The sequence below is a fragment of the Camelus ferus genome, chromosome 15 (genome assembly GCF_009834535.1).
Source record: "Camelus ferus isolate YT-003-E chromosome 15, BCGSAC_Cfer_1.0, whole genome shotgun sequence".
In the NCBI taxonomy this organism is placed as follows: domain Eukaryota; kingdom Metazoa; phylum Chordata; class Mammalia; order Artiodactyla; family Camelidae; genus Camelus; species Camelus ferus.
This window is the reverse complement of record NC_045710.1, coordinates 48081794-48370151: the sequence shown is the minus strand read 5'-3', so window position 1 is coordinate 48370151 and position 288358 is coordinate 48081794. Positions and strand designations below refer to the sequence as shown.

Sequence of the window (288358 nt, the reverse complement as noted above, 5' to 3'; positions counted from 1 at the left end):
GAGAGGTTGGTACAGTGGACAGAGAGCTCCAGCATCAGATAAGAAATGGATTTCCACCCCGGTGCTTCCACTTTCTGCCTATATAAGTTTGAGCAGGTCCATTAATGTTTCTCAACCTCAGTTTCTTCATCTACAAAATAGGTATAATAATGGCCACTCCTCTAGATTGTTATCATGATTAGGAATAATATAAGAAAAACACCTTGGAAGGGCCTGACACTTATCAAGTAGATGAAAAAGGGGAATTATAAATTGTAAAATAGCAATAAGTTTTATTTTTCAAAGATATGAATGGTTTTTAATTGAGTAGATCACTCTGGTCTGTAGTGAACAGTGCACAGATTAGTGAATTTGATATATTTAAAGAGGCATATTTTGCACAACCCCAAGGGAGGTAGAAATCTGGCTTATTCCTACGACATTTCATCACAGCTCAAGGGAGATTCGGATTTTCCAACCGGGAGGAACAGCAGATAATGCTTGGTTTCATTTCATGGACCACCTGTCTCTAAATGAACTTTGGTTGAAGAGGAACAGCTACTTTGCATTTCTCAGGAGTCCAGCCTGGGGAAGGGACCCCATAGTCACTTCCAGGGGTAGGGGTCAATCTGACAGAGAAATTCCATGAATCACAGTGCTCCCCACCCAGAATGCTTCTAGAAGGACTTAGAAATTTACTAGGTTAAGACTTTTTGTTCTGTGGACCTAATCCACCTGTGGAATCCCATCCTACGTCCACAGCATTTCACTATGAAATGACTTTTCCTGAAGGAACATATCAGCCAAAGTAAAACAAGTTGAATCTTCTAGAACACCAAGGCTGAAGTTGTTTTGTTTTGTGTTTAGTTGCTTTCCCCAATATCTGGCTTCTTCCATCTGTAGACATGTGGAAATGATTTTTTTTTTAATTTTTAATTTTTATATAGGTTTTAAAGGTTACAATCCATTTACAGTTATTACAAAATATTGGCTATATACCCCATGTTCCAATACATCCTTGTAGCCTGTCTTACACCCAGTAGTTTATGCCTTTCACTCCCCTATCCCTGCGTTACCCTGCCACCTCTCCCCACTGGTAACCACTAGTTTGTTCTCTCTATCTGTGAGTCTGCTTCTTTTTTGTTGTTGTTGTTGTATTCACTAGTTTGTTGTATTTTTATAGATTCCACATACAAGTGATATCATATAGTATTTGTCTTTCTCTGTCTGACTTATTTCACTTAGCATCATGCCCTCCAAGTCCATCCATGTTGCTGCAAATGGCAAAAGTTCATTCTTTTTTCTGGCTGAGTAGTACTCCATTGTGTGTGTGTGTGTGTGTGTGTGTGTGTGTGTGTGTGTGTGTGTAGCCACAACCTCTTTATGCATTCATCTGTTGATGGACACAGGTTGCTTCCATATCTTTGCAATTGTAAATAATACTGCTAAGAACTATGAGGTGCCTGCATCCTTTCAAATTCGTGTCTTCATTTTCTTTGATTAGATACCCAAGAGTGGAATTGCTGAGGCATATGGCAGTTCTGTTTTGAGTATTTTAAGGAAACTCCATATTGTTTTCCACAGTGGCTGCACCAATTTACATTCCCACTGACAGCGTAGGAGATAGAAATGATGTCTTTGAAATGTGACCTTTGCTCTCTTGGCAGAGGGATAGGATTGGGTGAAAAGAACCCAGTCCTGGACTGGATTCATGGTGGGTGCTGTTTGCAAACAGAGCAGGAAACTGTGCCCATTGACTTTCCTTCAGCTTTAAAGCCAAACGAGAAAATAGTCATTATCATCTAACAAATGAAGAGCTATCTGAAGAGCATCATTTAGGAAAGCACTCTGGCCGTGCCTGTTTACCTTTTCAATGTTAGTGGAAACAATCCTTATGTTGGCTGGAAGGTCAGGGCGGCAGCTAACAGAATCAGCAAGCGAATTTAAAATAAAGACATGTCCTCCCCCTGCATAAGGAATTGTTAGTTTGCCCTCTCCTTTAGTCACAGCCTGCATGAGAATTTCTTTAGATTTTTCAAAAGTGAAAGTTGGAGTAAATAAGATGTGAATATTGGAGGCTGAGATCTGCTAGATGTGTTTTTTAAACAGCTCTTTAGATGGGGGAATACGGTGGCGTGATTAAGAGGTGCATACCTTGATCATCTGTCATCTGCTTGTCTTTAAGCCCTGAGGGGTAGTTTGTGCCAGATCCGGAAAGAAGTATGCCCCAGGAGACTGAGGACAGCACCACCTGGTAATCAAAAAAGAGAAATGAACATGGCATTGAAGAGACTTAAAGAGGCGGGCGCAGAACTCATTTGTTTATCCCCGAGTATAAATTTCCTCCCAGATCTCGTTCATGTCTGCTGTCCTTCTCCTTAGCTGGAAAAGAAATTGCATCATTTCTCTTCCTCTGCCTTTACATCTCCATCCTCATAGGGTGCCCTTTGCCTCCTCACGCATATGGGATGTCAGCATTACCCACCGCTCTGGACCGGCGTGGTGGTGGGGAGATGCGGTCCCTAGTTCAGGTGGCTTATGTAGCTCTTCCTGGGACCAAGGGCTCTTCTCACAGGATGTGAGCTACAGGACCTCGGGAACCCAGGGAAGGCAGATGCGGACGGGCCTGGACAGAGTTTGAGAGGTTTCATCTCAGCTGCAGAAGGCCCTGACCCCAAGCCAGTTCCTGCCACCCCATTCCAGATGGGTAGGAGGCTGAAATGGCTTGGCAAGCCACCATCCTGCGTTCGAGTCCAGCTGCTCCCGATGGGACGCCCGTTGTACTTTGCTGCATGTACTCTTTGCAAACTGGCTAGAATTCTGCCTTTCCTTTTGTATTTTACATTTTGTAAAGTGAAATTTTCTTCCACCTCCACCCCCTCCATGATACCTCCTCCAGTGCAATAACAGGGCAGTCTTAATAAATACTTCAGCAATGAATATGTAAATTACAGAAGTCTTTAAGAAAAAGGATTACAGCAGCATTTATTTCAAAACCTGTGTTCCACAGCATTAATTAGGTTGACATAATATCATGTATTTGTTTCAGAAGGTAAAACTGTCTTCTAAGAACAATTCAGTGACACTTAGAAGTTTTGAAATCAAAGAACACCCCCCTCCGCCCCCAGGCTTCATTTCTTAGCCAAAATCTGAAATTTGGCAAGCGGTGAAAATGTTTGAATATTAGAAGTTTAATGATACGGAGAACAAAAACCAAATATAATTTTATTGCAACAACTAATTTGTATTTATTTATTATAAAAGGTTTTAATATGGAAAACTGTATGAACAATACAGAATACCTCTGGGGCCACCACCCAGCTTAAAAAATTAGCTAGTACAAGATTAGTTCCTCGTGTACCCCTCCAAATGCATTTCTCTCCAAACCCCCATCAGAGGGGAACCAGATTCTGAATTTAGAGATCATTGTCCCGAAGCATATTTTTAGACTTTTATACATATGCAAATTTCCTTAGATCACATACAGGACTATTTTGCATATATAAAATTTTTGCATAAGTAGTATCATACTGTCTGTATAATTTCTGGTTTTTTACTCCATGCTTTCTAAGAGCTATCCACTTTGATCCATGGTGTTCCAGTTTATCCATTTTTCAAGGTCACATATTATTCTGCTGTAGGACTATACCACACTGCAGACATTCACTGAAAGCCTGATGCTCAAAAGAGGAGAAAACCTTTGTATCGTGGGGGAGAAAAGGACAGTTAGGTAAAATTGATCCTTCAGTTACGCACATCATGGCTTGGCTGCCCTGGCACTTCCCTCCTCGCTGAGCAGAAATGCTATCTGGGTAAGTGGCCGAGGCAGAACTGCTAAAAGAAAAAAATGAACAGAGTATACAACAGGTAGTGACAGCCGAGTACCCCTGGCCTGTCCCTGGGGTAGTGGCCTCCTTCACTGCACCAGGGATGCAGAATAACTCCTGCCAGAGGCCACAGATGAGCTAACAGGACACCGTGCCGTCACCCTTCAGAATGCAATTTTTTTCTCCTGAAAAATCATTTATTTTATTATTTTGTTAAAACTATGTACTTAGAGTCATGCATCCTTCCAAACACCCACAGGGTCATAAAACCTCCCCGGAACATCCTGTTTGCTCTGTTCAGTAACTGATCAAAAGGAAGATCAGTCACCTGTCAAAGGCAAGCCCTAAGATGAGCAGTTGCCCTGCCCCTCTAGCCCTGGCTGACCAGATCTGCCTGTCTTGACATTCAGAGTAGCAAGTGGGATGATGAGGAAAGAGCAATGAGCTAAAGGAGGAGCCCAGGAACCTCACTGACCCCAGTGGGTTCTCTTCAATCTGGTTGTATAAAAACAGAACCCCTTGCTGCCAGGTACCTGCAGCCAAAGACATGGGTCTGCAGCCCCATCCTGCAGCACTCCGAGGAGGCTGGGCTAAGGAAGTGGGTTCGCTGTGGTAAGAAAAGCCTGAGGGGTCTGGGCCCCAGGAGTGGGATCCAGAAAGAACCAGGTGCCTGGAGGGCAAGGTGTTAATGCTGACAAGGGTGGGGCTCCTTGTTGACACTCAGAGGGAGGAAGAAACCCGCTGACACCAGTGAAAGGTGCGTCCCTGAAACAAGAGAAATGTGATGAGTGACCCAGCAGTGAGGTCGCCATGCAGATCAGTCCATCCTTCAGTTCTACACCTCCCTGTCAGTGATCCATATTTTGAAAATTTTTAAAAAAGGCTCTCATTCACGCAAAGCCCCTATTTAAAAACCACATAAATTTATACCATGGAATACTATTCAGCAATGAAAAAGTCCAAAATACTGTTACACAAAGCATCGTAGATGAACCTCCAGATCATTAAAATTCCTCCCTCTGAAATCTTACTTAAGAACTTTTGGAAGCTTAACCATTTTCATCTTTTTTTTTGCGAGGGGGGTAATTAGGTTTATTTATTTATTTTAATGGAGGCACTGAGGATTGAACCCAGAACCTCGTGCAAGCTAAGCAGATAATTTACCACTGAGCTATAACCTCCCCCTGACATTGTTATGTGTTAAAATAACCTTTTTACACACACATACACACACACAAAACAAAAAAACAAAAACCACAGACACACAGAAGAGAAAAACCAAAAATCTATATGCTCCTCATTTGACCAAAGTTAGTAGTTCTTCCTGCCTCTTAACGTCCTTTCCATGCATACTTGTAACTATTCTAATTGGATGGATCATCAAATTTCTAGAAAGAGACATAACATAAACAGACTATTCATATTTGCCTTGAAGCTCCTACTTCCAAAATAAGTAATATAACATGGTTACTAATGTGCCTAGTAAATCTAGACTGGAATGACATCGCTTGAAACCTGGCTACAGAAAGACAAGTCAAGATTCTGAATGTTTGCTTTGTACAGAAAGCACTGTGCTAGGTTCAAAAGGGACTCGTGGTGTATTCTAAGAAAAGCAAGGTACAGGAAGGACTTGGTGCCACGCCACTCAGTTATTTATGGCAAAGCAAATGCTGGAGCCCGCATCCTGTCCTGTCTTGCTGTGTTACCACATATGATGAAACCTGGAGCTGAGATGGGGATCTCTGTAAGAGTCCAGGCATCGAGCAGCAGTTGCCTTCCCCAGATTCTTAAGAGTACATCCTGCTTCTTCAAGAGGCTGCCCTTGTTCATTTCCGAGTGCAAGTGACAGAGAGTGAACAGTTTATCTACCGTGATTGCAACAGATCAGACAGCCTCCAAGACCAAGGCCAGCAAGGGCTGACAAAGAAGAAAAGGAAGCAGGACAAAGAGTCTCACTCAGGAAATCTCAGCGAGGGTGAGAGGAAGGCGTTACGCCGTGTCGGCAGGCTTTTACGAGACTTCAAGCTCCACCTTCTAGGGGCCTCTACAAGGATGCTTCAATAGCCTTTCTTCACTCCATTCATCCAGCAAATACTTAGAGTGCTCATTATGGGACAAGCGCTTTTCCAGGTGTCAGATGTCCTGGGATGAACACACTGGCTCATGCTCTGACCCCTCCCCACGTCCGTTACTTCACGCGCTACCTCTCCCCCTTCAAACAACTTCTGTGGTCTCAGTGGAGTTAGCTTCAGCCATCTACCAGCAAGGAAAGGACTTGGATTAACCAATGCTCCGCCATTGTCAGAATAAATGACAGTCTGATAAGATGGCATTCTCCTCTTAAACGCACACATGCACGCACACACGCACACACAACTATTTGCATTTAAAAAGCTAATTCTTGTTAGCCCAGATGGTCCTTCAGTTGTGGGATTTCAGGTAGATGACAAACTGAAGTCAGACTAAGGGTCTGGAGAGCAGAGGTGGCAGAGGAATTGACAAACAGAAGGGTGTCTGGGGGTTGGCCCCTGGGATTAGCATCTCTGACATGCTTTTCACTGCTTTTTATTACTTCTTCCTTTAATCTTCATCTGAATCCAGCATTTAAAAAAAAAAAAATCTGCCAGATTTTATGTGAGGGAGGAGGGTGAAATGAAGGCAAGGAAGTTCTGCCCCCAAGTAAGGTAAAGAGGACAATGATAAATGTTTGTATGTGCATCATATTTAGAGTGGAGGTTTTTAGGTTAGAAGTGGACCAACTAGAAATTTTTTTAAACTTCAATTTTCTAGGAACTTCTTGGGGACTGAATAGCAAGCAAAGACTTTAACATCCCTTATTAAGGACTGAAGGTTTGTGTCCCTCCCAAATTCATATGTGGACACCCTAATCCCCCATGTGCTGGTATCTGGAGGCAGGACCTAAGCGGAGGTCATTACGGTTAGATGAGGTCATAAGGGTGGGGCCTTCATGGCGGGATTAGTGGCCTTACAAGAAATGACACCAGAGAGGCCTTTCTCTCTCTCTCTCTGTTACAAAGAAGAGTTCCCACGCGCACACAGCAAGACAGCAGCCTCCTACCAGCCAAGAGAAGAGGCCTTAGAATGAAACTCACCTTGCTGGCACCTTGATCTTGGACCTCCCAGCCTCCAGAGTTGTGAGAAATAAATTTCTATTGTCTAAGCCACCCAGTCTATGGTTCTTTGCTGTGCAGCCTGAGCTAATATGCCCCTATTCTATATCCCTAAGTCAGAAATAATAATTTGATATAATTCTCGAATATATCATTAAACTTCCCCTTCATTCTTTCTCTTTCTCTCTCTCACACACGCACATAGAAGCTAAGAAAAGACTACTTAAATAAAACTGCTAAAATAGAATAGATTTTTAAAATATGCTTTGCATACCATATATAGCTTGAATTGAAAAGTAAATAGGTCAGCCTGAAAAAGACTTCTTTTTCTGGAGGGGATTCGTAATTAGGTTATTTGTTTATTTATTTATTAATGGAGGTACTGGGGATTGAACCCAAGACCTTGTGCATGCTAAGCATGCGCTCTACCACTTGAGCTATACCCTTCCACACCCACCCCACCTGGAAGAAGGCATTTTTTCTGATTGCTTTCAGTTGTCTTTCATGATGAGTCCTTATGAAGCTCACGTGAATAAGGATGTACCAGCCTATCTTTAACACTCCCCCCTCCGCTTTTTACCATTGGTTAGAATTTGCTAAGGCTACTTGAGCCTCTCCAGTACTTAGGCTGGCTCATTGGGGTTTATTTTCCCCCCAAGCCTGGCGCTGACTGTCTCACAGTGAACCCCAGCAAGCAGGTGCCGGAATGGCTGAGCTGAGCTGTGTGGACTGGGGACCAGGTTCAGACATTAAGGAACTCATTTATCTTCCATGGGAACTGCCCCCTGCACCTCCATAACCAACTACTTAACCCATCAAATCTCAGATCTGCCAAAGCCGCTCTCCTCCTGGGACTGTGAACACCTCCAGACAGAGTCACAAAGCTTTTCAAACTAACAGACTCGAGATTGGCTTAAACTGCTAAAACCTGACTATCTTTAGATTCAGTTTTCTCACTTAAATCACTCGTCATTCTATATACACGGTTAAAGAATGGGAACTGGAGATAAAAAATAAATGAGGAGTCACATTACCGCTGTGTTCATTTCTCAAGAGCTTCAGACTTCTCAGATAGGGCAATAGCATCGAAATAGACCTTATTTCCACAGGCTCAGAGATGGATGTTAAATTTTATAATCAAGAAAATTTTTTTCTTGAACAGGAATCCAGGAATTTAAAGGAGCTCTGGAAATGCTAATGGGAAAGGCCTGCTGTATTAACATCATTAGGAATTCCTGTGCCTTTAATGCCATTCTGAAATACGCTGAACCACGTGAAAAGAGTTTGAATAACCTATTTTTGTCTTCACTCACCATGTGTTTGGAGTCTTAAATCACCAGTGATTTGTTATGCTTCTCCATTCTTTTTTTTTTTTTTTTTTGTCAACTTCATTCAATCAGTCACAAACACTTACTGCTGGCTAAGATGTATGGGCAAGAGGGGCAAGAATATTGATTGCAAAATGGTTAATCATATCAAAGACTAGAAAGAACCTAACTGTTCCTCCATAGGGAGTTAATTAAAGAAGCCATGGTCCATCTGTAAAGTGGAATAGTATGCATCAGTTAAAAGAGAAGACGTAGACTTCAATGTCTTGATGTGGAGAAATATGGCCTTGCTAGATGGTTAAGGGTGAAAGCAAAGAAGATTAGAGAAATAGCATTTCTTGGACGGAGGGTGTAGCTCAGTGGTAGAGTGCATGCCTAGCATGCACGAGGTCCTGTGTTCAATCCCCAGTGCCTCCATTAATAAATAAATAAATCTTATTACCTCCCTCCACCCCACCCCCCAAAAAGAAATGGCATTTCTAGGGGGATACTTTTAAATTAAATCATGTGTGTGTGTGTGTGTGTGTGTGTGTGCACATATGCATGTTTCTATGAGTCTAGAAAATACACACCAACTTCACTTAATGGTGGTTGTCTCTTGGGTACTACTGGCTGACATTTCTACTATTTGAATTTTTTACAGTAAGCTAATCCATCAATCTCTTCAGCAGATAGTTGAAGTTTCTTGTCTTGGGAGCCCATGGAAGAATTATATACACCAGGACCCCTTGTGGTCGGCAGACACCATGTGATTGATTCTGTCTAATGAATTGTAAGCAAAAAATGGCTTGTGTCACCTCTAGGCTGGAACGTTTAATTGCTGGTGCAGAATCGTCCAGAACACTTTCCTTCTGCTGTGAAACCCAGCAATATTTGAGACAGTAGCTGCTGCATCTGCCTAAATCCTTACATGAGTGGAGCCCCCAGCCAGCCCATGACGGCCATGTCTTAAGAACAAAAATAAACTCCTGTTATTATGAACCTTTATTTGGGACTTTTCTTAATGAAGAAGGATCTGCTCCCTCCTGTGCTAGTATAAGGAAGCATATCTTAATTTTCTCTTTAAAATAAAGATGTCACTCTGCTGAAAAGCAGTGTGTGACTTGAAAGATGCCTGTCGCGGTACACTGAACAAACCTTGCAGTTGAGATCAGATCAACACCGTAAGAAAAAGCAAAACACTGAGAGGATTATAACACCCTTCTGTGACGTAGCTATCTCAGATACAGAAATACTTGTCTCGGAGGGCATTATGCTAAGTGAAATAAATCAGACAAAGACAAATACTATATGACATCACTTACATGTGGAATCTGAAAAATACAACAAACTAGTGAATATAACAAAAAAGAAGCATCATCAGAGATGGAGAGAATAAACCAGTGGTTGCCGAGGGAGGGGAAGGGGCCGTATGAGGGTAGGGACGTGGGAGGTACAAACTGTTGGGTTTAAGACAGGTTCAAGGATATATTGTACAACAAAAGGAATACAGCCAATATTTTGTCATAACTGTAAATGGAAAGTAACCTTTAAAAATTGTATTACAATTTTCTTTAAAAAATCAAAGAGTTTTAGAGTTGAAAAGAGATCATTTGATCAATTTTTATTGGCCTAAGCTCAAAAAGCTAGATTTGTGCAGATTTCGCTGGGTTATTATTAATCGGAAGAGAAATCCACTGCTTTGAAGTAGACAGATGCATTAGGATCAATAGTAAGTATTTAAATGTATTTGGTGCAAAGGTTAACCACTACATATAAAAACAGATTTAAAAAAAAAAAAGCAAGTTTCTTCTGTAGAGCACAGAGAACTATATTCAATGTCTTGGAGTGACCTTTAATGAAAAAATGAAAACGAATATATGTATATATACGTATGACTGGGACATCATGCTGTACACCAGAGATTGACATATTGTAACTGACTGCACTTCAATAAAAAAAATTCTAAACAAATAAAAATAAATTAAAATAATTGTATTTAGTTAGAGGATTTATAAAGGAATAACTAGATGATTCTATTTAACTACATTAATAGAAGTAAAATATATTCAGTTGATGACTATTGGTATTTCAAGAGGAAACAATGTTTGTAAAATAGCCTCTTTTTTTGAGTGTGTGTGTGTGTGCGTCTGTCCGTCTGTTTGTCCTTCCCTTCCTGTCTCTCCTGTCTTTTGATGCCTCAGGCAGCTGGCAGCTTCAGCCACACGCTAACTTGGCTTCCCACAGCCCGCATCCAAAGCAAAGACCCCTGAATTCCTTCACATGGGCTTGTCACAACCCACACAACTCTTGTCCTGAGCCTCTCCCCTTCCATGACCCCTTTCAAATGAGACTTTTTTTTGTTCCTTCCTGAGGTTCAGGCACAGAGCCAGAAAATGGATCACAGCCATCTATTTCTTCTCACAGAACAATCCAGGCACATTGTTTCTCCGGTGATTTGCACTGAAACCTCAGAGGCTTAAGAATTACCTTACAATGGGCAAGACTGTCCCTGATGGGTTAAGTTGGAATGAACTATAGAAGTTGAGTTTGTCTTAGAGGCTTTCCACCGCCCCAGCACCTCTTCCCCCTCCCTGGAGGGTTACCCCTTCCAGGCAATATGGATGCCAATTAATCCCTGCTGAAGTATTTATTAATTGATAGCAGCTTTGGGTAAGACCCTGTGGCTGATTTACATTTCGAAAGGTGACTCTTAAAGATCAAAAAGTCATTAAGAACCACATAAATTAAGCTCTCAGGTGGCCTAGCAGGCAGCAGAACGGTTATCTTTCAGCAGAATCTCCATCTCACTGCATCTTCAAATATTAAAACATATGGCTAACATTCACTGAGCACTTACTAAGTGCGTCAAGCACTGTTCTGAACGCTGTGCATGTAGTAACTCATTTAACCTTCACAGTTAGCCTGGCAGGTAGTCACCGTTACCACTCTCATTTGAATGATGAGGAAAGTCAGACACAGAGAGGTTGAATTAGTTCTCCTGGGTCACACAGGGTGACTAGATCCAATTCTAGGCAGTGTGACCTCAGAGCCATGTACATGATCGCTAGGCTGTACTGCCTCTTGAATCACATCCTGGCTGGTTTGGAGAGCTGATACATCTTCCATTTCTTACGAGAAAACTATTTACTCCAGTGAGTTGTGTTTTTGTTTGTTTTTTTTTCTTTTAATGGAGGTCCTGGCGATTGAACCCAGGACCTCATGCATGCTAAGCATGCACTCTACCCCTGAGCCATACCTACCCCTCCCTCCAGTGATTTTTAATTTGCCTTTTTTTCAGATCCATAATTATATGTGTCTATTAACCCATAATAAAAATCGACTTTATTTTTCTTAATTCATTGTCCTTTTTCCATGACATTTTTTGGGACTCATCACTCCTCCATCCTTGAACCCAAACTCTGTGGGTTCCCCACCCCAAAATATGTTCCCATTTGTTCCCCATCTGGCTGAAATTCCTTTTGAAGATGGAAGTTTAGGCTTCAAAAAATTCTTGAACCTGTACCTTAGTGGATCTAGCCATCTCTTCCTGTCAACCATATTTTACTTCTTTAATCCCATTCAGGTCCCCTGGCTACTCCCTTATCTCCACAAACCTACCCTGAAGAAGAAACTTAGCCTAAAGCTAACCGGCCCCATAAAGGAAACAGGTAGGCTTCTGATGGCCAGAAGGACCCTAAAGGCCAGTTCCGGTTGGTTTTCTTCCCAGCTCTTGAACACAGGCAGAGTGAAACCCCACCCACCGCCATTCCACTGATGGATTGAGGAAGAAGGAGCTTGTCACAAACAGAATTAGCACTAAGTAATTTTCCCTTTCTTTACGTAAACAATTGCCTTTTAATATACAGCAACCCTCGAGGTGTTCAGGTTACATGCTTATTTTAAGATCTTCTGTTTACTTTCTGATCTCCATAGGTCATTGACATCCCATTTAGCCCTAGTGACCCTGTTTATACAATTTTGATAGAAATTAAAAAGTGTTCTTCGAGATAACATTAACATTCTTGATCTCCATAGACCACATAAGCAAACAATAGCCTTTGCTCAGCCCTGTATATACTTGTTCAAAAGCTTCCATAATGCAGACTCCAATATTCAGACAGAGAAAATCTGATCAGATTTGCTTTCTGAATTTTTATTCTAAGTGGGATGAGATCCTTGTTTATGTAAACGCGAATGAAATATCTTACGGGACCTTTGGTAGAATGGAGTCATGATTGGATAGAGTATTTTAGGTTTTAATTAATAAGAGGCAAATCACTTATAAAAACAGTAGGGATCTATCTCTATATCCTTATCTAAATTTAAAATGTATTTCCTTTTCACCTGAACTCAGAAAGGATTGTTCCTCCTAAGCTTTTCGATTCTCTACCAAGGGTTGAGCGGGGTAACGTTTTGGGGATTGGCTTTCTTACTTTATTGTTTAACGAGACAGGCACACAGTTTCTATACTGAAAAAACACTTTGAAGACTACTCCTTTATAAAGATGCATATTGATCTTGTGAATAATTGCAGATATTTTAAAAATCATATTTCTCATAGCTCTCTCTGTTCCTGTTAGTTCATCCTTTATGAGTATACATTTCAACTAAATCCTCATCCTAACTATTTTTAATGAAAAACTGTTATACTCTTGGGCAAAGAAACTAATCTTGGAACATAGGTAAATTAAAAGGCTTGTACTATCTCTTCTTTTGGAAGTTTATCCTAAGGGAATAATTGGGCAAGTTTATGAGAAAGAGATGTACAGGGTGTTGATTTCAGCATAATTTACAAATGCAAAAAAAAAAAAAAGGAAGCAACCTAAATGTACACCAATAAAAGGTTGTTTAAAAACTGAGGGAGCATAAAAAGAATGTCATACTTTGCAGCTATTAAAAATGGTAATGTGTATGAAAATGAGTAAATGTATGTTCATGTATGACTGAAGCAATGTGCTGTACACCAGAAACTGACACAACATTGTAAACTGACTATACTTCAATAAAAAAAGAATGGTGATGTGGCTTCCCATTTATTGTTGTGAATAGATGCCCATGATATATTAAATTCATTAGCCTATTATTTAAAAAATTGCTTAGAAATAAGTAAACAAAGACTATGTGAATTGCCAGTGTGTATATGTGTGTGTGAAGAACATTGCTTAGCAATGTGTATTCTGAAGGAAAAAAAAAAGCTATGGGAATAAAAAAAAAATCTTGGGTCAAATAAGTTTGAGAAACTCTATGTCTTACCTCCCTTTTCTGAGCACCATAGTACACTTCAACATATTAAGGGCATTGAGAAGTCCCACAGTAAAAGAAAACCTATTTAAGTGCATTGAATCCAAAATTTCCCAAACTTACTTTAGCATAAATACCTTCTTCCAATTGCCCCATAGAACAACTGTAAGGAACTTTTGGCAGTAGTATTAAAGATGATTTTGCCCTTTGTTTTTTTGTGTATTTCCTAAACTATTTTGCAATAAGTAGGTAAAGCATTTATAATTGGAAAAATAGAGCTAGTTAAAATTAGTTTTAATTCTGTCAGGAAAAACACACATTGACAAAGAGATAGACAGTCAGAAATATTTAGATACATTGCTATGTCCTATAGCAATGTATGAAATGACATTTAATGGGATAGATTCTGTTTAAAAAGAGAAATTAATATATATTTTAAAAAGAAAAGAAAAAAGAGGAAAGGAGGAAGGAATAAGGAAAAAGAAAATAATTGGGAGAACACACACAGTCAAGTTTTACTGTTAATATCTCTATGTGGTCAGTGATGGGCCATTTTTATTGTTTTACTTCTTTGTTTCAAACTCGTTCCTCATTAAGTATGTATTTCTTTTGCAATTAGAAAATTAACAATAAATTTTAGAATTTGTTGGGGGTGGATGTGGCACATGTGTATTTCCAACAAGAGAAAAAGAAACATACCAAAGCAAGACATACCCCATAATCTCAATATAAACTTATTCATGATTGCTTTTATTTCTATTGTTAATACAAATTTTATCTTCCTCAAGTTAAATCTATTTTAAATCAAAATGGAAACAACCTAAATGTCCATTGACAGATGATTGGATAAAGAAGCTGTGGTATATTTATACAATGGAATACTACTCAGCCATAAAAAAGAATAAAATAATGCCATTTGCAGCAACATGGATGGACCTGGAGATTGTCATACTAAGTGAAGTAAGCCAGAAAGAGAAAGAAAAATACCATATGATATCATTCATATGTGGAATCTAAAAAAAAAAAAAACCAGAAATGAACTTATTTATAAACATAAACAGACTCTCAGACATAGAAAACAAACTTATGGTCACCAGCAGAAAAAGGAAGTGGGGAAGGGATAAATTAGGAGTTTGAGATTTGCAAATATCAACTACTATATATAAAATAGATAAACAACGAGGTCCTACTGTATAGCACAGGGAACTATATTCAATATCTTGTAGTAACCTATAATGAAAAAGAATATGAAAAGGAATATATGTATGTATATGAATGATTGAAACATTATTGTGTACACTAGAAATTAACACAACATTCTAAATTGACTCTACTTCAATAACAAAATTAAAAATAAAAAATAATAATCCCAAGTATTATCCGTTTGAATACTTCTCTCCTCTCTCTCAACGGTGCCTCTATTCTCCACCACAAGCCTCCAGCTTGCTTTCTTTCAACATTTGGCTCCATCATGAAAACAATAAAGAATTCCTTTTCCTTCCCTTTGATTGCTTAGCCTTGGAATACCACCCAGAACGGACAGCAGACGTTACAGGTAGGAAAAGAGGAAAAGTCCTATCATGAAATCTCAACATGTTGGGCTTGTGAGAGTTTGGGAAATTAGCAGCAAAGTATCCATAGATTTCTTGAAAGAGACACAAATTATAAACCTGTTGACAGTTCCTTATATTTATCCAAATTATCCTCCCAGGGGAGAATAAGAGACCATATTTTACAAGCTATGAATATAGAGTAATAAGACTTTTACAACAGATCTTGGCTTCCATACCAAATGAAAGTTGTCTTTCAGAAATTAATCTAAGGAAGTAATACATATTTCAGCAATGTTTCCCCTGCTAAAAACATCGAAAAAATCCTTTAAAGCGACATCATAGACGTAACAAAAAAAAAAACAAAAAATCAGTCCTGTTACTTCAACATTACACCTTATTTTAGACAAAGATACATCTAACTTATTCATTACATGTTAGCTCCAGTTGTGTCGGGGGTGTCTCCAAAAATAAGCCAACCACTGAAGAACAGTAAAGTGACTGCCAAGAGTATAAAAACAAACAATATACAGGAACAACAATGACAAAAGCCCTATCACAGACTGAGAAGTTTTTCAAAGTATGAAATCCAGCCTCCTTTAAGAACTGATAGTACTGAAATTTGGCAGGAATAAATATTCATGGACATTAGGGAATCTGCAAGAGACTGATGTTTAAAATTATATATATAATATATAATATATAAATACAACATATATTTAATATAATTAATTTATTTATTTATAAATTAATATAATATTATAATATAATATAATAAATATGTATAAATATATATAAGTATATAAATATGCTTATGTATATTACCTACCCCCTCAAAATATACATATATTTGACATATGACATATATAGAGATAGATATACATAATCCAGCCCCCAAAATTATATTTAGCTTTGAAATAGGACTAATATCAAATCAGACATTGACATACAGGTCACTCTGCACCATGAGAAAATTTATCGAAACAGAAGCAAAAGTCAGTCATCCTATGTGCTAAAGCATGAAGCAATGATACTGAGGACGAGTCTCACATTTGCAGCCTTTGTGATGGAGAAGCTCTGTGCATTAAAGCAGACCATTCAAGTGTTTAATTTAGAGCTCTGGAGGTATTCAATTTTGTGATTACGTAGAAACAAACTCTAACAAATGTATGGTACCCATATGCTTCCCTTCCTTTAAGCTTTGACCCCACTGGAATTAAGAGCTAAGTCTAGCTCTCTGGCAGAAGGTAGAAATATTTGTTTAGGAAGAAAGTTATGAGCCCCTAATATCAAAGAAGCTTTGAGACACTAACGTCTTGTTTGAGATTGATATACCCTATTTTAACAAACAATTTCACTTTGACGTCATGCTTCTTCAAAGAATTTTCAAAGGGCTTTCCAATTTAACCAGAAGACGTGGAAGTCAAAGTCTAAAGTACCAATGATAGGAACGCTTGTTTAATATTTTCCAGAATAGCAACTGATACCCACCTTTCAAATAAGAAATACTCAGTTGTGAAGGAATGAAATCTTTGACTATTCAGCAGCTGGAAAACTCCAGCCCAGGGGCCAAATCATGCAGACCAGCTGCTTTTGTAAATAAAGCTTGACGGGAACACAGCCACGCCCATTTGTTTTCGTTCCGTCTATGGCTGCTACCAAGGCAGAGGTGAGCAGTTGCAACTGAAACCTAAAATATTTACCCCTTGGCTTTTTCCAAAAAGTTGGCTGATGTCTGGACTAGAACATTCATTCTGTTTTCTAACGAAACAATTTCTGCTGTTACTGTTCAATAACAGCAAATTCACAAATATTTTCCCATTCCATTGGCTAGAAAACTAAGTTAGAGCCAGTGGTGCAAGAAAAACATTGATCACATTGTGTTAACCAACATAAAGACATTTGGGGTGATTTATCATCTCAGCCTCGCACCACAACTGCTTGGTCTAGATCCACACATCTGTGTCAGGGACACAGTACGAAACTCACATTTTCTGCCATTTTTATAAGAACAAAGAGTCAGTGCAAAGACTTAGTCACAGAGAGTATTTATAATGATATATCAAAATCATCAAGTGAATTACAAATTAGACATGATAAACTGGTGTTTAGAGTGGGAAGGACATTTCTCGCCAGGTGCTAATAATTTGAAGGTAGATTTGACTGCAGGCTTACATAAGTTTGATACAGCGCTCCCTTAATCAAAGGATAGTTTAAAAGAATCTGAAATGAGCTGACACATTTTGACATGATCACCAATTGCAGTGCAGAGACATGTGCACCGCACATTGGGAAGGCCTTGGAAAGACTTTTGTTCACTTAAGTTATGGATTTTAAATCAGTTCCTGAGATGAACGTTTCAAATATATAAGCTTACGGTTCTGAAACATTCAGCCAAACCTGAAAAATAGGACATTTGCCTGAAAGTCTTTCCCACTCCTGCACATCCCCATCTTGCTTTGAATTACAGAGTAAACTATAAAAGAACCAGAAGAATATATAACTTTCGGTGTGTAGGGTAGGGAAGAATATCTAAACATAAAAGCAAAGGAAGAAACCATGAAGAAAAACAGAAACATTTGACACATAAACTTTAAAATATCTGGATAACATAAAGTCATAAAAGCTACAGGGCAAAAGAAAAACCTATATAATATAGAGGGCTGTATTCTTAATAGTGTGAGTCTTTAGCATTTATGAAAAATAATAAACAACGTTTATTAAGTTAACCATTCAACAACAACAAAAAAGAAAATAATAACCTAAAAAAAAAATTAACCATTCAAGTGCTCTTCTGCCCTAATACTGCTTGGGCTTCAAATGAGGACCTCACTGTTCCAGGACTGACATGTGTCCCTGAACTTGAGACTTGCAGTGCGAACAGAAGGACACTTCCAGGCAACCCTGGAGTCAGACAGACCTGACTTCAAGTCCGTCTTCCACCATGAGTCTCAATTTCCTCCTCTTAAAATGGTGCTGACATGGGTACTTAACTCTTTGATTCTTAGTGATGATTAAACAAGATAAAATGTATTATCAGCGTATTATCATCATATCATCATCACTGTCGGTCAGCTGTGAAGACCTGCTAAGTGTATTCTCAATATCTATTCTTTTTTTTTAAATTTAATTAATTTTTTTTTTTTTTAGGGGAGAGGTAATTAGATTTTTATTTATTTTTAATGGAGGTACTGGGGAATGAACCCAGGATCTTGTGCTTGCTAAGCACGTGCTCTGCCACTGAGCTACACCATCCATCCTCAGTATCTATTCTTTTATTCCCATCTACAGAACCCCAGATTGGGGAAACCTTAAACAAATCATGCTGGATTCCTTGATGGAAGTCGTCATCTGACCTAGCTCTGGTCACTGGGAAAAAGAAGGAAGTTTTTGGTTGAGACTTCCAAGAAGGTGCCTTAAAGTATATGGATGTGTGGGCACAGGGTGAGGGCAGTCGTAACTGGTGAGTACAATTTACCTTTGCTTTTCCACTCGCTCCTGCCTCAAATACAGATGCTGGAAGCAGAGCCACCATCCTGGGACCCTCCCAAGGGTGGCAGAAAGACGCTGAGGATGGCTGGGTGCAAAGAGACAAGGAGTCCACTCCTCCACTGGCATCATGGAACCAACAGATGTGTCTTGGATTTCTGACACCTGGACTTGTCACTGTGCAAGAAAGAAAAGAAAACCTCCAATTTGTTTAAGCCGCTGTTTCCAGGTTTGTGTTATTCACAGCCAAAAAGAATTCTCAATCAATATTAGGCACACACCAACAGAAATAGAGGCAACAGATTCAAACAGGCAATTTAACAAACAAACAAACAAACAAACAAAAAGTACAAAGATTGGGTAAGTGTGATAAATCTGATTATATAGTTATTGTTACATAAATATAAACATGACACTGTATTTACCTGTCATGTTGATAACAAACTAAAGAGAATAGTTAAAACAACATATTTAACTGCTCAATATCCTAATTATCAGAGAAATGCAAATCAAAACTACGATGAGGTATCACTTCACATCAGTCAGAATGGCGATCATTCAAAAGTCCACAAATGATAAATGCTGGAGAGGCTGTGGAGAAAAGGGAACCCTTCTTCACTGCTGGTGGGAATGCAGTTTGGTGCAGCCACTGTGGAAAACAGTATGGAGATTCCTCAAAAGACTAGGAATAGACTTACCATATGACCCAGGAATCCCGCTCCTGGGCTTGTATCCAGAAGGAACCCTACTTCAGAATGACACCTGCACCCCAATGTTCATAGCAGCACTATTTACAATATCCAAGACATGGAAACAGCCTAAATGTCCATCAACAGGTGACTGGTTAAAGAAAGTGGTATATTTATACAATGGAATACTATTCAGCCATAAAAATGACACCATAATGCCATTTGCAGCAACATGGATGTCCCTGGAGAATGTCATTCTAAGTGAAGTAACCCAGAAAGAGAAAGAAAAATACCATGTGAGATCGCTCATATGTGGAATCTAAAAACAAAGAACATAAATACAAAACAGAAATAGACTCATAGACATAGAATACAAACTTGTGGTTGCCAAGGGCGCAGGGGGTGGGAAGGGACAGACTGGGATTTCAAAACGTAGAATAGATAAACAAGATTATACTGTATAGCACAGGGAAATATATACAAGATCTTGTGGTAGCGCACAGTGAAAAAAAAAAGTGACAATGAATACATGTATGTTCATGTATAACTGAAAAATTCTGCTCTACACTGGAATTTGACACAGCATTGTAGAATGACTATAACTCAATAAAAAAAGTTTAAAACAACACCATATTTAACAATTAACAAAATGTAACAATTACTTATATTTTGCCATGTTTTCTTCTGACTTTTTTCAAAGAAAGAAAATTCAATAGATTCATATGTGTGTATGTATGACAGAAACATTATGCTGGACACCAGAAATTGACATAACATTGTCAACTGACTATACTTCAATCAAAAATAAATAAAAATATGTAATTTTTGTATAATAAAAAACAAAAGCAAGCTTAAAAAAAAATTCAATAGATACAATGGAAGCCCCCTGTTATCTTTTTCCGGATCCATTACCAGTGCTGTGAATCCTCCCTGTCTAGGTTTTTATACTTTTATTACATATATATACACACACACACACAAATATATGCAAAACAATATGTTGTTTAATATGCAGTTTAACAAGTTACATGTGGTGCATGTTTGTTTACTTAATATACTTTATTTTTAGAGCAGTTTTAGATTCACAGCAAAATTGGGCATAAAGTACAAACAATTCGTATATACATCCTGTTCCCACACATACACAACCTTTTTGTTGTTGTTGTTAATAAACTTTATTTTTAGAAAGTGGTGTATTTTTAAATTTCACATATTTGTTATAATTCTCTCCATTCAATTCTTTTAAGAACTGCTTTTTTAACTTTTTAACTCAATAGTATAAATTTGAGATTCACTCCCATGTATGTTAGCTGGTGGGAAACAGCGTGGTGTCTCATTGTGGTTTTGATTTGCATTTCCCTGTGGCTAATGCAGTTGAGTATCTTTTCATGTGTTTATTGGTCCTTTGAACATCTTCTTTAGGTAAACATCTATTCAAACCCTTTGCCTAGTATTTTAAATTGGGCTGTCTTTTTATTGTTTAGACGTAAGAATTCGTTATATATTCTGGATACTAGTATTTCATTAGATGTATGTTTGCAAATATTTTTTCCCACTCTGTAAGTAATATTTTCACTTTCTTGATAGTGTCCTTTGAAGCACAAACCCTTTTAACTTTAATAAAGTCCAGTTTATCTCTGTTTCCTTTGTTACTTGTGCTTTGATGACATATCTAAGAAACCACTGCCAACTCTAAAGTGATGGAGATGTACACTTAATTTTTCTTCTAAGAGTTTTATAGTTTAACTCTCATAATTAGGTCTTTGATCCATTTTTTAGTTAGTTTCTGGATATGGTATGAGGTGCAGGTCCAACTTCATTCTTCCACACGTGTGTATCTAGCTGTACTGTCCTTCCTTCACGGTTGCATTTTGTGACTATTTTAAGAAATTATTTCGCAGCCTGCTATGTTTACCTATAATTTCCCCTAGAAGCTTGAAATTTGGGGGTTTTACTTTTATGTAAATCTACATGGATTTGATTTTTGGGTTGGTGTAAAGTCGGAATCCAACTTCCTTTCTTCTCTATGGCTACCATTTGACACAGTGGCATTTTCTGAATACCCTAGCCTTTTCCTCCTGATCTATGTAATACTTCCTCTGTCAAACAACAAATCTCCATACCCGCTTGGGTATGTTTCCGGGTTCTCTATTCTGTTTTACCATTCTGCTTGTTGAACATTTAAATTAGTAGGAGCTTTATAACTCGTCATTGGATTTTTAAATATTCAATTATTTTTCTCATTTCTAGAACATCTACTTGACCCTTTTTCAAACATGGCTTTTCTTTGTCCATGATTTTTGAAGTTTCTTTGTGATTTCTATTTCTTCTTTTATCTCTAATTAACATATGGCATATATAGTCTCATTTAGATTATTCTATAATGTCCAATGTCAGAACTATTAATCTCCTATTAGTTACAGCTGTTGATTCTTCTTGAAGGAGGCTCCTATCGCCACATGGTGAGGTCACTCTCTATCAGGGTTCCTTTCTTGAGGATTCTCAGGGTGGAGGAAATGTATTAACACAGAAGTTTTTGTTTACTCTTGTAGAATTCTAGGAGTTTCACCTATTTTGTGACTTATTTTAGAATGTTTTATTAACTTGAAATCACACCATGTGAACAGGAAAATTGAGACCCTTCTCCTGGTTATGGTGGCTTGACTTCCATCAGGTCACTCTTCCATATTTTTCTGCATGGAGCCCAAGTGTATGCCAAGATCATTTACAGTCCCTGTACTTTTCAAATCCCATTTTGGTGGACAAGGTACCTTTTAAGACTTCCAGCTTTATCCAGGGTTAGCATTAGTACTGCTTCTTTTGGAAAACATTTTAACAAAGGTTGTAACGGTCTTTCTAAAATACCGCAACATAATAAGTGCTTGTAGATATCGAGGTCGAACAGACTACAACATTAAGACAATACATTTATTTATGATAAAGCCTGGTAACGTCATCATACTTTCAAACTTGATTAGAAGGGAAAGAGCCAGCACATGGATCTTCCTCAAAATATGGGTTGAGGAACCCATTTTTAATCTCCAAAATTTCACCTACAGCAAAAGTAACTGTCATTCTGCTTCCTATCTCTAAAAAAGAATTTCACACCATTTGAGGATCATTGTTCTAAGTGATAAGTCTTCATGAACAAATGTATAGACCATAGATATCAAACTGTTTAAAACTGGACAGTTGTTTGCTGAATTTGGAGGAAAATATTATAGTTTGTACTTTATAACATTGACATATACACTAGTAAACTCAGAAAGATTCTAATCAGTTCTTTTCATTTAATTTTATATGTCTAAAAGAGTATTACTATAAAGTTGGGATTTTTTAGGCAGTTCTGTTTATCAGTGTCCATCATTCACAATTTTTTTATGTGTGTAGTTTTTAGATTATAACATTTCTATTTCTTTGAACAGGGTTTATCCTAGTATCATGAGTATTGAATAGATAACAAAACATTTTTTTCATGTTGCAGATGCCATAAGGTACCAATGGCATTTCCAACAAGCAGAAGTGTTCCTGAAGTCTTATGCAAGTCAAATTTATTTCTAATGAGATAGGAAAATACATTATGGAAATATCATGATGTACCTTTATTTAATTGACTAACAAAACCCCTACTTTATTAGAAAGTTGTGATTGTCATTTATCAGGTCTTTTAAGACAAAGGCATTTCTTGACATTAGCCGCTAGTAACAACCAACTCTTTGGCTTTTCAAAGCAAAATCTAATGCCCCCTTGAAAGAAATTCAAAATGGTGGAACTGAGAAACAAAGTCTGGAGAGACATATGGAACCTCTCAGAGAAACTTAGAGTAAATTAAATAATCCTGGTTACAGAAAAACAACTTTTTTCTATTTTACTCTACTGTGAGTTTCATTTAATAAAAGGTTAATTATGAAAACAGACTTGCCCTATAATCTAGCAATCCCATTCCTGGGCATATATTTGAGGGGAAACTCTAATTTGGTAAGACACATGCACCCAGTGTTCATAGCAGCACAATTTACAACAGCCAAGACATGGAAGCAACCTAAATGTCCATTGCAGACGACTGGATAAAGAAGAAGTGGTACATATATACAATGGAATACTACTCAGCCATAAAGAAAGAATAAAAATAGTGCCATTTGCAGCAACATGGATGGACCTGGAGACTGTCATACTAAGTAAAGTAAGTCAGACAGAGAAGGACAAATATCATGTGATATCACTTATATGTAGAATCTAAAAAAAAAAAAGGACAAAAATGAACTTATTTACAAAACAGAGACAGACTCACAGACATAGAAAACAAACACATGGTTACCAGGGGGAATGGGAGTAGAGAGGGATAAATTGGGAGTTTGAGATTTTCAGATACACACTACCAAATATAAAATATAGAAAACAACAGATAAACAATTAGATCCTACTGTATAGCACAGGGAACTATATTCAATACTTTGTAATGGCCTATAATGAAAAAGAATATATGTATGTATGTATGTATAAATGAAACACTATGCTATACACCAGAAATTAACACAACATTGTAAACTAAGTATAGATTGATCAATCAATCAATCAATAAATGTTAATCAACAAAGATCAATCATTTGCCTTCCTGAATTTAAAAAATAAATAGCCCATTTAAGCATATGCTAAAATGTGATAAGGCTAGTTACAAAATTTATCACATTTTCACAGAAATACATAGATTATTAGCAAGATAATGAGCGATGAGTAACATTTTCTCCAAGCTATTAAATTCTTTTAATGTTCTATAGTACAAGGAAATGTGGATTTAATTTGAGGTTATACTTTTAAGGATTCTTATCTGTATCTCTCCAGTGAGTTGTTATTTCAGAACGTGTGTAACTCTTGGTAGAGAAACCTCTCATTTTATATTCTTGCAAGTTGGAACCAAAAGAAAGGGTATGGGAGTTGCGGACACTCAAAGGTTTAATCTTCCTGGCACAACCGAACTATTAGAAGTTTGACTGCCATCCAAGATACTGAATGCCTTTTACGTTTCCTGTTCATTTTGGATGGGAGCAGAGGAAGTGGAGCCTGAGTCATCCTTCAAGTCAGCCCCCTAAGAATAGAGGATTTAAGACTAGAGATTGCCTAGTTGCAATCAGCCTGACTCAGTGTTCATATTATAGGAGGTGAAGAATGGCTTTCACTACAATTCCAAAAACACAGGAGATGGCCCAGAGTCCAGAACCAGGCGAAGGGAGGTCTGAAACATGAGGAGTCTTATTAAATCAATCGATCAAGAAATATTTATAAAGGGCCTAAATGTGTTTACTGTTATATTAGGCAAGAAAAGATCAAACCTCAAGGAAAAGGGGGAAAATAAATAACCAAGGAGGCAGCACATGGGATTACATAACACTACACAGGTAGAATTCGTCTCACAAGAGGGAACCAAAGAGCACAGAGAATACAAATAAAACTCAGAGTGAAAAACAAGAAAAACAATGGGAAAAGAGGATGGATATAAAGAGCTGGTCAAGTAGCAAGAATACATAAATTTTCTAAAAAGTGTGGGGTAAAGAGAGTTACACCTGGCCCAAAAGATGAGGCAGGAGTTGAAGTAACAGGATCAAGTCTAAGGTCATAGAATGTCAGGTCTCAGGGAACCTCGGGGACCTGACCCCTGCTCCCTCCAGGAAGGGAGGCAAGTGTCCTGCCGTCAGGTCACACAAAGAAGCAGACTTCAGACTAGAACCCAGCAATGTAACTCCAGCTCAGGGTCTCAAAGCGAAAGAGAGAAATCATGAAAGCCGTGGCCATGGCCATAAAGAAGAGAAAGAGGTTTGAGAACAGAAAGAGAAGGAATGAATGCTGGATACAGGTGCAAAGCATCCTTAGTGTGGCCTGAATTCTAGGAGGTCCAGCCAAGCAGAAGGAGAGGCCGTGCCTTTGATTTCCACATGCCACGAGATTATTTGAGTTTTAAAATGCCCATTTACCTAGGACGCTTGACTTGACTGCATGTGTCTGCGGACCCTTGGCTTTTTTTTTTTTTTCTTTCCTAACACCTCCTTTTTCTCGTTCAGAAGCACTGAAATACAATTTGAGAAACACTATAGCGCACCCGACCTTTTTCAAATCTCCCAGACAAACTCCAAACTCGCCAGCTTTCCCCATCTCAGGAGTGTGAAATCTTATTTTCCAGTTCTCTGCTCAAATTTAACAAGCCACCTCCTGCTTAACCTTCTTCTGGGAAACCTGAAAGTACCAGACAATTGTATGCCCAACCCTTGCTCCTAGGAGCGCCCCCTCAACTCTCCCCATCAGGAGTCCGGAGAGCCACAATTTCAAGTCTCTGATAATAGCCTTCGGCGACCCAGGGTAACACATTAAGGTTTAACTTACGTCTTTGCACCTTAAATACAAAAGAACATCCCCCCACCCACCAAAAAAACAAAAACAAAAACAAAGGCATCTTTCTAACCGTCCTCCCATCTTCCCATCCTTTGACTTTCAGAGAAGAGCATTTAGACAGCATTTCATTATCTCCAAATTCTCAAAGACTGATTAAGTGAAGCTATGTGGAGACTGGGTTCCTGTTGACAATATTCTTGTTTTTTCTGCTTTCTGGTGAAGATGTATTTAGTAAAAACTACGGCTCTCAATTAAGCAGCTGGGTGACTTATAAATATATATTTATGTTTGAAGCCTAAGTGGCCATTGGCTTCCCTACTGTTTTACTTAGCTAACAAAACAACTCTATCAAAGTAAGTATTATTCCAAAACCCAACTTCCTGAGCAGAATGCTCCCATGTGCTCCATCAGTCTGGCTCTCTGATGAACTACATCGTTTCTTATAAACTGTCCATGGCCCATAAATTTCCAAGCATAAAGGCTATTACTGTGCTGTGCAAATCTGCTGAGAATTTGGGTCTTTCGAACTCCATTTTACCTGGTTGGAAATGAGGCTGGGGGATATCAGTCCATCTCCAAACTTCCTCTCCCCCCACCGCCTTGTCAGCCCCACTCCCATTTTCATCAGTGAGAATCTTTTAATGTGCACAAGATTGGAAAAGGGTTTCTTTTGACTGATTTTAAGCAGCTTCTGCATCAAATTAGCATCTTCTCCCTCGGCAAGTGCTACATATCAGGGAAGAGAAAAGAGAGATTGGGGCAACTTTCTAATTAATCTGGCAAGTGTGGCTGGGAAAACTCGGAAGGTTAAAAAAGAAAATCCTCTTTTCTTGTACCAGTTACTTGATTCTAGACAATAGTGGAAGCGGAGTCACAAGAGGATGCTTCAGGATCCCAGTGAATGGCTACATCTAGTTTACATCAGCCCAAATTATGTTACTTGAGACCATAGAGTTGAAAGGCTGCTACCAGATTCCGGTCGAAAAATGAATAGCAAGTTGGCAGCAGCCTAATCACCACTGGCATCATCTGCTCTTAACGTTTGTGCTTCATAGTGTATGATGGGTTCATAGACGTAATCTCATTTGACCTTCACGAATAGGTACCAAGGGTTTAGAAGGAGAAATGGGGCAATAACATGTCGTTGTCCCTGAGACTTCTTGACAACTCGTTACCAACTTCCTTCAGTTTCATTTATGATAAAAGCAATGAGGGTGGTATCAGCAGTAGGTGTGCAGTGTGATCGGAAAACCAGCGTATCACTAAGCGTTTGCTACAAAGGAAATTAAAACATAAGCCGATGTTTTCTGAAGCTAAACCACTTCAGTTTATCAGCATCAAATCTGACAGTTTTGAGAGCAAATTAATCCACCTTAGAATTTTTAAGGCAGATAGGGAAGACTCTCCAAGTGAAGGAAGGAAGGAAGGAGGAAGATTTCTGTTAACTTCAGACATGATGTTTCCCAGGGTTTTCCCCTTGTGCCAAAGAAGTGGTCTCACCTTGCCATCCCCCATCCTAGAACCTGTCTTTTAACCTTCACACTTCCATTCACATCTCATTAAGTAAACGGTGAGATGCTCTGCTATGGTTAGTCTCTTTGACACAGAATTACAAGTGTTTTGTTGAAGAATTCTTTCTAGCATATGAGAAAACTGTGGTTCTTTGTGTGATGTATTTAGTGCAAAGGGGGCTAGTAAATTCCAAGGAAAGAAGAGACGTTTTGCTTCTTTAATCACTTTAAAACCACTAAAAAAATTTTTTTCCCAGGTAGTTACAATTCTAATGTGAACGCATTCATCAAGTCCACTAACTGTATCGAAGACAGAGGATTTGGGGTAGGGGAGAAGACAGAATGAAATAACATCCCAGCATCTCAGTGTCTGGGTCTAAATATTTCTTTCCATAAAGTCGTACTTATCAGATTACTGTTGCATTTATAATATCATGATGGTTTTCATCTTTCATTTCTTGAAAACTATTGTTTATTGTACTATAATATATATTCCACAACAAGTAGGATTCCACAGTGCCATATTTTTTTTTCCAGATGTAATTCTCCCCACTATTTATATATAAGATTTTCACTAAAATTCTCTTTCCAGGGAAATTTTCAAAATTAATATCATAATTTTTAATAAAATCACAACCATTACATGCCATTGAATGATTTTTAAAATCTCGATATAAAAATCCTAGGTGACTGAACTAAGAAGTAAAAACTAGCACAGAAAGTTATGTTTCACGTTTCCTTGGCGAGTCACTCATTCAAAGTGCTTATTACGTTGTGCAAGATGAGGTTACACTCTCCTGCAAGGTTTCCTTTAAAAAGATCATAAAATCTCACTGTGAATATTTAACTGAAGAGTAATAACATAGTGTCAGATACTTACACAGCATAATGCTGTTACACTCTGCATTGTGACATCTGTCCAGACAGATGTTTAAAACTTAAGTTCTTCAAGACTTTTTTTTTTTTAAGTTCTATAGAAAAAGATCTGGGAATCATTTTTTATGCTAACGCTACTTTGTTACAATTTCACTGTCTACAATTTAATTAATGGAAACAGAGACAGAAAAGCCACTGATTTACATATGCTTTCGGAGAAGAATTTGGTCAAATTAAACGAAACAAAACGAAACAAAAAAACTACAAGTAACTTTCCTTAGGGACATACCATCATCAATCACCTTGTCTTCTTACATGGTTTACATATATATATATATAAAAAATACAGTTTCTTATTTGGGTTTTTTTCTTGATTTGAGTCAGTATAGCAAGTAATTTGATCTCAAAAAGGAATCATTAACCTTCAAAGCAACAATAGCCATGCTTTATTGTTCAGAAAGTTACCTTTCTTCTATGCCATAATGTCGCTGCTAAATATGAATGTGATATATTTCTTTTTAATTAAAAGTAGTTGCATTGTGGTGTGATTTTTAATAACTTCAGCGTCTTCGGATTTGTACATTTTAGATTCATGTTGAAACTTGTACACCACCACATGCTGATTGCAAAATTCATTAGCGCGTAAATCATGTTTTAGGGACTGTCTTTTAAACAAAGTTGGTTTGATGGCGGAGTTCTCACTGGTTGGCTTATTTATAATGAAGGTTTGCCAGACTGAGCCGTTAAGTTAATCAGTAACCAATAAAAGATTTAAACCTATAGCTAGAGATGAATCAATTTATTACTTACAAAGGTTTGGGACTTCTTAATAAACACTCATGAACATATGTTGTAATGGTTACTTCAGAAACCTGACTTCCATGCTGCAGGCAGAGCTTAAAGGAGATTTCCTAGTTCAGTTGAAAACAGAAAAGAGTACACATTGTTTTCCTCTGTTTTATTGTCTGACTACATGTCCATAGAAGATACTCAACTTGATTTGCATTAGAATCAATGTGCAGTTTGCTGTTTCTGTTTTGCAACATGGCTTAGGGTGTCACTGTCACCTGAGATAGAGTCTTTTCACTTAGCCTCGGTTTCTCGTAGGTATTACAACGTCACTAACTTTCAGCAAGGTCACGTGAACTCGCTCTTGGAAGGTTCTGATGTTATAATCTTATTCAGTAAATTTTTATGGAAGAAAACCATGATGCCAAACATAATTAGGACCACATTAAAAGGGTGGGCAAAAGCTTCTTTTCCTCCACTGGACCATTTTAGAAAACAAACAAGAAGTGTGAAACCTTATGCCTTTACCACTGGAATTTATGTAAAAGCTGTGAAACCTTGGGAAAAAAAATCTCTGGGTCTCAGTTTCCTTATCGTTAAAATGATGTAGAGGGAGGGGTAAAGGCTTGAAAGCGATCGTATCTAAATTCCTAGCACATACTGAAATTATATGATCTTATGAGTCCGTTACAATCCCCTTTTAACTCAGAAGAACACACTTGCACCTCCAAAGCTAATGCAAAGACATGCAATGGAGTCTTTCCAACAAATTGTTACCCAGAGTGATTACTTGTACTCACAGACCATGTTCTCACAAAGTTAAGGGAAGGTTTAAGGTTTTTGTCTAGAAAATTCAGGTCAATCTAATCTATGATGGGGTCAGACAATCAAGATTTAAGAAAAGAATAAACATTCACAACCATGTGGGGGATGAATTATTCAGATGACTGCTCAGATTTCTACTTCCTTTTGCCAGGGTCTCTAAACATTCTCTCCGTGTTTTTCTTTATAAGGCTTTGGGGGTGAAGTTCCTGGGTTCTTTTTTTTTTTTTTTTTTTTCTGTTTATTTTTAATTCTTTCAGTCAACAAAGGAGATACATAAAACATATTCACCCAAACAGTATCTTTTGCTAAGTTAAAAATAATTGTAAATATAGTAACCAGGAGCCCGTGATAGTTGGCTGTCTTGAAATGAATCGAATTTAAGGGGAAAACTCGCTTCTACCAAGGGACTCAAGTACAAAACTATGTCTTCCTAATTCACCTTCCACTTGTGCCCACAGTTTAATATATCAGAAGAGCAGAAATATTTTGTGTCCCTTTTGTGCTTGATAATAAAACAAAAATAGGGGGCGGGAAGGGAAAATCCCACCTGGAGTAAATTTTGAGTTGTATCTGGTGGAATAATTTCTATCACAAAAACATCATACCCGTTCCAAATCTGTTCAGAGCGTGATCTCAAATGTTGTGCAGTCTCTGATGGATTTGAGAGGACTGGCTTTCGGGGAGCAAGACCCTAATTTCTTCCAAATGCATCCTTCCTTGAATTAAACAGTAAGAAGAGGAAAACATAGTGTTCATGTGTTTGAACTGCTGAAAGTGCTTTAGCTCAAAAAGAAGTTAAAGGATATAAAGGACCAAAATATTCCTTTTGACTCAGATGGGAGGAAATGCTTGTGCATATTGTGCATATTCCTGTGCATATTTCCATGATACCTTCATCATGGAAAGTAAGTTAAATCACACTCAAATGTTGAGCTGCTGGGCTCAGAGCTTTCTTCGCAGGCTTTCCCAGACATCCACAAGTGCCCAGAGGAAGCTAGACGTATTATTGGAAACTATAGTTAGAATGTCTTGGTTGCACCAGAAATTAACACAACATTGTAAACTGACTACACTTCAATAATAAATAAAAAGAATTACTTGGTTGCATATCATAGAGAAACTCAAAATGACCGTGACAAAAGGGAAAGAAGGAAAAGAAGAAAAGAAGAAAAGAAAGAAGGAAGGAAGGAAGGAAGAGGGAAGGGGAGGAAGGGACGGAGGAGGGTGTTTTCCTCCTGCTGTAAGAATAGAGGTAAGCAGCCCAGGACGAGTAAAGTGACTGCAAGGTTTCATCAGTGACCCAGGCTTCTGCCTTTCGCTCTATGATCCTACCAGGTGGTTTCTGTCTTCAAGGTCAACTCCTGGTTCCAGAGAGTCACTAGAACTTTAGCTATCCCTTTTCAGTTGCTGCTCTAACAAAGTGGGAATGGCCAGAGGGCAAAAGAGTTTCCTCCCATCTGAGTCAAAACCAGAATCGCACAGAGAACTTCTGCTCGTAGCATTAGCTCAGTCACGTGACCACACGGAGCTGCAAGAGAGGCGGGGAACCATCTGTCACTCCAGGTGGCAATGGGCCTGACTCAAATTCAAGCTCTCTTCTTGAGGAAAGGAGAATGGATATTGGGGCAGACAAGAAGCAGCCTCTGCCACAGGGATGCTTAAATGACCAGGGTATGAAATGTTTTTAGAGGAATATTCTAAGAACATACTTTTTATTTTTTCCCCCAGAAAGGGAAAGAGGTTTGCTGTTGAAGGCTATCCCTAATGCCAAACTGTGGACAGTGATGAGTGGAGTGCTAAGTCTTAGGGGCTGGACGTCACCAGAGTCTGGTTAAAAGAAAAAAAAAAATCTACTTCCAAGCAGGAAAAGAAATTGTGCGTCTGCGATCAATTTTTTCAGCTCATTGGAGACATTATAGGGGTGAGAATTGGGCTGTGGCAGCGCCAGGCACCCAGGGAATTTGTTGGTATCTGTGCTGAGAGCGGGAAGTAGCAGAGAGGAGCGGCGGGACTGAGCCATGACCTTGCACAGACCCCGTCTGGAATGGGACGTCTGCAGGACTCCTTAACTCCCTGATCCTTGGTTTCTTTGTCTTGTTTTGTTTTTTGATCCTTGGTTTCTTTACTTCCAAAATTAGGGAATAAATATGCCCCAAAGGGTTGCTGTAACATTAAAATGGGAATTCCATAAAGTCCATGTGCTCAATAAAGAGGAACTGTTAGCACTATTATCATGCATGTTTGTAAACCCTGATTTAGAACAAGATAAGCAACCAGACACTCCAGAGATGGAGGGGGGTATTCACCTTGTCTGTCTAGTAAGTCTCTCTCTCACCTTTCCCTGTCTTTTCTCTTGCACTCTTAATTATTTCTGTTTCTAGCCCAGGTTAATTCCTTCTTACCACAACTTAGGGCTCCCAACTGTATTCACTTAATAATTTGTACAAACCCATGAGTTACTATGCCTAATTTATGAAAAGTCATAGTTACGAGATGTAGGAGAGTATAAAGATTAAGATCTTGGACTCAGGCATCAAACGTGAAACCCCAGCAGCGACCCTTGGTCAAGGACCCTTAACCCCTCTGGGTCTCAGTTTTCTCATCAGTAAATTGGAAATAACAATTCCTCTTTCATGAGTAGTGCCTGTAAAACACTGAGGTCAGAGTCTGGCACAGGGCAAGAAATGAACAAATGATGGTGATTATTACACGGTTAGAAGCAAGTGCGGGATGGAAGAGGAGTCACATTCACTGGGGGCCTCCTCTATGCCAGGCGCTATACTTGACCATAAAGTCTTCTGTAGCTTTTACTCCTTGCATTGAGCCTACAAGTTGTGAACCCTTCTTTACAGATGAGGAAACCAACGCTTAGAATGAACTTTCGAAAGATAGAAAGCAAATCGAAGTGGCATCATTTAGTCTTAGGTCTGTGTTTCCAAAGGTCATGCTCTTTCCACTTATCACCAGGAAGAAGCTGGCAGGCCAATGTCTAATTCAACCTCTTAAGACACCAAAGGGGCAGAGAAAAAAAATTAGGACACAGGCTACAATGATTACCTTGAGCACTGAAGTGACCTCAAAAGAATGCGTTCAGCCTCTGACATGAACAAGTGTTGTCTTAAACAGAAGGTGTATTATCCAATACTTTTTAAGTGTCAAAATGGCTCAATCACTATGGAACTTTAGAAAACCTATTGTTTGTGTAGTTTTTAAAATTTTTTCATTTAAATGTTATTTTTTTTATTGTGCCCCACACTAAAATTTCCTATATATGACTGCCATTCAGATATTGCATATGGTTCTGAAACAGTTAAGGAAAATGAACACTATTTTTCTAATGACACCTCTCATGTAAGAAACATGTGTATTTATAGATCTTCTGGTAATTCTCTACATTAATTCCTTGACCTCAAACTGACCGGAGAAGGTCAACAATTCCTGTAATGTCCCTGAGTGGTACATTTTCATCTCTAACTCAGCTGAAAAGTATATAAAAGCTCAGACAGCCAGAAAGCACCCAAATAGCTCTGCGGCTGAGATGACCCCACGATGCAAGTTAATCCCTCCAAGGTCAACTGTAATTTATGTTCAATTAACCGGCTCAAGAAACCTGTTTTAGACAGAAGCCAGAAATTAGGAAACCCGTTGCTTGACTTTTGAGTGGGGAGCATGTTCTAAAGAAAGCCACTATCAGGGAACCACAATAGGAGACTAACACCAGGCTTTTTTCCTGAGTGTACTTTCAGCTCCTCCACTGACCCCACCGACCCACACCAGGCACGTGCTGGAAACCTGGAGGATTTGGATGGAAAGTCTGTTGCTCCTGTGTCTCGTGGATACTGTGCAAGGGACCAGGATTGCCAACCTCAGTCTCCACTTCAACGTGGAAGGTATCAAGTTAACCTTCCTTTAGGATCCATCAACGAAACAGGAGGCAGTGAGACGGGCTCCTGCTGACCATCTCTGAAAAACACTAGCATCAAAAATAAAGGGCGTAGAAGCGAAGCAGAACCCAGTAAATAAAGCAAGAATCCGATAGTCCAGACAAATAGAAATAAGTAAATGGATAAATAAATAAGAGGACAAAGGAAAAGCTTTTCCTTACAATAGAATGACAACCAATAAATGGAGTTAGAAGACCACCAGTGGATGTGAAAACCAGTGAATAAAGGTTTGATGAGGAAGAGGACAGTTATACAGTAATCTCAGACGATCTCTATGTCCTGCTTGGCAGATGACACCTTAATGAGACAAATGAAGTTAACGTCACCAATCCCGGAACAAACAGACATCAGGTGCCAGCGGATGCTGTGGACTGAGGGCACCTCAGTCTCTTCTGTGGTGCTTGTGCCAAACATGCACCGCCTGAATCCAATCGTAAGGAAACATCATGCAAACCTCAGCTGAGGCACATTCCACAAAATAATGCATCCGGACTCTTCAAAAATGTCTAGGTCGAGAAAGACTGAGAAACTGCTTATTCCAGATCTAAGGAGACTAAAGAAAAATGACAAGTGAAAGGTAATGTATGATCCTGGATTAGATTCTGGGTCAGGAAGAAATAGCTATAAAGGACATTGTTTTGGCAATTGATGAAATTTGAATATGGACTGTGGCCTCAGTAACAGTGCTACATCAATAGTCAATTTCCTGCTTTTAATAATTATTCTGTGGTTATGTATGAAAAAGTCCTTGTTCTTAGAACATACCCACTGAAGTATTTAGTAATAAAAGGAGATGTCTCCCCAACTCAATCTCAAAGGGTTCAGAGAAAAATTATATCTTATATGAAAGAGAGAACAATAAAGCAAAAGTCAAAACGCATACAATTACTGATTCTGGGTAAAGGATTAAAGGATTACAGGAGTTCTCTGTATTATTCTTGCAACTTTTCTATAAGTTTAAAATACATCATTTATGTCAAAATGAAAAGTATTTTTAATTTTAAATTGAAAACTACAGCAGGGACAGTCATTATTACGTAAAGATACGTTCTAAAGTATTTGAAAGTGAGGAGAGCTGGTATCTAGTGTCTGATTGACAATATTCCAGGATAAAAGAGAGAGCAAGGAAAGGAGGGAAACAGATAAAACAAAATTCTTGAATCTGAGTGATGGATACACAGGGAACTGTTGTCCCAGTGTCTCTACTTTTGTACATGTTTGAAATTTTTCCATAATAAAAAAGGTTTTAAAATTTTAAGCCCCGTGTAAGTTGATGCCCGCCCTCCAACTCCAGCAATGACAACAATGATAATTCAGTATCCTCCCCTCCCCCCAAACCGCATTCCAGTTCACCCACATTCCTGAGAGTCACGGTGAAAAATCTGGATGGTTTGGACCATCCTCCAGATTATAATTTGGCTTCAAAAGTAGCATTGTATGAGAATGATGTGACTTTAATGGACTTTCACCAATGTCCCAATTCAGGAAGCGAGAACTACCTGCTGGTAGTTCCCTTAATGCCCTGTGCTAATACAGAGTGAAGGAGGTTCACATTCACTATTCCTTCTGTTTGGAAAACATGTTCTACAGCCCAGCTGGAATCAGAAACCCTAGGAACTGGACAGGCTTTCAGAAAGGCAGCCAGAGGTGTGGAGCTGTGCTTACCACACTCCGAGATGACACATTCTCATGCGTTGCATGAACTTGACATTAGGTTCTGGAAGATTTCTATCTGAGGGAAAGTTTACACCTTTGACATTTAAATCTTGGGGAAATAAGCAGGGAAAAAAGCACTCCCTAATGTAAGATTGAAAACAAAACCCAACATCAAACTTCAACAGACACCTTGAAATCCGGCGGAACGCCGAGTCCTTCTGGGAATCCTGTCAAACAAGAGATGCTTCCTATTTACTATGATTTTCATCCCCGAAGGTGAAACTTCATTTCAGGTGCTAATTCATTCAGAATGTAAGAAAGCAAAGGAAAAGGGTCATTAAGTAAAACCATTTAGTGGCGACTCCAGTAATAAGGATGAGATTTAAACGTGCACAGCAAGTCTGAAAGTCCCACAATAAAAAATAAATAAAAAATAAATAAAACCCACCATAGAGACACTCATTATTTAACTTCACTCCCACAAACACCTGTAAGTTAGCCTTGGAAGGTAAAATTCATCCCTGTTTTACAGGTGAATAGACTGGTGCTCACTGTGATTGATGTCACTGAAGTCACACAATAAGGCAATGAGAAGGCTAGGACTCATTCAGAAGATTTCCCAGCTCCCAATTACCCACAGAACATGGGTAGAATTCCCAAGAACAATGGCCAGGAAAATTCATGGGCGGCAAACCTTTCATGAACACCCTGCTGCTCACCGCAGGTTCTGTGCCCCACCTGGCGTGGCTTCTCTAAAGCAGACTTAACAAATCAGCCTAGACTGTTCAAAGTCGACAGTTACAAACAGCTTCACAAGACAATGTCAGATCTGTTTGGGGTCTTCTGCGACACTTTCAGTAAAATCTGATATCAACATGTTATTCACAGAAACATACAACTTGATGCCACAGAGATTCCCCTGTCAGCATCATGTGCCTAGGAGGATTGGAGAAAATCATTTTTAATTAAAAGTGCCAAACATTAGAATCAACCTGAGGTATTTGAAATACTAAAGAGAATTAACCAGATAGGATGACTGGCCTAAATTTCTTGGGTAATAAAGGGAGTAAAATCATTGACTTAACCTTTGTGCTCAGATGCAGGTTTAATTCCCACTAAACATAATGAAAATGCTGCCTACAAATGCTGTAACCGAGCATCCTGAAAACTGCAGCATGGTCATTTGAAATCCACTGTATTTTAAAAATGACTCCAATAGTCCATGCAGATATGAACGCACTGAAAGGTGAAGGAGCTTCGGGAAGACCTAGGAGCAGAGAGGAGTGTTGACGTCACCTGCCATGGTAAACTCAGCAAAAGTGTTTGATAAATATTTGACACATAAATAAGGTGGAGGTAAATGCAGTGTTTTCTTAGCAGACATATCCTGAGTTCATTTTTATATTAAAAATGAACAACTGATATGGCCACTGCTTCTCAGATTGTTGAGGAATTCAAACTCTTAATCTCCCTATTGCAGTCCAAAATCAAGCTAGTGGTGGGTTTGATTTTTTTTCTAAGTCCTCTCTCCTTGGCTTGCAGACGGCTGCCTTCTCCCTGTGTCTTCACGTGGCTTTGTGCAGCCCTCGTGTCTCTTTTTGTGCCCAAATGTCTTCTTATTTTTAGGACACCCATCATATTGGGTTAATCCATCTATATATCTCATTTAACCTTAACTATCTCTTTAAAGGCTCTATCTTCAAATAGGGTCACATTTTGAGATACTAGGTAACCCCAAATTAGGGCTTCAACATATGACCTACGGGGTCGGAGGGAGGCAGAGAAGGACACATTTCAGCCTATGAAACTCCTATTGCCTGAATCCTCAGCCCTCTTAGGGAGTTTCTGAGCCAAGCTGCATCAGATTTCAGATGAGATTTGAATACCTTCCCCAAGCCAAGCTGAGTTTCAGATTTTCACCGAAGGCATGTCGGTGGGGTCCCTCTTGGACCCCACTTCTGTAAGTTTAGAGCTCCTGGCTTGTTCTAATTATACAGCAAAATTTAGAAGCCCTTTACCTACTTGGAAGCTATCCAATTTCATCTTTCCAGATATTTTACTTGAATCACCTTATTGGAGTTAACTGTCCCATCTGGCCAGTCACCAGCTAGACAGCAACATGTTTACCTTTCTCTTTGTTCCTGTAACCAACAAAGGTGGAAATACTACCGGGAATAAACGTGTATAGTTTAGTAGAGGACAAAGGCGAAACCTTCCCACGGCACGCCTTTCGCATGGCACGTGGGGAGAGCCTGCAACGAGAGATCAAGGGTTGACACTGGGTGAGGACCTTTGCTCCCTGCTTCTTATCTCAAGACACAGCTTAAAGACTAGTGTCTAAGTTACTCTTCTAGGAAGAAGATGTATTTTGAAGACGTGACTCTATCTCAGAGATGCCTCAAGATACTGTGGAATGTTGCAACTCTGCCGTTTGTCAACTACATGACATAATTCTGTGACCAATGAAGAAAGAGGGATGTTGTCCACCACTGACAGCAAAATCTTCCACCTCGCAGGTGACTATTTCTGGCAACCCTGCCACTGAGTTTCACTGTTTTCTGCCCCCAGAATGAGACCTCTGATACATTATAAAGAGTCCTGCGCACACATGTGGATGAGTTAACTACTCTCTCCTGAAAAAAACAACTCAAGATGCTTGAGCACTACTGAAGAAAATCACACAGCCATGCACAAAGTGGTGCCCGCTGGTCTCCAATTCCCTTCGTGTCCCTGACCCTGGCCAGCAAGCGTTGCATGTCTGGTCAGCTCCCTCTCCCCTTTTCCATTGTGATATTAACACTTAGCCTTCTTGTCAAGTCTTTTCCTTCCTGCTATCCTTGGGGTGACCAAACTTCCTGGTTTATCCAGGACCCATGAGGGGGGTTCCTTGGCAAGATGTGGGACTTTCAATGCAAAAAAAGAAACTTGTTACCATCCTAACCTCTCACTCTTCATCAAATGATTACCCACATCGCAAAAAAGACAATTCAGGTCATTAGGTGTGAACTGCCCCAGTGTTTTCCTCCACCATCCCCTTACCTGGACATACATCTGTACCCTTCATTCCCCTTCAGCCTTGGAGGCTTGGGTATCCCACTGCTGATTCACAGCTCAATTCCCCACCCTGATGGTTAAATGATGGATGTCCACATTATGTAACACCTTTTTACTGCAATTTCAACACTTCCTTCCCTTTCCCCACATTCTACAAATATGTATACGTCTTCCCCATCTTCAAAATCAGATATCCTTCCGCCTTTACGTTCCCCTTTATTGACATCCCTACTCCCAGCCTTTTCTTCACTGTAAACTTCTTGATAGAGATTCTGAATAATTTCATCTACTCCAGTGGCTCCTCCCAAATTTTTATCTCCAGCCCAGACCTCTCTACTAAAGGAAGGCTTGTGTCTTCATCTTCCTAATGAACGTCTTATCTTGATAACGCACAAGTATCTTAAACTCAAAATGTCTAAAATCAAGTTATCATTTTTCTTTCCAACATGCCCCTCTTCTAAAGTCACTGCCCCAACAAATGGAACCACAACCTGTCCAACGTTCCAAACCGGAAACCACTGCTTTCATCTTCTCTTTATCCATCATCTCCCACATTCCATACAGCCTTCTGTCTCCTAACTATCTTCTCTTATACATCACTCTCACTCCTGGACCCCACTGTGATCACAACAGCCTCCTCGTTGGTTTCTTAGCTCCCCTGTTCTAGTCCCACCTCCTCCCCGCTCTCATGCATGAGGTTGGCATCTGCGAGGTCGTGGATCAAGCTATTCCTGTTACGCAGGAGAAGAGAAAAGCTTTGACGTAGCCCTCTGAACACCAAACTGGCCACAAGGATGTCTCCTGGGGATGAGGGAACAATTTCTAATTTGTTCATGAAAATGACTGGATCGATGTCCCCCCTGGCTCAGCGGCTGATTCAAACAACAGTGTAAATTAGAAGGTAGTCAAAAGGGCACCTGTGTTTCATTGTAGGCATGCCATGTGCCAACAGGCTGCAGTGCACCTGTGGAAACCAATGTCTCTATTTTTTTGCAGTGTTAGACCCAATAATCTGTTTTACCCTGGCCTCTGGGGTTGGATGGTTGCTAACAAGTTGGGCTGTTACAGAAGCCACTGGTCATCTCACACCATTAGCTGGGGTGAATTTCAGTGCTGTCCTACGATGTCCTCCTGCTCCTCTGCTCCAGCCACACTGGCAAACTCGCCATTTTCCAAGTAAGCCACCTTCTCTCCCAACTCAGTGCCCTTGCCTGGAATAGCCTCTCCTCCTTCAGCATTCTCAAACAAGTCCATTCAGACATTAACGATCTTACTTTTCACTTGGAAAAATAGAACAAGGCCGATGGTGGGTCACATCTGCCTAGAAGCTGTGATGTTCCTGGAACAGTTTGCCTTCCAAGCTCTTCCTTGCCCTGCTCTGTATTGCAGGAGGGCAGAGCCGGTGTCTCCTGGATTCTGTGTCAGCTGGTTTCTTGCTGGTTTTAGCTGAAGGGAGGTACTGGTCATGAATTAGAGTGTGAAAGACAAGACTCCAGAATATCCCTCCCTCTCTTATCTCCTCCATAGCTCCAGCATCACTAGACTGGCTGCTTACATCTTCTACTGGTGACTGACCCCCGGAGTCTGACACCTGCTCCTTCTGTCTCTCTGGTCTTTGGAAGGCAACAGCCTCCTGAGATCACTGCCACGTGCTTGCCTTCAAAGCCTCTTGTCCCTGGTGCAATCAATTCACTACATTAAAGTCTATCCCTTGTACATAACACTCAGAGTGACTTCTGTTTCCCTGATTGAACTTGGCTATAAAAACATTCCTTGATCTCCACTCCTGCCTTCAGCCCACCACAAAGGCTCTCAGGGGTGCCCTTCCTGCAGGTGGCTGGTTTACCTTTTATGTCTCCACAGCACCTATGTCTACTGCTATCAGCTCCACTCCCGGCTGAGCTCTTGAGGGCAGAGACATTGTTCTATTAATTTCAGCATCTCCACCCCCACCCCTCCATGTCCTGCTCACAGCTCGGGGGACAGGAGGTGCTCAAAATTTTGAAACATGCATGTGCACATGGGTGCACACGTGGAATTTTCTTCAGTCTTAAGAAGGATTCCATGAAGTAGGCTAGAAATATACAAAGATTTAAGGCAAGACCCAGAATAGAATAACACATAACTTGAGTGCAAACTAGTAAAACTGTGGGGGTTTTTTTTTCGTACTGTGGATTTTTTCGTGAAAGGGGAATACACTCTAGTCATTGGGCTTCCCTCTTCTCTTTGGGCACCAAGTTGTTGTTTTTCAGTCTATTGGATTACACTCGGGTCATTGGTGGAAATTTATCTCATTGAAGCAACTTAATCAATAAATATTAATTATTCTAGCTACTGCCTGGGAACAATAGGCACTGTCAGGTGGCTGGGCAGGAAAAATCAAAGGAAAGCAGCTCAGAATTCTGGGAGACCCTTACAACTTTGAGGACAGTGGAATATTCCCTTACGAGTCAGGACTCACCTGGAAAAAACCTGGAACTCTTTGAGAGAGAAATCTCGCTATTATATTATACATAGTTTAAAGCCATTCCTTACCACATTTTGCAATGCAAAGTGATCTACAAAGCAGAAATATAGTCATACTGTTCAGAGATTAGGAAAAGATCCATTGAAGATAAATTACACAATGTTCTAGCCATAGAGTCAGAATTACTAATCAGAGTTCCTGGAAGTTCGGTTACTGATTTAGTGCTGCCCCTACATCCCATCCTATCATGACTTTCCACTAGAAGATCCTTGTCAACTTGGGCATAGGTGTGGTACAACAGTATTTATCTGGACCGTTTTATTATGGACATCTTGAATTCAATGTACCATAAAATCCTTAACCATTAAACTTCAACATAAAGTCATGGCAGCGTCCCTAACACGGCAATATTTTTACTGCAAGGAAACCAGAAAACAGGCTTCTCATCAGCTCCTTAAGACTGCGGAGGGTTGAGCAAAAAGAATTCATTCCTCCTTAATCATAACAGCATATGATATTTCCTATCATAAAATTTGCCAAGAGTTGACTTCCTACTCTGGTGTGAATCATGGCGGTGGCTGTTTTGGCAAGAATGGCCCATGTGTTGTGTGAAATACTGCAGGTGCCGGTTGCAGCAAAGTCACCATTGTCTTTCGGTAATGAAGTCAGGTGGAACAGCTAAGTGTCCTAAAGTGATTCCAAGTGTGCCTGGCGTCCAAAAAGTCAATCATCCCACGGTTTGCATTACTACTAACGCAGGTGCTTTTGTTTTTGTTTTTAATTAGGCAATGCTAGCCTATTAGAATAAAGAAAAAATATTACAGCAAACAATGAATCAGGCATTGTGGCACAATGACAGATCTAAATTGCCACAGTTGACACAGATTTCACAAAACAACACTGACCCTTATTATATGCAAATCAGACAGAATGTTTTGCATATAATTTCCAGCAAACTCCAGACTTTTGCTTTAGAGGCATTTGACTTGAAATAAGTGGTTATGGCATATGTTTTTTGCTAGGCTGAGATTCCACCCCTCCCAATGATTGTTACAGCCAAGTCCCACTTTTTGTAGTGAAGGTAGTGGATTTTGAACCAGACTACAAATTATTTTTTTGCAAACAACTTCCAGAAAATGCATTTTACTTCAGGTAAGATTTTACAGCCATTTACTTGGATTTTCACTGATTTCTTGTTATCCTTCAAAGATGTTTTCTTTTAAAATAAAAATTTTACTCATTTTGAAATTCTTCATGTGCCAATGAAACAGACTTTTTCTAAAAACAAAAAGCCAAGCTGATGCCATCTTAATGGGAAAAAAATACATTAAAATAGTAAACTGTTACATATATAAATAATATGTCTATTAAACTAAGGTGCCATGCATTTTGTTTAAATTTTTAAAATAATTCATCACTTCCTTTTAAAGTTTTACTTTTTCCTTTAAGGAATATTGTTTCATTTAGGGCAAAACTAATTTTTTAAGTGACAAATATGAGTTGAAATATACAAAAAAGTTTGTTTGAATTTAACATATTTGAAAAGATTTTTGAAGTTTTCTTTTTAAACTTTCTGTATGGAATTATAAAAGGACACTAGATATAGATTTTCCAACCCGACACATTTAGACGAATTAAGCTGAATGATTTTAAAATTAACTTTTTAAAACTTAACTTGGTAGTTACAGATGTTTTGATCTTTGCAAGTCATTACATGCTCATTTCCCTTTCAGCATTAATTATGCATAATGACCTCCACCTATCACGTACTCTGGAAGAAAACAATATGTATTTACATTTTCCAATGCATTTAAAAATACAAGTAGGTTTCATGATGAACAGTAAGGGCAGATTTTCAATTATTCAAATCTCAGTATTTTTGAAGACGTGTCTGGCTATTCTAACTAGAAAATTCTGTTGTAAATGAAACTGTTGCATAAATTCCTCCCAATAATAGCTTAATTACTTATGAACTCTGGAAACAATTAGTTTATCACCCTTTCAAAGCGAGTAAGGCAACTTGCCAGGCTGAGAGCAAAACGCGTGTCACTTTCTTATGTAATGAGCTTGGTTCCTTTTTGTTGTTTTAGGTTATTTGGAAAAGGAAACTCGGTAGCATACACTTCAATGTTCACAAGATTCAGAGTTGAATCATTCACTTCATAAATGGCCTCCGCAATAACACTTAATAAAGTACCCGAAAGAAATATTGAAGGCTGTGAAGATTATAATTTATGTGCTTATGGAAATCATTGAAACAGATATTCTGGTTCAAAGATAAAGTTGTGCTTGAATGACACCGATATTGTAGAAGATTGACGAGGACTGTCCTCCTCCTCAGCCTCATGGTATCATCCCTCACACAAACCGCCAAATTACCGGAACAGCCCGCTCTCCTACAGCTGTTCTCTGCTTTCGCTCCCCACCTGCCCCCACCCCATCGCTTCCCGCCTGCCCGAGGTCTCTCTCCCCGCTCCCCCCACCTTTCTTCCTCGCCTCACCCAACCGCCCCTCGGCTCCTTCCGCGACTCTCTTTTTCATCGTAGTTCACTGTCAGGTGTTTTTATCCGGCCCCAACATATCAAAGGAAGTTCTGAATCAAAGTGGCTATTGTGAGATTGAAACACTCTATATCTGAAATTACCCACCCCCCACCTGCCACCCCCCCAAAAACATGAGGAAGAAAGAAAAAAGAGCATCAGAAGAGGATGCTGACTTCATCCTGGCAGGCTCGGATCCGCCTGAGCTGACGCTGAGCGAAGGTGGGAGGTGAGAATCTCTCCGTCCTTGGAGGCCGCCTTGTTCAAGGCCAGCCTGGTGCCTCTAACTGCAGCCATTGCGTCAAACGGAGCCAACACCTGAGGCCGCCCGCTCCCTTCTGACCTTGGCGATCAACGGGCAAGGTCACCTGTAATTCCATCACCTGACTCTAGGATTGTTTATCCAGCTCAGGAGGGAGAACCTGAGGGCCAAGAAAGGCGGACAGGTCTCAAGAGCCAGCAGGCTCCCCTGGGGACCTATCCAGCAGCTGAGGGCCCCTAGCAGATCCAGGACTGCAACCTTTGTGCGCCATTTTGCACATTTCAAGATGATATTAACATACTTCCGATACTGCCCCCACCCCACACACTGGAAGTCATAATTACCACTCACCTTTCCCTTTGTCGGCGGGAATCGCTTTAAGCAGTCCCAGCAAGTCAACCTACTTTGGGGATGCACTTTGCATTTTTCGTTGCCCCTCAACCCTCCCCAGACCTATATGTCAAGGAATAGGGAGTTGAGACATGACACATTAATGTTTTTATCAGGACGCTCTCGGCTCCCACAGAAAGGGAGGGAGACTGGGAGGAGGGGGCGGCCAAGAAAGAGAGGGAAGGCATCACTCCGCAGCTCCTGCGGAAATTCATATTCCGCGTATGTTCCTCGCACCTGAAATAAATCCTGCAGGCCTACCCACACAAACGCCGAGGCACTTATTTATTTGCATGTCATGCTTATAATATGGGAGAAAGCAAGACGGATCTTCCAGGAGGGGAGGTGAGGCTCACCTTTCAGACTCGCTCCCTTAAATAAAAAAGAATTGTCCGGCTGGGCGCCTAAGAATTTATCTTGAGTTTGTGGTCATTATCTCTATTATATAGCCCTGGCAATAAATAAATCGGGTAGTTACTACCCAACAATAAAACTGTAGTGGATGGGACACCTTACTATTACTTTCTTAATAATCTGCCGTTTCTTTCACTTTAAATCTTCCCCGCCTTGTCTTCCCACTTGTCTACAAGGATCTATCTTCACCCCTTGAGGTACCAGATTGCTCGGTTCATTTTTATATTTTGTGAACACGATAAGTTTTCCTGTCTAGACTTTCTGGTTTTCCTCCTATTTCTAGTCTGCCTAATCTGTTTCAAGACAAAGGGTCGGCCTGGATCAAATGTCTTTCCCCCTCCCTCTCTAGTTTCACCGCCAGTGCGGCTACTTTAAGGAAGATCGCCCCCCTGGAGGCAGCCACCCTTGGGGTCTCTAGGAGAAAGGGAGCAATGCAGGCCCGGGGAGGGAGAGGGGGATGCGCCCCAGGGAAGATGGTGTGAGCTCCCGCAGTGGGCACGCCCTTGGGTGCGCACCGAGTCCAAAGGCCGAGCTGGAGAGACCTCTGTCTGGAATAGTCCTCCCACCCACGGCCCCCACCCGGATTCTTGCTGGTGTGCGCGCCCACGCAGGGATTTCGTGGGTGGGCGTCCTCCGACTGTCCCCGGCTAGCCCCTCCGCCCGGGCACAGAGCGCCACATGCGGACGCGAGCGCGAGCAGCCTGGACCCGCCGGAGAAGTCTGTCCCCGCTCCTCTGCCGGCTCCTCTGAGTCCACGGGCATTAAAACCCCACCAAGGGGGCTCGGCCCGGTGGCGCGGGCGTGGGGATAGGGGCGCTCCTCTCGGATGCCCAGACGCGCGGCTGGCGGGAGAGGAGCGCACACACCCACCCAACCTCGTCTCTCACACCTGGGGCTCGCCTCCTCCGTGACAGCGAGGTGCGCGGCTCCCACCCCGACCCCGACCCCCAGCCAGGCCCGAGGAGCAATCCGTTCCGTGCCAGAGCCTTCCAGAGCCCCAGGGGCCCTCAACCCTGCTGGGAGGATGCGCCCAGCCCACGTCCGGCCGGCCGGCGCCTTCCAAAACCACCGCCACCCTCGCTTTCACGCCAGCGCGAAAAGTGACGCGTCCGAGCAAAGCGGTCAGCAAATGACCGTCTTATCCGCGGAGCCGGGGAAATCCGGGGAGGGAGTGTGGGAGGGCTGGGGGAGAAAGGGGCAAAGGGGCAGTAGTAAGCCGGGGAAAGAAAACAAACAGTCCCGCGTCGCTTCCCCTTTTGTCTTTATGCTGCTTGTCTCCAGAAATCAACTTAAGCGCCGCAAGCCCCCACCAGGCTTGTTTTTGTTTGTTTGTGTGACTTAGATCACAGATACAACTCACGACCTAATCTCTGAGTGTGTGTGAGAGAGAAAGAAGCCGCGGCCGGGCTACTGATGGTTGAAGGGACGATGAACTTCTCACCTTTCTTAAACTCGCGAACAACACGTCCTTTAAAAAAATCCACGCCGCCGTGGGTGTGTGTTTCGCTGTTAATTGCGTTTTCCTGGGATGATCTTTTACGACTGGAAAACAAGCGGCTGGGAAAATATTCACGTTTGGGACAGAAAACATTTTTTATTTATATCTTTGACATTTAAAAGAGCAGAATTAATTTGTCCTGTCTACATTAGCATTGAGAGAAAGTTTCAGAAATCTACCCAGGGGGAAGAGGAGGGGGAGGAGAAAAAAGAAAGCGAATAAAAGAAAGGAAAAAGAAAAGCTAGCCTTGGTTTTTCTTATTTCAGATCTGTAATCAATCATTGAAATAGGAGGCAGCAAAATTGTAAAGATTCGATAGATTAAAATGCAAATGAAAGGTAGAAAAAGAAACATTAACATGGCGATCAAAGATTTAATAACCGTAAATCAAGTTTTTTTTTCTGTTGCAGCTGCAGTTTGTGTGTGTTTATGTTTTAATCATGTTCGTTCCATAAATAAATAATATCTGAAACGAGACTAATTTTTCATTATTTTAACCGTGGGCTATAACACTAAATATTAAAAATAGAAAACATACAGGATGCCAGATTCCCAGCCAAAGAAGAGAAAGACTTGTGTTGATTGGTTAAAATCAAGGGGTTTCATTTGTGTGTTTTGAAAATCAGAGTATCATGCTAAAAAATTCTATCTCAACTGACAAAGCCCAAAGTTTTATTTCCCCTTTAATATTTTATGTTAACAAGACACCATTTATGTTAAATATATGCGTGGCTGCGTATCCATTTCAGTTTGAGTATTTTCAAAGAACGAAAGTGCCAGAATATTTAAATAATACAAAATATATATTATTTCATAGTGATTTGACAGGATTCCTGGAAAATAATACTTTTTAAGGAGACTTTGCCTTCTAGAGAAAAATTAAGTGATGGTTCGACACAGTTAAAACTCTTTTTTTAGCTTTATTATTAAAGTTCTTTTTCTGAAGGGGAGTATTTTTGTCCTTTTTTGCTATCATTCGATTTAAGGCTTTATGTCAAGGTGTCAAATTATCGGGACACACCATTTTATTTAACTAGTACTCATTTTCTCATATGGTGAAGGTTTTTCATTTAGCTCTTTTTTATTTAAAATAATGATTTATACTGTTCATAAATTATTTCTGGAACTTTAAAAATAAACACCTGGTCTTTGTCTTTTCTTTTTTTTCTTTTTTTCTTTTCTTTTCTTTTTTCTTCCTGTTTTTGGTAGCCTTATTATCATGGGGGAATTCATCTTCAGAAAACTGGGAACTTTTCTTTTGATAATACAGACTTGCAATGTTTAAAATAAGCTCTCTGCTTCATTTTGTCTTTGAAGGAGTTATTCACCCTGATTTATTGAGATGATGAATTAGAATTGTCTCCATTTCTCCTTTCCACAAATTAAAATGATAATCAAACCTGGGATACTTGTTTTCTTTATAAAACCTTTGAGTTAAATGTGAGCTAAGTTGATGTCCACTCCCTCTGTCCCAGCTACACAAGCACAGTTTTCACTGTGACAGTCCAATAATGCATTTAGTTTAAAATTACACTTGGACTTTCCTCCTTTGTGTTTTTTCATTTACTTCAGTGCAACAAGATGACTTGATTTTCTTGGGATTACATGGACTCCATTCAGTGTTACTGGGACATTTCTGCTCAACTAAATACTTGCCTTAATAGACAAATGAACTTCTTTTTATTTGCTGGAGTTTGTAGACGGTTTTAGATACAGAGCGTGCAACTGATTTAGTTATTGTTGTTGTGAGAATCGAACAGGCACAAAAGTCATTTATCTAAACCGAAGAGATATGACTCTGTAAAAGGGAGAAGCAAGGGCAGAATCATGGGGAATTATTTCAGTTTATGACTCTTATTAATTAAACTGGATGTGGTTTTATTCTGATCTTTTAGTATCGACCTGCTTAAATACTCTCAGGTACCTTTCCCCCTCACCCCAATGTTTTCATTCACTAGATAACTTGGGCCCCTTGTTGATGCGGGTTGCTTTTTCTACACTATATCACTAAGCGGTGGCGGTGTAAAATCGCGTGCATCTTTAGACGATTGCACCCACCCCCGGAAAAAAGGGCCGGGGTGAGGGGGGAGAAATGCTTTTCTCATTCAGTGTTAGCATCTTGTTTCGTTGAAATGCAAGACAGGTACTTGATTTAGCATTTAAGCAAAAGGTTACACAAACCGCGTTTTAAAAAGTGTTGGGATGTCCGACAGGGTCAGCCCCAGATCAGATCATTTTTTGAATGCAGACCTAAAGATAATGAGTACTTGTTGTATTAAAGGGGACAAACAGTACTTTGGCTTCCTCTGACCCCAGAATGCACGGCTCGGTTTCATTGATCATCCTCCTTTATGAGATAATGCAATTACAAACATCAATAAGGGGCTGCAAGGGGAATCATTATGCGGTGACAGTGATAAATGACGGTGCAGAAATAGCATGCTTTTCCCCCCCTAACAATCCAGGAGCCCAGGGGCTCCGGGGGCTGAACACAGTCGCCAAGGAAACAGATGACATCCCAAACGGCACCAAAGGGAAAAAAAAAAAAAAAATGAACAGTCTTTCTTTTCCTTTCACTCTTTTCCGTCTTCCAAAGAGTTAGTTTTGGCTCAAGTAGCAGCTGCCACACAGGCATTTCGTTATTTCAGACATTAAAGACTGGAGCGGGCGGTGGAGTCTCCGTCTCTTCCACCCCCACCCCCACGAGATAACACACAAAGCTCGCTGTTCACAGTTTAGGACTACCTGAAAATGCCCGTCTTGAAAATCAGATTGGGGTTGGGGGGGTGCAAGAACGTGGGCTTACACAGCCATGGCGTTGTGTTTCCCCCGTTTTCACGATGGTCCCTTGGAAACTGAGTCTCCAGAAAAAGCTGGCGCCTCGTGGGTCGGCCAGTAAGGACGGGGGCGCGTGGCTCGCCTCCATCTCCCTGCGATGCCAGACGCTGTTCGATGCCAAGGCGGGGGAGGGTATTGGGGGGGGGGAGTGGGAATGGGGAGTAGGCGGCTGCGAGGGGGTGTTTGCCGCTTCACTGCCTTTCTTTGAGAAAGAATCGTCAATGGGCGCAGGGATCTCCCCTAGATGGAGGAATCAGGTTGTTTAAAGCCCCAGGGTGCCCTCAGCAAGTGGCTTCAGGAGGGCTTTGCTGAGAGATCCCCATTCACCCACGTCCAGGCTGGTGGGTGAAGTAAGCAGGCGCGAATAGGCTACGGGTTACCGGGACTGTGTGCTGGACCTGCAGCTGCGGGGAGAAGGGGGGGAGGGGTGCCTGGGGACACTTGGAAGGGAAGGGGAACTGGCCGCTTTGGGGGACAGGAGGAAGAGAGCTCGGAGATGCGAGGGGGGCCCCAAGAAGAAAATAGAAGGGAGGGAAGGAAGAAAGCGAGCGCCATCCCACCCTTCGAGAAGGTCGCCAACCCGAAGAAAGCAGACGTAGGGTTCTTGACCCCTGCGGGAAACGTCCCGGCGTGGAGTGCAGGACGCCTGCGGAGCTCGTCCTGCCACTCAAGGCCCCCGACCTGAGGAGCCAGCCGGGCGGGTGCGGGAGCAGGTGACTTTATTCACCGCTTCCCCAATCCTCGAGGTCCCGGGACTCGTTTTCCGCCTGGAGATTAAGATCATCGCCCGCGTAATGAACTTAATGCTTTAGGGTAGAGGTGAGTGTGTCTGCGAGTGGGCAGGGGTAGGAATTACCGACCCGATCGATGGGAGACTGGCTTAAAACTAAATCCCTTTTCTCCGGGGCATCAGCGCCTGGGTTTCCCCGCGGTGGGCTGAGCGCGCCGGGCCGGCAGGAGGCAGCGCGCGGAGGGGGCGACCTCGGGGCGCGGCCCGCCAGAATTAAGATTCTAAAAGGTCCCTCATCTCCCCATCGAGACCCTCGGGATACCCACTTTGAGGGCAAAGACTCTTAAATGCTCAAATGTTGGCGAACTGATTGCTCAATACGTTGTTTTTCCTTCCAGCTCCGCCTCGGGAGAGGATGTTACAGACGCGTTGGCAGGCAGATTGGGCCAAGATGAGACATACCTTCCCCCACCCCGTCATCAGCGACTCTAAGTGAGAGTTCCCATTCTCTCTCCCTCACCGCTCTGTCCTGAGCCATGGGATTCCCAACCTCGTGTCGACTCTGCACCTGGCCACCCCGAGTGTTACGAGCTGCCCGACAGTCAAGTGTCTGCGGGTTGGCACGAGGGAGTGAGACGAGGTGAAATGCCCGACCAGGCAGGGCGCCCCACGACCCTCTTCCACGCCACTCCACCCGGCGCTCAAGCGCGTACCCGAGAGCTCTGCATCGTCTTGTTTTTACTGCCTTCACGTGGGCCGAGGGCCTGCTGGGATCCGAAAGGCAGAGGAAAGTTTGTAAAGGCTTTAAAGTGATCCCGAGGAGCTCCTGCCTAAGGCTTCGGGGTGCTGCCCATGGCTCCCTCGCTGTGCCTGGTGGCCGCTGCCCACCTCCCAAGTGCCCCCGGGCCCCAAGCTCTCGCAGTCCCGCTCCTGGAGTCGCGTTGGGACTCGGAAGCTGAATCCATCAAGAAGCCTTTAATCCACCACAAAGCACCCCGAGCGGAGCGGTTCCGAGGGGTGGGGGCCCGGAAGTCTTCCAGGAGGTGCTCTCCACGACCTTCTGCGCAGATCTGGGGATGCCTCGTCTCCTGGGACGAAGTCGGCAGCCCCCTTAGACTTGACTTTCACGTTGAGGTGGGGAGGAGGTAGGAGGCTAGTGAAGGTGCTGCAGTCGCCCCCACCCTCAAGGTGTTCTGGACTCAGAGCAGAGACCTGTCCACCCTGCACCCGCCCGGCCTAGGACCCAAGGTTAGGGCGCAGGGACAGCCGCATCCTGGCCCGGATCCTCGCAGCTGCCGCGCTGCCCGCGTAATCTTCCGTCGGCGCAAGGAGATCAGCCCAGACCCAGGCCACTGGCATCTCTCCTCCCGCCCCCGCCGCAGACTCGGGAGGCGCTGCACACAGATATGAACCCGGAGCGCAAAGCCTGCGCGCCGCGTGGGAGACGCGGGCGGGAGGGGGCAAGCGGTTACAGTATTTCTCCTTTTCAGAACCTTTAGACTTCACTACAAAGTTTCCCGGTAGGCGCCTCGGCCCCGGGGTCGGTGCCTCCCACCGCCGCTCCTTCCTCTCCCTCCTCCCGGTCCCAGCGAGCCGAGCGAGCCGGAGCCTTCGCCCGGGCCAAGCCGCCGCTCATTCCCCACCCCCCGGGCGGGTCCACGGCGCCCAGAGCGCCGCCCTCCCCGCCTTATCCCCGGGCTCCGCGGGGGTGCCTCTTCCCGGGGCAAAGCTCGCTGGCCGGGCGCACAGCAAGAAGACACCCGCTGCCTCCCGAGGAACTCCTAATACCATCCATACAGCTTTAATGCGTTTATAATTCGATAAGTGATTTCAATTTGAAATTGTTAGTAACTAATTTTATGGGTAATTTTTCCACATCAAATATTTAAGCATCAGATTAAGGGAGCCAGTTCCGACACAGGATAATAAGGGGGTTCCCCCCCACCCCCCGTGCCCCCGCCTCCTTCGGATTCCTACCGAGTCGTTTTTCCAAATCCCCAAAAGATGGCAGTCGAAGCCGACGTTCTTCTTTTCCTGCGGCTCTGCGAAGGGAGGGGGAGAAAGAGCGGAGAGGGAGGAAGGGAGAGATGTGGGGGGAGGGAGAGGGAGAAGGAGAGAGAGACAGAGGGACAGAGAGAGAAAGGAGAGGGAGAAACTAGACGTTGCACGGACTTTTCAAAGTGGCTCTTTCACACGTTTTCTAATACAGGCAAGAAGCAGTGGTGAATTTCCTGGAAATGTCCTGGCTGAAAAGAAAGCCAAAAACGTGCCTTGTGGGCTCAGAGTAAAGGATGTGAGAAACTCAGCACTTTTCAAACTAAATCCTCAATTCAGAGCAGAAGCGGGAGAAGGGAGACTGGGAGAGAGACAGGCTGGCTTTTTGGTATTTCTTTGTATTTAACATTGTATACAAATACTATTAAACTAAGCAACTTGTTTCCTCCACAGGACTCTGCAAATTACCTAATTGGGGGAGGGGGAAGTGGGGTGAGGAAAGGTGATGGGTGGGGGGCGGACTGCTGTGGGCGGAGGGGAGGCTGGGGCCAGAATCGGATGAATTGCAGACCAGTTGCCAAAACTTTTTTTTTTTCCTGCTGCTGCTGCTGCTGCTGCTGCTGCTGCTGCTGCTGCTGCTGCTGCTGCTGCTGCTGCTGCCTTTGCTGCTGCCTTTGCTGCTGCCTTTGCTTTGAATTTGGGTAACTAGGAAACAGCAAGCCGTCTGAGAAGACGGAATTTCCAACGTGTAAAATGTTCTTAACGGAACCATTGAGCGAGTGCAATAAGGCGTGAGGGGGAACTAATCTTCCCATTTAAATGTTTGTGGCAATTTTATCTAAATGAATTTTAATGCTAAACGAGGGTAATTCCCCATTTGTAGCGCGTTTACTTCTCTTTCCTGTGCTTCTAAAGCAGTCGAACATCATGCAATGAACAATAACAATAAAAATACTGTCAAGGCATATTATTCATTTCGAATGTGTTATAATTACAGCTGATTAAATATGATAGGGGAATTTTTTTTAATTTTCGGAAAAATATTTAAATCATGCCAAAAAGTCGTCTCATTCAACCAGCAGGCCTCCCTCCCCCAAGTAAAAATAAAAAGCAGGTACAATTGTGTGCCCTTATTTAGAAGAGGGCGTTTTGTTTTTGCCTTTTAAGAAACATCAAAAACACTCTCAGCACCTCTATTATTTCCCTCTTTCGGTTAAGTGTCCTCAATAACCTCTGAGCTGGCTCTGAAATTTACAAGAGGAAAAGCTAAAACAGCATTGAGGGGGAAGTGGGGGTGTCCAGGCGGGGGGGGGGAGGAAGGACCTGCCGACAGCAAGGCTCTCACAAAACCGGCACACGGAGCGGGGAACGCAGGGAGAGAACATTGTTTTATTTTTTTCTCATTCACTGAACACTAATGATCGTGATTCTTCATAGCTTCCATATTCCCTAATACTTCTTCACTTGTACCCTGTTCCTTCCCCTAGTGCCTACCCTACCCCACCCCCCCGCGCCCGCCCTCCTCCCCCCTCCCCTTTCTTTACCTCCCCCACCGGGCAAGAGCTTCCTCGGGAATAAAGGCTGAAAATAACCAACTCACCCAGGCATGTACAAAGGAGGAGGGGCAAATGGATGGTTAGTTTCTAAAGTTTATTATTAATTTTTAAAGTAAATAAATGGTTGTTAACGGCTAGTAACCACCTATCAAAGGAGAATTCTTTCACGAATATGGACTCTTTATGTAGACGAAGAATTGCCACTGGGTCCAAACGGGAAATTTAAACAATCCCATATATGGGGTGGGGGCGGGGTAGGGCGGAGGGCGCTGCGCGCGCACGGGGCTGCTGAGGTGGTGCCTTGCTCTCCTTCTTCGGGTCCACGTGTTTAGAAACCAGGCCCCATAAACAAAAGGTGAGAGAGTGCACTGCTGCTCCAGCAGGTGAGTCAGTCAATCACACGTCACCTAGTAAACCCAACCCACAGCTGGTTTCTCTTTTCAAATAGAAAATAGAATTGTTCAGGGCGGGTTTATAGGGTGACACGGGCCTGAATGTCAGGCTTGAGTTTAAGGCACTCTCCTGCGACCCATCCTTTGTTTACAAAGCAATCACTACTAAAAGCCTGGTTTTTTTTTTTTTTAAGCCGAATTTGCCTTAATTAAAATATTTGTATATTTTTCCTTAGCTTTGGGAAGCACTTTTTATAGCGGCAATTTTATTTAAATAAAATTATAAGCTAGTCCAGCTTAAACATGTTATTTTGGACCATTTAGCTGGCTGCCATGCAGAAATTCTGGACAGCTGTTCTGGAAAATTGGTTAATAACCAGTTTTATCCAATGAGAACAGAGAGCAGATTTATAAAAATTAGATTTTGACGTCTGGTCTCTTCAATTCCTGTCGTTAATTTCCTAATAAACATATACAGCTCTTCCTAGGTAACATCCTTGGTAAAAGACTTAACTCAGGCCTTAGGTTTGCCATTATGTGCGAGAATAATTTCACTGATCTGATACTAGATGAGTAATTCGGCTGGATGTAATCAGAGTCTACAGTTAGTTTAGTACCCTTAGGCCTTAAATTTGCAGATATTAGGAGTTTAAGTCAGCCTAAAGAAATCAGTGACTATTACTAAATAATTTATTTTGTGGCTAAAATTTCCAAATGCACGTATGTCTTAGGGAGCTAAAATGAATTATTTCTATTTACTGTATTAATCATTAAAAAAAAAATTTTGGGAGGTGGCAGTAAACAAATTTTGCAAGCAGTGGAGTCAGCATGACAAAAATAATCTTGTTTTTATTTTAGATTCAGATTTCATTACTGCACTCAAACGACTACAACTGGGCTTGGCGTTATTATACAATCCAAACTGTTTCCGTCAGAAACTCTAAGACTCAGTGTGCAATGATTGTTATTAATAATTAGCTCCTTGGTTTCTTGATAGAAAAAGGCTATCCACAAGCATTTGTTTATCCACAACAAAAAGTATAATTAGCTTATCCCACTTAGTAAATCTTGTATGCATGCCAACTCATACCAAACTGCTACTTTTACAAAAAAAAAAAAAAATTGCAATAATACAGTTCATTTTTCCAGTCCTTTTTGCACAAAATTTATTTACAATGTCTACATAAATGCTCCAAGGTGGGACTATGGAAAAATACACACATGACCGATGCTTTGCTCAGAAATAAAGTCAACATATTAAAAATAAATCTTCAGTCTATGTTTTTGAGCTGCATAAAACAGGAAGTGATGTGTAAGGTGGTGGTTGTTGCATGGGGACAATGACGCTTGATGTGACAATTAGGCTTCTAAACACACGGCCTTTTGGTTTCCATGCCTCCTCCTACCAGTCTCCTTAAGACACTGCCTGCGACAGCTGATTAATCATTGTTCATGACTGCAGTTTTTCCCATCCTTCCCGATTTACATCTGTTCAGGCCAATTCAAATATGGTGAGTAAATGAATTAGACATGCAAATTCAAGCCCCAGGCTAGAGAGAGAGGGAGAGAGAGAGGAAAAGAGAGAGAGAGAGAGAGAGAGAGAGAGAGAGAGAGAGAGACCGCGCATGGCTGAAATCCTAGGCGAGAAGAAAGATTCTTCTGCCTGATAATTATTTTAATGCTCTAAAAATCCTGCAAATCAGACCTTCCTGTCCCTTGCAGGATAACTGTAAGGCTTTTTAATGTAAGGAGGCTTCTGGAGGAAGTGAAGAGCTATGGAAACAACACACATAGTGTGGAAAAATTTCACATTTTTCTTAAAAAATCTATAAGAAACAACGTAATATGGATAACAGTATAATAGCATTTACAATAGTTCACTCTTTGTTCTCTTAATGTCTTATATAGTTATTTAGCATGTCCCCCAGATTGACTTCAGTTGGTATTTCCTGCTTTTTAAGAGTCCCTAGGAAGAATTAGGGATGCTCCTTGGTCCAAAGTAGATGCCAAGAATGGAACTCCACAGTCATTGCCGAAAAAACATGATTTGAAATCAGTCACCATTGCAGACAATGCATATTCCCTTAAGCTACTGAGCATGAATGTCCATGACTTGTCCACTCATTGTTGGGTCTCCTGTATTAAGAACCGTGGGGCTTGATGCTGACATTGGCATTCCAGGGTGGGGCGGTCCTCCATGCATCATCACTGTTGGGTGGTGAGGGTGTCCAGGAATGTACGTGTGCATGGGGGGCCCATGACGCAGCTGAGCAGGATGGGGGGGCATCTGGGGTTGGGTATAACTTGGCTGTCCCATACTCACACCCATTGGACCACCCCGGGCTACATACTCCCCTGGCATACTTTGCAGCCCTGTAGAAATTCAAAAGAAAGAAACAAAAAAGAAAATATTATGAAAAAGCAACAGTGTGGCTCTGGCTGTGGCAATCCTAGGAAAGCCAGGGAACATGGGGAGTAAGGGAGCATGGCTCTGTCAAGTGTTCTTTCGAGTCACACAGAAGAAAATAAAATGAGAAATGTGCCGGACACTCACATGGTGAGACTATTTTCCTTTCCTTGTCACCGTTATCAGGGCCGCCTACTGAGGTCTTACTTATTAAAAAAAAAAAATAAAACTGTTATTTGAGATCTGGTCTCAAACAGCCCTTTGGTCCCCTAAACATCCTCTATCGAGAGTACAAGACTACACGAAACATCTCTCGTGAAACCGAACTAGACGGGCTCATGAAGGCTGATGACTTAGCAAAACCTGTTACTTTTAAAAACAAAACAAAACAAAAGCGCCACCTCCCGCATGCCCCCCCCCCCCTCCGCCAACCACCACTCCCAGACAATCACAGTTATCAGTGAATTCCTCCCTCATGGTTTCTTACAGCTGGGGAAAGAAAGCCTTCACAAAACCCTGTCCACCTTACAATGATTTTGAGAACAATAAGAAAAATTGGACCTAAAACAATACCCCTCCTGCTTTGAGGGGCCTCTTGTCTTCTGCATGGATTGCTCTCGTTGATGGAAACTGACAGGTGTATTGTTTCTGAGAGCCATAGCTCTGTAATCATCAGGGGTGAGAGGCATAACGCTATTGCTAAGTAGGTTCAATTGGCTTTAGTTCTAAGTAATAGTGCGCCGTGAATACGATGAACACCTTCGAATCAGGTCTCCAGGCTCTAGCAATGAATGGCTGCTTAATCTAGCCTAAAGGAACATTTCTGAACTAATGAAAATTGCTTATAAAATATACTGTACCCACAGCTCTTTAATCAAAAAAGATGATAATATTTTTTGTAATAACCTATTAATTTAATTGGTCACGAAGCATAAAATACATCATTTAAATTTAATTGACCCAGAAACTAAGAAACAATATTTAAATTAACTAAGCTACAGAATTCCACGATGAGGTAATAAGACTGTGGCATTCCCGAGCTCCGTGGAATGTTTGCAAGAGCTAATTGTTAAACTTATATTTGACTCCCACCCAGAGAAGAAGATCAGCCTGAATTACCCTTGGCCTCAGCAGTGATTCTAAATAGTGTGTTAATATAATCAGAGACACGACCAAGACTCCGACATCACTGCTTTTAATTTCAGAAACAAAGCAAGAGCAAGGCTCTTAGGGGTAATTTAGGAAGTGAACGAGAGCTTTGGTGTTCAAAACAGTTTCCCTTGTTTGAACATGAATTGCTGGAGTGTCTTTTTAGGGGAGCAAATGCAAGAGCTTGGATCTGGGACAGTTTTCCTGGGCCCACTTCACTAGGCCTGCCACTGAAGATTGCATTAATGATCTCTATTTTTGTATACTGAATAAGTCAAATCCATTTGTCACACTGCAAGTGATGGCATACTTAATTTGGATATAGTCAATTAGCCCGGGCTAAGCCCTGCAGCCCGCTGTGCACACCTCTATTTTGTATTCTCCTTTTTTCCATTGCCACACGTAATCCCATTATGATGGACAGACAAAGGAATAAACTAAGAAAAAAAAATCAAAGTTTAGTTGCCCGAAGCGCAAAATATGCCTTTACTTACCCTAAGTAAAGCTAGTGTTGATTTTACCTAAAAGAAGTCTCTGTTTGGCTTTGCGGTGTCTTGCAGGTTAGTGTAGAAATGTAACTCATGCATCAACTGCGGTTAGACAGATTTATGACACTTTGGGGACATGCTCTTTCCTCTCCTTGCACTGCTGCAGACTGCTTACATTTTGCAAATCAGTCTGTTGCCATGACAACCCACTCCCCCACCTCCTGACTGTTTCTTGTTTTGTCATGTGGTCAGTACTGTATAATAGCAACACACAGGATAAATGTACATCATACACAGTATTTGTAAGCTTAAAAGCCTGATCACAACCGAGGAGAAAATGAAGGAAGCAAGAAACCAGGAGTTTAATGGAAAGGAATGAACAAGCATGAAGCTATGGGCAAGGAGAACATAAGAAAATGCAAGAGGAAAAATATTCCTAGGACAAAGTGAAAACAAAGACCCCATTTGTACTTACTTCCCCCTGGCTTTGCGATTGGTTAACTAGATGAAGGTTACATGTAGTGCCACTGCCCCTCCATGCCCATATTCATGCCCATTCCACTCATAGGTCCTAGAAGGGAGATAAAAATCCAAGAAGAGGCCAGAAAATGAGCAAAGTCAACAGATAGTGCCAAAAGACCCTTAAAAAAAAACCAAAAAAAAAAACCAAAAAAAAAAAAACCAGGTTCCAGAGGGTCAAGAAACAGTGAGATCTTCAGCGCGTCAAGATCCTAGCGTCCCCTCTGCAGTATCTTAGATGCACAGATGGCAGGCAAGGCAGGCGGCTTGAGATAACAGCAAAGGATGAGGTGAATTGACCTGTGCCGATGAGGGGTGACACTCTTGGAGTTTAAAAATGAGGAGCAACCACAAAAACAGAGTCTTACCTGGCGCTCTGATCCCCATGTGTTGCTGACCATCCATTACAAAACCTCCCATTGGCTGTCCATCGGGGTTATAAGGGGTTCCTTGACTTACTACAAAAGGGCAGAACACACCTTCTTAATAACAATCTCCGGGAGAGAAAGAAATAGCCAGAGATATAGAAAGAGACGAGACAGACCATACCAGGCAGGTATTGTTTTAAAACATTCAAAGTTAAATTTCTCTCGGATCTTCTGTGACTTAGTTTTAAAACACTGTGCTCAAAGAACAGCTAAGATACAGAAACTTTGTGTTTGGCTTTTTGTCTGGTGACCACATAAAGGGTATTGAAAAAAATACAAAAATATGACTCAGTGTGTACTGACTCATGTGCTGAACATGTGCTGAACATGGTTTTTCAGAGTGCTCTCTGCAAGTAAGAGGGTATCTCTAGTAAATACCGTTGGTGATCTTACTGGTACATTACAACACAAAAACAAATCCTAGAAAGACGTGTCTTGGATTTTTAGATCTGCAAGTCAAGACCCCGTAGAAGGGTTGCCATTTGAAGCTCATGATTAAAAAACAGAAAAAGCTGTTATTTTTTTTTTAAGTTGAACACTAGAAGATGGATATTAACAAGAGAAGGCCTGAGAAATCAGAACCGTGTATTTATACCACTACCTGAATCCCATGTTTTAACTGTACATGAAAAGCTGCTTCAGAAGTAAGCTGCCTTGGGTTATTAAAGCACACAAAAGCTCTACCTCATTGAATGTCTTTGAACTTTACTGAGTCCCACAAGCGATCCTGACCCCTTTGCCCTTTTGACAGGTAATAAAGTTTACAGCAATTCCACACCAAGCCATGCACCAGGGAGTGGTCATAGGAGCAGAAAGAGCTGGGAAGGCAAACTCAGAAAAAAAAAAATAACATTAATATATTGAATGTGTACAAAGGATATTATAACCAAGCATATGATTTAAGAGTTACTTTTCTCTGTTGGCTTTTATTCCCCCCCACCGTCTCCAAACATTTTATAATGATGTTAAATTGATTAGTGTGGTTATGAAACGAAACTGGTTTGATTTTAATTGCCAGGCGCGCCTAGCTCTCACTCCCAGTTTATTTACCAGGTATGGGACCTCCCGGTGAATGGCTTGAGGATGGTTTTCGCTTGCGTGACTTGAATACAGTCACTATGGGGGACTTGCCTGCTCGGTTGGACTGGTCTATCATGGGTTGCACTATTCTTCTCCGGGCATTAATAAACCTGTAACCGAGAAAGTAGAGCAAATCATTATTCCTTAAAAAAAAAAAAAAAGTTGGGGGGAGGGGGAGGGAGAGGAGAAGACGGATCAGGTGAGAGAAAAGCTAGGTCTTGGCACAATGGTTCTCTCCATTGCTTTGTGCAGCTTCACAAGCTGCAAAACCTGTAACCCCCAGTGACCTCTGAGTACACAGGCTCCGGGTTTCTGAGTTGATTTATGTTTGCCTGTTTTACCACAGTTGGACACTTCCATTTCATCTTTTCATAGGGGAATTAGCAGAGTTTTCAGGAAACAATACTAGCTACCATTCCTTTCCATTGCAAAAAGGGGAGGGGGGTGGAATTTGGTGGAGAGAGAGACGATCTTAAGGGCATCTGTTACCTCCCCTGAGTGACATTTCAATCTTCTGTTCTCTGACTTCTTTTTGACAATTTTTATCAAAACCTTCCCTACCTCTTGCAAACCTAATTCTATTTTAATGCCCACTATTAAGATAATGAACCAGGAGGGCGGCGCACCATCAAATGAAAAAAATGTCTGGAGTTTATCACCACTAACTTACACTGCTGGGGACTTCAGAGAAATGCATTCCTTGGAGAGATTTCTTGGGGTGGCTTTGTGTGCATGTGTGTGTGCACGTGTGTGTGCGCGCGCGCACAAGCACGCATGCTCTTTATGCAGAGTCTGAGGTCAAGGCAAGGTCATGGCTATACAGTAATTGAACTTATAATCTTGCTGTCTCCAGCTAGCCCTGAACATGTATTATAAACATCTTAAGACACTAAGTCACTTACGTGTCTTAACAAGATTTTTTTTTTCCATTTTTGTAGCCCCCTAAAAAGGTGCCTAGCCATGGAAAATTTTAAAAAGTGGTTCGTACAAGCTCTCCAAAGCCATGCTCATGAAATTTCTAACTCTTAAGATCTGTTTGTATCCCATAATACTGAGAATTACATATCAAATGCAGAAAAATGAACAGGACATATCAGACTCCGAAATAGCAAGCTGCTTTTAGTTCTCAATTCAGATTTGAATATATGGAACCTGAATAGCACATGAAAAAACACAATGAAAAGTTTCACACTGCACTGTTAACAATTAAAGGGGCCACAGTGCACTATGAATTCTAGTTCATGAGGCTGCCCACTTCAGGAAGGAAAACAGTTCCTAAAAAACAAAACATTAAACAGACAGGGATAGGTTTTAAAACCAAAAATGCATCCTTCATGATATTTTAAGATGTTCAACATCCTATATCCTCACGTTCTTTCATAATCTGAGAAGTAATTAAAATAACTAACGAAACTGGAATCTCACTAAAAGGACACTCGTTGATGCTAACTCTTACTGCCAATGTGTATTGTATCAGTTCTTGGATGTGAAGTCCCTGAACTGCTAATAAAAATATTTAAAACACAGACTGACAACAAATTGTGTTGCAAATCAGGTTATCATTATCTTGTATAAACCATGAAAATTGGAATCATGTGAGCAGAAGGTTAGATTAATTCTCCATTCTCATTATAAGCACAGGTGTAGCACAAACACCATGTGAAATAACCAATTAAAATGAAAAAAAAAATCTGCTTTTTCATTAGCTGCCTTCCCTGCATGACCAATTAGAAAATTATTTAATATTAATATTCTGCAGATACCAAAAGTAATTTTCATAGTAACTAATATAGCTAAGAGAGCGAAAGTAGCTCTTTCTGGTACTATTCATAGAAATCTGCATTCTCTTAGAGGGAAAGAACTCTGACAACTTTTTAAAAGTCCTTTTAAAAGCATAATATTTTACGGATGTGATTTATACTATTTATCTAAGAATAGGAAGAGTGCTTTTTTAACAGATGAGAAACGAAAGCTCTGAGAAATGAATGACTTATTTGAGGTCACATGCTACCCAAGAGATGTTAATAATTTGCTGAATGACACACAGCTGGCAAACGGTAGCAGGCACCTCTTCCCCTAACGTCCTGACCAGAGCATGGCCACTACCTGTACCACCCATCTAGAATATTCCAGATTAAACAGATATCTAAAAATGAGCTGGTTTTGAGCCAGTCACCACTGGCAACAACTCTACTGTTGAGTCCAGGAAGAAGCCTGACAAGATTTTGTAGATGAGGGGTTTTGATGACTCTAACTGCTTGTACAGAAAGACAGAGAGAAGGCTACACAAAAGGGGGTTCAGTAACTTCAGTTAAAACTCGAGTTATCTCTATTTCAAAGCTTGCCTCCTTCATGCTCGTATTTTCTGATTTCCAAAGACCAGTTCATGATAGCCAACTCAGGTTTGAATCCATGACTATCAGACCCATAGAAAGATTCCACCTCAGTACGAAAAGGGCTATAATCATTACCAAGCTTGGTCCTTGACATGACGCTCCTCTCTGATATCCCCACCAGGTAGATGGATGGCTTCAGCTGGACTGTTTCTAATTCAGCACTCGCCACCCAACCAGAAAGCCCACTCTATCCACGGACAAGGTAATTGTTAGAAGGTTCTGCCTTACCTACCAGGACAACTCCTTGGGGTCATTTTTAAACAACTCTAATCTCACATCTTCAGGACAGTCTTCCAAATATTTTAACTACAGCCAGCACACCCCATAGGCTTTGCCCTCTTCTCCCCAGGTTAAACATCCGTGATTCTTAACAAGTTCCTTCTGGGGTTTTGAGACGACTCAGTCCTTGGACCACTCTCTGCTCGAAAGGCTGAGGTTTGTCCCTGTGCCTGTGAAAGTCTGCGATGGACAGCACTAAATGTAGTTATTCCAGATCCCCGGGTAGAGAGCAAACACCTCACCGCAGCCTCTTAGTTAAGGGCCCACAGGTCTGAGGTACTGTCTGTTGTCTTTGGGTGGAAATAACCATTTGTTGTTACTGACAACACAGATGCAGGCCACCTACAGGATATGTAGATACAAGGGTAGGAATCCTTTCATTAAATCAAATTTTAAAAACATTGTAAACCTAAGAACACCTAATCAGTTTGTTCAAACTGCTTGACCACCATTAACCTTAGTAGGTGTACCTGGAACTTCTCACTTTTGCAAACTCTAATTAAAAACAGTATTTGTTTCAATATAATGGACATTATCAACACCTATAGGATATAGTAAATTCTTAAGAGTGTTACTGAATTACAATTCCTATACTTATTTGAAACACTTAAATTATTACCTGGGGTCATGGTGGACATCTTTATGTGAAAATAACCGAGTAAGTAGCAAAAATATTTTATTTTTAAAAACAACATCATCTTCCCGATCTTGAAACCATCTCAACATTTGATACTCTTTAGTGTATTTTATCATTATCCCGTAGTATCTCATATGTACTCGCTTTGGAATTAGCTACATACAGCAAGGCCATGTGTTTAGATGGCTGGGGGTGAATTCAGATAGGAAAACATTTTCCTTCTGGGCAAAGTAATAAAATGACATTCTTGCTCTTCCCACTATAAGTCAAATGGAGGTCAGTTCCCCCATCCCTGTATCTGTTTAAATAAACTGGTCCAGCTGTTTGTTTCTAAAATGCCCTTTGACCTTGTATCTCATCCTCCCAGCTTTTGTGACAGAATACTTTACTTTCTATTGTGGAAGACTCTAAATTATAGAGAATTTTCTAAACATTGAACCAAAAAAAGACCTTTAGATTTTATGTACGCTTATATGAACGTATTTCCTTCTTAAAACACTGTCATTTCAAGAAGCATCAGTAAAATACTTATTTTAAACTCGTACGTGTGTGCTATGTATGAGCACATAAATATACATTAGAGCTTGAACATAAGAAGAAACAGTATTTTGAAGAGAAAAAAAAAAAAGACCAAATTCCAATTTGAATGTACAATAAAAAATACATTCTCCAACAACCACGAAATAGTTTACGATGAAATATGTCCGTGAAATATATACAATCTTTGGAATTTTCCATATTGATAAGGCCTTTTCAAAAAAGCTTGTTAGTTTAAAGATGTTAAGAAAAAAACTTTTACGATTTTGCAACTGATATCCAAACATTACAGCCTTTTCAAACTCGAATGTATCATGTCAGGAAAACATGACAATGGGACAGTGTTTCTTACTCATTAAAAGAGCTTCACAGCTTGGTTTGGTGGAAAATAGCTCAGATTTGCTGTGGATTGGGCATTTTGCAAGATAATCCTTTTAGTTAGAAGTATCCTTTAAGGTTGAGAAATATCCTGCTTGCATTTCCAGATTTCATTCCAAACATCAAGGTATATGTTTTTAAAAATCCCATTTTGCTTTGAAAACACAAATCTTCTTTTGTGAAGTATGTTTTAAGGACTAGACACCCTATGGTTGGTAGGAAACTGAATCAGAGAAAGAATTCTTAAATTTCCTTTTTTCGTAGAATCGTGGATTAGAATTTCTTCCTGTGACCAAACTGTCTCCTTTCTCAAAACAAGTTTTACAAAGGAAAGGAAGATAATGGATTGGCTTTATAGCTTCTTTCCATGTCAAAATAAACAGAGATGTATTTCTTTTTACCTAGCTATTTGTTTGGGATTCAGGTCCTAGTGAGGGGGGGTGGGAGGTGAAAAGAGGAGCAAAATCTTCAAATATCTCAGACATGGAATCACCTAAAAGCTGAATTTTATTATTTGCGTTTTTAAAAAGGAATCAGGCAAGGAGAATGGGACATGGATCCTCAGTTATGCTAAAAAGAAATACAGGAAGTTTTTGCTTTATTCTTTTTTTTCTTTGTCCCTAGATGTTTATTTATCATTCACCCCCCCCCCACCCTTTTTTTTTTCATTCTGCTAATTCCATCTATCTCTTTCTTCCTCAGTCTTTGGGTATCTGAATAGTTTTCTGAGCAAGAGCTGGTAGAACAGCTTTCTAAAGCTGACCTTTGTCCTTTAGTTATCCTCCCCTCCTTGCCCTGGTTCCTTCCCACAAAACTGGCTTGTTAAATTTCGTTTCCTCTTTGTAAGAATCAGGAGGGGTGGAGAGACCCTCATGGGCACCCGTTAGGACCAAACACCAGGTATATTTGTTCAGGTCCATGGGTGACTTTCCCACAAGGCTTTGCCCTCTTCCACCTTCAGTGCTCCTTGCGTGGTTCTCCATAATCCTGACAAAAGTAAGGAGAAATTATGTGCTGACTTTCAGGAATGGGTTTCTCACCTTTATTCTATTTCTCCATGTTGACCACATGACTTACTCACTGATGATTTAGGGGAGCCCATATTTGGTGACTGTAACACGCCACAACCAACTCAGGAAACCACATAAAATCAAAATGCTGTTGTTTTTAAACAATGACGTGACTCTCAGTCATCCCCTTGGTGCTTCTTGCCAACTAGGTGTAAGTAAATAGCAGGAAGGTAGGCGCCCACTTAAGTATGGGCACCTAAGGAGAAACGCCATTTTGCAACACCCTCTTTTGCCCAAGAAGCTAAAATTATCAACTATCAGAAAAATATTTCATTAAATGACAGGATATATTAAGTGAAAAATGCCTTCTGTACCTATGCTGTCCATTAAAGAAAGTATTAATTACAGTCATCCTGATTACTCTTCAGGTATACTTGATGCTTACACACATCCTTAATAATAAAAATTAATACCATGCATTCTTAAGTACTGATTTCTGCATGCACTATTCTTTATTTGATTGAACATGAACAACATGCAAATATAACACTTAATTGATACATAATTCATTTTCTTTTTACCTATTTCTATTAGGACTTCATAAAATTAAGCCTTGTGAAAAATCCTCAAACATAAAATTTCACATCAGATGTATACATATGTATAACTGAGTTACCATACTGTACACTAGAAATTAACACAACATTGTAAACCGACTATACTTCAATAAGAAAAAATACAATAATAAAATAAAATATATAAACAAAAACATTTTTTTTCCACATTGGAAAGCAGTTGCTGAATTCCAGAATTCAGTTCTTTCTTTTTTCATGAGTTTTCTTGCTGAAGCGTCTCTTTCAACTTTATAGCAGTCATTTAAATAAAACTCTATATACTACTTTTTTTTTTTAAGTCAGCATTTCCTAGTAACTTTAAGGCCTGTCTTATAAACAAACTCTTCAGGGAATGAGTTCTAGCTATCTCCCACATAACTCTCTGTTCTTTTTAACAAGAAATCAACTTCCAAATCTTGGGTTGGAATTCTTCATTTCAGATTTACATTCACTTATTGGATTTAATGATCCGTAACTGGCAGTCTTCGGGGTTCAAGCCTTCTACACTCCCTTTGTGAAGTGAAATTTCATGAAACATGATTTTAAGACGCTCAAGAAAGTTGACTCAATCTCCAGTCAAACCTTATGAAATCATGTTTTTGGCACTTTCTTCTCATTTCTCAACCTCCTCCCAGGATCCAGCAGTTCCAGGACTGCAATACATCATCTGTGTGTCTGAGGGTGGGGGAGGTGCCTGAACCCAAGGGGAGAAGGGAGCACGTGCTCTGCCCTCCATCCGCTCTAGAAATGTAACGTTGGAATTTGCTTAGATCACAAAAAGCCCAACAACCAGAGGTCCCAGACAGTCCCCCTTCTCTAGAAGTGATAGGTGTATTTGCCAAACTACTCTAGAAAACACTGAAGCTAAGACAATGGAGGAAGTTAATTACATATAAAATGTTCTTCGAAGCAGCTGGTGAAAAGAAAAAATCACTAATTACTTGAAAATTATAATGCCAAGTAAAAACAAAACCCAAGTATTATTTTGGACTTCCTAATGTTAAAATAACTTGGCAAATACTTCATCGCTTGGTTATATATTACAGAAAGTTTTCCTTGAAAGCAAATTGTAAAATGTTTTTTTTTTTTTTTTTTGCTCTAAAAAAAGAAAAAAGCTCAGCTTGTGAAATCCTTTCATTGAACTGAATTCAAAGCAAGGGGGACTCCCTTAGTGGTGGTGGTGGGGGGGGTCTCTATGTTGCTCTATTATGCTTGTTACCTTCTGGATCACTAAAACCCTAGGCTCCGGACCCAGTGGAATGAATCGTGGAGATACATCACTAGACCTAGCGTAAGAAATACCCAATAGTCACACATAACTTAAGTACCACTGACAAGCATCCAGGTAAGGCACAGATAACAAAATGGCATTTATAACATATTTACTTAAGAGTGACCAACAGTTTGACAAATTTGACTTTGTATAACCTTAGGAATATTAAAAAAAAAAAAAGTGGTTTACTTAAAGTGTATGAAATTACAGTGATTACTAGCACAATGTATAAGCAATAGAATGATCCAGGATAATATAGCAAAACCTCCTTGACTAATGAAAAGCTAAATTGTGCATAATAAAATCTTCAACGAATACACGTGTCTCTGATTTATGCTAAACCATTTTCCATATAAATTCTAATTTTCCCATATTCACAGAAGTCAATCAAATCACATCTAATTAAACGTCCCTTAAATATTACAGAATAAATACATAGTTATTTAAAACAAATCTTAATTTTCAGCCCATCTCCATTATAAGAGGGATAACCAGATAATTTATCTTCTAGACTGGGACACTTTTGAGAGTAAAGGGACATTCTTAATAATTATGCTGAATAACCTAGAATGAAAAAGAATATGAAAAAGTATATATATTATATATATATATATACATATATATATGTATAACTGAGTCACTATGCTGTATGCCAGAAACCAACACAACATTGTAAATCAACTACACTTCAATAAAAAAATAATGAGAATTTTGCTGGACAGCAGGCATAAACCACGAAGGTCCAAGCCAATTGGTACGTGTAGGGGCCATCTTACTAATCAAATATATACTTTCCTCTCAAATAGAACTTCCCCTGAGTGCCTGCAATTGAAACCTTTTTGTGTTAGGATGGTGACCAGCCCCGACATGCATTTGGTGTCCTAGAATCCCGTACCATCTTGGAGTATCTCCCAGTCCTTTCCTTTCTCTAGCATCTCTCCTTTAGTCCCCTCAGCTCCCTAAGCCCTCACTAACCAAAAACTTCCTAGGCCTGGTGTCCCCACCCGTGCCAAGGGAAGAGATCTCAAAGTTTAGCTTCACTTCTTTTTTTAACCTGATTAGGCTGGACCTGAATGGAGGCCTGTGTCTATTCCTTAGAATGTTCACTGTAACTTCTGTTTCAATTAGTAAAGCTTGAAACCCAAGCACTACACAACGTATATCCATAGGTAACCTGTCGGCCCTTAAATACAAATGGAACCACTCAGACTAAAAGGCAACACCTCCCAAAGGCAAATTGAGGTGTATGACAAAAGCTTTCAGACGAGGACAATAAAACCAACAAAATGGCCTCCTCTTGGAACTTGTCAAATCTTTGAAAAATGCTTATGGTCATCTTAAATCGCAGTGGGGAAAGTCTGGAGAATGTACGTTTCACTTCTGAGTTGTTTCTTTGAACATCGTCGCTCGTAATTATCACAGTCCACACACTGGCCAAGGGCAGGGAGAGTCAGAGCAGGGTCCAGTGGGAGGGGGAGGAGAAGTGAGCAGGGAAACTGCCGCTCGCTCACTCGCTCGCTCTGAGATCACAGTGGGATTTAGGTGCTGGGACTGTGACGATCCGTGAGTTACCATTTCAGGAAAAGTGCTTTGCAAATTGTAAAAGCTAAGAGAGGTTTGCTGAGGCTACTGCTGTTATGATTCTCAAAAATACTGAACGGTGCAAAAACTTATACAGAAATTCTTACAGCAGCAAAAGATGGAAACAACCCAAATGTCCACCAATGGATGAATCAATAAAGGAAATGTGGTGTATCTAGACAACGGAACATTATTCAACCAATAAAGAGGAATGAAGTGTGACACACACTACAATGTGAATGAAACTTGAAAACACAATGCCAAGTGAAGGAAGCCCATCACGAAAGAACACAGATTACCTGATCACTTTTATGTGAGCCGTCCAGAATAGGCAAGTCTACAGAAACAGAAAGCGGACGGACTAGTGGCAGCGTGGGGGATGGACGACAGGGGAGGGGTACCAGGTTTCTTTATGAGGTGGTGAAAATGTTCTAAAATTGACTGTGGGGATGGTTGGCATGTAGCTGTGAATAGACTTAAAACCCCTGAACTGTACACTTTAAATGGGTGAATTGCATGGTATGTGAATTATATCTCAATAAAGCTGTTAAAAATAAATACATAATGGTGGAATTCCAGAAGCATTGGACCAGGAATCAGCCCCGTCCTTGCCTCTAATTAGCAGGGTTAACATTATAAGGCCCAGGGCCTCATCTGTCAAATGATGCATAAAATCCTCTCCAGAACTTGGACTCTGTCGTTCCATAGATGTGTTTCTAAAATTTTCATCCCTGCTCTCTTTCGATAAACTTCAGAATCTCCTACACCTTTGTCATTTGCTATTTCAAAAGAAATAGAAGGACTAAAATTGAAAGTTAATTCTCAATATGCTTTTTTATGCTACATTCGCTCAGGATGATTTCGATTTGCCTTTTCTGGCCCTCCACTCCCTCTCCGCCCTGTCTCAGTCCCCAAGTTGGGAATCCCTGCCATAAACTGTTGCACTTTCCTTTCTGTAAACAGTCCTGCCTGGTGACCAGCCATGGGGGCTGAAACCTGACATCTCTGGACATGTACAGTTCTTTCCATTAGCTTTTCAACATCTCCTACTTCCTGCCCTTTCCAAGTCCATATGAACTCTGACCCAAACTGGGGATCAAATGAAGTCGCCCATGTTCTAGTGTTCTAGTGATCCAGGCCAACAAAACCCTTCAACTAAACAATAGCCCTCAAAACTGCCGCTTACATTCAAATCAGCATCCCAGAGTAGAACACACTGGAAACTTAAATATATCTTTTTTTAAACCATGGCGCATTTCATTCCACCCCCAGGCAATATACTAGTCTTGAAAACTCGGGACCTAATCAATATTAAGGCAGATGTCTCCCACGACAGGAAATATGTGTTTGAGCTAAGCAACACTTAAGAATCCAAGACCAGTAATTCCCACGGGCCTGAAGGAGTTAATGTATTTGAGAAAGGAAGTGCTTTTTCCCTTCTTCAGTGATGGGATCTAATCTTGTGAAGCATTAGGCCTTTAGCCACATTTGTTAAGAGGGTGGAAGGAAAAAAGGAGCTTTCAAGGAAGGGAACAGATTAAGGGTTTTTTGTTTGTTTGTTTGTTTGTGATTGTTCAGATGTCAAGAGCCCAGTAGAGTTAATTATTTCCCATATTCATGGGTCAGGTTTAAACGCTTCATAAGAATAGAAATAAAATGAGGAAAACATCAAGGGCTTTGATTGGGAGTTGTATTTGCCAGTTACAAGCATCCATGTTGAAGGAGTGGGTTTTTTTGGTTGGTATTGTTATTACTAATTTTTTAATGTTCTCTTTCCCTTTAAAAATTAAAAAAAAAAAAGCAGCCAAACCTGAAGCGTCTACACAGAGCTCCAGGCATTTACATGTTGGAGCCACATAGAGCAGATCCAAGACGGTGTTTGCCCCCAAAAAGACTTCCTTCCCCCACACCCTTGGCTCCTCTCCATTTCCGAGAAAACTGTTTTATTCAACAAGGAGGCAACATTTGCCCCAATTTTTAATTTACTATTTCAGGCTGATTTTTTCACCACTCAGAAATGCTGTTTATTTTCCGTAGGTGCAGCCTGAAGCAAGATGATGATGTAAGGGAGAGGGGAGCGGGGTCTCCGGGAGCACCGCTCCGCGCCCCAGTGCTCCGCGGCTAATCGCCCAACACCAGCCCGAGCAACTGTTGACACAAAATAGGTAGAGATCAGGTCTGTGCAAGCAGAAAATACCAGAAAGGCAAACTCTATGTAAACACACTTAAGACAGATTTGACAAGAATAGACCTAAACCTGACTTGCTAGGAAACTCCTCAAGTCTCGAGCTTCAGGGTCCCTCTCTGCTGAACTGGCTAGCCGCACAAAGTTTGCTTTGAGAAGAGAAAGGGTAACATTTTCCAAACTAAAATCAGCTTACAGAAGACAGCTGGGACGTTCGTCCCCTTGATTCACATAGTGTGAGTTTCGAATCTGCTTCTACATGCAGGATTTATGTAATGTAATACGAATCTTCCAGGTAAACCTGGAGCAGAGCCAAATGAGAGGGAGAGAGAGAGAGAGGGAGAGGGTGAGTGAGAGACGGGAAAAAAAAAAAAAAAAACCCAGCATGTGCAAACAACCACAATTCAAAAAGTTATTTCTCCTGACCTATAAAACTCCTGCAAAGAAGCAAATGGATAATGCTTAAACAGTCTTTTAATCTTATCTAACTGACACCTGACAACCCATTACTTATAGATTATTAATGCACCCACTAAAAAGTTTGTCATGTACAAAATTACTAGAGAAAAAGATTGAACGCCTGAGGAAAAAACAAATTTTGCTCTACCATAACTTCAGAAATTCCAAGCCTATTATCTGTCATGCCCTTCACAGACGCCTAGCGCACTGCTAAAAACAACTGATTTATCTTTATTATGAATCCGAAAGTGACAGCACACATGTTTTTCATGTCTTGCGATAATGTTTAATTCCATCTAGTTTTTATTTTACAGTGCTTGATGTGCTTATTTAAGATGAAGAAAAGTAACAACTTTTTAATGAATTGTCCTGTTTGCCTCTTTATCAAAGGACTTGTTTTCTTTCTTTCTTTCTTTCTTTTTTTTTTTTTTTTTTTGCCACTCCTAATGTGAAACCAGGATCAAAATCAGTTTCAGAACATTCACCTTGCTTCTCTTTGGTTCACTTTTTTTGGGGTTGTTGTTTTCGTTTTGGGTTTTGGGTTTGTTTGTTTTTTTTTTCCATGTTTTAATTGAAGTATAGTCGGTTTATAAAGTTGTGTTAATTTCTGGTGTACAGCATTGTGATCCAGTTACACACACACATCTATATATTCCCTTTCATGTTCTTTTTCGTTATAGGCTATGACAAAGTATTGGCTATCATTCCCTGGGTTATATACCGCTTAGAATATTAGGCTGGAAGAGGCTTAGAGTCCCACTAAGTCCTCAGTCCTACCTGCCCATTTAAGGCAGAGGAAGCTGTTGCCATGGAGATAAAGTGACTTGACGAAGGACACACATCTAATTGGTGAGGAGTGGGGATGCCAGATGACATGTCTGGGCCCCAGTGTTCTTTTCCCTGCATATTCCCTCCCCTTAGTCGCCCTGTGTAAACTGTGTGCTGTCATGACGCTTACAGGGAGATTTGCTCCTCAGCCACCTGTGGATGCCGGGGCTCCCTCCCCTTGACCGAGGTGCCCCTGAGCGCCTCACTTCCCATGCTCTCCACAAGTAAACAGGAGTCAGGTCCTGCTCTGCCGGCTGCATGACACCCATGGAGTTCCTTCCCCTTCTCTGACCCAATACTTGTGCCAAGATGCTGAAAACAATAAATCTGCTTAATTCAGACTTGCAGCAAGTCCTGCTGACCTCCGCACCACTGGCAAAGTCAACCACCACACCGCTGGTTGTGCTGCCTTGAAAGGAGACACTGGGTTCCTGGTGGACTCAGTCTCCCACCTACTTCACTCAGCTCTGAGCCTCACCTGAACCCCAACCCTAAATGGTCCTGAACCACTCCTCAGGTGGTACCGACTCTCAGCTGCAGGCATCACATTCTTATCTTGTCTTGAAAAGCTCAGGAACTGCCTTTGAATGTTGGCTGGAGGAGAAACAGCAGTTACACGAAACAGCGTTTGGACTTTCACACTCACCTTCCTCCAACCCACCCCTTCCTGTTTCTCTTCTCACCTAGCCTCAAGGTCCCGTGGTGGAAGGGGCAGGGTTTTTTTTCCATCCACTGCAGTGGGCCAACACCTACCCCTTCAGAAGGACTTTCCATCTTTCCCAGTATTAATGATGTGATTGAACACAGAGGGGGGCAATTTCTGAGTAAACGCGGGGAGTGAAACTTACAACACAGTATACTTGAACAGACGGCAGAGTCATTTTCAAAGAGGATTGTTTGCTGGAAATTTTTAAAAATCTGCAGACAAAAGCAGCGTCTCTGTTGAAGTCCTAAGACTCTCTGACATGACAATACCTGAAGGTTTCAAAATTCACAGCTTTTTTCCCTGCAAGCTATGGGCTCAGCTTTTCCTAATAATGCCTTGCCTGCCTGGCGCCTCGCCAGCTCTGTCTCCGGCAATATGCAAGCTAAACATTTTTTGACTGATTTCAATATTTTCTCATGAGCAACTAGACAGTATTTTATCTAGTGAGTATTGCTGATTGCTATAATCTAAGCCCAGAGTGAGTGCCTGTACAGGTAATATTATTAGAACTGACACTCAAGGTGAAGAGCCTAGCAATTAACTGTGGCTTGGAAGACAACAACCTGTTTGAAACATGCTGGAGAGGTGTTCTGTTTCCAGTTCTCTGTCTCTTCCTTCTTGTTTTAAGAATACTGCACCTGTTACTCCATTGATCCATTAGGAGGTCTACCTTAAATGTAGGTTACACTCAGATTCTCAAGGGAAAACGTTAACCCACCTGCTTAATAAAATTACCTCTTGTGTGTGAAGTTGTCCCATCCCTAGGTGATGCTCAGGCAAGGAAAATCACCACACACCCTGTACTTTCGTTTTGCAGCTAAATAGGAAACAAATGACCCAGGACTTCTTGCTTGGTGCACTGCTCTTTTTCTTACATCTGTTTTCCTTGCTTGTGTGTCATGCCTCTGTTTAGTTTTATTGACAAAACAATCTGTGCCTAATGTTTAAACAACATCTGTAAAATGTATTATTAAATTATGTTAGAAGCAAAAGCAGAGCAATTCTATGAAACCCTATGACCCCCTATTGATTTTTAGATCTCAGAAGTTGAAAGGATAATTTGTGAATGTTTTAACATTTACATCCACACAGGTACCTATATTTATAGCATCTTTGATTACTTATAAAATATTTGCTATATTATTACCATAACTCAGAAAGAAACTTGACCTTTAACAGTTGAATCTGTTTATTATAATAAGGGTGATCCTATTTTTTGAAAGTAAGTTTATATTTTTACCTGCTGGTGGCATAAATCTCCAAGGATAACAGCTTTTCCCCCCAACGGTAATAAATGAGAAGTGATGCCTGAATGCTTTGCAGTTTTGAAGGCAATAAATGAAGTAAGTAGGGAAATCTGGTATGTGTACTAAATCTGAGAACTGTACTGCTGTGGTGGTTCTGTAAAGCGTCACCTCGGAGGTTAGGATGCTTCCTGGCTCTGTAAAGTGTCACCTCGGAGGTTAGGGTCTGCACCCTACTGATGGAGAGTGACTTTTCTCTCCACATACAGGCTGTATTTCACATAAACTGTGTATTTTGCACCTAAGACCCATATTGCTTTGTCAGAGAGGGTAAAGGAATAACCATTTAACACGAGGCCTTAATGGGAAAGTGTTTGGATGAGAAAGGGTAAACAAAGAAACTGTCATATTTATTCAGTACACCCTAGGCTAGAACTCTGCTGAGGCAGGATATGTCTGAGGCATCCAGCAAGTAAGATATCATCGCAGGCACAGGTTTTCGTCAGACAGAATTCCCAAGTCTGCAACCTGGCCGTGAAAACATATAAGGGAATTTTTATTTGACCATTCTACACTCATATTTTCAATATAAAAAAAAATAAAGTTGGTCCATTCAGGAAAGAAAGAACCCACTATTGACTTTGTGTGTGTGTGTGTGTGTGTGTTTTGTCAAAGTTCTACCTCCTTATTGAAAGACCTACATAACCATCTAATCTTAAAATTTAAGAAGCACCTGCCTGAATGACAGAACAGTCAGCGTATCAGTAATATATTTTCACTGATGTAACAGGAGTATTTATCGAACCCACAACAACCAACAAGAAGACAAAAGCCCCCAGTGCTATTATTTATCATTTGGGGACCAAATCATAATTGGGAGTGAGGAAGCAAAAGAAAGAGACTACATGCATTTATAGCACATACTGCATTTCAAAAATTACTATGCTTTAAGTCTAGGTCTGCCACAGCATGCTAGATTAAAATTTTTAGACAGTGATGAAGGTTGACTTTTTAAAAACCATGCAGTTGCCTCAAATGCTTGGATAATTTAGGCAGAAATATTTTTACACAAATTATTTGCATAATTGACTCAATTCTCCAAAAATGTATGTATTGGCATAGACTTGTCCTGGGATGTCTCATCTAATAAATTTCACATTCCATCCCAGGACCCAATGCCTACAAGTCCTAAAAGCAACCATTTGAAGATTCCTCCTCTCTCTTTTCATTCGGACAAGTAGACCCAATATCAAAAATTAACAGTTATTCCTTTTCATCCAGGTTTTCTCTTCACTAATCAAATCTGCCTTGTCGTTTGACATTGAAATTCTCCCTGTTAGCCCCTCTCCTCACCAAGTCCCATCTGCTTTGTCCTTAGTTAGCCAAGGCGGGTAATATAGATTACTTACATCAATGAAGGATGTGCAAAATTAGTTCAGCGATGGAATGAAAGAATCATTACAACGCACCAGACATTTCTCATCTCATTTTTCTGTCAAAACCTAACTTAAAGCTGCCTTGGCCAGGGTTTCTATGACAAGCTAACAACTGGATGTGAGTTTCTATTTTTCACTTTCATATTGTGTATTTCAATACATTATGCTGCTGTCAATAATTATGACTGATCTACACCCAACCTGCCCTTCAGCATTTTATTAAATCTCTTCAACAGTGACTCATAGTACATACAAAATGTACATGTGTGTTAACAAGTTTTAAGAAACCCAAGAAGGGAGACGCACGTCTTTAAATCCTGTGCCTTAATGAAGTGAAGGGGGAGTGCTAAAGTACGCATGAAGTCGTCTTTTTTTATTTTTTTTTCAATTATTATTTCCAGGAGGAAGTCACTTGGGCACGATGCTCAACACAGGAAAAATATCTACAGGCTCTCAAAAAAGCTCTGTATAATTTCTTATTAAGATCAAGTAAAATGAAAACCACTAAGAGGTCATGCTGCTTTTTCGTCTTCAAGTCCGCCATCATCGTTTAAGATTTTCTCGCCTCTTTGATTTCAGCGCAGTACCACCCGGGTTTTTCCCCATTTTTGTATCATCTTTCCTACCCAAAGCCCAAAGAAAAAGAAACCTAGTATCAGCCCCTAAAAAGGAGAAAGTTTGGATGAAAATTAATATTCTGCTAAAGACTCAAACACAGGAGTGTCATTATTCACCAAACTCAAGAGAAACAGTCTTACAACTTTTAGTTTCTGGAGGGGAATTCCCTTCCACAGAGTCTTTATAGAGTTGAAACAGTTGCCAAATGCAATGGGAAGCAATGAAGTGCAAGCGAGGACGGTTCCTCCTAACTCCCCACGGAAGCAGAGAACACATGCGCACCACACCTACACGGTGCCAGGTGAGAACGGAATTGGGTTTACATCCCATGTAACGAAGGAAAACGATTCTTGAAAAGCCCAACTCTAAGGCTACAAACTGTATGATTCCACTTCTATAACATTCTCGAAATGACAAAATTACAGAGATGCGGGACAGATTCGTGGTTGCCAGGGGTTAGGAACTGGGTGGGAGGGTGTGGAGAGAGAAGGGGAAGGATATGCCTATAATAGAGTAGCAAGCGGGTATTCGTGGTAATGGAGCAGGTCTGCATCTTGATTATGGAGTTGAAATACAAATCCACACATGATAAAATTATTGCATAGAACTTTAGGCACACACAAGTGCATATAAAACTGGCAAAATCTACGTAAAATCTGTGGATGCACCAGTGTCAATTTCCTGGGTTTTTTTTTAATAGTTATTAAGACGTTACCGAAAATTGCACCTCTAGGGAAGTGATGGAAATGTTAGCTCTCTTGATTGTGGTGGTGGATTCATGGATGTGTACATCTATCAAAATTTATCAAACTGTACATCTGAAATATGTGTAGTTTACTGTACAGGAACCATACCACAGCAAAGGTGTTAAGAAAAAAAAAATGTTACCATTGGAGGAAACTAGGTGAGGAGTACACGGGATCTCTTTGTCCTTCTTTTTAAGCTTACTGTGAATCTATAATTATTTCAAAATTAACAATAATAAAAAAAAAGGAAAAAAAGATTTTTATGTTATGTACCTATTGCAAAATTGAATATCCGTGTGAAGTTTAGGTTAAAGTCTGCGTTTACATTGAAAAATTATCTGGCTTGTGCTATAACTTTTTTTAAGGTCCCCCTTCCCGCCCCCCCCCCCTTAATTGCAAAACTGAGGAAATCGGATTGTGATCACTGTGCACAGAATCTAGGAAAAGACAGTGGCATACAGCCTGGTGTCACAGGAATGCCTGGCTGCCCCAGCAGCCACAGGAAGTATCCCAGAAGGCTGTCCACCTGTGGCAAGCAGCTTGTATTGGAATCTGTTCTCTGGTAACAGTGTTTGTGGCTGAGGTTTGCTAGCAACACTGAGGAGGAGAGAGGGCGTGTGTGATAGATCACCTTCCTTAATGAGAGCTGGCCCTGCCACTCCTTGGCACTCAAATGGAAACATTTCCCAGGGAAATAGACATTTGTACAGCCTCCATTGTATTCAAATTGCCTTCCCATTGGTTTAACTTTAAAAATAGCTACGAATTTAGGTGTGCATGCAAAATTGCTGGTCTGCACTGTAATATCATCCAGAACAATCTGGAAGGCAGAGTTCAAGTATATACTAAGAGTTTTGAAAATGAAGATACAGTCACAGATTAAAAGAGGCAAACAAACAAACAAAAATCTCAGCAGCTAGTAACTCCTAGCAACACACTCAGGTATAGGATGTCTTCCACCGGCTCCCGGTCCACTTGACCACGAGGGCTGCAAAAATTGATCTCCCGAGGCCGCCATAAGGTCACAGGAATTGATAACCCTTACAAGCAATGCTTATGTGAGTCTGTCTGTGTCTTGAAGATAGTGCACTTTGTAAATTAATCCTCCAAAGGCAAATATATTGTAACTAGCTTGTTATCTCTAAAATACTAAATTGAAGAATACATGGGATTATATTGACAGAAATTACATTTTCTGTAATGGGGTTTAATATATCTGAAATCTCTCCCAAAGGCTCCCAGGCTCTCTAACAGAGAAGGGTCTGTTAATGTAGGTGCAATGGACATTAAGAACAAATTTCTTCACCAGAATGGATTAGGCCATGTAATCAGACATTCTGTAATATTAATCTTTTGACACTGATTGAACAGAAAGAAATACTTCTGTCTGCGAACTGGCATTCCCAGTTCTCCTCTTTCCCCAACCCGGCTTTGGGCCTTCTCTGGATTTTTACTTCAAAGAGGATAAGGTTTCGCCATCATAAACACTAATCTAAAAATATTAGGACAATTAATTAGATACACTTAATTTTAGAGGCTATCGGATTTCAATACCCTTCAAATATGACACTAGCTCTGGGTGATTATACGAACCCGGCTTTCAGTACACTCACAAAGGGTCATAAATCATACTTCCTCAGAGCCTCGTTGCCATGCCGCCGTGCATTAAGTCCGAATATTGTTGCCTGGTACTTGGGCCATCAGCTCAGCTTCCCCCCAAATCAGGAATTCACCCATTTGTTTAGAAGCAGTATTGCACAGCCCTGAGAAACAGCAGATTCTGAGGAGCTTCCAAGGAGAAACAGAAATGATTTCTCTTTTTTTTCCAGAGGGAGATAAGAAGAAATGGGAGCCTGTCCTGGAAAGCATCGCCCTCACAAAAATCTAGCTGAACTTTCAGTTTTTCAGTGAATTTAAAACCTGGCAGATAGGTTGGTTACTTGTTTCTTAGAAAATAGGATACCAGTGTTTCTATTGATTATCCCAAAGGGGGAAAAAAGCCACAAAGAGAGAGACATTTACACACAGCGAATATCAATCAAACACTTAATTACACTATGCCTAGAATTTTGTGAGTTGATTCAGCCAGACAGTGTTTTCTTTTCCAAAATAGCAAGCGCTCTGGACTACCACTCAACAGTGCGTTCTCACCTTTCCATCAAAACAAGCCACCAGGGAAAACCGGGTGTGTCTTCTTTATGCAAAACATTATGGCACGTTGCCGGAGCGAGGAAGCAGATTGCGGGTCAACCCAAAGCCAAATTACTTACCAGTTGTTCACTTGAAGGATGGTGAGTCCCGTGTCTTGTGCCAACTGCTTTTTCTGTTCTTCAGAAGGGTAAGGGTGCTGGAAGAGAACAAAAAAGATAGGTGTACGCACGTACGCTTTGGACACACGATGTGCACATCGCATGTCAGGTACAACAACGCCAGGTATAAGGGTTTCGATAATAAACACACACGCTCTGTTAAAAAAAAAAAAAAGATGTGTATATCAGGCAACATTTAGGTTATTTTTTCAATACCCTACTTGTCTATTGAGGTCTATAATTAAAGGTAAAAATGCTGAGGTGTGTCGCTCTTATTAATGGAATACTACATCATCTAATTAATGGCAATAAAAGACAAGCCAATTACGAAGATTAGTGAAGTGTATAAATAGCTAGTTAGGATACTTGCAGAACCTTGATACTGAGTTTATTCTTTAACAGGTTGATTTGTTGCAAACATGGAAAGTTTAGTATGAGCGTCACTGTATTTTATAGGATTAAAATAAGAACAAGTCCCTCTTGGCCATATAAAAGTGTACCACCCAGACGTAATATTTTTACAGAACCACTGATTTCTAAAGCTGAACCATTTGGACCAAGAGCCTCAGCTCAGGTCCCCAGGAGTTAAGCACCTTGTCAGCGTCAAATTCTCCTTCCAAAATACCACATTGCCAGATGCAACTATCAAAATTAAAAGTGGGTCTATTTTTTTTTAAAAAAAACACTATTCATTTTAGCTCTTCTGCAAAGCACAAACAAGTGAAATTCTACCAAAGTTGGTTTCCCTATCTGAATGTCAACAGACACTGGGATTCTGAACACAAGCCAATATAAGGTCAAAGACCAGCACATTTTGCCTGCTAAGAACAAGCCCACCTATGTTCCTTGGGAGTTAGAGTGGATAAAAATGTATTATGGGATTAGACAATAAAATGAAATCCATACCTTCTTATAGGAATGTTTAGAATTCTACTAAAATCCATCGCTTCTTATAGGAATGTTAAGAATTTTACTAAACACTATTGTGTTTGGGCACAGATATCTTCTGTTTAATAGTCAACTACATCTAAATTTGAAATAGACATTTCTAAAGCCTGGGAGAGCAGCCCAGGACACGGTTTCCACTGGCTATTTTGAAACACTGCATCCCAGTAAATTCTCCCAAGATAAAACTTGTTCTGACGGTCAACCTTCTATTCTCTTATGAATGGGAAAGGGCACCCCCAACTCTCCATTTAACTCTCTGTGCCACTGGAAACTAAATTCTGGTCTATTGAATGTTAATTAACATAGCGTTTAATCTCATTAATAATGTCTGATGAGATGCTAAGGAGGCTCGTTAATGACACTTCAATACTCTTAATACGTAGGTTTAAATATGTTCTGTATCTATACACCTGGGATTCGTTTGTGGAGAGCAGAGATGTAGCCATTTTCCCCATAAGCATTGTCTCTTGATTGTCACTTAATCAATAAATACACAATTAGAATAAGGCTTTGCTTTCATGGAATATAGTTCCTCTCTCTAAAGAGCTCCAAGTGTATTACAGGCAGAATGGTAATTAATCCCCATTCTATCCCTTTGAGGGACATAAATGGAACCTATTGTCCCTGCTGTTTTACAGGTGAGGAAACTGGCCCAGGGAAGGGAGGGTCAGCGGCAACACGACTCAGGGATATTTCCTGCTTCCCTTCCAGCATCTAAGCCTCGCCATGACCGAAGGATGTGACAAATGCCTTTCATAATCTCCATTCATGAGCACCCCCACTGAAGCCTCCAGACTGTTCCACCTTGCCCTGCCAGACCCGCCGCCCACCAGCCCTGCCCACCTCTCGGCTGGCGACCTCTGATCTTCATCCCACTCCACCCCTCTGTCCAGCCACTTCCTGTTTTTCCAACACATCCAGCTGGGCTCTACCACTCAGGATCCTGCTCCAATGTCACTTCCAGGTCTCAGCTCAAACTCCAAGCCATGCCCACCCCACTCTCCACCAGCCCACCTTATGACTCTCTTCAGTTTTTGTCCCTTTTTCCCTTAGAGCGAGCATCACTCTCTGAAGCCTTCGTTCGGACTTTTTGTTTCCTTGGTCCTGTGTCTCTTCTCACTCATTTAGCATCTCTAACGTTCAAGCCTTTCTCATTCGCTATCCTCAAAGACCAGACCAGCACATAAAGGAAACCAGTAAATATCTGTGGAACAAAGGAATGGCTATGATTTGCTATGATACGCAGATATGCTCCACTCAGATGCAACATCAAAATATATAATAATCTTTTCTCAAAGCCCACAGGAAGTATAAATAATCCAACTTGACATCTACAATACTACCTTCCTTACTTCATTCCTAGAAGTGATGTCTACCCACTCTTTTCAGGTAAAAGTACATCACCTCCATAATAGGCTAAGACCACAGGTGACAATCACCCTACTCACCACACTGTAGTCCCCACAGGCAACATCTCACAACTGGATACTGACCCAAAAGCAATCCACCACCCTAAGGTTTAAAACATGACTAACAGTGTGCCACATGACACAAACCGAATGAATCTCTTATCCTCTGAATTGAATACTGAATTCAGGTTCGATGTATAATAGTTCGAGGTCTGCACTAGTTGAAGCATAGCACATAGTTAAATACAACCCTATTAGACTGTATAAATTATTCTGCCATTCACCAACTAGGAAACTTTGAGCAATGGACAATTTTTCCTCAATTTTATCATCTGGAGGTGACCAAGGCCAGCAATTCGTATGGAATCAAAGCTTGATTTGAAACGTACACATTTTAGCATCTAGAAGTTGGCACTATTTGCTATACACATTGTACAGTGATCTATACATGGATCATTTATGATCTATAACATCTTCTGTAATGTTATTGCCTTACAGTTTTGCGGGTCCTCTGGAAATCCCTGTGAGTGATTTTCAAGAGAATTAATAAATACGTCAACAGTCCCTCTTCACTGCAGCTGGGCGGCAACACCTTTTGCCCCGTCTTGTTAGTTGTGTCTTAATAAGATGACCAGAACCAGATAAAAATGAATATTTATGCCATTTACCTTTAGTTACTTTGAAAATCGAGAATTGTCACAGTCATTTATTTGTGCTGTGTTTTCAAGAGTATTCTTGCATGCCTGCTTGTGAGCAAGTTTTACACCCATTCTTACAAAGCAAATGGAATTCACATTTTCTTTATGCAAGAGGTGTCGGGAAAATTCTCTTTGGATCATTAAAATTACCTGAATCGTCACAGCTTCAAAGAGTGATCGTATGGACTGCAAATTTTCAGTGCAGGCTTCGGTTGTTCCTTTACATCATGCGGTTTCTGATTTCATAATTTAAATATTGTAAAATGGGAACGTTCTCCCCTTTTTCTTCCTCTGTCACTTTTCATGTGATCTGATTTTAAGTAATTGGAACAAACTGTGTCTAATTTCATGCAGCATAATTGCCAGGCAGCCTCAAGCTATGGGGACCCAGCACTCTGTCTCCACTCAACAATTTTCAGTCGTTCAGGATATACATATATATCTTTTAAACAGAAATGAATGAGCCTGGATGAAATTGAATGTTACAATAATCTGGTCACTGTTAAGGGGGGCAATAAAGGTATCAACAAAATTCTTAAACATTTGTCTACGGTAGATCAACTGGGTATTTTTCTTTTTCTCACTGTTTTCAGCCCTGGTGTCCTGCAAACTTTCAATTCCCTGGGGAAAAAAAAATCTGTAATTGCCAGAATCACATGAAAGCCATGAATTCAGGCAGTTAATCCCTAGTCAGCCAAAAGTGCACAAAGAAGTGGGCTTTTTAACTGAAATCCAATATGTTTAACTATCTTAAATCCTATGCATCTTTACTAGATAAGCTTTTTGTGGACAGTATGAGTTATTCCTTTGTAGACTTTAAAAAAAAACTGACAAAAACCCAACATGCCATAGGCAAGGCTGCTGTAAAAACATTCAAAGCCGAGGTTGCCTTCCGCCCAAAGGGCTGAGGAGGCCAAGAGAAGGGCAAAGGTAGATGTCATTTTACAAAAGGGAGAAAGAAAAGTGTCATTTTAGGAAGAAAATGGTATTCAAACCATTGCAACGATGGGGCTAGGTCCCCCTTGTCAGTTTCCCCAACACCTTGGCTACTATGGCTTCCTAACGGCAAAGGACACTGGTTTAAGAAAGATCAGTAGGTTCTTGTGAAGGGAAAGAGGGGTTGCACTTGCCGGATACACCAATCAACCTAATCACTTTGGGATATCAAAGCAAATTTGACCACAGTCCAATAGACAGTGACAGGAGACCTCGCCTTTGTTGTGTACATTAGCCTCCTGCCATTATCTCTTAAAAGCTTAATTATTTGCAAACAATTGATCAAGATGGGAATTTGAGAAAGGATATGCAAGGGCCACTGGGACGACTGCAACGCATTAAGAGGGCAAACAAAATTACCTTTAGATCTCACAGTAAGAATTAACGATGGAGACCGGAGAGTGAGGCCGTGCGGTAGCTGCCAGGGTTCTTTCTGGAGTGTTTCCCATTTGATCTGCATTAACACCTCAGGAATGAGTGAAAGCCATAAAACAGTGATTATGTCTGGGTAAAGCTGACCCTCCCTTCCAACACTGAACCTGCACACATGCATTAGGCTGGCTTCGCTGGGAAGAGAAGAGCTGCTGGCCTCCGGGGGAAGCAGGTGGCTTGTGGGCAGTGGCACCCAAGGTACCGGGAAAGACTCACAAAATGAGCATCCTGATTTCAGCTGCCAACACCCTGACTTCTTTCCAGTGTGAGTCTCTTGCTGAAATAGACACTGCTCGCCACTCTTCCCGCGTTTCTGTGACTTTTAATAATGACCTAGTAGAACAGTGACTGTTTAATAACCCCATCAAAGGTAAAACGATCCCTAGAGCCTGTGTCCTGGGTCACAGACGCGGTGAGAGGCTGTCTGAAAAAAACTCTAAAAATAGCTTACGTAAAAATTAAGTCTGAACTGTCATTTTGCCAGCCGCAGAGGATAGGAAGTGACAGAAAGAAAATGACAACTTTCTAAAGAACGTTATCTCTGCGCGATTCCAATTTTACGTCTTGAGACTGGGATGGCAGGGTCGGGGGTGGTTCTGGGGTTGGTTCTCTGGTATTTCCAAGTTTACAATACCTTGCAAGAAAACTTATGCCTTTAAACAATCGGGCCGACTCCTTCTGACGAGCATTAATGGGAAAAGAGAAACCCTTCAGCACACACAGATGGAAACTGTCCAGCCTTCTATCTTAACAATATCCTTGACCAAATGTACGCCTTTCATCAAATTTTCCACCCCTGGCTGCAAATGTGGATGCCAAGACAGTGATGAACTTTATCTTATCTACCCTGGTAACCAAGTTTCAATAACGTTCCCTCCCTCACTGCCTTACCCACTGGAACAGCACATTGTAATGGCAGCAGAAAATTTGAAAATAATCCTGTACAGAGCTCGCTGGTGAGATAATGGAAGGCTACCCTGCCCCTTCTCAAGCCTCAGATTAGTAATTTCTTGTGACACAGAACTGCCTCTCTACCGAAACTGCAAAACAGCTATAACAAAGCAATAGAGGTGGAAGCAATTTTCAAGCAAAATGTTACATGCTATCCTTTAAAAGGTATGGGAATAGGTACCAGGGGAGCTGATCTAACAGGAGGAATTATGGCAACTGTCCAATATAACCCTTATCAAGGCGATGTTCTGTTGCCTGGCTGGATATGTTGGAAGAACAATTTCGGAACTTCTTTTATCCTTTTTCCTCCAGCCCTTTGCCTCCTCCACAGCTAAGTTTAATGCATTAATATAAGTTGACCTTGAGCTAAACTCTAGCATGTGATGGAAAGATACTCCCTTTAAAGAAGAAAAAAAAAATCTACCACATGGCTCTTAACCATTAGATCTCTGTGTTCTTTTAAAACTTCTACTGAGTTTTTGTCACTAACGGAATATTGTGGATCAAAACTAAAATAACCAGCCATGTATGTGACCTCTAAGAGCAGAAGCAGAAGTTTGTTAACCAAATATATTTACATTTGTTTAACGTCGTTTTGGTTTTTTTTTTTTTCCCATAAAAACTTCTTCCACTTTAAATAAACTTGCAGCCATTGCCCCCTTATGCATTGACTCTGAATAGCTTACATTGTGACAATTACATTGATCTAGGATACTTTTTTCCTTTAAAAAAAATCCATAATGCTCTCCTATTGTCTTTCAGCTTTATGAATTAGTTTTACTGTTTCAGTGAATGCTTTTTTGTCTTCTGACTGCACATTATCAAAGAGACACTTTGTGCCTGCCATTTGCATTACAAAAGCGGTGCACCGTGCAGTGGAAGAACGGAGCCTGAATGCATAGCAGTTGAGTCCTGCATCCCCACACATGCAGGAATCAAAAAAGAAGAGCCATGGTGCCCGTCCTGGCTAAGAAGCCACAGATGTTTGGAGCATCATCATGGAAGTCGCAGGATTTCAACCTGCTTTCTTTAATTCTCCACCGACGCTCCTACAGTGTCTAGCTGCTCAGATTCACGGTGCTCCACTGATTGGTCAGAACTTGTTTTTTCCGAAGCCTGATCAAGCCATTGTCCAGATGAGCCCTCCGATTTCTTGTCTACCCAGCAGTAGTTATAAGAAGTTGCTAGTAGAGGTGTGCAAACAGGAGGGCCAGGTAGGACTATCTAAACTTAATCTTATCACATGAAAACAACAAGTGTGGAAGGAATATTTCATAACAATCTTTACTTTTGCATTAATGAGACTATACATACACAGCAGTGAAAACATTGTTTTATAGTCACTTATAAGAGGCTAAGATTACAAAGCCTTGCCTGTCCCACCTATCTGATCTTTTAATTTCTTTTAAATATCAATTCAATATAAAAATGAAAACAATAGGAAAATCAGATCCTTATAGTAAGGGATTTCACAGTCCTTTGGATTAGGGATTTTTTTAAAAAGTTACTTGCATTTCTGTTATAATAATGATGTTTAGATCTATTCTTCATTAACTATAGATATGTTCCCGGAGTATTTTTAAATATATGCATTAAAGACATAAAATTTGGTCTCTAAATTAGCAATTACTTATATCCTCCTCCTAAAAGTATTAAAATTCATGAAGAGTGCTAAAATTATTTTGAACAGTTATGATTATTAATGAACTCCCTGAATATTGATTCTCTTTGTAGAAAACGATGGCTATAAAAGGAAACACAAAAAGGCCAATAAGGAAAACAGGGAGGGGGGAGTAGGGGGAAGGGGGCGGAGGGCGAACAGAGGAGAAAACACATGCTTCACTTTTGTGTCCTCTTTGAATCATTTAAAATAATATTCACTATCTGGTAGTCATCTATAATGAAAAAGAGTGTCAGAAGGAATATATGTATGTCTGTGAATGACTGATACATTATGCTGTACACCAGAAATTAACCCAACATTGTAAACTGACTATACTTCAACAACAAGAAAAAAAATGGGGAAAAAAAGAAAGAAATGGTTAAAAAAAATACTAATAGGTCTTTGAACTTACTCTGTTGTTGGTTTTTTGGGGGAGGGGGTAATTGGGTTTATTTATTTATGCTTAGGAGGGGTACTGGGGATTGAACCCAGGACCTCGTGCATGCTAAGCTTGTGCTTTACCATGTGAGCTCTACCTCCCCCCATGAACTCTTTCTGTTTGTCAGTAGGACAAATTTATCACATGCATCATCGCATGTGCTCTTGGTGACCTCGTGAGTAGGGGACGATGCTCAGCCCCACTTTACAGATGAGGAAACTGAGGCTTGGCGAGGTCAAACACATGCACGAGGCTCACAGCCACGTCGTTCTGGAGCCAGATCCGTCCTCCCCGGAGTTTCTCCACTTGGCTGCTCCTTCAGTGATGTCTCTTTCCAATTTCTCCCATCCCTTTTTTAAACTAAACATTTAAAAACCAAAAACACATTATCATGGAACATGAACAAAGTTATTCATCGTGGTGAGTGGTGACTGAATGTTTCTCTGCTGTTTTAATAGCCTGGATCCCAGGAGGGTTGCCACTTTCCTACCCGCCCCTCCCCCACCCCCCACAACTAGCATCCCCACTGCTTCTGCCCTGCAGGCAACGATTAAGGGTGGGGATGGAGCTGCAGGGTGAAAGTCAGTTCACCAGAACCTTTCCCCACATTCTCCCTCCAGCATCCTCCAAAGGGACCTGATTAATAGTAGCTGAGTAACACTGATGAGAGTGGCAGACGTAGTAATGGCAACATGTATTAACAACTGAGGATGTACCAGGCATTGTTCCCAGTACTTCACATGCACTAACTCATTTAACTCCTCACAAATACTTTCTGAAGTCGGCACAACTATTATACCCATTTTATAGATGAAGACACTTGAGCACAGAAAGGACAAACAACTTTCTTGAGATCACACAGCTTGTAAGGAATAGAGCTGGGGTTTGAAACTCAGTGATAACACACAAGTTGCGAAAATTCACATCCAAACTATTTTGTTTTCTAAATGATGGGTGGAGCAGTCCCACTCATTCCTGATGAGTTAATCATGAATATATAGACGATGATTACTACTCATTTTATGAAGAAGCCATTATCTTAATGTGTGTGTGCCTACAGCTCAGTTCTGCTAATGGAAGCAATAGGAAATGTTGCTGCAACATACAAAACTCAATGGAAACTAATACATCTGTCACTCTATTAGTTCTTCTAGTGCTGCTTATAAATACTAGAATGATGGAAGGTTATGTACAAGATTTCTTTAAGGGTCACAGAAACAAATGCCTGCTATTCCATCCAACCACATTACAATATGCCTTAAATTGTCTGCTTTGAAATTAATTGTTGTGTATTTCTACCAATTACTTTCATTTCATATGTGATTCTTAATCAAATATGAATTAAATTACATTTGGAACCATTTCATTTTAGCAGAATACTAATAAAAACACAGGAATGCTACTGCCACTTACAATGCAGCTAGCCCAGTGCTGGGCCCAGGAAATATTTGTTGTATGAATGAAGGAGCACTATCGAAGTCGGGGACACCCCAAATGCCTCAACTAGTCTTTCCAAGTAGATGACTTCAGATATGCGTTAGAAAACCAGCAGCCCCATTTCAGCAACTCTTCATCTTTCTCATTCAGTTCCACAAATCTCCCAAACAGTACAGATTTTATTGACTTTACTTAACTGACATTTTTATAATGCGCCAGGCAATGTTCTCAGTGCTTTACACGTATTCACTCGTTTAATCCTTACAGCAAGTCTACGAGGTCAGTGCTTTCACCCTGAGGTTACAGATGAGGAAACTGAGGCACAGAGTCCCCTAAGTCACTTGCAAATAGGATGAAGCTGGGATTTGGACCGTGAGAAACCTCATTCCTGTGTTATTCTGTTTGTCTTTCTTAGCGTGTATAATTTTCCCTGAAGTTTCTCCAAAATCCATGCTATGTGCTCGCTGGGTTTATTGGTTGCAAAAGTTCCCTTCCCACTGCTCAACTGCAGGGTAATAAAGTTCAAGTTCTTCTTACAGCACAGGACGGAATAAAGAAGAGAGAAAGCTGTTTCCACATAACAGTCTCTTCCCCGAGAATTTCACTGTCACAAATAAAACACAACAACAGCACACCATCCTGGACCACTTTTCTGAAAAGAAAGTTCATGACCAGTTCATACAATAAACTCCAATAAAGATCTTTTCCAAAGGATAGCACAGCTCATCTCCGCTATTACAGAGAGCCCGCCAGCTAAAACGAGACCCAGCCCCAACCCGAAGAACACTTCTCCACTTTAAACATCAAAGTGAAAGGGTTTTGAAACCATGAAGAGGAAAGACAAGGAAGGTGAAATACGATACCATTTGGAACGAGTCTGTCGACAGCAATCATTATTGCCTTTAGAGACGCCCTGTCCAGCATTAAATATTGAGGAAAAATCCATCCAAAAAAACAACAACAACAAAAATACCAACTTGAAAACAAAATGCGCATCTTTTATGCATCCTTGTAGAGAGAACCAAGTATCTTTAAGTTAGAAGCAAAAACAAGTAAACTTGGTGAAGATGTTCTGAGAGACAGAAAGCGAGAGCCAGGGCGCGAGAGATGGAGAATTCGTACGGCTCCCCACATGACTAAAGACCCCTGGAACTGGTACTCGTTCTCCAGTGCTAATTTTCCCACTTAAATTACAGTGATGGTGTAGCCTCATCTCATTAGAGATCATTGTCCCCAGTAGACAGTTGTGTTTATGGGGGACTCTGGCTGTTCCACACCTGCTGATCAGGTTGCTATGTGATCAAGGCTGCATATAAACAGCAGACTCGAGCTTGCTGGACTGCGACTGATGAGCCCGGGCTAATTCAGGGGTGATTATGTAGTTTACTGGACCACTAAACCTCTTTAAGCTTGTAATTACTGCCTATTTGAGTAAAGAACATTCAAAAGCAATTCACTGCATCATGCCTGCCACAGCTGGAAGCAGGCTGCCAGCAGTCTGTGGGGACATTAAAATCTACGGGGACGTGGATTGAAGCCCAGCTAGCAGGCACTGTCAGTGCGCACCCGCAGCCAAGTCTGTGCACATTCCCGTTCACCTCTCCTGACCAAGCTTACCATTAAAGGTGCCGTGGAAGCTACAGAGCAGCCATAAAGATGACAAATAACGGAACGAAATGATACAAACTACATTTTAATGATTTCCCCCTTTTGTAAAGCTAAAATCTAAAAAGTCTTTTCACAACGCCGAAGAGAGAGAAAGCACATGCTTTAAATAATAGATACCGCTGAGATTTCCTGGGTACGTGTTAAAAGTTCCATCCAAAAAAAAAAAAAAAAAAAAAAACCACACAAAACAAAACCCAACTTGCAAACAAAATGCCCACCTTTTATGCATCCAAAAAGAACTGGGATGTACAGTCATTTGAGATCTCTTTCCACCCACTTTAGCTGTCGTGTTTATAACCTTAGCTGGGAAAATACTGTTTCGCTAGTTGATTGACATTTTGTAAGATCCCGTGTAGATTTTTGCTGTTAATGAATTAAAATGCTGCTCAGACACCTGAGCGAAATTTACTTTCAAGAGTCAGAGAAGATTTCAGGAAAAGAAATGTATCAGTATTTATCAATGTTCTCATCTTATTTTGCTGTCACCTTAACAACTGCAGTTCTTTTGTGTAACAGAAGTGTAAAACACGCTTTGCATCGCTGCGGATATAATTATTACTTGTCTCTAAGTAACAACAACAAAAAAAAGACTAGAACTTAATGAAGGGGGATTAAGTTAATTTCTTTTTTAGCTAACAGTTTCCTGTCTCTTAAAATGCAGACCTTGGTGACTCTAATGTTCAGGGAAGGAAAATTAAGCTTTTTAATTTCACTAAAATCCCCACTTTGGAATATTGATATTAAAATATTAAGATGATGTTTATTCTTTAAAAGTATGTAAATTTGGTATTAAATAAAGCCACAGAAATCCTTTCTGACTACCCCGTCCAAAGTCCGCAGATCCAGGGGGTTTGTGTGTTATCTACACATCATTCCTATTAATATTCATTAGGTGGGTCTGCTTGCATTTTTATAAGCTGTGAGAGAGGCAGAGAAACAACCAGAATCCTTTAACACACAGGCATTATCAATTCAACCTATGCCAACAGCAGAGCACCCAGATCTGAAGTTGAGATTCAAATGTAATTTACCTTTACGTAGCTAATTTTCATGAAAACTCTTCTCCCTTTACCCACTGTAGTCTGAGCTATTTAATTATCCTCCATTCTCTGTAACATACACTTCAATTTTTAATTTAAAAGCTTATTCAGCACTACATTTTATCTTGGTTAACTACAAAACCCTTATCTTGCAATCAAACTAAAGAGAATTTCCCTTTAAGAAAAAAAAAAACTAAAAACTTCAAATTGTCTTAGTAATGAGATTACCTTTATCTTTATGAACCTTCTTAAGCAAACCCTTTCTAACTCCCTAAAGCATTTATTGATGTGAATTCACTGTCTGTCTCCAGGGTGGATTATAGAAGAGGGAAGAGTCTTAGTCAAAATTTGGGCCGATCCCCGGTATTTGTTTCCCAAATTATGCTTTCTCAGCTGTCCGACCTAACTGGACAGGGACGGGCTCACAGGGCTGTGGATTTGCTTCTGTGGCGTTGCCACAGATCTCACAGATGTTCATGGGATATCTTAGATGAGTGAGAGAAAGAGCAGGACCTGTCACCAACAAGATGGCAAGATAAAGGTGCAGAAATAAAGGTATTCAATCAAAGTTAACTTGGAATGTAAATTGGTGCAGCCACTATGGAAAACCGTATGGAGGTTCCTTACAAAACTAAAACCAGAGCTACCATATGATCCAGACATCCCGCTCCTGGGTACATAGCAGGAAAAAAACAAGAACTCTAATTCAAAAAGATACAGGCACCCCAGTGTTCAAAGCAGCGCTATGTACAATTGCCAAGACATTGAAGCAACCCAAGTACCCATCAACAGACGATTTGCTTAATACATATACGTTGGCTTAATATATATACATACAATGTACAATGAAATACCACTCAGCCATAAAAAGAATGAAATTTGGCCATTTGCAGTAACATAGATGGACCTAGAAAGTATTATGCTTAGTGAAATAAGTCAGACAGAGAATGACAAATACTATACATCACTTACATATGGAATCTAAAACATAATACACATGAATCTATGTACCAAACAGAACCAAACTCACACTCACAGAAAACAAATCTATGGTTACCAAAGGTGGGGGGACAAATTAGGAGTATGGGACTAACAGATACAAACTACTGTACATAAAATAGATAAGCAACAAGGGTTTACTGTACAGCACGGGGAATTATACCCACTATCTTGTAATAACCTATAATGGAATCTAATCTTCAAAAAAAAAAAATTTAACTTGAAGGCCAATTGGGGGCTTTTGTTGTTGTTGTTAAGACTTTGAGTTTGGGTGATCTTTTATATCTCTTTTATTCAAAGAGCTTTTAGTATATTCTACCGAAGTTGAGCCTAACAATTACTTGGCCAGGTTGGAAGGACAGAGAACACTGTCTTAATTCTATAGGAGAAAAAGCATAACTCCGAGCTGACACATGGCAGGATATGTGGCTCTGAGGCCTGGAGCCCAGGCCTCCTACTTCTCAATCTGGTTCCTTTCTGGCTCTCCAGAAGCTCAAGGTGTACCGCTTAATGATGAAATAGAGAGCTGTAGCCACATCTTTCAGAAAGCCGCGGTGAGTTTGCGGCCCCAGCCTGTTTTACTGCGTGAATGTGCACTGCGCTCTACACGAAGGGTGAAATCCAAAAACTCAGACTAAAACCACGTAAAGCCGAACATCTTTCAAGTTGTCTGTCATCATTTCTAAGAAAACTTTCATAAGTAATCTAACTTCTGTAAGTAATCTAAAGCGAAAAAGCCTTAATTAGTGGCATTTGGCCCTTCCTAAACAGGCTCTGGGAAAGAGCTATTCTCACCGAACAACTGGGTAGTTGGTTTTCTTTGAAATAACTAGATATAGTTTTATTTAATGCAAGTCTCACTTTGCCATGTCATGAGGTTGCTAATAACATATACAAGGAACCTAACTGTGCCCCCTCCTAAGTCACCTCCTAGGAGAGCTTAGGTCTACGTGGAGAGTCTTCAAACTGTGCAGGCCAGGGCAGTTGGTCATTAAGTCCATTTCTGCTTCAGTGATGTGGCGACACATCGACAAAAGGCAAATCTAAAGGAAACCATTTTAAGAGTTACTGGTTCCAAGAGGTACAGGCCGGGGTCCCGACTAGATTGGAGACCTGAAGCTCACGTCCCGGAACCCAGACTGCCTGTCTGACCTTGATCAAAGCCCTTCAATGTTCGGAGCCTCACTTTCCATCAGTGGCAGTGAGGATGGCAAAACGGGGGGGGAGCCACGCAAGACAACACACATCACATTGCTTGGCGGAGTGTCTGGCCTGGAGGTAGAGCTTAGTAAATAGTGGCTGAATCCGAGATGACTCACAAGGTTGGGCCAATCTAAGTTAACATACTATATACATTTTTCACCCCCCTCAATTTGTAGGGAAGATCTGACTAAGTAATTCTTATAATTTTTTTTCTAGTGTTTAAATTAGGTTTCAGTGTTTTCTTGCAATTAATTCCCTTTATATGGACAATCACTTCCAGGATATCTAAAGACAAGGTCAAGGTCACCTTCAAAGGCAGTCACACAGGGGGCCCCACACAGAAGGGCCCCACATCTGGTTTCATTGGCTGATGTTGCCATCTTGAAAGTCTTCATAATTTTTTTTTAGAAGCCCTGCATTTTCCATCCACACAGTTATGTGGTGCCCATATGCATTCTCCACAAATCAGAGAGCTGGCCCCGCCAAGGGCAAAGGAGGTTACGTTTTCCCTAGCAGATGTTTTATACTCAGCTACAACCCCACCCACCATCTTGAATTTATCTGCGCTTTCCAGAAGTAGATAAATAATTACTATGTTCGGACTAAAAGAGAGTAAAAGAGACAACACTAAAAAAGCAAGTTGTGAGAGGCGACGTGCTCAGAGCTCAGACAGATGAGGAAGGACACTTAAATGAGCCTCTGGTGGCCTGCAAGGGTTCACACACTCCTGTAAGTGCCTAAATCACCCTCGGGGATAGACCGAGGCCCCGAGAAAATATTCCATATTTTAAAGTCTATGGGGGAAAAAAATCAATAATTCGGAACCATCAAGGTGTGAGGCTCATCCTGATTCCTGGGACTTGAGGATGTAGAAAGCCTTTGTCTTTTGGTGGCTGGGACTCAGAAGTGGCAGCTCGCCCACCTTCCTTGGCAGGGCAGGGGCGCCACATTTGGCAGAAAAGTGTGCTCTCGAGAAAAGGGAGCAGAGAATCTTTTGGCCTGGAAGCCAGCTCGGATAGACCAAGAGTGAGAACTCGCCCTTACATGCCAACCAAATGCCACTGTAATTAAAAACAAACCTTTGGAAATAAAGTCTCTGGAAAGTATTTCAATTCCAACACATTCACATTCTGAGCTCATCGATAATTAATTAATTCATTTGGTCACAGGATTTTGGAGGGCGGAATGCTGCCATATTTTTTCTAACCCTTCTTAAACAGAATTCTACTTTTCATCTAAGGAGGTCCAAATAAATATATAAATAAGCAAACTAAAGAGAAAAATGTATGTAATAAGGCATGAAGTTTCAGAAACCTCTAGCGTATTGGGACCTGCACCTTATGGCAAACCTTCTAAAATGGCAGCCCTGATTTTTAAAAACGCAAAATTCTATCATTTCGATGATGCCACATGATGAACTCGACTATTATATGCATATATTTTGTTTAATGGCTTCATTTATTTTAATAACAAAGGGAAACTAGATTTTACAGATGAAAGCTTTTTTTTCATGGCTCCAGTGCAGCTGGGATTTAAAAAATCTGTGATGTTAACCAGTATGTGATAATGGCTGCTCTCAGGAGCCCTATTTTATACCATTTCGTGCAGTGAAAACCTACACAGAGTAGCCACCACTAGACACCGCCCCCAGAGTACCCCGATTTAAAGAGGGCACAATGGGGGTGAGTGCCAGAGGTCTTGCGATTAGCTCCGTGTTTCTTTTCTCTGAATGGTTACAAGGGCAGTGAGGTGTCCGCTGTGGAATGACTGGAGCAATGGGATTAACTCACTACAGATCTATACTAAGTGAGGCAGGAAAGGGCTGTTCATGTGATTTCAGGGGTAAGAAAATAATTGCATAAACCTCTTTCCCTCTGTTCAGAAATTTGCCCACAGGGTTTGAGATTTTGTTGAGAATCAGAAAAATAAATCACAGTCAGTAACTTCAGTTTAATTCTTGTCTGATTTCTTCATTAGACTGAAGATCTACGGTGAATCAGGAAACCAAGAAGTCATGGAAATCAATTCCCATGGGAACAAAAGACACGCCATCTCAGAGCATCCCCGCCAGCCACTAAACCTTGCCCATTTATTCAGAACGTCTAGCTAGTTTCAGGGAAGGAAGGAAGGAAGGAGGGAAAGCAGGAAGGAAGGAAAGAGACATTTGGCCCACTAAAAATTCTGATGAGATGACACTAACTGAAGGTCTGAAGTGATGTTTTCCACTAAGAGCCATACCTCAAAACTCTAGAACACAACAGATGCAACCTGCCAGCCACATACACACACACACACACACACACACACACACACACACAAGATATGGAATGATTTTACTGACACTCTCTTGGCCCAAGATGGCAGCTGGTGATTAATGGTTGCGTCATCCTTGGCCCTGCTGCAGTCAGGCCTGGGGTCTGATCCTGACACACAGAGGCTTCGTCGGCAGCCAAATTAGCAAATGTAAGCACATAGGCCCTGTCAGGTTGACATATCATTCCTTCGACAATGTCAGCGAGTATTAATGTTCAATTATCTGTCCTAGAAATGACCCACGCCTTTCTGCATTGTGTAACTGTGCACATGGCGCTCTGGTAACCCCAGAGACGAGGGCAGAAATGCCCGCAGTAAACCAGCTACTGGGAGCTGGCTTTCCAACATTGTCATGACATTGCCTTGCAGTACTGAATAGTGGACTTATTTTTACTTCTTTTTCTAAAACATGTTTGAAAGACCAATGAGCTATCCATCCATCCATCCATCCACCCACCCATCCACCCATCCACCCGCCCATCCTTCCATCCATCCACCCATCCATCCATCCATCCATCTATCCATCTTCCTTTTAGTATGTCTGCCTGCCAAGAGTCCTTTCCATTTAAACAGCAACACTCCACATGAGTCATCCGTGGCTCGCCAATCATTCTGAGCCAACTGCTCTTTATATGTGACAATGAGCCATTCATTATATGCGGGGTGCCCTTCTACTTCACGAAGCCAGGTGTATATCATTTACCATCAATCCACAATGACAATAGCAGACTTTTCTGAAGCGGCGTCAAGATCACTTCAACTTCAACTCGGGAACCTCAAGGAATCTGTTCAAGCCAGCCCCCACCCCTCCCACTATTAAAAACGAGGTCTCTGGCAGAGGAACGATTTAACAAGCACACCTGAGATCGTTTTACTTGTTCACCTTTACAGTTGCTCAAGTATTTTAAAAATACCGTGTTGATTTGTTGTCGTCGAATTAAAAATCCCCCTTTTCTCATATCATGGTAAGAAAAAAATTTTATCTTAGCAGACAGCTGCATTTGCATGGCTTTTGTTGAACTCACGTTCAAAGGTTATCAATAACAAGTTTGCAAACTTCTCATTCAACCAGCCCGGAGAGATAATGTACAGTAATTGCATGATAACTTCCTCCAAAACTGAGATAAAACCTTTAATGCAATCTCAAGTTCACCAACCTATACGTGGCAGTAAGAACTTAAGTAGTTCAGACTGCAGCCCAATGGATTTTCCCCACGATACTAATTTTTAAGGAATAGAAAAATGCAATTATTTTTCCTGTGGAAAACCACTAAAAATGTATTATTTTGCCCTAATTTTCACACATGAAAAGCAGGTTGATTATGAAATGTACCTGTTAAAAGTCTAGCCAGTCATTGTGGCTGTAGTCACAGTGTCTACTGCTATTTCTACACGTGTCCTAAACTGTACTGTGAAGTTCTTTTTTTTCTTTTTCTTTTACTCTTTTTTTTTTTTTTTTGTCTGTCTACTGTGTTCCCAACAGCAATTTTTTGTCCCCAGATGACTTCCATTCTCCTCCAGCTCCCAAGCCTACTCCTTGGACACTTAGCAGGTGTTTTGCCTCCTGTTCTGCTAAGAGGTCTGGGAGGAGACTAGCACCCAAGACCCCCGTCTTGTCTACTTCTCAGTCTCTATGCCTTCATCTTTCTCTCCTGGTTCTCACTTACAGCCAAGCGCTAGCTGTGAGATGCCATCCCAGCACTCTCCACACTCAACCCCTCCACTGCCCACGGGTGCTTGATCCTGGCTCCATTCATCAGTCCCTTCCTGCGTTTCCCTTCAAAGGTTCCTTCTCAATTGCCTGAGTCAATGATCAGGCTGTGCACTAACAAATAGTAGCTCATGATTCTACATGTAAACATGCAAATCTTCCTTCTCCTAAGCATTAAAAAAGAAAAGAGAAACCTTTCCTTCTTTTCGCCACTTCCTCAAGCTCCTGCCCAAATTGTGGCTCTTGGTATATTTCCTCGAGCCATTGCAAAAGGGCCTACCTCTACTGCCTTTACAGCAGTGTCAGCCGTATGCCCCAGAATACAACTTCTTTCTCCTCCAGAGGCCTGAAACAGGTCTTTCCAAGGTCACTGAGGATCTCTGGATCTCTATACCAGGACCTTTTCCAGTCTTTTTACTTTTATAAAAGTCTCAGGGTCTGGTCACCTCTGTCCTGAAACTTTGCTCATTCATTTGGTCAATGAATATCATCAAGCATCGATATCATGGTTCTGAAAAGCTAGAGATGAAAGCTTGTCATCTTATTTAGGAGCTAGGCAGCTTGTAAATAAACAGTCACCATGATAAGGACTCTCATCAGATGGCCATCAAGGTACTATTGGTCTGGAGCGAGGGGCCATTTCCTCTCTCCTGGGGAACAACTTCCCCAAGCGGTGACAGATGAGATGTCAAGGATGCAGAAAAAAGTGTGAAGTGGAGAAGGGGTCATGGAGGTTCCAGGCGAGGGAACCGCAGGTGCAGGGGAGTGGTTATGAACACAGGCATCAGAGTCAGATGGGCTTGGGTTCAAATCCAGTCCCTGCTTCTTACTGTGTGACCTTGGGCAAGTTTAATCTCTCCGCATCTTGGTTTTCTTCACGGTAAAATAGACTAGCAGGACCTTCCTGAGAGAGTCCTGGTGGGAATTCAGTGAGACAGAGCATGAAAGTACTCAGCAATGGCCTCCCAAGGTGGGGGCGGAGTGGGGGCATCCTGCCCCCACTGGAGGAACATTTTTGGCCCTGACACTATTTAGAATTGCCAGTGCATGGTGATACTTATAAACAGACTGATGGCATTTTATCATTATTTGGAAACTCCGCACACACACTGCATGGGGGACCCACCCTGGCGCGTCACTGGCCCTCAGCGCAGTGTATGGGGGACACGTACCTGCTACAAATGTTCCTATGTACGAGGTGCCAGGTTTACCTCCAATGTGTCTCCCACCCATCCATTTCTTTCTGCTCTTACAACCACAACTCTCTCACCTGAATTGTCTCCTAACTGTCTTCCTCACCCCTGGTTTGTTCTGCAAACAGCACCACCGACTACATTCATGCCCTTTTCAAAGAGCATAGAAAGCTCTGAGATGTGCTTGGTGCCTTGCGCACAGGAGGCACTTCAAATGCACTTGAACTCACTTGGAAAAAACTTTAATGCCCCAATTTATATTGTTATTCCAAGAGAAGGGTAGATGCAGCCTAAAGTTTTGCCATCACTTGTGATGGGGAAATAATCACAAGCACGTTGGAAAGTTGCTTTTTCCTGCTAGATAGTGGAGTGAGTTCATCCCGTCATGGAAAACATTCCAGCCTCCTCTCTGCACAAACCAACCAGCTTTAGGTATCCTTAGATGAGAGCCCAGCATTCATCCCACTGCAGGTAGACTCCCCTCCCTGGACCCCTCCTACACCTACTTGCTGCAGTGCAGGGGTCAAGGCCACGGACAGCTTGAGGGACAGCATGGCCCCCAAGCAGGAACCCACGGCTCTCGGATGGTGCCACAGAGCCCGCGGATCGCTCTTGAGGAAGTGTAGCAAAGGCGTGGCTCTGATGCCGTCAGGTGGACTTCTGCCCCAACTCTCACCAGGTCTAGTCTCTGTGTATGCCAGAGAGGGTTTCAAGAGCAAAAACAAACCATAATTTTAAGTCTCAACGTCTGGAAGTAGTGAGATCCAGCAGGTTGAAAAATCAAGGCTCTGAATGTTTTTTCCCCAGTCTCTATTTTATTACACACTAAGTTCTCTGGTAGGTCTTCAGACTTTCCTCGCCCACTTCCTTCTGTAAACTGTCCCATCTGTAAAATGGGGGTGCAACGACTCCTTGTCGGATCACATGCAGACTAAGTACTTAATAATTACTAATCTCTTAAAATCAAATAGGACACTTGCTTATAGCTGGATTTTTCAAAATTCCAACAGTCACTGTTTCATGCATGCATATTTGGACTTTTTTCCCTGGAAATTCACCCCACCATTTATTCAGTCACTCTCTTGAACACTGAGATGATGAATGTTGCTGTGTGCTCACAGTTTCTGGGCCACTATGAACACTTTCAGGGAGTGAGTCCAGGGCACCTACCGTCTTGGTAACTGACGGTGTTTCCACTTGCAGGTGTGGGCCCGCGACACACAGGGCTCACCGGGGGAAGTGAACGAATAGACTTGACTGCATCTCTCACCCATCGCTCCTGATACGCGTAAACTCCCGACTGCCAAGTGTACCTCAAAGTCATTAAAGGGGGATGGCAATATATATTTCTGACCACGGTTCAGGTGGTGCCTTTACTTTATTTTCACATTAGCAAATGAAAGCACTTGGTTTGTCGCTACAATTCTTTGGGAAAATCTGGTCTTCCCTAAATTCACAAGGAATTAGAAATGCCGGCCCCCAAACAAAGGCTGGTCCACGAGGCCCTTAAGTGTATGGCTCGCTTTCCTAATTTTGATTTCTAGGGCCCGTGGCTCCCCTAGGAGGGAGCACGCAGGGGCACACACATACTGTATTTCAAATGGAGATTTTATGTAAGCTTATTTTTATAGTGATTCCGAGAGTAGCTGCTCTGCTTTTTATCTATGCAAACTGGAAATAAAGTAGGCACCCTGCCAGCTCTCTGACAGCAGGCCAGGCCCGGGCTGCCATGGGTGACTCGCACAATGACATCTGAGGGGTCCAGAAAAGAACCCTGACTAATGGCTTTTGGATTCCTCATGACCTTTGATCCTCAGTGACTTAGACCAAAATAAATGACCTAATTTCAAGAAACTACATCCAGCAATGTGAACTCTAATGAGTGAGTGAATTTACCCGCTAAGCAGTGATGAATAGGTATGTGCTATTTATAATAATTCCTTAGATCTCAGCCCAACTAGAGAGAGAATGCTTTTCAGATGCTCACTTTTTAAAACAAATTCATCCTCCAGGATGCTGTGAAATTTGTGAGTGCCCATGGCAGACCGAAGACACCAGGCAGCGGAAACACAAAAGGATTTCCTGGAGCAGACTGAAGTTGGCAAGTAGTGCTAGGGACGAAAGCATTTCTCCCTCAGATCTATGTATTGCTTCTGTACTGAGTGAGTCTGTGACCTCCGTACTGACAGAGGCTCCCCGATCCTGGGGGCCGGAGTGGGAACTTGGGACTAGTACAAACACTGCACACGCTGCCCTGTCCCCATGATAACTTCCACTGCTGTGTATTGAGCACTGAAGCTAGACGGCGGTGAAGGGCAAGACTCTGTCTCACTCCACCTTCAGAACTACCTTTCACCCATCCGAGCCCAAGTGCACCGTCAGTAAGTCCCACAAAGAAAAAGTCTGGATATCTGCAGAGTCCTTGATCTATCAGAAGCTCTCTGGGTATTTGAGAGACCCAGTGAAAACTCTGATATTCATTTAGGGTAGTTTCACTGCCCTAAATGATACTATCATGGTGGATACGTGCCATTTATTTAGCCAGACCCATAGACTGTCCAACACGGAGAGTGAACCCTAATGTCAACGTGGACTTTGGGCAATAAGCATGTGTCCGTGTAGTAAACCGTCCCTTCCCCTCAGTTTAGCCATGAATCTAAAGCAGCTCTAAAACATAAAGTCTATCTTTTAAAACATCTCTGATATTTTAAAGAAAGGTCTCATACACTGAAAAGGATAGGCAAGTTGGTGGAGGCAAAACAAAACACCTTCAGTCCAATAGATGTGATAAAAATGATGGGTTAAGTTTCAAAACCAGAGGGGAAAAATAAATCAAAGTATCAAAAATCAAAGACAGAGAAAAACAATCATCTCTCCATTTAAAATCTGTCATCTTGCTTGTGCTCCTTAAACCTGGCGATGCAAAGTGTGGTCTGCGGACCACCTGCACCAGCGTCACCGGGGAGCTGGTTCAAAATGCAGACTCTCAGGCCCCACCTCTCTGGGGATCTCCATCAAAATGAAGATTCCCAGAGTACATGAATGCTCACAAAATGTAAGATGCGTGGCTTCGAAGAGGCAAAAGAATCTTAAACTCTGCAGTAATTTTCATTTCCAAGGGTTTTAGATGGGACTTTCACTTTTTTCTGAAGTTACGCTTTACCGTGAAACCCCCCAAACGTGCGCGCTGCTAAACCTCTTGCTACAGCTTCCCAGGAACGCGGTGAATATTCACGTTATGTTGTACGCCAGTTAACAGGAAAACAGCCCCAATTTGGAACCCAAATAATCTTTCTGCTTCTCTCCATCATACCAACCTAGCAATATTTCCAAGGATTTGGTTTACCACGATATCACCTCTACATACTGATTTTCGAAACCCCGGGGGGGACCCATGTCTGCTTTGTCATGGGCAAAGAAGGAAGTTGAGGAATGAGTCTCTCAGTTAACTCAGCCTAAGAAAGTAAACAGGACACATCAAGCCCGCCCAACTCTCTTTCTCTATAACAAAAGGCACCTTCTCCCCAAATTACCAGCATAGTGAGTTCAACCCGCCATTTTACTTTGGTTTGAAAGCCAGCTTTGGTCCCTGAAGCCAGTACTTAAGTACATTTTGAGAACTTGGCTTCTTTTCTTGTCTCCCTGGCTCTGGTAGTCAACCATCCAACACAGTGAGTGTAGATACATCATTTCTCTGGAAATTGGTAATGGGAACAACAGATGGGGAAATGAACGCTCTGTGGAGCTACCAAAAGGCTGGCCTTCTCATTCTCATTAGGGGTGAATACCTACCACTTGGAGCATCAGGACAGCCCTAACATTCCACACGCGATGACAGTCAAGCTCTGTGACATGTGAGTACCAATGTGACATACAGCATCTGGAGCCCTGGAGAATAACTGAATGCTAACGCCACATTTGAATGGAATTTTACAGATCTTTCCAAAGCCTCTGAGCATCTACTCCTTAACTAACTCTAATTTGGTTTCCATGTAGAGTGTATTCACTTCACGATACACGGAAACTCAAGATACATCATCCTTACCTTCCAACTACAGCCGTATGAAGATGTTTCTGCGTGGGAACATTCAAAACTGATTTATGGTGCCGTTGCAACAACTAAGCAACTAATCTTCCAGTATAAATGCATCACATAAGAACAACCTCACCGAAACAGATAAATTCCATATCTACTTAAAAATATTATTGTCTGTAATGTAATACACCAGCATGTCTCAAAGCCTCTAACCTTGCATGCAGAAGCAGTTCTTCAGGCATTAATACTTAAATGGGTCATAGACACCACATCTGTCATTCTGTCCTGAAGTCTATGAGGCAAAACCAAGACTATGCTGGCCTATTGATTTTTCTAGCGTTTGCTTTAATTTACTTAACCATTGAGAAATCCATCAGTACATAAAGGGCAACTGTCCATTACCGCCTCGTTTGCAGACATTCCTTCCCCTCGTTTTTGGTAAATATTTCCCTTAAATTGCTATGTGTTTATAGTGTAAAACCGAATTAGGAAAGTGTTCACACCTGTTTCTGTTCAGTAACGGCTGCACCGAGGTGTATGTAACGTGCTTAAAGATAGAATAAATATCTAGACATTATTACATCTGTGTGCAAAGGGTGGTAAATTAAATCCTAATTACATTAACAGGGATTCTGCCTCCCAGCTTAAATTTTACATGAGCACTTTGCAAAAACCCAAAAGCTCTGCTGTGGTTTCTTTATGAGCTGGTGATTACAGCTACTTCCTATGCGGTCACTAAATATTCTGTTTACAAATAAATGAAGAAGCTTTGAGCCAACTTGCCAGGGTAATAATCTATTTTTCCCCTCCCCCTCCCTCTTCCCAACAAACCCTTGCCACATATGCACAGCAACAATCAGAAGCCCTGGCTTCATCTAATTACTCCATCACATAATTTCACAAATTGCCTTGTCACTGGGGAGCCAAGTGCAAAACACGCTCACAGTGGGATTTCAGGCAGCAGCTTTCATTTACTACTCACTCCTTGTTAAATTAAACACGAAAACACCAGTTGTGTGAAAGAAGTCAAAAAGAATGCCCGCCAATGAGCCAGACACGTATATCTCCTATTTACCATCGCGCCAAATACGTCGTTGGCCACGGGCATCGCGGACAGGAGGATCCCCTTGGCTGGCACATGCCCATTGCGACGGAGCTGCTACAGTAGACCACAGACAAAAGGCCAAGAGCAAACGGGCTTCGCCAGAAAATCAGCTTCATCATCTATCAACAGGAAGCGTGGGCACATGGTCAAAAATTGGATCTACTCAAGTCCCTCTATTCTTGACTCTGTCTGCTCTCTGAGATGCCTGGCCATGCTCCTCTCGTGACAACATGTATCTGTAGCAGATGAATGATGTTAGGCCCTTTGAAGGTGTAAATGGGGTGCCACATTTCCATTCTGGCTAGAAAGAAGGAACTAGATTCCACTAATCTTTCAAAGTTCTCCAACAGAAAGATCATCAATTGAGTTCGTACAGTATTAGATGTTTTCCTTTTAAGTATTAACGCCTTGCATGTTTCTGAAACACATCAAGATAAATGCTCACCCATCTCACCACGGATGAGGGTGGGAGGGAAAAAAAGTGTACGGTGGGTGACATTACTAGAGGGAGTGCACCTGGGGTTACACCCCTGGAAGTTGACATTTTTATGTCAACAACTAAACGCAGCCACTGGTAATTAAAGGTATTTCTTCGCAGCTCCCGAGCCAGCAGGGTCAGGTACCGTTTTACATCACAAACCAGTCCTTTATGCGTGTGGATTTGCCAGCATTATCTGCACAGGGAGAAGGAGACATTAGCAGCAGCTGTCTCTCTGCTTTTACACTGAAAATTCTATTCATACAGACAGGTGGAGTAATTTAAAAGCCAATGTGGTACAATTTCCATGTGACTAATGTCACTGCCTCCTAAAATGCCACCATTACCACTGTTTATGGAAACATTACTAAAATTACATTTTATTCATAAGAATTTTAGGATTCTGGTTATTGCTAGCTTGAAAATGATCAGACCTCAGTGTCATACCCCAGAGCGGTGGCTTAATTCTCCAGGGTTTAGCAGCCTTCTTTGCTGAGAAATGACAGTTGGACTATAGTTTCAAGAGTAATCGGGGAGGCATAAGCAGCTCCCTCTATCTCCATAAAGCAAATTAAAGACATAGCTCTTTGGCGTCCTGAACATGTGACAGGCAAAACATCTTCAAGGAGCTAAATTCTGTGTTAGAAGGTTTAGTTAGGATTTGCATGAGGCAAGATTCCTCACCCCCAAATCACGGTGGCGCATCGTTAGTGATAGACAGGGGTAGAGATCCACGTACTTCCGTAAGGGAGGAGGGGCAGTTAATGTGTAAAATCTGAAATTCTAACAATGAACAAATGATTGCAGTCGCGCAAAATATCAACAGCTGCAGCGATGCCTTTTTTTATGGGCAGATACGTCTGGAAAAAGGACCATCCTTGACCCTCCGTGGCCGATAGCCATCAGGTTGCATGCTGGAGTTCTAAGCCAGACCCTCTGGCTCATATTTTTATTTCAAAAACACTAATTAGTTAGGTCATGAAATGAGATTATAATTATTATCTTTGAACTCCCACCATGCGATTTTATTTGTTCTGTGTTTCAGAGGTAACCTGGTAGAAAGCACATGGAAATTCAAGTCAGGAGATCCCGGTTTCAACTCAGCCAGTGCCTAGCTTTTGACCTTGAGAAAAATCATTAACTCCTATAACCTTCACTTTTTGTCATCCTGCCTACCTTACAAGACTGCCTTAAGAATCCAGTGGAGATGAAAATACTAAACTACACAGCCCCAGAGAGACATGTATTATAATTTTATTTAGCCTTCTGATCAATTTTTTTTTCCTTCGGCTGTTAACAGGACAAAATGATCCAATGTCAAAAGAGCCAAGTAATTAATAGATCATTTTTTTAAGTAACATTCTGTTGGCAGGAGATAATTTCATTTCTTTTTAAAAATGAAATCAAGTCATTTTCTTGGAGTTCCTAGCCCCATGAAGTTTGGAAACTGACTTCTCATTAAATAATAGATGGGAATGGATCCTAAGCTTCAATAAACTGCAAGAGGAGTTATCTCCACTCACAGATGTTTCTTAGGATGAGAGTTCCTATTAACAGACTACACCTCCTGGCCTCTGGACGTCCCAAAAACTTCTTAGAACCTCAATCCTCAGGGGTCATTTGTGTCATGGGAGAGCCCATGGGCTCTGCAGGGATGCTAGCGACAAAGTTAACATGAAAACAGGTAAAAAGTGACGGTAGAATATTAAGAACTGAAAAGCAAAGACATCCAAAAAATTGATATATATATAATATATAATCAATATATCAATATATAAATATATATAATGTAGATATTTATATATATGTCAATATATATAAATTTGCATATATTGTCCCTTTTTTTTTTTCTGAAAGGATCATCCCTAGAGGACATTCAAATGTAAGCATTTAGTTAAGTCAAAGCAAAGCTCTCCTTCAGAATGTTGTGCATAATCTACTGTAAAACCAAGTATCTTGTGTCTCATTTAAGTCTCAGCCAACTTAGGATGTTTGCATTTACAACATCAAGTTACTGGAGGCCTTTTGTTTTCTTTCAAGTTATCTTTTCTTCCTAGTGTTTAGAGATAGAGCAATACTTCCTGTGCTGGGAGCCACGCTCCCTGGGCTGTAAGTGCTGAGGGAAGGCATTCTGCAATGGCAAGAGGAAACAAAAACGAAAAGGTCTTCAACGTGTTAGAAAATTGCCTGGCATAACCCTTTCAGTTCTTCCTTGGCTGTCAGAGGCTCTCCACGGGCCCACCAAGAAACAGGAGTTTTATCTGAGTGTCTGAGGGCTCTCTCCTGCTCCCGACACACTGGGGTGAGGGTCCAGCGTATGGAGGAAAGCCACCTCTCCTGGGCTCAGGACTCACAAAGGGAGGGACGAGCAGTATTGAAATACCAGCATCCTTGTCAGGTGCAGTCATTTTGCTGTGAACCCCCACAATCAACAATCACTATCATTACTACCTTGGAGCCTTAATAAAATGATTTCTGCTGCCTCATGGCGTTCGGCATACCTCAGGTAGGCAGGGGCCATAACCAAGAGGGTCTGGAGACCACTGCAATGGGGACTCCACTATTTGGTTATCCTCCGGCATTGGCTTCCATCAGCAAAAAGAGACAAACCAGAGTCCTGAGCAGAGCTATTTAGGGGATTTGAATAAGTAAAATAGATCAGTTTTCGCCACCAGGATTGGTGTGGATGGCAGGGATTCAGAGAGATTTGTCCAACAGAAAAATGCCCAAGCACATGCGGATCTATATGCACACACAGTCATAATCGCACTTCCATTATAAAGGCTGATGTGATGGGGATGTTTCCAGTTAAGTCAAACAAAGTATCCAAAATCCCATGATACATAGATTTACTTCTCCTGGCAAAACAGCCAACCAACTAACCAAACCAAACCGAACCAAATCAAAATACTGGAATCCTTTCTAACGCAAAACCATTATTTCTTCTTTCCATCACACTTTTCATTCTTTAAAACAAAGTACCTTCACTAGGAATCTTAAACACCGAGGAAATGAAAAAACGAAGGACATAAAATCCCTAAGGGTTGGACTCAGTTTAAAAACTACACTCACACATTTCTAAGTGATGTTCCAATTTCAATCTGAAAGATAAACTGAGCAGGAGCAGTTTCATATTCATTATAAGAGTTTGGTATTTTATCTTCAAAAATACATCGTCACTAAGAGAAACCAGAAGACGACACGATATTGACACATGCTTTGAAGTCAAAACAGCTGGCTAGTGTTCCAGTGGTTCTGTATATCAGCAACCAACAATTTAATAAATTGGGCTTCTGTCACCTCTGTTTGGAACCCAATCCTTTATTCAATTAACCTGAATTAAGAGTATATCAGAACACCAAACTACAGACTATTTTTAACTTTGCCTTGGAAACAAAAGGAAAATTTTAGAATCATCTGACGAATTGCCAGCCAGACTCTACAAAAAGTCCCTTATAGAAGGCACCGATCATCAACAAAATGAACACGCCATTTGACTGAGCACAAAAACCTCCATCACACCCTGAAAAATAACAGAGCCCCTGTCAGAGGTCCTCTGTTTAGGGGTCCCAGGTACCTAGATACATGTTCAATTTTAAAGCTGGACTTTTGTTTTTACTTCTGACTGTTTTCCCCCCATGCCTCCTCATCAGCCCGACGGTAATTACCCCAGGTCAGAGGTGCATAACTCTGACGGGGAAGAAAGGCTGGGGCGAAGGGTAGGAGGTGTGTGCGAAGCTGGGAGGGAGCTCTGCCAGGTCACTAATGGCCTCTGGGGCAACAACTTGGAGAACAGGCTGATGCTTCGCCTTTGATCTTCTAATTCACAATGATCATTAGTATTAACTCCGATTCTTCTGGGTGAAGAATTCCAGCTGTAGCCTTTTCAGTTTACCTGACCTAAGAAAATTCATCACCCATCCCATTAGGATTTCAATAACCAGCTAAGAAAAAGAAAAAGGCAGTTGCCCCAGAATCTAGAAACCACTCGCTTCATTTATTATAACAGAGTTTATTTGTTGGATACTACAGAAGAATTAGGGCATTCCAATATTACCTCCAAGTAATTAAATTCATCTATTTCATTTTTCTCCTGAGACAGAGGATTTCCAACTGGGTAAATTAAAAAAAAAAAAATTCAGGGTCCTAGCCAATCAAAGTTGAAATAATCTGTCTTAGAAGTAGCAGAGATCTTTTAAAATTAAGATGTAGAGATTTGTCCTCCAAGCCTGTGTTAGTTTTGGCAAAGCTGAGCTCTGACCATCATCCTTACTAAAGCCTTTGAAGTTGAATGGTAACCACATGAAAGAAAAAGGTAATAACTATGAAGATATTCTTATGGATACAAGAGCGCTCATTTGTGATACGGCACATAGGCATCTGAAAGGAAAAAGAATATCTCACTTCTTCACGCTCGGTTGTCACGTATCTTAATTTAATAACATATCTGTAGATACCATGTAATGAAGAAGGTATCAAAGTTAGCTGCCATCTCCACAACCACACTTCCTGGTTCAGGCATATTGACATGGAGGACTAGTCAGGACCAGGGTGAAGGAGGGACTGTCTTTCTCAAACATTTTTTCCTACTCTGACGGACATTTCAGGCAAGCGTTTGAGAATATTGTCTTCCTGCCTCACTACCTTCTTAGGACTGATGGCAGCTGAAGGATGCTGACTGGGAAGGCACAATAAAGAATATTCACTGTTAAAACTGGCAAAGAATAGAGGTGAGGGATAGAACGAGAAATAAAAATGGGAGAAGAGGAGCAAATTCCACCTGCTACCTGACTACGTGCCTCCGGGTAGGTCCTTCCAGCTGCCTTTTGACCTTCCACTCACCTAGATCAACAAAGTGGGTTATCTGGATACCAATCAGAAGTACTTTTTCATTGCAACAATAATTCATAATGTTGAGAGAGCAATTCTTCCAGAGTTGCAAGCAGAGATATGACACTAAGATGTCTCCACCAGATCTTGTTACCAAAAGCAAAACCAATGAAACAACATCTGTCTCTTCCAGAGCATTCAATTCCCAATTCAATTCCATTTACTCCCTCCTTAGAGTGGCGGACCCGCAGGGCACTTTTCATCTAATAGTGTTTCTATGGAAACGCCATTCTCAACCTGGAAGATGCTTCAACCCCTCGTTTTGGCTTTATCCACATTTGAGAGGGAAGTGTTATAAATCAGAAATTGAGACATAAATTTGGCCACAGCAAAAAAAAAAAAAAATATATATATATATAATATATATATTTTTCAGGCTGGAAGTTGAAAGAAGGAAAGAAAGAAAACAAAATCAAATAGCAAAGTGTGTCTGTCTAACTCAGAAACAAAAGCTGTCTGTCTGGTACCCAATGGGATCCTCAAGATCAGTGAAAGGATGGGGAATCCAAGAGAATGTGAATGAAAATCAATTCACCTTCAGGATCACCTCCGGCACCGGTCAATGTCAAGTACCTCACCCTCTTAAATGGTCTCTACACCTGAATCTGCAGGTATGCATTTTAACAACCTCTACTCTCCCTAACTTTTCAGGATTCTTGGGGCACACAGTAGCTCCATGCAGGAAAATAGTCACTGCATATTTTAAATAAGAACCATATTAACTGCTTTTCTATTTAGATTATATTTAAAACTGCAGTATACTAGGGTAGGAAAACAAAAAGGACAGAGACCCTTGATTTTTTACCTTAGACACTGTATTTATTCCTTGTCCTCATTTTTACTAGCCCTTAGGCACATATCTTTGTAACGCTCTGTAGCAAAATAACCAGTAATAATACAAACCACATCTAGCTTAAACATATGACACAGTAGGTTATATTTACAGTTGGAGTAATACCCTTAGGAAGGGGAAAAAAAAACTAAACCTTGATGTTGTATATGCCCCTGAACTGACTGTGACTATATAGTGACTCATACTCAAATATTAAGTACTTTCTAATTGTTCGCAATAATTTGTCTTCAGGCAAATGCAAGCATTTCTATTCACAAATGCTTTTATTTTCTTTCTAATTTTCTCTCATTATCTAAATAACGTCACTCACTCTTTTCAGTTCCAGGGAAATCATTTCTTTTAGGAGATCTTCTCTAGTTATCAAAACTGGCAAAGGTTCCACTAAGTCTAAGCTGGAAATTCACATCCCTGAAATTTCCTTTTACCCTAGAATCACCAGCGTTTAAAGCCCGTTTCCTTTTTCTTTTATTGTTTTCATTATACACAAGTATGTCCAGTTTAGCTTGCTAGAGACCATGAGTCCAAGAATGAAGCTTTAGTTCTCTCGTTGGAGTAGTAAAATGTGTTACTGATTAAATCTACCTGTGGCCAACTACGAAAGGCACATTTTTCTTCTACAGCTGGGGTGCAAATCCAGAAAGGTTTTTGTTTTTTTGTTTTTTTGTTTTTTTTTTAATTCAGGGCCTATTCTACTCCACCAGCAAACAAATGCTGAAAGCCCTTTCAAAGGCAGATTTTTTTAAACTGCATAAACCCAATGAAAAGATTGACCCATTTATTTGAAAAAGAAAAAAAAAATTGCAATTCGCTTTCCAAAAGGTGTGTGAGGTTTTAGAACATGCCTTTTGGCATCTAAAAGATTCGTTTGTACCATTTGCTAATAAATTGTTACTGCTATTGTTTTAATTAGCCTGAGCTTCATTTGTTCTTTTGTATCTAGCAAGGTTTCAGGAAGGATTTCCTGGATAAGTTGCATTAATCATAAAGCGAGAATATGATAGTCGAAAATTTGTACACAGTGTTCCAAATGAATTGTGCATCCCCAAAGACCTCTCAGCTTGTGAAATAAATCTGCTAAAGAATTAATAGTGAGATACCAGGAGATACTTACATTTGGACAAACAATAATAAAAACTCTTGTTAATAGGTTCTAGGGAAGCTTTCTCACTGGGGGAAGGAAAGAGGGAGAAAAGCTAAAGCTTTCTACTGTAATTGCCCCGATAATAGATAGATTACAAAATACAATGCAAATCTTACTGGTATTTTTAGTTTCTTGTTGTTCTTGTTGTTGTTTTTAAAAAATAATATAGTTCTTGGCAAGGTTCTTCACAAGGTTATGACCTAGAAAACCAGGAAATCTGGTGGATGAATAAAAGAACCTGCTTCTCCCTCCTGATTCTGTCTGAACCAATATTTGATTATATTTTATTCAGGGGTACCTCAGCTTCAAGTGAAGCCAAAACTCCTTTGCAGATGGAGATGGAGGCTAACGAAGTCTATGATTTTTTGTTTTCTGTTAGTATGGAAATAGAAGTAGTTTGGTTGTGACTTCAGGGTCAACCTGATTTTGTCTCCTCCTTCCACTCATCCTTCTGATCAGGTTAGCTGGTCAGCTCTGGTGCTGAAGCATCAGCATGGCTACATCAGCACTTTGGCCCAACTGTCACTTCTTCTCTCCTGCTCACTTTAAATGCTATTTATTTATTTTTCATGCTACGCCCTCTAGACCCTAGTCCTCCCCACCCCAGTTCAGCAGTAATCGATAATCTTCAGCAGCAAACTTGCACAGGGCAGAGCTCAACCTAGTCACATAAAATGCAACAAGTGTCGGGCAAGTAACCGCGCCCTAATCAGATTTTAGGTTAACCAAATAGGATGTCAAAATCAGCCAAACCATCTAAGGCTTCAGCTAACTACCAGCATGAACCAGCCCCTAAAGCTGATTCCTAAACTGTCAGCATCATCGAGGTACGGTTTGGAATCGTGGTGGGAAGAAGGAAAGAGAGAAAACTCTTTTTCTGAGTTACTCCTGCTGCTCTCAGTTTTTCTTTGATTCACAGATCCTGGAAAATCAGCATTAATTTATACCCTTGAGTGTTACTGGAGGCACAGCCTCTGCCGAGAGGAGTAGGACCAGTGGCCTTCAGTGTCACATCAGTGACAATGCAGAAATAACTCTGATACTGAAGAAAAACAAATGACTTGAAGAAAAGCAAACTATGCTAAAAAGAGTAACATGAAAGGTTTGTTCCTGACATTTTTTTTTTTTAAAAACCCAGATTCTTAACATTCATTCATCTTGAGCTAATCTATGCTATGACCTGTCTGAATTCATCCTCAGTCCCTAACATTGAAAGTCTCCCTGGTGCACAATTTGGCTGATTTTCTTAAAAATGTTATTTGACCCAGAAAATTTCATGTTTGTCTTCTGCCTTAGATGTCATTACACCAGTATGCATTTACAAAAATACCCACCAAAATATTATGATTATAAATATTTTGAACATGAATTCCATTCAGAACAATAACCAAACCAAACAAATCCCTCGGTGGCATAAAGCCCCCAGTCTCCAGTTTCTCGCATTGCCCGGAGAGTCCCTGCAGTGAGAACAGCAATACTCACACAGACAATATAAACTGTTACTCGGCTTGAGAAGTCACCAGGGACTACACAGGAAGAGCGGACTCTATATTGCTGTTTTCCTTTATGGTTCTCAATACAGGGACAGCTTTCACTGAGCAGCTCTGCCTCGGATGTACCTGTTATAATGGCAGCCAGGACCTTCAAACCACTGAAAAGCAAGTTAGGTGAGCACCCTGCCCTTGCGACAAGATTTACATTTTTTTGGCAGACCATTCGCCATAAAGGTCCACCATAAAGCCTTCGAAGAAATGAAGTCCCTGTCTCTGGGCTTTGTCTGGCTCTGTTCTTCGTGGGACCTGGTTCTAGGTACTTAAGAGTCACACTGAGAAAAGCAACAGCATTAACATACATCCTTAAAATCACAAGGGCAAGGGAAGTTCTAACCCTCGGAACGTACCAAAGTGAACAAAATCGCAATAGCAAACTGCAAATAAAACTCCTTGTTGGGGGTACGGATCTAGGAAACAAGCGCTAACACTTTGGTAAAAACGGTGGGGAACACAGTGATTTAAGAAATACTCCAAATCCAGGGGGACTGGGTTCCCCCTGTTTCGTTTCACTATCAAAACTGGTTCATCGCCCATATTTCGTTTACATAGGTCATTTAGAATCCACTTACTGTTAGATGCTGGAACAGCCACGCCCTCATGATATTTGTGGCTACTTTGGGAAAGATGCCACGCTTTTTGTGACGCTTTTTGTCCTTATCTGGATCATCATCGTCACCTGTGCTGGGGGAAGCTACACTGTTGTCCAAGCCATCACCTGCAAACATAGTGAATCAAATTTTGACTGATGCTACCTTGACATGCTTTATTCAAATAGAATGCCTTTGGATATAAACAAAACCAAAAGAGCAATATAAATGATTCATTGTTTATTGGGTACTCTTTTTTTTTTTTTTTCTTTTTCAAGACAAAGAGAAAGAACAAGGTCCTAGGCTCAAAAGTAGTCAGGTCTGAGGAGCTTCTGCCAAAGGACAGTGGGAAAGGGCAAAGGGAATGGAGAGGGATGTCTGACTTCTTTAGTGGCTTTGTTGCCGTGGTAATTACTCAGATGTGAATAGTTGAGACATGGGAAGTGTAACTCCTACTGGGTAGTTAAATATGGTGGAAGCCAGGCGCAGAGGTCCTGTTCCTGCCTGGGCATTCAGATCCCCCAGAGGGTCACTGATGTCAACTTGGGAGAAGAGGCATTTATTTAAGGTAGCAACTCTTTCCACAAGTGATCTATCTTAAGACTAAAGTAGGCCAGGAACATGTAGTTAATCCATCATATAAGCAATCTGACACAGGAATGCTTCAGATAGAATATAATTTTTCTTGCCATAGAAAGAGAACATCAAGCTTAGTAAGGGAAAACCTCTTGAAATCATTTTTTTTTTTAATTAGAAAACAGTGACTATTTAAATCCAAGAAAGTGACGGTAAATGAACAGTCCGTTGGGATTGTATTCCTTATTCATCCAGACAGGTTCTAAAATTTCTTCTAGATTTAAATTTTTCTCACCGAAAAGTCACCTGCTTACACATTCCTGTACACTGAACCCTACTTTTCCATGGATTTTTGTTAGAACACTGAAGTTGCTTCTTCTAGATAAGGTTTGGGATCTGCGACACAATAAAATAAAAAGCGTAGTATTCCTTTCATAATGGCATATTGAACAAGACCAAAAATGAAATTTCTGCCCCTATAATCACACTGTCCAAAACGAGTCATGAGGTGAAAAAATGGAAAGTAAACACCTGGTGTTTGGGCACAAAAGTTAAAAGGGGAAACAACAGTGGACTGAACCTACCACCCGAAAAAGTAGTTTAGCTCCTGTTATACGCTCTGCTCCCCCTGGTACCCCAGCTGTTGGGGGAAGCTCCTGGCTTTTTGAAGAGGACAGGTTGATCCAGGCGCAGGAAGAAAAGGTCAGAGGCAAGGCTGAGCGATGAGCTAGGCTAGCACACCCACTGGGTTTTGTGAGCCCTGGAGAGCCGTCCACGTGGCCCAAAGAACTTTGCTAAGACCGTACACGGGAACTAGCGTCAGATGCCTTCAGATCACTTCACGAATTTCTGTATTCCTTATTTCTGTCCCCTAAATATCCTCTACACGAGAATTCTCTATGTTGACTTCAGTTACTGCAGTCTAATCTAAAGTAGCTATGTCACCATTTATCAATGGTTCGTAACAGAGCTCCCTTGGGAAATCCCCCCCATCCCCCCAAAGAGAAAACTGCCCCTCAAATGACCTTGACTTGTACTGAGTTAAAGCTTAAAATTTTTGCTGGGTGAGGAAGAGGCTAATTTCAACATTTCTGCTTTGATTACAGCATATCCACAAAACAAAAAACAAAAAACAAAACTTCTGCAGAACTTTTCTGTTTAATTTTTATCGATTTAAAATCTGTAATTTTATTGCACTCAGTGTTTTGCTGACAAAATTTATATATTCTGTTTACGTACCACGGAATCATAGCTGTGTTCTCAGTGGAAAAGGTTGTAAAGATCCATAGTTCCCAAGCCCTCATTGCATCAGTGAAGAAAGTCCTTGTGATCTCCTTGGGTGACTGGCCCAAGGGGGATGGGATTTGGGGGGGGGGGTCCGTCCCAGGAGGAACAGACACCCACAGCCCTAAATCAGTGCTCCTCCCACCCCACCAAACCCTTTATTTGCATAACCAAGTGTTTCATAAGGAGTCCCCTTGGATTTGCCTAATAAATTCTTTGAAATTCCAATATTTAAAGAGGCTTTTTATTCAGAGAAGCAATTCACCCTCTAAAATAACAATTCATTAAAAAAACATGAGAAAAGAAAACAACTCAACAGCATTTAAAATTTCAATGGGCTAATCCACTTTCCATATGCGGAAGGTACCGGAGGAAAAGAAACACACGACTCCATCATTGATTAAAAACGAAAAGCTTCTAACCTAACTAACGACACAGTTTTCCACCACCTCTCCATGACTGTTTTCCACCTTTTAAAAAAAAAAAAAAAAAGAGCCTTTCTCTCCATCTCAAAACCCCTTCAGATTAATTTAGCAGGCAATGCCTAGTGCCTGCCTGGAAGAGAATTCATTGATAATTTATGGAAATATCTACTATAATCCAGCGGAGATGACTTTTTTTTTTCCAGCTTTGTGCATCAATAGATAATCAAGGCCTTAAAGCAGCCTTAGCTTCCCATTACCTCAGGCAAAAGAATTCCTGAAAGCGTGCCTTGAGGGCACCTGAATTATATACTCCATTAGGAGAGGAGAGCTTTCTGCATTCCATGTGTAACACTCACCAGAACCTTTCCTGTTTATTTCTGCTGTATGAAAGCAGAAGCATTAGGAACAGAATTTTTTAAGTGAAGACTTATGTAGATACAATGGAGAAACCTTTCAAGCCAGAGCCAGATCACCCCCTTCAGTCCCTGGCAGTGACCTCTCGCGAATAAAAGGTTTCTATTACATCATTAGCTCAAGCCAAAAACAGCCTTGGCTTAATGCACAGTTTGTTCTTCCTACTGTTTTTAGGCAAATATAGCTACTTTACTCCCATCTGGGAGGGAAATTACACTGCTGGGTTGTAATCTAAGACAAGATTTTCATTGGAAGCAAATGCTTTCAATCCAGTGTAAATACTGGGGCATGTTCAGAAAAGCTTAAAACAATAAACCCTGCTCCTTCCCGACACAAGTTAGGGAAACGGAGAGGACGAGGAAGGAGGGGGCGTAATAAAACAGACTATTCTGAAAGCAAACACTTCCATCGATTTTAATAAATTGTTTAACCTCTTCCACTTTCAAAAACTGAAAATGGATCTTGAAAGAGTCTCCACCTCAGAGGAAAGTCTCAATGGTCAATTGTCCCTTTCACGTTCCCATCCACACTGCAATTTGATACAGTCACCTCTCTGTGGTCTCTGGAGGATTTATTTCCTTGCCTTTTTTTTTCTTTTTTTTTTTTTTTTTTATTTTTAAGATCACTAAACAAACTTGGAGGACCGCCGGCCGACCACACGGCAGCGGGCAGCAGCTCCGAACCGCATTTGTAAAATGTCAGCAGTGACTTCATTCCCAGAGCTGACTTCTCCCGCCGCCAAATGAAGGCAAACTGAAAAGGTGGAAATAATCATAAAAATGATGCTAGTCCATAAACAAGCTTACAGCCTCATTAGGATAGCAGTAGGCTCCAGTGGGTGATTTATGCTCGGTTTGCTGATGCTATGAGGAAATGCCATAGGGCGACTTAAGCCAATTGCTAATGGTTTCTGACAGCTTCTTAGCAACTAGTGCAAGTAACGTTGTGGCGTTTGCTAGTGACAGAAACCGAAAATGTCATATTATCTGCCCATGTGTCATGAAGTCCGTGTGGCAATTAACTAGCAGGCCAGTGACTGAGGGGCCAGAGGCTCCTGAAAATGGCCTTTGGCTATGCAGAGGCAGCCAATTCTAATGCAGAAAGCCACCTCCCTGCGACTTGCCTGCCTCTGATGAAACCGGGCCACTCAAATCCCCCCTCAGCCCCTCACTGAAGTGCAACTCCAGGCCCCCCTCTCTCTGGGCCCGGGCTCTGGTGCCATCAGAAGACGCTAAAGTGATCTACTTTGATATGATCATCCGATTGGCTCCTTAATTGGCCATACCTGGCCCTGTGCTTCCCGGATGCTGGATGCTGGATTCCAAGGTGCCAGCTCTTCTGCTGCACTCTCCCAAATTAGTCTAAAAGGATTTGAGATCACTGAAGCCGACTCCTGGCCTGGGAGGCCAGACGGCTGGGAGGAGAGGCGCTCTGGGCGGCCCCCCAAACCCTGGTGAAAAAACACCAGGCTTCTAACAAGCAGGGGGAGAATCCTGGCCACACTTTGCAGGTTTCGAGCTCTCAAAACCATGCACTATATGTCAAACTGTCAAACCTTTCAGCGTGGGCCATTGGCCCTTTCAAATAATATTTAAGAATTGTTTTTACAAAATTTTATAGGCCATGGTCGAGTGAAAGAGGCCGACCGACAAAGAAAGGAATTTGTACTACAATTCGTCTACGGACAATTTCTTGTGAGACCTGGGCCCGTCCCAGCGGAGCAAGGCAGGTGACCTGTGACAGCTCCCAGGCTGTCAGAGAGCTCAGATTTCAAACACGCTCAACTCAAACATCCCTGGTCGCCTATTTAAGCATGCCCAGGCATTTAGACGGCGCTATCTCGTGCCTTTCAAGGCAGGATAAAGCCGCATTTATCGTATTCAGGCCATTCAACGGGTCAGACTGACCGTGTCAGCAAGGGCTCCTTCCCGGCAGGTCAAAGCCCTTCTCCCATTTTTTTCTCCCTCCTAACTCCCTCTTTCCCCCCACCCCAGGACTGCCAGCCCCCAAAACCTATGCAGAGGGAGGCAAACACAAAACCCCCCAAAGTGCCTAAGATTTACATCTCAAGGGATGGGCACTTCACGTGTTAGTGTCAGGGGGCCAGCAGGTAGAAAGAGAACAGGGTGTCTTCCAGAGAGTTCTTTATGTCATAGAGGCAAAACTCCTAATTAGGGAGATGAACTTTCAACTACCAGGGCAAATGAATGTGTAAGCGGTCCCTCGACCCCTCAACCACTCCCCACCATCCTCCATTCCCCTCCACCAACCCCCCCATCCCCCACCCCTCCCTCCGCTTCAGGACCATTTCGTTGACAGTTTTGTAGGGAGACTCCATGGTTTCGGGCCATGGTCTTTTCTTAACCTTTACTTTTCTTCCTCTTTGAGTGTTTAGAAATAGAGCCTTTGTCCCCAGGAGGTACCTGGACTCAAAAATCCAGGCCAGTTATCACTGTATCTTTCGATCCTGAGTAAATTCTTTTGTGCCTTGAAAGTTGTCTAAATGGTCAGCTCAAAGCCCTCTTAGGCTTGTAGAGGTCAGGTTGGGAGGCGGCTAACTTTGCATCCATCCTTAAGGGATCTCTGCTTTTCTCTTGTCTGTTTCCTCCCCGAGCACACTCCCATCGGAGAATATGGCATTTCACCCCTTAAGGAGTGTGTAGAGCATTCCTGCCTTTCCAGGGGCTGCTGGTGCAAACATCCCATCAGTGTGGAGAGGTCAGGTTTCCTTTGTAGTCGAGCTATCTGGGCGCGCCAGGTTGCTAGGAAAAATGGAAAAACTGCCCCAAACCCACTTCTCCAGACCCTGGCTGTGTCTGCTTAGCCAGAAGTCAGAGGGGATAATGTTTCTGTGTTATGTTAAGAGGATACATGGTGAGAGTTATAGACAAGCCTTTCTCAGGAACCGGCCAGAAGACTTCAGAGGTTTTAAGGAAGTGTTTTGTCTTCATTTAGAATGCGTTAGAGCTGCCAGGATGATTTTTCAAAGACACATATCTGATCATATAACCCTGGCACTTAGAATCCATCCGTGGCTACCTTTTGCCTTCAAGAAAAAGGTCACACACTTTGTAGCCTGGCAGAGAAGGCCTTTCATGGTCTCTCTCCAGGGCTGTGTTTCCAGCCTATCTGCTGTCTGTCCCCATGGGCACCATGTTCACAGCGCCACCCGTCCTGAGCCCCCCTGACGCTCTCAGGGTCTTACTGCACACACGGCTCTCATAGCTCTTTGTGTCCCCCTGTGCTGGTCCCTTTCCCTGTAGCATCCTTCCTGACAAACTCCTTGGTGACCTTTGAGGTTCAGCTCAATGCCATCTCCTGTAAGAAGCATTTGCTGGACTCTAGTAATCTTCAGTAATCCTCCTCCCCAATCCTGTGTGACTTTCCCCCCCGATATTCCTCCCCCCAGACACACGTCATACGCTGCTAGGATTGTTGATTTCCGTAGGTGCCCCCTCGACTTGATTACAGACTACAAGAAAGCAGGGATCTGGTCACACTTCTCGCTGACTCTCCAGCCCCAGGGTTACCCCAGTGTCCAGGGTACAAACTTGTCAATTGTTTATTAAATGAATGAGTAAATGCATTTTTTTTTCACTGCCTGGAGAAAACTGGAGTTTCAATGTCCAGCTTTTACAATTCTTTTTGATACCTACCTGAATTAAACTTGAAAAACCACTCACCAGTGACATTCAATGAAATATAAGAAAACATAAAAGAATGCGTTCTCCAAAGCTGGGAAGTTTCCATGAACTCTTTAAGCTCATCTTAGACAAAAGATGGACTGAGTTAAAGTATCAGAGTTCTTTACAATGGTTACCATAGCCCTTTAGAAATACACCCCTACTTCCTGCAGTTATCATCGAAAACTATTTACCTAACTAAAATTTCTTGCTGTTTCTGCATTTGCCCTGAGTTCAACTTTAAAAAAATAAAGGAAAGGTTATTTGTTTCCTTCTGCATTTTTCCCCCGAGGAATTCATTTTAACTACCCCTCCTTGACATATCACCCAGTTTTACCATAGCAGAGAATCTAAGCAGACAATTTGACCCTGAGCTCAGACTCCAGACTCGCACCTGATAGACACGGTGCAAACACAAGTCTAGAACTGTGGCTTCTCCTTGGTTTTGCCAAGTCACGTGTCAGTCTTTCCCACAGCATCCTTCCACACCTGCCTTAGCAATTCTTTAGCAACAGGTTATCCAAGGACCTTAATACCTGATACTGTTACAGACTGCATGCCATAGGCTCCTGGGAGACATTAGAAAGAGTTTTGCAAGATAAATGAAGATATGATACAACCTCTTAAGCTTAATGACACATTTTCAAGAGAAACAGAGTAGACATCATGTATCTCCAAATCTGCAGCCGATAGACATCTGTACTCGTCTAAATCCAATGGTCAGCTTCTAAGTTTAACTCCATTTAGGGTTCTGTTAACTCAGCCTCCCTTTTGTATCTCTTCCTCTCCTTAGGTGTTTACGGTTTCCTTGTTAGTTCAACGTGATTCTCAGTTGATCACAGGAAAATAACAAAGGAGAGCACATTCCCATCTATTTTATTTTACCACCCACGGCTTTCCTGAAAATTTTGAGGTAGTTCCTTTGGAAACCAAGATAAGGTGTTGGTACCAGTCCTGGCAGCACAGGGTCCTAGGAAGAGCTTCACACACGCGCAGTGGGGTGGAAATAGCGGTGTCATTGATCGAAAAGATGGAGGGAAGACCAGCAGGGGAGAAGACTGAGAAGAAGCAAACTTTAAGTAAACACGTTATTGGTGCTTCTAAAAGGAGATGTCTGGCTATGCTTCCTGAGGTTGGCTTCCCAGGGAGTGGCTATGAGGCTTTTCATTCCTAGTTGAATTTAGATTTGTTAAATGGTGACGAATATTTGTTAATAGTTAACCACTGAGGAATGAGCTCACAGCCTCACTCTGCCCTTTAGTGGACCCCTGACATCACAGAAACCCAAGGGAGGAGCTGGAGAGGCAGAGCCTGGAGGCAGGAGCGCTCTCCAGGAACCTGCTGCCCCCTTTTCTAGAGAATCAATGCAGCATTCAAAAGCGCGCTCTGTACGTGCCACTATCTTATGCATAAACTGGGCCTCCCATCATTCATTGACCGGTCTAACAAAAATGGACTGAACTTCTACTGGGTCCCAAACACTAAAGCCAACCCTGAGAGACATAAGTGGTGAACAAAACCAGACAGAGTCCCTTTTTCTATGCGCTTTCCAGCTGGACAGCGCAGAAGTTAAACAGAATGGTCACAGCAATAAGGGTGCGATTTCACTCCATCAGAAGGAAACATAAATCTGTGAGTGTGTGGAACAAAGGAAACCGCCTTGGATGGGAGTGACCTGGAGTAGAAATCTGCAGGGTGGAGAAAAGTCAGCTAGGTATAGTGGACAGCCTCAAAGGGCAGAGGGCGGAGAAAGCACTGCAGGCCGTGGGAATCGCATGTGCAAAGGCCCTGTGTGTGTCCTAAGGAAGCACGAAACAAGCAGAGAACTGGAACCTGGGAAAGCAGGATCAGATGGGGCTGGAGAGATAGAGAAGCAAGACCACACAGGACCTGTGGGCCACGGTTAGGATTCGGTCGTGATCCCACAGGCCCTAAGGGCTGTGACCTATATGGGTATTTCTGCACTGTCATCGGTGTCCTCTCCACTGCGTGCTAGGTACATTTTACCAGATGAGGCTCATCCTCCAAGGTCTCTTTCTAGCTCAACTTAACAAATTCCTCGATTCCAAACTAAGACTGGAGAACGAGGGACCAGGGAAAAGCAATGAGTCTATTCAGGCAACCCCAGTGTGAGCACCGATTACATCCTGAAGTTAATCTGTAAGCAGGTCTCTTGGACATTAGGACATATTTTCACACAGAAGCAAGTTACGGATGGTGATGGTTCCCAAGGCTTGTTCATCAAAAGCCAAAGTAATTCATTAAGGGAATGAAGTTCCACCTGCCATGTGAGCCCTGGGTGCAGGAAGTCAGGAAGTGCAAGAACAAGGAGGAAGGTGAGTTTCTTCTCGTATTTCTGCACAGTCAGCCTAGGAGGATGTGCAAATATGTGCGACTGCCTTCAGTGCCTCTTTTTCTGTATCTCTCCCCCGCTGCGTAGTATCCCTGTCCTGGAGTTTCCAAGTATCCCAATGCCTTGTGCGGGCACTCAGCCTCCCCACTGTGGTCATATGGTCACATCACCTAGACTGAGTCTTCCTGCCATGAAGTCACACTCATCATCTCCCACCAATCACAACACCCAGGCTGTCAGTGTAGGTAATCTGAGCCGGACTTTGGGTAGAAAGCCACCTGAAAGAACGAATTCCTTCCAGGAATGAGTAATTGATGCCTCCCTCACCTTCCCGGAAGTGTGGGCATTTTTTAAAGAAGCTTCATTCATGTAAATGAATCTTTAAATGGCAGAATTTCAGGAAGAGAAAGAAGTTTAAAAAGCCTATGGAGAGGTGCGGATATAGCTCAGCGGTAGAGCGCATGCTTACTTAGCAGGCACGAGGTCCTGGGTTCAATTCCCAGTACCTCCATTAAAAATAAATAAATAAACCTAAGTACCTCCCCCTCAAAAGCAAATTAATAAAAAGCTTATGGCTTGTATATTTTCAATCAATGGATGTCACTCTTTCAAAAAAGCCCGTGTCAGTTTTCTAACTGATGGTGACATCCGCTACCCCCAACCCCCAACCCCAAGTCCCTGCCTCTATGTGGGAAGCCACGTGCTTCTGAACATGCCACGGTTTCTCACAGACACTGGGAGGATAGGGCGTGGGTCCCGTGGATGTAAAACATGGAGAACAGGAGTCAGAGATCCAGGTTAGAAGTGTGTGTGTGTGGGTGTGTGTGTGGGTTGTCCATACTTTGGATGTTTATAGTGTAGGGGTTGGCCAGCCTGTTGAAATGCATTTGGAATAACTTCTTTCCCATAAATGACACATTCTATTAAGCTTCCATCATGACCTGACTCTTCATTAATGCAGAAAATGTAACTGGGTGAAAACTATATGGAAAGAAATCCACAAAATAACAGAGGTCCAGAATGAAAACACTTGCTGGATTTTTATGGAATATAAAAAAAAATTGTTAAAATTTGAATGTATAGTGGATGGGATTAAAGGAAGAAATGACTTTCTAAATTCACGGAGAGTAAGAATTGTCAGTCAGGGTCTAACAATATTCATATTTATAGCTCACCTCAGATTCAGTTTATGTAAATGTTTGTACAGGTAGAGGACTGTGGACAGATACAAGGTACACCAAAAAGCAGATACATTTTCCAAGTTTTGTTTTTTCCTTAAATCACTGTACTTTGTTCTTTTGAGATAGGAATACCTTTTTCTAGTAATTCTGTCTGACTTTTGGACTTGACTTCTCCTCAGGGGCACAACAGCAAACTAGTTACCTTCATACAGGGAGCAAACATCAGTGGTGAATAGGAAAGAAGAAAAAATCCCACAGATTTTACTTATTTTTCCATCTATGCAGCATTTTTTTTTTTACACAACTAAACACCATGGAAAATCCCTGCAAAAACAGCATAACTTCTGAATGAAGTCTTAGAAACTTCAGGATGTGAGTGCACTATAAAATATTACTGAAATCTATGTATTTATACTAACAATAAAACAAGATGGAAATCCCCAACCTTTTTTGAAGAAACGAAAAGAGAATACACTTCAGTCGCAGAGGGAACACAGCGTAAACTCATAAACTTTTGTTTTGAATTAACATCTCAGAAAGCATTTTAGGACCTAGTATTTTGCCTATAAATATTTTAGTAATGTATGACAAGTTCACTGCTTGAAATAGTCTTCCCAAAGTATATGAAACAGATACCAACGGTCACAAAGTCCTATAGAACCACGAAAGCAAATGTTCTGCCAGTAAAAAAAAAAAAAAGAAAGAAAAAACAAAAACAAAACAAAAAACAACCGAACGCCACACTTGGGATCTTACAGAGAGGCAGACACACACACACCCCATTTATTTTTCTGATACCTTTGAAAGCTTGCCATAAAATTTACTTTTAAACTTCCATCTACTCTGCATGTGTGCATATATATTACGGACGTACACAAGTGTGAATGTACACACACTTTTACACGGACAGGATAACATTTCTTTATCAAAGAGGTCGCTTCTTCCACAAACTCAATTATATCAGACACACTTGAAAAGCAGGATTTTTTTTTTTTTCAAGTTTCTGACTTGAACATTAGAAGCAGTGGTTCTCCATTTCGGCTACACGAGGAATCACGTGGTTGCTTTTACAAATGCTGAAGCCTTACGCTGTGCTGGAGACCAATTAAACCAGCATTTTGGAGGCTGAGATCCCAGCATTAGTGATTTTTAAAGCTCCAAGATGATTAAACTGTACAGCCAAGTTTGAGAACCACTGGATTCGAATCACAGATGAAGTGTGGTAAAGCTCATAGACCTTCCACCAAGAAATGACCACAAGCCCCTTAATCAGAGAATTGTTATGTTTATTTTAGATGCAGTTTTCAGTTTACTCAGCTGGTTTCCTGCCTTATAGTTTGTAGGCTGAGAACTTTGTAAAAATATAGGACGACCAAGAGACCAAAAAAAAAAAAAAAAGAAGAAGAAGAAAGAACCTAAGACGCATAGCACACCGGGGTCCTTTCACAGAGGGCTGACAAATGCTAAAGAGGGCTGTCCAAAGAAGAAAAGATAGGATGTAGAGCCGTAACTCACGTATCTACTGACTTTCAACGGTCTTTTCTGAAGTCTATTATAATCGGATATGATAGAGTGTATGTGTGGTCTGGAGCCATTTTCATTTAAAATGCCCCTAAATTTTTAAAAGTAGGATTCTGTTCCGCTGGACCACATCACTCTTGAATGACTCCAGATAAACCAGGATAACGTGACTACAGTCTGAAGAACTCTTTCCCTGTGTCTGTCCTCACACTGCCGGTCTGTGTGGTTGGTTGAACAGAGCCTTGGCAATGAGAGCACTATGTGGTGGTTAAACTTGGGGCACCAGCCCATCCTGACTGTCCCTGGCTTCCTGAGAACCTTCTCTCCAGGAACTCATGGGCACTGTCCTCTTCATCCCTTCCTGATGCCCTTTTATTCTGCTCTCAGTCTGTAAGACAAGGTCATGGTCTGCACCAGAAGGGCGCCAGGGTGGCTTAAGGTGGAGCACCGTGGATGAGAGAGGGGGACCTACCTCCCGGGACAGAAGTTGGAGCGAGAGGAAATGCCGTGGGTCAGGGCGGAAAAAAGAGATGGTATTCCATCCGCACGGACGGATTTCTTTGCACGGCAAAGTCAAATGGAACTAGGTTGTGAAATGTAGATTAGGAAGTCTTTGGGGAGAATGAAGAGATAGTAAGTATAGTTGGAAGGAAAATGGGCAAGAAAGACGTTGGAATTAAAAAAATATAATAAAGGCTTGTTAGTTTCTTATTTTCAAGCCATCGAAAAATCCAACAGTTTCTGAAAGAAAGCTTTGAGAATTATGGGCTTGTGTCTGCTGTTACTACACTGAACTTTCTCTCCCTCGATCATCCAAGGCGCCAGCTCTTTTGCAGACGTGTGGTGCCCACATACCAGTCACTCAGTTAATTAGGGACAGGTGCCTGCCGTCTGAAATAAGCACGCTCGGCAAGGTGGTGACTTGACTTGGGTGTGCATTGTATAGAGATAAAACTTTTTAGAGCAGTGCTGCCCCCACTTAAATGTGTTTTCCATAAAACACCAGGGATCTTGCTAAAATGTAGTTTTGGATTCAGTAGGGAAGGAGCCTGAGATTCTGCATTTCCAGTAAGCTCAAAGCATCCAAGGCGCTGCAGAGGCCGTGCTGCGGGTCCAAGGACCACAAGGTTCATCTCAGCAAGGCTCTGGGGCGTCTCCCGCCATGGGCACAAAAAGCCAGCAAGCGTGTTGGGTGCACGCGGATGCCTGGCTATAAAGCAAGATAGGGACAGCCTCCCATCCTGCCACACAATGAAGTGCACCTATGCCTGCTGGGCACGGCTGACGGCGAGGCTGTTTGGGTCCTCATTTGACCCTGCAACCTCACTGACGTCTCTCGGTCTAACTAGAGTTAGCAGAGCAAGCCCGGATGTCTCCCACAGGGCGACTCCTCCTCCTATGCGTGCTCCAGCCCTCCCTCCTCCTTTGTCTCCTCCGCACATGCTGCACCTCACTCCCCGCCTCCACACTAGAGGCGTGTTAAGAGAACAGCTCAGCCCCTGGCATTGGGCTGCCTAGGTTCGTGTACATCCCATCATCTTCCCCACTGGCGGCTGTGTGACCCTGGGCAAGTTATTTAACCTCTCTCAGCCCTTGGGGGAAAAACAATGAGCCTAGTAATAGTACTTACTCATTAGAGTTATTGGACAGATTTAGTAAAATAAGATGCATAAAATGTTTACCACCCCACCTGGCAGCGGTGGCTCAGCTCAGTGAATGCTAGCTCCTGTAAAGGCTTTTGAGGACTTTCTGTCAGCAAGGGGACATGGGTCCTGAAGTCCTCACCCAAAGCAGGCAGACACTCACTGCCACTTCTGTCATGCCTCCTCACCGCCCCCCGCATCCCATTCGCATTCCTAGGAGCCAAACTTTTGCAAAACATATACACCCACCCTCCCAGCACTGCATATTATTTTCCTATTTTTCTTTTCTTCTACTTCCCCAGAAAACCCTGGAGGGATGTGGAACTTTGTAAATGGGCTTCAGAGTGAAAAGGTGAAGCAGGGCTGCCTACACGGTCCTGTCCCATGAAGCTGGTGGCCTATTGCTGGATGGTGATGCGCTGGAAACAGTCTTTATTAACACAAGGTCTTGCTTCCCACACAAAAGCGGTAAATTCACAATAACTTGCCCTCTGCTCCCTAAATAATATTTCCGTGGCAGTTGTTAACAGCAAAGGGCTTTTGCTCTTGATTTACAGATGTGGAGAAAAAGTTCTATCATTTAAGAAAGTATCCTTAAGGTCTAGGAAGAGCCAGACGCACTAAAGAATAGCAGGGCTAATTTTCAATTATAGTCCATCTCTTGTCTAGATAGTAAGAATAAGAGTAATGATAAAAACAAACAATTACTGAGCACTTACTAGATACTCGAAACTGTATTTGGCCTTTATTTTCCATCAACTAATCCTCTCGGAAACCTCAGATGTTAAAGTTATATTATCCTGGTTTAAAAAAGAATCAATTTCTCCATATTTCAAAAACGCTTTACTCAGTATGGTCCTTTCAAGGACTATTTTAGTAGCCAGTAGAAATAACTCGTGTTTACTGACGGACGATTATGGGCCGCACAGGGAACACATGCCATGCGGGTGCTTTTCTGAATGACCTCATGTCATCTTTGCAACTGCCCTGACGCACAGATACGGAGACAGGCTGCTCTGCAGACAAGGAAATGGTGCTCCTTGTGGATTCGAATCCAGATCTGACTCAAGGCTGAACGCCGAACCACTCTAGAGCCAGCCTCTCCATGTAACCCACTCGATCAGATAAGGCGATCGAGGAGCATTTCTTTAACCTCCAGAAAGCTCTCCCAGAGCAGAACAGTGGCCTTTCTCACGTTGTCCACAGCCGGCACAAAGCCTGACCTATAATGCAGGCGTCTCAAGGGTTCCAGGATCGTACTCTTTCCACCAAAGGCACAGAAGCAAGAGACGCCGAGGCAGCAGTCTCCGAGTGCCCCGTGACTGGTCCTTAGTCAAAGCGAATGGGAAAAGGTTACGTACAGAAACCACTCCTGAAGTGGACAAGGAAGAAAGCAAATACCAAGTGCTGATGGATCTGGAGAGAGGACGCAAGAAGGGGGGGTGTCAAAGGAGCCACGCTGCAAAAGAGTGAGGCAACTTCACTGGAGGTGCCTCCAAAAATAAAAGAAAATCATATAGAAAAACTTCATGTAAGGGGTAGAAATTGAAGAGCCAAATATCAAAACGCAGAGGGGAGAACTGAGCCAGCCAGAGAACCACCCACCGAGGCCCCTGCCCTCTCCCGAGGCTTCAGAGCGCTAACCTATGAAATGACCAAAAATCTGGCAATGCCTGGGACAGAAAATATGACAAAGTGCACATTTCCTAGCATCACACGATGGTTTCCAAGTGTCCCTCCGTATCAGGAGCCTGAAGTTGTATTAGTAGGAGAGCTGGGAGGAAGCTGGAGATGTCCATGCATTCTGCTTTCTAAAATCAGGAGTCCACTCCACCAGGCGGCTCAGCCAGAGAGTGGGGGTGGGAAGGAGGTGGAGGGACCGCAAGCTCCCGGGAGAGTTGATTTTCTCTCTCCACGTATGTATCAAAGCCAGGAAAGTCTCCCCTCCAAGGGGGATATGGAAACCCAAACCATGCTGCCCCACAGACACCAGCCTACAGTGGAGGACACCCAAGGGGGAGCCGTGTTCCAGACCTGTGGGGTTTTCAGTGATGGTGTCACCTACACGCTGACCCGAAGTCTACCCGGGCTGAGGAGGGAGTAGCAGAATCCGTGAGTTAGTCTCAGCTACAGAAGGCAGACATCTCCCCTCCCACGGAGAGAGGGGTGATGTCACAGCACCCGACACCCTCTCTCTCCACCAGCTTGTTTCTTCCTCTTCCGGAGTTCCCGCAGCTGCACCTCTACATAACCCTGCCTGGGACCCCCTCGTTTTCCGAGACATTCATCCCACAAGACGGAAGAGTCAGAGTGGCCTTGGTCCCTTGACAATCCACTGGACCTAGATTCACAGGAGCAAGGGCCGACCTTTACCTTAAATCACCCTACCTACCCCAGCGCCCCACCGGATACGTCCTCCAGTGCGGGCACGCCTCTGGATTCCCTGCTCTGCTCTTGGCCCTCTTCTGGGTCTGGTCTTGCCCCCGACCGCACGCTGGCAGGAACCTCTATCCCCCCTCCTCCCCCAGGCCCTGCCGGCCTTCCTTCCCAGGGCGGAACATTGCTCCCAGCTGGAGGGGATCCTCTCCCTCGAAAACAGACCTCAGAAGGCCAGTCCCAGCCCTGCCTGACTTCTGAGTTGGCCTATGGCCTGGAATTCTTTGCTGCTGGCCCCTCCCACCAGACTGGGCATCCTGAAGGGCAGGCCTGAACATGATCCCGCTTTGGATGCTGTATCTTGGACCACCCAGCTGCCTGCTCGGAGGCCCGCTTCTCTACCCAGGTTAGATGCTCCAAGTCCTTGTCTTCTTTTTTGTTTATTTGTTTGGGGTTTTGGGGGGTTTCGTTTGTTTGTTTGTTTTGATGGAGGTAGTGGGGGTAGAACCCAGGACCTCGTGCATGCTAAGCACACGCTCTACCACTGAGCTCTACCTTCCCCTCCAGTCCTTGTCTTCTTAATAATGAGGCTGCTTCAGCCCTGCCCCAGCTCCCCATGCCACCCAGTGTCTCTGTGCTGCTGAGAATCTAACCCAGCTCCTAAGCCGCAGCATGTCCTGCCTGCCTCTCCCTGGACACACCACACTGGGAAACAGCCCCAAATCACATCCATTCAAATCCAGACAGTCTGTGAGAGTGGGATTTCCATATCAGAGACCAAAAGGGGTGTGGGAAACACAGCCTTCCTCTCTGTATCTCATTCACACCCAAGGACTTCTTCCTTCCGGAAACCTCTCTGGACTGGATGAAGACGGAGGAGCAGAAGGACCTTGAGCTCACCTCCTCTCTGAAAAGAACAAAATCACAACTTACTTCTGAACAACCATTGATTTAAAAAAGGCTGGAACCGACCCAAAAAGATCTTCTACATCTAAAGACACAAAGAAGGAATCACGAGACAGTAGGAGGGGGGTACTTGCAATATAATCAAATCCCCCAAACTGGAGAATAATTACATTTCAGAGGTTCACCCGCAGGAATGAGAATTCTGAACCCCACGTCCAGCTCCCCAGCTCGGGGGTCCGCCATCAGGAAGAGGAGCCCCCAGAGCATTTGGCTTTGATGGCCAGCGGGGCTTACTTGCAGGAGGTCCATGGGACTGGGGGAAACAGAGACTTCATTCTTAAAGGGAGCACGCAATACCTCTCTAAAGGGACTCCCCATCAGTCAGGCATCTCTGCAATTTTTGGAGCAGTAAGTTCCCTCCGGTGTAACAGAGACAAGCACCGGCAGAACGGGAGCCGGCACAAGGCACAGTCTGGTCTGAGCAAGAAGGCTGGGAAGGGGGATGGTGGGTCACTGCAGGCCCAAAGCTAGATGCCTCCCCTCTCTGGTCCAAAGATGATGTGCATGTAACCAGGTTAAAAAAAAATATAGAACTTTGAAGAATCAGGATGGGAAGACGATCTCCATCAGAGAAGCCTACAAACTTCCAAGACATGCAATGTGACTTATCTGGGGCCATGTTATCACAAAAGAAAGGATGCAAACTGAGGCTTTGGAAGCTGCTCTGAGGGACCCTGTTAATGGTCTCTCTTCTGTACTTGCTTGTTTTCCTTATTTTTTTAAACGGGAAGGTGGGTGTTGCGAAGTTCTGCCTGGGCTATGTGAATGTGAAATGATTGTTCCAGGTCATCCTAAACTTGGCAGTGAATCAAGGGCAAGTTCCCAGATGGTCACACAGTGATTTCACGACATCGGGCCATTATTTCTCATCTCTCCAAGTTCCCGCACTTCACCAAACAGAGGCACTCATGACCGACCTAGACGTCAGAGCCCAGGACTACTATCTGTGTCACCTTTGTGAAGTGGCTCCATTTGCTGAGACCCCCTTCCTCCATCCACAGTGGTAGTAAGGAACTAGCTAAGTCAAAGCGGGTGTTGTGAGGAACAAGTGGGATTATATATGTGAAAACTCCTGGGAAAATGTGAAATACTGTAAACATGCCCCTTCTTTAGGAGAACTTCTAGGATTCTCCAAGACAGAGGCAGATGCGTTTTCTGTGTGCCAATAATTCTAACTGGTGTTACACCGCATTTCCATGGCCTGTTTATCCACCAGCCATTCCCGCTAGATTCTAAGCTCCCTGAACACAGTAGATATGCAGCTTGGTCACCACTGTGTACCCTTAGGGCCTACCACTAGCAGGCAGCCAGTGTTTGATGAGTGAATGGCAGACTGAAATCATAAAGCTATGTAAATTTATTCAGAGTAATGCAGGGGTGTGGTGGGGGGGCAGCAGAGGAAAGTTGATCTTTACAGTTTTTGTTTCTCTACAGAAAAAATATTTCAGCTTTTTGCCCTGAGTTAGTTCCACTCTCTTTCTCTCTTTTTTTGAGTCAAAATATAGTTGGTTTACAATGCTGTGTTAGTTTCTGCTGTACAGCATAGTGATTCAGATATTACAAACTATTGAATATAGTTCTCTGTGCTATACAGTAGGTCCTTGATGTTAGTTTTACATATAGTAGTTTGTATCTGCTAATTTCAAACTCCCAATTTATCGCCTCCTTTCCCCTTCGGTAACCGTAAGTTTGTTTTCTATGTCTGTGAGTCTGTTTCTGTTCTATAAATAAGTTTATTTGTGTCATTTTTTTAGGTTCCACATATAAGTGATAGCATATGATATTTGTCTTTCTTTGTCTGACTTACTTCACTTAGTATGATCATCTCTAAGTCCATCCATGTTGCTGCAAATGGCTTTATTTCATTCTTTTTTATGGCTGAGTAATATTCCATTGTATATCTATACCACATCTTCTTTATCCAGTCATCTGCTGATAGGCATTTAAATTGCTTCCATGTCTTGGCAATTGTAAATAGTGCTGCTATGAACATTGGGGTGTATGTGTCTTTTTTGAATTAGAGTTTTCTCTGGATATATGCCCAGGAATGGGATTGCTGGATCATATGGTAACTCTTTCATATATATGGAAAATACAGAATTCCTTCTGAGAAAAATTTAGCAAAGAATTTAGTTATACAATCTAGGAGTTTGCTAAATCCTCATTTCTCATGCAAGGAGAACTATTACTTAAGGAAAACCTGACTGGGTGGTGGATTCAACCGACTGAAAGGAGAGGAGAGGCTGGGAGCAGCTTTTTCCTCATATGACTCTTTTTTGTCACAAGTGAACTAATGAAGTACGGTCTTCATTGGTCTAATTAAACCTGTATTTCTGCACAGGCCATCTCACCATCACCCACACATGCTAAAGACAATCGTACCTTCACAGGAAACAATGAGATGGCTAAAGAATCATCCGGAGCCTAAATTCTAGGCGTATTGTCCCCAGATGAAATACAGGCAGATGATCCAGTCATATTTTCAACCTTTCTCTCTCTCTCTCTCTCTCTCTCTCTCTCTCTCTGTGCTTAAATTGGTCTGATTAAGTGATGTATGGGTCACTCAGAGTAGAAGAAGTTAAAATGATCGTTTTACGTTTAATGAAGAACATCAGTATTTTTAGCTGCTCTATTTATTAGAAAGTACATTAGAGAGTGTGTGACCATGGACTGTGTGGTTTACTGTTAGGGGAGTCATAACATGTGCGGCAAAAGCCGGGGATCAAACAGGCAGGGACATTTTGTTCCTGCTCATTTGCAGTGAATGAAAATTAACCTCATAACAAGTGGATAGTCTATGTAACTACTCCACAGAGGGAATGCAAAGAGTAATTATAACTTCTCAGCTTATTCTACGATTATTGATATGATGGTGGAAGAAAAACCAAGATCATTTTCTAAAGATGTAGTTGAAATGGGGAACTCATTTACAAGGAAATAAATATCACGGGAATAACGATATTAGCGGGACTTGAATCCCTCGGTTTTTAAGGCGACTCAGCCGTACGAAAGCGTGACGACACAGTAAGGCACCGACGTTACAGCTGGGAGACAGCAAAGCCCCGTGTTAAACTGGAGGGACAGGATTACAGTAGACAAAATCAAAGTGCCAACTCCTGTCCTGATGGTCAGGAGAGATAAAGAGAGGCTTGGACCCCAGACTCAGCTCCAGTTTATGCCTTCAAGGTCAGACTACAGAAGAGTAAATGCCAGCATTGCTAGAACTGCCAGATGCCTTCAGGTGCTCAGGGAACCAGGTGATCTCTTAGACAAACGAGCCTTATGGAACTTAGGGTTTTAATTCCGTGCATCACATGCTGACGTCTCTGTGCTCTAGGGGCTTCTCTGCCAGGCGACATGGTCCCCAAGTCCACCCCCAACGTTTAAAGCCCACCTGCGTGGAGCATGGCTCCCTCTGATGCCTCTTTATGAAGAGGAGGTCTACCTACCTACCTGCGTGGGAACGGGTGACAACTTGTCCAAAAGTAAAGGTGCAAGTAACAGCCCCCGAAAGGTGCTCAACAACGTAACCAAGACGATGCAACTCTCCGTAGAGCCATGAGACAAACTTCCAGTCTCTTGAATAGGACCAAAGAAAGACTTTTCCAGCTAATTGTTCCAAATGACCAGTAGTCACTGCTGTGTAACCGCACTGCTCCCCAGCTGCGACAAGGGGCGTCTGGCCCTCAGACAGGACGGCCAGATCTACACAGACCACCAAGGCGCTCTCTCTCAGGGACGTCTGCTCTCGGCATCTCCAGGAACAAGCTGATGGCTCAGCTCCGAATCAGCTGGAGACTTGCAGAAAAGAATGGGCTTTTGCATTCCCCTGCTGTCCAGTCTCCTGCTAGACCCTGGCCAGAGAGCAGCGATCTTCTTAGCTTAGTGCCCAGGAGGCAGTCCCGCCAACGCACGACGGAGAAGTTAACCAAATGATAGAGTTATCAACCACGTTTGCACAGTGCTGAACGCGGCAAACAGAGCTGGATAAAGGCTTAAGGCCTCAATACCTTGTAACGACTCATAATAAAAAAGAATATGGAAAGGAATGTACATATGTGTGTGCAAAAATGAATCACCATGCTGTACCCCAGAAATTAACACGACACTATAAATCAATTTTTAAAAAAAAAATAATAATTTTTAAAAAAGAATTAAGGCCTCAGCATTCCCCCCAGAGTCCCCCTTAAGAAAATCACCAAGAAAGTCCGCATCCTGTACTCAAGGGCCAAAGCCACCTGCAGGCCTCTTCTCGGTTCTGACTCTCCTAGCAAACACACGGAGTTGTGTCTGTAGGCGCAGTGACGGTGCAAGAGGACTGGGAGGTTTAAGGCTGCCTGGCAAGCTGGCTCCCTCTTCTGTTCTTGGAGGGCCGCGAGGGTGCTGGGGAAGAGTCTCCAGCTTGCCTGGGCTGCAGTGGCCCCTGCAGCCCCCTCCCCTTGGCCTTGCTCCATCTCGCTCTCTCTCTCACACACACACACACACACACACACACACACAAAAGGTCTGCACGTCTTGTGAGGGTAGATCCAGAGCTGCAACTGGCTGTCAAGGAAGTTTTGAAAGCCAGAATTTGGTAACCCCCAACCACGCATTCGTATGGCATTTCTCGGCCTCACTTGATAGATTGATTCTGAAAACATACGCTAATTTTTTAAATGCAAAACAGACCCACTTGGGTTAGGGCCTGCGCAAACAGAGGACTACGAGAATGGAAACAGCATAAACAATGTTGTTTATACCCAAGGCCTGAGAAAACGGCTGCACTTTCCTCCAAAATTGCAGGAAGTCTCAGGGTAACCCCCACCCATTAAGGTAGAATAAGAACCATATTTTCCATTGGTGGGAGGGGTGCTTGGTCAGAGAGACTGACATTAAAAGAGCTGGAAGCAGGAGACTGATTAATAAAGGATGGGTCTCCTCTAACCTGCAGTTGAAAGGGCGGAACATCCCAGCCACAAACAGCGCTTAGAAGTAAAAAACGCAGTCAAGCCAAACACTGCACAAGGGCAGGCGTGACAAACACTGCACATCTCCATTGTCCTGCTTCACTCTGGACCTCCTGGGAAGGCACAGAGATGGTTCCTCTAGTTGGGGACCCAGAAGGGACTGTTACTCCATCAAGAGCAACCAGCCTCACGCATCCGAGCCCTGAAGTTTGAGAGTCACGTGGGACCAGACCTGCTTTATTCCTTTCGCCGTCAGTTGGCTTCCTTAATACATTTCTCCATTTTTTTTTTCTTCTTTGGTTGTTGTTGTAACAAAACTATATTTAAAGGCCAGCAACAGGAAGCTTTTACTTGGGAAGTTGAGGTTGAAGCGCTCAGTGGCAAACAATGAACCGGAGAGATAAAGATGCAACGCAAATGGTCGGGAACAGACCCGGGCTAGTTTCCTGCCAAAGTTGACTCTCAAGCATGTGTGAGGCCACGATACGAACATCACAGTGCTCTTTTGCTTTTATTTACTCCAATGTATTTGTTCCTGTGAGAACCCCTATAAAAACAAAGTGCAGGGACAAACAATGGAAGCCTTGCCATCCCCTCCTTGCCAGGGCTTTTATTTTCCACATTATCAAATGTTTTCATCAGTGGAGCTCAGCCCGTTCATTCAACTCTGTGAATCACAACCCAGATCATATTGCATTGGTTGAGGGGGTGGGGGGGGAAGCATGCCCTGCCTGTATCATTGAAAGAAAAAAAAGAAAGAAATATTTCTCCATCATCTTTTCCCCGTGACACTGAACAAATGAATCTGTGGTCCTCTGTGACATTCTAAGACGGACACTCTGCCCCCAAATAATGGAGTAACTAGAACATTGAAAAAAGCAAGCCTGCAAGTCCAGAACCTAATTTTATCTGTATCCCCTTTTGGGGGGCCCCCTTTCCCAAACAGGTATCCATGTCAAAGGAGAGCTCTCAAGCTGGGGGTTTGTTTGACCTAGGTCACGCAAAGGTCAAGCTTTTCACCAGTTGTTAACACAAAGCTTCCAGCCAACCCCCCCTCCAAATCTGGCTCCACAGTCTGTCTCCATCTGCAAATGCGCTATGCACATTGGATTTTTCTCAGTTTTGCAGGAACTAACAATCCCTTCACTGTGAAGTGGTCTCAGTGACAAATAAATAGGTCAAACCCTCTTCGGTGAAACTGTAGGCGCTGAGTTTGCCAAATATGGAAATGTAATGGATTTTGACTTTTTCATTTTTAAAAAGGCTTTTTACAGTGTTCTTCTAAGACCAGTTGAACCGATTGCCTTCTTCCTTTATTGAACTTCAAGGGATGCTGTCCCCTAAGCAGTTTGACGCAATCGCAACTATATTTTTGCTTCTCGGAAAGAGATCAATATTTATTCAGATTGATTTTTAAGATTTACATGTGAAAAATAGATCAAATTGGATCACATATCAACCCAAACTAATTCTGTCAACTCCCATGAAAGTCAATAAAGCCGAAATAAATTGAGCAGATTTCATCTACCTGCATTTGAGAATTGTTTTACTTCATTATTTCTTATAAACTTACCGAGCAGAAATTTGCTTAACTCTTATCCAGGCTTCTCTTACTGAAAACAGTAAGACCCTCTATGGAATATTTTGCACTCAAATATTATCACCAGGATAGCATATGGCAAACTAGCGGTAGGCAGTTTATCTTCATCCTCTTTGTAAGCTAAAATTAGCACAATGCTTTCGCAGCATTCTCCCCTTGACTCAGGCCGGGGTGATTTTCTCCACAATGCCATGCGTGTTCCAACATCCTGCCGGCTTCCAATATTTAAGCAAATTGGTTGCAAGTTTATGTTAACAATCACAGAGACGTTTTAACGCAATAAAACCCCAAAGTGACACCCACGATGAAAAGTAAACCAGCTATATTAGGAATCAACCTGAGAAACCTTCCTTCGTCTGTTTTCCTGAGCTATAGAATGTTTCGGCTACAAAATAGTTCAAATGTTTACAGAAGCTAATTATACCAAGTGGGATGTATACACCAGGCTCCAAAAGCAAGATCCAATTACTTTCTTGGACAACTAAGGTGTATTTTCCTCCTTGTTTATTTACCACACTCAGTTTTTCTCGGTCATACGTCCTTGATGCTAAAACCGCATTGTTGCTGAGAATTAGGGATGCACTTTCAGAGGACTAAATGCAGGTGATCTGCCCATGGAATGACCCTACTCTTTCAACAGGAAAGCAGCTACTGGCTAGCCATTTGAAAAGATTACAACACAATGATTTTAAAAACAATGGAAGAGGTTCAAAAAAGACACCCCTTTTAGCTGGCCTGTAGCAGGGTAATCATCTGATCAAATAGTTAAAAACAAAAAAAAATCTCTAGACAGAATTAACTTTAGGGAACTCAAGATCGGCAGGGAAGCAGCAGAGGGATATTTACACGAGAGATGGGAACACCTCCATCTCCTGTACTTCCCCACCTTTACTGCCATTTATTAGGGCAGATGTTACACTAACAAGATTTTGCTGGAAATTGCACGAACTGCTGTCAGACTGAAGTTTCTATTACCTGTGCGCTGGGGCAGACGTATGCAGCTTGTTAACCACAGATTAAACCCAAGATGACAAACATGCTGATACTGTCAGCTGATTTTTAGCGAAAGATAAAAAAAAAACTTCATCATTTCTTGAAAGGAGAAAAACAAGAGATAATTTCCCAAGAGCTCATTGTATATCTGATCGATTCATATTCTGCTCAGATATACACATTTTGTTAGAGGAAGAAAAAAGAAAAAAGAAAATCCTCTCCAAACCTTGTAAGGCAACCCCAAACACGATCTAACTCAAACAATATTTCACTTGACACAACATGTTAGTCCATCTGTCCCAAACATCTAACCCACACCCTTCCCTCAACACAGAAAAAGTATCCTGGGTTGTGTTGGGGTGAGGACACAGAATATAAACATTTAAATTTTTAAATAGGTAAGTCACTTAGAAATTTCAGAAATAACCAAATAAAGCAGTTACGTATTCCACATCTAATCAAAGAGCTGTATGCATTTGGGCCATTTCAGCTAAATCTGTATGTAAAAGAATCAAATCTACTGACACTACTTTGTACCCAGATATTCCAAAAACTCAGATATTGATGATGGTCGGTACTTTTTGACTATTACCAATACTAAGTCCAAGATTCAGAATTCCTCCTCACTGACCATGAAATTATGCGGAACTTACTGACCTTCGGCAGAGATTTCAATCTATATGTAAGATGTTTATTGAAAGTTCTCCATTCTATCTAAGTTTGTGCACAAAATTTCACCGTGGTTCTTTGCATTTCAGTATCTCAGAACCGAAAGGAAACACTTCAATCATCTTGCCCAACTCTTTTTCTTTTTTATTTACAGAAGAAATTCCATCCCAGCGAGGTCATGTGTGTTGTCCGAGCCAGAGCACAGGGCTCCCAAATTACCCAGTGGGAATGGGGATGGCACCTGAGTGCTGGCACTCCAACCGCAGTGGGCTTCCCAGTCTGTCCGGCAGCCTCACAGAAAGAAGCCTAAAAGTTCCCGGCATGCAGGGCACACAGACAAGCATTTAAAATAGCAACCGATCACCATGAGTTGATCCTCATATAGAGTCAAATACAACTCTGTTTCTTTCTGATGTTCCATCATTTGTTTTCAAGACGCCAAAATAAGTGCTCCAATACTTTGATGGGGGAGTGCACGTATTTATCTGAATCCTCAGAAATGTATAGTTGCTTAAATATTCTTTTTTTACTGAAGAGGAATATACAGCAGTATGTACCCATATGCATGTGTCTCTATATAGACAAAGCCAACACGGCCAAATGTTAACAATTGTTGATATGGAACAGAGAGTTATGGGTACTATTTATTACTACTTATTGTATATACTATTAATATATATATATTATCTAGTATATATTAATATTTACTATTATGTATACTACTTATCATATATACTATTATTTATTACTATTTATTATATAGACTATTCATTCTATTTTCCTATACATATGAAAATATTCATAATAAAAAGTTGGGAAAATGATAACAAACAATATGTGGGGGGAAATCTCAATGCAGAGCTTCACAAGTCCTGCCCTGCACCTTCAACATGCTATGTAACGTCCTCAGCTTTGGAGTGAGGGTCCTGAACGCTGTCCCTGCATTGTGCTATAGGAGAACACAGTCATCACCACACATGGAAGAAACTCCTCTCTTTAGAAGGAACAGGATCATGCTTGGTTGTCAGGAAACCACTTCGACTCTCTTGAGAAGGGATGGGTTTGCAACTAACATCAAAAATTCAGTAAGTCAGACAGAGAAAGACAAATATTATATGATATCACTTATATGTGGAATTTTAAAAATAATGCAAATAAATCTATGTACAAAGCGGAAACAAACCCACAGACATAGAAAACAAATATATGGTTACCAAAGGGGAAAGGGTAAATTAGGAGTTTGGGATTAACAGATACACAACACTATACATAAAATAGACAGGAAACAAAGATTTACTATAGAACACAGGGAACTATATTCAATATCTTGTAATAACCTATAATGGAGAATAATCTGAAAAACAAATATATATATATATATATACATACATATACATATCTGAATCACTCTGTATACACCTGAAGCTAACACAATATTGTAGATCAGCTATAAGTCAATTCAAAAAATTCAAAAAAATTCAAGCACATTACTGTGTCATGAGAGAGAGTGGATAGAAAAAAATTTAGTCAGAATAGGAAATAGACTCTCTCCAGTCTCATCACCACTAGGCTACAACACTGTATATATAAAGAACAGAAGAGACAGGAAAAACAAGGTGGGAGAGAGGGAGCCGGGGCAGCCAGCAGCACCAATAATTTTGTAGGTGAAAGAAGAGGGAAAGCTGATTCGCTGTAAACAAATAAAGACCTGCCTGTAAATCTGGTTTGGCCTCCCCGTGACTTCCCAGAATTAACCTTTCCTGTTCACTCTTAATAGGAAGGAGACGCTTTGAACCTTGTTTTACCAACTGCAGTTGCTATGAACCTAGTCCTCGAGCTCGGTATAAGACTTGCTGAAATTTATCTGTAATACTGGGGATTATCTTCTTGTATCTTCAGATTTACTGGTACCAAAGCATCCTGCAGTTCGAAGGCCTGATACAGCCCAACAGCTTTCCTGAAGACCCAAGATCACTATGAAAGCAGGAGACCAGAGATACTAGAAGACACTGGGTTAGTGGACAAACACCCTCCCCATCCCAGCTGGGCTCCTGTCAGGAAATCCCACCCAGGTCCTCGGAGAGCTCAAAATCCACCTCCATCTGCCTGTCAGCAAGAGGCAGGCTGGTCAACACGTCACCCTGACCAACACTGCAAACCTCATGTCCTCACAGACCCCTTGATGTGTGCTGCAGAAATAACACAAGCTGTTGTTCACAAAGAATGCCATGGACCAGAGGCCTGCGGTGAGAGAGGCATCATTGGCCATCTAAGTCTCTTCCTACTTGCTCGCTTCGTCATCGTCACCCCCTAAGGAAGAGGTGGCAGATTCATGACAAGACATTTGGGAGTGATGGACAGCAGAAGGGACTCTTGTATGAGTGGGAATCTCAGTGCCCACCAAGTTTAAAGTGCCTTCTGTCCTGACACAAAAGGGCAGGCCAACGCCGCCCACTGTGAAGTGAAGACACATCCGGGAAGGGTACTAGTTTCTCTAGTCCTCACCTCGTCATCACTCGCACCCGGAAATCAGTGCCAGCACTAACTAGTCTCTCTTTTCCGTAGAGAAAAACAAGCCAAATGATGATGATGATGGTGATGGTGACAGCAGCTCACACGGACACAATGTTTACCACATGCCAGGCACTGCTCTGAGTCCTAGAGATCAACTTGCTTAATCTCCTCAACACGCCAGTAAGTGGACGCTACTGTGGTTCCCATTGTACAGGTGTTTAGGCTGTTCTTCAGTCCAAAATAGGGAAACTTAAGCCATTTTCCCATGAGGAGAGACCCATCTTCTTTGGATCTAATCATATACTGAGACCACCCCGCCCCAGGCCTGAAAATTCGTGAAGAGCATCAACCAAACGGGATGAAAGCATAGGTAACTCCTAAAGGGAACGGCATCAGGAAATGCATTCGTCCCAGATATCTCTCCATTCAGAATAGAGGGGAGAAGCAAACACTGGACTGCACCATCCCTGAAGGCAGGAACTGGCCTTAGTCGTCTTGGCTGTGTCAGCATTTAGCCCAGGGCCTGGTGTACAGGAGGTTCTCTGGGGATGAATGAATGAATGAGCACAACTTAAATGCCTGATCACTTCCTTCTACAGAGCCTTCCAACTGGTGAATGCATTTCAGAAACAAATGAGCCAAGAAGATGTCAGTCATTAGGATCCTGGTGTAAAAGAAAAGTGTCCACGTTGAAAAGCCCTGGCTGATTCTGTTCCTGGTATCTTCCCACTTACACTTCTGTATGTGTGAGACCGTACAGAAGATTCTTCCTTCTCATAGCCTAGCATCGCAGGTGCTCGATCAGTATGTGTCACGTGATGGAAGATCAGCACAGAAGAGCCACGTGTCTCTGATCCTCGAAATCTCAACTCATGAGACTTCCTCTGAGAGGTTCAAAATCGTCAGGGCTGACCTCAGCAGGAGGGATGAAAGCAGGTTCGTTCAGGCCAAGAGCCCCTTTTTTTCTTTAGGTTACAGTTGGAAAAGTGACATCCAACTGCACCTCAAAATCAGTAATATTGTCAGCCTCATGGAGAAGGCAGAGTGACGGCAGGGAAGAGGAGACTCAAGGCCCCAGGTTAGAAAAGCAAGCCAGTGGCCCTCACCTCTTGTACCCCTCTTTCCTCTGCCCCTCCCCCATCCCCCGCCAGCACCCCCGGTCACAAGCCGAGAAATGGCAGTGTCACTGCTGTCACTCTGTTCCTCTGAAATAGGAACCTGGATTAGCTCTGGCTGGCTGCAGCTCAACCCAGATAAGTCCAGAGCCATGCTGATAGGCAGCGGGAAGGAATTTGAGGAAGTGACAAGAAATGCCACGTCACCCACCCTAAAGAAAGCTTTCCCACAAAGTGGCCGGGGAGGTGGCTACAGAGCGACTGTGCTCAGAACAAGGCAGATAAACGCAGACGTCTTTCCCAGCAGCGGGACAGAGAGCCAGCCACACACAGTTCCTGTCCTTGCCACACTCTGCGGTGGCCGCGGGGAGGATGCAGAACATAGGGTGCTCCTCCCCCAAAGCCCAGGGGGGCCTGAGCGGAGGGACCCAGACCAGGGATCAGGACCCCCAGGCAGCAGACTCACCTCTGCTCCTTCCTAATGCATCAACCCAGAGAATCACCGGCAATCCTGAGCATGCGCTTTTGTGCCAAGATTCTAGGCTACAGTCTTTCTGTCACAGGGAAGGGTTTGTACCAGGGCAGAAATAAACTTCCTAATTCATTCACCAGGTAATGGACATCATAATAATTGGCAATGACATCTGTCATTGGAAAGATTTCCACTGTTCCTCACAAAAGTTTCATAGAAAAGTGGAAGTCAGCAAGCCGTGATTCTCCCCAGAAATTCACAGGTAAAGCAATGGGGCCGAGCCAAGGAGACAGGGGAGAATGGAACACTTCTGCTCTGTCAGAATTATTGTTTTCTTAACAGCATGAAATTCCCCATTAGTTAGGTCAAATATTTTGAATATATTTAGAAAAACATATTCTGTGTTATTAAATAATACCAGGGACTACCTAAGAGGGCCCATTGGATGAGATCTCAGCTGGGCCATTGGATCAGTCTCATAGCCCAGTGTTTTAGACCTCTCTGTAAGAAATTCTGGCCGAGATTCTGCAATCTCAAATTGCCCCACAACTTCTATCTCAGAGGAAATTTGAGTCACTAGTATCCTGGGGGTCTCCTAAGGGCCACAGGGGTCGGCAGACCAGATTTTCATCCTGGGTATCTGGGAAAATATTTCAATACAGTAGAGTTTTGCTCAGAAGTCTTTGAGGAGACACCAAGTAGGAAATGATTAGAATTACATTTACCTACTGTCACATATTAGCATTAAATTATTAGTGGTATTAGTGGCTTACATGTACATTAAACTTGCAAATTATAGAGACCCTATTTCCATTCTACGAGCATCTCTATTTTTTTTTTCCCCTGCATGCATATCTTATCATTCGCTTGCCTCTTATCACTCCGGGAAACTATCGTTCTTAATTCCATGGATTTCCACAGGGCAAGAATCTAGGCCACCGTTTATGCACAGAAATCAATTCAGCCACCACTATACTCTGCATCAAAACAACGTTTTAAGAGCAAAAGTTGAAGCTGGTGGCAATGAGCCAAAGCACCTCTTCTCAAAAAGAAAACACAGTGGGATTTTTAAGGGCAAAGAGAACAAGTCACCGAGGCTTTCTGGCTCACCAAGAAATGGGGAATCCTTAATGGCCCAAAGTGTCTTGATTCAAATCTGGAATTTAGTAAGACTTTGTGCCCAGAGAAAAGTTCTGATTGCCTCCCCGCGCAGTGCACTTCTGTAGTGTCCTGGGTCAGTACATCCACCAGGTCCACTTTCTCTTTGCCCCCAGTGACATGATTAACCAACAATATTTTTATGGTTTTAATTAGAATCTGAAAGAACATTTGGGTGCTACAGCGCAGTTTTACACACTCTGCATCTCTGAAACACCCTATTAGATGAATACGAGAGTTTCAAAAGAAATCAATCGCAGAAATATCATTGGCTTCTTCTAAAATTGTATGTAATCAGCTAACTACGCCATTCGCAAGTTACAACAATCTAGCCAAGGTATCTTAAAGCCATAAGAAGTCCCGCCCCTCCATGTCCTTTTCCCACAGGCCAAATAAAGGTGAATTAAGGAAATCTGGCAAAGGGTATACATGACTATTGCCATTTCCCACAGCAAACAGGGTATTTTCCTCTGGGAATAAAACATTTTCCTTAAACTACTGTTTATAACCCTTATCAGCGCAACAGCAATAGAGCCATCAAGTCCAATCTCTGGTGGAAAAAAGTCAAGGTCAACGAGGACTTGCATTTTTGTTTATCCTGAGCGGCAATTGCTACCAACATTCAATTGGGTAATAAACCGAGGTCTGTCCAATGTTCCCAGCGAACAGGTGATCCAAAAGCTATCTCAGAACAAGGCCATTGCCAGGTAATCAAGCCATCCTGTTACAATTATGGTTTGAGTACATTTATTTATAGATGCAAACATCAGTCAATTCTGAGGGAGCACTGCCATGGCATTGCCACCACTGGGTAGGAAGTCGGAGGAAGCACAGGACGGCTCTTGCCAGACATGCTCACTAGCAATAAAGTGTGTATTCCAATGAGCAGAGTACCCTCTAGAGAAAATGTTTTCCCCTCTTATCTCTTCTACGGGAAGGCAATTGTGTGTAGCTCAAGACAGCCACGTCCTTTCCTCTGCCACTCAGGTTCCTGAGCCCAGTTGCCTCTCTCTGCCTGAAAAACCAATTCTACGGTTATGTGTGTGTGTGTCTGTTTGGAAAGGTTGCAGGATTCCTTTAAGCCGGCACGGTTGCTACATTAGAAAACATTTTGCTTTAACTTGAAAAGTGCTAGGATTTGTTCAGTGTGTTGAATTCTACAGGGTCAGATAGACATTTGGAGTACTTTTTTCCAATCCATCAAGAAACTCACTGATAGCAACAGGAGTGATGCATTTGGGTCTGGGGAGCACGTGATTCAGCGCCCTATTCAACTTACAGATTAAAAATAGACACTGTTCCAGCTGCAAAGTAAGACATGTTAAACCTACTGTCTCCGTTTGAAATATGAAAACTAAATCTAGGGACCCTGGCCACGACCTAAAATGATGACTCTGATCCACACAACGCAAACCTCTTGCCTCCACTTCAGCCATGAAAAATGAGCCTAAGGGATATTCTTGGAGCCTCAGAGGAATGTTTCCACTCCTTGCTGTGTAGCTTTTATGAACATTCCATAATTTAGCGGAGCAATTAATGTTTTCCAACATTGATTCCTTTCTTATCAGGTATCTGGAGACGAAGCAAAGGACAATCCTTCTAAAAATACACAAACTCACATCCTGGGAAAGAAAGTGAAAACTAAAAACAAAACAAAATTCGAGACACACGAAATGAAGTCCACTCTTTTAAAAGGCAACTCATCCTGTGTGATATAGATGCACAAGGTACCAGGTGACAGTGTTGTCAGTCAAGAGAATATTGTTACAGTATAAAAAAAGTATCCTTCATTCTTTAACGTGCTGGCAAAAGGTGGATGGCAGCAGAGTTGGATCCACAGGCGCACAAGGATTACTATTTCCAATCCTGGTGTCTGTTAAGTCTTGGGCAGGTAATTTGAAGATTCTACATAAAGAAAAATTAGCAGCCTGGGAAGTGGGAAGGCAGGATTAGAACCCACGGAGTCCACGAAGGCCCGTGCAGCAAAGCATCTACTGCACAGAGACGCAGGAAACGCTCATCCATCAGTTGTCAGGCAAAAGGGGAAGTCACCTCATGTTCAGAGCAGTAAACTGATGAAGTGAGTCACCAAATTCCCATGATAGCTTGGCTGGCCTCTTCCTTTCCACGCAGCCCCTGGTCACCATGGAGCCAGAGCCTCCTCCAGGGGAAGCGGGGCGGCAGACGGTGGAGGCTGGGTTTCTGCAAGTCACCCTCAGAAAGGGTGGGGACGTGTCTAGCCTGGGGGCGGGGGGAGAAGCCAAAGCCGGCAACGACCAGCTCCCTCTTTGGGAGGCTACCTGCCCCTGAGAAGACACGGGGTGCAGGATGGGAGCTGTAGTCTAGAGAGCAGTCTTTTGAGACCTTGGCCTCATTCCAGACCCTTCTGAACCCATCACCCCCCGCACCTCTCAGTCTCTCAGCCTGGTCCAGTCTCCTCCCGCATCACTCTCGTATGCAGCCTCCTCCCTCTGTCTCAGTCTGGTCCTCAGCCTTCCTCCCCAGCCATCCCTCCTTCACTCAGAGCTGACCTTGGCACAGCTCTGACATTCCCAGTGACTCCCCAACTCCCCACAACCTCCCCGCTCCCTAAGAAGCCAGACATGATCCTTGGGGGTCTGGCTCTGCTAACTCGAGGCTGTGCCTCAGATCCGTCCTGTCCCCTACCCTGTTCTCTGCTGTCACTGGGGCGCCCGAAGTGTCATGCTTTCTCTTCCCCACAAACACTACTCTCTTCGCCCCACACTCCCTCTACTTCTCTGTCTCTCCCGAGTTTCCATCAAAGATGCCCCACCATGGGGGAGCTAGGTAGGAGGTTGGGAATGCAAACTGATGGCTTCTGGGGCTAACTCTGGGGGATGTAGTAGTGGTGGCCTGGCATGCTGTCCAGAGAAGGACCCACAGCCAAGCCCCATTCAGGCTCCATGAGAAAGGGCGCTGGGATGGATGAAGGATGCTGCCCTGCCATGGAAGGATGTGGAGACGGTGGTCCTATCCCAGGTGGTCGCAGAATCTCTGCCAGTTTGTTACATGTCATCCATCTACTTCCAGATGACGCTGAGCCCACTGAATCATGAGACCTAACCCACCATGTTACCTGTCTGCCCCTCCACTGGACTGTCAGCTTCTGGATTCCAGGAAAAGCCTCCTTGACTCCCAATTCTTACATCTAGCCCTGGGCTGGTACACAGTGGACGTTCAATTAATTCTCAGTAGGTTAGTGAATGGGACTATTTCTGTCTTCAGCTCTTCTAACATTTGGAGTATTTCTCTCATAAGCTTAAAATTCACAATATCCAACAAGAGCTTTTATTGGCACTAAAAGTACCATAAAGAGATGTTCTTAGTGCTTGGTAAACCAAATATTTGTAACACACAGTCCCCTTCAATTTTATAGGTTGAGATCATATTCCTTCAGAACTTTCATTTTTTTTAAAGATTGTGGCCCCCGAATCTTACCATCCTGGTATCCTAGCTCAGCCCCTCAATATCTCCATTTTAACCATCACTTATCTGAATCTCTCTGGCTCCATTAACCCAGTCCCAGAGGACAATAACCGGACGAACAAGGGCATTCTCACCTGCATCCCTGGCCCCAGAGAGAGGGAGAAAAGGATGGAGGATGGCGCTGGCACACCATAAAACGGTCAGAAGAAGGAGATGGCAACATGGGGAAAGGCCTCATGGCGTCACGAAGCAATCAGCACCTTGGCTTCTGTGAAGACAGGCTGTCATCGGTTTCGACCATGGCAACCAAGACAAGCTTGGATACCAAGGAATTAAAGTGCAAGTGGGCTGAATAAGAGTCCAGACATCCAGTCACATCAGTCAATCAGACGTTTATCAGGCACTTACTCTCCCTGAGGCCTTGTGCTGGGAGCTTAGGGGAACAGGGGAGGCCTCCCGGTGTTAGGCTGTCAGCCTCTGCCATCTCACTGGACTCCCCGTGTGAGGACATGGGGGAGTTTCTCCCAGGTCCCAGTGCCAGCCAAAGGCATTCTTCTGAGCAACTTCCAAGGATGCTGTCCGTCTTGTAACTAATGATATTTCCCTCTTCATTTTGGCTGCTAGGAAGCTCAGAGCCAAAATAACTGCCTACTCCTAGCAACTGGACATGATCTTATAACTCATTATAATTCTGTACTACCCTTAAGATAGACCTCTCATTTATTTTCCTTTCATTCCTATTTCTTCATCTACTTTTCTTTATCCTGTTGTAGACTACATACCTTAAGTCCTTTCTTAGAATGAAAGGGAGAGTACGTAAATGCATTTTGAAATAAAGACATTTCCTTTTTTTTTTTCTAAGGTATCAGTGTGCAAACAGGTACCAGGGTGGCACCAGTCTTGCTGTCACAAGTGCACTGGGATAGGGGCACTCAAGGAAAGAGTCAAACTAAAGCAAATGAAACGTTTAATGAGATGGGACTGACCAAATGCTAATAACCCAGCAACAAGCCTATTGGCGAATTCAGTGTTTCCTGCATTCACTCCTCAATTCCCCCTTTTCTTAAAAATATACGATTTGGGAGAAAATTTAACATTTTCTAGGTAAGGTCATGTTCTCTTTTTCCCCTGACATGGAAACAAGGAGAAGGAAGTTGCACCCCCTTCGTTCTTCGTTAGGAAGTAGGGTGTGCACCATTTAGGAGGGCATGCATACGGCTTGACATTGGTGAACGGGGGGGAGGCCAAAGCCAATGGCACTAATCAAACAGAATGCTTTTAGGTTAAGTAATTACAGAAAATTATCTGCAAGACTGAACTAATCCACACAGCCAGACACTGGAGCAAAACCCAACTTCTCAACTACACTTCTGGGACCAATCAATGTGCGAGGTAGACAACGCCTACCTCTTTTTAAGGAAAATGCTTGGCATAAATTTACTGTTTGGGTTAGTTTTTGCTAGGCCAACAGCCAAAACCTCCACCACCATCCTTAATTAGTGCTAGCAGTCATGAGGGAGAGAGAGAAATTCAGGAGCAGAGCTAAATATCACATCCCGGGGGATGGAATCATGTCTGCCGCTGGGAACAGCACAGCGCGTGAAAGCATCCTCCCAGGGTCTGTCTCAATCCATCCTTAACCCCTACCCTTAGATCCCTCAAAAGATACTAAAATGCTGCTGCCAGTGCCCCCTCATCCTCGATGGGAAGACCAGTTAGGACCCAAGGATGGAACCCAAGGGTAAGAGTAGGTGGAACGAGCGATGATGTAGATGGCGGGATTTAAGGTACCGCCCCCCAAAGCCATCTACCACCAGCTTCTGAGAGAGCTGCCTGTTGACTCTTTCCTTGAGTGTCGCGGTTAAAACGTATCTCTGGGAGTCGGAACAGGTGAGACCTCGGTATCCATTCCCACTGTGCACAGAGATTACCAAGTGAGAGTAGCCATCTGGCACCCGGAAGGAATCAGGCCTGAGGGAATGCCGTGCAATCACGGTTTGAAAGCATGAGGGGGTTCCCAGTCCTCTTCAATAAATACTTATCCATCAGTGGCCATGGTCCCTAACAATGCTGGGCACGGGAGAGTCAAAGATGAAGGAGACACAGTCCCTTCCCAGTCTCTCCCTCCTGGGGAGACTGACGCATGGATGGCTCATTTCAATACATGAGAATAGGTAGGACCCAGGATACCCTGACATCACAGAAGAGGGTCACTTCCTCGAACCCGGGGACTCACAGAACACCTCCTGCAGATGACACTTAAATTAGTTTGGGAGTTTTTAACCTGGGCTACATAGAGCTCCCTGACCCAAGGGATAGAATACAGAAGTACTTGGAAGGGAAAACATTAACATTTATTCTCACTAACCTCTAACTGGAATTAGAATTTCTTTCACGTGTGTAACTAGGTAAGTAACAAACCACAGAACTACTAGTAGGACCCGTGACTTTGTCACCAACGGGAATCATATTCACACACCACAATGCAGTTGTCACAAACGTCTTAAAACGCCATTGACATTCATCACTGTTTCAAAACGTGGTAGACAATGGAATTATTTCTAGACCTTATTATTTAATGCGTATTAAAACAAAGGACCGATATCACTATACTATAATTTGTTTCCAAAAATATTTTGATAACTGGATTTCAGTATAATTAGTTTCCCTTGTAGTCCTGTGTATTTTAGCTTGCCCGTTAACAGAAGCATTACTCAGGCAAGGTATCCATTGACATCACCAAACTGCCACAGGGATGCCCTCCCCCATGAAGTGTCAAGATCCCCTGAAGAAGATGGGTGTGGGTCAGCAGCGGGGTGACTCAAGGTGGAGGAAGCAGTGATGGCCCCATTTGTTCAGACAGCAGGGGCCTTGGGTGGCCACATGGCCATGTCGGGAGACCGAACCAAGTTCCCAAGAGTGGGGTTATGGGTCCAAGTTGGCCTCACAGGGCCCCAGAGATGCTGAACTTACATAGCGGTCAGAGGACCAAATGTCCCTCCGCAAATCAGGCCAAATCCCACCCGCACTGTGTTTAACAGCCTTGACCATGGAGTTAGAGCCCTGTGCCTGGGTCACTGGCATGTTGTGGAATAAATGCACTCGCAGCTCCCTAAGAATATTCACTACTTAGCAAACGTTTCCACTGACATGTGCTGGATGGTCCTGGTAGCACACATGACCTTCCTGAGGGCAAATACGATGACCCACTCATTTTTACAGCCTCACATGGAGCCCCCGCCACACAGTAGGTGCTTAATCCATTGCTGATGGCTTGACTAGAAATACATTTACATTTCCCCCCTTAAATACAAATTGTGATACTATGGTGGCCCCTCTGCAGAAGTGACTACAATCCCCAACTCATCTTTAACCTCCTTGGTCTGTATTAAATGGATGCTCCCCTAAAATTAACTCCCTCACATCTGCCTTGCCATGAATGACACCTGGAGAAGAATCTGCCACCAGGGACAATGGATTCTCTCCTGGTTTATCTTCTTGGGTAGAAACTGAAACACACATTTCAGCTGAGCCAGGCTGTGTGTGGTGGCTCTGGAAGGCCTAGGAGGGCGGACCTGAAAAACAAGTTATTGCTTATAGTTTAGAACCCAGTGCAGAATCAAGTGAAGAAGGGAAGGTGAGAGAGAGTAAGAGGAAAGAAAGGCCTTATTTAGAAACTGAATTAAATAACTACACATTAAGATCTGGGTTTTCAAAGCTCAGGTCACCATTTTTATTATTTACATGAGGCAATAAAATGCACGTTATTGGGGGGAGGGCATAGCTCAGTGGTAGAGTGCGTGCTTAGCATGCGCAAGGTCTGGGTTCAATACCCAGTCCCTCCACTAAAAAAAAAAAAAAATGCATGTTATGACTAGAAGTGTGGAATATATTCTTCTATATGAGATACATTTTTGAAAAATACGTTACAGTTTGGGAGAGAAAGAACCAAGCATTATGAACCATTAACTTCTGGGTCAACTACAACAGAAAATACATGCCACACTTACTGAAAGGCTAGTGCTGTCACAGCCAGAAAAGCTTTCTCTAATTTACAACAGACTGAGTGAAACCGAAAAAAGACACCTTTCTCAAAGTTTTCATATTCTCTGGCTGCAGGTCTAAATGATGAATGACATAACATCATTATTCATATAACTCCTTACCACTCATTTTTAAATTTTAAACCATCACTGGATTCTTGAGAGACCAATGTCATGAATTCTAGGGAAGTCAGAGAAGTGGGCTATATTTTCAGAAGTTCTACAGCTCACACTGGAGCTGGTATTTCTTAAGAAATAATCATAGCAACAACAAAATTCCAATCCATCACAGGCAACACAACCCCAGTATCTGCACCGGTGACAATGGCAGGTGTCACCAGCAAAGTCTCCATCATCTACCGAGCCCACTGTAACACACCAAACCAAAGGGAACGCAGCACAGTGGTTTTTCAGGCCATACCTAACAAGCATCACATACCTCTTAAGGTTTAAAAATCAGAGTACAAATTTGATAAGATATCCAGAGTTCACATGTAAATAAAAATGAGCAATCAACAGAAAGTACACAAAATGAGCCTGTTGACTAATGTCCTGTCTTTTCTAATCGAGGGTCAGCCCTATTCAAACCCAATCACATGAGGATGGACCCTGTAAAGGTCAGTCAAAGGCAGGCTGAAACTCCAACTGTCTAGCTGACCTTCAGAGCTTGTGACAAATTGCTATCAGTCAATGTCAACTAATGACAGGAGCTCTTTGGCTAATCAATTGTTCTAAAAATGATCAAGAAAACTACTCACAGGACAGCTCATTTTCACATCAATGCCTGTGAAGTATGAAAAGCTCATTTTTTGAGTTTTTAATAAGCTCATAAGTAAAGCAGTTACTTAGTAACAGAGGTCACCTTACAGAAAGACAGAACCTTTGTCTGCCTTTTACATATTCTTTTATTACCATATTATAGTAAAAAATATGCCATGGATATGCCAGAGGGCTACATAATAAAGTAGGGAACACTTCATCCACTTTTGAGACAAATCTTTCTGTGTTAGAAGGAAATCTATTTGGGAGTAAATAATTTCAAATGAATTTTTCAGTGGTTTAAGACGAAAAACAATGACCTCAAGTTTACTAGTGACATCACCTAATAGTGAGAAGATGTACTTTCTGTGAAAACGCTTGTGGCCAAGTTCACGCCCCTAAATACACAGGCATGACTTTTAGATGACGGAGTTATTTTTCTTTATTTTAAGACAACCCACTTTCAGGATGCTAGACGTCAAGCAAAAGGGGAACAGGAAGTGATTACTCACATCGGATGAGTGACTGAAAGGTAAGGTGAGTAGAGCATGGGGCGTTCTTGGGAAAACAGTGTCCTGTCTCTACATCTAATTCAACATGTTTGATAAGTTAATAACATGGACCTTTTGATAAGAGAGATTTGCAGAGGGTAATAACTTCTCCTTTCTTTCTCACACCTGACTTTTCCCAGCAGGAAATCATTTTCCTACTTCCGCCTGCCATTGCGAGCCAGGGCCACACTTTAATTTGCATTTACTGTAACTCAGGTAACACACGGGGACGCAGTGGTCCAAGGGCTAAGACCTGTGGTCACCATTATGTTTTGTTTGTCTCTGCTCGCCTGAGCATAGTTTTCAAAATGCATTCTAGTGCCATTGAAATACAAGAAGTTCCCGGAGAAGAAGGCTTAAGAAGTAAGTGTGAACCAAAATAGATCACTCCAGTCACCCAGACCAACAGACAAACGAAACTTGAGGGGGGTGGGGGGCAGGGTAGGAAACTTTTTAAACATTTTTCTTCATTTTTCAGGATTCTTAGGTTATCATAAACACTGTGTTTTTAAAATCAGTTGGGATTTAAAAAAAAAAAAAAAGGAGGAGGTGGGGACAAAGAGAGAGAAAAAAGAAAATTGTTTCCAAACAAACTATTCACTTTGTGGTTCCATCTGAAAAGCGGCGGATTACAGATTACACCCTAAACCTGAGTGGCTACCGTAGTTTTTCAAATGAAAATATCTTCCGTGGCCTCCACTCCTCTCAAGTCGTCCGTAGGAAAGGAAGAAAGGCGGGAGGGCAACACCGAAGCCGAGCCGTAATTGGAAGTATGTGAAAAATGAAGTGTCAGTTTGGTCAATAAAGGGCAAAGGTCAAGGGGAACTGGAGCCCAAACTCTGCGCGAAATTGCTCATTAAGACGTCCAATCAGAGCGCTCCGGTCCACCTATCCCATTATTCACCAGACAGCTGACTGTTTCCTACGCCCCGGCTGGGGCTGTTACTACTTTTCTTCTTCATGTAAAAAGGCGAGCTGTATATAAACCGTTGCTTACCCGTCTGGAACAGAAGGTGGCCCTGCCCTGCCTCCGCCTCTCTCCCCGCGGCCCGCCCCCCTCGCATCCAGCTCCCCGGCTGCCTTCCCGGGTCCGCCCAAAACCACTGCCTCGACATTCCCTTCAGTAATAAATGGAACTGCCTTCTGCCCATAGGTTGCCTGAACTCGCACAGAAGCTGGCGTGGAGGTGGTGGGTGGGGCAGCGGGAGGCACTGGTGACTATTGCTACATTATTATAAAGAAGTAGCCCTGCTTTTCGATTGTTCCTCTCTGAGGAAACATGCTGGTTTTGCTTTCTTTCTTTCTTTTCTTTTTTTTTTTTTTTTTAAGTGGGAGCAAAAATACTATTGTTAGATCGGACCTGAGTCCTGCCCTACCCCGCCCCGCCCTCAGCAAAGAACTTTAGAAGTGGGTTTTACAGGTTCCAGTGCCCAGTAAAGTCCTTTCAGGGTTGAAATGTTTCACATCAAAATTTCAGTGTAGAATTAATACTTTTTCTCTGTCGTCACAAACCAGTAAAAGGAGATGAGCTCTAAGTGGGAAATGTTCTGCGAGAGAAATGTCCTTACTTGGTTTCTAGGCTCCTCTTCTCAATTCAGTAAATCTTGGAATGAGTGAAATGGTAGAGCTCCTAACACATAATACAAATTCATCATCTCAGTCACCCGGCTCCTCTGTAACTAGCTCGAGCATCGTGCTACTTAGCCCGCAGAACTGGATTCTCAGCCCCCAGCCCAGTAGACTCCCCCCCCCTCCCCAGGCTAATGCTGATTCTGGTTTATTCGCAGCTCTGCTCCCCTTGGAGCAGAGTGCCAGCCCCAGTGCAGGCCCGAGGAGGGCAGTCCTTGAATTGATAAAGAAAGAATGGCCCTCAAATGATCCATTTCTCATTCCTAGGGCGCCAAGTAGGAGCTCGGGCTCTGCAGTCAGACTATTCAAGACCCACCTCTATCACCAACCAGTATGTGACTTTGGGCAAGTCTCCTAGGTTCAGAGAAAACTTTGTGACCTCTTTCCAGAAGGGCAGGTGGAAATACCTACACTGACTGACAGCCCATAGTGTGTTATTTTATTATTTTATTACTATCATGTCTTCATCTCTCTTGACTTTGAACCAAAAACGGAGACGTGCCCAAACTCAAAATGTGGTCAGTCACAGCTAAGGCTGCAGCAGCCCCGGGGCGGGGGGGGGGGGGGGGGGGGGGGGGGTGGGTGGCAGAAGACGGGGCAGGCACCCCATTTGCTTGGTGTTCTCCCGGTCCAAACCCCACACTTCCTAGAGCAGGCGCCGAACATGGTCCGGAGAGCAACTGCGCATAGCAGGATAAAAAAATCCCATGAGAGAGTTTGGTGTCTGCCCATGTGGACCTCATCCTAGGAGACTCTGCTCGGGGGTCCTGAAGACACCCCATCCTCAAACAGTTACAAAGGCAGGAGACCCAGATTCTGGAGCTGACTCTGACGGTGGCTCATTCCAATATTTCCAAGCTTTACTTTTCTCTCTTCTGAAATGGGGACATAGCAAATCATTGACAGGGATAAAATAAGAATCCAATCTCATATCTTTGGAAGTGCTTTGAGGAAGTTAAAGAGTAGACAAAAATCAATGTCCCAGCCACAGCGGCAAGAAGCCCCAACCAAATACAGATGTTAGGCCTGCCTTCGAAATGCCAATTTAAAGGCGCTTCGCTGTTAAAAGAGTCAATTTCCTGCAAGGGGCCGCGAGTGTTAATATCTAATGAAGGTAGATGTTGTAAGAAGAGTTGCCATGATAAATCATTTGAGTTGGGGGAAAGATCTATTATGTAAATCATGAACAAGCATTAAACCCCAAAGAATGATAATATCTTTGGTATTTTCCTAATTACATACTTTACCTATATTCTCATCAGAATGCTCAGGGCTGAATTTTGTAATTTTTCTTTCTTTTTTTTTATGCTTAGGTAAAAATGTGGGCTAAAACTACTCCTTCGACCACAACAGCCACTAGTTTGGCAAATTATCAGGCACTCAAAATCCCCCAAATGGCTGGAACTCTAACTAGGGAACTGTTACTGTATTTTGAAATCTGTCAGAATGTTACAAATTTCCTGGATGACTGATTTTCTTTTATTTACTTTGAAAGTCCAAAAGAACAGGACTCGGCTGAGATATTGCCTGTTACATCCCTACCCTGTGCCACAGACAAGGTTATTGAACAGAGGACCAAAGCCTAGGGGATTTCTCTTTTTTCTGTACCCTAGGTGCTATCATGAAGTGGCAAAAATTGAAAAGGAATGAGAGAAAAAGGAAAAGCAGCACACATAACACAGTAGAGAAAGTTTTAAAATATGTCTTACTCCTGTCTGTGGGGGAAACACCTCTTTGGATATGTTCGTGACAGATTGAGTTATTTCTGTCTATTGGGTATGTATAAAGACATATTTATGGATTTATAAATCTTTTGAAGAGGGCTGTTATTTACCCAGTTGACGAAAATGGACTCAAACTGTGTAAATAACTATTTAGGACATGCACTACAGGCCAAATGCTGGCACGGCTTACCCATCAGTGCCGGCCAGAAAAGGCAGGCAGGGAGACACGGAAAAGCCACAGCGCACGGCTAATCCGAAGGCAGCACACAGACTCAGCACCACCCGTCTCAGGGATGGAAAAAAAAAAAAAAAAGAGTTGAGAAGGGTCGCGGTTGGCATGGAAATGCACAGAAGTTGTTGCAGCAACACTTCCAGGCATCGTTCTGTGTTTAGCGAGGGATAAATCACACTGCCAAGGCGAGCCCACAGGGAAGGGTGGGGAGGACCCAAGGTGGGACTCCTACCACCTCTGTGGTCAAGCCGGTGGCGGGAGAGCGGGGCCGGGGACCAGCATCAAAACCGCCCTGTGATGCTGGTGGGAGTGAGTGGCTTCTGTTCTTTGGTAGAAAGAGGGCATGATGAGAAGAATCTTACATAAATAAACAGGAAACTGACACTTCAGGGCTGACGTGGCACCATGGCCTCAACAAATGGCCCAGCTCATCCACACCTTCTGTGCCTCATCTGTTACATGGGGCTACCCCTGTCTGATCTGCCATCCAGGATTGTTTTTGGCAGGTTCAATCGAGATTATTCGAATGAGACAATTTAGGGGAAAAAGCTTTAAAAGAAAAAAATGAGGTTGGGGGGACGCCTTATATGAAAAAACAGAGAAACAATGTGAATGAAAAACTCGAATAATGTGCCCAATATATGGCTCCTGTTACCAGCACATTCATGATTCAGTCGGCCTTTGGAGATCACTTGTTGAAGGAAAAACAAACTTGAGAAGTTCCCAATTCCTTGTTATGACCCGTCAAAGGGAAAGAACTGGGAAGGGGGCATCTGCCCCCTGCAAATCCTTTCATCAGATGATGTTTCAGAAAACGTATATGATTCCATTTTAAATTCAACTACATTTCAGCAGTTTACAAGCCTTCAAGGGAGCATCTAAACTACCCGCTTGGTGGACATTTTTTTTTTAAAGCCAGAAATGAAAAAGAAAAAGAGACAAGCACACAAAACACTAGGCTCTGACCCCATGGAGCAACTCTGGAGGACAGGGAAAAGAATTCAGATTCCACTGACACCTTTCTGAAACACTCACGGTGCCAGGTGAATGCGGAAAGGAGGGCTTTATATGGCGAGTGCTGACATCACCTTAACTACAGCAACGCTGCAATATATACATACACACACTTGAAAGCAAAGAGGCCCCGTGGATTTATGCTGCATCTCATTTCCCAGTAAAAGTCAGAGGTCGGAGGTTACCCGTCCCTGCCTCAGCTCTGAACCAGTTTACTCTTCCGGGCTCCGTTTTGACTAGACTTATGGTTGGGATGAGGTCAGCAACTTTTCTCTGAACAATAAAATATCTCAGATGCTTAAAATTCTATGTGTAGAAGTTATTCCCAGTCTAAATAGCATACATGTTCCTAAACAAAAAAAAAAAAAAAAAAAAGGACTTTTCCTGTTTCTGTTTTCAAATTAACCATGTTAAATTCATCGTAGACTTTGCAATCCTAATTGGTATAGCCCAATTCAGTTCGAAAACAAAATTCTTTTGTTGGGTAACAGCGCTCCAGGGAAACATGACCATAAAACCAGATTTTAAAGTATGTACCTACTGTGGGCTCAGAGTCAACTTCAATAAAGCCGTCTTTTTATATTCAGATAGAGAATACTCTTTTAAACTTTGGTTGCATGAACTGAACACAAAATCCCCTGCAGTAGGTCTCATCAAAAGCAGTCCAAGACATCTAAATCCTCATGCCCCTTATTGCTGAAGATTGACTTTATGTTTAAACTTTATTCCTTGCCAGTTGCAGTCAGCCATGCACATCCATGGACACCCAAATGCACACACAGGTCTGTGCGTTCAAAGAACACCACAGATGAAACTGATCTGGTTTCTTTCCCTTTCGTTCTAACCCTCCTCCGTCTGACTTTGCAACAAAGCCGAGCGCTTGAGAGATTCGGATAAGGAAATTCAGAAAAATGGCTTCATCCCAGTGAAGAGGGGAGCCCAGTGTGGGTTTCTGAAAGATCCACTGCCTTCTGAGCATCTTAAGGCATTGTTACATTGGAATCCTAGCGGGTGTTTCTATGAGCTCTTGAACAGCCTCTTAAGGGCAAGCAATAATAACACTTTTTAAAATTTGGGTAACACGGCATTGGTGGCATGCTGTTTATGCACCTTGGAACTTCTCGTCTACTTCTCTCATCTCAGTCCGTTCACTGACCCTGTTTTCTGGAGGTGGCCAGGTGACAGGCAGCTAGACAGAGGGAATGGCAGAGAAAAAAGTAGGGGGTGGGGCGAATAAAATCAGATGAGCTGATGCTCATGTTTTATGGGGTTTATGTTCTAGGAAAAACAGTATAAAGAGTCACTCACTAGACGTTTCTCATTTTTCAACCCTGAAAAGTGAGACAAGTAGCAAGAGAGAAAGAACAGCGTTCCTACCTTGCTCACTGCTGTTGTCCCCGCTATGTGATGTGTGGCCGCCACTGGACGGGCCCGGGGTTCCTCCTGAGCGGGTAGATGCCGTGTCGTCGTGATCTCGGTTCCAAGAGGGCTGTGGGGGCACAAAGCAGAAATCTGAAGACGGCGGTCTGTGAACACAGTCCTGGCAGGGTCCCCTCCCATGGCGACAAGGCAGCAGAGGGCCAGAATGGGCAACGGTGCCATCTTTCCCGTTTCCCCCGTCACCCCCGGTGCCAGCTCAGAGCACCACCAGCACTCCAACAATGTGTCCATTTCTGCTCCTGAGCTAAAACAGTATCTCCCAATTCTGTAAGTAACTGCTCGCTTTACCACCAAGGAAAATAGAAACATTCCAGGCAAAGGCAGTGGGGGCAGGGGGAGAAACACGACCACTCCATTCTGACCGTATGTTTTAACATCAACAAACCCCCTGGCACAACAGTCTGCTACTCTAAAAATGCAGAATGAGAGTGGTGGGCTGTAACACTGCGTTGTGGAGAGGCTTCTGATTCATCCTAGAAGACAAACAGGCCAGAGCTTTTAAGACCTCACAATTAGGCTGGGGTCCATAATAGCTAGGATGTGCCAGCTGTTTGCCGGATAGTACATGGCCAATGGACCAGGCCCAGGGACAAAAAAGAAACGAGGATAACAATAGATTCACATGGACTGTGTACACTCCGCCCCATGCCGAGCCCTCTTGTACTATTGAAGGGAAAACAGATGTTGCTTCTTATCTCTGGATGCATTTCAAAGTAACATTCAGATAGGAAAAAATTGGCTGTAAATTAAATTCTTGGGGAAAACAATCATGGCGACACTCCTCCCCAAGCTCCCTTTATCACCGGAAAAGATTTTAATTAGCTTTTAGTGCTAACTCTCAAAAACAGCCTTGTGAGTCACTGGTCAACCTGCATGGGAGGAATGATGCAAAGCAGAAAACAGTCTTGGCACAGAAGGGATATTCGTCTTCAAGATGATCAGCAGGATGGCAGGATCATCTTGTAGGTAAAATATGTCTCCATCATTTCAGTCACTGAATGTCATGGTTGTGTAGCAGTTAAGCTACCAACCCCCCAAAGTTTTTTAAAGACGCCTAGTGACACCAAAGTGCTCTTGGCTTATTCCTTGAGAAGTATTTCCATAGCCCAGAGAAGATAAGAAGAACCGAGGAGATCAAAATGTTGTGGACACCCAAGGAGAGAAGTAAAGATGCCATCTAAGAGGTGTGCTCCATGAGAATCCAAGGAAAAGGTTCACTGTTCCTGGACTGGGGGCTCGCCTGCCACCTACTCTACGGTCTTGGCCAGAAAATTACCCGCAGCCTGAGAAATTAAATAAAGTCACGGAAAGATACGCCACTTGTATGTTTGATTCGACCATTTATGCAGAGTCTCGAAAACAGTGCTAATTGATCTGCTGATTCTGTGATTGAAAGATATGTGAACTGTGAATGAGGTGCCTTTGACAAACACGCAGTCTGCAGCATACCAGAAGAATGCTGTAAGACGTAATCTGGAACACATGCTCAGAATGCAAACAGTTAATGCATAAATTTTCAGTTTGTACAACTGCAGCCTCTAAAAGGGGGACTTGTTTATTCAGAGCTCGGCAGAAAGAATGGCACAGCACCCAGGGGACAGACAATGCCAGGCACAAAACCCCGGTGCCTCGACATGTAAAAGGATGTTTTTCTATGTGCTACAAATCCCACTTGAAAATATAATTAGAAGGAGAAAATGGCAAACTATTGCATTAACTGTAATTGAACAAAAGACGGGCAAGGCATGTGGGAAGCTGCAGGAACCCGTGGGAGTTTCAGGATGCAGGAGATCCTGCAAGCAACATCTCCTGGGCACTCTCATTTTATTTATGTTGTCCCTCACTACTATTGTTGACTGCTGATCTGACTTGTAATTAATAGAAAAGCTAGCGATAACAAGCTGAAAATACAGAGCCACAGACTAACCTCATCAGAAGCATGTTTGTTAATCTGATTAAGACTGGGACTCCAGAAAGGTGACTTTGCACCAAAGCATGATTCCATGTTATACAGGAAAGTGTCCTCCTTTATGCTACAACAGACCTGATATATTCACTATCTTTTAATGAGCTCCACTGATTTATTCAGCCCCGCTCGGCTCCCTCCCCCACTTTTCTACTGTGCAGGATGGAGATTAATTCAATGCTTAATTGTTTAGTAAATTCAATTTTCCACATTCTATTCTGCATAGCTTTAGCTAAGGTTCTTAAATCTTCAGCAGTGAGCCCTGAGCCCAGTGTTTGTGATCTGTGCCTACCTTTTTTCATCACCATTTTTCTTCATCCACCACTTAATTCACCATGAAAAGATTTTCCTTGCTGGAAATTCTGATTCTGCTATGATCTGTGAGGCATTCCGATTCATTGCATTTTCATTGTGTTGGGTCTTAGATGTCGGGCTACTCTTTTCTCACAGCTATCGCCACATTATACAGGCATTCATGCAAGAAATGTTGGGTTCCACCTCAGTTTATCCAAATTTTGTGCAACCTCTATGTTTAAATGTGTGTGTCCCCCAAAGTTAGGAGCCAATCTTTTCCACCTAATATCATTCTTCTCACAGCCCTTCTCTTCCCAAAAGGCCTGTGAGTACAGAATGCACTTCTCTGAAATGAAATCTAACTTTTGTGGTCCTTCCTTGCATTAGCATCTCGGGTATTAGCATTTCAAGAACGGTGTAGTCACACGAAACTGAGCATTAGGAGAAATCCACAAGGTTACCAAAACAGAACAAGAATTATGCTTAGTTCAGATCATTAAGCATGATTAAAGTCTAAGCATCAGAAACAGCTCATGAACTCGTCCAGTAGAAATATGTAAGACAGCTCAGAGCAGAAAGAACGCCCCCAAATTCCATCGAGCAGAGAATCTCAGTTCCAATAACACAGCTCCATGACTATCTGTGGTCACACCAAACAACACCGTGATTATTTTTGAAATAAAATATGTGCATGTGATTATGTACATATATTTGTGAAGCTGTGAGTTGCTTGGGGCCACTTGTAAAGTAAGGCTGACAGAATAAAATCAATGGTGCATTGCAATTAGGCATATAGCAAACCTTAGTCATGATTCTAAATGAAGTCCCAAAGAGCCTTTTTCCTTCAACGTACGTAATTTCAGAGTAAGCGATGGCTATGTTCTCATCTATTAGAAATCCATTAAGACAAGAGGTCCTAACCTGAAGTCCACGGATGTCCTATGGAAGACTTCGGGGGAGGGGTTTGTTATTAACGCTGATTGTGTTATATACAGACTTGTATTTTGCCCTCCTGGGACTAGTGTCCTTCCTAACTTTTCACCAGATTCTCAAAGGAGTGTGTGATTCTTTAAAAGTCCGAGAACCATTTCTCCAGGAGATGTTCACAGGGCCCAGTAGAAAATACCAGGACTGCAAAGACCTTAATGATCATGGAGTCTGCATTCTAACTTGACACTGAGAGCCAGTGGTCCTCCATGTGTCCATAACTGGTAGCCAGCCAGGGGCTTCACTCCATCAGAAGGTCCTTGGTCAATTATAAACATATCATATCATATAGAAGCCAGTTTAGTTACCCTTTAATTTCCACTCATGTTTTGTCTAGTTCTGGGGCCCCCAAAGACAGCCATTTAAAATATTTGGAGCAATTCTCCCCATTTTTTTCTCTCTTCAACAGCTTGAACACTCCCATTCCTTCTACCATTTCTCAAGAATGTTTGAAAAGAATTTTTTTTTAAATAATGATATGCTAAAATCCATCAAGTGTTTTTTCTCATTTATAAGGCAACTGTACTGGCGGGATCTGGTAGTGGAATGGAAGCAAAGACCTCCTCCAGGGCAAGAGTGGTATTGGAAGCTTCTCCGTCTTGTTCTTTCCTGACTCAGCACAATGGATGGCGCGTGCTCAGCACCTGGCTGGTGCTTAGTGACCTAAACGGGGTTGTTTGTTAGTGACTGTTCCACCAGCACTCCAACAGGCAAACTGCAGCTTCCCAACCCAGCCTTCCTCCTGAATAAAGCTATCCATTGGTGGCTCTTTTTCTTCTTCTTCTTCCCTTCATGAATCCTTTTTCCATTTGTGCCTTAATTCTGGACATACTTCAGGTCCCCCTGTCACTTTCCACGCTTTCCTTAGACAATTCCTTTCACTCCTGTGATCTGAGTTACCACCCACATGCTATGCAATTTGTGTCTCTAGATCTCTTCTTCGGGCTTCAGACCTGGATGCCCAGCTCCCTGCTACACCATCTCCATGTGAAGGACTCAGCAAGTCCAAAGCTAAACTCTTCCCCTTCCCACCAAACCTCCTACTCACTCTTCTTTGTTTTGATCCTAGTCTGTACAACCCCATCCATCCATGGGATAAACTTGAGAACCATCCATGATACCTTTCCCTCTCCCCCCCACCACCTGTCACCAACTTTCCATCCAATCAGCCATCAAGTCTGATCCACTTCTCTCATTTTTCATCTTAGTGATTACCGTTCTTGTCAAGGCCCTCCCAGCATTAAAGAGTTCAAGTCAAATCACTCCCCAGCTTTACAAGAGTTCAGTTTCACTGGAACAGAGGCTCCAGGAGGACAGGAACTGGTGTCGGTTTTGCTCACGACTGCATCCTGCGTGTCAAGCACAGCGCCCGGCGCTTAGCTGGCAATCAGGAAATGTTCACTGAAGGCAAGAACAACTCCCCAGAGGAATACATTTTGTGGTCCTTAGCCTGGTATCCAAAAGGCCTTCCTAGTCTACTCCCAGGGGATCATTCCACCCCTGTTCCTTGTGCTCCAGCCTGTGATTTCTGGCAGATATATGCAGCTTGTCCCTCTGGGCTCGTCCTCATTCTTCTCCACTGCCTTGAATGTCCTGCTCTGCCATCTCTGGCCTCAGCCCCTGATTACCTCCTACTTGCTAATTACATCACAGCTCAGATATCACCTCCTCCAGAAAGCCTTCCCTGATACACACACACACACACACACACACACACACACACACTTCCCCCAGGATGAGTGAGGCGCCCCTCCCTGAGCACTTGGAGCACCTCATGGTCACCTCTGTCATTTCATTCTCATGTTGTTTCGCTGATGACTGTTGTGCCTGTCAACCCTTCTACACTATGAATGTTGTAAAGTCCTGGACTATGTCTTATTCCTCCAAATGTCCTCCATCTCAAGAAAATGTCTGTACCATATTAGACACAAATGTGTTTCTGAATGAATCAATGATTAACTCGAATGATTTATAGAGGATCTCTGTTAAACTGTCACCTGATACCATGATCCCCTGTATTAAATACCGTAAAACATCTGAGAAAAACTTGCACAATCTAAAAACACCTCACATACCTGCATTCACACAAATGCACACCACTATAAAAATATATGAATACTCAATTGCAAGATAACAGAGGCAAAAGAAAGTAAATGAAAGCCAGACATATCCTAATTTGAAATTTGGCTGCACCACTTACACGGTCTAAAGACAAGTCACAACCTTCCTCAACCTTAACATCCTAATCTGTAAATGAGGATTAAAAAAATACTCCTCTACAGACACAGCATACAGAAATTTCCAGCATGCAGCAAGCATTGAATAAGTGGTACCTACTATAATTTTTAATGTGACGATAATAAAGTAACAAGACTAATGGAACAATGCAGGTTGACCTGGTCAACCCTGAAATATCTACATACAGGTGGATTCAGTTTATAGACCTTCTGGAAAGACTAGTTAACCCGAGCTGGCTTGGGGTACAGCTTGGTATGCCTTGGGCTATCTCGCAGCTGGTGTGTGCCCAGGGAACGCAAACTGATCTTATTTTCATCTTCCAATAACACGATTTTACAGGTGGTTTTCTCCTCCCCACCCCATCGAGTTTCATCTGATACCTACTATTTATAAATCCCTTTACAGTATACAAAGCACTTTGACGTACCTTTGCACTTAGTTTTTCATCGCATCAGTAGGAAGCCAAAATCTTTTTTTTTTTTTTTCAGACCAAAATAGTGAGGGTTTTTCCCTTCAAAATTTCTACCCTGCCAGTCCATTAAAAGGAATGGAGAAATGAGAGTCCCATGATCTTGACCCTAGAGCGGTCGGCTAGCAGCGGTGTAGAAACTGATGAAATAAATGATCATGGTGTTTCAAACCTGAAGTTCAGTCTGCACCTATGAACGGGCAGCTTTCTCTTTGGGGAAGTACCTTTACTTCTTCAAACCGCCAGGATCTCTTTAGTAAATGATCTCCGGTGGCCCAGAAGAGCTGGCTCACTTCCAGAAGTGAACTACCCAGTCCCTCCAGATAGGGGGAGTCACAGCCCACGTGGGGAAGGCACCGACGTGTGTGCACGCACGCTCACACACATCTGCACTTGCCCACGAGGCAGATGAACGTGACCATCCCACCCTGCCAGCGTGGCCACATCTAATTAGTCCCCTCACCTAGACTCTTCCCCTCTGTCTAAACGGTGTCTCTTAGGATCCTTAAAGGCACATCACTTCAGAAGATGGGATTCTTCACACGTCACTCAATCGGTGATGCCATTCGAGGAAAAGGCACCACCAGAGAGACCCACACACAGAGCGATGAGGGCAAAAGGGGGCCAGGCGGAACCTTCCTTTCCTACAGAAAGGGGTACATGTTCACCTGTGCGTATGGGCGTGAAGTTGAGAAACTGGAAATCCTGAGAATTTTTTATTTCTGAGTATCTAAAATCTGCTGTGCTGAAACTCCTACCTGAAGGTCCTATTTGAAGATTTGCTGCATAACCAAAACATCCCAGATAAGCTTTCAATGCACTCGGCCACCGTGTCGCACTGCCAATTTACTACAGCCCAGCGTAAAGCCTGCTCCTCTCAAAACATACTATCCGGCTTCAAATTCAGGTCATTCCAGGAATAAAATAAAATAAAATAAAATTCTTAATAGGGATTTCCAAAAATCCCTAGAAATCATTAAGCAAAATTCATTTAACCATGACAAGCATGAACAGGGTGTTTTGTTTTGTTTTAACCCAGTAAAACTATTCAGTCACCCCCTTCCCCTCTAAGCTTTTAGAAGTTTTTAAACACCAGAAGCTCACAGATGAATACTTCAGCGTGCACACGTGCTGCAGATCAGGGGCCACATAGGAATGACCTGGAGGTGAAACCTTTACTACATCCACATTCTGTCCCGCTGAGAGATGAGAAAGCGTGGGAGGTGATGGTTGTGCCTGGCTAAGGCTGGTGGGGGTCTGGGGCGGTCCTTGGTGGTGGCCCACACGCACATCCCCCTGGGGAAGCAGAATTTTTTTTAAGGGTTATCTCCCTCGCCCACTTCTTCCGACTTTCTCTCTCCACTCTCCTTTTTCTCATTTCCTTCCCTGTCCCCGCCTTTGCCAAGTCTGCAGACCCACCAGGGTTCCTGTTGGGCCCCTTTTTAATGCTGCGATAAAATGTGCTTATTACCCCCGCTTACTAGAAGCCTGAGGGTAATTTTGGTGACTCAGGGCAGATGGTAAATTAGCGGTGAGACAATGGAAATCCAGCATCCCCTCTCAGAATCTGCGGCTCTCCCCAAGACACCACACTTCCTCTTCTCGCAGGTCCAGCCCCATCATATTTGCCACTGTGGACTTTTAATCTAGAAATGCATCTCAATGATTGTCCAATTATCCCTAGTTACGCTGCTCACGACCTTGGTACCAGCCAGTATCCTTACACACAGTGTGAGTGTACCTAATTCAGCATCAAATAAGGTAGAGTTCTAAAACCTTAACAACATAGCAACTCTGATGTACTGCTTTAAATATAAGTACATATGTATGTGTGTGTGTGTGTGTGTGTGTATATTTACACACACGCACATATACAAATACACATACATATACGATTGTATGATGGGGAGTTTGTGGAGGCACAGGCAGCTTCTGTTAAATCGAGTTTTGTATTTCCCAGTTCTCACGTACCACAAATAAAACCTACAAAAATGATAATTTTTCAAACATTGAATCCTCTATCTCTGTGTAATGAGGCATGGAGAGAGGAGGAGAAGAGTTTTTGTGCTCTTTTGCCTTTGGTGAAAATTCTCCAAGGAGTCATTTCATCTTTAAATGAAAAGTTGTGTATCAGGTGATCGCAGGAGCGCGGGGAATCACTGCCGCCTCGGGTTCAGACGCGGGGAGACACAAGCGCACGTTCGTGTACACACAGGGCCGTCCACCCATCGCATGCAGGAGGAATAAGGCAAAAGAAGGTGGAAAGAACTAATTTGCGTGCTTTTAATTACACTGCAATGGGATTTAAGGCAGCGAGGCAGTCAGACACATTTTTAAAATCTACTAGCCCTTTAATAGCTTGCCTGTTCTCCAGGAGCTTACGAAGCTCAGACCCAGCTCAGACTCAGGGTCACTCCCTGAATTCTCCTTAAAACCCTACTTTCCCACAGCCTGATATCTTTTAGGTCACAACCCTGACACCCTCAGGTCATTACTAATCTGCAGAGCTGAATTAATTCATCCAGGAAATTAAACATGAATTAACAATGCTAAGGAAAACATCTACAGATATAAAACACCACCACCCCCAAAATATTCCAAATATTTTCCTGATGAAATCCACACAGCACTGACTTTGCCCAATTTTTCGACATTGAGAATCAGTGCCAACATCACCCCACAGTGACCCCAATGTGGTCTCAGAAGATAATAGTGATTTCTACACGGGGCAGGGACATTCAAACAATTACAAGGAAAACAAAACAAAACAATGACAACCAAAGGGAAATTGCTACCGAGAGGTGACACTCATTTTACCAAAATCTCAAAACTGGAAAGTAGACAGGGAACTTAGAAAGTATTCAAGGGCACCGAATGTTCAAACTCCTCCAAGCCGTTTGCTGTGGAGAAGAGAAAGCCTCACCACACTAGGAAGCTTAGTAAAAGCACTTCATTTATGTTTTAATCATCTTTGCTTTTCCTATGCTACTGTGTTATGGCTGGCATACTGTTAATAAAAATAAACTTCTACATTAAATGATTGACTATATGGTTCTACTCCTGAAATCATGCCTGTGAACTATAATTCAGAGTTAAATGTTCAAAAACAAAACAAAACAAAACAAAACAAAACCAAAAAACCTATAATCCAACTGCCACCACTATATTTCCAAATATTTGTAACTAAATAATTCAAACCTTACTCTTCACTTATCTGCTGAGAACTTTCTGCTGAAATGCAGATTATTTTCTCTCACTGCTGTTTAGGAGTGGCGGAAGAATCCGTAAATCATATGCCAGTGTACCTGGTGTTATAAAGTCTCTTTCTTATGATTGCTTACGTCCCAATGTTTTATTTTACATTTGTAACTCAGTATTTAGTGCTCCTCCTTCTGCAAACAAATTAAGATAAAATAAACTCAAAAGTGTCTTATATAAAGCAACTTCAAACCACAAATTTTCTAGGCAACCATCTTAGCAAAAAAGAACATCCGATAAGGCTGAAAACATTGTATCCAAAGTGCAAATAGATACGAAGATGTTGTAAGCAACTGGACCTTAGCCACGAAGCATCTGCACTCAGAAATGTGGGGAAAAGGTACTTAGCACAAGATCAGCACATAACTGTTATTTGAAGTTGAACCTAAAAATAAATCTGTAGTGATTTACTGCCCTATCTCGGCAATACTTCTAAGTGGCCAGCCCTCTTTCACACTATGATGAAATCAGAATAATAGTCACCCCTCCTAATAGGGATTACGACAGTATTTTTCTTAAATACTATGATTATATAATGGTCTATAAAATAATGCACCATTAATAACTACCCAATCTTCCCTCCCCAAATCAGATTCATATTGTTGAAGGCTGGGCAGAATATGAGCAAAAAGATAAAATATGATTTAATGTACTGCTTGGGGTGTACTGTTTTAAATGCTTTACTTAGTCCTTATTTAGTTCTTACAGTAGCTTGATAAAGTGGGTTCTTTTTCCCCATGTTACAGACGATGAAATTGAGGCTCATGGAGACGAAGTGACTTCTGCCCTCACAGCAGAGCCTAGATTCAGGCACTAACTCTACACTGTGTGTGCTCTCTACCGGGACACCGCTGGCCCAAACGCTTGCGTAACTCCAAGTTACAATCAGTATTCTTCATCGCCTCTTTCTCAAGTGTTTCTGAAATGTTCTCTCTTCTACTGCTCAGCTCTCAAACCAGAAAATCCACAATTTTTATGTGAAAAGGGCAAAAAAAAGCATTCATCCAAGATGCAGTCTGGTTTTATGTCTACTACCTTAGAGCTTACACTTTGGGTAGAAGAATCATGGAAATTTACATTTACCACTGCTTTCCATGAACAATTAGCAACAGGGTATTTTCTAATTTGCCTGTATTTTTTTTTTTTCTGTTTTTTAGAAGCATTGCCAGTTTTTATATTTCCAATCAAATTTCATTTTCCAAGTATCATCCTCCCTCAAGGATTTTTGAACCTTTAAGCCCTCTCACAGTGTGGAGTTTGAAGGTGGGGAGTTGATTATTCCCTTTTCTTCATTGTTTATCTTGGTGCAATCATTACAGAGGTCTTTCTCAAAGCATCTTGAAATTTAATTTGCGTTTCTGGTTCCTAGGATGGCCATGCTCTCTATCCTTCAAGGCATTTAAGAGGTCAACCAAAGCAAGTGTGAACTGCAGAAGCAGGAGGCTGAGTCGCACCACTGGTGTACTTTTTAAGGAATTCCAGTTAATCAGAACGCCATTCTCCCCGGAATACCCAGGGCTATTATTCTTGAGGCCAGTCATATTATTGTAACAGTTACAGAGTATTTGGAGTATCAGAAGCATCCTATGAGTGAAGAAAAGCCCCACAGTTGATTTGATAATGTTTTATTCTCCTCTTTTTCTATTGGCATGTTCTTTATATGCCCTCAATAAATATTAAACACTCAAACAACCCTCTCTCTTAGGGTGGCAAGCAAACCTTTAGAATGTCGAAACAGCAGAGCGAGGAACAATGCACCTAATTGAAATGGCAGGGTAATTTGGAAAATAAAATTGAGTTGCTGCAAATCCCAAATTCCAGGATAAAAATGTTTATATTCACTCAAATGCAGATTGTTACTGGCTTTGAATAATTATGAGAATAAAAAAATACTTGAACACCAACAATACACTTGATGGGCTTAGAACAAGCCCAGTCTACACGTCTCTAATATTTTGTGCAAGGAAGTGCAGGGCACCACGAGCCTGATACTTTTCTTGGTGGTTTTGTTTTGAACACAGCTTATAAAAATGCCCCCATACAGAGAAGCAATAGGCCAGGGCCCCAAATCTACAACCAGCGTTCAAAATGTCATGAACAAGCTTCTTGGGAAAATTTTTAACACATTAAGTCAGGGACAGGGAAGCGCACTGAAAGAAATGAAGGGGTTAAATGATTCTGCTACTCAATAGCTTATATTCCCCCTCAAAGATATTCATGTAGCACCGAGATCGATTCAAAATGTAAAGTTTCTGATTCTCTCTGGCAGAAGCTAGAGCCAAGAAAACGATGACAATTAAAATGAAAGCGGGAAAACGCACTGGCACCTGGAATTACGAAATGCTAACACGTAATGACTCTGTAAGGAGATGATATTTATCTGTACATGGAGGGCAATCTTATTACTTACACAGGCTGTGCCCCTTCTGGCAGAGACGCCACCCGTGTCTCGCAAAGATAAATTCCATATGCTCTGTAGAGTTATAGCATATTTCCCATAAATAATGTATACAATAGACTGTAAATAAATAATACATTTATCTGAACTGTTCAAGAGTGAAGGGCAGGGTGGTTACTATGAGACTGAGTCTCTGATGAATGAACAATTTCAAATAAATGTAACGTCCAATGGTGAGTTAGCACGAAGTTCTTACACTAAAATATTCTTCAGCGGGGGTTTTAAAACAATTCTGGATCTGGTGGGAACTTTCAAGTAAATGTTCCAACTAAAGGCAAAATGCCCAATTCAATTTACTGCTAAGGTTTCTATTCTGATTATAGCATCATTGCTAATAGCATTTTACCTATTAGCTGCATTTCTTAATTCTCTCTGTACGCTACTATTTTTGAAGATCAATAAAATGACTAGGTTGAAAATGCCACGTATGAGTTTCTGTTCCGTGAAATGCACAGCGATTTTTTTGTTTTTTCTTTGTGAGTGAATAATTTTAATATTGCAGTGAATAAAAAAGAAGGCTAGGGAAAAAAATTCAAACAGAACCCGTGTACACTGGGTAGTTGCTACGACTTTATACTGTAAAAATGGTTAGTCGCCACCCCCAAAGCATCTCCCTTTTGAAGCCCTGTAGACGCATGGACTATTTCCACTTCTTGTAAATAGTGGAAGCATGCGTTTAGAACCTCAGACATCGCACACCATTTAGGATGAAATTAAGTTTTCAGATCACTAAGGAATAGCCCCTGAATCACAGAAAACACTATAGGTCACAGTTAATTATATCTTGTCTATCAAATTAAAGTTAACATTTGAGAACACATCCAAATAGTAACGCAGACATGCAGAGGAGTTTTATTGTCAAAGAAATTCTTATTCATTCAGCTTCTAATATTTTTAAAAGAAGAGCGAGAAGCCTTTTACAAGTTGGGATGGGATAAGAAAACTGGGTTTACATCAAATTGCTTCCTTCATTGTCCTTTTGATGACTACGTCGGTTTCATTACAAACTTCATTTTCCAGAGTTTCATAATAGCCATAAACACACTTGACTTTAAAGAGTTTCTATGGGACATAATGTGAATGCAAATGCAGAATAAAATGTAAATCATGGAGGTCTGGGACCAAATATGGACTATCAGTTAAGAATCCAGTCACTGAAAACAAACATTTAGGCCTTAAGAGGAAGAACACAAAGAGGCTGATATGAATCTTTATATCAAATGTTCACAGCCCTAGGGAAGGCAAACAAGAATAACAGTTTTGGGTTTCTCACCGGATTGTAAAAGCACAGGTTGGGAATATCTGATGAATTTGGTCTCTATTCATTCCTCTTCTAAAGTGACTAACATTTTTCATCTTCTCAGGAAAATAGACCCACGTGTGGGTGGATAACCCACAAGGTACTGAAACAGGGAAATGGGACCTGGGAAACAAGTTCAAGTTCAAACCTCAGGCCTAGGGGGCCTGCCAGTCGGTGGGGAAGAGGTGATCGGAAAAAGAAAGAGCTCTCTGGTCCTGTCCTGCTGAATAACAACCAACAACCCGGGTATTTACAACCAATGAATAATGAACATGCTATCATGTTGTGTTGGAAAGTGTACGGAAAAAACCTAAAGAAATGGGAATTCCTCAGCAACGATTAATTTCAAGTTAGCATATGCTGTCGGGGAACGACACTGCTATCACTCAAAACGTCAATGATTTACTTCCTCCTATCTTCTAAATGAGTCAGAATCATACACATTTAAATCGATGGTAACATTTAAGACTTGGTATTGTGTCAAAATGAAGGGGGGAAAAGACTATAAAATGTTGCTTAAACTTGTTAAACTCATAAAAAGTTGCAGTGATTTTAAAAGTATTACTTGGTAAACTTATTTATAGGTACAGCATTTCCCTTCTGTGGAAAAATAACGATTTCACTTAAGTTTTTTAAAGACCCATGCATAACACTTCACACTCAAGGTTCTTTGCCTCATGATTATAAATCCTATTAATTGTAAATGGAGTCCTGAAGGCTATTAAGGAAAGAATCCATTGTAGAAATATATTTTTGAGGATTATAAATAATGCAGAATTTATTTTCTCAACTTATTTCTCCTGCATGAGTTCATGCCATACACAGTGGTGCACGGAAGAAGCCAGAGTGTGGTTACTGCATCTTAAAGAGAGTTAATGACTTAGTTCTGGCTATAATTTATGTTTAACTGTATATACTCACGATACCAAAAAACAACTGGTGTATAATTCAATAAATGTAGAAATAAGCTTTTTTTTTTCTCAACAGAGAATAAACTCTTTATGATATGTTTTAGTCAATTTTAGGAATTCTGATCCAAGAAGTCCAGAAATATAAAATAATTTCAAAAGACTGGCACTCTCATATTTTCCTTTAACAAGAACGCATTTCCTAGAGTAAGAAATGCTATTTGGGAAAAAAAAAAAAAGTGTTCAGAGAGTGTGTAGCAAAGTGTTGCCAATTGCTTTAATTCTGCACACATGAATGCATTAAATTGATTGAAATTGGATTCTAGTGACAAATATTTAAATGAATATATTCTCACATATTTCACATGGTATCTTTTACACCATTTATTAAAATGTCAAATTCATAAGTGTGGGAAATCCAGCAATTGCCCGATGTAGGTCTGCTTTCTAGAGTGGCTGCTTTAGACTCCAAAAAGCTTTCTCCAATTCCCATAATCCTGAAATCACGGTACGTTAAATTAAGAATACAGTGAGGGAGACTTTTTATCCTTTACCCGACACAAACACACTCATCTGCTTGAGTTTTTCAAAACCGATTTTATATACGTGAGGTATATTCACAGATATTAAATAAAATATTCAAACTTTTACTGGTTCCCCAAAGTCAAATTTTGGAATTATTATTTAAATTCAAGGTGGGAGACTGTATATGCTGTTTGGACCCTAACCTTTTAAACAGGTACAATATCCTGATGTTTCCTGCTGAATAAGAACCCCCGCCCTACGTGATTTAGAGCAGGGTTCTTTCACTTGGGATTTTGGAAACCTTTAGGCCTAACATCTGCACAACTGTCAGCTACACGGTGTCATGTGCATTCTGTTTTTATTTCTTTATTTGTAAAAGAATACTTTGCCAAAGTTTTGATGTCATTTTTCAACGTGAAATTAATTTTTTGCACTCAGGAGACCTGGCAAAAATATTTGCTTCAAAGATAACCTAAATTCAAGTACGACTTTGGTACAAATCTGACAGCTATCATAACCCCAAAAAAGGCCATGTAAAATGCTACGGTTGCAAACATTTAAGACTGTGTAACAAAAATGACTGAGAACGGTATCCGTTTACTATCCTTCAACTATTTCCCTGACAGTGGAGTCAAATAATGTTGAATTATAGACCCTCCTACAGGAAGTCTTATTTTGTGTTCATTTTTTGATCATTACCCTGCTAGTCCCTATAGGAATTTGGCCACATGCCGACTTTTCTTTAAAAGTGTCTGTATACATACTTGGGTTGTGTTGGATGATTAAATGATCATTTATTAAAACTTAAGCATTTCACATTTGTTTGACATATTTACGTTTCAGAAGAAAATATTGCTAGTGTGATGGCAAGTGTAAGGTTACCAATATGGAAATACTTCCCTGGAACTCATCTGACAGCATTTTCGTTTCTAAACTGTCTTAATACAACTGCTTATGCATTCTTCACAGTTTGTCCACCGCCACCTGTGACCGAAGGTAAGCTAGTTTCACAACAGAAGGCCCCATGTTAACATGGTAACCCTCTTGCCTATCTGCTTGGCCTTAAAAAACTGAAGTTTCTGCTATGGGACCACAAATAGTCTTTGTTTTTAAAAGTATGGAGTTTTACTGCATAATTTTCCCCTCCGTCACCCGGCAACAGCTGTGTTTTAAATCTTTCGGACTATGACAAACATTTTAACATTTAAACATATGAGTGTTTGAAAACATAATGATTTAAAATTTGTTTATTTTCAAAGTTGGGCAATTATAACATGATGTTTCAATGACTTTTTTGAAAGCAGCCCCATATTTTAATGCCTTTTTTTTTCTTCCTCCTCTTTCTCTTCTTCTTCTACTATTTAAGTTTCTCCATGTTTTCTAATCAAAGTCTACAGGACCGATGGCCATAGTCTATGTATTTCCAAATCGTGAGCAATGGAATCATTCTGGTGGGAGAGGAATTGCTATTTGAGTGACCTATTGCCACAGAGCTGGTTAAAACACTGAACAATAGTTACTGTTAGGGGGCTTTACTTTGTACAAAGTAGCGTTAGTATCATTGCTTTCCATTAACCAGCAAACATGCACTGGGGACTTCCATCGAGAAAGAGACAGAAGCCAGGAAAAGGGAATAACTTTTGTAATATTAGCATTTAGACTTCGAGACACTGGACAATGTAACTGATCTCAACTATGGGCATATACTCTGTACTTTATTTTTTTCCTCGGATGTTTTTGAAGTGCCCCTCCTAAGAATCAATACATCACTAATCTGACATTCACACATAAACACACACACAAAGCCAGCCAGAAAACAACAGTAAAAACACACCTGGTAAACAACTACCTTTTAAATCAAAGGATATTAAGCAATAAAGAGCCTAGAATGAACATCCCAATTAGCCCCTGTAGTGACAGGCAGTCAACACCTTATTATTTAATCATTAAAGAGAATCTTGCCATAATTTCCCTTTGACATATTTCAAAAAGGAATAAAGTACCCCACACGACCCACAACAACAATCAAAAGTGAAGTTAGACCATTCTAAGACCCCATTGCTTGCAAGCCCTGTGGACTGAGAGGTTCCAGGATTAAGGCATTAAGTGAGAAGCTCTAAAGTATTTACAATTTAAATAAGGTGTGTCCATGTGTAAGCATTTAGAAACTACCTGACAAAGGGACCATTTTCCTGACCCTCGCTGTTTGTGTCCCGCTTCCTTATTGGATGAAAATAAACGGCTTGCATTCCTAGTATTAGTAAATATCCCAGGGCCTCATCTATTTTTTTTTCCCCCTAAAGCAGCAGATCCAATTCATCAAGAACATTAGGCCTCCCCATCCTCATTCCTGAGAAACACCTTCCAAAAAGAGAGAGTTTAAATCTCCCTTGGAGGCATCCCCACTCCACTTTGCAGAGAGGGGGTGTTTTCAACCAAGTCCAAGTTCAGTTGTAAGAATTTTATCTCCAACTATGCTTTAGAAACAACATTCCCGACTCTTCAAATAAAACCGTCACCACCTGGGTTCCCTGACCCACTGGGGAACCAAAGCGCTCTGGCCCAGGGCCGCCCCGGATCCCCGAGGCCCGGAAGCCTGGCGCTCTCCAGCCTGGGCCGCGCAGCCCCGGCGGCGGTCCCCCCTCCCCGAGGAGCCCAGCAGCACTTGGCATTTAACCTGCCTGGCGAGCGTGGCTTTCTGGTTCCATCTCCGCGAGCGACATTACTTCTCCCCAGATGTCAGGGACAAATCTGGATTAACATGCAACAGGGCGCCCTGTGCAGCCCGCCAGCCCCCGCCCAGGAGCTGTTAAATGCAGATTCAGCCGAGGACCCCCCGGAGAGCTGCTGTTGAATAAAAATTGTAATCCACAGGGACAGTTCCTTTGCCTTCCACTGTTTGTGGGAGAACCCGGGTTGATGCCGGAGCACAGGCCCAGCTAGACCCGCTCCCTGCGAGCAGGCCTGGCCGCCCCGGGTGGCGGCCTCTGGGGCCGGGGAGCCTAGCTCCTCTCTCCACTCCCTCTCGACTCGTTCTTGGAGTGGAAAATGCTTAGACTCAAGGAGTGGCGAGCAACAGACAGCCCTGGGAAAGAAGACTTCACTCGACAGCCCCTTCCAGGAGCGCGGCCTAAAGCCTGGCGTCTGGGTAGCCGGGTTCTTCCCCGCCTAACCCCTCTCGGCGCCCCCGGTTCCACCCTGGGTCCCTCAGACACGAGCCCCGCCTCCCCTCGCGCCGCGCCCTTCTCCACCGCCAACCAGGCTCAGCTCTGGCCTCGACGCCTCACACGGTGGCCCCCTCTGCGCCAGGCCGACGCCCGGGGTCGCAGCCGGGCCCTCGCCCCTTGCCGAGGCTCGGAAGCCCCCGCTTCTCCTTCGCTGCCCCCAGGCTCCGGGGCGTCGGGTGCATCCGTGCGGAGCGGGGAAGCTGGCCGTCGGGAGAGGGCGCCCGGGAGGCCTGCGCCCGTGGGATGGGGCTCTCGGGCCTGGGACCTCGGGATCTGGGAGTGAAGGGAGGGGGACGATGGTGGTGGGGTGGGGGAGAGCGAGCTTATGGTTTATGGCTTATGGCTTCTACTGGCGTCTTAATCTGATAAGAGGAGGAAGAAGAAGAAAAAAACAAACCAACAATACTACAAGGCCAAGTAGATTTCCACAGACTTAGCCCTCCCGGAAACCGGCTGGTATCAAAGTCGGGGATCCCAGGTTCTGTGCGGGTGGCAGCCTTCGCGCCCTCTGAGGGAAAAAGTAAAATAAACTGGGCCTCCAGCAGGGCCCTAGAGACAGAGGGGTTAATGAGCTAACGAGTCCCCGCGCTCGCACCACACCTGAAGCATCCAGTGCCGCAGCGCACCCTCTGCCGGGGCTCAAACTGGCTGGGCCACATTCGCAGACAGGTGGCGAGGCCGTCCTTTCCGGGCTCGGCCCTCAGGGCGCCGCACTAGGGGTCCAGCTCCCCCGGGGACCCGAGATCCGGCTCCAGTTGGGAGCACTGGCGCCTACGAGGGGGCCCTGGTGCCTCGTCCCTCAGTCCCCACTTCCCTGGACAGGGAACTCCACCGCGCTGCCGAGGCAACGTCCCGCGTGCGCCCCGCGACCTGGGCTTCCCTCTCCAAAGGGAGCGCAGGCACACTCGCTCCCGGCTCCTGGGAAGCGGACCATTCGCAAGCACGGACTCAGGCTTGCTGCCCTCCGTCCGACCAACGGAGACCGGGGAGAGCCCGAGGGGTCACGCGAGCGCGCCCACGCGCACAGGCCATCCGGGCCACGAGCTCAGCCGGAGCTTCGAAGCCCACTCGTAAGCGGCGGGACCGGACGCACGCTGCTCATTTTCGAGGTGGGGGAGGAGAGTAAGAGTGAATTTTCACCCAAGACAACTGCCTACCAATCTGCCTGTCTCAAATAAAGGCAATTGAGTAACAAAAGTTTACCGAAGGAGTAGGGGGAGAACCCAGTGATGTTTCATCAGTTTTGTATCCCCCGCCCCAAGCACCCATAACTTTGGTCCTTCATCTTTGACTTTAATAAAATAATGATTCGTTGAGAAAATGGGGTATAAATCTTCATTTTGGAGGCAATTAAAGTGTTGATTTCATTTGTGCCCCTAAGCGATTCTTGTAATTTGCTCAAATAGCTTTATGTACCCAGCACTCCGGAGCTTTTAGAATCCCATTTTCTAGTTAGGCTTGTTGGATTACAATTTTTATTCAACAGCAGCTACCCGAGGGTTCCTCAGCGGAATCAGCATTTAACAGCTCCCGGGCGAGGGCTGGCGGCCTGAACCAGGCGGGAGGCCCGGCGGCCCGCGGGGCCGGGGCCGAGAGCCGCCTGCAGGGTTCCCACCTCGGCCGGGCCGCGCCGGGATTGCGCCGGCTGCCTGTTCCGTGCACTCGTCTACACTGCCGAAAGTTTGCAACTTGCCAGAGTAGAAAAGACCCGGCTCGTTGGCGCTCTTAAAGCTCAGCTTTGCCTGCCCTCCACTCTTTCGTGGGGAAAGGAGGGATTCAGCCTCCGCCGCGGGGTCACCCAGAAAAGTCCAAGCTGGGAATTTTAAGGGGGTGATGTGGAGAGAAGCAAACTTTAGGAGGACACCAAGACGGAGGAGTCGGGCACTCCGGCAAGGACTCTGCAAGACAGCCGCCCAAGCGTGATCATGGCAGGGTTTGCAAAGGAAAACCTCTGTATGACTGGCTGTCCTTTGGCTTAACAAAGGCAGGCTGATCTCTCCCCCAAGACGGGACTCACGTGCCAAGTCAGAAAGAGAAACAACTCTGGGCCTTCACTTATGTGTGGAGAGGCGCAGGAGGCCCGCAACCCAACTCTCCAGACGCGCTGCAACAATTCGCAACCAAGAGCTGTCCTGAGCCCTGTTTCATCTCACCCACTCCTCACGTTTTCACTTTCATGGCATTTTTGCAATTCCTTAGGGCCAATCCAGAGATACGGGGACAGGAGAGAGAGAAAGAGGGGGAGAGAGGGAGAGAGAGAGACTGGGAGGAAACAGTGGTGTTGGGGTGAGAGAGAGAGAGAGAAATCCCCCCCCCCCAGCCACTCCAAATAAAAGTCGTCCCCACTTAGCAACGCAGCGGAAGAAGGGCCTGCAGGGAGGACGAGCGAGGAGGGGGCGAAGCAGGCAGAGGCCGGCAGTTGAGAGCAGGGCGGCGCGAGGTCCCCCACCCGCCACACCGAGGGAGTCACCGGGGTGCCTCTGACGCTGACACTTCCAAAAGCTGCCAACCCAGAGGGCCCAGAGCACGTACCAGCTGGAGGATGAGTGGAAAGGAGGAGGAGAAACGTCCATATTTATCTGTTTTTATAACCTCGGCCTGGTCTTATTTTTTCTATTAAGTACAATAAAATGGGCGAGCTTGCAGCGGGCACTGCACAAAGCAATGTTCAGTGAGGTCTAGAAGCGTTCGGCCGAGGAAAACTGACAAGACAGGCTAATGAACCGTATAGACAGGGAGAAAATAGCCAGCATTTGCTAGATTTCAAACCCTCCCTGTCTCTCTTAGACCACCTATCTTGGATTTATTCCTAATAAAATAAGAAATAAGCAGACCCTACACTTTTCTTTTCTTTGAGATAGAAGGGGGGGTGGAAATGCTCCAGAACAAAGCCCTACAATCAGAGGCGGTCACTGGCAGTGAACACTCCCATTATTATAGAGGGTAAATAAAATAAAGACAAAAATTAAAAGCGACAAGAAACAGGTCAAGTTTGCAGGCAAAGCTTTTACAAGCTCATCTCTCCAGGTCGAATCCCAGAGCCAGCCTTAATGAAGCAATAATAGCCACATTATTCAAAAATTTTCATTTCGATGGAAATGTATCTAAAAGGGACTTAATCATATGCAAATAATAAAAGGAGGTGGTAGTGACCCAGCAAGCAATATGCATACAGATTTTTTTTTTCCCAGGGATGTTGAAATTGAAAAGCGCATACCTGGTCGGTTAGATTTGCTGATCTTGTTATATCTTCACTGTCTGATTTTGATCCTCCTTCTCTATCGTCTATCACCAAATCGATAGGCATTTTCCCTTTCAAACAGCTAATATACCGGTGGCAGAAATTGTCACATAATTCGTGTACCTACATTATGACAGAAATAAAAAAATGGAAATATAATCAGGAGTTCATAAATGACATTGACAAGTGCAGTCCACCCCCCTTGTGAGATCCAAACTTCCAAATAGGGGAAACACAGGGCAATTGTCCTCCAGAGACCCCCAGATGCATCCAGAATTAGGAATAACTTTCTTTTCTTGCAAAATAGAGATATCCCAGAAAATTGACAGTGACAAGATGATTCACAGGCTACACCATATTCAACACCCGTGTTAAATTCATCTGCTCCCAGGGCTGTGGCCATTAGAGAGGTGACCTGCGTGGGTGACATTTAAGGTAAACTATTTAATTTCGTCCAGTTACTTTATCATAAATCCTTTTCCAACATGTCTAATAACAAACTATATGTATGTATATTCTCCAAAGGACCAATACTGTGTTGGCATAGGACATATGCCTGACAACCCAAGTCCTAATAACATTTGTAATTAGGGTTTCCATCCATAAGAGGCATATTTTAGGATGCTTCCTTAAAAAGGGGGGGGGAGGGGGGCTCATGATACGGGAGAAAAAACCCTACAGCCACAAAAATGTATCTAATTGATTTCTTTTTTTAGGAAAAAGAATGCTTCAAAATATTTAGGTGTAAGTAGAGTGGTCTCTTACAGGACCCAGGCAACAATGACATGCAAAAATTCCCAAGGAACCCTAGTGTGCTTGCAATTTAATGGTAGTTTGAATTATAATACATTAAGTTTTTATTGCTGAGATTTACAGAATATCTAGCAAAATCACGTTATTCCACACCCCTTCTTGAGTGTGAAGGTGGGGTGTGTGTGCAGGAGTCCCAGATTCAAGAAATTGACACAACTATCAACTATGCTTTGTCTCTGCAAAATGTTTCAAGTGCCTCCCCCACCACCTCTTCTAGATTCCCTGCCCACTCCTCCTCCTCCCTCTCCGCCTCTCCTCTGTGTCTGACCTGCCGCTGCTCTCAGACTGTCTTCCAGAAACTCACTAAAACTAAACAAAACTCTCCCCTCCCAGTGGTAGTGAAGAAAAGGAGGAAGAGGAAGAGAAGAGACTACAGAGGTATAACCTGTGAAGCAAACTCACAACAGCATTCTACACATCAAAGGGGATGCATAGAATTGCAACTGTTTATACAAAGCCAGCAAGGTATTAAGAATGAATACAAGGCTGGGGCGTTTGTGATCCCGGTTTTAGTGGCTGAAATTGTAATTAAACTGCAAAGAGAAATGGACGCTAAGATTGGCCTTGACACTAATTACCAGAGAGAAAGACATTTATGCAAATGTCCCAGAAGCCTGAACTTCAGCCATTCTGAACCCTCCCCTTCTGTGTGTTGGGGGGCAGAGGGGAGTAAAAGGAGAAAAAGCTAGAGAAATTACCTTCTCTAATTCCAACAGATGAAACCTTAATACTTGTATGGCTTGAATCATCTGCAAAGATACAAAAAGAATGAGCACCCCAGTCCTAGTTTGCAGAAAATTGGCTGTCACAGCTCTAACATCTCCAGCCCACCCCTCCCCCCAGTAAATAGAGTTATTTTGATTTATGGCAATAACACTAAAACTTAACAGCAGCGACTGGGTACCATCTAGAGGTTTATATTTCTTAAGGAGGAAAAAAAATAGCTAAAACAACAACAAAGCATTTAAGTGGGGGTCGTAAACACTCTCTTCCCCCACGACTCCCCCTTGTCTCAGCCCCACTGCCCCTACCCCCACCCTCCAAAGGGCTGCATCCCTCGGCTAGGTGTTTCTTTGGAAGGAGCGCACCGAGAATATCCCAACAGCCCCCAAACTGTGGCTTTTCACATTGCCAAGTTTCCACTGCCTTCCGCACACCTTTCAGACACACTGGTGGTTGGGGGGCTCGGGCCCAGTTGCTGCCCTCGTGACGCGACTTTGAGGGCTGGGAAGTCCGCAAAGTTTAAGCACACACGCTGACAGGCCCGGAGATAAATCCCCGCGCTGATTAGAGCCGCGCTGCCCGGCTGTCATAAAAAACAAAAGCTCGCGTTTCCCCCGCGCCGGCTCGCCCGGCCCCTCTCGAGGTGAATTTATTTCCCCGGGACCTTGTCCCGGACCACTTGCCGGTGGATGGAAAGCTCTGCAGCCCACTTGCAACTACGGCAAGACCCATCTAGAAACCTCAGGGCTCTCAAAGCAAAGCTTGGGGGGAGGGGGGTCTTGGGGGGGAGGGAAGATGTGGGGGAAGGGAGTGAGGGGTCCGCTCTTACCAAGTTATCCAGTTCTGGATTAGAAGAAAATAGAGGTTTTTCTGCGCGAATCTAAATGCAAGTGAGAAGGAGAGGGGAGAGGGAGGGGAGAGGGGGGGAAAGAAAGAAACATTTGAAATCTGGTTGCCTTCCTAGTTTCTTGCCTCATTACAAGATCGGGGGCAGGATGTAACCTCCGGGACAGACTCGGTGACACCGAGTTCGTCCCGCGCAGAAACCCTTCAATGTGAGTCAAACAAGCCAAAAACAAGCCCAGAGCTCAGGGTTACTTCTCCCAGCAACTGTGCTTCTAGAGATCACTGCCCAGCTCGCCCGGTCCCAGGCAGCTCCTGCGCGAGGGGTTTGGGGCTGCACTTTACAGAGTGAGCTTTCTGCGTCGGGTTGGGGAGCGGAAGTGGGTGAGAATATGGGTGATTTGGGGCCGTCCGCAAACAGACACTCATTTAGGAGGAAAAGTTCAGGGAAGATGTAACAGGCCTGGCTTAGGGCGGACTGTTGGCTGGTTACTTTTCAAAATGTGCTGGGTCGGGGGAGGGAGGTTTGGGTTTTTTTTTTTTTCTTTTACTTTTGAAACATTGATTTTGCTGACCTGTTTGGCGAACACGGCTATATCTTCATTGAATGACTCTGAGGAGCAGACGTCCCCGCCCGCCACCCCCGGCTCGCGGGGGGTACAAGTAGCTAATTCACATTTCTCAAAAATCAGTGCTAAGAGAGGGAAGAGGGGGTGTCTGCAAGAAAATACAACAGTCACAAACAACACAATGGTTAGTCCCGCGTCAGTGAGAAAAAAAAAAAGGTGACCAAGAAAAACAGCCGGAGGAGCTCAAGGCAGGGACCCCCCTCCCTGAATTTGTCATCTACTTGTTCCCCTTTCCCCCCTCAACCCCCCCCAGGTGACTGCTCACCTCCCCTTTCCTCCTTGGGCCCCCCGAAGTCGGAGGCCCTAAGCCATAGACCGTATCTGAGGACTGGTTCAGCATATCTGGCCGGAGAAATTGGTAACATTTGCTAAGAATAAAACCCAAGCGGTTCCAGCAGCCATTTTGAATTAAGTTTCCCACCCCGACAAGCCCTCGTCCCTCCGCTGAGCATCCAGGACCTGGAAGAGGAGAAAGGCGCTGGGCGCACGGGTCGGGGAAGCGCGTTCAAATGGGTTCCTGCAAGGCCGCCTCGCCCAGCCCAAGGCTCTGGGGATCTTGGTGGCAGGAGCTCAGCTAACTTGGGGAAAAGACCTCTCTGGCTGCAGGACCTAGTGTCAGAGGGCTGCCTTTCCCGATCCCGACCCCACGGCCCTCGGAGAGCAGGAGGGCTCCTGCTCGGCTGCCTGCACACTTCCCTCCCTTCGCCGATGGCCTCCTCCGCCCCCTAAAGAAAGTTCCCTCAAATGTTCCTGCGGTCAAGCCTTTCATTTTGTCCCTGCGGAATGGCAAAGCAGCTAGCATTTCGAGGGGCCTAGATGTCGCCTATCTCAGCCCATTTAAAAAAAAAAAAAAGGCTTCTTCTAATGCTCAAGAAGGTGTCTCAAGTCTTTTATTAGCTCTCACAGCCCAGCTGGGAATTTAACAGTTTGGGGTCCTTTTCAAAGCTTCCCCAAATGTTCTGCCCCAGAGACTAAACCATTTGCAGTTAACGCTGCGGAGAGGACGCTGGGATTTAAGCAAGCCCATCGCATAAGGGACCAGAAGATAAAGCAGAAAGGGTTTTCAGCCCGGGACGGTCAGTGTTGCCTGATTTTTTTTCCCAAAAGGATAAATAAATAGAAAGAAAAGTTGCTGCCAATTAAAAAGAGATCCTCAAATGCATCAGCACACAGTAGGCACAAATGACTTTCAAAGGGTTTTACTAGTCCAGGGTCGAACCGGAGGGCGGGGGAGAACCCGGTGTGAACAGCAGCCGGAAGACAACGCCGGCCCGAGAGCACCCGGCTTCTACTTCTAAATCCTGCAGGTTTCGCCTTTGAACACAAGTACGAAAACGGCTAGAAGTTTCCTAAGGTCTGCAACAATTCAGAGCAAGCTCCTCTCCTTGACTACAGTGGCCCGACCTCCTCAATGCAAAGCCTGTTTCCCCTTGCCTGACCTGCAACTGTCCTCCCCTGATTTTATTGTGCGGTGGCAGAGCCAGCATACGGTTGCTGAGTAAACTTAGCAAGTCAGAACAATCAGTGGCTTAAAAGATTTTCCTTGAAACTAAAAGTTTCGTTCCAACACAAAGGCGCCTGCATTTAGAAACCCCAAACACTCTCCCAGCGAAATCGAGCGAGTGAGGACTCCAACCCGCTGAGCTACGGAGCGGAGCCAGGGTCTGGGGAGACAAGGGACCTCTGGCAACTTCTGCACGGCGACCCCTCGGCGGGCATGGCCTCGGCAAAGCGGGGCGCTGGGCAGGCGCGGAGCGTGTGTGGAGCTGGGGTGCAATAGGGATGGCAGGCCGCCTTCCCCTCAGTCTCCATGCAAAGCAGATGAAAAGTCACCAAATAATGTACCTTCAATCCAGAGAGCTCTGGCTTTCCTCTTGCCAAGGGCAAAGGGAAAGAGGGGAAGCATCGCCTATCAAGTATTTAACTTGCTGCCCGTCGTACCTACCCATAAATGGCATCTTTATCTCTCTTTAAAGCGTCATTGACGGAGGAACCCATGCTGGGAGCCATGGCGTTGGTGTGAGCTGTGTGCGGGTACTGATGCGAGTGCAGAGGAGGCCCGTGGTTCAGGTGGTGGACCGGCTGCATGGACCTGGCCGCGTGCGGGTCCCCATACATCGTGGAGGGGATGCCTACTCCATCCATGCCCCCGTAATGGGGTAGGTCGTCGTACTGCATGACAAACAGGAGAGAAACACGGTTCAGAAGGCCAGGCGGGCAAATGGGGGAACGGCAAGGCACAGGGCTTATATAATGTCAGTCCAGCTGGATCCTTCAACCCGGAATTCGGTGGCCTTGCATCTCTGAAGTTGAGATTTCTTATGTAAAAAATATTTTTTAAAGTACAAATTCTAGGATTCAAGGTGAGACTCGGCTAGGTTGAATGGTCTTGCCCTAACTTGTATCCCTATCAACTAGCCAGAAATTCAGGCTCCTTTGGCAAGGAAGGAAGGAAGAAAGAAGGAAGAAAGGGAGGCATTCTCCCGGAGGGCGGAAGGTAAAACGTGCACGTCTCTAGAGGAGGAAATTCAAAATCACAATAATAAAACGTGCCAGGACAGTGCAGCAAACCTGCCTAGTTTCAGAGCCCCTTCCCATCAGGGGGAATTTAAAAAAGAAAAAAAAAAGTTACGATGGGAACAGCTAAGCCAAGCACGTGAATTCAGACAGGCTTCTCATTTTATTTCCCTGCCAGCGTGGGGTTAGGCAGTCCTGCAAGATACTGCATTCCCTTTGCTTTCCAAGACAAACTCTGCTAAATTATACAAAACTAACTGGCCCCCTTATAAGTGAAACAGAGAAGGGTAGCTTCTCTTGTACATTAGGGTTGAATTTAGACTTGAGCAATATCCCCCCAAAGTTAAAGAAAATCTGTAGTTGGAGCAGTTAGTCTATTTTTCTGCTCTTGTGAACTTTTCCCCCCAGACTAGAAGTCAATGAGGCAAATGTTACTCATCATGTTTAAAGCAAATTTAAAAGCAAATACATATGCAACCCTCCCATCTGCCTCCTGTAGAAAAACTACTTTCATAGTGTGTCATTATTTTGTTGTGCGAAATTTAGCTATTTAGATTTTTCTCATGGCTTCATTTCAGACAAGGTCTTTTCTCAAGATTTGGAGGCACTGAGAGTGAAATGATTTTCAAAGAAAAGAGGAATTGCCACTTTCATCTCCTTAAAGCCAGAGGTGTGAAAAGAGTTTGGAAGAACGCTGACATTTGCCTGAACCAAAAGAGTAAAGAAAAAAATGTGTCAGCCTAGTAACTTTCTTTTGCAAACAGAGCTTTGAGGGCCAGGGCACAAATTATGCAAGGAAAGCTTTTTGTAGACCCCCTTTCTTTTAAGAAACTACCTCAGTTGGGTTGTCATTGTCTCACTTTACTCTCACTACATTTCCATTCAAATAGGAATATTGGGGAAATTAGTATTGCATTTTTAAAGTGAGGAGTTGTGTGCTTAGCATCCAATTAGTGCTAGGCTTTTCTAAGAAAAACTTACAAAGTATTATCTTGCATAAAAAGCCATGAACATTAAAATTACTTTAAAAAGATGAATGCTTTCCGACCCCCCAAACCGTTGTACTATGACAAAGTTAGTTGCTTAAAAAATGCTAAATACTTTCAGTGATATTAGAGATGACCACAATCAATAACATATCAGAAGTTTCTAGCTGCTTATTTTAGTTTTAAAATAGCTGTAAACTTCTGCTCCTTGAATGCTCACACTATATAGCATTAGGTAGCTAGCGGTTTTTTTGTTTCTGTTTTTTTAAACAGATGATTGCCCAAGCTTGTATTTTTATTTATATAGCTGCTGGTTAGGAATCTATAGAAAACTTCATTACTTGAATTAACAATTACATGGAACATACATAAGTCTACAAATGCATTGAATAAATCCTCTCGCTTTAGGCCATGGCTTTAGGAGCCTCATTCAAAAAGACAGAGAAAAAAGGAAACTTTTTAGCAGTGTCTTTCAGCCACGTTTCAATTTAATCTCACATTTGAGTTCCACAATTGTTTTTTAATACGTACCCTTTGCGCCATCGGCCTCCCTGGCTCCCTTCCTATTTCAACTTCTAATATATCCTCTTTAAGGCCAGTGTGAAAAGAAACAAATACGCAAACTCCCCCGGAAAAAAAAAATGAAAAGCACGACGAAAAATCCCTTAACGTCTCCAGCAACGTGAGCTACTGGTCCCAGATCTTCGGTCTACGGGACCTGAAGCAAATCGCCCGAGTCACTGAGCATAAAAGCGCTCCGTTTCCAAGACAGCAGCGGGGGCAAAAAAAAAAAAAAAGCAGATCTTCTCTCCCCAAAAAATCAGTTTAAAAAAAAAGCGCCCCTCAGACCCAACTACCAAATCTCATGGCTTTCTGCCACTCCGGCTGTCAATCACAGGCGAGGTTGTCAACGTGGTGAATGAATGATCATCCGCTCTGTCTTCTTCTGGTCAGAACACCTCAAATGTTAATATTCAAATGCACAAAGCCCTAGCGCTCGCTTCCCTTGAATCAGTCCTAATTCCTAATCAGTTTCTCTCTTCTCTCGCTCGCTCTCTTTCTCTTTCTCTCTCTCTCTCTCTCCCTCTTTGCAACTGCTGCACTGGAGGGAGATTAGAGGAGGAGGGTTAAAAAAAATGTCTGTCTGAGTTTGTCTTAAAGGAGCCACGATCGATGCTGCCCGCTTGCAGTCCCCGTGCGTGTGTAAAGTGTGTGTTGCACAGGCGGAGAGGTGGATTCCGACCAGAATGCTAGAACCCGGAAGTAGTGGTGGCCATAACAGGTCGCGTCTTACACAATGCATTGGGCTGCAGCAAGTAGGCTCCTCGGCAGGGGTGGGTGCGCGAAGCGAGCTCTGGCCGCACTGGAGAGGCAGAGAGGCGCTCCATTAAATCGCACGCCCAGGCACAAACACCCACACACCCAGGGCACACGCGCACAAGCGCGGGCAGCAGCTCCCGGCCTCCGGCATTATTTTCCGTATTCTTTTCTCTCCCTCCCTCTCCAGACTCTCTCCCCAAAGCCGACTGTCTTGAAATAAATTGGGACCAAGCGCGGGGTAGGCAGCAGCAGGAGTTATTTTGCACAGGGCTCCGCTCATAGACTTCCTGACTTTCCTAGAAATTATTGGGGTCTGCCAGTATTTTTCGGGGCAGAGGGAGCTGATGCAGGGAAGTAGTGGATTCTTAGAACCAAACACCCCAAGTAGAAAAGTCAAACTGGGAGCTAGGAGGAGGAGCAGGAGCAAGGCTGAGAAAGGCTCTGCCTAAGGAGTCCTGAGAACGTGGGGTGGAGATGGCTGGGGCTTTCTGCAGATCCAGCTTAGAGTATTTTTTGCTGTCAGAGGTGGACACCCGGCCCAAGGAAAGGAAATGCTTGCATTTTCTCACTTTGGGGATCTGGACGCCCCCACCTCCTCGTCCCGGAGGCCCCCAGCTCCAGCCCCGGCGTCCTGCGCGAAGTGAGAGAGGAAGGGAGGGAACAATGAGCCGAGAGCCGGGAATGTGCCCCCAGCGCCTGTTTACAAACACGAAGCTATTTATGATCGCCGGAAAGCGAAACCCGACGCGGGCTCGGAACAGCCCAGACCTCGCGGGTGGAGCCGGGGCCAGGGAGCCGCGGGGAGGGAGGCTCTTTCTCCGACCCGCTCCGGGCGAGGCGGCCGTGCGCCCAGGGCGCGGCGCGGCGGAGCCGGCGCGCTCGGCTGGGGCTACGGCCGCGCCGCCTTTGTCTTCGAGGCGCCGAGGGGCTCCAGCCTCGGCCGTGCTCTTTCCCTGGTGACGCCCCGCGCTCTCCTTCTCAGCCCTCCGTCCCCCAGCTCTGCTTTCCTATCCCCAACCCGGCTCAGGGAAAACTCCTAGTTCCAAAAAAAAAAAAAAAAAAAAAAGAAAGAAAGAAAGAAAGAAAGAAAAAAAAGAAAAAGAAAAAATGAGAAATTCACTTTGAGGATCTGAGATTTCAGACAAAAAGGTGCCCCTACCCACAACTCGGAGGCTGCAACCAGCCACTAATTTTAACTTTCTCCCTTTAAATACCTATTCTCTGGTTTAAACAAAAAATTCCTTTCCTGTAATCTCCCATCCTAAGCTTGCCCTTTATTATTATATTTAATGGTGTTATTTTTGTTTTTCTTTTTCTGCCTGCCCGGCTCTGATCTGCCGAGATGGCTCAGCCACAGCAGCTCGACCAGAGGGCTGCAAACCTCACATCCCCAAGCAGAGCTCGCAGCTCGCTCGGCTCGGAGCAGGATTTTTTTTTTTTCCTCCCTCCAGCTGAAACCTCGCAGAAAACTCCCCCTGCGGTCGACTGGAAAATGAGCTCACCCAAATCTCGGTAGGCAGCCGGGGAGGAGGGCTCGGCCAATCAAGAGGCGCTCTCGCCAAGGAGGCCTCGCATTGGCTGCGGGGAAAATCAATTATCAAATAATCGATCAGCAGGGAGCTTCGATCTGCCGGGAACGCAAACTGCCAGTCCGGATTCCCGCCCTGATGATGGCCAAAAGGCTGACTCCCCCAAAGCAGCCGGCCCCTCGCCCTCATCGCCACCACCCTCATCCCACCCCGCCAGCTGCGAACCAACCCTCACCGCAAAAGGGGGGGGGGGTGTAGGGGGAAGAGTTTTGAGAAAGATTCGGGGCTCCTATCCGCAGAGGTTGTTTGCAAAAGACTAGGAGCTCTACAGTGTATTGAGGCCAACTCTTAATGGGCAAACTAAAAGAATTTACATCAGTCTGAGAGATAGGACTCAAGTTTCTGTTAAGTGGGCTTTCGAGGAGCTGGGGACAGAGGGCGAGCATCACAACATAGATCTGAAATCAGGTTCCACAGAGCGCACGTATCTGTCTAAGCGACATGTATTGCTTCTTTTCATACTTTGCAGGAGTCAACGCCCAGTTCCCCCTAGTACTGGAATTGCCATAAAGCTGAGCGTCTGAGCCTTCCAGTCTCCCGCACATCACCCCCGTCCCGACACTGTAGTCTCCCCGTGTGTGCCCGAAGGGCTGACACGTTCGTCCAAAGCCTTCAGATGCGTTTTGCCTTGAGAGACCTCTTACTGTTTAAAAAACTCATCCTAGGATCCTTCACCATTTGCATCTCTCTCTTCTCTCTTCCTTTCTCTTTCTCCCCAACGCCTCAAGTTTTAGGATCTTTTACTTTTCTCCATCGCAAACAAGTGTAGAGTTTTCTGATACAAACACCCCGACACATCACGCCGGAGGTTTAAGGCAGGCCCGCGTGTCAAAGCCGAAGGGATCCAGGTGCATTACCAGCGCCTTTATGCCTGACCCACCCCTCCCACCCACCCCCTCCTCCCCAACGTGAACTTGGAAACAGAACTCAGGCCAAGATGGAACCTTCCCGTCTCAGAGGGCGATTTCTCTGTTTAATTCTTGGGCAGCTGCGCTGGCTGGGGCAGGCATCGCCATCCTTTTCTTATTACAGAGAAGACCGAACTGTGCCGGTCTCCTGAGAGCTCTTCCCGGAACCCTAGCGGGCTGCGGCCAGCACCTGAGCGCCTTCCGACGGCTGCTTGTCGCCGAGGTGTGAGCTTTCTCCCCAGCAGGCCTGCAGGGCATCTGCGCGGCTGGCGGTAGTGGGGAACGAAGGGGGAGGGGGCTGAGGGTGGGGAGTGTCAAGCCGAACATCGACACGAGCACTGCTACGTTTATGATCCTAAAATGAACTGCGAAGGAAATTGTGTAAGTATAATTTAACCGAGAGAAATTTACTGCGAAATACATTTCAGTAACCATAGCCTTTAACAGCCCTAGGGGTTCCGGGGCAAAGACTTAGGTAACCGGCTTGGAGTTACCTCAAGTTGCGGCCACGTTTTCCAGTGTGGAAAAGGCCAGTTTTGACATTTATATTTCTTTGACAGTAGGATGTATTTTGTATTGACAATAGAATTGTATTTGTATTCTGGTAAGTCTTCTCTTTTGTTTTCTAGCAGAGATGGAAAAAGAAGGTTCAAGTAAGTCTCTTCTTTTCAAACACAACCCAAAACTTCAAGCAGTAGGAAGACTATTAAGCTCTTTGACCACAGTCTATCAGATTACCTTATAAATATACTTTTGATTACCTACACACAAATCTTCCTTAAAGGAAAAGATAGTTTGAGTTTGTGGGCTTAAACTAAACTCTTACTAGCTTTGAAAAGTGTCTTTTCTTTCCTCCTCCCCGTTCCCATGGATAGCTGTGAACCTGATGCTATCCCTAGGTCTTTATAAGATTAATTCTGAACAATCAAGAGACTAAAACACTTTTACAATGTAATTACAGTAGTACAAATTGTTTGCCTAAACCTCATTCTGGATAAGAATTTTACAATTAGCAAACAGTTATTACAGTTGGGGCTTGCTGAGAGAAATTGCACAGAGGACGTCTAGAGTTGCAATATAGTAGCCATAAAAAAAAAAAAACCTCCTTTAGCAGGGCAGCAATTAATCATCTATTAATAGGAAAAGGTACAGGGATACTTCTAGGTATCTTGGAAAACTACTACCAATATTTATACCTATAGGCTTATGGCAGAATCTTGCTTTTTAAGGCAATGGTACATTTAATTTGTGAAAACCTGGCCTGATGAAGGGTTCTGGCACTTGCCCCTAGCTCTTTCGACATGGGCCTTCCATACTCAGCTTACCCTTCTCATCCCAGAGCATCTTCCCAAAGATAGAGGAGGACTTTAAAGAGGCAGTCTGGGGCCTAGGTCTCTATTGTTTAGACCCTCTGGCAAAGAGGCATTTAAAGCAAATTGTGCCCCTTTAGGCTGTTGCTACAGTCCTCCGGGAGAACTCCACTCTAGTTTTCTGTTCTCCTATAAGGAATTGTGCCTTTGAAAAGATCCATATCCCGAATTAGGCTTTTGTGCTCGAAGTTCACACTGATGAGTCAGCTCCAAAACCCTCAGAAATTAAAAAGGCACCTCTTAAGGTAAAATGTGTGTGTATTTGCCAGCCCAGAATAAACACAAGCCTGTTAATCAATCGAGTTTGGCAGCTGGGTTCACAGAATGATAAGGGTTTATCATCTGCCACCTAAGTTTAAGATGCCTGTTAAAATGTTCTGATTGCTCTCGAAGTTGTCCTGGGGTGGGAGGTGGGGGGGTGGAGGCTTACAGTTGGTACTTCAAGAACATCCATCCTCTGAATCTCACCCCCACATTAGCATTTGCATTTCAAAAAACCGAAATAAGAGGAGGGAAAGACAGTTTAAAGAAAATAGATTTAAAATCTAGTCGAGATAATAGAGGAATGCTGGAGATAAGAGCCTGGATGCGATCTGAGAAAGGTACCAAGGAGTCAAAGCTAATGAATGGCTGTGAGAAAAGTGAAATAAACTATTTAGAGGTCTATAAAAGGGAGAAACAACTCGGTTAGGTGATATGAAAGGGGGTTAACCGGCAGGATTAGGGAAGACGATAATCGAGTGCCCCAAAGCAATCCGGGCTATAAGAACCCGGGGATTTGTTTACTGCATTTTGCTTCAGAAAACAAAGAACGTCTGGGTCCAGTTCAGAAGTCAATGAGAGGTCAGCTGAGGCTCTCCAACCATCGCAGGGAAAATACCTAAGTCACTATATTCTGCCTGGGTAACGCAGAAGTGAAGAGAAAAATTTGGGGAAGGGGGGGATGTTTTCCTTACCACTTTTCTATTTCAAATCATTAAAATGCTTTGGTCTCTAGAGGGGGAAAAATTACACTGGTTAACATAATTACTAGCTCTGACATTTTCAGAAGTTATAGAGGTCTTTTATTAATTAAATGGAGGGCTTAATAAAATATTCCTAATAAAATTTATGGTTGTCTTAAAACTTTCTAAACAGTGCTATAAATTCTTAATAAAATTAACTGGGAAATGAGTTATTAGCCCACACTTTACCTCCCCACCACTTCTACATACGGAGAGTCTGCAGAATGAAAAGGGAAATAGAAGCCTTTTTAGTAAAATAAAAATATTAGCCCGTCACACATTGCTTTAGAAGAGGCAAAGTTTCAGCTGAATTACTTCCAATGGTTTCCGCCTCCAGTATCCCCCAAAAGCTATTCACAAAATTTCTAGAAAATTTCTTCCCCTTTTCTATTACATATTATATGTGCATGTATATGTAAGCCCATTTGAACTATTCAATTTTCTGGTCTGAGTTGTGTGTTAAGTTTAATTTAAAAAATAGAGTCAGCATGCAAAATTCCAATATAGAATTTTGAAGGTTCAGATTGTAAATATTTCCATCTATTAGAAGATAATTAAAAATGAAATGCCTTGTGATTTCTCTCAATTTGGTTTCTTTAAAGGTACCTTTTAAATAATAAATTTCCCACTAATATTTCCTTCCAAACTCATTTCTAACAGTCAGTGCATTGTCTGAAGCAGTGTTTTGTTGAGGAGATAGACAAAACTTTCTTACACAACTATATTTTAAAACTTTGGGGAGTTATCTTAAGTTTTGAGACACTTCTGTGCTTCACAGATACAACACTGGCTAGCTGGCGGTTTAAAATGAACAGCACACTCAAACACGCTCCAAACCAAACAAAACAGCTTTGGTGGATTGTTCAGCATTTGAAGGCTTGATCTTTTGTGCCGTCTACTGGACAATGGAAAAACTACAGTCTTTATGATTTAAGAAACTTTTCTTGTCCTGTATAGGGTGGAGGTGGGGGTGTGACTTGGTGCTGGTAAGTAATAGGAGAGGGCCACAGAACCCAACTTAAACTCACAGAACAGGTTTTGTGGTCTAATCATGTGTTCAAATCCAAGTTTAGGACATCAAATTAAGCAGAGGCACACCTCAATCACTTGATTAAGGCACAAGGCTAAAACCTACATTTAATACTGCTTTGTATGTATATATGTGCAGGGAGTCATCTTGGAAAGAAAAAGAAAGAAAAGATGGTGGGACAAGCCCAGCATCTCTGAAAAAAAAAATATATATATATATAGAGAGAGAGAGAGAGAGAGAGAGAGAGATTGCTGCTTGGCTCTGAATGTGAATTTGCTTGATAGTCAAGTTAAATGTATTTAGTGCCTAGGTAATCCAGGGTGTACAAACAAACTTTTGATATTTGGAACACAACATTGTTCACCAATCAAGAAAAGTACTTTTAGGAGTGAGAGCATGTAATTGGTAATTAGAAACATTTAGTGCAGTTCCTTTTGGGCACTGCTGGATGAAAGCGTGAAAACTTCAGTGTTTTCACTTGGAGACCACATGTGGGAGAAAGTGTGGGTGAAATTCAGAGTCAGATGCCTTTATGTAAGAGGCTGTTTGGTGTTCTCTTAAACATTTAAAAATATTGTATACATTTTAGTTATGACTTTAAAAATATTTATAAAGCTCTACCATTATGGAAGCTTTGTGCCAAAACAAAAATTCATGAAGCTAACTTTGACCTCTGTTTGATATTGACATAATTTCTGAATAATCACAATTACCGTAGAGAACTGATAAAGCCCAACACCAATAAAATATGGAGAAGTCAAGCTGATTTTGGTTGAAGAGACATAGACATGGGTACCAGGATCTTAAAACTGTTCATCTGCTTTTCTGAAGTTACAGTTCCTTATTGCATTTAAAAAACAAAACAAAACAAACTCAAGTAGCACAAGACTAGTTGTTAGGGTGCCCTTTAATAAAAACCTAACAGTGAAAAGGAGACGGCTTTTGAACATTTTATTAATGCATAAATATATTTCAATGATCTACTTCAAATATACATTTTGATATGGCACTATGTCAGAATGACTCTGAAAGTTACATATTACATATAGCTATAAATATAGTTATGGATTGACATTGACTACTTAAAGCAGTGAGACTGTTTGCATTGCAGTGTGAAAAGAACAGGATGGCTACAGCTAGTCTACAGAGATGGTGGTGGTTGTGAGGCATGCAGGTGGTGATGGCTGTGGTGGGTGTCTCTCAAACTTTGGTATAATCAACTGAACTACGAAAGGTTATTTTATGAGATGCTATTAAGCTCCAGTGGTCCAGAATAAAACAGCAACAACAAGGACCCTACTAACAATAGCTGGAAAACGTAGAAAATTCTTACAGGAACCAATCCTAAGTATTCACGCGTTTGATATACGCGTGGAAGTACCGAGTGCTGGCGTATGTCTCTAGTCACCAAATGAAAACATGTACCTTTGAAGCAACAGGATGAGCCAGACTGGCCATGATTAGCTTCCATGTTGGACTGGATTAAGGGGTATAGTTTGTGAAAACCTTCAGGCAAAAAAAATTGTACTGATTATTCAAAAATAAATATTTTAACATTTCACTGAGTTATCTAATGAATAAGAAAAACATCGAAGGCTTCCTGCAGCTCAGAAAGAATTCTAGTAGCGTGAAAAACTCAGAGAAGGAAAGAGCAAGAAGAAACTGAAGGATGCCCGCTGAGTAGTTATTCACTTGTGAATATCTGAAAACACTTCCGTGCCCTTATTTAAAAAATGAAAAATAAATATCATCTTTTCTTGTCTTTTTTTTTTTTTTTAACTTAACGTCAGACTATGGTGATGCTTGCTAAAAAATCATGACATTCCTCCCAGGCGATGTATGCAAGAAAGGGCCAATTTGAAAACATAACTAATGAGAGAAGTCGACGTATAAGCCGCGAACAAGTCAGTTCACAGTCAAACCTACAGCCCTGAGAGGCTTCCCTTCTTCCGAGCTCATGGAGGATAACTTCATTTACTGGCAGATCGGCGGCCACTCCCGGGACTCTCTGCCGACTGGGTTCTTCCACCGCTGTGCCCTCTGCGGGGCTGTGCCGTCGCCTGTGCGTGGCGGGGTGCCAGGTCCCGCGGCGCCCTGCCGCGCAGTCTGGTCCCCCGCGCGCCGAGCCACCCCCAGCCCCGGGCCTACCTGCACCCCCCGGGGCGCGGGCTTCCCGAGGCGGGGGGTGGGGGCGGCAGGATACGCTTCCCTGGGTAGGGCCCCCCAGAATCTGCTCACAGCTGGCGGGGCGCGGGGGCGGCGGGGCGGCGGGGCGGGGGCGAGGGCAGGCTTGGGGGAACGTGTTCCCCGGGGACCCCGAAGATAACCAAGGGTGGGTGAAAAGGTCCGCTCTCCAGCCAGTGCTCCCCATCCCGCCATTCTTGATCGCGATCCCTTCTTTGGGGTTCGCCGCAGACGCCGCCCGAGGGAGGGAGGGAGCCAGGCCTGCGCGGCGCGGGTGGCGGCCCGGGAGCCGGAACGCGGGGACTCGCGGACCCGGACTCGAGGACTCGGGGCGCGGGGCTCTGTTTGCCGGTTCTTGGGACTGAGCACCCGAGGACGCCTCTCTCCCCATCTGGACTCGGGGACTCGGGCTCACCCCACCGCCCCTTGTCCCTTAGCCTATTCTAGAAGCTTCTCGCCTCGGTTCCAGGACGATTCTTCCCCGGGGGTGCCGCCCGTCTCCCGCTCCCTCCTCCGGGGCCAAGTGTGCCCTGCGAGTCTGCTGAGGACGCGGGAGCCTTCGGGGACCCAGGCCGCCCCCGCGTCCCAGGCAGCCCCCTCGGAGGGGCTGGAACAAGCGCACGTTTGTGGCGGAGGTTATTATTTCAGGTGCGCTAATGGGATTAGCGGCCGCGGGAGAACCGTGTGGGGATAGATGCGGTTCCTTTTCCCGGTCCCAGCCGCCGCCGGGTGGAAGGAGAGGCACCGGCGGCCTCTCCTCGCCGCACCGCCCTCTCCGCGCGCCCGGCGCGGCGCTCACACCTCAGAGGGAGGCGGCGGCCCCCGCGCCCTGGGACCGGAGGGCGGGGACGTGGGGAGGAGGGTGATGCGGGGTAGGGGGAGGGGGAGGAAAGGGGGGAGGCGCAGAGTGATGGCGACAGAAACAGGGAGAGGGAGATTGTGGCAGAAACAGAGAGACAGGGAGAGCGATCAAGATGGGATCGGATCCAGGCCTGTCCACCCCCAGGACACAGGCCTCCGCACACCCGCCTCGCCAGGGAAGGAGGAACGCGCACCTCGTTCCTGGGAGCTGCTTTGTGCTTCCTGGGGAGCTTTATCATAGACTTTTGCATAATTGCGTATTGACTTTCGTAAATAGTTCCGCAGAGCTATTTGTGCTTCCACTTGTTCAATCACAAACAATTCCCTTAGGAAAAGGAAAAAGAAAAGTAAGTGTGGGTGGGTGAGAACCAAGGCCAGAGGCAAACAGTGCCACCCCCTTGCAAAATGTCCCCTAGGACATCCCAGAAATAACCGTCCTGTTCTGGGAAGTGCGAGTCGACATCACACATGGGGTGAAGTGATTGCTGGGCATTAGGCCCAATTTTCTCAGCCCCTTCCCCACTGCAAAGAGCCAGAGAATGTTAGGGCTAAGTCAAGGCATTTAGTTTCATTTGCCCACTTCACAGATGAGCAAGCTGAGCCCGACAGGGGTTAAGTGACCTATCCAATTTCTCCTTTCTATTTTCTGCATGTCTCAAAGTATGTGTGTGTGTGTATACACACACACACACACACACACATACACACACACACGTGTGTGTATATATATATATACCCTAATACTTAAAAAAAAAATCACGGCTACGGAAGAAACCTTACCTACTCTTCTTTACTAAGATCACTGGAGATCAGAGCCTGTGTCTCTTGTCAGAAGCAGCTGTGGTTGAAGCTGATGGTGGTGCGTGAGTGAGGGGGGGGGGGGCTGGGTGGTGGCTCCTCCCTTCTCCCCTGCCCAGACACTGAGTCCATCACCAAACCCCTTTCAGAGAGCAGCAGGCTGGGACCTTGCTGACCTGTGGAAGACCCCTCCAGGCAGCAGGGAGAAAGAAGTAAGGAGACTTTGTATTTGGTGGAGATGCTGTGGGGGTCTCATTGGCTTTGCTCTTCTCCAGCCCACTCCTAACCCCCCAAACAAACAACCAAACGACACAGACCCTTCGCATCAATTTCCTGTGAGTGAGTGACCCTAAGCAGGAAATGAGCCCAGGTCACCCAGGCATTTACGTGGAGACGTTCAAGGCTTTATTTACCCCAGGATTAAAAACAACATCCCTCTGACTCTGTCTCTCCTCAGCTGCTTGCCTTTTAAGGATGTGAGAAGGAGCTTCTTAGAGTCTAAACAGACATCATAACTCTCTGAGATGTTTAGGTTTCAAGTTTACAAAAACAGCACTTTAGCTCTGCTCTCCTGAACCCCACCTCATCCGAGACCCAGGCTATGAAACCCCTTTATACAGATCCTGTATCTTCTATGGGCAAAATAAATTTTTTGAGTAGTCGCTTCTAATTCTGGAATATTTTTATTTTTAGCTTCACACTTGGCTCCTAAAACAAATCAGTTACTTATCAGCCTCTCCTCCTCCTTACCTGATTGTTTTTAGCCTTTAATTCTGAAATTTTTTGTTACCTTGTATTTTGTCTTGATGTGGGTGTTTGGTACGGAAAACCTGCTTGTAGGCTTGGTATCTGCAGCCATCTACATTTCTTTTGTGAAAATTCTGTTAAGTTTACTATGTTTTTCTTTTTTAAACTTACTGAACATTAACAAAAAATAGCGTACCATAACACCCTTTGAGGTCTAAACGTTAGTTACGTTCTAGCCTAGCTTTCCTGATGAGCTCGTTGCATTTTCTTAGATGTTTGTTGATTCGTATATCTTTTAGTTAAAAGTCTTTTGAGGAGTCCAGACCCTTGTGATATGCTGGCCTATAAAACTGTTTAATTCTCGACTATTTAGTGATTGTAGACTGAAGCGGAAGAATGATTTTGGAAATTGGTTCCATTGAAAAAAGCTCTTTTGCTTACCAATATTCCCAGCCAAGATTCTGGGCAGTGGCTGTAGGGGAGAGAGGTAGACGGAAGGGTTAGGACACTTGGGTTCAATTTGTGACACAGACACGAATGGGCTGATTGCATTTGAAGAAATTAATCACCTGCAAAATGAATTGGTTATATTATCTTCTTCTCTAAGTGTACTTCTTTGGTCCTTGTATTTAGTAATTCTGTATTATAAAATCAGGCCGAGAGAAAACGTGTAGCTTCATAATGGACAAAAAAGTTTAGTGTCAGGTCATTGCAATAATACATATTTCATAGTAAATTTTTTCAAAGGTTGATGTTTTGGAGTTGGGTTAGAGGTTATTCTAAAGCAATGTTTCCCTGCCTTGATTTCAGCCATTTACCCACAATCATAGGGTTTTTGCCCTGTTTCAGTGCCTTCTTGTTGTTTTTTAAAAAATAGTCTCAATTAGAATAAAACACATAAATGTATTTTAAAATAAAACTTTACTAAAAAAAAAGATACAAATGAACTTTACAAAATAGAAATGGACTCATGGACATAGAAAACAAAATATGGCTACCAAAGGCAAAAAGGATGGAAGGATAAATCAGGAATTTGAGGTTAGCAGATACACACTACTATATATAAATTAGATAAACAACAAGGTCCTACTGTGTAGCACAGGGAACTACATTCAGTCATTTGTAACAACCTATAATGAAAAAGAATATGGAAAAGAATATATATGTATAACTGAATCACTATGCTGTACACCAGAAACACATTGTAAATCAAATATACTTCAGTGAAAAAAATGAAATTTTATATCATAAGATTTCTTTTGTATTTTTTCTAATGCAAAATACAGTAAATACAATAATAAATTTAAAACATAATAAATTTGCATGGATACATGCTCCTAAATCATCTTTACCTCACTTTGGGAAGCAATGGCCAAAGGTCATCTTAAATCTGTCCAATATGCCATGTTCTAAACAGGTTCTACTTAATATATCAGCGTGACCAAATTCTGTTCAACAAATATCACGCCATGAACACAAAGAGGCACTTGGCAAAGAAAGAAGTGAATACTAATGATTAGAGAATAAAAACACTAATTTTTAGGGAAAAAATCACTAATGTCTTGTAATTCAGCTTTGGTATTTCAAGTGCGATTGTATCTTGTAAACCCATAACTACAAACTTGTTGATTTTGGTGAACTATATGAAGCCCCCATTTTACATGACTGCATTTTGAAATGTAATCACTACAATTTTAGACATTAGTAAGGCCCAAATTTTAGATAATAATGAGCAATTTTTGAAAAATGTACTCGATTCTACAAAAATGGCAATAATTTCTCATAAAAACCTTCAAAACACTGAAATCTGAAACTCTTGTGCTTTATATTCCAGGGACGGAAAAAACATAAATGCTTCCACTTTGGACTTTTTTTCTTTTTCAATTTATTCAGTCTCTACTCCCCCTTCTTTTGAGATTCTCCCTACAGGGAAATCAAGTGTCAGAAGAATTTCTTAATACCTTTAGGCACTGTAACCTCCAGATACTATTCTTGAAGTTTGAAAATGACAACTTAGGTCTTTGTTGAAAGGTATTCCTGAAAGAACTAAGTAAACAGACGGACGTCAAAAGCACAGGATTATTTTTTGCTATCATTTGATTTTGTCTGGGTATTCTTTAGTGTGGTTTAGAGGTTAAAATACTTAATTCTGTCTCTACTGGCCAGGCAACTTTTGGAGACACTTTCTCTAGTTCTTGGTTTTACATTTGTCTTTTCTTTGTAGCGTTGCACACTGCATTTAGAGGGCAAGAGGTAATTTACACAGAGATTTCATTTCTTTACGCCTAATAGTGGTTACATGTCTCAGCAAACCAAATGCCATTTGCTGGAAGCCTTTGTTCTGCTTTGTTTTCCCCTAAATATGGCATTAAGTTAAAATAATAATTTATTGAAACAACATAAACACCTGACCATCTTAAAAACCAAGGAAAATCAAGACCAAAAAGCATTGCTTAGCACAACCAGAGTGCTTAAGAACTTTAAAACCACAGAGTTGGAAATGGATAGTTAGGGCTTTTTTAATAACTGTCATTTAGCTGTGATTCTAAATCAGTACCCCAGCACGATGAAGAGTGTGGTTGAGCTTCAAATGCTCTCGAAACCACTGCTTTGAAGGTCAAACAGCCATGTTTAAGTTCCCAGCTATACTGTGCTACCAGGAATCCTTGGCAACCTGGGACCAACCATGACCCTAACCCGGGAAGAACCAAACGCTCACTGCCAGTCAGTTCCCGGATTTGTGATTCTACACCTGGTAGTTACCTTTTTTTTCTTTCTCCTATTTGAGCATTTAACTCTCTTTATTTTTGTATTAAAAAAAATTGCGGTGGGAGAGGTAATTGAGTTTATTTATTTATTAATTTTAATGGGAGTACTGGGGACAGAACCCAGGACATCTGACATGCTAAGCAGGCACTCTACCACTGAGCTACACCCTCTCCATTTCATTTTGTATTTTTGCATTTCTATGGTCGCTGGCCAACACCTTTTTTTTTTTAATCCTAAGCTAATTTAGCATGTAAAGTATTATATATTTTCAGATACACTTACCTGATCCGTGCTTAGGGCTTATGTGTTTGAGGTGCTCCCCCAGTGAGGCTTCCTCAGTGCCTGTAGCTTTTTACCCCAGGAGGGAATAGCTTGAATTTGTTTCAAAATTCTCTTCGTTTTATTTGCTTTTTCTTTTCCTATGAGTCTTTAATTTAGTTCTGCTGACACAGTTGGTTAACCCCATACTGGGGAGCTGATTAAAAACACTTTCTAAAAATGTCTGTTCCTATTGCTGGTATTAATCAGCATTTTTTTTTTTTTTTTTTTTTTGCCTATTGCTTTTTTTTTCTTGGTTTGTTTATCAAAATCTTTCCACCCCAATCATTCTAAAAGGGCACAGTTTAAAAAGCAACATACCCCATTCTTTTGAGGACGGGTTAGTTCTCATTGCGTAACGTCTAATGTCCTTGCTACCTTTAGAATGATTCTGGAGAACAGTAAGTGATCTTAGAGACTCTTTCGTACTGTGTAAATGCTGGCAATAAGCAGGTCTGTTCTCATCCACGTGTTTAGGAGTCCACTGCCCTGCAGATGCCCCTCTTGAGGACTGCTTCCTTGAAGTATCTGAACTGTGGTCGCAGATCTGCTGAGAAGCCGCGCAGGCTCATTCATGCTCTACACACTCAGTTAACCCAGACACCAGGGTCATCCTCACTCTCCTAACCCTGCTCTCTTGGAAACTTTTCAGAAGACATGAGGTCCAAAAACAGTTCCAGAGTTTATTTGCTTTTCTCATTGTCACTGACATTTTGGGGGGATAGTGATTAAAGAGGCAAGTCTGTTGCAAATTTCATAAATCGGTCTTTTCTCTCTGCTCTGCTGTCAGGTTGCCCTTCTCACTAATGTCACCATATGTCAGGGCTTATCCCAGCCAATCTGAGATCGATTCAGAGTGTTTGACTACCTTTTGGGGTCCTGTTGCCTGTAATTGGTAAGACTTTGCCAACTTTTTCATCTTATGCTGTTCTGTTTAGAACAGTGTTACTCAGCTGACATTAATTGTCTGTTCTAAACAAGTCTTTGAGATTCAGGCATAAAATTGAGAATTCAATTGTTGTCCCTAATTTAAGAAAGCATTTCACAGTTTGCAATGCCTGCCCCACCCTCAGGCCTAATATCTTCTTTTACTCCGCAAAACTCTGCAAGGACATATTATTGTCATCTCCATTTCACAGATAAAGTTTAAAATCACACAACTGTTTACTTCACAGTAAGTAACATGACATGCACTGAAGATTATGGTATTAATGGAAAAATATCCCTGTAACTGCATCATTTTATTGTGCTAAATATTTGGGAGGGAGGGCATGAGAAAAAATGAGAAAACATTTCCTTTTAGTTGAATTTTTTAGCTCTTTTCTCTTTCCCTCCTATCATCTATAAGATGAGAAATGTTTAAACTTCCGGAACACATCTCCAGAAAGTTCCACTATTTCTAGTGTGCGGACATTTTGAACTGATTAACCACGCTCAATGTGAAATGTTTGCTTCTCTGACTTCAAAGTTATTTTTTGTTGAGCAAATAATATCTATTTTTGAAAGACTGCGCTCAAAATTATATATAGAACACAAGATTATTATGTAGATTTATTGTAATTCTTTTATTCTATAAGTATAATATTTGTTTTGTTCTTATAGTTGGTATGTCTTCTTTGCATTTAAAAAACTATAACATAGACATAAATCAATTTATGACATAGTATGGCATGGTTTTCAAGGAGATAGCAATTCAAACTTTCCATTTAAAGACAGAGAAGAAAACTGCTTTCAGGAAATATTAGTTAATCGGCAGGAGTCCCTTTCAGCGCACAGTTACCATGGGATTGAGAAGTATTTGCTAATTATAACAGTGCGCTAATTATCTGCTTTTACATCTCATCTTTCTGTCTTTCTGTCTAAATTCACTTCTAATTATATGGTTCCCTTTTTGCATATGACATATCTAAAAGTATTGCTTTTATCAGATATGAATTCTTTTACTTGGAAATATTAAAGACATAGTTTCACTTCCAAAATATTTTCTCCTACAATAAAGTGAAATCTTTTGATTGTGGGTTGAATAATCTGTCATGTTGCGGGGAGGGAGGGACCAAGATTTAAATATTAGACATTTTGTATCTTCCAAAAGAGAATAGCAAAACTAATCAGCCTTGTCACGGTTTCTATTTTTCAAATGCAGTTAAGCAGATAGAGCCACATTACCCACTCATCACTACCATCACTGTCATCATAGTTTTGTCACTTTTTAGAATTCTCAATGTTGTGATTGATGGAAAGATATTTAAAGCATAGCATAGTAAAGGACACGTTATTGGGTCATCAGAACGTGTTTTTGTGGGATTAGTTAATTGGTCACCTGAATGGCAGAGGTAAAACAAAAGTTAACAACAGCAACAATAAATGTGATTTCAGTTCCTGTAGTCTGATCCCCACCCTGGGCTTGCTGAGCAAATAGAAACAGGAATTCACTTTCCCTGTAAAGAGAGTCTCACTCATCTCCCCAATGTGGGGAATTTCACTGGGGTCGGGGGGGGGGCACTTATAAATTGAGGGTCTCCATCATTAGGGGACCTTCCTCTCCTATGTGGGCTCAGGTGACAGCGGTTAGCCTGACTTATCTGTGGGGATACATTTTCTCTAACTCCACTCCTGATCATCCTTTATTGATCATGAACTTTAATGCACGCATATTCATCTCAATGCTTATTTGTTTTAAAAGAAAGCATAAAGAATCATTTATAAGCTTTTAAAGAAACATCTGATAGAGTACTTGCAGCTTCTGCAAATACAAACAAAAATCTGCCCCGCAATCTTTAAATACATATAGATACGTGGATCAAGTGGTTTTAGGTCTTGGGCTCCAGGAGTGGGTCGAAGGAGGTGGAGGGCTGGTTGAAGCACAAGGGGGAGCATTTACTGGGGGGTTTCCTCTATGCCAGGCACTGGGAGAGATGCTCTGCTATGCTTTCATTCTGGTAGCGTCCAAGGCTCTTGAGGGCTGTGATCATAGTCCAATTAGAACTTTAGAGTTTGATATCTCTTTTATGTTGAATGCCACTGGGCTGCAAATTTAGGTCTTCTGCCATCAGTTTCACTTTTTATCCCTGGCCACAGCCTCATTTACATCCATTTAACTCGAGATGCTCAATTGCCCAGCAAACTAAGGAGGCAGTAAGGCCCTGGGAGCTAAGTGGTGGCATTCCCTGCAACTGGAGATAGTTCAGCCATGGAAGAACCTCCTCATTATTTGAACAGAGACCTCTTTTCATCTTTCCCACCCCCTTGGGCTTGAGGCTCCTCCTCATCTGGAAATCAGGAAGACTTGACTCCATTTTTTATATTCTCCCCAGCCCTGGTGATTTGTGAATTTCGTATTTGATTCTGCTGATGCCAAATGTGTACAGATGAAAGGGGGAAGGCAAACTGATTATAAACAGAACTTTTCCAGTTAAAATCTCCGGGGCTCAAGAGACATGATTTAAGTATTTCCTGACTCTGACAATCAGAAATGCATTCCTTTAGGCAATTATAAGATACACTGAAAAACAAGACAAAACAAAACAAAACAAAAACCTTTTTCTTTTTTGCTTCTACCATGTAAATTATAACATGTTATGGAAGTGAAAAGCTCCCAAAGGGATGGAGACAATAGTCCTAATATCAAGCCACTGAAGACTGGGGTTATTTCTTGACTATTTACTGTGTGCTTTGAAATAGGACATCCTCCCTTTCTGGCCTCAGTAAAATAATGTTAATTCCATCTCCTTCAGAATGGCGCGCTGATGTTTAATCAATGTTCATAAATCTCTTCGAGATCGTCAATGATAATTGTGACACAAAGTACAAAGTATTATTCTTGAAATGGGGTAATTTTATCCAATTAAATCTCCTCTGAGCTATCACCTGGGTAGGGAACACTGTTATTACTTTGCAAATTACTTTCTACTTAGACTTTTTCATGTTCCCTAGTCATGAGCAAAAGTCTCATCAGAAGGCTTAGAATATTTAATATTTGCAACATTGACTTTGATGGGACATTACAGGGAAGAACAATATGGTCTAGTGCTGTACTAAGGGCAGGTCAGAAGGACCTAAATCTCTCTGAGGATGCGTCTTATGCAATGCCATTAGCCATTCTTAGAGCAGCTGTATAATTAATAACTGGACACAGCTTGTCATTAATTTGAGACTTTGAGTTTGAAGCTAGGCGTCAAGTTGGTCTATGAGATTTGCCCTGGTTTCTAGAGACTGCCTTCTTATGATCAGTTGGTGGTTTTTGCTTTTTTAAACGCAGTCAGCCCTTCAAAGACAGTTGTGAAACACAGAATTGATACGCGATGTTTCCTAGCCAGGACTAGAAATTACCTACCATGTTTTAAATGCAACAGTCCAGACATTGCTCTTTATTAATTAATTAATGCATTTATCCGATAAATTATTTACTGATTACCCACGTGCCAGAATCTGGATTAAGGAAGACAAAGGAGGGCGGAGATCCTGAGGAAGTGTGTGATCAATAGTAGTTACTTTCCTGGCCCGTTCATGTGTCATTTTAGCTGCTCATTGTATTTTGGAAGTTGTTCTAGAGAGCTGTATTGTCACCTTGAATGAAAATGACTTCTCCTCACCCCCACGTCAGTCCACAACTGGGGTCAATTCATCAGGCATTCCGTGAACTTTCATTACGTTCAAGGACAAAAGAGGCATTTATGATAATTAACATAGAAAACGAGAAAAAAAATAGCTCGCATTTTAGGTCACAAAGTTTTGAAGTTTGTATGGCAATAAAATGAGAGAACTCCGTCATTTTTAGTGTATACAACTGCTTAGATATTTGAGTAATAATTATCTCCTTTTCTTCTTTCCCCCAACCTCTTCTGATTATGTCAAAATTGCAGTGACTATTAAAGATTGCCAAAGCACCCCAAGAAGTTAAAGATTCAATTATCAAAATGGTACTGAAAAAGAAAGAAATGCTAAAGAAAAAGGAAAAAAATTCCATAACCCCATCATTCAAACATAACTAATAGCAATTTCTTTCTTCAGATGTATGTTTTTGTAGAATTATGTGCTTTTGCTTTCTATTATATTATACCTTTTTCAAATTATTACACAAGCTTTATATCTATTTTTAATGTCTGCCTAATATTACAAAGCCTAGGTATACCATAATACTGTTTTTTTCCCATAATACTGTTAAGTACCAGTATTTTGGGATATTTATTTGGTCTCTATTTTTTTTCTCCCGCTATTGAAAATTAAGTTACAGGGCATAGTGTGTTTGTGTGTGTGTGTGTGTGGTTTGTGTGTGTGCGTGTGCACGTGCATGTAGATTTCCCTACATTTTTTAGATAGCTATCTATCTGGGGGTTGGAATTCTAAGTCTTTAAAAGATATTAAAATTTTTATGGCTTTAAATTTTTTTTTTTTTTTTGCTGAATTATCTGTTAGCATTGGATTCAAAGATTTAAATATTCTCCCTACCAAAATTTGTAAATAAAAATGAGCCCGTATTTTTTAAATTGCATTTTTTATTACCTGCCAATTTGCTCATGTCTCTGTTTAGTAGTCCTTGTCCTTCTTTTCTGAATTGTCTGTTCACCTTTTCTGTGAATTTCTCTGTTAGGGAAATTGTAGCTTTGAAAATTCAGAATCCTCTTTCTTATATGAAGGAATATATGAAGCCAACATGTATGCTGTTTCTGAATAAATATTAATGAAATTTAAAGTGCTCATAAAAATAAAAAGACAAAACTAAAGCAGATTTGTCATAATTACGTACGTGTTTGAATGTACCTAGGAGAAAGAATCAATAGACATTCATAAATACATTAATTGTGGTTATAAGATGGTGAATAATATTTACTTTCTTTTTCAAGGTTTCTAAAGTGGATGTGCTCTCTTTTTTTTAAACCAGAAAAAACAGTTATTTGTAGATATGTTTTTCTTTTCTCTAAACTCATTTTTTCTTTTAAACGTGGACATTTTTAAGACCTAGAGTTTCACTGAAACTGGTGAGAATATGCAAATATGGAAGCTGTGGGCAAGTGAAAAAGTAGTTTCTGGAAGATTCTTTCCTTTGTGAAACCAAAATTTTCTAAAAAGATGTTTAGGAGGGGGAGACCAGATCGATTCCTCTGAGTGGGTAAGGGCTACTCAAAGTGACTTTTCCTGCAGCTGAACAGTATGGAATAAATGCTTTTCAGCTGCTGCTGGTGTCATTTTCCAAGCTGTTCTGAGATTTTGCATTGTAAGGTTTTTGTGTCATCTTCTGCCTGAATTTTCGCAGTGGCAAGTTATCATGGGTGAAAAGGGTACACAGATTATAACTGGATGCCCACTTTTTAAAAAGTTTGCTTTAATTAAAATTATCCTTTTTTACATATGTGAACAAATTTCCATATTGAGTTAATTTAAATAAAGAAATCTATTGTTTGTAAAAGAGTAACAAGTAGAAAAGCTGTCGAATTTCTCTCTCGATTAGCTGGAGTAATAGTGAAATCCTGATCAGCCTGACCCCTCCGTTCTCTGTGGGTACCGAGCCTTACCTGACGGTGCTGTACTTTGATGGAAGGTAAACGTCGGAGAGAAATTAAAATAACATCTTGAATGTTGAACTAAAAAAAGGTCTCAGTCAAGACTGATTTCCAAGAATGTTGCAGGGGCATATATTTTAGAAGTTCCTGTAAATCTCCAGGGTAGACAAGAAACAGTGAGAAGAATTTCACTGAAATAATAAGTTCACTATTTCTCAAAAGTGTAGGCGTTTGGTCCTCTACATCTTAGTAGCCAGTTCTCCATGGAAGTTTATTTTTTAACATTAGGGTTTTGTCTTTATCTTCAGGATAACATTCTTGGATTAGGCAATCGGAAAGGGTACTTTCTGTTATTTAGATTTACAAATCCTACAAGCCCGAGGAAAGCTGGGCATGTTGGGATTTCAGGGAACGATGACTAACACTCCGGCTCACTCCCAAGCCCCTGGGTTAGGGACCAATTGAAAGATTCACATAGGAGCATCTTGGAGAAATACCAGCTTTGGGGTAGGAGGGAGCTAATTAGAAAACAAGGCTTAGATCTAGGCTGGTCAGTACCCGTCTCGCCTGTTTAATTAAACAAACCCACCCAACAAAGGTTTCCCAAACCATAACTGCATGTGTATGTGAGTCCTGAGCACAGGCTGCCTGAAATCAAAAGACAAAGCGCTCAGCAGAGGCTGAGTCTCCAAGTGTGGTTCTTGTTTTCCCTCCAGATTCACTGATCAGGAAAACCGATCTTTCAGAGAAATGTGAAAGGGGGCAGAGAGGAAGACTTTGGAAGACTTTCACACATACTCTGACTTAATAAGTGTGGAAGCTCTCCCTCCTATGGAAACGAGTAGGAAGAAGCAGTCCCTCCTCAAAAATTAATGAAGTGAAGAAATGACTGAAAAGCAAAGATTATCTGGATCTGAGGCATGAGTGGTAGCCCTCTTGGGGCTTGTGTAAACTGGCATCCTTGGAATGTCTGAAAGCGGTTGGCAGGGTATTTGCAATACCAATATACTTCTTTTCTGCTCTCAAAACTTGAGCACAAAAAGAAATCTCTGCAACGCTCCTTAAATAAGCGTGAGGAAGTGTGTGAAGACAGAGGTACTGAGAATCTTGAGATACAGAGCTTACCTCCCTCTTCTGGATCTAATGCCCTGGGGAGCAGGAAAGGAAACCTTTCTCAATAATTCGTTCTTGCCCCATTCATTTGCAGGGAAGGTGCCAGGGACAGTGTGTGGTCCGCCAAGGGGAGAAAACCCAAAGGGACCTTTCGAGAGCGTTAAGTTCCATGGAGGGTGAGTGGTACCCAAAGTGGGAAGAAGCCCCAGCACTGGCGATTGTGCCTTTCTCTGTTTGGCAGGAAGATGGGGAGCAGCGCAGAGCAGGATCACTCAGAGGTAGTCGAAGAGAAAAGAAATAAGCTAAAGACCACTTAGGGCATGAATGATCCAGAGAAGAACAGAGTCAAAGTGCTCTCAGATTTCTTCTGACCATTGCTGTGGATTAATACTGTCAGGGCCAACCCCCTAAAGCTCTGCCTATTTAAACGTCTTTCCTCCAATATTTCCTCATGCTCCAGGGATGGGATCTAAAATATTATATCTCTAAAACTATAAATAATTCTAATCTTTTTCTTATTCATTTTTTGGTTAGGGTGGGTAGCATTTACTCTAATTTTACTTTCTAATTTTGTTTTTGGACTATAACTTACACTGTGCTTAGTTCATTTCAACCTATTTCTCAGTCGGTATCTTCTGGTTTATACTGCATAGTCCTTGTTTATGTAGAATATTAGGAACTACTTTTTCACAATAGTTTCTTTTTTGTTGTTGAACATAAAATTTTATTTATATTTTAGAAAATCAGATCCTTTTAAAAAAATTAGATCCCCAGAACTTAATCAATTAATAACTAGAAATTTGTACTCTTTGAGCATGAGCAGCTTCTCCCATTTTGCTCATCTTTCAGCTCCTGACAACCTATATTCTATTCTTCTTTTAAATTGAAGTAGAGTCAGTTTATAATGCCTTGTTAATACAATATTTTTCTATTTTACGAATTATTTTCCAAAAAGCATCAGTCTCTTTTATTAAAAAAGAAAAAATAGGGAATTAATCACTCCCCAAGCCAACAACAAATATGATTAAAAGAGGTGAAAATCTTCACTCTGGTTTTAAGAGTTTTTAAATTCCACGTAAATAATAAAATTCATGAATTCATTGAACAAACTTTGAAAGTCTGTGTGATGCAGTTTTAAGGTTGAAGTTTTCAATGCAAAAGATGTCAGTAAAACAGAATGTAAATTTCTTACACTTTCAGAAAAGGAATTAAAAATCACTTTAAACTGGAAAAAAAAGATATTGTTTTTAAGCCCACACCCCCTTTTCAAATCTTTATCTCCTGGTAATATGAACACCATGTGTATTTTTCTATGAAGTTTCTTGTATTCTTCTGAAGAAAATTTGAATTAATGGAATTACGTTCCTCTACTGTGCTGGGTATTCTTTGTTTAGCAAGAAAAAAAAGTGATAAAGATGATGCAAATTTTGTTTCAATTCAGTTTCTCATCTTTATTTTTATCATATTTAAGCTATTTTTTCTATTGATGCCACATTTATGTAATGAGAAACCTAAGAACATAATTTCTGTTGTTAAAGTTCTAAAAGTTTCTCAAAAAAAAAAAAAACCCAACATTATTAGCCATCTAAAAGTCATCTTTTGGATTTTGTTTACTCATTCAGTATCCATTTCTCTAGACTAAAAGTTTTATTCAAATAGAACAATTCTGGAGGAGTTTAAGTATTGGTGGGCAAGGACAATTCTGTAGTGATGGAACAGCAGTGAACCCTATTCCTCCTATTGATTCAAGGTTTTCCTGGAAGTGAGTGATTCAGTTTGCTCTCCATACCCCTCCATCACCCTTAAGCAAAGAGCTACTTTGCATATCTATGAGCTGTCATTCAACCTGGGTTCCCTCTGACCTGGGGCAGCTAGGAGCTATTGGAATCTTTTTTTTTCAGAACATAGTAATTTAGAAGAACAGCAAAAGGAGGCACAGGAAGAGAAGACAAGGAATCTTTGCCCCCAAGAGGAGCAAAGAAACTTTGAAAATTTCAAACTCTGGTATGCAAAACAGATAGGAAAGAAACACGAGATCATGGAATTTGAAAGCTCAGATAGCATCTTAGAGGCTCTCTAGTGCAGAAGAACCCTCTTACTGATGGATAAGGAAATTGGGCCCCCCAAAAAGCTGACTTGCCCCTGTGACCACATATTTGAATAGGAGCTAAACCAGAAGTATTGGTTTGTTTGTTTGTTTGTTTGTTTGTTTTTTAAGTTGTCTCTCCTCTTTGGGAAAAACAAGAAACAGTAAGTTGAAAGAAGTGCAGTTCTTTGCTAAACAGTTAAGAAGGATGGAGAAATAGAATTCTGAAGCCATTGAAGTGTTTTATCTCATTTTATTTAAACTCTGACTCTCTGAACACCAGGGCACCAATAAGGTAGAAATAGAATATACAGCAAAACAAAAGCCTAGGAGAAAGGTCAGGATGTTTGGGCAGGTCCGCTCTCCTTCCCTCTTCTTTGTCAGTCTCTTTATTTTGTGTGCATCATTTTGCAAAACCAGCATCCCCACTGCCTCACATCAACAACGGGAAGGAGGTGCTTCTGTGGAGAGCAGGCTTTACATTGTAAAAGCAGGCAGTTTCCAATCTAATTTATGGCTTCCCTAAAAACACAATCTGGAGATGTCTTAGTTTACAAATATCACATGAAATGTCTTACTGGGGCATAGGATGAAGCTTTGAAGTCCTACACTCTGAGCTGTAATCCCAGTTCTTCCCACATCACCCGTTTGATTTTGCTCAAGTGCCTCAGTTTCCTCATCTGTCAAACAGAGAGGACTGTGGTTGGAGCTACCACATAGGCTTGTAAGGAAGTACACAATAATGCAGTAAATACTAACTCAATAAATAATCTGATACAATGTTAACTATGTCTAATTATCATTGTTTATGTCAATTTCCAGGAGCCCACAACACACAAGAATAATTGATTCATATAATCAATCGTTGTGTTAAAAGATCACAATGAGGGCATGAAATGACATCTAAAAGTGTCAGTGGGCTCCCTGTAGCAGAAGCAGTAAGAAAGCTAAGGTGGGACCCTTTGCTGAGCCTTCCTTCTCTGAATTTTACTTAGTTAACTGTCAATCAAAACAGACTCTGCGGGTGAGGAGGTAGATTGACTCACAGCCATGTGGCTCTGATCTTGGACTTCCTTGTTTCCTCTCCTTCACTTGACAAATGCATATCAAATAATGCCTACCTTGTGTATTTCACACATACAAAGGCAAAAATTAGATTATATATGTGATAGTGCATTAACAAGTATATGACGATTTATAGAAATGGAGGAAAAATAATTATCCTATGAGGTGCTTCACTGATTTGGGGTTTTGAGCACCCAGTGAGAACAAAAGACCTTGAAAACAGGGGCATCTATTAGAAAAAACTTTCCTGAGGCTACCTGGCTACCTGTCTAGCCAGCTGTTTGGGGAAGAAGAAGGGTGAGAGGAAGATGGCTTCCTCACATATCTGACTCATCTACATACACCTGTCCTCGGAATTCACACTTTTAAAAAATGGCTTTACTGAGCTAGAATGGCTATACAATAAAGAGCACGCATTTCAAGTGTACCACTGAATAATTTTTGACATATGTATGAACCATGGCCACAGTCAAGACAGTAGATACATCCATCACCCTCAGAAGTTTTCTCATACTCTTTGCAATCCCCAGGGAAGCACTGATCTACTTTCTGTTGTCATATGTTAGTTTGGCATTTCTAAAATTTTATATACGTGGACTCGGAGGTATTGCGCTGCTTCTTTGTCTGGTTTATTGGTATAATTATTTTGAGACTCATCCCTGTTGTATCTATCAGTAATTTATTCCTTTTCATTGACGAGTAGTATTTCTATACAGCATTTTGATTATCCATTCACCTGTTGATGAACATTTGGGTTATTTCTAGTTTTGGTTGTTACAAATAAAGCTGTGTGAACAGTTGTGTAGAAGTCTTTTTAAGGGCAAATGCTTTTATTTCTCTCGGGTAAATACCAAGGAGTGAACTGGCTGAATCTTATGGTATGAGTGTATTTAACTTCGTAGAAACAGCCAAACTACATACCTAAGAGATTGTTTCATTTTACATTTCTACCGGGAGTATGAATGTTTAGTCTTCTCCACATCCTACACAACGCTGGGTGTTGTCAATCTTTTTAATTTTAGTAATTCTACTAGGTGTACAGTGGTAGCTCACTGTGGTTTTTATTTGCTTTTCCGTAATGACTAAAGATATGGTGCATCTTTTCAAGTGCCTATTGGCTATTTGCATATCTTTATTTAAGAAATGTCTATTCAAATCCTTTGTCTATTTTTAAATTGGCTTATTTGTTTTTTACTGTTGAAGTTTAAGCTAAATCCCTTATCAGATAAATGATTTGCAAATACTTTCTCCCATCCTGTGGATGTCTTTTTATCTTCTTGCACAAAAGATTTTTTTTTTTTAACTTTGATAAAGTCTCATTGATCTACTCTTCCTTCGTTTCTTGAGCTTTTGGTGTCGCGTCTCAAAACCCATTGCCTAATCCAAATTCTCCCTGTATAATTCTGTCTTAGGATATCATATAGTTGGAGTTGTGGAGTAGGTAGCCTTTTCAGAATGGCTTCTTTCACTTAGCAGTATGCATTTAAAGCTCCTCCATGTCTTTTTTGTGGCTTGAGAGCTTATTTTTAAGAATTACTAAGTAAAATTCCATTGTGTGGCTGTATCAGGGTTTGTTTATCCCTTCACAAACTGAAAGACATCTTAGTTGCTTCCCATTTAGGGGAATTATGAATAAATATGCTATAAACATGCCGGGTTTTGTATGGACATATGTTGTCAAAATATTTGCATAAATACCTAGGAGCACAATTGTTGGATCATATGATAGGTGTACGTTTAACTTGATAAGAAGCTGCCAAACTATCTTCCCAGGCAGCTGTGCCATTTTGCACTCCCACCAGCCATGAATGGGGGTGCCTGTTGCTCCCTGCATCTTTGTCAGCATTTAGTATTATTAGATTTTTGGATTTTAGTCATTTTAATAGATGTGCAGTAGTATCACATGGTTGCTTTGATTTGCAACTTCCTAGTGGCAAAGTCTGTGGAACATCTTTCCATATGCTTATTTGTCATCTGTATATCTTTGTTGGTACTGTGTCTGTTAGAGTTTTGCCCCATTTTTTAATTAGGGTGTTTTACTTATTGTTGAGTTTTAAGAGTTCTTTGTATATTTTGAATGTAAGACCTTTATCAGATACCTATTTTTTTCCCAATCTCTGGCTTATCTTTTTACTCTCTTAACAATGTTTTTTGCCCAACATTGCCCATTTGAATTTTAATAGAGTCCAATTTAGTAATTTTTTTCATGCATCATGGAAAAATACTTTTGGTGTTGAAATTCAGGCCTCCTAGAACGAATTGGGAAGTATGACTTCATTTTCAATTCTCTGGAATGGTTTAGGTAGATTTGGGATCACTTCATTTACTTTACATGTTTGGTAGGATTCACTAGTGAATCTCTTTGGGTCTGTTGTTATTGGTAAATTTTTGTTTGTTTTTTGTCGGGAAGGTTTACGTGCAAGTGCAGGTTCTTTAACAGGTAGGGACATTCAGGTTAGCTGTGTCTTTTTGAATGAGCCTTGGTGATTGTGTCTTTCAAGGAATTTGTCCATTTAACCAAGTTGTTGAAGTTGGTGCCATAAAGGTGTTCAAAATAGTCCCTGGTTTCCATAGCATCCTTATTCTTTCCCTTCCTGGACTCTGTCCTGCCGAACCTGCTGCTTGCTGACCCCAATGCTCAGCTTCATTCCTGCAACTCCAAGGGTCTACCTGCTCTGCCTGGGGTTCTCCTGCCTGCACCACTGCTTGGAAACTCTCAAAGCAAGCATAGGGCTCACCTCATTTCTTCCTCTCCCTCGAGGATCCCTTTATTCCTTGATACTCAGTGCCTTGAAAATGCTTATGTTCTTTTTTTTCTTCCTTCTTTTTCGTTCCATTTTTTGGTTTCTTCAAGGAGGAGCATACATTTGGTCCCTATTATTGCCATTTTGGCCAGAAGCAGAAGTCTTACTCGATTTTTCAAGCCTTAAAAATGTCTCCACTTTAACACCATGTGTTCATACTTCCCTGAATAAACCTAACTTTTTTTTGAGTATCTCTGTCGATAGTTTTCACAAGCTAGTGTTTTGCAGAATCGCCCAGGGAGCTCAATAGAAATGGATATTCCTGTGTCCCATTCCAAGAAATTCCAATTGTGGAGTTCTGGGGCACATCCCTGAGATTCTGGGAACGGCTGCCTGAGGAACACACTTTCAGAAATGCGGAAACTATTTTACATGATATTTTTTTACTTTCAAAGTCAACCTGTCTTCTGGAAAACTTTTCTGAGCTCCTCCAGGCTGTTAGTTACCTCTTCCTTTGTGATCATACATCACTTTTTAGAAACATCTTTATTTCTGTCCTTGCTACAGTACATTATAATTATTTGTATTTTTATCTCTATCCCTAGATTATGAACTCTGTTAAGTTCTAAAACAGTGCCTGGCACATAGGTGATACTTAGTATATTTATTGATTTTTTTGGAATGTATAAATAAATGATTGGTCAAGGAGGATAAAAACCTCAAATGAAGTTTCGAGTTTGATACCTGAATTCCACCTCTTCCTAGTGTTCACAGCTCACAGTTCACAATACTCACACCAGAACAGCCTTGGGTGCTGGTTTAAATGCAGATTCCCGGACCCTATGTGGATCTATTCAGTGGGGCTTTAGGGCCAGCTTTGAGACATGTTTGGGATGTGCTATAAAGCAATCCATCCAGAATCTGGCTGATAATCAGAATCAGATGTGGGGCTTTCAACAACACATAGTCTGGGGTCCCACCTCCCAAGATTCTGTTCAACTCGGTGTGGGGTGGAAACCAGGAATCCGTAATTTTAAGTCCCTGGGTGATTCTTAGGATTTGTCATCCAGGTTTGAGAACTACTGGTTCATAGCTATTTTTACCCAAAGACAAGGTCAAAATCATTGCAGAAAAATGTCGAGGTTACATGCATGTCTAGTTCCCAGCCTGAGCATCTGAGTCAGAATTTTTCAGGGTGGTTCCTGTGTCTGTGACTCTCCTAGCCAGTCCTGATGGAGGAAGTTTAAAGCTCGGTGAATGCTGAGTGAAGTTTTGGTTTCTCTGCTTTCCTTCAGGACTCACTGATTCTGGGCTTGGTTGCCCCTCACCCCACTTAGGGTTATCTGGGCAGGATCGAAAGGCTCCACAGCTTTGTTCTTGCTTCTTCACTTCTTGATGGTTTTTGTTGTCTGCTCTTTAGTATCAGCAACCTGCGTGTAGGAGCTGCTCAAACTGCCATTATTTGGCGATCACCACTAGAGGAACTGGCATTGCAAAAAGACGTTGTCTCCCCTCCTCCCCCGCCAAGAGCTTTTCCTGTACCTGCATCAAGATTAAGTAGACTCTGTGTCCATTTGTCTCTTTCTGTTTTATAACTGAAATTTGTATCTTTTCTTTTTCTTTTTTTTAGATTCCATATATATGTTTTCTATGATAACATTTACAAATGTCTGTTTTACTTATGTTTATAATGTAAACAAATCAATACGCACTTGTTTGGGATCCACTGGACAACCATCTTACGTAAGAGAGTGTTGTCAAGTGATTGCAGCATCCCCGCTTGTACCTCTGACCCTTGTGGCACCGAGTGAGGACCAATGTGCTTAACTTTTCATGTGGCGGCTCTCCAGTTGGGTGCACAGCCCCTTCAGGGAACTGCTGAACATTTCCAATGAGATCCATGAGCAGTCCACTCAGCAGTGATTATGAAGGTAGGGTGGGGTGGGTGGGGATGGTGACTGGGGAGACATACTAAGTTTGACAAAGCACGGTCAAAATACTTATTGATTTCACAATTCAAATTCCATAAAGTCAAACCTAACACAGTAATTTTCGGGCCTGGTGTAATCTCACTGGGATGTCAAAGGGGTGGAAGTAAAACATGACAGAAAAAGGTTTGATTCCTTCCTTCTCTTTTGCTGGGAGACTCCTTTGCCTCTGCCTTCTGGGCATTTCCATGAGGCTGTTCCATCTCTTGGCTTTGCTCTGGTGGCGGCCTGTCACAGCACAGGTCCCTCTCTCTTCTCCATTTTAATTTAATTTAAATTAATTTAATTTAATTTATTTAAATTTTGGGTGAGGTAATTAGGTTTATTTATTTATTTATTTTAAAAATTATTTATCTATGTTTTTATTTTACAGAATCAGATTTTTTAAATTGAAGTGCAGTTGATGTACAATATTCTGTTACAGGTATGCAAAACAGTCATTCACAATTTTTAAAGGCCGTACTCCATTTATAGTTATTATAAAATACTGGCTATATTCCCCATGTTGTACAACACATCCTTGTAGCTAATTTTATTCCTGATAGTTTGTACCTCTTAATCCTCCACTTCCGTATTTATTTTTCAAATGGAGGTCCTGGCGATTGAACCCAAGACCTCGTGCATGCTAAGCGTGCGTTCTACGACTGAGCTATATCCTCCGCTGGGCTTGGCTCTGATGTGCAGCCCGCCCTCCCGGTTTACTTGAGCAGAGTTAACCACCCTGGGTGTTACAGATAGGCTGAGCAGCTTCATAGCTAACACCTGTCTAACTGTTACTTTGTGAGAGGCATTTGCCGACTGCCTCGAGAAGGGGCTGAAAATGCCTTCCGCTACAGTTACAAGGAGTCGGGCTCAGAGGGTGAAAAACGCGGACTGACGGCCGGGCCAGTCCCCTCCCACCGACCCCAGTGGTAGCGTCTTCAATCAGCGCAGCATGTACTTGGCAGGGGCAGTTTTTAATCCTTTGGCTCTCTCCGTGTCTGAGCGGGACTGGGACACCCAGGGACAAACAAGTTACTTAAGGCCAGTTCTCAAAGCTCGCAGATTTCAAGCAGGTTGCATGTCATGTAACCATGCATCATCTGAGTTTTTTTAAAGGATTCGTAAGGTGCCAGAATACCACCAGAGTGAGTGGCTAAGTGTTTAGATCGGGTCGTTCACAAATGAGCTTTCCGTGTGGTGTTATCTACACGAAGGCCCTTGTTCCAAAGGGCTGAAAAATAACTCTTTGTAGTGAATAACGTTACTCTGCACAGATTTTGAGACGCAGAATTGAGGCACATTAACTGGCTCCTTCCTCGTGAGGCTCCCTCTTGTGAGGCTGGATTATTGGAAAATGGTGGTTATCAAGAGGACACTTTTGTCAATTTTAGTGGATTGGATGCTCAGCTTCAAATTAGCAGAGGGCTTTTTTTTTTTTTTTCTTTTCTCTTTTCATTTAAATGTCCTTGCTTCTTGAAACACTAATAGCGGGGAAAGGACAGTAAGTGATTGCATATGGAAAATGAGAATGCTCACTAATTTCAGCAGGAAAGGTCGAGCGGTTCCAATAATTATGCTTGTGTAAGTGTAGCTTTTCACTTTGAGTTGAGGTTACATTTCTTCACACTTCAGAACTTCATTCCAGACCATATGCCTTCCTGGTATCCAACTGCTATTGTCCGTATCCCTGAAGGGAATATCCTCTTAGAAAATGCAAAGGAAAACTATTCAAACAAACAGGGGTTTTGTTCCTTTGGGAAAATGTAAGTCATGCTGTAAAGCAGTCTTGTTATGAAAAAACCAAGTCAGATTTCCTAGTAGAGAAACTTCAGGTGGGCTATTTTATTGGAACATCACGGGGATATAATATATTTTTGTTTATCAGCTTTTTTTTGCCTTCCAGAAATGGTAGCTTCCCATGCTGAAATCTTGAATGCATTTGACTGGCTGGTGGTACTGGAACTTCACGGGCATGCGGTATGTTTGTGTAACTTTGACTTGGCATATATACCTTTTCATGTGGAAATATTTAAGTTTCTGAGGAGCCACTTGAATTTAAGGATCTCATACAATTTGTGGTCTTACCGTGCAGACTCCGAAGGCTAAATTTGCAATTGAAGCTACAAATTTTGCTTTCAGAAATTACGACGTCTGTTTTTTCCTTTTTTCTTTTTGAAAAACACACACAGTGGCAAAACGAGATTTCTTTTAATACTTCTTCTTTCCTATGAAACAACAAAGTGGCAGCATCCCCTGAATATGTGTCTGCTCGTCTCTAACTGTCCATCGACTACCTGATCCATCAGTTCTCCCTGACAAATGCCGACAGCCCCCAAGCGTGACAGCTGGGATTAAATATCATCTCTCCCAGGACTGATCAGAAACATAATAACTGCATGATATTCATATTTTGGCTTTACCTGTAACTTCGTGGAATATAAATACTGAACAGTGATACTTGTAATGGGAATTTGGGGGATTTAACATGGCCTTTTCCATCAATGAAGTGTTTTATCACCATCAGATAGTTAACCTCCTAACACATCGTGAACTAATTAGTTCAGTTGGGTTCAAATCCTATATTGCTCAAAAGGAATTTTCCTATGATGTCTGCTGTACAGTTGGAAAACGTACAGAAGTATTACTCAGTGAATGCATGAATTTAACACAAAGGCAATACTTAACTCTGCACGCCCCATGTGACCTTTTGAATTGAATAGCGTGTTAACCTGAAAAAAGTTGGAGCAGAAAGCCTTATTTATTTTGAAGGCTTCCTGTTTCTCTCCACACTCAAATAGCTGTGTGACTTTTAGTGAAAAATTTGAGCCTCCTAAGCCTCAGTTTCCCCATCTGTAAAGTGGTGATAATAATATATCTTACTTACTTTGTTAGCGTAGTAAAGAGATCAAATGAAAATACAGAGGAAGGCACTTGGCCATAGAATTCTAATAATTATTCTAAAAACCTAGCTGAAAGGAGAGAGTGGTTATTCTTTCCCCATAGTTGCTTTAGCATTCTGGGACTCAGTGTCTTCTAATCTTCAGCGAGTCACAAATCCCTCTCACAATCATTGCGGTGTCTTTGCCTCCCCGCGCCTTTATTTGCATACATTTCTTGAAATCCTCTTTAAAATATAAATACGTGTATTTTCAAAGGGAATTCTGTGTCATTATCATAAGTGGGATTGCAATACCACTGCTATGCACAGAAGGTAATAGTGAAAATAAATAAAATAAAAACCAAGCCATACAAGTTGCTCTGGATCACACCCAGTTTTCCCAGCACTGCACTTTGAGAGGCGCTGATTCAGGTGGTGATGACGAAACTTGCTGAGGCTTTGATCACCGAAGTGGGGCTTCTGGGTGGGGCAGGGAGCTGTTCCCAAACCTCACGCTCAGCCTCGCCTTCCATGGTCTTCTCAGCCCAGATTGTCTGGCTCTAAGGGTGACGCGTTGGAAGCCGCTGGGTGGTGAAACCAGGGTAGCTGGAAGGGAGAGGTCGATGGCCAATTAGGCTCTTCTCTTTCTTTATACATAAGGGATATTTTTGTGGCGTCTGCTCAATTGGAATGTGTGACTAACCGCCAGAGCGGGTCACAGGAGTAAAGTAAGAGACGCTGTTAATGCTCAGCCAATAAATAGAGCGTTTTATTGGATCTGTGTCTGTAAGGCGTACAGCACTCTGTTTTGAAAAACAGGGGCAGACTGGCTGTTCTCTGTGTTGTAAAAGGTCAAAGATTTGCCCGACGTCCAAACTGGGCTTTGAAAATAGAGAGGATGCAGATAAATCTTTAAGCTGCTCAGCATCTGCTTCTATGGGGCGTAAACGTAAGATGTAAAGTTTCCACTGAGGTTTCCATTTAGACCACGATTGGGGTGGGGGAAAGAAAGCCTTGCTCCCACTGCTGGGGAAGTTTGTCCTCCTCCTCCCGGCATTTTGTTGGCATATGTACAGAATATAAATTTATTAATACAATTGAGCATGCTTAAAAAAGGAAATCTGCCATAAAATCACATAAAAATTTCTAGTCTGTACATAGATATGCATATACTATAAATATATTCTTAATTTGTAAGCTTTTACACCATTATCTACTTTCAAAGGGCTTGGAAAATTCCACAGTTACTTGAATCTCTGGTCTATACAGCACGGTTCTTTCAAAGAAGTTAAAAATGCTTTCATATGGCATTTTGCCGTGTTTCCGCAGTGCCACGGAGGTAGGAAAAAAGGATGCAATAATTCACGCTAAAAATAGATACCACAATTCCATTCTCAGAACAGATAAAACTAAGGTCCGGAGATGTCACATGATGTTTCCCTAGTGAGTGTGGATTAGAACATGAAGCTTCATTTACCAGAGTTAAGCTTTTGTTTCAAAATTACCCTTCTTGCACAGGGCTCCCATAGACCCTCTGAGAGTTCCTGGTGTTCCTCCCACCCCACTTCTTGTCATCATGATTTCAGTATGTTTTGGTTCACCCAGGCAAGGATTTTAATCAATTTCTATACCCATATAATTTTGTACTCATGAAGGCACTTTCTAGAAATAATCCCAGTGATTTATATTTGAGAGTATTTATATTTGAGAGACCATTGATTCTTTTCAATTTTTTATTTAACTCACTTGCATAATTGTATTTGTGACTAGTTCGATGCTGTTATATGTTATAAAAGAACAAAAAGTCTTGATGTCCCAACACTTTTATTACTTTCTTCAAGCCATTTTTAAAGGAAAATAGTTTAAAGGCTTATAGTTTCGTTTCACTAAACACAGACTACAAAGCCCTGAGCGTCCATGATTAGTACACATTAAAAATTCATCGACGAAAGTTTGAAATTCCTTAAAATCGTTTGAAATGCCAACAGGCAATTCTCCATTTCCTTGCCATCGATTATAAGAATTCTAAAAAAAAGTATTTCCTTGACATCTGCCTGCCTAAAATCACATCCACCGGACTCAGGAAGCACAAATTAATTATTCTTGTTTTCAGGGCTGGAGCTGTAAAAGCTTTGAAAAAGAAATTGGCCCAGTGTACTAGGCACATTACTAATTCAGAAGTGGAATAAAACTCAGTCTCCACATTCTGAGAACAAATCCATAAGCACAGGGATCGTCAATGTCAGGCTTTTCTGTCCTAGTTATATTTAGCTTCTTTTCTTTTTTGCTGTTATCACACACAAGCACATCCTGGCTTGTCTGAAATCTATTCTGCTCTCCCAACGAACTTACAGAATGTGCCTCCATAAGACGTTATTTCCCTTGTATTCAGACATGTCTCTGAGGCCACATAAAACTACAGGACAGGTGTAAATGATATATTTTGATTGCAAGGTCTGACTGTTGTTATTCATGATTGAACTCAGAAATATACTGGAGCTGAAATCACATAACAATTCATGAAGAAATGTTTAGATAGAAGTGAACAAAACAAAAAGTGATTTTAAACATTACAAAGCCTTATTAGTAATATAGTTCAGTCTTCATAAAAATTTCACACAAACAATTAAGGCAATGATTAAGCTAAGATGTAGAGCATTAGGTGTATTTTGAGAACACAGGTCCTATAGAATTATTCCTCTTTCATCAAAGAGGAAACAGTTCCCAGTTTATCATCCAAATTTTGTAAGCGTATGATTAATTGCATTGTTTAAATCCAGCTTTATTGTTTCACAAAAATTCTCATCAATGATCTTGTATAATCATTTCCGTCTAAAGTAATATACTAATTAATTTCAATTAAATATATGTAAAAGAGGATACATTTTGAAAAATGCGTCTCCCTGGCCATTTGTTACTATATTGAAAAAGTGTAAACCTTGACACATTTAGCATAGAAAATATTCATTTTTGGTAATTTCTCAAGGGGGCAATTTATTAAGTGAAAGGCTTTTAACATTAGCTAAAAGCAGCCCTGTAAATCATGGGTGTCATCAAAACGCTTCATCACTTCATTAATTTAAAAGATTATTATATGCGTAACTGACATAATTTTGAACAATGTTACATGGTTAATTTATTAATGTAGAAAAGCAGAAATGACACGCTGGCTTGATTTATTTTTGTAATTGTATAATTTTAGAACTTTTGCCTACGACTTTCACTAACAGAAGAACTGATTCAGTGTCTCACTGCTGATTTTATCGAGGTTTCTTCCCTGCTAATGCTTTGCCAGTGGTAATGTCTTCTGGTCACTTAATTTTAAAATATATTTCTCAGCGTGCAAGACAAACCCATTAAAAAAAAAAAAAAAAAAAAAAAAAACTACCTCCTTTTTTATGCCCAGTGGTCAAAGAGAGGATATATACCTTTCCAAAATGATAATTCTGAGATTCCAATTTTTAAAAATGTGTTTTGAGCTTTTTAGAGAATGTCATATTATTAAAGGAGTATTGCATTAATTACTTACATCTCCAAATTACTTCTGCTTTACATTTGATAAGAATCTCTTTTCTAAACACCTATGTATTTGTGAAAATCACCTTAGAGACTGTGCATTGTAATGAGTTGATTAAATGATTTTTAATGATTCCTGCTCTTTTGTCATTGTAGTTGCTAAACCTTCCTGGGTATTTTGTGAAAGGCTAAGGAAGTAAGAGAAGTTGGTGGGTTAAATTTTAACCTAAGTGTATTTTTTTTTAATTTATTTTTTATTTTGGGGGGGAAGGTAATTAGGTTTACTTCTTTTCCTTTTTTTTTTTTTTTTTTTTTTTGGAGTTGGTACTGGGGATTGAACCCAGGACCTTGTGCATGCTAAGCATGTGCTCTACCACTGAGCTATACCCTCCCCCAATCTAAGAGTATTTTTAATCATGACTAATAAAAAGAATTTTTCCCCCTGTTTAATTCCAAATAATGTTTTGTACCATTTTTCTTGTTTTTTTTAATAGTTATGAAATAACAATTGAGATAATTTACTAAAATTGATCGTACTGTTTACAATAATAAACATACTTCTGAAATATGAATTTATTAAACATTTGTTTATATTCTTGTTTGAGCTTAAGTCTTAGTCACAATGCAACAGGACTGCAAGTCTCAGAGAATCTCCTGCCTACTGTTAAATTCCTATAGCTTTTTTTAAGCCACAAAATAGAGATCAGGACAAAGGTCATAAAACCTGTATTTCAACTACAGAGCACCGAATTTCCCAAGCGAAATACACCCATCAGCTTAATTCACAGCCATAAATACAATTAAATTAGTGACCATGGGAATGTTCTAGATCTCTTGTTATTGTAAGCGCATACACAAAACGGAGGGAGAAAAGCTGTGAAAATGGTAGGCGTAATTTCTACATTCTGTTTATTTGTGTACATAGAATAAATTCTACCTTAAAAGATTTTATTTGACGAATGTCTAAAATTCTAGTGAAATCTCATTTTTTCTGTTACAAAATCTCAGCTTGCTACTCTATGCTCAAAAGGTTTACATACCATATAGTTTTAGGTAGGAATTTCCAAGGGCATATCATTGAAATAAAAGTTCTAGCTAGTATTTAAAGCAGTCTAATTTTGCTACTTACCCCAGCGTTTCGTCTACTGATGTTGAAGCTGGAGTGTACTTTACAGTATCTTTCTTAGATTGAAATTGCTAATGATCCAAAGAGGCAGCCTCCGTGGATGGTAATAATTTATTCAATGATTCATCGTAAGCACCAGAGTCGGCCCAGGACGAGCATCTTCTGCTGGGCAGGTTCTCAAGCTCTCCCGAAGAAATATCTGTTAACAAGTTTGCATGACCAGGGAGAGCCTTCAACTAACCCCGAAAGATTTTTTACATTTCTTTTTCTGATTCATTTCAATGCTTCTCAGAACGTACAAAGGTACAACAATATTTAAAAATATTGTCACCAAACGTTTCAGAAAAAAATGTATTCGGCACTGGAGTGTCTTGACCTACTGAGTAATTTCTTTTTGACAAATGAAGTGAAGAGGAAGAGGAGTACTTTTTCAATATATGAGCGCTGGAAAGGTTAGATACTTTGTTTTCAAACACTGGTGGTCTTCAACAGCCTATGTTTTGCCCAGTTATGAAACCTTTGGTTTGATTATAATTGATATTGATCAACATGACAATTCTCCCCTTTTGCTTTTCACCTCTTGCTATATCCTAGCGAATAGATCCAAAACGAATCGTCAAAACTTGACTTAGAAAAATCCCTAGCCGCTCCAATAGTTTAGTGAAAGGACAGTTAACCACACAAATTGAAACTGGGAGGTCAGTGTGAAAAACAGGACCTAGAGGGGATACCTACGGAAAACACATTGCTACTGACAGTTAACTGAAATCCTCAGTACGATGCTCTGAGGGAAAGCGCTTGAAATACATGGTGTGTGCCTTGAGGGGTTGAGATCTAAATTAGCCAGATGAGACAAGCTGGGCAGAAAGTCACCGTAAGAAAGCATAGGTCCTCAGAGGGACAAATTTTTGAGGACTATTCACTTTTAAGATTCAACCAACTTAGAGTGGAGTTTGGCTCACAGGGAATAAAATGAATGTCTTCTTTCTCCTCACGTGAATTTTCTTCAAGATCGAGTCCTAGAAAATATTTTTTTGGTCTTCTCAAATCTGTTTTCTGTTCCACTCCTATGGTGAATCTGAGAAAATAAAAACTCTCTATTAATATACAGGGCCAAGAATATATTGCCTTGCAATGCCTCTCTGAAGGCGTGAACCCTGAGCCCCGGACTGAGGTGATTGCTCTTTGTGAAAAGAGTTTAGCAGTTAAAAAAACAGAGTTCGTATCTTTGCTCAGGAAAGATTGGCAATTATGCCAAATTATGTCTAATCGCTTTAGAATGTGGAGTAGTGTTTATTAATGTCTGAAGGGAGGTCCTAAATCTCCATTACCAACCCCCGCCCTCAAACTCCAGTTTTGACTTTAACTGTCATTTTAAAAGATGAAGGAGCTGGCTTCATTAAGCAAAGGAGCCTAGAATTTCATTTCTTAATTTAACACACACACACAGACACATACACACACACACACCCCACACACACCTCTTTCTGTTTGACAAGATGGGTTATCTTTCTAAGTTTTCACCTCATTTGTTTGTGATAGTTTATTGGATGTGAAACACAAACACCATTCTCTAGTTGAAACCAGTTTTTCCTTTTTTGTCTTTGTTCCCTCGCACTGTTGGCTACTGTATAGTTTTTTGTTTTTACTCTTCTTGAGCTCATAAACTAATATGCAGTGTTTGCGAATTGCGGCATTCATTTTCAATGTTGAATTCCTTTTGGTGAAGGGTACACGGAAACTCTGGACGGATGTGAGGAACATGCCCACAAAATTGCCAAACAACAACAACAAAAGAATCCTAGCGGTCCTGGCTTTTTTGTTTGCAGTTTTGCGAAGGTGCCAGTGTGTCTCAGATGTCTGCTACAGAAAGGTTCAGGTGGGTCTTCGGAAACAGTTTAACACAACATCCCTGCCTGGTCCAGAAAGTAAGACAAACAAAAAGCCAAAGGGTAAGCCAAGATTCAAATCGCCGATGAAAGCAAGAAAGGAGCTGTAGCCACATGGTCCCTCATCAGTTTAACTGGGTGAACACGCACAGCCCTGGGTTAGAGGCGGGGTGGTGACTGCAGGCTGAGGTGATCCGGAATGTCTGGAGCGAGTGGGATTACAGATGGATGTCAAGGGTAGGTTCAGCTGCAGGGAGGAGAGATGAGTTTTAAGAAAGTTTCAAGAAAACAAGTTTCTTAACTTATTGTGCTAATCTAGAGCTCTCCATTGCTCCTTAAGAACCCCTGACTCGTTGGGGTGGGTAGAGCACATGCTTAGCACGCACAAGGTCCTAGGTTCAATCCCCAGCACCTCCGTTAAAAAAGCAAAGCAAAACCCCAACCCGTGTTCCCCTAGTTTGATCTGCCCTGTGCTATGTGGGGAAAGGGTATCGGGAAGTTGCATCGGGGGCTCCACATAGTTCCCCACAACTTCAGGTTGGAAAATTCACTCATCTTCTGAGAGGCTTTCTCCACGTTTGCCATGTGTACACACCGTTCTGATCAGGCTCTGTGGAGGGAAGTGTGTTAAGTCTCAGGAGCTTTGGGTGCCATTGCTGTCTTGGGGTGTTTGATGGGAGAAGGGGCAGAAACTTGGCCGGTGTCCCCCAGCTCCCCACAGCGTGGGCATGGATGTCACAGTGCCTCGAGGTCCCACATGAGCACCAGGAGCGGGGAGTGATCAAGCTCTGCGTCTGCACTGGGGACTGTGAACAGGGAAACGTATGACTTGGCAGGAAACTGAATTACATAAGAAATAACGTGATTGCAAAAAATGGAAACAGTCCTGAAGTTTGTACAGTAAAAAGTGCAAGTCTTTGCTATTACATCCTCTCATATTACTGCCCTCCTCAGAGGTAACCATTATTGAAAGTTTTGTGTTTACTTAAAACTAAATAAAACACACATGGAATCATATGACTTTTTTTTTCTTTTACTAAATTAGTCCATTTATTTTTTTTAATTAAACAAAAATTTAAAAATTTTTAAATTTAAGTATAATCAGCTTACAATGTTGTGAATTTCTGTTGTACAGCATAGTGATTCAGTTATACATATGTATATATTCCTTTTCATATTCTTTTTCAATATAGGTTATTGTGAGATACTGAATATAGTTCCCTGTGCTATACAGTAAGACCTTGTTATTTATGTGTTTTGTATATAGGAGTGTGTATCTGCAAATCCCAAACTCCCAATTTATCCCTCCCCGCCCCCTCCCCCTTCTGGTAACCGTAAGTTTGTTTGTTACCACACAGTTTTTGGTTTTTAACTTACCAATTTAGCTTTCTACATCAGTAAATGTAGATCTACTGTAGTCTTTAATTTTCCATAGTTTGATTGAATGGTGATTTATTTAATCACCTTCCTATTGGTGGCTATTTAGGTTGTAACGCAGTTTTCACTATAATGAACAATACTGCAATGAACATCTTGGAATATATTTTTGCTCACCTGTTCAAGCCTTTGTACGTTTAGTCCTAAGGTTGCTAGGGTAGAGGGCATGGACATTTTAAATGGCAATAATTATTGTTAAATTGACTCAAAATGATTGCACTAGTTTTGGCCCTCACAAAGCATTTATGAGAGGCCCCTTTTTCTCACAGTTTGATGACAGTAGGAATGACCACTTTTTCTAAATTTTAGCACCCTGATGGGGGAAAAGAGCATATTTTTAATTTAGATGATAATTCTCTTAGATTACATATACTTTCACATGTTAATTGGTAATTTATATTTCTTCTTCCATGAATTGCAAATTCGTGGTCTATTTTATAAAGCTTTTCTACTAGGTTCTTTGTCTTACTGTTTTAAAATCTTTATTCGTGTAAATTTATTTTATATGCCCCTTCAAGAAAACTTTTGGTCTCAAGGAGTCTAATTATCTGAGTTAAGAAGGCAGTTTCCAATGCTGGCTTTCCTTTCTCTCTTTCTTTCTTTCTATCTTTCTTTTTTTCTCTTCTTTCTTTGCTTTATTGAAGTTTAGTTGATTTACAATGTTGTCTTAGTTCCTGGTATACAGCATAGCAATTCAGTTATACATGTATATTCTTTTTCATATTCTTTTTTATTATAGGTAGTTACAAAATATTGAATGTAGTTCCCTGTGCTATACAGTAGGACCTTATTGTTTATCTATTTTATATATAGTAGTTTGTATCGGTTAGCCCCAACTCCTAACTTAGCCTTCCCAGCCCTTTCTCCTTTGGTAGCCATATGTTTGTTTTCTATTCCATGAGTCTATTTCTGGTGTGTAAATAAGCTCCTTTGTGTCATTTTTTTAGATCCCACATATAAGTGATACCATATGATGTTTATTTTTCTCTATCTGACTTACTGCACTAGGTCCATCCGTGTTGCTGCAAATGGCATTATTTCATTCTTTTTAGAGTTGGGTAGTATTCCATTGTATAAATTTACCACATCTTTATCCATTTATCTGTCAATGGACATTTAGTTTGCTTCTGTGTCTTGGCTATTGTAAATAGTGCTGCTGTGAATATTGGGGTGCATGTATCTTTTTGAATTAGAGTTTTCTCTGGATATATGCCCAGGATGGGGATTGCTGGATCATATGATAAGTCTATTTTTAGTTTTTTAAGGAATCTTCATACTGTTTTCCATATTGCACTGAATTACATTCCCACCAGCAGTGTAGGAAGGTTCCCTTTTCTCCACACTCTCTGCCAATGCTGACTTTTCTTTAGCATCTCTTGAATGCATAGAAAAATCACTGCCCCTGGGGGTCAAAATCCTCAGGTTTTCCCCCTCTTACTGTTATCAACTAATTATGTGACCTGGGGCATGCCACATAACCCTTTTTTCCCTCCGGTTTTATTGAGGTATAATTGACAAATAAAATTGTATGTATTTAAAGTTTACAATGTGACGATTTGATATAGGTATGCATTGTGAAATATTCACCTCAATCAAGTTAATTAGCACATCCATCACTTCAAATACTTACCTCTTTTTTTGTGTGGTGAGAATGCTTACAATCTATAGTCTTAGCAAATTTCAAGTATACAACATTATTAAATATAGTCACCATACTGTGCATTAGATTCTCAGAATTTATTCATCTCGTAACTGAAATTTTGTACTTTTTGACCAATATCTGACCGTTTTCCACATCCTCCAGGCCCTGGCAACCACCATTCTACTTTCTATTTCTCTGAGTCTAATTTTTTTTTTAAAGTCCACATAAAAGTGATGCCATACAGTATTTGTCTTCCTGTGTTTGCCTTTTTTCATTTAGCATAATGCCCTCTAGGTCCACTCATGTTGTCATAAATGGCAGAACTGCCTTCTTCCTTATGGCTGAATAATATTCCATTGTATATAATATCATATCTTCTTTATCCAGTCATCTGTCAACAGACACTTAGGCTATTCCCACATATTAGCTATTATGAATCATCCTTCTAAGAAACAGGGGAATGCAGAAATCTCTTTGCGGTACTGATTTTATTTCTTTTGGTTGTATTCCCAGAAGTGGAACATTGGATCATATGGTAATTCTATTTTTAATTTTGGGGGAAACCATTATACTGTTTTCCATAATAGCTGTACTAATTTATATTCCCACCAACAGGGCACAAGTGTTCCTTTTTCTCTACATTTTCACCAACATATAAACCTCTTACATTACAGTTTTTCTATTAATAAAATAAAGGATAAAACAAGATGATCTAGGATGTCTAATATATGAACAAGTTTCAGATTCATAGTCGATCAATCATTCATTCAATTATTCTGCAAGTTCTCATTGTATGCTGATTATCTGTGAGGCGTTGTGCTAAGGGCTGCGCATACAATAGAAAATTGGTGTGACTCCTGCTTTCATGGAGTTTACAGTTTCTAGAGAGCAGGGAGGCCATTCTTAATCACACAGGTAAATCTGTAACTATGCTATGAAGGGCTCTTGAAAGAAGGCAATATGATTCTATGAAAGCTTCTAACAGAAAAGACCTGGCTTAATCTGAGAGGACAGTGAAGATCTGGAAATGTCTCCACAAGCATGAAATATTGCAGATGAAACTTGAAGGAGAAGTAACAGATAACTGTTGAAGGGGGTAGGGAGAACAGAATGGCCCAGGGAGAAACTAGCATGTGCAAAGGCCCTGAGAGCAAAGACCAGTAGTCCCCAAAGTGGGCTGTGAAAAATGATCCAGTGAGGTAGGCGTAGAAAGAAAGTATAAGACCCTATAAATATTTTTTAATAAAAATAAGACATAGGTTAAGCTTTACTAGTATTTAAGATATAGAATGACACATGTGGCCTCATTCCTTCACTATCCCAGTCTCATGTGATAAGTGAGCATTCTAAGAAGGAATGGAAATTCCAAAGCCTCTGAGTGATCCACAGTGTCCTTACTTGCTCACTCAGCATGTAGAGACACGTTGGAGTTTATACCCGTGTCATCCTGACTGGCAGTTATAGCTGATCATATCGGTTTAAATTAATTCTCACTAAATGGACAAGTAGCTTAAAAAGATTCCAGGAAGAAAATCATCAACTGAAGATAACACTGAACAAATAATGCACACACAAAGGGGCAGCAAGCACATGGCAGAACTGCCTTCTGCTCCTCACACACACTCTTTCTTTGTCTTCCTATCAGGTAAAAATGAAGATGCAGGAAGTCAGATCCGATCAGAGTTAGAAAAAATAGGAAGGGATCAAAATGATCAGCAAGGTTACTTGAAATAGGTATTTATATCCATTCTGAATCTTCCCTTGAGCTAACAATAAGGAAGAAGACACTGCCTTTTGAAAGGAATTTGGTACACTGAAGAAAGCATTTGGAAAATGGATCCTAGGAAATATTTCCAACTTGATATGATTTTTATTCTTGAAAAAAACCATGTATATCTCCTACGAAATTGCTCGAACCTCTGCAGTTTAAAAACTTGGAAACTAAAATGATCTAATCTGTTTTAAAACCCTCCAGATGAAGAGTTTCAGTGAATTTGGAACTAGTATGTTAACAATATCAATGTGCCACACCCCCTGATTCTTTTCTAACAGGGAAGCTGGAAATTTACCTGTAGAATTTCAACAAGAACTCTTTGGTAATTGGAGGATGTGGTTGTAAGGTAAGCATAAACATGACACTTTGGAGGAGAGGAGGATAGAGCCCAGTAGTAGAGCCTGTACTTATTATGCATGAGGTCCTGGGTTCAATCCCCAGTACCTCCATTGAGAAGACATAAATAAATAAATAAATAAACCTAATTACCTTTCTCAGCCAAAAAAGCTTTAAAAAAAAAAAAAAACCCAGGAAGATTTGGTAAGTGTAACCAGTGGTGAGTTTCTTCCATTCTGATATAAACATCTTTGCGAAGTAACTATTTTAGTTTTGCCAGACAATAAAATCAGATATTTTAAAACAAAATGGAGATTTTGAATGATAATGAGAAACAGTCAATAACCAAGTACACACATTAATATTTTAGGTGAGAGCAAAAAGGTGTTTTGCATTGTTAAAATAAGATAAAAATGACTTTAAATATTCATGTCAAAAAGATTATCCTTTTCTAATTTTTATTTACTGTTTCCTAATATGTGATACTTAATTTACAAATTAACAAGTGTAGTAAAGTGATGGTGCATGCTTATTTTTTCAACTGATTTTAAACATTACAAATGATAGAAGACCATCGGTGCCGACCTCAGCGTTAAGAGCTTCTGGAGGAGAGACGCCACTGCGGGTTCAGGGTTTCCGGAAGAGGGATTTGCTCTGTTCAGAAGGCGTGGAGTAGCTGAATCAATTGTTCAACGATCTGGTCATGCTGTAGTACCATTTATAGCTACAGATAGATTCCTAATTTGTAATTCACTCCACGCAGGACAATGAACCAACTGTCTGATGATAGGTGTTGATAATAATTTAGTAATATTTGTCATTTCAGCTCCCAAGCAAAGTTCACACTCCACCAAGCAAATGGACCATTGATCAAACATGGGTTTGTTCAGGTGACAACTATATTATAGGGTCTGTTTATCTCACGGGCACTTAGGAAATTCAGTCCCTAAATGGATCCAGATGATCTAGCTGTTTCTCTTGTGTGTGCATGTGTGTGCGTGCATGCGCGCACACAAGTGTGTGTGTAATATACGAGGAAAGCTAAGAAGCAAAAGCAGCAGAAAAAAATAAAAAATATCAGAATAAATACAGCACCAATATTTTGTGTATGTGTGTGTCCTGGGGGATTTTACTCATTCCCATTCAATTGTGGTCTTCCATTTCTGTATAGTATTTTCTATTTTCTTCCATGATACGTTCCGGGGCACTAAAAGTCATACTCTCCTATGTGCACGGGTCACGCTGAAGGGGTGAATCAATGTTCAAAATGGTTGTAAGTCACTTCACCTTGTTTTAATGTGCAGTCTCGAGCTGACAGAGGAAAGTCGTCTCCGTAATCCAGGCTCATTTCTACAAGGAGTCGCACCAGTCACAGGGCATCTGGAACGAGGCACAAATCACTTTCTTTCCCATGTTTACGTTTCCTCTGGGTTCTTCTCTCCAGCCCTTCGGTTGCTCAGACTGATGACTTGTTCTGGGGCTTCTGCATCTTCCTTCTCGGAGACCAGTGCTATAGAAACGACAATATCTCACCGAGATGATCGTGTGTCCTTTAGCTTCCAAACAGAATCGTAGCCCATTGCAAAAAATTTCTTAGGGATATTCAAGGTCATTTTTGTTGCAAGTTTCCTACAAGTAACATAATACATAGAAAGATTTCAAAATCAGCCTTCCAGAAAGCAAATACTTCGATTTACAGTTAATTTATGATCGTTTCCAAATTGTTTCTTTCACCTCCTCTCCCACGGCCCCCTTACCGCAGAAGCCCACCAGAATAACTCTGCTGTGCTTTAAAATGGATGCTGTAAAGATGGCATTAGAGCTGTCCATGAATAGATCAGAGAAATATCAGATTAAAATCCCCTAACAGCATAGGGAGCTATATTCATTTCCTTGTAATAATATATAACAGAAAAGAATTCGAAGAGAAAAAATACATATGTATGTATCTGTATAACTGAATCACTTGGCTGGACACCTGAAACCAACGGTTGTAAATCAACTGCACTTTAATAAAAATTTTTAAAAAATCACTTAACATGTTAGAAGCAAAATTAAAGTAGGAACACGCCAAATGACTTGTTAAATTGTAAGTAACTCTTTTACCAAATAAATAGCTCTTTCAAATGCCACCGAGTCAACATGAAGAGGCCAGGGCAATATCAAAGAGGTAAAGCAGCTCAGCTGCTAATGAATAAATGTATGTAAACACAGCTTTAACGTAAAGAGGTAATTTCTCTGCAATCGTCCTCTTCCTCCACCCCCCTAAAAATATCTGTAAATCTGTTAATAGTCTATCCTGTTCTATGCATAATAAAATAAAGTAGAGAAACAGCTAATACTAAACAGTGGTTCAACTTAATTCTAATAATAATAATAATGATAATAATAAATAATAACAACAGCTAACTTGTCAAAATCACTAAGTAGATGGCAGGAAGCCATGCTAAGAACTCTATTTCCATTATCTCATACAGACCAAGGAGCAGGGTTAAGTAACGTTACCAGTTAATGCAGCTGGTCGGTAGTGGACTGGACGTTGCATCCGGGCTCTTTGACCCCAGAGTTCACATGTTTAATTAGTGTGCCGTTTTACCTCATCCACATTTATTTCCTGGTGACTTAATATCGAATGAGCCACAGTAACCCCTCTGTAATACTTTCCTCCTACAAGTGCTTGGCAGTCATCAATGTTTATAACTTTTCCTTGTCTCGCTCACATTTCATAATTACCTACTTTCCAAATATATTTTTTCTACTCGTATCCATGTGGTTAATGTCCCTGTTTCGTCACAGTTCTCAGCTATCCATAGCAGGCATCCAATTAGAAGTTCGTTGAATGAATGAGTGAATATTTAGTTATTTCCAAGCAAAGCCCTCTCTTACATGTCAAAGGGAATCATTTGTTTTGACCACTCTGCCTTCTTAACTCTGGTTCTCCTTTTTGATATATCTTCCGCTTAGGAAAACATCGGAAACCCTCTAACCCATTGTAAAATTCATTTCTTGCATCTAGCACTTTATGCGCGTGCACACACACATACATCTTAATTTGATTTTTTGCAAAAGTTGTGCTGGCAGTTTGCAATGGGTTTTTTGAAGTCATTGCTGGCTTCATGCTCCAGAGCGCCATAGGCTGACTGTGTAAAGTTCGCTCCTCCTTTCCTGGGAGGGAGGCTCCCCTATTGCACAGATGTTTTTCCAATTTTTCTTCGGTTTACTAAAACTCAATTTATACCAGTGATCTAACTCCATGAATATATAATACCCACTGAGTAGCAGGCATTCAGGAAGCTATCAGAAACTGTCAGAATCCCTTGCAGTTCTGAGTGAGTGACTGATGGAGCAGCCCTAGGTATTTCTAAGACTCCGTAGGAAAAGAAGTGTCTGTGGATTTATGTCACCTTGTGGAGTTCCCAGTGATTAGCTCTTGGGCATTGTTTAAAAACTCTTTCAGGAAAAGTGACATTTGTAAATTGATTTGTGCAAACACATATACGTTGTTTATTACCTTGTCGTTTGCATGATGAGTTAGATTGTTTTCTTCTGCTGAATACTCTGCATTCCTGGAGAATCCTGAAGACGAGGACCATTCAAAGTTGGAAGATGAAACCAGTGCAGGGGCTGTTGATGCAATGAACAATTCTTCCAGGATTCTCTGTTCCAAGATACTATTTGAAAATATCCAACGTATGATCGATTCTCCGATCTCTGGTTTGTTTTTATTGTTTTTCTCCCTGTGGGCGCTTTCACGTGTATGTATTTGAATGAAGGCATGTGAGACTGAAATTACTGTTAGACATAGTCTATGCGTGTATGACTTTCTACACAAATGGTGGCGTGTTGTACTCACACCTCTATACCTTGTCTTTTGCATTCAACAAAGGATCTTAGACGCTATTTCATACTCCAAAGCTATAGTCGATGTTTGATAGCTGTCTACTGGTGGTCCATTCCCTCCTCCTTTCCTTAAGTCCTCAGATTTTCATTTACTCATCTGACCTTCCCACAAAGCGCCCAGGAAGCACCCTGGGCTGACTGGCCAAAGCTAATCAGTACTTTCCCTTCCCGTGGCATCTACAAGCTTCGACAGACAAGATGACCTTCAGGACCCAGTGCTTGGAGTGCTGGGGCAGAGGTTCTCTCCTGGCCCTTGGAATGGAGCAAGAAACCCTAACCACGGCTGATAAGTCTCCCACCACCAGGGAAGAACCACACTTGGAGCGCAGCTATTATCCTGGACAGAAAAGCAAAGAGACAGGAAGAAGCTGAATCCTGGAGGATTTCTCCTTTATGTGACCCAATAAATCTCCTTTATTATTTAAATCAGTTCACAGTGGATTTTCTGTTACTTGCAACATAAAGACTGTTAACTGATTCAGGTGCATATAAATCTACCTCCTTCTTTTTAACGGCCTGTGTGAACACTTCACAATATACTTAATGAACATTCAGGCTGGTCTAGTGCGCTTGTACGAACCAAACGTACTGCAACAAGTCACGTGATGCGTGTCTTCACAGACATGTTCCAGTCCGTCAGTAAGATAAATTCTTAGACGTCGAATTGGAGATTTGGGGATGTGTGTATTTTTTAAAACTGAAATATAGTTAGTTTATGGCGTACAGCATAGTGATTCAGTTATACGTATATAAACTCTTTTTCTTATCCCTTTTCATTATAGGTTATTACAAGCTATTGAACATAGTTCCCTGTACTATACAGTAGGACCTTGTGGTTTATCTGTTTCGTATAGTTTAGTTTTAATCTGCTAATCCCAAACTCCTAATTTGGGGGATATGCGTGTTTTTAATTCAATAGACTATTCTTGGAAATACAAAGAGAGAGTGAAAAAGTTGCCTTTAGGATGGAGAAGGTGGTGAATGAGTATTTTCCACATATTCTTTTTAAATGACTTTTAAAAACCAAGGAGAATATTGTTTTCCCTGAAAAGGAAAAAAACTGCACTTAGAAGCATTCAATCGTGTATCCTTACAGGCATCTTAGAACTAGTAGTCAGGTCCAGCCGCTCCATTTTACAAGTAAGGAAGCTGAGTTTCAGGGAAGTTTTAAGGTATTTGCCCACACGGCAGCTCAGAGCAGAGAAAAATGAGAATCCAGGTTCCCAGACTTCTCACTGGTGTTCTCCCCTTAACAGGGAGCCTGGAAGCAGATTCCGGGTGGAGATGCTGGAGGCTGCAGGCCGCGTGCAGAGGTAAGGCGTCCAGCACTACACACACAGCACTAACCTCATTAGTACTCAGGCTGGAGTTGCAACTGCCCTTTGTCACAATGAATCAAGCATATGAATACATCCTAAAACAGTGAATTCTTGTCGTGCTCCCTGCAGGGAGGGGCTGAGTTCTATTTTAGGGGGAGGAAACGGAGGAATTGAGATTAGGGCCCTAGCAGAGAGAGTGCAGAAGAACCAGGCCCCCAGCCAGGGGGGCCCCAAGCTGGATCTGAATCTGACTTTTTCCAAGGAAGTCTCTTACTGAGAAGTGCGCAGAGGAAGGCTGGGCTTTGTGATGCAAATGCAGAGAGAGGGGCCCTGGCCCAGCCCTTCTTTTCATGGCGCTGAATGTCAGAGGGATGTGTTCTTGGCAGAGGTCTACCCAGACTGCCCTGCTCCAGGAAGGAAAACAATGACAAGGATGAAACAGTCCAAGCGCCCTGCAAAGACTGGGAAAAATTAAAACCTTTTCCCAAAATTGAAACTCATGCCTGGGAGATGGAGGAGTGTCCAGGAGTTTACTTTTAGGTTAAACAAAAAGGTCACAGGTGTCTTTATTTCTTGGACCAATTAGAAAAATCTCTTAATATCTCCCATCTCCAATTTCTTCATTTCAAATTCTCCTCACGCCAGTGACGCATGCTAGCTCCTTGGTGCGTCTCCCTACCCTCAATTTTCTTTCTTTGTGGAAATTCACTTCTTCCTCTCTTTGCCCCCAAAGAAAATATGATTCTTAAAAGTGGAAAATGTCATTTAGCACAACACCTTCATTTTACAAATGGGAAAAGCTGACTCCAGTGATTTAACGGATTTATAGTAAGTCTACATGTAGCCTGGTCTATTAGCTAGACTTTCTGATGCCCTGCCTCCTAATATCTCTAAATATTAACTCATAGAATTAGCTTTTAAAAATAATTATGTTCACCAAAGAATAGATGCATCTAACCACATTTACCCATAGTCATTTTTCTAAAACATAAAATATTATTAGCTGTAATTTAGGGAAAAAAATTATCTTTATTTTTAAAGATTCAGGTGGATGATTAAAGGTATGGCATCTCATGGTTATAATTGATTTAAAAATTCTTCAAGAAAAAGATGAAGCAAAATGTAAACCACTGTTAGATCTAGGGGATGGGGAATATCAGTTCTTGCACTGTGTTCACAAAACAGTATTTTTCTTTATATTTGAAGACTTTTTATAAAAAGAGAGGAGAAAACATACTAACATATAAAGTATGTCCTGGAACTTAAAAGTTCCATTTTTCTAAAGAAATACATGCTTATTAACAAAAATCTAGAAAGCGATGGTTTGCAAAGGGAAAAGAAGGTAACTTAACCTGCTCCCAGCCCCATTCGCAGAAAACTAGTATTAGCATTTAGGGGTACACCCTCTGGTCAGTGGTCTGTGTATAAATTTACATCCATTTCTCTATAAACGTGGATCCTACTTTACAGTCCATTTATAGTCACTTTAACTTAACATATAGGAACTATTTTTCCTTGTTATTGAATCATTGTCCATATCTTTTCAGGACGCAGATTGATTTGCCATTATTTATTTAACCAGTCTCCTGTTTTAGGCCATTGTGAGATTTCCCCCCCATACGTAATAATTTTTAGCAAAGTCTCTGATGAACCTTTCTGAGCCCAAGCCACACACACCCTGATGACGTCCTCAGTGGCATTTCAAAATCTTTCTTACACGCCAGCCACTGTAGGTAATAAAGGCTTTACACGCATTATCTTATTTGATCTCCTAACTGACGAAGTACATATTTTTACTACCCTCATGTCACAGGTAAAAACCGTAGTCTGAAAGGTAAGGCCCTGGACTTAAACATGTGTCTAGGAATCCCCAAAATTCACGTTCTGAGAGACCAAGCTCCCCTGCTATGTGTCCTGGAATTGCTATGAACCGCTCAGAGATTTGGGATTCATATCATCTTATTGCCTTACAAAAAGGTTATAGCACTCATCTTCCCATGCCATTGATTTTTTTTAAGGGGGTGCTCGATTGATTTAATTGTGAATTTTCGTTTTTTATGCAAACAATTGACTTTTTTTAAGAAGAAGATGTCTTCAAGACCATAGGTACACTTTGTCCCTTTCACCTCCATATCTTCTTTCACTTCTTTTGGATTTTAAAAACCAGCTAAGTGGTGTTCATTGGCTTAAATGAACATGTCAGTGGCTCTGGTTTCTCTCCATGTCTGACTGATGTCATTGCAACAGGATCATGGTAGGGAATGCTAGAGACAGAGTAAAATTTGTGTTTTTCTCTGTTTCCTGGGCAGACAGCTACACTTATATATTCTAGGCTTCCTTGCAGGTGGGTTTAGCCATTTGATTGCATCATAGCAATGGAGGGTGAGTTGACGCAGCCTTAGACACTCCTCTGTCTCTTTCTCCCTTCTAAATGATACGATAGGGACAAGATGCGGGACCATGGAAATGATATCTTGAAGATGACATAACATCTTCCTGCTGAGGTCCCTGAATGAAATCACAGCACAAAATATTGGACTGTTATGTGAGCGAGAAGAATAAAATTATGTTGTGTTGAGCCATTGAAATTTTGAGCTTTGTTTGTTACAGCAGCTAACCTTATATTAACCAATACAAAGATTTTTGCTTTATATATTTTCAAGACCATTGACACCTCTGCTGGATTCTTTCCCATTTGTCAAGGAAATCTGATGTCCTTGCACTGATGCTCCCTTATATCAAAGTTGTACAAGTTTAACATTTGCTCTGAAAGATGCTATTTTCTTGGGGAGGAATAAAATGACAATCTCGTTTATCTCTGCTGTTTTTCAAAACATGCATTCCTTTCTTTTGCATTTCAGGGACAGAAAAGTAAGTTAATCATTCTCATCAGTTCTTTGCACACTCCCATCACTGGTCTCTGAAGGATCCCTCACTTGTTAAAATTATATATTTTTCCTTCACTCCCAATATTTCCATTTCTTTTCCTCTAGTAAATACACATTCTGGGGTGTTTGATAGATTCACATGGATTTGTACATATTTTTGTTGCACTGGTTTGTTGTGTTACTATGTTTTTAATTTACTTATATAAAATTGCACTTTTGCTCTCATTTCTTATCATTTTCACACACAAAACTGTTTTTATATCTTATCCATATTTGTCTCTAATTTATTAATTCTCCTTGTTGCACAGAATACCATTCCATCTTCTCCTAGAGAGGGACCATCTAGATTGCCCCTCCACTCACCACCACTACTAAGAACACAGTGGTGAATGGTATGTGTGCCCATAAGTCTGTGTGTGAGGATTTCTCTGGCAGCTATGTGGGATTGCTGGGTCATGGGACCTAAGTCCTGCTGGGTTGTTCTGCAGAACGGCTCATCCATTTACCATCTCCATGTATGAAGGTTCTCATGGCCCTACGTCATGCTCACCCTTTGGCACTGCCTTCCCTTCCCATGTGTTTCTATTCTGATAAGTGCAGAATAAAATTTCATCTTTGTTTCAGTTCATGTATCCCTGATTAATCACAAGTGTGTGCATCTCTTAAGTAATGTCTTAGCCATTCACCTTCCCCTTCTGCAAACTACCTGTGCTTCTAACGCAAAACAGTAGAATCCATATGGAAAATCCTGTAGGAAATTAAAAAAAAAAAAGTCTTAACTATTTCTGGGGTCCAACTTCAACTTCTCTTTAGATAATTGTTACAGGCTGTCTACAGCCTGATAGATTCATTCATTCATTCCAGAAATACATGTCGGGCACTGTAGCATGGGCTAGGGATTTAGTGGGGCATAAAAGTTACAGGGCAACTGGCCTCTTGATATCTGAGAAATGATGGAAGAAATAGATCAGTGTTTTCTTGTTTTACCCTCTGGAGGAGAGACCTCAAGGCGTGAGCTACTTATACTTTGATAAATGATAAGGTTCCTCTTCCATCTCTCCTTTTCTCAGTTGAACTTGCATTGTCCCTGGTAAATTTGAACTACAGACTGCTGGCATAGGTCAACGAGTGCCACTAACAACTAACACAATGAAAAACATAGTGCTTCCAATGTTTATTAATTCCAAAGCTCAGTGACGCATCTTTTCTTAAAAAGAAAACTTGAAGTACCAAAACGTTTTGCCAGGAAGTACCCTCTTCAGAAAAAAAAAAAAAAATAGCGTTAATCCAATCCACCGCTACCCCTCCCCCAAAACTTGTTATAGAGGAAATGAGGTTCAGAGGGGGGGAAAAATCTGCAGTGTAGATCCTTCTGGAGAATCTTCCCAATACACCACCCTGGTTCCAATTTTTCAATGTTGTTTTTCATTTGAAATGAGATTCATGCAGCTTGTTTGTGCAAAATGAGATGAAAAAAAAATTAGGGTCTGGAAAGGAAGAGAAGGATTAAATAAAAAGTTCTGGTAGGATGCAGCCATCATGATCTAATGCACCATAGGCAGCCCAGCTTCAGGGAGTACTGACTTTCAAGGGCTCGAGCTCCCGGGGACAGCTGGCACTCAGCTGGTCATGGTACTGGCCTCATGTTGCCTCTGTGTCTCCCATAAACTCAACCAATGCTATGTAGGTTTTTTTTTTCCCCCAACATGCAGCACAGGAAATTTTTCCTCAATGCGTGTAAGAGCTGTTTGATTCCCCAAAGGAAAAGATTTGGCAAGTCAGTTAAGAGGAACATAGAAGCCCTGAACACATGAGCACATTTTAACAATGTCCAAGTGTAACTTTTATTGCCAACAGTAGACAGGCACTGGAATTTGAAATGCAGCCCAAATGCTAAATGCAGTTGTTTTTATCTGTGAGGAGAATGTTGCGGTTTCATTCTGAGATGAGTCACTTTGTTCTGATTTAGCCAGTTAGTAAATGGATCTGATTTGTTTTCATTAGGGAGTTCAAAGTTTGTTTTCTGGGTTTTTGTTTTTGTTTTTGTTTTTGTTTTTCCAGGGCAGAAAACCATTGGGTCTGGTACAAACAAGAGGCCACAAAATTTTATTAAAATGCTCAATAGAGATAAAGCCTAGATGTCACCTGCCATGTACAATGAAGAGGGGTTGAGTCTTGGCATTATGAGAGAGAGTTGGGATTTCAGAAGCCCAGACTTTGCTGTCAGTATCTGACAGCATCTTTACAAGGCCATCTCGTACTGACAAATCAGAAAAGTAAGCCTGCTGCGCCCTGTGATCTTAATTTTGTCAAATCTACTAAATGATTTCATGATGGGGTCTTGGGAACAATTATTCATTTATTAAAAGTACTCAAAGTTTCTCTAGGACGACTCTGCAGGACTAGATGACTTGGTCCAATTAATTAGTTAACTCATCAGTTGGCTAAGAAGTATTTCCTGAGTGTCTACTACGTGCAGGTGCTCTGTGGGTCAGTTGCCTCTGTGGCTTTGCTGGCACGCAGACTCTGTGACCAAAGAATCCAGCCACAGTTGTATTAACTGCTGTCAGTTGTATTCTTATGCCTTCAATGCCAAATAAATTATGACCAATAGGATGGCATTATTTCCCCATTAACTTGTTTTTCATTTTATTCCTTAATCTGAAGCAACAGCGCCTGATCCTGCAGAATTTTAAACGTGGATATTTACAAGACCAAAAATCACCTATTAATTTCATCATATAGTAAACAGATTATATCATATAAATATGATATATAAATCACATTATATCGTATAGATTTTATCACGTAATACATATTCTCACTGAGCTATCCATGCAATGGGTCAACATATTTTGCAAACATAAAGTGATCAGGCTTCATTCAGAGTTTTCATTTAAAATTGCTGGGTTGGAGGGATTGGAATCCAAGCTAACCTGAGCAGTTAAGACCGTAAACAATTTACTCAAAGAGAAAAAAAAAAAAAAAAAAGAAAAGAAAAAGAAAAAGGCAAACAAAACTGCTTGGAAACATTTTTTCCTATTGTCTACCCCCACCCTCCCCACTATGGTTGTTTTTTCAAGTCCCCGGGGATTATCGACGCTTCCTGAACAGTACTTTGTGGTACATTTAGTGGAGTGGCTTGTCATTGTAGTGGGTTTTTGTCCGTGAAGAATTTATCAGACCGACCTCCGGGCTCCATCCCTTGGCAGGCTAGAAAAGCCCATTTTGGTATCTGCGGGCATACCTAATGCTGAGAAAGGTAAGCCAGCGTAGCAAACGTGAATGGGTCCCTCTACAGGCCCTATGGCTTTACTCAGCCATGTTTCCTCTTTTATCATTTGTTGGAAAACCCCTTTGCTATCTCCTCTTAGTTCCTTGTCCTTTGTTAGCTACAAAGGGCAGATTTTCTTTTGTAAATCCTTAGTAATTAAATGAGCACTTCAGTGGCCGTCGCCCTCAATGGCCCGGTTCCGAGGCTTTTGCCTTTGACAGTCATATTTTGCAAAGGCCCCTGAGATGACTCTGCATCTTCCCCTACTTAACACTAAACCAACTGAAGCCCGTGCTCACTGCATGAAGGAGGAAAAGATTCATTAAGGGCACTTCATTAAGGAGCTGCAATGGGCCGCTCTGAATGCGCCTGAACCGACGGCAGTCCAGAAGAGCTGTCTATTAGGAGAGCCACAAAGACAGTTGCGGAAAGTGAACTCCGGCTCCAGTGCGGCGGATTAGGGAGAGTGATGGGATTAGTGTTTAATGACTTGGGGCCGGAGACAAAGGGAATTTCGACAAAGAGGCTTAGATATGGAAGAATTAACACTCTCTGTTCCAACTGGGCCTCCGATGACTTCCAGCTTTCTCTTCAGGCTCAAAAGCCAAGGGAAGTAAAGGGGAAAAAAAAAAAAAAAAAGATGAGCAAAGCTTTAATACTTTCCTAACTTTCTTTTTATTACAACAACAATACAGAGGAATCTAAAAGAACCCTCTTCACTCCCTTGCACTTGAAACCTCTTTTAAAAATAAGCATCTACAATTGTATAATTAGCCCCCAAGGTGAGCTCACCCAGGGCCTCACACTTGTGCCAGAATGCGTCTCCTGCCAGGGCAAGTCCCAAACCGATGCAGACGGGGAAGCAAAACCCAGGGCAGCAGAGGCCCGGCTAAGTGGCTTTTAAAGCTTCCCTCTCCGTGGCTGTTTATGTTACAGGTGCAACCAAAGGGGCAGAGAGAAACTGCTTCATTGTAAAACCTCCTCCTGGCCCCATCTGGCTCAGACTCAAATGAGTCCAGTGTCTATGGCCTAAGAAGTGCTTCACAAAACGAGGTGATTATCCCGCCTACGTGAGGGGATAACTTTGGAAATGCGCTTAAAGGTTGCAAGGGCTCTTGAAAAAGAATCAAGTCAACTTGGAGCCGGGCAGGCAACGCTGGAGTTTATCGATAGCATTTTCCCCGGGCTTGGACAAGAACACGGTGTCATTATCTAAACACGAAGCCACATTTAAGTGGCTGACCCGGGAGTGGAGTCTTATTCCCGAGGCTGTTAAGTAAATAGACTCTGAGCACCAAATGCCTTCCAGCAGTAAGTGTGCGATTATGCCCTGCTGCTGAGAATCGCAAAATGCAGGTGCAAATGTTACTGTAGGCAAAGGTACAATCCAAATAGTGCCGTAAATGATCTCGCACTGTAAACCAATTCAACGTGTCCTTATTTTTAACCCAACCAAATCACTTGCAGAAAAGCCGGGTATTCATTTCATGTATTAGCCCGTATGAAATGGTCCTGAAGCAGCTCTACACACCAAGGTATTATTTAACCCGTGCGGTTTAGTGGGACAATGGCAGCCCCCTGCCGTAATCCATTCAGAGGTAATACCGGCAGCCAGTGTGAAATTAAATACGTTACAGGGAAAGCGCTTAATGCATTTTATAGGCAGTTGTTCACCCACATCAAACTTTAGTTTTTAAAATCCGCACATTTGATCCCACGACAGGAACGGTGCCTCAAGGCGGAGATTGCCCCGCTGGGCTGCCAGGAGGTGGAAGCGAGGCAAAGCCCAGACTGAAAGAAACCATTTCCCATCATCTTCGTTCTACTGGGTCAGTCAGATACTGAAGGCCCAGGTAGCATTTGATCCAGTTGCTACAGGGCTCAGATCTGCTTTTATTGCCCCTTACTTTTCTGCTAACGTTTTTTGCTTGAGGGATCGATGTTTCTCCAGTGCAGTGGAACTCCCGTTTCTCACAGCTAAATTGAAGCAGGATATAATGGGCTTCCCTCACCTCACTCCCAGTCCCTTTTGACCCCAACATGGTCTAGCAGTCTGTTCTTTGTTAAATCGAAAATGTGTAGAAATTTTTATAGAGATCCTCAGCTATATAAATAGCTTTGAAAATTGTTGTAACTTTAAAAACAGGTCAAAAAGGAAATTGAACAGCTAGTGAGTTTCATACCATCCAGTCAGCTTTTTGAAGGGCTGCATTGGTCTTTCTAGTAAATGGTTGCTTTTATTGTTGGGGTTTCCACCATTTCTTTTCTTTTTTCTGAGTAGCTTTTAATAGAAAAGGGAGCTTTGGCGGAATTTTCTGATAGAATGTCAAACCCATCACGAATGGCTCCTGGCACTACATTCAAACAGCAAGAGCAGTTTTCATCTGGGGAGTGACACTTGCATGCCGCTGCCCCGCTGAGGACCCTGATCGCCACGAATATCACTCCCTAGGGTGAGTGGGGACCCCAGTGTTGTTCCCACATGAGTCTCTGAACTCTCGGGGCTCGCAGGTGGATCTTGTGTCCTCAGATATGGTGGCCTTGTGTCCTCAGAACCTTTGGACCGAACTCGGTTTGTTTGGGAACAAGAAGCTTATCAGAAAGCTCTTGGATGGTATGTTCTTCAGAAGTGGACAAAGGGTTTGTAGCTCTTTAAAATATGGTGAAACTTAGAAGTGCTTTTTTTTTTCTGGAGTATTGTGTGGAAAGTCTAAGAGCTTGAAAACAGTGATTCTCAGCCTTGGATGGAGAGCCAAAAAAAAAAAAAAAAGTATTGTTAGGGATGCAGTAACCCACTTGTGTAAGCATTCTCTAGGGTCTGAATAAGCAGCATGTCTCACACATAGATTATTGTTTTTTAAAAAAATCTGTAGATGCTGTTACGATTAATAGCGTCAAAACTATTTTAAAAGATTTCCTGAGATTATAGTCACTTTTTATCATTGTATGTTTTCTCAAGCCATACTGAAAGTTCAGCTCATATCACACAAGAGTCTATAACATTTTGGGGGTGGGGGCATTGATATGGAACTCTATCAGTTGCCATTAATAAAAACCCAACTTAAACTCGCTAAGGCCAAAGGACAAAGTTATTGGCCCAGGCAACTCAGAGATGCGCTGAGCTCTGTTTGCCTTTGCTTGGCTTCATTGTCAGGGGTGCTTTGTCCATACGGTGATGAAGGGATCCTGGTCTTTGTCATATGATTTCATGATCCTGAAGGCTGGTGAACTCAAGAGGGACTTTATCCCAACATCCACATTGAACTCCAAAACAGAGATGGGATGGGATGGGCCAGCCCTACTTTACTGGGCTCACCACAGCGTTAAGGTGGAGAAGGTAATCTGACTGGTCAGCGTGGATGATACACTCACCTCTGTAAGGGGAGGAGAGGTGCAGCCCCTTGATCTACCACCATACCAGAGTCACCTGGAGAGAGGGAGGGGCCAGTTTCCAAGTGAAAAAGGAGCCAGTGAGCAGAGAAGCAAAGCTTGCTCATTGCAAGAGGGGTTCTCATCTTTACACTTATATTTACAAGGCTTGGGAATTATTGTTCTAGAATAACTATCCCTATTGGTTGATGTGTTAACTAGGATCCTCTACCAGGTATCAGAGGGCAGCTAAGCCCAGATGAGATGGATAGAAATACCCTGGGAGGCACCGTTTTTGCAGCCAATCCCACCCATGACTTGTGTGTCTGCGCAGGTTAGAGTGGAAGAAGAGGAAGAAAGAAGGTTTTGAAAGGGGGCCTGCCAAAACAAAAAATTAAATAAAATTCTCTTAAAATTCACATTTCAATTTTCCTCTCTAAATATAAAACACACCAAAGTAAACACACACACACACATCACCACCACCACCACCAAATGGACACCAGCTATAAGGGTTTATTTCAAAAAAGACCAAGAACATTTCTTTCTAAGCCTCTTGGTTCGTCTTGAATTATCTTGGTTTTTTTTCAGCATGAGCCCCTTGGATGGGGAAGGTCACACCCAAGGACCAGAGCTCTGAATAACACGACCCTCCTTATTGCTAGGTCTCCATGTCAAGTCCTGTCTATGTTCTCTCTCCTGATAGACCCATGTCTTTCCAGAACTCACAATTCTGTAACTGAGTGCCCATTTTTTCCTTATTCCTCTCTATCAACTTTTCCACCTTGATCCTTTCTGGCATTACTCCCCATTTCCTTAATTTGCTCTATATTTTTTTCCATTCCTTGAACTACAATCATTTTAAGTCCTTATTTGACCTTTTTCAAGGACAGGCATTATGAACAGTTAGTATCATGTGAAGAGAAGATGATCTGACTCTTCCAGTAATAACACTGATGGAGATGATAATGAACGTGAACATCAACTGAGCCTTTATTATTTGCTAGACATTCTCTGTTATCTTATTGAAGCCTCACACCAACCCTATTGAGTAGCAGATCCATGTTAGTTTTATTCGGACAGTTGTTCAGCCTTTGAACTCATTTTCGGTGTTTGAGAAATTCCCAATAATGGGAATTTTGATGGAATTTCCCAGCGCAGAAGCCAAGAAACAGTTCAGATACTTGTTGGCTCCAGACTGGGGTGTGGACACATGACCAACATTCAGCCAAATAGAGGTAACTGCCTCAGGCTTTACATTGGTAGCTAGAGATACAAAAAAACCAGGAAAGTAGAGAATTTATTTCTCAGATAATGGTGACATAGGTGGCTCCAGTATTCAGCTTCTAGGGGTTGCAGGGACTGTGTGTTTACTGTGGCATCCAGCGTCCAAGGCTAGTGGTAGTGAGAGGTGAACTCCATTATTCAATGTCAGCAGCTCCAGTGACAAAAGTCCCCACCAACTAGCTTTGTGACATCATTTTGGCTGTGGTCTGGCTATTACCTAGACCTCCTTCTTTCTGCCTCTTCTGAGACTGGTTCTCCAGCCTCCAGATGTTGTTAGAAGCAAAATACAACCTTGATACTCTTCCTGGAGGCCCCTCGTCTTCTTGCAGTAAGTTCCCTCCTGCCTAAATCAACCATAGTTAGTTTATATCACTTGAAACAAAGAACTCTGATGGATACACAGATGTTATTTTTAATTTTGTTTTAAAAATGGGCAGGAGACCTGAATAGACATTTTTCCAAAGAAGACATACAGACGGCCAACAGACACATGAAACGTGCTCAATATCACTACTTACTAGAGAGAGATGCAAATCAAACCACAGCGCGATGCCACCACACACTTGTCAGAATGGCCATCATCAAAGAGACCACAGATGACAAATGCTGGAGACGATGTGAAGAAAAGGGAACTCTCATACACTTTTTGGTGGAACTGTAAATTGGTGCAGCCACTAAGGAGCTTCCTCAAAAAACTGAAAATAGAACTACTACATGATCCAGAAATTCCTACTCCTGGGTATATAACTGGAAAAAAAGGAAAACACTAATTCAAAAAGGTACACACACCCCATATTCACAGCAACGCTATTTACAACAGCCAAGACATGGAAGCAACCCAAGTGCCCATCAACAGATGACTGGATTAGGAAAGTGTGATATATACACAGTGTGACATTACTCAGCCGTAAAAAAAATGAAATTCTGCCATTTGTAGAAACATGAATGGATTTAGAGACTATTATGCTTAGTGAAACATGTCAGACAAAGACAAATACTGTATGACATCACTTATATGTGGAAGCTCAAAAAAAGCACAAATGAAAGTATATGCAAAAAAGAAATAGACTCACAGATATAGAAAACAACCTTGTGGTTATCAAAGGAGAAAGGGGAGAGGTGCCCTCAAATACACGGATATTCTGCACAGTAAAGGGAATTAGAGCTATTATCTTGCAATAACCTATAATGCAGTATAATTTGCAAAAATACTGAATCACTACGCTGTACATCTGAAACTAATATAATATTGTAAATCAACTATATGTCACTAAAAATAAAGAAAATAGAAATTAATTTTTTAAAAAAAGATTTGGTAACCCAGGCTTAGAGAAACAAATACATTGTGCAACCTCAAGCAAATAGCCAGGCTGACTTTAGAGCCCATATTCACCTACCAGCCTTCATACAAGCAGGGGAGAAAAGACCAGTGAGTGAGATCGGTCTGAATATAACTTAGAAAGAGGTAGATGTCCTTGATTAAAGTCTCAATTCGGCAAAGTCTTTCCCAAAGTCATAGTTACTTGGATAACCTTTCTTTGTTTAAAGAATGAAAAGTTTGGTCTAAATCAGTGACTTCTAACTGTTGATGTTGGAGTCACAGAAGCAAATCAATTCTCCTCCACTGGAGAATCTATGGATCTTCTTAATAATATACACATACGGGTGTGTTACCTCCAATTTCATCCCAACCCCATCCCTCGAACTCAATGGATCCTAGGCTGAGAAACTTGAACTCGATGATCTCTCAGTCTGGTCCTTCCAAGTAAAATGTAAGATTCCATTATCTGGGTGCATTTGCTATGATTAGTGGGCTCAATTAATCAATCCTTCAGTCTCTGACTCTCTCTCTGACACTCACAATCTCATTGCAGAGGTTTGAGTTAATCACACTCCTCAGTTTATAGCACACTATCATCGTTAAGACAAGAAATTTGAAAGGACTGGAATTCACATGATATCATGGGACAAATGCCTGAAGGAGCTAGAGTTGTTTAGTCTTGAGAAAAGAAGACTCAGACATGATGAATTGTCTCAATTACTGTGTCCGTTGCCACAAATGACTGAAAATTCAACTGCAAGTGGCTTAAGCAATAAGACATTCATAATCTCGTAAAACGAGAAGTTTGGAGGTGAGATGTATAAGCGTTGGTAAATTCAGTTAAAGACACAGGCTCCTTTCTTTCTGCCCTGCCATCTTCTCCCACGATGTTGGCTTGTCCTTAGCTCCTCAACGTGGGGTGGCATAGTTCTAGTCAAGATATGCAGATAATAATATCAATAATTTTTTTTTTTAAAGAATGTTGACTTCTGCTTTCAACCATTGCAGAGTAACGGGTACCAAACTTGCTCTCTTGCTGAAAGCAACTATAAGACTGGACAAATACACGAGGCAGTCATTTTCAGGCACTGGGTAACAGGCATGAGGCTGTGATCCTTGAGAGAAAGGAAACACATAAGAGGAGCCGCACTTTTCTGCCTGGGGCAGCAGGAGGAAGTGGAACCAAATAGAACAGTGTTCTTGATGAGCTGAGGGAGCAGAGATCAGAGTTCCAGGCTTGTGAAGTAGCTTGAATTTCCTGGAGAGGGTACTAGAAAACAGGCAGCTGTGCGGGGCCTGGGGGGGGGGTGCCTCCAGAGTCTGCATGTGAATTTATACAATTTCCTTGACTGAGAATTGAGCTGTGCAGATAAAGGTGGCGATTCCACAAGACAAAGCACAGACAGCTGTAGAGATAAAAACTGAACAGTAACAACAGAGGGCATGCAGTTTAGGGAGCTGTTGGAGTTCTGGCCCACACGAGGACAACTTTGGGTGTTCAGGTGAGACTGTAAAAGGCCACACTTTATAAAAGAATGAGAACTAGGCCCTAGAGGAAGTGCCTGCTGTAGGACTGAGTAAAGAACAAAAACAAAAAACCAAAACAGACCACTCTATTAAAGAATAAAAATGAACCCAAGAGAATCAAAAGAATCTTCCAATAATTAAATTGTCTGATAGGACAAACTCAGTACACTTTAAAGGAAGATGATACAATTCAGATATTATACAACATATTTCCCACAAGATCTAGTGTAGAATGAAACATTCTTAAACATAAAAGAGGAAAATATGATCCATAATTGGTGGGGGTGGGGAGCAACTGAAAGAGACCATGACGGGGACAGGAAGGGACAGACTGGGAGTCTGAGATTTGTAGATACTGACAGGTAGATATAGAATAGATAAACAAGTTTATACTGTATAGCACAGGGAAATATATACAAGATCTTGTAGTAGCTCACAGTGAAAAAGAATATGAAAATGAATATATGTATATTCACGTGTGACTGAAAAATTCTGCAGTACACCAGAAATTGACACAACATTGTAAACTGACTAAAACTCAATTAAAAAAAAAAGCTAAAAAAAAAAAAAGAAAGAAGGAAAGAAAGAAAAAAGAAAGAAAGAAACCATGAGATGACTCACATGTTGGAATTATCAGACAAAGATTTCTTTTTTAATTATAGTCGATCTACAGTGTTGTGTTAATTTCTGGTGTACAGAAGAGTGATTCATTTATACATATATATTCCTTCCGTTTTATTTTTCATTATACATTTTTACAAGATACTGAATATAATTCCCTGTGCTATACAGGAGGATTTTGTTGTTTATCTATTTTATATATAGTAGTTAGCACCTGCAAATTCTGAACTCTCAACTTATCCGCCCCACCACCTCGCTTTATCCCCTGGTAACCATGAGTTTGTTTTCTATGTCTGTTAAAGATTTTAAAGAAGCTATTAAGAATATCTTCAAGGAGTTAAAGGAAAAGACAGTCATAATGAGCAATCTGAAGAAAGAACCTCCACAGATTTCACCTACACTTAAAGTCTCCTTTTAAAACATTGTTTTCAATAAAAAATAGTTTGCTGCTACCCTAGCTAATACTGAAATCTCCTTTCCTGAAAGTGTTCACATGACTGTTCCCTGGCAGGGATATTGTAAAGTAACAGCCAAGCAACAGGTGGGACAATGAGATAAGAGATGGAGAGTGAGAGAGTTGGAGTAGGTAATTTATAATCCTTTCTTACTATCGGAGTCTCTGTTCCTCTCACCATCACCACTGGGAAATAGTAATAATTATGGTGGCTCATATAAAATACGTTCCTGTGTCATCCAAATCGTTGGATACACAGGAAGAACTGGGCTCTCGGGTCCCGCTTCTTGTTGAGCCCCTCCTGTGATGATACTTCTCTGAGGGAGCAGAGAATGCAGAGGAGGATGAATCAGGTCGTATGGAGCAATGTGGAGTTAGATTTACCTTAGATCACGTTGCTAGGTGTGCCAGTCACAACCACCTGGAGACTTCACCTTCTCCTGTGCTCCTAGACTATTCCATCCATGTTACTGGAAAGCCCACAAACCTTGTGTGACCAGGTCTGAGCATAGTCATAGAGTTTCAAACAGACCCTGGCATAATCTCTTCCTTAAATGTCTCTCCTCCTCTGTGACCTCTTGAAGGATAAGAACCAGGTCCACATCTCACCATACTGCTAACACCCAGTACAATACCTGATTCACAGGAAATGCTCAATAAATAGTTGTTAAATAAATAAAATGTAACCACCTAATGTACTTAACCTGGTTAGAACTTTCAATAAAGCATACTACAGCCCTTAGCAATTTCCAAAATTCACCAACTCTCTGTCACCCAACTCCCCCAAAGAGTAAGGCACTTCACTTGGAGCAAAATCTCCCTCAGCATTTCAGTCCTGAGTTTGAGACCCTTTTCAAAAGCTCATGGAGAGATACCCTGATGTTTTCCAAAACCAAGGATGACTCGATTAGAGTATTAATTCAAGTTAAGAAAGGTGATTATTTTTCCCCATTTTTTTCTTTATATCTCAAGGGCATGGAGACTAATCACCCAAGTAGTAAAGAAATGGCAAGAAGATGCCCCTTTCTCCCTCAAACCACTTCTGCTCAAAATATCACCAAGACAGCTTAACATTTCCTTTCTATTCTCTGTCAATGGTGTTAAAAGATCAAGGCCAAAAATTAGCCCATTTTGAGTGCAGAGAAAGGGATCCAGAGGCTACTGTGGGAGTGGACACCTCTTCCCTGCCCCTCCTCCCCCCATCTTCTCCCCTTCTCTCCCCTCAACAGTCTCCTCCATGTCTCTTTGCTTTGATTTTTCTTTTCCTTCCAAACCCTACCCAGGGTTTATAGTAGCAGTCGGAGCTGGGCATGCCCGTTAGCTGCAGGCAAATCTTGTTTGCAAGCAGGAAGCTGTAGGAATTCTCCCCTAGTGGTGTTTTCACTCTTTATGTGAGCTTAATCTAGGGGATTAACAAACGGGTCAGCTGGAGCCGTCCTCTCAGCGTGACAGAATGGGCAAGTTCAAGCAGGAAGAGCCCCTAAAACGTCTGGTTCTGCTGGGAGCCAAGAGCACAACACCTACCAGGCCCTGGGCAGGGCGTGTCCCCAGAGGACGCCCCGGTCACGGAGGAAACTGCTTTGCTGACACCGTGCCTCTGGCAGCTGACTTCACATGTGCGCTCCTTCCCCACCCACTGCTGCCACATCTTGTAGCCCTTGGGCCCACCCTCCTCACCCCATCTGGGCCCTGAGTTCCCCTTATGTCCCCACTTACGAGCTTCACAGTTTCTCCTGCTTCTCCCCACCCCTTCCAGACTCTGCCCAGGATCCGTTCTCTTCCTGCTGGGTCCTACATTCCATGCTGTGTTAACATGGGTTCCTCAGGAGGTGGGGATTCTTGGACAAGTGATTTTAGTGGGCAAGTGCTCTTAGGAGAAGGGGTGTGCGGAGCAAGCGAGACCAGAGGAGGAGAACAGAGCAAGGACAGGGCTTCAGCTGGAGACTGTCGTCAGTGCCATCCTCTGGATGGGCAGTGCTGCAGGATGAATTGCCCCCATGTGATACGTTCCATCTTGAGGCAAGGGACCTCATATTTTGCACCACGATGCCAATCATGTATTGGTTGAATCCTCTTAGGGGAGATAGCTCCTATTTACCCACAGTTCTCCACAGAAGAGGGCAGCTGGGGGATGGTGTGACTCCCAGTGAAGGAAAACTCGGTGAGACACTGCAGCGTCCACTGTCTATGGGATTCACGGAAGAGGTGGCTTCTGTGGCTTTCCATCAGTCCCAGCTCCTACCAGAGCATAAAGCAATCAGAGCAGAGGGTCATGAGAGAGCTAGACAAGGACTGGCAGCGCTGCCCAGGGGTGATGCCAAATGTGCAGTCCATTTCTGGTAAGTGTATGTAAGTGTATACTGTTTTCATTGAAGTAGAGTCGATTTACTGTGTTGTGTTAGTTTCTGGTGTACAGCATAGTGATTCAGCTATGCATATATATTCTTTGTCATTATAGGTTATTACAAGGTACTGAGTATAGTTCCCTGTGCTAGAGACTAGTGCCTTGTCATTTGTCTATTTTACATGCAGTAGTTTGTATCTGCTAATCTCAAACTCCTAATTTGTCCCCCCCCCCCCTTTGGTAACCATAGCTTATTTTCTATGTCTGTGAGTTTGTTTCTGTTTCATAAATAAGTTCATTTGTGTCATTTTTTTAGATTCCACATGTAAGTGATACCATATGGTATCTGTCTTTTTCTATCTGACTTATTTCATATATTATGATAATCTCTAGGTCCATCCATGTTGTTGCAAATGACATTATTTCATTCTTTTTATGGTATAGTAGTATTCCACTGTGCGGAATGAATATATATAGACCACATCTTCTTTATCCAGTCATCTGTCAATGGACATTTAAGTTCCTTCCATGTCTTGGCTGTTGTAAATAGTGCTGCTGTGAACATCGGGGTGCATGTATCTTTTTGAATTATAGAGTTCATTCCAGATATATGCTCAGGAGTGGAGAACCATATGATCCTAGAACTCCATTCCTTCTGTGAGCACCTAGCACACCTAATGATAGTAAGTCACCCCTGTTCTCACGAAAGGATGATGGCACTGCTGTCTGTGCTGACAAGATTGACACCTGGGGGTGGCAGAACTTCAAGAGAGAGGGTGCCTAAGTTTTCAACACCATGACGATGCCAAGTCAACCATGAAAATGAGACAAGCTTCTCTCTTATCTAAGCGACTAGGTCTCGTTCATCACCCAAACATGCATCGGAAGTAATCCATCCCGGGTGGGCGGGGCTTTGTTCAGAGACCGAACCAACTGAATAGAAGCCATGATGGCTGAGACAAAGAGGGAGAGGCTGGGGGAAAATATAAAACATTTCCAAATAACAAATAGGGAGATTGGAAGAATAATTGTTCTTAATGTCAAGATTATTCCTGTATCAGATGTGATGTGGAAAAATACACACAAGAGAAAAAAAATATACAGTTGAACTAATAACATCATAACCTCTTTCCACTGATCGGTGGAAGTCACACTCCATTTTTTTACACTTCTAAGAGAAAACAAATCCCTGTTGCAAGTTTATTAAAAGTACCAGCAGCTTAGTTTACTTTATTATATTTGGTGTTGGGGCAATAGAAACAACATAAAGCCCTTTTGTCCTATTTTGCCTTTTTTCAAATGATACTAAATAATTTTTTTAAAGTCACTCCTTGTTGGCTCTTAAACATTCAAGTCACCATGATGCTGCTTGACACATTATTGGGGCAATATTTTCAGGCTATCCCAAGACATGGTACATACCCCAAAATGCCTAGAATGCCTGATATCAACTGTGGGAACCAAGACGTCTACAGTTTTCTTTATAGAAGGATTTTACAGAGACTTAAAAGGAGGGACTAGGATGAGGGTTGAGCTAGGCATACTCAAAAAAACAATAAAGATGCCACTGTCTATTTACTTGTTATAGAGATGATCAGATTTCCCCCAGACGTTCTCCAAACAGGCTGGTCATCAGGTCCAAGGAGACTGATCCTCTAATACCGCCAACAGGGTGACTTAGAGCCGAGATGGACTTGTTCAGCTGGTTTCTTCAGTTCTGGAAACCTCGCCCCGCACGCCACCCCCACGCCCGTGCCTGTGCCTGCATTTTGAGTCCTCTTCTTCTCCATTGTTCCTTTTTTTTGGGAAAACCTTCCTGCCCCATTCTTCTCAGTCTTAACTCTGTGCATCTTCAGATTCTCACAGCATCCATGAAATCCTCCTCTATTGCTTAGAAAGCTGACTGTTCCCAAATGGGGTTTTTGGACCTGAAGTTTTTAGCCCTTCAGCCCATGATGGTTCATACAGATCAGGGTGGTTTCAAGTATAGCGTTTTCTCTTCCCAACTAGATTTTTTACAAGCAGAGAGGCCATCTTCCCCGCTCCTCTATTTCCTGTAGATCTGAGCAGCTGCTGGATGCATTGGAGATACTCCCTAACGAGTAGTGGGTATTCAATGAAAATGATGGATTAGTTGTTAAAATCTCCAAGTATCTTTAATTTCTTCTTCTATAATGTCTTTTAAATTTTTCTCATCAGCTAGTGTGTGTGTGTGCATGTAAATGCATGTGTTTATTTAGTTAACAAACATTTATCGAGGCACAGTGCTGGCGGCTAGTGATAAAAAACTGGATGTGACAATACCTTGGTTTCCTTTGTCCTGGGCAGGGGAGGAAGTGGTTATTTAGACACAGTCAGGAGGAGGGGCTGACTCGAGCAGAAGAGCCAGGATGGAAGCGTGTTGCACTTCCAGGGACACAACACACATTCAGGAGGTATCTGGAAATGTGATTCAAGGAGCCCAACAGGGGGATTTGGGCTGGACGTGGATCTCTGGACCATGTGGGAGACCTCTGCCTGGAGAAGATGCCAGACATTTGCTGGACCCGTGGGTCCAGTTAAGTTTTCTAGAGGGACGGGAAAAAAAAAAGAAAAAGTTGAGCAGACAGTGGTATTATATGACAAATAAAACATGTGTAAGTAGGTGATCTTTTAAAACCTGCAAACAGCATCACTAGTAAGGGCTTGGAGAACTGGCGGCAATTCCCCGGTCATTGCTAGGAACTGCCTGCTCCTCATTTGTCTGAATATTTTGAACCTCTGTCTGATGCTGTTCGGCCAGGGCTGCAGAAGGAGGTACAGGTTCCGGCCAGACTCTACCACAAGAAGCAGACAAACAAGAAGAGTTCAAAGAGCCTGGATTACCACGTACTAGAGGATCAGATTGAGGGTTTCCCCATTTCCCTTTTCTCTTGAATTGATGCAACGTGAGGCTCTGGTCCCAGTTCCGCTACAACTTAATGCTATTGCGTTGGGCAGCTCTCACCTCTCTGGGGCTTAGATTATAAGAAGTGAGGAACCAAATAATTTAGGACAACTCAATACTCCAAAATTCTCTTCACATAAAACAGATTATATGAAATCACTGGTTTATAGATGTCTTCTGACCCTCAGATCAGGTCCAAATACATCCATCCTCGATGCTTGTGGTCCCCTAGACAGTCTCCAGTAAAAGGCCAGTCAGAAACCTTGCCTCTCTTACAGTCTAGAACCAGAAGATCAGAATGCTGGTACCCGTGTCAGTGTGCGTCTTGAGCCTAGAACAACCCCCTTGCTGTCCCAATTGATATCTGAAAGTGCGTCGTTAGAAAGGAGTTTTTTAAAGAGCTCTGTTTTGTAACTTCAAGTCTTCAAACCCCTCGGTGGTAAATGAGGTTGTTCACCAGGTGGTGTGAGAAACTATAGGATAGCTGTTGTGAAATCACCTCAGGGCATCAATTTAACTCAACATTTTAAGAGAAAAAGCAATTTCCAGTTAACCTAAATGCTATGGAATAGAATGCAAACTCTGTATTCAGCCTATAGATTGCACAAGAAATGTCAACAATGCAGCCTGGCATTTTCTGGTTCCTCTGGGTTACATGACCCTTTCACAAGGACCAAAATCTCTCACTTTATTTTTCCTTTTTTCTTGAAGTATAGTCAGTTTACAATGTTGTGTCAGTTTCTGGTGTACAGCATAATGTTTCAGTCATACATGTACATACATATATTCCTTTTCATATTCTTTTTTTATTAACCTCTCACTTTTTGTTAAGACGACCTGGCACTGTTGCAAAGCATGTCTTTGCTCAATAGATCTATGAGGTATTTATCACTCTCAAGTACCTGAGAATTTCTTCTTGAGCTAGAAGAGCAGTTGTGGTTTTTTGTTTGTTTGTTTATTTTTTTACCCTTAGAAAAACCAAGGGCTACAATCTGGGGAATTTTGGCTGGCACTGTGCTGACGGTTTCTTTCTTTACCAGAACATTCATTTCTGGAGGGGTTGGGGGCAATTTAGCATGAAGGATTTGGTTCCATTAGTTACATGATGTGCTCATAAAAACGTAGCTGGGTATGGCTTTAGAAGACCTAAAATGTCCCTCAGGTCATGATTTGATTACCTAGAAAAGGCAGAATATCTAATCCTTTGGACCCGAGTAGCTGGTGTTGCTCTTGTCAACTCCTGACCGAAAGCAATGATTTCCCAGGTTTTAGAGACAAATGAACCATAGAAGAGCAGCTGTAGAACTTGTTGTAAGAAAATATGATAATGACCGAGTTTGACATGTGCCATGACAACAGTCTTGCTCATCAATAACTTCCCTCTTAAAACAGTCGTGAAAAACATGTTGGGCAGCCAGTTCCCGGCTCTACGTGCCAGAGGGAGGGCGTGGTAGGGCAGAAAATCCAGTGCAACAGATAATCCCCAAATCATCTGTTGTTTGGCCTCAGGAGGTATCATATTTTTAATTTTTAACATTTTTTGGCAGCAGATTCACATCCTTTAATCAGATCCTATGCAAGTTATTGTCAATATTAGCTTCACTTTCTGGACAGACACTCATGGCTGGCAGCAAAGGCCACCCTGGGCAGCAAGAGAAATTCATTTGGGGATTAAAAATTAGCAGGAGACAACTCTGACATGGATAATCCTCCTGTGGATAATTAAGTGTTGACTGGCATTCAGGGAAATGCACTTACAGCAGAGGAGAGTGTGGGATGCTCTGGTGTAATTAGGTTGGTAGCGGGAAAAACTTCACTTCTTACAGCAAAGAGTTGCTCAAGGAAGGCAAAACAAAACTGAACTGAAAACCAACAGCCTGAAGAACGAGTTTGCAAATCACACATGGAAGCAGTGATGAGAATATCTCAATCCAAGGGTGTTACAAAGGCTGGAGTTTGGATGGGGGTGGTTGATGGTGGTCTGATAGTTTTCAAAGTATATTAAATATTAATTCAACCATGCATCTTTCCTGAGGTCTTGGCCTTATCTAAAGACCTCTGGTTTCCTTTTTTTTTTTTTTTTTTTAAATCTCTAGCTAAGGCTTTATAGAAAGCTTGTGTTTGGCACATTCCATGTGACACTGGAGGAACTTAGTGAGGAGAAAATGGACAATGGAGGAATACTGGCGTCCCTACTTCTCTATGCTGTTCAAGGGGAACATGGTTCTGTATCTTGCAGGAGAGTCATAAGGATTAGAGAAAATGTATGTAAAGGGCTTGGTACGGCTGCAAAGGGAGCAGCAGATCTGTTACAGATATGTCTTACTCTGACTGATAATTGAATTAAGAATATCTTGTTGTATATCTATTTTATGTATAGTAGTTGGTATCTGCAAATCTTGAATTCCCAATTTATCCCTTCTCATTCTTCTGTAAAGCACAGAGAACTATATTCAGTATCTTGTAGTAACCTATAATGGAAAAGAACATGAAAACGTATACATATATGTACACATATGACTGAAACATGATGCTGTACACCAGAAATTGACACAACATTGTAAACTAACTGTACTTCAATTAAAAAAAATAGAAATAATTTTTAAAGAAAATCTTATTAACGATAATGATATCCTAATGGCAATATCACCTTTTACTGATGTGTTGAGACAAATAAAATAAATCATGTAAAAGACTAGCTCTTTGGGCTTTTTTTTTTTTTTTTTGAGCTGCACATTTTAAAAAATTCTTTTTGTTTGTTTTGGGCTTTTCTTGGGGGGCAGGTAACTAGATTATTTATTTATTTATTTATTTATTTATTTATTTATTTATGATACTGTGGATTGAACCCATGACCTCATGTCTGCTAAGCACACACTCCGCCACTGAGCTGTTACCCTCACGGTCAAGATCAACTCTTTGAATACACATAGCATTACCTTGTAGAACTGACTTTTCCACAAGTAGGCCCAGTGGCAAAATTAAGATTTAGGACTATTTTGATGGAGCAAGTTTAGATGTTTACATACTAGATGAAAGATTAGAGGAGGTCCTCTGCAAATTTTGTCAATAAAATAGTGAGCACCCAGCCACGCGGGGCAGACCAAGGGTAGCTGTGACTTCCGGGTGTCTCCTTCTCATCCACTGTTTGTCGTTCTTGGCTGCTGCTAAGAGGGCTTCCACTGGGACTTGAGTCTGCTTGCATCTGGAAAATGCGCTGAACACAGCACGTTCAAATGGCTTGTAGATAGTTCATTCATTTGGAGTTGTGAAAAACAGCTCCTGCCACATGACATACATGGGCCTCTTAAGTATTTGTTGAATGGATTTAGGAAGTCCAGGAAACTAATCAATAGATGTGTGACCGTGGAATCTTAACACTGAAAGGAATCTTAGAAATCATCTAGTTCAAGTAAAAAAATAGATAAGCAATTCTTTTAGTCTGTTCAGGCTGTTACAACAATAGCAGAGACTGGGTGGCTTATAAAAAACAGAGATTTACTTCTCACAGTTCTAGAAGCTGGAATCCAAGATCAGGATGCCAGCATGGTCAAGTGAGAGCCTCTTCTGGGCCACATACTTCTCATTGTAGCCTCACGTAGCTAGCATAAGGGGCTAGCTAGCTCTCTGAAGCCGTTTTTTTTAAAAAGGCATTCATCTCATTCATGAGTGTGCTTTATGAACTAATCATCTCCCAAAGGCTCCACTTCCTAATACCATTTGGGGGGACACAGACATTCAGATCACAGCAATAATTTAAATATTTTCAATAGAAGATGTGTAAAATAAATTATGCAAACCCTTAAATGGAACACTATACAGCTGATAAAAAGGAAGTGTGCCTTGATGTATTCTCAAGGCAAGGTGTTCACCATATTTTATTTTAAAAAGAAGTCATAAATGCACTGTATAATTCCACTTACATGCTGAAGTACAATATAATTGTTTGAATAAGCCCAGAAATGTTTGGAATGATAAAAGAAATTTGAACAGTGGTTTTCTCTAGACACAGGTTGGGGAGGTGGATAAGATAAGAGAAGAGAGGGGAAACTATACCATTTTGATTCATGAAATAATGGGCCATTTGATTTTTTTTTTTAAACAAGCATATATCACTTTCACAATAATTAAAAAGAAACTAAAAAACTTCACATAGTTCAGCTTTCTTTTCTTTTAAAAATTTAAGAAATTAATTTATTTTGAATTCAGCCTTGTTGAGGTATAACTGACAAATAAAATTCTAAGATATTTAAAGTGTACATTGCAGTGATTTGACAAATGTATCCATTGGGAAAGGATTCCCCCCATCCAGTTAATTTACACATCCATCTCCTCACATACTTATCTTTTTTGTGTGTGGGAACATCAAGTTTTACTCTCTCAGCAATTTTCAATTATATGATACAGTGTTATCAACTACAGTCACCATCTTTTACAGTAGATCTTCAGACCTTATTCATCTTATAGCTGAAAGCTTGTACCCTTGTACCAGCCTCTCCCTATTTCCTTCACCCGTGCCAACCACTTTTCTACTCTTTGTTCCTATGAGTTTGATTTTTTTTAAAAAAAGATATATGTAAATAGTATTGTGCAGTAGTTGTCCATCAATGGATGAATGGATAAAGAAGACATGGTATAAATAGCCAATGGAATACTATTCAGCCCTGAGAAAGAAAAACAACCTATCATTTGCAATAACCTGGATGAACCTGGAGGGCATTACGCTCAGTGAGATAAGCCAGATAGAAAAAGACAAGTACTGCATGGTGTCACTTATATGTGAAGTCACCTTTCCTCTTTCACAGAAGAAGAAACCAAAACTCAGAGAAATTCTGGTGGTAGAAGCTGGTAACTGAAAGACAACTTAGTAACCCTTGAGTCCACCCTCCTCATAGTGCAGATAAGGAAACTGCTGGCACAGAGATGTGAGGTGAGTTATGGTTTCTAAGACTAAAGCCTGGGGAGAAATGCAGTTGGCTACGTTGGTGTTGGAAAAAAATGCAGCTACTCAGCACATGCTGAAAAATCGATTCCAACTGACTTGCTCATTTTGGGTGACATAAGTGTTGACTTCAGACAATTTGGTGGGCAGCATTTATTTTCCTATTTAATAGAATGTCAGGAAGAGTACCGTGGGCACCTCCTAAAAGGCTTGCAGGTGGTGGTCTTCAAAATACAACCCCCAATCCTCGAAGAGGATAAAAATGAATATTCTAGCTTAATGATAAATATAAGGTATATTCAGATATCAAAGCAGGGACAGTCATGAAAAAAATCTATGAATGTCAAAGACAGATACATATGTGTATCTACTTATATCTATTTATGTAAATATATAAAACACAATAAATCACATTTCAAAGCTAAAATGTATTAAACCAGAAAAAGCCAGACTTCAAAGAAATTTGCTCTTTGAATAAATTCACCAATGCTCTTTCAATAATTTACTTCTTCTCAAGTTACATTTTGCATGTGTCCCAGGGGAGGGACAATAATGCCTCTGAAATTTTAACGGGAGCAGAGAGAAATCCAAATGTACTGATACACTCTTGGTTAAGTGGTCATAGTAATGAAAGAACATAGTGACCATCTTTTGTTGCAGGAAGATTGTGTCTCTGATTACACAACGCAAACCGATCTTGTAGCTAAAACCCATCACTCTGGCATGGCTGAGCTGCTTCTGGTCTCGCTGGCTGTGCTATGCGTTTGTCTGTATTCCTCACACACAGAGAAGTGGAAAATTGAGACCACTCCCTGAATAGCTCAAGCCTCAAATGAACATTTGTCCAATAATCTGGATATTTTGATTGTAATAGAGTAATTCCCAATTTCCCCAATTCTTCGCCTCACTCTGCCCAGGCCGAACACAAAATATACCAAGTTTACGGAAGGGCTGTTATCAGAAGAAAGGAGTCTGAGAAGTTAATGTAGCTACAAGATGATTCAGCCCCAAGCCCCAAAGCAGCACCTGTATTAAATCATGGCTCAGGGGCGTGTTTGAGAGAAGAGCTGTGTCCACCCTCCTCTGGCTCTCCACGAAATCCTCCCGGAGGAGATGCTGGCATGCTCCCTGGGCAGGAAAATAGGAGCCCAAGTCAAGAAAACCACAACATCTGGAACGGGAGGAAAGACTTCACTGGAAAGAACTTGACAAACTCTGAAAACAAAGTTCTAGACTTGACTCATTTATTTTGGCTGCAAAGCCGAGCTCAATGCAAAGCTCAAAGAGGATTTGTCCGAGGCTCCTTTCAAAGAAACAGAAAGCCAACCCGCACGAAAATTAATGCATCGACTGCATAAACAGTCGAGATAGTTATCTGATACTGAGGGAATCGAGCCCCGCTCGGCCTTTTTGTTATTTATGGGATTATTATTGGAGGAAACAGAAGCAATTAGATATCCCCTTGCTCTCAGAGCAGGGGAAGGAAAAAAGGTGTCAAACATAGTTTTTCAATTTGGTCTCTTGATCATTTCGCCCTCGCTACATCTTAAAACCCTAATATACATACGCCCCCAGTGCCCCACGCGCTGGGCTCTCTCTCCACTGTTCTTTTGACTGTTTCTCTTTTATCCTTTGAAAACTCCCTGGATTTTGCATGATGTATGGAAAGACTTGAAAATGTCTTAAGAATAGAAGTTGTAACTTTAAGAACAAAGTACATTATTGTATGTGAGTGCAAAAGGAATACGTATGTGTATGTGTACATTGTGGAAAACAGAGAGGAAAAGAACCCTAAGAAAATCACTTCTATTGTAGAAAACATTTGCCATTCTTTCGTCTGCCCAGCTTTTGAAGCCCCCGTTTTGGAGGGATTTCCCACAGTGTCTTTTCAGGAGTCAAACGATGATGTAGCAAAACCGTTCCGCCAGCAGACGCATGCGCCTGGTGAAGGGTTTGCATCCGGACCAAGTGACACACGAGCGGAGTCAGGAACTCATCCCGGTGTTAGGAGCGCAGCGTCTGTTCCCCAGCGCCCGCAGTGATGGGGCGCGCCGTCTGCCCGGTGCGGCCACGGCGCTGGGACCTCCCAGTAAGAAGGCAGGGGCAGCAGGGGCCCGACTCCGTGGACGCTGTGGGGTGACTTGGCTGTGGTTCTGTCTGCGAAGGGCTTGCTTCCCCTGTGTCTGCCTGTTTCCCTGACCTGTCCTGTAGATTTCCAGTGCTCCCGTGGGCGCCTCGATACCCTTTCAGTAAATTTTCCTGCTTAAGTGAGGCAAAGAAGGTTTCTGCCGTTGCAGGTTAGAACCCGGACAGGTACTCCCAGAATTCCTTTACTCGTAGATCGCCCCCGTCGCCCCCGCATATTTTCATGGATAGTGGTCTGGCCTTTATTCTTGTAGCTGTTTTGCCAACTGAGGGGAGAGTTCTTGATAGCTGGTTTGGACAACAGCATGAGCGACGTATGTGGCCTGAGATGGGCAGGTTTATTTTTCGCTTTCCTCAGAGGTCCAGAGGCCTATTTGTCACTTTCCTTAGCTTCCGGCCCAGGTGACTGGGAATATAAAAATTTCCAGAGTAGGCACTGGGACACCTGACGCAGGTGATATTTTCCTCTAACAGTAATGGGAAGAGTTGTGATTTCATTTCTGAGTGTCTGCTGTTTACCAGGTCCTTTCCTGAGTGCTTTACAGAGGTTAGCCCATCTGTTCCTCGTAAAATTCCTATGTGGTAGAGACTCTTTCATTAAATCCTCACAGTATTCCCTGAGGTAGACATTGTTATTGCTCCCATTTCACAGATGAGCAAACTGAGGTTTACAAATATCAAGTAGCTTGTCTAAGTTCATAAGCGGGAGGGGGTGGCTCCAGAATTTGTACCCAGGTTGGTTGACTCCAGAAATCTCTCTTCAAATCACATCAACGTCTGTCCTCAGGTGGGGCTGTTGGAGCCATAGGTCATTTGTACACTGGCTTTTTTTGTACACTGTAAGAACAGGAGTGTTTACTGTAATCCTGCTCTGTGCAGGGTACTATTTTAAGGGTAACAGATAATGAAGAAATAGAAGGCATACTCCTTTAACTCAAAGCTCAATAACAGAAGTCACATGCCTTCAGAGACTGCACTGTGGTTTACACAGCATTTTAATATGAATCATCTCACTTAGTGTCATGAAATGACCAGAGAATAACAACAAAGAATAATGCCAAGAACTGCAAAAATAACTTGGGGCTTAGAGAAAAAAGTGAAGAGAGAGGAGGTGAGGTTAATAAGGGTGAGCTTCTAAGATAAATTTTTTTTTTTAGGAATTTCTTGAAGTTGATTCTAGTGCTTGATGGTGAACAGGTACAGAGAATTTCACTACTGAGTTATTTATGCATACAATGGTCAGCAGGCTGTGCTGAGTTTGGCGGGGTATGTTTTTAAATCTTGATGTGATTAGGGATGGACTTGGCATTTGTTGGTTTCTGTTAAGTGGAATCTTTTGCAAGGACTGGTTCAACAAGAGGGCTTACATGAAGAGTGGATGGGCTTAATAAAAACTCCATCAGAGCCACGATGTACCATCACCCCTTAGATCTATAGAAGAGCCCTGAAGTGAGGTCTTATTACTGGCTGCTGGTGAGCCCACGATGGACACAGTTGTGCTGCCCTTGTCCTCAGTGGCCCTTACTTTGGGGAGAAAGAGACAAACATGAAAGAATTGTGTGTGTGGGGGGGGGAGCTACTCCTGCTGTTCTGACTCTGAGGCAGGCTTCATGGAGGAAGCGTGATAAGGAACACTTGCTGGTGCCTAGAGTAACAAAATCCCATCAGAAAGACACATATTCTAGCAAATTCAGGGTTTTCACATCAGTTACAACATGGGCCCCTTGCTTGTGTTGTAAACGGAATGTCAGACAGGTTGAAAATCACTGCCGGTGAGCTGAAAGCACCTGCAATTTTGAAAAGTATAATCCGACTGAAATTGGTTTGCATCAGAATAAAGGAATTTCTTGCTAAAACAAAGAATGGCAAAATGCTTGCTTTGTCCTTTCTCTTTTTCTTTTTTTTTTTTTAACCTCTAAATTGCTTTCTTTCCCTCCAGACGATTAAACCTGAGTAACTGAGAACTATCAGGTGACTGCAAGTGTCACCAGTCTTCCCACCTTCTCCTTTTTCTTAATGAGTTTGCATTTTCTTCATAAAAATATTTGAAAGTCACATTTTCATTTCTTTAGACTCGAACCAAGATAAAAGGAGACCAGTGGTGCAGACAGTGAATCTAGGGAGGTGCTGGAGGGAACTGGCTTCAAAGGCGGCCTCTGGAGGGTGACTCCCCATACTCTTCACCTTTGCCGCCAGTGGTTTCCTCCTCTGGTGAGAACGCAGCCAAGAAGCACGAAGCCGTTTGGAGGCTCCAAATCTGAGAATCTAGTTTTAATAGGCCACAAACTAAGACATTCTCAAGGGAAAACTTGATAATGACAAGGATTTTGTGGGTAACTTGCCATTTCCATGCAAATGAAATTCAGGGACATTGACTCGGGAGCCTTGGATGGGTCTGTGTGAAAGGGAGGTTGTGCTCAGGCGAACTCCTGGTCATGACTTTGCAGGGCAAGAATGACTCTCTCCCATCCACAGCTCCAACTCATGGCTACAGCCCTCCCTGCCCCACCCATGGTCAACCAGGAGGTGCTGCTCAATGAAAGGGAAACCATCACAGGAGAGGGAACTCGCCTTGTCTTCTTGGTCGTGGTGCAGTGGCTGTTTTTGACTTGGTGGTTGTCATATGTCCTTTGGCTTTCTCTGCAATGGCCGGAGGTCAGACATGGTGTTGGCAGCCAGATTTGTTCTTCCCGGGGCTCCCTCACTAAAGTAGGCAACGTTTAGTTCACAGGCAGACGAAGGCTCCACAAATCTCAACATCCAAAGGCGGGGTTCTCCAGGGAAGAAAGCGCTGCCCGTGACTCTGGCTTCAGAGCAGGGAAGGTGGGACACAGGGCGTCCAGATTTGAGATCTTTGGCGAGGTGCAGAAAAGAGTTGGTTTTTCTCTTTTCCTCTGGGAGTATGCGAGGTGCACCCTGCCGGATGGATCTAAGAGCTGGGTTCTGAAGCAGTGACTTTCCACGTCAGCCCCAGAGCCCCAGTGCCTGGGTGCCATCTGCTGCCCTGGGCTCTGCCTGTCCTTCAAGGATCAATTCCTATCACCCTACCACACTCTACAAGAGTCTTCTCCTTCTCTGAAATCACATGGCACTATTGTCTGAATCACTGCAGATGACAACGGCCTTATGTGGCCATGTATGTCTCTCCAACCTCTCCAGCTCTTCAAAATCGAGGTAGTTCTCTGAGAAACAGCAAGATCCAGCCACGTGGTTACCAAAGTCCCATCACTCGTGACTTGCTATTCAGCCACTGCCCAAAGTGCCAAATACTTGATATTTTTATTTACACTAGCTTTATCATAGATTTTGTTATTGTTGTTGTTCGAATGTTCCTATTTTTATATTTTACATAGAGTAAAATGAACTCATTTTAAGTGTACTACTGGATGAATTTTCAATATTTGTATATACAACCTCTGGCCAAACCAAGATATGGAGCATTTAAAAATTTTTTTTAAAGGAAACATGGTATCTCTGCCAACAGTATCCTCAAAATCATAGTTTGATGTGCTAGTTAAACTTTTTCTAATACCCATCAAAATAAATAACTGTAAATTATAAACGCTTCTGTTTCATCTAAAAGCATCTTGTGTGGCACCAGCTATTACTATATCTTTCACTTATTCATCCATCTGAAATGCGTTGAGTACCTACAATGTGAGGGCGTTGCTCCAGGCACAATGTTGAGGGAAGATACAGCAACAAATAAAACAGAGCAAAATCCTTCTAACTGGGGAAAGAGACAATGAACATACTAAGTAAGTAAGTAAAGGTACAGAGGATGTCATTGGTGACAAGGCTTCTGGGCAGAATAAAGCAGGACAGGGGCCCAGGGACTGCTTGGTTTGGCTGGGTGGCCGTTTGGAAAATTAAATGGGGTCGTCAGACAAGGCGTAGTATTTGAGCAAAGATTTGAAGGCAGCGAGGGCCAGAGCCATCATCGGAGATGAGATTTCTAGGTAGAGGAAACAGCAAGTGTGTAGACCCAGGGGCAGCGGAATGCTGGGATGTTTGAGAAGCAGGAAGAAGGCTGGTGGTCCCCTCTTGGTGTGGAGGGGCGTTGGAGTGGATAAAGGGGGGCTGGAGAGGATTGACACACATGGGTTCGGACTCTGCCTCGGCCACCCTCTTGAGTGTCTTCGGGCAAGCTGGTTAATCTTGAAATAATGCAGCGTCTTAAACTGAAGTGAGCCTGTTAATCCCCAACCCCTCATTTATCCCTTCCCCACCCTTCCTTCCTTGGTAACCATAGTTTGTTTTCTATGTCTGTGAGTGTGGTTTTGGTTTGTAAATAGAATTTGTATCATTTTTTTTTTCAGAGCCCACATATAAGTGATATCATATATTTGTCTTTCTTTGTTTGACTTACTTCACTCAATATGATAATCTCTAGGTCCGCCCAGGATTAACAGACACATATTACTATATATAAAATAGCACAGGGAACTATATTCAATTTCTTGTAAGAAAATATAATGGAAAAGAATCTGAAAAGAAAAAGTATATATATATGTATGTATATGTATAACTGAATCACTTTGCTGTACACCTAAACTAACATTGCAAATCAACTACATTTCAATAACAAATGCTTTTAAAAAATTTTTTTAATTTTAATTTTAAAATTTAAAAAAAAATTGGAGTGAGAAAAATTCCCTTCTATAGTTGTGTTCTATTTAGATTAGAGAAAATACATGGAAAGCAACTAGTTTGGTATCCACTACGTTAGGGGCTTTATAGCTGTTATTGAACATAGTAGGCATGTTATAAATATGTAATGATTGACATGAAGACCACAATGCTTTGATCTTCAAAATTAACGTGCCTTCTATTCAAATTTCAATAATCAATGAACAATATGTATCATTTCAGAGCACGGTGCTACACAAATTTCGAGTGAAATATGACTCGATCTCTGGCCTTCAGGAGGGTCTAATCTAGTTGGGGAGATAAGACGGATAGATATTAAGATCATAGACAAATCATCCAGTTTTTCTTTTAGGTAAATGGAAGGATTTCATTTCTCTGCCCCTTTGAAGTTAAGTGTTCGTGTGACTGCTTTTGCCCATGAAACCTGCATGCTAGTGATACGTGTTAATTCCCAGGAAAAGCTTTAAGCACCAGCGCATTAGTTTGCCCCAAAACAGGTGTTGAGACGGAGTCTCTTATTAGTCCGGATCGCAGGGCGATTACAATGAGCTCAGCCTCCCTACTGACCTACGCTGGAAATACAGAATGAGCAGGCAGGAAAGCGGTTGGGCCCAACCCCTGAGACTGGCAGGCATTTGTTACTGCTGTGTAAGGTCCCCTGTCCTGACTGAAACCACATGGAGAACAATCAGAGAACACAATTACGGGCTGATAGTCCTTCCTTATCATGGTGGGAACAACATAATAATGCAGTCAGGATAACATTCTAGGATGAGAACGTTGTAAAGAGGTATCATCACTGTGTTTAAAAAAGAGTTGAACAAATATCACATATATCATGGCTTTATAAAAAATATTTTTCAATTAACACAAATTTAATGAACTGCCATGTATGTCCGATGCTTGATCAACTAAAAATCTCGAGAAATTTTTCCAAAAATTATAAATGGACCTGAAAACACTTCCAGTGTGCTAAAATACCTCTTTCCCAGTTCTTGCTCTTCACTAATATTTTCTTTCATGGATTTTGTAAATTAGTATTTATATTTCAGTTGCTGTCCAAAAAGGTGCACAGCGGTCTAAGGCTAAAGACTTTGATATAAGAAGGCTAAAAACTATGACCGGAAGAGAATTAAGAGACATGCTGTGTATCCCTAAAGGAAAAATTTTTGAGGTGTGTCAGTCTAAAATGGAAAATATGTTTGCTTTTATAACTTTGCATCAGCCAAGTTCAGGATCCAAGTGTCATACTTCCCCTAAATAAACAGAATATAAACAGACCCATGGACCATTGGTTCACAGTGTCTGAGAACTCACTTGCTCCTCAATTACTCAGCCTCTATCAGTAATTTTGATTCCTTCTATCACTCATCTTAGATGCCTTTCTTTCCTGGAGTCATTCTATTATCACAGGCTTTGGAAGAGGGATGTAATGTCAGCAATGACCAGGGATTAAACGAAGTCCCTCTAAAGAATTTTCATTTTATGGCATTCATACCAAACCAGGACACAAGGGTTTTGTTTTCTCGTGGTGACTTTATTTTTTCGGAATAAAATTGCTCAGATCTGTGCTTCACTAAATACAATGCAGAGCTCCAAAAAGGGGGGCAAAACCCACTTTGCAAAGACTAAATAATGCTAAGGAATTTATTTTCAACTTTTCAAAGAAATGCATAATTCTCTTTAGAAGCTAAACACGATTTAAGTGTAAAGTTTTTGTAGAATATACTTTAAATTTAGAACACTGAAGCTAGTCTAAACATGGTACCAAATTGTTCGAAGAGTCCACATCTTTCAGTTTACTCCCCTCAAACCCTCAATAAGGTTTCTAATTTTGGTTGGATTTAGTCAAGGAAGTGTTCACCTTGTCCTTTTCTCAGATGGTCTTTTTTGTTTTTCTTTTTTTTTTTCCCCACTGAATTACCAGTAGGTTGCTGGTACAAACATACATTTCTGTTCTTCACTCTCATTCTGACAGTCTTTTTCGCGTTCTCTTTATCTTGTCTCTTTTCACACTGGCCCCATCGGCCACTTTAATCTGTTGAAGCTCCGAGCCCAAAAGTTGTTGATTCCAAGGATGAGATGTGGCCTGACTACAGGACTTTTAATGCCCACTAGTGGAGAAGGGATCAGTGATGAGGTGCCCCACCTCGGCAAGGGCAAGGGAAAGCGGGAGGGGGCTCGTGGGGTGGGTGAATGGGCTCTGGGAAGTGTGGGTTTTGGGGGGTTTTTTTGACTGAAGTATAGTCAGTTTACAATGTTGTGTCAATTTCTGGTGTACAGCACAATGTTTCAGTCATACATATGCACACATGTATTTATTTTCATTATAGATTACTATAAGATATTGAATATAGTTCCCTGTGTTATAGAGAAGAAACTTGTTGTTTATCTATTTTATATATAACAGTTAGTATCTGCATTCTTTGATCTCCATCCTGGCCCTACACAGAGACAGTCTTGTGCAGGAAGCAGTCCTGCTGCCTGTTTCCCCAAGGCTCTGCTCTCTCCTTTCTGTGCAGACAGAGGTGGCCCTGCCATTCCCTGCAAAAGGAGGCTGCTGCTGTTTCAACCTGTGTTCTTCCCAGATTCCTTTGCTTCTGTCTACCCACTGGCTCCCATTTTATCCCTGACAGTTCAGATCCCTCCACCAGGCCCCTTGCTTCTCATATCCCACGCTGGCCACAGCCTTGCTGAGCCCCCAGCTCAGGGTTGGGAAGTGTAGCCCCTGCCTCTCTGTGCCAACCTTTCTAAGCCTCTTTCTGGTGTTGGGAACACGCCTTCTTTAGGTACACTGTCTCTAGTAACCACACTCGGGGATGGATGAGGGAGGCCAGGTGATCCACACTGAAGTATAAATGGAATTTTGAGACTCCTTAGGAGACGTGCGTCATTCTGGTGCAGGAGGCAGAGCTCAGAGGAGGTAGTGGGCAGCCTGAAGTTCTCGGCGGCGGTGTGGGCTTTGGACTTACCCAGATCTGATCTTATTCACTGTAACCATCACCTTCTGCCCTCCTTTCTTCTCTCTGGACCAGCAAGGAATCTTCTCGTGAAGTTCCTTTGTTCACTCACAGTAATGATTTCCAAGTAGCTGGGGAGGAGGAGGAAAAGGAACAAATTAGCAAACAAATTTCAGAATCTCCTGAAAACGTCCCCCAAGCTGATGAAAAGATGACCTGGAACATGAATGAAATCTACTTGTTCCGAAAATCATGACTGCATCTGTCATCTTTAATTTTAATATTTAAATTGCTTTGTACACACTTCATGCTTTTTTTTTTTTGGTAGCAAAATTGTTGCTAAACCAGGGACTGGCTTTGCTATGAAACTATGAAACACTATGAAAGGACAGTGTAAAGTACTCTTTGGGCGGCCTGTTTAACCACGTGTAGGGCCTAGGTTAACTAAAGTTGGGGAAAATGGAAATGTTGACATTTCTTTAAACAATAAAAATTACAAGTGATTGCCAAAGTGCCACGAGCTGACATTTACAGAGATTGTTCACCGATTATATATATGAAATATCACAAATAATTAGCTCGTGGCAATTACCTGCCTCTCGTTAGTCTGCTTTTAGAATATTTTTAAAGCTTAGGTTACTAAAATTTCAAATAATCCTGGGCTGTGCTGTCATGGGTCTTTGTCCAAATGAGTCGTGGTCTCTTGTAAACAGTCCTATGATCTGATTTCCATTGGGACAGGAGTTGTAAAAGGCCAGGGATTTTCGATGGATTTACACATATACTGTTTCAGTTAAGTTACCAAGGTTGACTTAACAGCACTTTTCCTCGGAATCTTAAATACACTTGCCACCCAGCCTCTTTCTACCATATTCAAGGGACTGGGTGATGAGATTAAAAGGGGCTCGAGCTGGGGGTGGAGGAGGAGCCTGCCCCCGTGAAATTTCCAGCTTGGATTCCTTCTGCCATCGGTCTCAGTTAACTAGCTTGGTGGCATTTGTTGCTGGAAAGTTGACTCTTAAAGATATGTCACCATGGAAGCAGGTGCTGGAGCATTTTTCTTTCGGAAAACTTCATTCTGCTGGTACCATTTTGCAAGGAAGAGATACTTGGGAAGAAAGCCGGTAACTGGAACTCAGTTGTCCATGAAGGCATTGAAGCAGGGCGGCCAAGATCCTCCAATCTGATTTCTCCCCACTTCCCGAACGCAAAAACGAGATGGGCTGGCTTTCTTAAGATCTGCTCAGCTCCTGGAATCTTTACAAACAAATATTAATGGTACTCCATTACTGGCTACATTTTCAATGAAGTTTAAATAGTCTGAGTTATGATGATTAGCGAGAAATGCACAGATAATAAAGGGAAATGAGATTCATATTTAATCCCCAACTCAAAACGATGGTTTGATTTTCTCATTCACTTGGCAAACAATTTCGTTTCTAAATGTTATTTCAGCCACAGATATCATTTCTTTAACACAGCAGAAAGGAGGAGATTAAAATACGAGATGGAGGCAGCACTTACTTTGGACTGATTAATAGGCTCAGGCTGGTCCCCTGCCTCCATGCTTAAAAGCATCAAGACATGCTTTGCTCTCCCGGCTGATATAGATTGATACTTACTGGGTGCCAGGAAAACCTCTTTGATTAGTCATACTAAACCGCCACTTAAGTGGTGTGCATGCCACGAAGCTACACTCTCCTTAATCAAGTCATAAATTTGGGGACTTTCAGAAGCAGCATCCTTTTCTCTAAGGAGGCAGGTGGGGGTAGGTTCACTGGGAGTTCTCTTAGCCTTAACCTGCCAATCTCTCCCCAATCCATCGGCCGTAAGGGCCAAATCACCAACCAACTGGAATAAAAAAACTACGGAATGTCAACCATTGACCTGATAAGGCCAATGACTCAGGCTAAATAAACCACCTTTGCACTGACAGCCAAAAGGGAGGTGAAGGGTTGGGCAGAGGGGGCTTCTACATTTATTGTTAAGTTTTACATAAGTTTTGCTGACATCACAGACACAGGGACCATTACTTACTGCTTCAAGTCAGAAAGTTTGACGATGCTTTTCTAGAAATACAAAATGGTAGGAGTGCTCTGAGGATGAATTCCTATCTTAAGGAACTTCTAAATAATCTCATTCATATTTACTGAGGCAGGCTTTTCTAAGGACTCTAGGAACAAAATGCCTTTCCAGTTGGCTTCTAATCTGCAAAGTAAAACAAGCGAGTGAATTGGCTTTTCCAATCTCCCCACCACCCCCTCTCCTGTTCCTCTCCATGAATTGTTCCCATCAAGGGTATCTTTTCCTCCCATTTGGCATCTTGGAGAATAAAACATCAGCTCTGAGTAATTGTGACATGCAGCTAGAGCTTTGAACTCACTATGAGTATGGGAAACTCGGAGAACTGTAAAGTATTCCTCAACCCCACAGTTGAAAAGGACAACATTCTTTAAAACTCTGCATGAAATTCAATCTAATTCTTTCTTTCTCAGATTACAGGATCCTTGGTGTAAAATATTATTTTTTTTTTAAAGCAAAAGTGCGAAGTTAATCTATCAGGGCGCACCTCCAGGTGAGATTTATTAACGAAAAATCGTGTGCTCGCCCTGCATATGTGGGCCATACTCATCTTATTATCCAGTTGAAAAATTCCCAGCATCGGTGACGCCTGAAAATAAGAGCGGGCAAACCTATAGAATATGACACTTATGCTAATCTGTGCCCTGCTGTGGGAAGACATACACAAGGATTCCATTACCACATTCATTAGGCTGCTGCACACTCCATCCTGAATAGGGATTACCAACCACAATAGACCGAAAGCAGTTGGTGGAGCCCACTTAGCCAAATCGCTCTGACACTGGCCAAATACGTCAGCACCGAGAAGAGCATCAGCTCAGACTGTGTGGAGGCTGTTACTGGCTGAGAGTTTGTCCTTCCCAGAGGCAGTCACATCAGTCAGCTCCTGGCATATGCTGTTTCAGCTCAGATGCTGAAAGCTGGGACCCGTGTGATATTTATGATCAGAATCTAGAAGGGTTGTTTGAAACATACAACCCAGCTCTGTCCATGGACCTGTTGTGTGGTGCCTCTGACCCTCTCCATCCACACTTCTTTCCCGATTACGCTCAGAGGGTGAATTGTATGGTGATAGAACTGAGTAGCTAGAAAAGAAATTAGAATCAGATGGAAATGTCGAGTTCAGCACTCAGTTTGCCCCAGTCCCCTCTCTCTGGTTTTCGGGGCTACCACCCATCAATCCAATCTTTCTGCAGTGGTAGAAATAGTGGCCACTGGTGAGCTAAAAATACGTTAAGTATTGTCGTAAATGATAAAGAAAGGAAGACAAGTTACTGCTTGGGAGATGTTATGGCTGTGCAAGCAGAGGAAAAAGATTTAAACCGCATCCATGTACATCGTCGAGAAGATAGTAATAAAAACCTTCTGTGTGAAACCAGTTCTCAGCCTTGGGTTAAAACTTCCGTTGGGGCTTTTCTTTCTCAGTTTAGGAGTTGAACAGGAAGATGTTAAGAGTAGCTGTACCCAACGCCTTGATTTATATCACTGATGTGTTTCTGAAAAGCTGCAGAGAAATCAGATTTTGTTTTTGCCAAGAGAATCTCATACAGGCTTCAGGGAGCTTCTTTTGGCCAAAGTCACTCTGCGCTGAATCCCTACCTGTGTGTCACCTGAGGGAAAGCATCTTCCGCTCGAAACACAAATAATCACTGCTGAGTTTATTATCCACCTGGCGTGTTCCAAGTTTCCCTCCCTGGGCTTTCTGCAGTGGAGTCTACCAGAAGGATGCAATAGGACTGGGGCAGGGTGGGGAGAGGGGGAGGGTGGTGCTTGAAAAGAGAACCGTTGAGCTGAGACGGCCGTAGCTTTTTACCCCCTCTCTTGAGAAAGGGGAAATATTAGAGGATGGAAAGCCTCATTTTTCTTTGCCTGCTTAGGGTTACGTCATGTGTTTTGGAAAGGCATAACTAACCTCTTGAGTTTTCTAAACACAAACCCCATCAGTACCGGCTTATGATGCCCATAAATCCAGGGGAGGAAATATGGAGGGCACCCAGGCGCCCTGCCTACTTCCACAGCAGAGCAAGGGCATTGCTGAGAAACCGGGGCCGCAGCAGTGCTCTCGCCGCCGCTCCTGTCTCGGGAACTCTGTCCTGCACTTGGTCCTGCAAGCAGCCCTCTGACAGAACCAGACTCACGTGGACAGTGGAAGAGACGGTTCTGGGGTTTTCCTCTTCCATGGGATGCAGCTCCATCAGCCTGCTTTTCTGGACCATCCGCTCCACGGCGTCCTACCCTGTATCTCCCGGCTCCCTGAGATACCAGGACGCATCAGACAGGTCGAAGGCGGCTGTTTTCTTGCCAGGGGAACATGCCCCTTTGCACCGCGATTGTAATACAATCTTTCCTCTCTGGGGCTGCGAACGCTACAGTGCAAAACCATGCTTGAAAACCTCTTTTATCATTCATCGTCTCCAGACTGAAATCATTTTTGACAACCTCTGCAGAAAACAAGCAGCTTTCTGGCTACTGGCGAGTCGATTAAAGGGAGGAAACACATGTTCGCTGTCAGACGAAGCCCCTGGAGAAAGCACTGACAACCTTTTAACCCGCTTTCCCAGGGAAAGGGCCCAAATGTTTCTCTGGAACAAAATCACCACGTTGTCTTAAGCATCTTTTCATTTCATGCATCTTTTTATCTCTTCCTAAGTCGGGACATGTAAGAATAATGATCCTCAGCATGCCCATTTTTATTTTGGATGTTAACAGGTCTGCTTTATACCCTCCTCGGGAAGACAGGGGAATGAGTATCATTAATGAAAGTCTTTTCTGAACTCACCCCCTCTTCATTTTTTTTTTTTTTTCCCATCTGACCGCAGTTTAAATACCAGCACACTGACAAGTTCACTTACCTCATAGAGGGACTCCTCAAAGCCAACCAAGATGCTGCAGGAGTGAAATTTTCTGAACAGGAGGAAGGCCTGACCAGCCAACATCATTAACAAACTGAGAATAAGACTGGGCCGTGGAAACGTCTCAACATCCCGACCCAGAGACACCCATCCATTACTTCTGCATATGTTGTCCCGCAGAGTCATTTCCAGGGGACGGAGTGAGGAGCAGCCAGCGCGAGTGATGGAAGGTTCCATACAAAACTGAGCACAAGTGCAAGGTATGTGGGTTTGCTTCTTAAAAAAAGGAAGAAAGGAAGAAAGAAAGTAAGAAGGAAGGAAGGAAGGAAAGGAAGGAAGGAAGGAAGGAAGGAAGAAAGAAAGAGGTAATAGCTGTTTTTAAATGCCAGTCCTGTAATCATCACAATTAGAAAAGTCCCCAGTTCTCAGTTCCTTAACCTATAACCTTAGTATTTTTTTTTTTAACCTCAGTATCACTGGTCTGGGTGGTTTGGTCTATTATGAGAAAATGATCCACCTCACCCCCTCCCTCCCCAAAGTTGCATATTTGCTTTTACAGCCAAAAAGCGGGGGAGGAGGTGAGGATTTTGCAGGGGGGACAAGATTTAAAGTCGCTGCCTGGGAGAGGAGGCCACGTGGGGATGCTGGGCGCAGGGAGGAGGAGCGCCCTCACCCACGTGAACTGATGCAGGGGCCTCCTCTCTGCCTCATTCTACCAGCCCTCTTTGTTTTCTTCTTGTTATTCATTGCTTTTAAATTGATTTGCGTTTATTTACTCATTTCTAAAACTGAGGTGAAATTTGAGCAACATAAAACTGACATTTTAGAGCGAAGAATTTAATGATTCTCAGTACAATTCATAATGCTGGGTAACCATCACCTTTATCTAGTTCTAAAACATTTTCATCACCTCCCCAAATAAAACTTTGTATCCATTACGCAGTTAATCCCTGTCTCCCCCTCCCTCAGCCCCGTGCAACCACCAATCCACTTTCCATTTCTATGAATTTACCTATTCTGGATATTTCCTACAAATAGAATCATACATACATAACGATTCGTGTCTGGCTTCTTCCACTCACGACGATATTTCTGAGGTTCTTTCACACTGTAGCTTGCAGAAGTATTTCATCTTTCTTATACCTGAATTAATATTCTGACTTATGTTTATAGCATAATTTGCTCATTTAGGTTGCCCATTGTGAATGCTGTTGCTATGGACCTTCACGTATAAGTATTTGTTGGAGAGCAAATGGAAAATAAATTTTTTTTTTCAATTCTTTTGGGGATATACCAAGGATTAAAATTGCTAGATCATATGGTAATTCTATGTTTCACTTCTTGAGGAACTGCCGAACGGTTTTCTCTGGTGGTTGAACCATTTTATATTCCCACCAGCAATGCATGATTTCCTGGAGGGCAGGAAGTGGTGTCTCGCTGTGATTTCGATTTACATTTTCCTCATGACCAACGATGGTGAGCATCTTTCCACGTGCTTGCTGGCCACTCGTATATTTTCTTTGGAGAAATGTCTATTCAAGTGCTTTGCCCATTTATGAATAGTTTGTCTTTCTGTTGTTGTGTTATTGTTGAGTTGTAAGAGTTATTTATATATTCTGGATACTAGGATGCTTATCAGATACATGATTTGTATATATTTTCTTCTGTATTGTAGATTTTGTTTTTTTACTTTCTTGATAATGTCCTATATAACGAGGTATATTGTAATATAGATCACACCAAGGCCTGTAAATCAGTGACATGCATACGCCTCTGGGCTCTGGGTCTCCACTTACCTTTGCATGAACAGACTTGAAGGGAGTCTTGGCTTTATTTCTGCCAGGTCATTTGTGTCTCCAGAATTTACATAGTCCTCCACCTAGAAAGGTACTGAGGGCCAACATTTCATCTCTCATATGTTGATAATGACTGAAATTACTCAAAAAGGGTAAAGCCTCTTGCATACTAAAAAAAAAAAAAAATCGGTTTTGAAATAAAGGCTTAAAACACTACCTGAGAGAAGCAGCATGTTGCTTTGAGAGAAAAACAGAATAAAATTGATCACCACATTCCAAGCGTATTCCAAGAGGAAAGAGCATTACGTTATCCAATCCCTAGTTTCACCCGAGGAAATGGGGCTCAGAAAACTGAGTACTCCGTGCCCTCCAGAGCTGTGTTAGCTGGTGGACAAACTATGTTTTCAACGAGAGACAGATCAAAGAGAAAGATGTGCATTCAGAGGGTGCACCCAAGAACTCAGATCCCGACCGGCTGTTCAAATCGCTGCAGTGAGACGGCTGACTGAATGAAACCTTAGCAGAGGTTGGCCTGGGAAGCACTGTGTGCGCTGAAGGGGAGACGGCCCACTTCGAGCACAGGGCCAGTGCACTGGAGGACTCAGATCCAGTTTCCAAACTCGGTGATGCTTCTCTGGGTTCTTTTCAGAACAACCACCTAGCAAGTGAAGTTGGATAAAAATGGCAGAGGTTGGAAGGGAGGTGGGGAAGATCTTTCTGAGGGCAGGTTTGGACTTTTGGTGAGCTTACTTTGTTCCCCTTAGCTTTCTGAAAAAGAAGATATCATTTCTATGATAATATAACAAAGGCTATTTGTTAAGTGTTTACTATATGCTTAAAGATCTGCTTGGTCCCTTGTAACTACCATAAAAATTATGATGGTACCTTAATCCCCATTCTACACACGAGGCAACTAAGGTCCAAGAAAGCATGGCTGATAAGGGGTAAAGCCATTTTTCAGACTAACATAAATAATGCTACACTGGCATTGTAGAAAAACTAGCAAGTGGAGAAAAAGCATAAAGATAGAAATAAAAGTCAACCATAATCCCACCATCCATAAAAAAAACCCACATTATCTCTTTGACCAGAGTGTGCTTGCATTGAGACCCAAAATGTCTAAGTAGAAGCTGAGCTCTGTGTGTGACAGTCTCATTGCCATGCCTGGGGGTCGGTGCTGTTTTGTTCCTTCCTTTCTGTTCTCAGTTGTTCTTGTTCCTCCTGCCTTTCCTACCCCTCACTCCCACTCTTTAAAGTGGAAGCTGAAAGGAGGGTTCCCAGTGGGTGGCCGGAAAGGCGCGGCATTTCTTGCCTTCAACTCTGTACTCCAGGGTGCTTCCGAAATTTCCCCCACCCTTGCAATGGCCAGTCCCCGAGCTCCCTGGCCCTGCTTGGGCTGTCGGTGCATGACGTGTAGGCTGCACGGGTGGACTGACAGGGCTGTGCATTCATGTTTACAAGCAACAGACGGTGCAAGTCAACACAGCCAAACCATCTTTCATCCCTAGCACATATAATTGATTCTTCTCTACTTGAAACAGTCACAACAGTCCTTGTTGTCATGCTCATGTGTCTCATCTTTCATTTTAAAATAGGAACCAGCTTGCCTGGTAAGAACCCAGCAATTCTCTTTCTTTCATCCCTCTCCCTCCCTCCCAGTTGAAGGCCATCCCTTCTTCACAGGGATCTTTTTGAGTCTTTGGCACTTTTCCAACGTGAGGATCTCCACTCAGTCCCCAGGCGGTAGGCTTCTACAGCAAAGCAAAGGGTGAGTCGTGGGACCTGGCACTGAAGCCCATCACAGCCACCAGAACTGGGAGCTGGAGGCATGTTTCTGTGATTCCTTCTCGTTGACTGTCACGGCGTTGACAGCCGGATGTGCCATCTGGGAGATTTCTTCATCAGCAGAAATGCCACAGGCTCTGCCCTTTCATCCTCTTGTCCTTGGTGGCTCAAAGAGAGCCAGAGCGGGTGGGGGAGGGCGGAGAAGTTCTGCGTCTGGGAGCAGGAGTGGAACAGTTGCTCTCCAGCTCCTTTGGGGAGTAAAAGGTCATGGGTGGAGACCCAGAAAAGGCAGCTGCCCCAGATCTTTATATGCAACTGGAAGTGACAGACATCTGGAATTCTGGGCTGGGCACCAGTGTCAAAAACGTCAAAAAGAGATTTCCCGTGTGATGGGTAAGCAAACAGGAGGAGGCCCTAAGGAATGGGTTTATCTGCTTGGGAAGGCTTCTCGGTGGTGGGGCGGGGGGAGAGCACATTAGGAGCAGAGCCCCAGCATCCTCACCACTAACTGGCTTTGTGGCCTTAAACAAACACTGAGCATTTCTGGCTTTCAGCTTTGTTCCCACCTGTGAGCGGTTTGTAGCATTCCAGGGAGTCCTTGGGGGACGGAGGAAAGGAAGTGAGGAGACGGAGGGCTCTCGATCCTCCAATCCTATCATCTGCAACGATTTTATGTATAAATTCTAGGCCCTGGGTGAATAAGAGAGAGAAAGTCTGTAACTTCAAGGAGTTTAAGTTAACATCTTAGTGGGATGTAAATGAACAGAGAAAACAAATGTCAGTGTAATGTCAGGAAGTAGTAAGCAATAAGCAGAAAGAGAGAACTGTTTCTAAGGCTGACTGCCCCTAAGAGCTGGAAGTTTGGAGCCATCTCTGGGGTGTGTAGAGCTCAGAGCAGACCGTGTTACGTGTCCCCTATTCCCACACTTACCATGCAGCAGACATTTTTATAAATCAAAGACAGGCTTGAGAGCAAACCTGAAGCATATATCACACAAGATGAGCACATAGGACTAGAAGAGTGGACCTGATCCATCTGCCTTCCTTGGGGACCACAGAAAGTGGAGACCAGTGATTTCAGGCTGAAGGTGCATAGCTTCACATGTCAGCAGGCAGGTGGTTTTCCCCTTTGCTAAGGACTGTCTTTCTGAGCCACTGCCTTATATGCAATACCCAATGCTTGGAGCCTGAGGCAACTGCCCACATTCCATGACTGTTTCTCGTTGGGGTTAGTTTGACAAGTTTTGATAGCTCAGGTCAAATCCACACATTTGAGTAGAAAGAACCATGTGTATTATTATCAGGAGGCAAAGTAAGTTGAAGTTTGGAAGTGCCTTTAATTCATCTCTTCCAGTCTTCAGTTTTCAGCTGAAGACTGCGAAGGGCTCAGAAGTTGGAGGAACAGAGTCACGATCGCACAGTCTCTTGACTGTGTCGGAGCTGAGTGACTCCAGGCCCAGGCTGCCGAGATGATCGACACCACTCAGTCATGGTCCTGGCTGTTGGCACAAATACAATCAAAGTGTTTTCCTAGGTGACTGATCTGCTAAATTATCCAACAAGAAACAGCAGCTATTTACCCAGGCTTGCATCTCCAATTCTCTCCTAATTTAATTCTCTTCTGGTTATTCTCTTCCGGGCTATTTGTTCCTCTTTACGATAGAATCTAAATTATACATTCAGTCCGTCCCAGCTCATGAGTAGAACAAGGATCTGAGGCATCGAAGAATAACACGGCACTCACCTGGTACAACTGGACTATAAAGATTTTCCATTTAAATGATGCAGAAAGTTAAAAAAAAAAAAGGCTTCTGGATGAATCAGACACCGCCGACAGTCGTGATTTCCACTTCTTCAGTTTATGGAGTTGAACCCTTTAAACATGCAAAACAAGCCCTACTGAGGTCATCGGCGCTTGGAAGGCTCCCAGTTTTCTCTCTAACTGAAAAGAAGGGCTACGGATCTGCGGGAGGAAGCAAAGGCCTATTGGACGGGATTACATGGACTACTGACTTTAAACTCAGAAAACAATCCAGTATGTGTAGATGATGCTTTACGGTTTAGAAAACACTTCCACATGTCTCTTCAGTCCTCAGAGTAGCCTGAGAATGTGCCGAGGGCTACCAGTGGCCCACAGAAGTGCCCCGAACGTTTATCAGAGACACAAGGGGCACACAGGAGAGGCCAAAGCCTAGAATGGCAAGATTTTCACTTTTGGAAGAGATCTCAGAAATTGTTTAGTTAAATAACCCCCAATTTCCACAGCACCAGTAACTGTTTGAGACTATCTCTGAGAACTGGGGATATCTAGTCTGTACAGGGGCCCCACAAAGCAATTCATTCCATTAAAAAAAAGTTTTTCAAGCTCTTAGATTTGAAAAAATTTGAGCTCAAATCAGTCTCTTGTGTCTTTTGGCTCATCGGTCCTGACTCGGGCATCAGGTGTTATGCTGGGTAGTGATACCAGCTACCTTGGAGGCAGGGCCGAGTGTGGAATACAGTATTTCAATCCCCATGAACCGTCTCATGATGAATATTATCTTCCCTTAAAAAAATTAAACAGATGATCAGAGAGATTCAATTAAGTGTGAAAAGGCACATAATTAGGCGCAAAACTAGCATTTGAACCCAGGTCTGTCTTGCTCTACCAGAACACACTGTTCAAGGGAAGTCTCTAAGCCTTTTGTACAGGATTGCTCCCCAATATCTGAAGACGATTTGGGAAATCCTGTCAACATCTCTATCTCAAGTTGGATAGAGTACCCCTTTGTTTGGGGCACTCTTTTCGGGTGGGGAATCAGGAAAACGCACACACGCACCTAGCTATAAAGCAGAAACAGACTCACAGACATAGAAAACAAACTTACAGTCACCAAAAAGGAAAGGGCAGAGAGGGATAGATTAGGAGTTTGGGATTAGCAGATACAAACTACAACACAGAGAAAAGATAAACAACAAGGTCCTACTGTACAGCACAGAGAACCATATTCAATAGCTTGTAATAATCTATAATGAAAAAGAATATATATATATATAACTTAATCACTATGCTATACACCAGAAACTAACACAACATTGTAAATCAACTATACTTCAAATAAAAAAATAAAAATAAATACATACATCTTTGCTCAGGTTTGTGTATTCCAACTTAAGAACCCATGACTATTCCTCCAAGCATTCTTTAGCAATGTGAGTTTTTGCTCACTCATTGTTGTCACGGTCATGGTACTCTGGAGCTGTCCTAGTTTGTCAATGTTCCTCATTGTATGTGGTGCCCAGAATGGAGCACACTGCTCCAGGATACCAGTGCAGCCCACCGGATGGGAAGGAATTCCAACGCAGCACCACCCCTGCTCTGTTCAGCACCCTCTACTCCATGAACTCACCAAAACTCAACGACGTGAGCAAGGTCACCTGTAATTCATGGTTCCCTGTAAGATTCACATCTTTTGATTCCAGCTCCCGGGCTTTTTCGTCTCGTAAGATGAAGTTCACACCTGGGTAATAAGGCTCCTTCTCAAGTCATATCCAAAGCTGTGTAGAAAACTCCTTCGGACACAATAGGAATTGTTTTGCTTTATATTACTCCCTGTTATTGCCAGAGACAGATGCCTGTAGTAAACAAGCCCCCACGGAATCTCTGCCCAGGAAGGATGTCTGCCAGGTAAGGGAGCATGTTTTACTCAGCCTGGACACCTCCGTTCCTCCAGGAAAGTCCCTGGAGGTTCTCTGTTCTTTTCACACCACACAGAAGGATAGCCTGAAAAAGACAGCAGCACGACCTCTCCACATACATTCTGGGTTTTTTTTGCTTGCCATAAAATGAACCCCCAATTCTGCAATAAATTCTGAGGGCTGGGATTCTACCTCTAATGGCCAAATTTTCTTGGGTTGGCTGGTGCCCCACCTTTAGAAGGACCCTGCTGAGATGGTTTTGCTCACCTCTGTGCTTCTTAACCGGATAGGGGAGAAGAAAGGGGGAAAGCAAGGAGACGGCGGCCGTGTTTACTAGACAGATGGCACGATGCTGCTGGGGCTCCTTCAGGAACTCAGTGACGTCATTGCCTCGTCCTTGAAACGTTCTTTGCTTGGTTTTCCCTCATCTCTTCTCACGTTCTGTTGTTAGTTTCTCCCGTTATCCTGTCTGCCCGCTTTTAATGTTGGAGTGGCCCAGGCTTTCGTTCTTGGCCCGCTCCTCTCTCTGTATTCACTCCTTGGCAGATTTCTTCTAGTTTCATGGCTTTAAACACTACGTATGTGTGGGCGACTTCCCCCCCAAATTATAACTTAAGTCCAGACCTGTCTCTTACACTCCAGATATATATACTATATATATTGATATATATTATTAATTCCACTGGGATGTCCCATAGACGTCTCAAACTCAGCATGTTCAAAACTGATTCCTGATCTTACCCTAAAACACACACCACGTGTAGCCTTCTCCATCTCAGCCGGTCTTCCAGTTGCTCGGGTCAAAAAACCTTGAAGTCATTTTTTTACTTCTCTCTCCAAGCCAACATGAAATCCGTGAGCAAATCCTGTCCATTCTATCTTCAGGATATACCCAGAATCTGACCCCTCCCCGCCATCTGTTCCACATTACCTTTATTCCTTGCCTGGAACAGTTCAATACACACCTGACCAATTGCCTTGCTCCTACCTGGGTCTCCCTAGGCTACTCTTAATACAGCCGCCAGCATCATCTTCTTGAAACGTTAAATCAGGTCACGTCACTTCCGCTCAAAACTCCACACCAGCTCCCTATTTTGTTCAGAGTCAAAGTCAAAGTCCTTACGCTGATTTATGTGATTGTCCCAAATTGCCTATAAGCTTCCTATTTAATTCCTTTTCTCTCACTCATTCTCCTCCAGGCACACTTACCTCTTAACTCCCTCAGCACCTTCAAGTAGTTGCTCAAATGTCACCTTGTCACTGAAGCCAACCACTCCTCCGACCAGGGCACACACATCCTGCACTTCTGATCCCCTGCTCGACTCTGCTGTCTTTTCTCTTTGGTTTCCAATAAGCCTGACACTTGCTTAGCTGTTATGCTTATTGCTTGTTCTCTTTCTCCACTTGCATGCAGACTCCACAAGGGCAGGGATGTTTATCTGATTAGTTCATTTACGTATCTTGGCAATGAGAGCAGAACTTGGTCCAGAGGAGACAATCACTAAATACCTGTTGAATAAAGCAATTAATGAATAAAGATTGTGTGAACAAAAAACAAGAGGGTCCAATTTTGCTGCTGTTGGATAATTAATAACTGCAGTGACATCTGGATGAAAACGTAGATATATTCCCATTACAGTGCTGTTTATCATGTGTGGCATAGCCATCCCATGCTTCTCAAACTGGGATACCACCAACCTAATATAAGCATGGCACATCACCCTTTGGTTTCTAATTTTCTCAAAGATGTGGGTAAAAATATTTCTTTCAGATTAGTAAAAACATTAAAAAAAATAGAACACAAACTTTGCATGAATCCCAAAGACGAAACCCAAGATTTCACAGAAATAGTTCTGCCTCTAATTCTTCCATCACATATGTTTGCTTTCCTCTGCCCTAAATGGTAATTCATGGAAAATGCTGAGTAATATTTTAATATTAAGCCAAAATTTCAACAGGGTAGTTTTTTCTATGTTCAAGGCATTTACTGAGTTCACCAAATACTTGGCAAAGCAACTTCTTCTCATTCCTATGGCTCACAGAGCCTCCCATCACTACCATTAGCCTAATATCCTCTTGGAAACATTCCTACTATCGGAAACCAAGGCCACACCAAGGGCTGAACACCATTCAGCAACTCAGAGAAGGAGAAAACAAGCTACTCTATGCAACAGACTAAATGTTCACTGTTCTGAGTCTCACACAGAATCCATATCTGATTCTTTAACTCCTTCCCATCAGAAAAAAAAATGAAATACCTTTGAAATCCCTATCACAAAAAGAATCCGCACAAATTGTGAATTAAAGCCAAGGTTTTTGAAGATGATGATCTGGGTGCAGGTGCAGGTGCCGTGAAACGTCATTTTGCACACAATGCTAGAGGCCCTGCCAATCGATGTCCCTACAGTTTACTTTTGTTGCACAACCACCATCCCCCTCAACCCACAACAATCATTTTGTCATCTCTCCGGGTTTCTGTGAGTCACAAATTTGGGCAGGACACTGTCTGAACAAAGCTGAAGTCTGGAATCATCTGGAAGCATCTCCACTCACGCCCCTGGCAGTTGAGACCTAGCTGGGCTGTTGCCTCTCCATTGTGGGTCCTTGCCTGCGCTGTCCGCTGGGCAGAAGCATGCTCTTTTCAACTCTTTAGTTTTGGTAAAACATGCATACTTTAAATGCACAAATCTCAAGTGGACAGTTGTGTGAGGCTTTACAAGGTGAGCACAGTGGTGTGGCTAGATAGATCACTGTGTATTGGGTTCAAGGTTTAGATTAAGATACATAACATTATCAGCAAACACAGAAGCCCTCTTGTGCCTTCTTTTCCAAAGATGGGCACTCTACTGATGTCTGTCACCATAATCTCATTTTGCCTTTTTTGAACTTTATATAGAAAAGATTTATGCACATGTACACTTTAGTATCAGGCTTCTTTTAGCTTAACCTTACATAAGCTTAACCTTATCCATATCTTGAAACTCTACACTACCCCTCACCTTTTTTGCCATATCCACAATCTCTTTCATGATTTCCTCAGTTGCCTCTGTTGTAAATCCTGTGAAGTCATGCATGACATCTGGACACCGTTTTCTCCAGCAGGAATGTACTGTTTCCAGCTTGATGGCTTTCATGGCTTTTTCTGTAACAACGATGGCATCTTCGACAGTGTAATCCTTCCAGACCTTCATGATGTCCCGAGGGTCTCTTCCACAGCACTGACAATCCTTTTCCCAGAGTCCAGTGTGTAATGAGCCTTAAAGGTCCTTATGACCCACGGATCTAGAGGCTGAATTAGACACGTTGTGTTTGGGGGCAAGTAGGCCACCCCCAAGCCTTCAGTGTTGAAGTCATGGGGTTCTGGGTGGCCAGGGGCACTGTCTGATATCAAAAGAACTTTAAAAGGCCATCCCTTACTGGCAAGGCACTTCCTGACTTCAGGGACAAAGCACTGATGGAACCAACTCAGAAAAAGGGTTCTGGTTGTCCGGGCCTTCTTGTTGTACAGCCAGAAGACCGGCAGCTGGTGTTTATCTTCTCCCTTCAGGGCTCAGGGTTAGCAGCTTTACAGATAAGGGCAGCCCTGATCATAGACCTGTGCACAAGACAGTAGAGCTGGCCGATCCCTCCCTGCCTTAAATTGGTGCTCACTTCTCTTCCTCACCAATAAATGTCCTTTGTGGCATTTCCGCCCCCTCTCCCCAGAATAGGACACTTTTGTCTGGTTTAAAAACCTCTTCAGGCAGATACCCCTTCTCCTCAGTGATCTTGATGGCATCTGGGAACTCGTCTGCTGCTCTTAATCAGCAGAAGCTGCTTCTCCTGTTACCTGGACATTTTTTTTTAAAAGCCAAACCTTTTTCTAAAGCTATCAAACCATCCTTTGCTGGCACTAACTTCTCCAGCTGTAGATTCTTCACCTTCCTTTTGCTTTAAGTGGTCATATAACGACCTTGCTTTTTCTTGACTCATATGCAGTCCATAGGGATGCCTTTCTCAGAGCAATCCTGCACCCACGTAAAAGCTGCATTTTCAATACAGGATGAAAAGGTGCTTCACAGGAAGCATAAGTTTTTCACGCCTGTTGGTGCAGCTGCCGTGACAGCTTCACAAATTTCCTCTTCTTTTTTTTTTTTTACAATGGTCCTTAGGTTGGATTCATTTATCTTGAAATGGCGGGAAACCGCAGCTGCAGACCTCAATCTACTGTGCATATCAAGCAATTCAACTTTGTCCCGTAATGTCATGACTTTTCTCTGCTTCTGGGGAGAACTTCCAGCATCGCTAGTGGCGCCTCGTATGGATCGCATGGTGTTAGTCAAAGTTTATGGTATTGCACTAAACATGATTAAAAAATACATGAGAACTGTGAGAGATCGCCTTTTACTGCGGAAGGCAATTTACTGGAGAGACAAAATGCTCTCTTGGAGATGATTACCATCACATACGTTTTAAGCGGATCCTCACAATACCTGAGCTCACCACAACAGCACCCGGACGTGGCTACGGAATTAACATGGCAGTACACTATGTACTACAGTTAATCTGACGCAGTTATGATTTAACAGGACATCTTTATGTTTGTTTACATTTCTCTCAACTGTGAAGGGTGCTGTGTACGGTCGGTAAGTGTGAGAGTGTTTTGATAACTTTTAACTTTTTATAATAGATCTGATGGTAGTAAGTGATAAACTACACTAGGATCTACATATATTTTATGCATTCATGATATACCCTAATTTTTTCTTTTTCTTTTTTCCATATTTCTAGGTGGCACAGTTTGCAAGTTTTTTCAAACTGTCACAAATCTCCAAAATACATTCCAAGATATTTATTTTTAAAAAATCCATGGATAAGTGAACCTGTGCAGCTCAAACCCCTGTTGTTCAAGGGTCAACTGCACTTATTAATGGCAATGGATATTTTATCTAACTGTAGTACAGTGGCTGGTATGGTTGAGTCTACCATCTTGTTCTTTATTCCTGTTAGTTCTAGATCTGTTCCCTATTGCTTTGTTTCTCCTTGTCTGTCTTCTTTTGTCTATACATACTTGCTTCATTTTAAAAAATAATTTCTCTAGAAATTAAATATGCCTTCTTTTTAAATTCTTAAATTTATTTTTATGTCTTTAATTGGAGTAGAGTTGACTTACAATGTTGTGTTAGTTCTGGTGTACAGCATAGTGACTCAGTCCTACATACATATACATTAAATACGTGTTCTTAAGTTATGTCTCCCTTGGATTAACATTTTGCTACTTCAAGTATAATATAATAACTTTGTATCAGTATCCATCCATTTGCCTCCCTTCCATTTTTTAGGCTATTGTTTTATTTTATTTCGTTTTCACATATTTATAAATTCCATAAAATATTACCATTGTTATTACTTATGCTTTAAACGATTGTCTCTTAAAGAATTTAAGAAAAGTGAGTATGTTTTTATTTCGCCACAATTTTAGCATCCCTGTTCTTCATCCTGTCCTATAGCTTTGATTCTCCACTTAGTATTTCATTTATTTGACAATAACTTTATTCCACTTCTGTTTCTGAAGAATATTTTCATTGGATATAGAATTCTAGTTTGCCATGTTTTTGTTTTTAGTACTTTGGAGATGTCTTCTGATTTGCATTATTCCTGATGAGAAGGCAATCATTTTTCTTATCATTGTTTTCCAGTACGTAATGCATGTTCTTTTCCTCTGGCTGAGTTTGCAACTCTTCTCTTTACCTTTGGTTTTCAGCAATTTGAAATGATGTCCCTAGGTGTAATTTTTATTTGTTTTTATTCATCCTGCTTGGGATTCACTGGATGTCATGGATCTGGAAGCCTTTTTTCTTTATTAAACTTGGAAAACCTGTGGCAATTATTTCTTCAAATTTATTTTTCTTCCTTATACTTTCTTCTTTTTCTGGGTCTTCTAATGCATGTATGTTAGACTGCTTGATATTATCTCAAAGATTACTGATACTCTGTCTCTCCTTTTTTTTTTTTTTTTTTAAATACTTTATCCTTCCCTTCTTTGGTTTGGATAATTTCTAAAGACCTGCCTTTAAGCTCCCTTTACCTATATTCTACAGTGTCTAATCTGCTATGAGCTTATTCAATGGATATTTTATTCTAGAAATTGTATCTTTCAGGTGAAAAATTTACTTTTTTTTATCCTTTCTATTACTTTTCTGAAATAGTTCATCTCTTTACTCATTGTATCTATTTTTTCCTGTGAATTTTTAAAACATATGTGTGTTTTAAAAGTTCTTGTCCACTAATTTCAACAATTTTGTCATTTTTGGTTCTACTTTTATTGACTATATTTTCTTTTCATCATGGTTACATTCTCCTACTTTTTGTAAGCTTTATACTTAAAAAAATTTACCCCAGACATTGTGAACAAAAGAATAGTGGAGGCAAAAGTATAATATTGTTTTGTTTTGTCTTGTTTATTCACCAGATAGTGAAATCCCTTTCCTCTGTCTGGCAGTTAGTATTAAGGGTTGATCATTTGGGTTCCTCTTAGGACCAAACTGAATGGCGGCTTTAATTATATTGAGTTCACCTGTGAATTGTTCAACCCCTAATTTCCTTTGTTGCTATCTTTTTAAAAATCTTTTCAGTATTGGAACTGTGAGGGTTTTTTTTGTTTTTGTTTTTGTTTTTTTTGCTGTAGTTCATGATAAATTTGTTTTACCTTTGGATTCAACAGGAGCCAAAAATTCAATTACTATGAAAATGAATAACATTAGACTTCCAAACCCCCTCCACTG

The 288358-nt window shown here is 42.0% G+C and overlaps 1 protein-coding gene and 4 long non-coding RNA genes across 8 annotated transcripts; 2 read left to right on the top strand and 3 right to left on the bottom strand.

Moving 5' to 3' along the window:
* Positions 1–48821: 48821 nt before the first annotated feature.
* LOC116669010 lies at positions 48822–52354 on the top strand. The gene is made up of 2 exons (XR_004326380.1): positions 48822–49483; positions 49793–52354. It is a non-coding gene; the product is annotated as an uncharacterized LOC116669010 (long non-coding RNA).
* Positions 52355–54160: 1806 nt separating this feature from the next.
* On the bottom strand, positions 54161–185724 carry MEIS1 (Meis homeobox 1). 4 transcript variants are annotated; one of them, XM_006195027.3, is made up of 13 exons: positions 185032–185718; positions 182943–183169; positions 180944–181085; positions 180355–180405; positions 179501–179551; positions 177966–178112; positions 157056–157167; positions 112370–112515; positions 78606–78682; positions 59460–59518; positions 58269–58358; positions 57857–57952; positions 54161–55710 (listed from the first exon to the last, which is right to left on the bottom strand). In XM_006195027.3, exons 1-12 carry the CDS (start codon positions 185041–185043, stop codon positions 57894–57896), a joined length of 1173 nt encoding a protein of 390 aa, XP_006195089.1. In that variant the 5' UTR covers positions 185044–185718; the 3' UTR covers positions 54161–55710; positions 57857–57893. The 4 variants fall into 4 exon arrangements, with proteins under 4 accessions (XP_006195089.1, XP_032353589.1, XP_014423496.1 ...); XM_032497699.1 differs by having other exon boundaries at positions 55572–55710; positions 59379–59518; positions 185032–185724; XM_032497698.1 differs by lacking the exon at positions 57857–57952 and having other exon boundaries at positions 59379–59518; positions 185032–185720.
* On the top strand, positions 118103–129224 carry LOC116669012. The gene is made up of 3 exons (XR_004326382.1): positions 118103–119001; positions 127764–127771; positions 129215–129224. It is a non-coding gene; the product is annotated as an uncharacterized LOC116669012 (long non-coding RNA).
* Positions 134251–151050, bottom strand: LOC116669011. The gene is made up of 3 exons (XR_004326381.1): positions 151041–151050; positions 147541–147543; positions 134251–134899 (listed from the first exon to the last, which is right to left on the bottom strand). It is a non-coding gene; the product is annotated as an uncharacterized LOC116669011 (long non-coding RNA).
* An 83020-nt stretch (positions 185725–268744) lies between the features above and the next one.
* On the bottom strand, positions 268745–270589 carry LOC116669009. The gene is made up of 2 exons (XR_004326378.1): positions 270490–270589; positions 268745–269532 (listed from the first exon to the last, which is right to left on the bottom strand). It is a non-coding gene; the product is annotated as an uncharacterized LOC116669009 (long non-coding RNA).
* Between the last annotated feature and the right edge of the window lie 17769 nt (positions 270590–288358).

Coding starts and splice junctions, on each gene's coding strand:
- MEIS1 (XM_032497698.1), bottom strand. Junction 58,359..59,378: donor ACCGGGAGGTCCCATACCTG/GTAAATAAACTG, acceptor GCCCTTTTGTAG/TAAGTCAAGGAACCCCTTAT. Junction 55,711..58,268: donor CATGGGGATCAGAGCGCCAG/GTAAGACTCTGT, acceptor GAATTTCTACAG/GGCTGCAAAGTATGCCAGGG.